Source organism: Chamaea fasciata, unplaced genomic scaffold (assembly GCF_029207755.1).
Source record: "Chamaea fasciata isolate MVZ Bird 193981 ecotype frontalis unplaced genomic scaffold, bChaFas1.0.hap1 SCAF_4, whole genome shotgun sequence".
Classification (NCBI taxonomy): Eukaryota; Metazoa; Chordata; class Aves; order Passeriformes; family Sylviidae; genus Chamaea; species Chamaea fasciata.
This window is the reverse complement of record NW_027094089.1, coordinates 39,696,177-39,918,784: the sequence shown is the minus strand read 5'-3', so window position 1 is coordinate 39,918,784 and position 222,608 is coordinate 39,696,177. Positions and strand designations below refer to the sequence as shown.

Sequence of the window (222,608 nt, the reverse complement as noted above, 5' to 3'; positions counted from 1 at the left end):
AAGAAAAAAGAGAGACTCAGCAAGAGAGCTGTAAGCACTTATACTTTACCTCACATTTGGGACAGACAAAGTGCATGTATATGATTGGTTAGCCGTGGCTCTGCTGATGTGCATTAATTCGTTGAGCTGCAGTAAACTTAGCAGCTGTCTGAGCCCTGAGGGTTTGTCTACACACATAAGTTGTTGTGTTTAACCATACCATTAAAGTGCAACATAGCCCTCAAGGACAGATGCAATCAGTTTGGTATAAAAGTATGTAAACCCACAGAACTTGGCCCTGTAAGGGAATAGTAGTAAGCTAAAAGTACATAAAGTATCTTTATACCTTAGTATAACATTACCTGTAGGAGAAAACACTAGTGTATCAGTATTTCATGCAATTAAGTCCGTGAAAATACTGTGCAGAAACCAGGCTTGAAGATTACTTCAATAATACAGTACCATTAAAATTATAACTGAACACGTTTCAAATCATTCCACTTCTGTGGTGTGTGTCATTCAGCAGGGAAAAAAATCACCTAGACTGCACACAGGAAAAGTGTGTGGAGTGGGAGGGAAACACACAAATAGGAAAATGCCACCAAGAATCTTGTGTAAGAGATATTAAACCTTTCTGTTCAAGTAAGAAATTATGCATTAAAAATTCAGGAACTGGAGAATAGAAAGGAATCTCAATCAAAAATTCAGATTAATTTAACAGTTGATTGCTAAGATTTCTGCATTATGTGTTCATTTATAAATTCATGACAACTGGGTGACTTTAGGAAGGTGGAAAGTATGACAGTAACATGATAGGTGGCAAACAAGTTTTTCTGTAGTTCTTGCAGGAGCTTGATTTGAGACTTGGAACCTATATATAATGTATTCACTCTTTTAAAGAGGAGCAAGAGAAAACATGAGCCTTGCACATGCATTGGTAGATAGACCTAAAATCTAACATGAAATATATATTGTATGCTGAATATACACATGGAATGTGGTCTATGAGGAAATTCTTTGTGGTGGAGGGCCTGTATTTCTCCTGGAATGGATAATAAATTACAGACCATTTCTTCTGGCATGATTTAGATTATTTATTGCAAATATCTGCCATAACATAATCTGCTGTGTGATACAAACTGGTAAAATGTGTAGGGCATACTCTTTTGTCCTCTGAGGGAAATGTGAAATCTGAATTTCAGTGTAGAAAAAGGTTTCTGTCAAGGTTGGATCATCACAGTCAAAAGCAGAATCACAGTCTCTGTTACAGAAAAAATTACTATCTTTCAGTGGCAATGCATGACTTTGTGCTGATGTACTTCCTTTTCACTTCCATGAGGTATTTATGTGTTAGAGTCTATTGGGGTTACCTGGTGAGATTTTGGTAGCAGGTGGACCACAGGGTGTGTGAGAGACTGGAATGTTAAGGGTCAGTGACTCAGACAGTGATTTGCTGAGGCCAGGTTTGCAACCCTGAGCCAAAAGGGAGGAGGAGAGATTTTGGGGATGCAGTGGAACCCCTGATCTTCATGAGGACAGCCCAGGTGTGGAGGGGTGAGCACCCACCACCTGAGGATGACCATGACAAACCCATCTTTGCTTAGCAACAAGAAGGTTGTGAGCCAGATGGGGGAAAATACATGGGCCCTGTGGAGAGAGAAAAGTGCTTTTCATCACTCCAGTATCCTCCCTTACACAAACAGGCCCAGGTGTTAAACTATCTCCTGGGAGATTTATCAGGACATTAACATCCACACACAGGCCTGAGGGTTTTCATGCCTTCTGATGGGGCATAACTGGCTCAGCCTCATTGACATGAGGCAGCTGCCATGCCTTAGGAGCTGTCATAAACCATCAAAGACCCCCCACCCCGCCAAGTACCTTCAGACTCATTTCTGAGGCCTTCCGCCCTAGGAGACTATGATCGAAAGTGTCACAACAGATACACAATGTTGCAACAATGTTAAGCTCCCCTAAGGGAGATACCTGGGCATTCCCACCTGAAGGTAGCAATTAACACACTGAATTCTGTGTTTCAGGCACTTTCCCACCCCAGACAGATTAGGACTGAGACCATCACTTCACCCAATGGATATCAAGGAAAATTGAAACAATCAAGTCTTGTCATTGGATTCATGGATGGTGACTGTGTATCTTTCAACTCTAACCCTTTCTTTGTGTTTCTTTTCCTTATTTATTTTCTTAAGAGTTATTTTTATACTTCCCTTTTGCTAGATTTCTATAGATAACAACCAGAATGGTTACATACCTCCTTTCCATTGCAGACAAAATTATTCTAAAATCAGTATCAATGCATTAGAGATAGAGATAGAGATAGATAGATATAGATATAGATATAGATATAGATATAGATATAGATATAGATATATAGATATATACATGAAAACATCATCCATTCAGTGTCATTTCATCTTATCCACCCCAGGGGATCTATTAACAAGAACCTCAGGTAACCTCACCTTCAGGGATGGGTTGTAACAAGTTAGCTTCTGTGAGAAGACACCAGAAGGTGTCCCCATTTTGGGCAGAAGGAGTTCCAAATGACTCCAGGGTGGGCCACCTGCAGACCAAAGCTAAGCCTGTCCACAATGTTGGTCTCACCTCTGTAATAACATATTTAAGGAGTGGCAAAAAAAAAAGCTGCACAACAACATCTGAGAGAGAAGAGGGAGAAAATGTGAGAACGAAGTCCTGAGACATCAAGATCAGTGCAGAAGGAGCAGGAGGAGGTGCTGCTCATGCCAGAGCAGAGTATGGCACGGCTCTGCCCCTGCAACCCATGGAGGTCCATGATGAAGGAGAGATTCACCTGCAGTCACTGAAGAAACCCATGTCACAGCAGGTGGACACACCCTGAAGGAGGCCACAGCTCACAAAAGATTGGGTTTTTTGGCAGATGTGACTCTGCAGGGGACCCACGCTGGACCAGGCATTCCTGAATGGCTGCACCCCAAGGTAAGAACCCATACTGGAGAAACTCTTGAAGAACCACACTCTCTGGGAAAGGCCCACTCTGGAGCACTTTGTGAAGCACTGTGTCCCATGGCAGGGACCACGGGGAGGGGGGGAGAGTGTGAGGAGGCAGTGGCAGAGATGAAGCACTATGAGCTGACCACAACCCCTGTTCCTCACCCTCCCACACCCCTAGAAGGGAGAAGGTAGAAAAAGCAGGAGAGAAGCTGGGCCTAGGAGGAAGGGTAGGAAAAGAGTTTTGAGTTTTATTCTTATTTATCACTGTATTAGTCTTGTCATAATTAATTGGTGATGTATTTCATTAATTTCTCCAAGTGGAGTCTGTTTTGCTAATGACAGTAATTAGTAAGTGCCCTTAGCTCAACTCATGAGCCTTTCACCATATTTTCTCCTCCTGTCCTGTTGATGGAGAGTGATAGAGCAGACTAGAACATTAGTGGACAGCTGACAAGGCAGTCAACGTCAATTCACCACACAGTGAGTAGTGTTAAAGGACATATTCTCATATGATTGTACCTTCTCTTGTATTAACAACTATCTCAAATAGTAAAATGCCACTTAAGCATGACACAAGCAATAGACCTACATAGGTCTATCTATAGAAGGTTCTTCTATAAAGAAGAATCTTCCTCTGCCAGAGTCACCAGCCTCTTAGAACCAACTTTTTTAAGGCACAAGCATCAAAGTGTTGATTTCATTTTGTAATAAGATATTTAGTTTTGTCATTGTATTTCCAAATCACAAAATTCTCTCTAAGTCTTCTGTATCAATAAATTTAGCATTATTAGAAGAATACAGATTCATACCCCCCCTCCCCAAAAGAAAAAAAGAAAAAAAAAAAGCCAAAGTAAGGCACAGCAGTACCAGGACAAGCTGTGGGAGATTGTTCCTGGAACAGTGATGCACCAGTGCTTTGTGCTGATTGTGCAGATACACACATGCACTGAATCAATGCAGTGGACATTTTCCAGACATATTGCGTCCAGAAATAGTTATTTGCTGGGCATTTCAAATGGATGAAAGCAGCTACAGCCAAAACCAATATCTGATTGTTACACCAGTGTGGAACAGGCTGTTCCTCTTCAGGCCTTTTATTATTTAAAGAGAGAAATACTGGGAAAACTGTTCAGTTACTGGGCATTATCTCTTATAGTGGTACTTCTCATATCCCTGAAATTAAGAGGGACATATTGACAATGGCATATCTGTAGTGTTTGAAGCTTCTCTAATTCCAGATTACTTCAAGTGTATTGAAGGCTGTCTACTTACCAAGTATAGCCCCTCAACCCCAGCCTAGCACAAAGAGGTTGCCTGGTGTTTCCTTTTGTCTGTAGCCTGTGACACTTTCTGATACTCAGAATATGAAGAGAAAATGGCTTTCCAGTCACCCCTTATACTTGCCTCTCACAACCTTTAATATGCCTTCAGTACATTCCTCTTTAAGAAGAGCTGCACAGAAGGAAGTGTAGGTGATAACTATACTGGGCATCATTCTAGCATGATCCAAGTGGCACTGGAGAGAATGCGGTCTGAAGTTTGCAAAGTGTGCAAAGTGAGCCCAGCTTCCCTGCAAACTATCCTAGCACCTAGTGTGAATTATTTCTTAGATGACCACAGCCTACATTACCCTCACTCAACACACTGAACCAAATATAATTCACATCAGGAGAACTGATCACATACAAACTCATATACTGGCTCAGCCATGCAGTAAAAGGCAATAACACCATAAGTTTCAGATTTCATGAGGTAAAACATGATTTTACCTCACCTTTTAAATAACCACACATAAAATCACCTATCAGTGATGCATGATAGACATGGTTACTCAGTCTTGTATCTAACCCATGTGAAAGTCTAATATATTCTTTAGCATGTGCAGATATATATGAACTTTATTTTTTTCTTCTTTTACTGTTTTTACATCTATATATGCCAATTGAGTTCAATTTTTTTAAACAGTAGCAAAACAAGAGCCAACTCCATAGATCTGAATAACCTGTACCCTTTAAAAATGTAATTTCACCAAAAACTCATGGTGTAAATGAACTGTTTGGTTGATTATAGACACTATTGTTATAAATGATTAAGAGCAAATCAAAAATCAAAGAATATATTTAGCAATTTCCAAAATCAATTTGAGAAAACCACAATAAAATTGGACAACATCGATCGTATGTTGGGTGGACAGAGGAACAGCAACAAGGGTGCTGTCCAACCTTGCCCACAAATGCTGGGTCTCGGTGTGCGGTTTTTATACAGTTTTTCTGCCCAGAGGCTATGTCCATTGAAAGTCCGAATATTCATGTATTCCTTTATTTCCAAGTGAGGTTTGAAAAGGTTTCTTGGTGGTATGGAAAGATGTCCCAAGAATCCTCCTAGATCCTCCCTTTGGGGCGCTGATTCAATCATCTTCCAGGATCCTCCACCAAGATTGATATCAGATCTTGAACAGCCGTGAAGTGGGGTCCACCCTTGATGAATGGGCCATCTCCAGTCCAGCTTTATCGTTTCTGTTGCAAATTTTGTGGTTTTCACAGCTGCACAATGGACCTTAGAATTTTGGAGATGCCTTCGAATTGCTTCTGAGAGTCCAAATTTTAGTGACAATTTATAAATTTACCACGTACAATATTTTATACGCAAATATTTTTTTTTATACAATGCACCTATTGCACCATTGCTGCACTATGGCACACAAGATGATGACAGGCTAGCAGCTGTATTTTTTTTTTTAGTTAATTTTCATTAAAATTTCCGTGTAATGTAGTTTTGATAATAATAAAAAAATCATGCATTTGTGATGCATATCCAACATATCCAACATGATGTGATGCATATCCAACAATGATAACACGCTGACCACACAGCAGAGCAGAACACTTCAGCTATAAAATTGCATTTCATATGAGAGCCTTCAGAAAACACAAACTTACACAACATGTGGAGTAACATATGGGCCAGTAATAAGGCCATTAGATGTAATAAATGGTATGAAACATTTAGGCATCTGGGCTGGGATTCACAGTTTTGAATTAGGTGCTTTCTGCCCCATACATATTGCCAAGGGAGTCATAATCCCTTGGGAGGACAATCTGGACATCTTGTAAATTGAGCACACTGAAGCTCCCCATGCTTCAGCTCTGAGCCTGGCTTTAGTGAGCAGGTGAAACTGTACTTGTGCTTTGTTGGGGCGCAATGAGGGATGAAAATGTCCTGCCCCTCCCTGTAACTTCTTGTTTCCTAGTCATTGCAAGAGCATGGAAACTTTCTCACTGTACTACAACAGTGTCATTCCAGTGCTGAATGCCTCAGCTATCAAAGAGGAGACAGTGGTGTTATGCAGAGACAGGGACCCTTTGCTTTCACCAAGCACAGAGCTCTGCTGTTGCAGCTTGCAGCCTCCTTTCTCTTGACTAAAGTCTGGAAGACAATGAGGACAATCATCATTCTTCTTTCTTGCTTTGAATACTTTCTTGCTTTGGATAATTTCCCACTCGGGAAATTACATGCGAGCTTTCTCAGGCTGTGAGAAGGAGTAAACCCAAGTCTCCCACAAGTTGACTGAATGCTTTTGTTATCCAGTGAGTGGTGGCTGCTCCTTTCTCTCTTGAGACAAACACGTTGACCACATCAGCATTTAGATGAGAATCTGATCCTGACAACAAGGAGTCATGTATATTTGGAGGGTAGCACATAGATGGAGTCATGCATCCTATCAGCAGAGATTCAGAGCTCGGCACTGAGAGCTGCAAAAGGATCTCTGAATCAAAGCTCTTTTAGGACTTTTAAGTCAAAGAAGGTTATACCCAGGGCTAAAATTGAAAGACAGTAACTATGGACCTCAGTCTTGCACTTCCATGGTGTAGTTCCATTCTAGTTCTACTTTTGCCACGAAATCCCTTTATTTGGCATAGTTCATGCTTTCACCTTGACACAGATAATTGGATCTTCCAGTTAGGATGGACTAACAGATAGAATCACTGGGGTTTTTTTCAGATATTTGACCTTTTAAAAATAAGATTATAAGAAAGTAAAGTAGAGAATATGACATGTTTTCATTAGATTTTATGTTTTATATGCATATTCAAACATTTCAGGAACTCTAGCACAAAAGTAACCTCTGATGTCTTGGTGATAATGTAGCCATTGTCCTTCCAAAACGGGTGGGGGATGTCCATTAACAGATACTCACTGAAGAAAGTGCCTGTGTCAACATAGACACATAGCAAAATATCCTTTGCTCCTTAACAAAAAACAAAAAACAAAACCAAAAAAAAAAAAAAAAAAAAAAGGAGCAAAAAAGTGTTCTTCATTGACAGAATTCTTAAACTGTCTCCTCAGTTTTATGCAAGTTATTATTATTTCCAGTATCTCAGTATCAAAATTTTTGCAAGCTTGAAACAAAATGTTATATACAGTGGAAAATAGAAAATATAAGCTACACGAATAATTACTAGTAGATTAAAAATAATTTACCCATGAATACATGTTTTAAAAAAATAAAAGAACATGCAATTACTAGAGCTCTATTTATAAATACTTTCTGGCCAAAAAACACTTGGAAACAAATTGGCAGAAAACCAAAAACTCCCTGCAAGCGCAAGTATGAGACAACAAAATTAACATAACCTTGAGCTCATTTTAGCTGTGAATAGTTAATAAAAAACCAACCAAACCAAAAAACAAACAAACAAACAAAAATTGAACCAAAAAGTCCATCTTTCAACATGTTTATTCTTTCTTCATGGCACACTTTTCCCCTCACTTAAGGACAAGCATTTGAAAAGTCTTTATCAGCTAAATTATTCAGGGCTACATAATGATTTCAGAGAGAAACACTTATATTACACACAAGATTCATAATTTCAAACTAGAACTGCAATATTTAATCAACTTTTGTTACTTTAAGCAATTCTTGTCTAAAGAACCCCAAAGATTATCAGTGGTTTTTGTCTGTTTGAATCTCAGTTTTATGTGTGTTCCTATACACTTTCAAAACCTTTCTGCAACCAGAGAAGCAGAAAGTTAAGCCTTTCTGTCAACTTTGTGTCTTCCTTCTCTGGAGGTTCTTTAAAAGGTTTATTTATATATTTTACATCATATGATTATAAAAATTGTCTGAGTCGGTCAGAGTTTCTCACCCATTTTAGCTAAGATGGGCTAAAAGTTATCTCCTAGAGAGGTGCCTTCAGAGCAAAGCAAGGATACAGTTAGTCTTCCCCTAAATCTTTCCTAGGTTCTCAGAATTTGCAGCTTGTAGGGTTCCTGAGTCAGAAGAGATTTTTCACAATTTAGAAGGCTTTAGGTATTCACCTTCCATTAGCTAGTTGTCATCTAAAAATGAAATTAAATGGTAGGTGGGAAGTGTTAGGTTTCACAGGAACCTGTGGTGAAGAGTTTCCACTGTGTAATTACCTATAGTGTATGCAAGGTCCACCTCCTCTGATTGTCCTGACTTGCCCTTTCCTGGATATTTTCTAAACCTATGGCAAACTTTCTGAGAGCAAAAGAAGATAGATCCACAAAAGATTTACATGATAGTAAAATTCTTTTCACTGTATCCTTTCCTAATATTTTCCAAAAGTTAGTGTGCTTTTTTAATCCCTAAATAGATTTTGTCACAAATCTTTCTATTGTAAGCTGAAGTCCAAGTCCTGACTCATTACTGCCAGCTCAGACCATTTATTTTATATTTTCCCTATGAACTCATGGGGGAAAGGAGAGCAAGGCCATGTCCTGTGTGCATCAGTCTGTATTTACCTTGTTAAATTTTATCTGTAATTTTAATCCCCAAATATATAGTCCCACAAAGTTCTTCTACAGTTCTGCACAGGTAACTTCATCATCACTGTCCCACGCCCCTTGGTTTTGCCATCAAAATCTGTTACCTCTCTACATATGCTTTCCAAATCAAAGAAGTTTCCCAAATCTGTGGAAGTCAGCTGTCAAGCACATCTGCACAGTCATGCAGAAAAGGGAGAAAAGCTACAGAGATAGTAGAGCAACAGAGGAGAACAATGAAACAGTGACAGATTTAAATTATTTGTTCATGCATTAATTGGAGCCTAAATTCATGGAAACTGACAAGAGAAAGATGAGATAAAATCACTCTTTTGGAAAAAGTCATCCCTAAGACATGGTTTTGTTCATGAAGTAAAATTCCTGCAAGGCACATCAGCTGATAGTATTTAATGGAATTAGGTTTTAACACAGTTTAAGCAAGTCACACTTAAATCAATTTAGAACCCCTCTAGCAGACTTAAGAGAAGAAATACATCACAAAATAGCTACTTTGTTACTACTTTCATAGCAGAACTTCTACAGCAGATTACAGGCATTGCTATCATGCACACTTGTCTAGAGTTCATAAGAAATGAGACACCTCAGCACACTGCAATGTTACCAGAAATGGCACACAGGCCCACAGCAGTCTATCTGTATGCTTCATTGTAACAGGAGGCAGAAATGTTCTCCCACTTATTAATTACTTTTTATTTATTTACATGCTAATATGCTAACACACAGGCATTGTTCAGAAACTCTACTGTACTTACCACAGTCATACCCTCTTCCTAGCAAACCAGAGCTAGCCTGTGAGCTGTGTCTTGAGTCAATAAATTCTGACGCTGCTGGACATATGGACATGAGGGGGATATGTACCAGATACAGCTGCTGCCTCTTGCTAATCCCTGGGTCCTTGAGCTTCCCAAAGGCAGCACACAGAAGGATGGCATACAAGGTACATGAGCTATGGAATTCCCAAGCTGCATAAAAGTACTATCACATAAATAGTGCTGCAAAAGTGCTTTCTGGAGCAGTGCCTAGCACACAACCTGCAGATAACAGAGCATGAGAATTGCTGGGGAGGGACGTAAGCAGCGGCAGTTGTGGTCCAGAGCAATTAGTGTACACCACATCCATTCTGTGCATCACCCCAAAGCTGTAGCACTCCAAGCAGGAAGGGACAGTAAAAGCCTCCAGGGCTATTTAAATTTTTGAGGAGCTATTCTGGGATACTCCTGGTTTCTGCATATTAATGCAAGCTTTTCCTGGCAGCCTGTGGGCCATATAATATATTCTGCACTGCCTTTGCAAGCATGCCAAGAACCAGCTGGTTCTGTTTTCATATTTCAGGTGGCACCTGATGTGTGGCCTGCCAAAGGCTCCTGAAAGGTTAAGATGGGGTTTGACAAGGGAAGTAACCTCATTTTAACCATTATCCCTTTTTTTCTCTCCATCCATCCCCTGCTGTATTTTTAGCATTGAAATAACAACATAATTGAAATGCAAATAGATAAGACAGAAATTAGTAAAAACACCTATCTTCTTTTAGTTCTTTGAATTTCCAAATAAATGCAAGAATATTTTGTGACTTAGAAAACAGCCAGTAGCTTTGGACCAACTTATGTCATGGTAATGTATGCCCACTGAAAATTAAGAAACCATTTCCTAAGGCCACCTTACTTTGCTGCCAGCTATGTGCTCTGAGGTCAACAGCACAGTTGTGCACTCTGCTACCAAAAGCAGATTATCATTTGAACTATAGCAGTAGACAAAACATCTTCATTAAAAGCTGTTCATTAATAAGAGTCTATTCCCAAATTGGCAGAACATTTGTTAACGCATTATGATCTTTGTGAAATAAAGTTCCAGGTTGTCAGTGAAGTAAGATTTGAGGGAGCTTCTTTAAACACAGTGGTCTTGGGAGCAGTGAGGAATCACAGGTGACTATATTGAGTGCCTGAGAGGAATGTTGCCCTCTCTGTCCCTTCCTATAATATGCCCATTGTTGATAAAGGCAGTCTTCCTTTTGTTGGTGTTCATTGTGGAGAGAAATCCACTAGTTATTTACTGGTGAAAATGAGATGGCAATAACAAGCAATGGAAGACAGTGTTGTTTTTCATTTTGCATTGATGACCCTCTACAGAGGCATGCATTTCTCACATTATTCTTCTCAAAGCCTTTATTGTTCTGGCTTCCTGTTACAAATCAAGCTGGTGATGGAAGGCCCATGAAATCCCATTAGCATACTGAGAGCAGTGTATTACAGTACCAGGCAATAGAATAAATGAAGAACAATAAGTACAATAGGGAATGCACTACCCCAAAATGGAACAGCAGCTCTATACTGAGTGCTAGTTCTATGAAGGTGCCTTCTCCACTGCTTGAAAACAAACAGGATTTTTAGGGTTCAGTTGCACTAAGTAAAATCTGACTAGTTTAAACCAAGTAAAACAGAGATGCAAAATATGTTATGCTACATGTCCAGGCGCAACTGGCTATCTCTCCCTGTTCATGGACTCTAATTTTAATGTCTTTGGACTTCCAGATATAAAAAGTTTATTATTTTTTTGACATAGAGATATAACTGGGCCCTGAAAACCAGTGAACTTACTTTAGAGTTTTATTCTTTGCTTGGCTGGCATCAATGGCAAGCATGTGATGGCAGCCTTCAAGAAGACAGGTTGTCTTTAAAAGAACCAGTACTTGTGAAGCCTGAACTAGAAGGAAAGCTGCTGGTTTGTAGCCAGTCAAGCAACAATCTGCTGTGGATGAACAAGACAGCTGGCACATCAACATATACTAATACCTCAGTACTGCTGGCAGCTCTCAGGAGCAGGCCTCTCCTTAGATGGTCTTAAAGGCCTTGAAGTAAAGGTGGGTAGAATAGGCAAACGCAAAACACCTTTGGGGAAAAAGGGACAAAGTGACTAGAATAAGGAACAATTCTGCAGAGGAATTGACATTTACCTTTGCCTCAGACAAAGACTCTAAAAGCCTCTTCAAAGATGTGGATTCCAGCTGCCTGTCAAATGCTGGTGTGTTCAAAGGTGGGAAAGCAGCAGCTATGTTTTTCCAGAATTAAAAGGATGGTCAATCTGAAAGACTTTTAAGAAAAGCTGTCAAACACTATAAAAAAGCCAACCAGACTATGTATGGCATACTGTTTCTGATGACTAATCACTTTCTAGTTTTAAATACAGATTTTAATTCCAAAAGTGAAAAGAGAGAGTTCAGGTTTTTTCATGAGAGTTTCTGTGCTTGTAACTTGCAATGGTATAATGAAATGGACTATAATTTTCTCTCAAGAGTGATTTAATTTTTAAGTGAGTCTGTGGCTTGGTGAGAAGATCCACAGGGTCTCTTAGACCAACAGGTCTACTGTTAGTTCTGGGAACTCTTTGCAAATGAGAAAAGGAGTAAAATATTAAATGAGAACCTCACAATGAAGATTTCTACTTGGACAAACATTTGCAGCTTTGGTTGTATGGCTGAATACAGCCGAAATGCATTGTCATGGGTCTTAATGCTAGTTCACATAACTTGGTGTATTTTTCTTTCATTTCCTTTGTAAAATTCAAACATTAAATGGGAAAAAACCAACCTGAAAACCAAAAGAAAAGAAGTGATAATATGCGATATCTTTGTTTCATCTTTCCAAATAGGTTAGTCCTGCTCTGACATGAGATAAAACAAGGTCTTCCTGAATTAGGCCAAAGATGGGAATGGGCAAGGAACATGAACATTTTCAGAAGCTTAGGAGAAATGTTCTGTTCAGGAGTTCAGACTGAAGTCAGACAAAGGTTTGAAGTTGAGAGAGAAATCTGACACACAGAAAAGCATCTGGACTGTTCTAGTTTCATTTAAGCTTTCATGCAGCTCTGTCTTGCCCCACAAGATGATGGTTTTATAATAAACATGTCAAACAGCAGATACTGGCTTCATTATGTGAGCAGGAAGGAACTTAAGATTTCCCACCTTAGGGTTTCAGAGAAGATGCCCATTTGAGTTTTGTGTAGAAACACAGAACCAAGAAAGGACCATTTTCATTATCAAGTGTAGATAAGTGTGCAAGAGATTTTTAATTCACATAGATCCATTAGATTTCTACTTCATCTAGCACTGCATAATACACGCCAAAGAAAAAACTCTTTCCTCTTAAAATGGAGACCATTCAGTAAAGAGATGAAAAATGGGGTTGACCCACAGGATGGGATCATGTGAAATCACCATTACCACTATATGCTGCTCTGGAATCCTTAAACTCCACTTGCTCAGCAACACGTGTTTAGGAAGATTCAAAAGTAGTTATCTTAGCAAACGCAGCATCTGTCCCTAACTCCAAAATAAATGCTGAAGTATTTTTAACCATAGGAAACTCTGTCATGTTTCATTATGATAACCCCTTAATTGAGAGATGGGGGGGGTGTTAACAATGCTGTTCAAAGAAAAGCCTGTAATAATTCATCCAGTGTGGAGGTATTCATATATCCACACACAGTGTGAGAGGAATGTGCTAAAAATGTCATACCCCTAGGCCAATGGATTGCACTATCTTTGGAAATACCAGCAACTGTGTAATTGTTTTTCTCGCTATATTGCTGTGTGCATGCATTAGATGCCATGAAGACCTATGAAACAGAAATTATTTCATGTTCACCTACCTGCTTCAAACTAACACCCTTGTAAGAGTCTCTCTAACAACCTTGAAGTTGCTTCATTTCAGGAAGTGCAGATGCAGTGCAAGGTACTGGGTGAAATGATTTATCCCTCAACTGCTTGGAAGTTCCCTTTTCACACAGGAGGCTCATGCTTTCTAAATTGTTAATGGTTGTTCTGAGATGAGTCCTGGAAACATTACAGTTGTGCATAAAGAAATATATGCATTTTTTCACACTAATCTCATATTATTCAGTAGCAATGAATGGCATAGAAGCTGGTCCTGAAAGTTCAGTTTCAGATTAAACTAGCCTATGAGACTGAGTGTCCATTAAAGTTTAAGATTTCAAAATATATGCGTAACATAAAAAATAAAATTATTCATATGATACACAACATTCAATGTGAGAAAGTCAACAAATATTTTAATAAAGCATATTAATTTGTAAATCTCCATAAGAAAACCTTATTACAGCAGTAATCCATTCTGTAATACCTTCCTCTAGTGCTAAAAGCAAACTGGATGAAAATAATCTCAGAGGCGTGTGTAAGTGTACCTTCCTTTGAGCAGAAGTGTATTAAGTTTTATGACTGAGCTTCATTTACAGCTAGTCTGTAGAAGATCAGAAGATCTGAAACAGTTGAGCCATTACTGCCCGGAAAACAGATGTGATTTTCCAAAGCTTTGCTTTCCAGATGTAGTCTAACTTCTCTATCAGATCTAATAACAGTACAAAATAATCTATTCCTCTTTGTAAAAATAGATTTAAAAAATAGTCTGCAAGTCATGCTGTTGACTGCATGCACTGAGGAAATTCTGTCAACTTGCCTAAGTACTGCCTAGTGTCCGGGTCAGATTGGTGTTCTGTTGCGCAAAAGTCTATTGCAAAAAATGCTTCCTGTCTCACAGACTATGCACTGGGATCCAGGATAGCCTTTAGAGATCTAATATAGTCTTTAGCTGTGAAAATATCAATTGCAGTCTTCAGAAAAGTCACTGAGCTCTTGCTAAAATCTGGAAAGGACTTAAGTTTACAGCATTACAGTGACTTACAGCTAACATTTGGTCATTTCTAAAATCACTGGGAAGCCCTGGCAGTACGACACAGCACTGTCAGTGTCATGTGCAAGCCCCACTGATTTCAACTGCCCAGATCTTAACCAGTGGCTTAATACAATCCAGATTGTGAGACCACATCTTCCAGATGGAGTGCTGCAAAAGGCATGGCCATTGCATTGCCCCTAAATGTGCTAGATGATGGAGAGGATGCACCACTGCTCCTACTGCTTATGGAAAACTTATTTCAGTTTTCATCTCAACTTGAGAAGATCCTAAACTGTATATCTGATCCCAGACCCTTCCCTCCTCTTCTGTTACCTGCCCTGGTGAGATTAGGGACTTCTTTATTCTTGGATTTTTCTGTTGTGGATCCACTTGCTCTTGAACATATCAAAGCAAACTGGGGACAGATAGTGAGTGTGAATGTGTCCAATGTGTCCATCTGTCATACTAAAACTAGTCCCTGTGTATTGACATCAGACATTTTATCAAATGACTGTTTAATGTAAAATACACCTTGTGGGAAGACTAAGAAAGACTGCTGTAAATTCCAATTGCAGATTTATAAGGTATGAATAACTTAAAGGAATTTGATTACAGTGACCTATATTCAGACTGTTCATTCAGTTACATCAGTCCCAAACTGCACTACAGGATGTCTGATGCCATATGTTGCTTTCCAGCATGCCAGTCGATGAGGCAGTTGGTAAGGTATTGCACTTCTAAATTCCTTCTCATGGGAAAAAAAAAAAAAAAAAGAAAAAAAAAAAAGAAAGAAAAAAGAAAAAAATAAGAAGGAAGGAAGGAAGGAAGGAAGGAAGGAAGGAAGGAAGGAAGGAAGGAAGGAAGGAAGGAAGGAAGGAAGGAAGGAAGGAAGGAAGGAAGGAAGGAAGGAAGGAAGGAAGGAAGGAAGGAAGGAAGGAAGGAAGGAAGGAAGGAAGGAAGGAAGGAAGGAAGGAAGGAAGGAAGGAAGGAAGGAAGGAAGGAAGGAAGGAAGGAAGGAAGGAAGGAAGGAAGGAAGGAAGGAAGGAAGGAAGGAAGGAAGGAAGGAAGGAAGGAAGGAAGGAAGGAAGGAAGGAAGGAAGGAAGGGATTTTCATCACCAATTTGTGAAAGTGTCAGTTAGGTATCAGTAACAACCTCACAGAATACAAGTCTGTGCTAGCAGACTTACTACTGTTCATGTAGCACAGGTAAATATTGTGTTCTTGGACTGTCTACCCTCCCTCATAACTTTCACATTTTAATGCAATTTAATGTACGTTCAGTAAAGAACTAGTCCTTTTTTGACAACTGTGAAAGGGTGGGATGTGCTTGGTTTTGCTGAAATTATATCACTCTTTCTGTTTCTACAAAGTGTGTTAGTCACAGCATTCCCTTCTTTGGTTACCTTTTTTTCTTCCCCCTTTCTGTAACTGTTCTGCTTTGTTTGGGTTTTCTAATTTTATCCAAAGTAAACTAGAAAATGTTGCAAAAGATAAATAAAAATCTTAAGTGGAATTACATTTCAGTGAAATTTACAGGCTTGTTTCACATCCAAAGATGAGAAGGCAAGTTTGAATACTCTTTGAAATGTAGCAGCAAACCCTGCTAAAACTCTGTGCCAAGCCACCAGCACTTTCAATAAAATCAGTATTGTACCAACCTGCCAGAGAACTTCACTCTGACTTTACACCAGCTAATTGTTCCTGTGTTCTGCTGGCTCACAAGGGTTTCCACACCTCACCAGGGTTTTCAAACCACATGGTTTTCTCACCTGCAGAAAATGTTCACTAAATCTCTCTCTATGATCTGTAGAGATCCCCAATAAGAAATATATGTTTCTAGAGCTCTTGCAGTCATTTATTGCACCAAGTCCCTCATTCCTGGAAAGTATAATGTTGGAATTGCTCCTTTAATCCCAGGAACATATCAAAGTAATGTAAGCCCAGGCTGTGCAGAGGTTTTGGAGGAATAGCTGCAGTCCAAGAAACTCTAGAAAAAAAAAAAATGCTGCAATTCCTACTCATTGCCTTGTCCTGTCTTGTTATTACATGCCTCTCTTGCAGAGACAGCCAACAAATTAGGTGGGGGAAGGCAGGAAGAGGTTTTTGAGATGCACTTTCACTAAGGTTAAAAAAACTCGGGTTGCTTCCCTGCAGATTTCTCAAGGGAACAATGCAGATCTGCCCCCCGCCCCACCGCCAATTGTAAATGAATTATATTTTCTAAGACAAAGCAACGTTTTGATGATGATTCCTAGTAATTAGAAGAAATATACAGCATGTAAATAAAGTTAATATTATAATCAAGTGCTTTGTTAAGTAATGAAGCTTTTTGGTTTTTCTCTCTGGGCTTAAGTAAAAGGGAAAACAAAAAAATTAAGGAATGTTTTTTCTTTTTGAATTTTATTCAATTTTATTTTGACTGAACAGGGAGGAAAAAAATGGGAGCCTTAGAAAAGCCAGTCTTATCGTTGAACTAGTATACTGAAATATTTTGCTTTTGCATGATGACACTAAAAGCAGTTGTTTAAAAAAGGAAGTCTTATATGTCTATCAGTTGCCAGCATTTTTAGCTAAGACAGCATTTACACTAAAATCTGTTATTTTTATTGTTATTAGCAGCCTTTCTGGGGTCCCAAGCTTTCCACAAATTTCTGTTGCTGCTTGTAGGAATCTATAGGAAATCAAAACTCAATACATTTTGAGAAAACAAAAAGTATTAATATTTTTGCATATTTAGATCATACAGAAAGGTAAACAAGTCACATAATTTTATTTCTAGAACTATTCTTAATAATCCTGCATATTTAAGCTGAGGAAGGCATTATAAATTAGTCCTAGACACAATATCATTAAGTTTCATTTTTAAAAAATTCATATTTTCTCAGAAAGTGTAATCAAGCAATCTGTCTTACTTTCAACTCAGCAGATTAAAATAATCTCTTAGGGTCCTACCAAGAAAGAATTGTACAAACACTTCATCATGCATATTTACACAAAGCTTTACTAGTAGCACCTCAGCATCTACAAAGCAGCATTGCTTCACAACTCAGTTTGAGAATTTTCTTTTCCCTTCATCTAACAGTGGTATCCTCAAAAATAATTAATATTTTGGTCAGAGCTCCCACAGTTGTTTAAGAATACCACAAACACTTTATTACTAATTGAATAAATAGATAGCATGTGTCTTTGCTTCAGCAGCCTTTATTTATTTTATGGACATTTTTCATCAACTTACAAACATTTTCTGTTTGAAATGCTTCATAATTGAATGTTCTCCATCTGGAATGTTAATACTCAGCATGAAGAAAAGGAAATCAAAGTGAAAAAAAAAAAAAAAAAAAAACACCAAAAAAAAACACCAAAAAAAAAAAAAAAACCCACAAAAAACAACCAAAACATTTCTTTGACTCCCATGTCAGAAGTACAAATTAGCTACAGGAATTTTCCATCTGCTTTCACTAAAGAATATGTGAACAGCTGCATTCTACAGGAAGACAACCTGATGTAGCCAACAGAAACTGTCAAGCACCTGGTCATTTCCTGTCACAAGCTCCACTACTGCTGCAGATGTCAAATTACACTGGGTTTGCCAAGTAGCTTTGTACAAACTCTACTACAAAATATTGCCACTGTTTTTTTTACTCTTAGCGAAATCTCATTGCCTATTGACTTAAGTGATTTTTATTTAAATTTTACTTTATGTGAGTTGGATTGGATAGCAAAACACTGTATGTCTGGAAATTTATGGGCTTCACAGTTCCTAAAAAATAAGGACACCAAACTAATGCTGCAAATTAAAGAGAGATTAATGGTTTTGTTTGGCTTGGTCTAATGTTGCTGTTAATTGGTAATATATATTGTGTTGGGCAGTTGCACCTAATCTATTTATTTTCCTGAAGGAATATCTATCACTTTGCCCCATGTTTCACAGAATATCAGGCAAAATTTTTCATTCCTCAAATTTAAAAGGAAGCACTATTTTAGACCCTCCTCCTTCCCACCACACCACCCTCCTGCAAAAAAGAAAATAGCTTATTACGGAGATGAAAAACTTAAAAATGTCTGACTAGCTGATTTACAGAAATGGAAGTACTGATGTTTTCCTATCTTTTGAATAAAGCACAAAGCTCCTTTCAAAATACCTGGACCTTTTGCAACTGCCTCCTGCCAAAATTCTTGAGGGAATACCTTTCTCCTTCCTTGTTGTTGAAGCAATCTTCCTAATCACATGGCATTGTTCAGCTCTCTGTCTGAAGCAGTGGAAGGTTTATATGGAGATAAGACCATCTGTGGTGTTAGGCAGAGAGTGAGAATACTTTCTGGAACTGTCAGGGGAACTAGATTTCTAATCTTTTTAAACTCGAGGATTTTGAACCCTGTAATTTTGACCTTTCTTATCAGGAGACTACCTAACCATTAAAACCACCTGCCTTAATAAATTTGCTGATACCTTGCCTGGGATCTGCAGAGCAGTGAATACAAGACCATCTTAAAGATCATCCTTTAGAATGGCTTCTAAGATCTGTATTCCTTCTAGTTCCAAATAGTCCAATAAATTGTCTTTCTCCCCAGTTTCTCCAGTAATAGTCTAAAACAACTGTTACGACCTGTGCTCTTTTATTGTACAGGTGTGCATCCAGTGAGAATGCAGCCAGGGTTTGCTAACAGAGCCATGGCCAGAAACAGAGGAGATCCTTGAACAAGCTGTGCTCTGTGAAGGCCTCTGTTTCAAAGACTGTGTCTGTGTTGTCCTCCCAACTCATCAGCAAACACAAACTCACAAAAACAGCATGGACACATCTGTGTGTGAGTCTGGGCAGGCTCTGTGGGATGGCCGTATCTGAGTTACTCAGGCACAGCTGTATCAGCGCAACCCAAAGCTTGTGTCAGCCCAGCTCACACTGGGACATGCAGTGCAGCAGTGGCAGCCTCTTCATGCCACTTGACTGGGAAAGACAGCTTTCATGCCACAAATGCACTACCGCCCCTCATTTCTACACAAAAATTTGTGAATCTCCTCCACTCTCAAAAGAGGGAATTGAAATAAATGACCAAGTGCCTTAGCTTATTGCAGGTGTTCATCCCATGAAAGCCACAGTATAAGTTTCAAGCATTTTATAATGCTCTGAGTGAGTTCACACCTGCCCCCCAAGCACCTGTCCTTCATCTTTTTTCCTTCCACAGTTGACAGCTATGCCATTTTTTGGTCTTAGCTCAAGGAGCTAAAAAGCCCAAATTATTTGGATTCTGATTGATGATGTTTTAAGTAAAACTGAATAAAGAATGGGAAATGTATATGAATGGTATTCTGCAAACTAAAGTTGTGATAGTGATTATTAAGATTCAGCGCTAACAAGACACCTCACAGAAAAAAGCAAGTTCTTTTATAGTATGTTTTTCTTGTCCTCAAAATAATCAAATATCTTTATCTAGGAAAAAGCACTGACTTTTTATTAAAAATATGTAACTTTTAAAGAAAATATCTGAAGGTAAAACTTCAGATATTTCTCAAGACATATTTTGAACCTTGAAGACAAGCATATTGATGACTAATTTTTGGATCTTGAATTATTAGGTTTTCTTGTTATGATGAAATTTTTTAATCAGAATGTAGAAACATATCATTTATGCATACATTCTTTCTTCATAATCCATTCTGTTGCAGATTATCTCCATTCTGTTTGTCTCTTTCAGGCAATTGCCCTTGTCAATAACTATAACATGAAAAATTTACCCTTTAGATCTGAGAACAGAAGATCATAATAGAAGATGCTGTCATTAATTTTCAGAGCTAATATCTATAAACCAAAGATTAAGCTTCAGCAGATACTCTTATGCATTATTTGAGCTATTTGTGCAAGGTTTATCCTCAGCTCCTATTCAACAACTTCTACACTTGCCTTATGTGTATATGGGCTCCTGTTTAAAAAGATTTATAATAGGTGTACCAATGTCTATCAAATCAGTTCTTGATATTTGGCTTTTTAAAATCTGCATCTATTAAATAATTTCCCAGCCCTAGCTTACCCTCCATAAACACCTCCCAAGCACCTAGTCATTATTAATATCCCATACAGTGTAACTCTCTAAGACCCTTTTATAATGACAAAATCTCTGATAAGGGCTCCTAGTATATCAAGCTTAATCACTATAACCCCTGCCGTAACAGCATCCCTCTACAATACACAAATAAAGAGCCTTTTGAAAATTGTTTCAGGTTGTGCAAAGTATCCATTAGACAGATACATGAAGTACATAGTATATCCACACTGGATAGCAAGAAAGTATGGCACATCATGGCAAAAGCAGCTCTGCTCTTTTGGTGAGGGTCTGTCCAACTGGATCATTTGGTTTAACTTACCAACTCACTGGATGAACAAAATGCTGCAGGAAATTGTGTCAGACAGAAATGATGAACAATAATTCAGTTACAGACAGTTACTGAAACACAGGCAGGTGTGTTACCCTGCACTGCTTTGTTCAGAAAACAGAAGGATAGTGAACCTGTTGAGGGAAATTTATTTTTAATTATTTTGCTGCATAGTTCCACCCATTTTGCAGTCTTTAAGCTCTACACATTTTGTCACGTAGCAAACTTTCATACTCTGAAGCATCAGTCTGTGTATGTCTCTAAATACAAAATAAAGCTCTTTAAATTCCGTAATTGCCACTATATAAAACCTATACACAAATATATGGCATCAGCCACCAACTTCTTGGGTGTTCCCCCTTAAGCGTAGGGCTCTGCTGGGAGAAGTGTTGGACTAATAAGGAACTACTTTATGCATTTCTTATTAAGTAGAATGCCTTTCATTTAATCCCTGGTTGCTGCCAGGTTAAGGACAGCAGCAGCAATAACACACCATCAGAGAAAGGTGAATAAGAGGTGTTGCAATGTAAAATTGTGTATTCGCTCCTGTTGAAACGTACCAGGAGAAAGAGAGAGCAAAGGAGAGAGAATGAGTGGGAGAGTAGAGACCAATAAAGAAGACAATGGTCATTCAAAGGGCAGGAGAAGCAGTGGCTGAAGGGGGAAAAAGCAACTTATTAGCGGCAGACAGCTCTGAGAAGCTCCGCTGGGGGAACAGAAAGTTCAGCTTCAAGGCATTGCTGTGACAAGTATTGGCTGTGGTGTCAGTTTTGATGTGGTTCTGTCTGTCTGTTGCTGTAGCTGCTTGTGCTGCTCACATCACTCCCACAAGCCTGAAGGAGAAGGCAAACTTTGCAGTAGCATTGGATAGTGTAAAAAAAGCCCAGTCAACAGACCCAACGGACTGGGAGGGGGAAGGAAATTTTTGCTTGTGAGGATACATCAAGCCTGTCCCACTAGCAATTTGTCTTTAAATCACCAGAACAACAGCTTAAGCTCCTCCAAGCAGTAACGTGCGGTGCTGTGCAGTGCTGTGCAGGGATTTAAAGTATCTTGAGTACACAGGCTTGTGCCAGAAATTGCCAGCATCAGTGAAAATGTGTGATGTTGGATTGGAGGATTTGTGCTAGTTCTGTGAGTAAAGCTTCATACAGGAAACTTCACAGCTTTATCATAAAGATTTCTTAAGGAAGAAAGTGAAAAGATAGTGCTCAGTAACTAATTTCAGACACTGCAAACCAAGAGAAAGTAAAAAGATACTCAGTGAATGTCAAATATGTTCATATCAGTAAACCAGTTTTGGGGGTTTTTTCCCAGTTTCAGTGATATCATTATTATATAAGTAAAACCAACCACTATAAATTAATTACTCATTCTATTAATCAAAGCAGTGGGACCCAAGGTACAACTTTCTAGCTATGTGTAAATGACAGAAACTAAAAGAAGTTCAGTTAATTAAAGAGAGATGAAAACATGAATTGATAGGTTTTCCATGGTTGCAATTTTTTCTTATCGCCTTCTATGCTCTTTCTTGATGCACTCATGTGTAAAATAATGCTACTACTTGAATCAGTCTTCCAAACTCTTTTCAAATTCTACTGTGCATTCCAACCTTTAATGACAAGCACTTAAAATGTCACTGGACATACTGTGAACCTCTTAAGAGATTCTTCTGGTCAGCAAACTCACTCGAAAACTTGACAACATAGCCTTTTTTTTTTAAGTTGTAGAGGAGCTAATTTAAAATCATTAGAGAAGTCAAATGTAGGCAATTAAAGCAGCAGATCAACAGAAGAAAGGTGAACAGAATTAAATGGTCAGTGATTTAACTAATAGCATCTCTGATCATGGATACTTGATGTGAACTTCTCCCTCCTTACTCCTAGTACTTCTGTAAGATAACTAGTGATACAATACCATTTTAATACATATATTAGGACTAAAAATAATATGAACAGTATTTAATATGACTTCATATACCTGTAGTGAAATAAATGCATAAAAGCTATATCTTTAGAGAGATTTCCATGTAGCATAATTTCTGATGTCATCACCAAACAGGAAGTAGACAATAACAGAACTGTCTCCAGATACAATTTTTTCCCTTTAAATCAGTTATAAGTCCATTTATTTAAGCCATAGCCCTGGTTTCATGGTCCTGAAACGAATTACAAACTTGCTGTAATAGATGTACTGTATAAAATTCATGTATTAAAATTGTGTGTGGAAAATTATACATTGGAATTAAAAAAACCTGGATTCTTGGAGACGGTCTGAGGGCATCTCCAAGAATTCCAAAGTATTTTTTTAGCGTGGAGGTGCCACCACGACATTTGCAACATAACAGAAGAGATAACGTGAAAATGGCCCATTAATCAGACGCAGGCCACATCTTCGCAGCCACTCAAGGATTTGATATCGATCCCGATGGAAACCAGCAGATGATTTCATCAAGTCCCCCAACAGAAAATTCAGTGATTCCTTTTTGGACTTCTTTACAATTCTTCAGGAAACCCTTTCAAAAACATCCCTCGGGGGATAAAAGACATTTCAGCAGTCGTGCTTTTTGCACAAAGTCGAGCTTTTTGCATGAGGTCGTGCTTTGGGCGAAACCCCGTTCTTTGCAGCAGTCGTGCTTTTGCCTCAGGGCAGAAAAACTGAATAAAGTTCCTTCCCTGAGACTCTGAATTCGTGGACAGTACCCCAGAGAAGCACCCTTGCTGCTTCCAGATTGTCCACCCAGCATTCAATCGATGTTGTCCTGATTCATCGTGGCGTTTCGAAATTGATTTTTGAAATTGCTAAATAAATCTTTGGATTTTGAATTGGCTCATGATTATTTATAACACTTGCTAAATAATTTTTGATTTAAAAAAAAAACCCTAAACCTAAGAAATATCAATGGTACCTATGCCCTTTTTCATTTCATGGGTTGGTGACATGGGTGCCCACATGAGATCACCTCTCCATCCCCCTGATGAGCATCTCTCATGGCATCTCTTGCAGCACACTGCTTCTGTCAACATTCCAATATGATCCAACTCCCTGTCCATACATTGTCAGCCTTACTGCTGCCTCGGTGCGGTGGCTTCAGTTGTGTCACCTGTAGCAGAATAGTTTCACAAATAAGGCTGGGAGCAGCTCTGCCCCACGTGTCTGAGGCAGCAGCATTTCCCTGGGCACTCCAAGCTCTGAGTCTGCTCAAAGCCAGGAGAGGATGACCCCACACCTCGTCCCAGCCATCGAGCAGACCAGTTCCCAGACTGATGGATGAATGAAGCTGCTGCTGTAACGGCAGCAGCGCTAAAACTCCTCCCAACAAAAGTAGACTCCACTCAATTTGAAGCAGAGAATGTGCAGTTTTCCTCTCTTCACCCCTGATTCTCCAGACCTCCTTACCCAGGCTGTAACACACAGTGTTACTCTTTGGATGCACAGTCTCAAACGACTGCGGTTAATCACTTGGCAAGTACTCCGCCCATCACCCAGCGTCAACCCCAGGCCTCCAAAGTCAGTTTTCTGCAGCTCACTGGGATTATCACCCTCTTCGATCTTCCAGGGGAGATGCTTCTGTGATTCTCACTCTAATACGTTTCAATATAGACATGTCAGGCTGGCAAAGCCCTAACACTTGATTTGTCTAAGGCAGATAAGCACTGTTTGTACAGGCATATGGGGATCTTTCACACCTATTCTTTCTGAGAATACAAAGAGACAAAACACTCGCACAAAGCAGGAGAAATTTAGAACTGCAGTGACTTTGTGAGCGACTAAAAAATAGCATGTCATGGGAACTTCTTTTTTTTTTTTTTTTCTCCAAGTCTGTTAAAAGAGGAGTAATCGCAAATATGCTCTGCTGTTTTACACAAGACTATATCTCAGCCCTGAGATATAGTCGTGAACTGTTAAATCACAGAGAGACTTTCATAAGATGCAAACCTACAACTCTCGAATATATTTTAGGTTTTTTGTTTTGCTTTTGGGTGTGGTTTTTTTCTGCTTCTGTCTACAGACTCCCATATAAAAACTAAACCTTAATTTTTTTCTTCTTTGAAGAAAACAGCTATCTCTTAATTTAAAATAATTTAAGAGGAATATACATTTTCATAGTGGTTTTGTATTTGACTTTTTCAACATCTCAGCCCTGAGATAGGCACATGAAAAGATCTCCACGATACTATCTCAACCTACTCGCATTTAACAACCTCAGTGAAATCCTGCCCCATTGAACTTAATGACATTTTAAGGTAAATTGCTATGGCATTGGACTCCTTACCTATTTCCAGGGACAGCCAAGAGTAATCTATCAACCTATGTTACACTTTGAATCTAATGGATGAAAACTGTTTAAGAGCAAACTCAGTGTCTCTGATCTTCTGCTTGCTGTGGCAACTCTATTTAATTTAAATTCTGCAGTATGTATTCTATAGATGCCATACAATGCGAACTGAAGGTTACCACAATATAGCAGGAAAAAAATGAGGACTCCAAAGACATTGGCAGTGTATTTTAATTCAGCTGAAAAAAGTGACTTCTGCTTTTATCCTCCTTTGTATTTGGCAAAGGTTAGAGTTTATCTGTTTCACAGGCTGCCAGAATGCTGAGTAGATCCTGCCATTGTCTCAGTGAACACTGAATTGCATATTAATTGAAGATTTAAGGCTCTACATCAAACAATGGAAGTGTAACCAAACACTGCAGACCTGGGACAGGAATGCCTCTAGAACTAGATAGGAATGTTTGATTTAACAAGGCTCTTTAAATGTTTCCTTCAGAAACCTTGCTAAATCCTTTGAAACTTTGACAGTGTCTTACTACTAGCTGCAGATAAAAATTATTTTCTGGAGATCAGTCCAGCATGCTTACTTTGTAGTCATATCCAAGTCATCAGAGTTAGGAACAGCCCCAGCATGCCAGCTCCTAGGGCTGCTTGAAACAACGTATGTCATACAGATTAAACTCCTCATCCCTCTGAGGCATACTGACCAGTCACACAGGTTTGTTCTCACTGCTCCCTAATGAAAGGGCAAACCAGATGAGGGCCGTGAGAAGAGCTGCCTCTCATCCTTCTAGGAGGTGTGTGAGTGTTGAGAGGGCAGAAACCAGCTGCCAAAGGGAAGGCTTGAACCAGCTGAATGACATTTGTGCACTGCTTGAATAAACAGGTGAATTGAGTCACACTGTAATGCATCAAGAATTTCTATCAGACACAGAAAACAAATCTCCTGGATATCACACAGTATTTGTACATACATAAAATAGAAGTCGGCAGACAGAACTAAGCATTTCTTCAATAAGAAACACTAATAATATAATGTATATCACCAGAAGTGGAAAAAAGGAATAATGCCAAGGAATTTAAAGGATTCAAATCCATATACAAATTGGCCTCATAACGGTTACAAAATATTTGAGTTTCAGAAATTGATCAAAGCTTATCTGTTTATCTGAAAAATTTATTCTTTTATAGAAACTTGCATTGGGTCTGGGCCCAGCTTTGCTATTCAGTTCTTCTTTTATAGTGCTCCTGATCCAAATGACAGAATTCCAGAAATTTTATTTTTTTATATGTAACCCCTCTCAAGTGCGATTTGTTTGTTCAAGAAAACATTGTGATTTAAATCCCCATTTAAACAATACAGATGTAACTGGCAATAGTCCATATCACTGTGGCCACTTAAGTCCCTTGCTTTAGAAGAGTCACAAACAGAGGCTACAATGTGGATACGGTATCTTAATTACATTCTAGATATCAGCATCCCTTTCAGGATCCAACTCCACCTAACTGTCCTCTGTGCCCTTTACACAACGTGTTTTGCTGAACAAATCCCTACACATCATTTTTCCTCAATGTGTTTGCAATGCAAAAGGTAAATAGTGCATAGATGTAGAAGATTTGCAAGTATAAGTGATTAATGATGACACATATAGTTTTAATGAACACTCTAATAACAGGGAATGGATAATAATCTTCAGCAAGCAATGGTGTAATTTTAGATATGGTCCAGAAGTCCAGGAGTCAGACATTTGAGCAGGAAGTAGCTTAAAGCACTATGTATCTGCCGTAATTTTACACTCTGAATGCTGTAAACCGTAGCCAGGAAAATTTACATCCCAGGGTTGGACATCATCCAGAGAAGATCATCAGGTTACAACAACTTCTTAAAGACTTACCATAGCAACTTCCATCTCTACTTCATCTATACAGCTAACTCTTTCCTTCTGCCCCCAACATTGGAGATGCACTCATAGATATTTCCATTAAATACATAGGGCACCTGACCCTTAAGACTGCAAAGGATCGGTGAACCTAAAGATCTGAGGGCTCTGTCTGTATTTTGCAAACAGACTGTAAGTGACAGAGGTTTACTGAATTTTAATTTCTTTTCTTGTGGGCCTATAACTGATGTGTTACTGTGATTGTCCTGCAGCTACTGAGGACAAAAAAAAAGAAGTCATGGGTTTGACTAGTCATTTGTGCAGTGGTTTGAAAGCAAAACAAATGAGAGGCTCCAAGTCAGAGATACAATTTAATAGGAAGAAAGGAAAAAAGGTAAAATAAAAATAGATGCAATAATACAAAAGACCATTGACAGAGTCAGAATACAACCTGAGTAGGGTGATGGAAGCAGTCCAGATGAGATGGTCTTCCTGAAGCAGTGATCCCATAGAAAAGGTCTGGTAGCTCTGGTCCTCTGAGAATCCAGTGGGTAAGGGCTCCCTATACTGTCCCAAACCCCAGATTATATCCAGGTGAGAATGCTTGGTTCCTCCCCCGGCGTGGAGCTCTCACAATGGGATGATGAGTCATGCAGGGGGTCCTTGATGGCCCATTAAACAGAGACAACTCCAGGAGGGAGTTATCTATGAGTCATGGGCAAGGCTTTTGATGGGCCATTAACAGAAGATAATGGCCCAGAGGGAGGGGGTCTGGGAAAACACTGCCCCACCTGGATTCAACAGTTCATGAAGATGGTGATAGAACACTTTGTGCACATCCTATACTACAACCCAGCACAATTTGTTACCAAGTGTCTCCTCTATATAGTTGAACACATTAAAACCTGTGATATAAGGTACACCAATAAACATGGGGAAAAAATCAGGAATTTTTCTTAAAAATCTGTGAGATAAGGGAGGTAAACTCAATGAGCTGAGACTCACTCTGTATAAAACCTATACACCTTTCTCCTACCACTATAGCAAAATTATTTTCACTGCTGTCTATATTTCATCAGATTCTTTCAAATGCTGGTTTACTTCATAGTTACTATTTACAGACACTAGCATTAGACAGGCTATATGTTCTAAATAAATCACACTTAGTGCTGCTGTTAAAATGTTCAGTTCCATAAACAATGAAGTGTGTGCAAGAACACCATCTCCCTACAAAAAAAAGTTATAATGTAAAACTTGAGTTCCTGAGATCGAAGATACTATTTGTGATTTAGACACATGTTCGGAGGTGACTAAAAAGCCCCACCCTGCTTAAAGATCTAACAATAAAAGCATGCTTCCCAAGTAATTCTTCCAAGACAAATTACAACTTCAAAGGCAAGAGTAGCTCTATTCACAAAATAGGTCACCTACGAGAGCTGTCAAAAAGACAAAGAAGAAAACACAGCAACCAAGAAGAATGGCAAAATGGGAAATACTTTTTTTCAGAGGGTGGTATGTACACTGCACAATCAATTGGAACATATATTAAAATCTGTTACAGTCTCACTTATATATTGCCACACAAAATGCAAATAAGGAGAAGACCGTATTCAGTCTCCACTATATTATTTTATTCCCTCATTCACCCCTACACTAACTCAGTCATGGTACTCCAGTCACATAATTTAAATGCCATTAGTTGGTACGGGAACCCTCTCATCCACTCATCTAAAAAAAGTGAATTGTTTAGCCAGTTTGGGCATAATTGTTACATAGAAGTCCCACTTGCACCAATCAGCATCCAATATATTACCTCCTGTTCAGAAATTGTTGTCGTTGTCCTGTTAATTTGCGTGCAAAACATATTAAAAGTACCTCCCATTCTTGTGTACAGCTACAAAGTGCAGATGGGGCTTTTCAAAGAAGTGGCCACCCTTACTTAATTATCTGTGCAGTTACACAAGCTAAGCTAATAAGGCCAATTGAGTTTTCTAAGTCACACTGTAAACTCATCTATTGAAAGGATCAGTCTACTGATCTAAATATCTGGTAAATTTTGCCTGTCTTCTAACAACTGATGGACATAATAAATACAGCTGTCACAGATTTATTAAAGTCCTCATTTATTGTCAGTTGCCATACTTTTTCCAATACTTCCCTATCAAACTTCATTAAGTGAACACAGGGCATTTCCTATAGAGCCTGGTCATATTGCTGTATTTGAGGTTTGTAACAGAAACTCTTGTTTGGGAGCACAGTGCATACAGTTTTCCCATCCTACATTTAAAAGGCTGAGAATTTGGATCTATTGGCTAAAAGCTAGATGTTATTACCCAGGACTCACCCAGATTTTTTTTTTTCCTTCTTTTTAGCTACATATGCAGTACTGGAATACCCAGCGTGCTTGTTTCATTGTATTTCCTCCCAAAGAGGAGATCTAAAGAGACATTTCTTTGCCTGCTGAATGCCCTGTATTTTCTCTCTTCACTAATCATGCATACTGTGCTATGTAGAGTTTGAACTGCTAAGCATAGTGTGACTCACTTCCTTATGTTTAAAAAAAAGCAGGGCTGTTGTACTTCACATCAAAATCAATGAGTTTGTAACTGCTGGGACTTTTAATGATTGATGAGAGCTTTGGCATAGTTTCTGTTTGGAAAAGAGAGCTTTGAACTGGTGGATGGAATACCAAGAGGAGAGACTTACATAATGGGCCCATCTCCCCTAATCTCCTCACCAAAGAATACACAAGGAAGAAAAACAAGGAGTCCCTTGTAACTCTTGCAGTGACAAGCGTCTCATTTAATGTATTCAGTTACTTATTAGTAGGCCAATATAAATCTAGCACAACAGTGTGCAAAGTCAGCAGGGGGTCTGAATCCTGATGTTATTTTTCCCACCACTGAATAAATGATCCCAACCACCAGCTTCAGAAGCTCATCCTCATTAGTATGTATGAAATGAGCAGAATAAGCACTAAGAGATTTATATTGTTCTGTATTCAATTTTATTAATAAGAGACGGTGCTGATTTCTGAAGGAAAGAAAGAGGCATTGTCCATAGATTACTGTTCACCTTTCATTGTTCTTAGTGATAAAAATCTATCACAGCATGGCAGCCTTAAAAAGTACACTCATTTTCTAATCCTACTGACATTCATTAACCAAACCTCTTAGCAACATGCATATTATAATCTGCCACCATCACTAAGGTCACTGCAGAGTTCTCACTACAAGCCCTCTATTTACAAGGTTTTATAACTCTGATGGAAAATTTAAGAATAACCAAGGAGTACTTTTTGCTGTAGTCTTGTCCACTTTTAAATTCTGGACAGGCCCAACCAAAAAAAGAACCACATAAATGCCAAACAAAACCAAACCAACAAAACAAACAAAAAAAACCAAACAAAACCCACAACTACATGTTGGTGTCAGACTGTGGCCTGTAAAGTCTGTAAAGTCATTGTGAAAACAGTGCTGAAGAAGAATGAATGATAAACTAATTTAACTAGCATTAAGTAGATAGAGGAAAAAGGCGGGGTTTGTATGTCTTATCTTACAACACAAAGACAACACCACAATCCAGATTTGAGCTTGAAAATTGCTGTCTCACTACACTGAAATCAGCTACAGTTTGGCCACTGATTCGAGTGAGACCAAGACTTGAACCAGACTTTACAGTTTAATGCCTAGGGGTCTTTTTAAATTCTATTTTACATTTATGGTTTCCCTAGCTTTCTATTTTCACAGAGTTAGAAGGCATGGTTATTAACTGGTTAATGTTACCAATTTGTCTTTTGAGTGATGTTCAGGTCTCATGAACGTCAACGACAAATCTCCCAAAGATTTCTCTAAGTCCACTTCTTTTCCCCAAGCACTTTAAACCACATCAAACACAGCACATTTATAAATATTCTTTGATTTTTATTTAACTGAACACCCAACTTACAGATTTCAATTGAACACAGGCCCAAGCAGAAATTTAATACCCTAACATCAAGTTTTATTTGTGTCTTTGACATAGTGTATAAGTAGATATTAAAATGCACATATGTTTTCTGCTGATTTTCTGTGAACAGTAATGTATATTCCACATAGGGCTGAAAGTACAATCCAAGAAACATCTACAGGAAGTTCTTGCCAAAAGCGAGGAACAATGTCTTCAGGACAGACCAAATAAAAAGACTTAGTCACCAAGAATATTGGTATAAATTATACCCTGGACAATAACATGTTAATATGTTTTCAGCTAGTGGGAGTTTCATTACTGATGGCACATAAATGAGGATGCCTGTGGTTTTTTGCATGCAAGCTGATATTTTCCTCCACATTTCTTTTTCCTTATGCATAGTCTTGCACTTCTTCAATATGAAGTGTTCTTCTTCATCTACTAAACTTTCAACACGTGCACTGGTAAGTACACTCTAAAAGACTGGTAAAAATTTTGGTATGGTGGTTTACAGAAAGGACAACGACAGTTTGAGTCAGAAATCAAATATGTGTCTTCAAACAGTGGAAACCCTCTTTTCATGGTGAGTTAAATAGACTTCTCCCAGCAGTGAGTTTCTGTATGGTCTCTTGTCCTTTTTGTTGAAACAGTGACTAATCTTCCAAATGGCTTTCACTCACTTCGTCTCAATTTTGTTGCACTAATATCAGGGCAGCAGAGTGACTGAAACTCAGTTAGGTAGGACTGGAATGTCTAGGCTATGATTTACCTGAGAGAGTCACAGTTGGGAGCAGCAGCTAGATAATGATTGCCAGGAATGAGCAAACACAGGAAGTCTCTGCTCTCCTTCCCTTGTTCCCTCTTAATAGTTCAGGCTTCATTAGCAAATGCTTTTCAGCTCTAACAATCACCAGGAAACTCCAGACAACCACAAGGGTAGAAGGAGGCTGGAAGGGAGGGGTTGCACCTCTCATCATCCTCATCAGATGGGCCAGACTATCAAATCTGCACACAGTAAGAAACATCTAACTCCACACCTACCTGCATGAGCTTCACTGCAACTTCTTACTGAGTCAAACCCTTTCAAATACAAGCACCACTGGCAGAGTACAGATAATTATCTGGAAAAATACAGACCACCAAATATGTGCCTCCCGAATTCTTTATTATTACTTTCCTCCATGTAATGTAATACAGGAAAAAGCCAAAAGAGAGCCCTTTCTACACCAGCTAATGAAACTAGAGCTAGACACCATCTGATCTATTTTCCTCCTAGGAAAATGAATTACAGACAAGCAGACAAAGGAAAATATACATTTCTGTTCTTTTTCCTGAATAATATTTTTGCTAGACAGCATTCTCAAAAATCACTCAGGAGATCCCACCAACTCCCCACTGTAACCAATGAAAACCACACTGTGCTACAAACTTATGGCTCATCCCATGTTTTCCATTTGAGACAAATAAATTTCTGCTCTTCTCTGTGAGAGACCAGGGACATTAAGTCAGACTTGGTGAGGGAAGGTGCACAGGGAGGATGTGAGAGACATGTTTCCTTTCACCTGCTGATTTCACCTTGCTCACAGCTGTGAGGCAAGAGGAGCCAAACTGCATCCAGCCCACCCATCAGAGATGATGACTGTCAAGCTGCTGCCTTTCTAGACTGAGACTGATCCCTTGTCCTGGAGCACTGTTATTTCCTGGTTATCCTGTGTCACTTTTTCCGCACAGAATTGGGTCCAAATAACTCATCAGGCTGTGTTAGGAGGTGACTGACACTGATGAAAACTGCTTTGCCAAAAGCAGGACACAGCTTCTTCCCAAAGACTGTGTCGGGTCTTTCAACACATTTTCAGTCACTCTTCTGTATCTTAGCAAGCCATAATGTGCTTGACATCAATTCCTCCTTTAGTATGTAAAAATATTCATATTGTTTAAAAGCAAGTGTAAAGCTAAAGCTACTCAGTCTCTCTTTTTTTTTTTTTTCTTTTTTTAATTCAGCAATCTTTGAGGATTGAAGGATAAAACCTGACTAAAAAGATAGTTTTCAATCAGCTGATCAATGGTCAAGGTCTAACTAATCCCATTCTTCTTTCATTGTTTTATTTTATCTTGGTAATTTTTTTGCTGCATATAGAGATTGTTTGCTTTCCATCCTCTTTGGTCCTCTTTCTACGTATCTGCTTCCCCCATCACTCCTCTCTGGTTTCCCTCCTTCCCTACTGCACACTCACAAATCTTCTCAGCTGGAGCTATCATCCAGACTCTTCCATTTTATCCTGGCTCCTCTTTCCCCCTCTTTTTAGTTTGTCAGTTGCAAACACTTTCTTCTACCCACTGTCATCAATTTGAGGATTAAAAAAAAAAAAAAAAAAAAAAAGAAAAGGAAAAGGAAAAAGTCAGCTGGATAAGAGTTAATGTTATAAATTGTGTGTATTTGTTGGGTAGCAGGATGGAATAAAGCCTCTTTTTTTCCAATACTGAAACCAGTAATGGTTTCTATTTAGTAATACTGAATTGTCTGGCAATTCCATTTACTGAGTGTTCCTAAAGGCTCAGTTCCACTGAAGGGACATTGAAAGTAATGATTTTGATTTATTAAACTAACTACTTCTTTTTATTCAAAATTGGGTTTGCTCCCTGATTGGTGCTGAAATTGTACTTAAATTATTATTATAATATTTACTTATTTCAGCGCTGTCTTTTCAATTAGGATGATTTTACACTTAGTTACTCCACGCAGATATGAAACATTCATTGCTTTTTTTGGGAGCCTCTGTAAGTTTTACTTTGAACCCATTTATCCACCGCAAGAACACAGGCAAAGCCAAAAATAAATCTTTCTTCACTGTTTGCCTTAAGTTCTTGATCAAGCCTTATTCTAAGGAGTCCTGACAAGAATTGAAGATTTACCTAAAGAAAACTATGAATTTAACATAACTTTTCAAACAAAATACATTTGACAGGTTTTCAGAGAGTCTTTCAAAGAGAGAGACTTCTTCACTTAGTGTCCAGACAACTCAGTAGTTAGCATCAGACCTTAGTCATACAGAAACAGCAGCTGAGAGAAACATTTTATTCTGTTCAATTCCTCACTATCCTCAAAAAGAGTGCAATACCTAAGAAACATGTTGGAATAGCTGGGGGTGTGGATCTTCTGAAAAAGTGAACTAAAAACTTAAAACTTAAATCACCATGAAGTAACTGAGGAGCATGCTGTCTTCTCCCACAGCAAAACTGAGGAGAAAGAAACCTTGAAAACTCTCTTCAGATGCTCTCTTTATAGTTTCTGATTAATTTTCCTCTCAGAGACTCTAACTACAAGAGACTAATGTGAGATCATCAACATCCAAAGTGTGAAGAAATTAAGTTTCCCTTTATGGAAAATCCAATAGAGTTCAATAGCAAATAATATTCTAGTGACTTGAACTTAAGTGCCTATGGAATACCACCGATCAGTTATATTCCTGTTGTGGAGCTCTCCAAGCTAGTTAAAAATTACCATAAAATCCCTTCCTTGTGAATTTTTTTAAAAAAGATCATTGGCAAGTGAAATTGTTACAGATGCACTACCATTAAAAAGATTATGTTGAACAGGAGGATTTGGCCCATGTGTGTTTAGAGTAATTTGATAATGAATCACCGCAAATTTCTGTTGGTTTTAACAACTGTTAAATTTTACATTACTTTCCCATATTGATCTTACATGTTCAGTTGTTTTCTCTTTTTTCTAAGGGAGCCACTCCCTTCACCATATGGTCCAGCCACGATCCACAGTTTTCTCTGCTTATTTCACCATCATGTAACACTCTCCCATTCTGGGAACTAGATGACACAGTGACATGCAAATGTTGCTCACAGCACAACATGAATTTCTGCTGATTTTTCTGGCACAGTACAGCAGGAGCTGACCAGGGCAGCCTCCTGCATAAAACATCTGCTCTGCAGCCTTGTTTGCCTTCCAAAATCCTCCATAGTTGTAAAGACCAACCTGAACAGAATTGGCACAGAGACACTCTGGGTTCCCAGCAGAGGCAAAACCTTCACTGATATTTCCAGTGAATATTACAAACGACTTTGCTGAACTTTGAATACTCTGGGTGCTCCTGGCTGAGCACATCCCATGTCAACCTATAGTCATCTGAGTATACACTTGGAAAATGTCTGAATAAAGTGATTAAGAAAAGCAAATCCATCCAGCATCCTAAAATTGTGGCATTTCTAGTAAGGTTCTTATTTACAGAAAGAATTTTGCAAGGATTCACCAACCATCAAAAATCACGACCATAGAGGAAACAAATTATTCTTAATCTCATCTCATTTTACATGTTCAGAAAGAGCTGTAAAATGTCTAGCATTCATATCTCTAAACTACAAACCTGACTCTGCATGAGTTTATTGGGCAAAAGTCCTATTGTCATTTTACACTAAGAGGCTGAGAATAGGGTCTGTGCAGATTTTTTATAACTCTTGTTTTGTTCAGCTGCATTAAGTAAAGCTACAAGCTGCTAAAAAATCCCACTTTCAACCACATTTTCAGAGTACAGCTGAGTTTGATGAATTTCCATGAAGTGGGAAAAAGAAAGATCTTATTTTTCTCTGTGTATGAGTAATTACTTTGCCAAGCATTCAATAATCTTGTCTTGACACAAATCATATTTGCAGTTTGATGAGATTTCAGTATTGCTATAAGATTAAAGAAGTCAACACTTACTTTATATTAAGATGTGCCTGCACTCAACATTTTGTTTTTATTTGTGGTGACATATATCTCCATGGGTAAAAGCATCTCCTCTGATGCTCAAGTAGGAAACAGGAAAAAGGAGTATAAGCCCTCATAAGATTATAGCCTTTAAGTGCCTGGTAGACATCAAAATTATCTTATACCTTCCCTGGGGCAAAACCCCCTAGTATTTCCCAGACAGCTGTCAAAGTCCCCAGCTCTGCCATTTGTGTTGTCTCTTGACAATACAAAACTCTGCTGCATTTAGAGCTTTTGAAATAGTGGCAAGAACAAGCTGAACTGAATCTAACTAACTGGAATCAGGGAATGCTGCATATACTGCATATGTGTTGAATGTTCTGGTGTAGCAAGGTAATGAATGGGGATGAGTTCAACCAAGTGCCATTGCACCCCTGCAGTATTCCAGCTTCTGAAAGCTGCACCTAACAGGATGCTGCTCCTACAACTACATAGCTCTGGGAAGATAGTACAGTAGAAAATATGTATTATACAATGTAGGGCTCAGCAAACAAATTACCATCAAATTAGCGAACTTTGCACATCCCAACAGAAAGAGGCAGCTGCTGCCAGGGAAGGAGATTCAAATGCTCTTCCCCCATACAGGCCACGCGTCTCACAAACATATCTCACATGTGATTAGGAAGGAGGAGTAGAGATAACATTTTCACATGAACTAAAGTCAAATTTTTGGAAAAGACCTACTTTGCAGAGGGGTGGAAGGAGTTGAAGAAGTTCTCCATAGCCTGTGTGAATTGTTCAGATCAGGATTTTAAAACGCACAGCTCCATGGAGACCTTACCAAGAATTTCTGACTGGAAAACCCACCGCACTCTACTGCTGTAGCTGCCAGAAAGCAGACACGGAAAAAAAAAGATGTCTTTTCCCATCAATAAGGGTAATAATTCCCTTCCCAACCCCATGTGAGTAGCCCAGAATTATTAACTAGTCTAGGCAAAACAAGTAAGGTTGTGTCTGTTTTCAGAAAATCTGACAGCATGAAGAATTGAGACAAACATTAAAGTTCCACAAAAAATAGAATAAAAAGCTTGGTGGGAGAGAAAACATGAGAATAGTTCATTGGATAGAGTACAGAGTGAAAAAGGGAACAGAGAGTCAGGTGAAAACTAGGGTGGGTTTTAAAGCCATGAAGACACTTCAGAGTTTGTAGAGCAAAACATGAGATAATGAAGGACAGAAGAGCTGGGTGTCACTTTGGCGAAGGGCTAAATGAAAAAGGGCTACTGTGCGTGATTTAACTGAAGTTAGGCAGCAGAGGCTTGGAAACTAAAGACAGGGGAAAAATTGATGAATGAAAAACAATTTTGTAAAAAAAACCAGAATATTAAACTTTTAGTAACTGATGCCTTAGCTAGTACCAGTATCTGGGAAATAGGATTTTTTAGTGTTGCTTCTTCCAGAACTTTCATTGTATAAAAATCTGGTATGTATTTTTTAAAAGCCTAAATATAGGAGGGAAAATATTCTCTGTCAGAGAGCTTTTTTTGATTAACGAAGAAATGCAATGGTAAGATAAGCCATTCAGTATTGTGGAAATATTTGTGAAGTTTCTGAAGCACACAGTAAAGACCAAACCTCTATCTGCTTCCAGCTCAAACCCACAACAAAATTTGTGGCAGTTTTGAACACTTCAAAATGTATGCAGTGATTGAACATAATATAATGATCATATGTCAGACTTAGCTATTGTGAAATGGGTATTCCCCACAAATCCTGACTATGTTCAGTCTCTGTTCTCATTTTCTGACAGAGGAAAAGGTACCATGATATGCTCAAGGACCTCTTTGTGAAAACGGGGTTAGGGATCTTGGCAAATCAAGGTACATTCATCTGGTTTACTCCCCTGACACACATTTGGTACCCAGAAATTATTTGTAGCAGTTGAGTAATTGCTTTCAGATCTAGGAGAAGTTTGTTTCACTAAAATTTATCTGTCCCCAGCAATTACTCTGTTTGGTGCAGAAGTCACTTCTGGTTTAGATTTACAGGGAAAGAAAGGAGAGGAGGAAAAAGGAAGGAAAGGAGAAAAAGAAAAAAGAAAAAAGAAAAAAGAAAAAAGAAAAAAGAAAAAAGAAAAAAGAAAAAAGAAAAAAGAAAAAAGAAAAAGAGAAAAAGAAAAAGAAAAAGAAAAAGAAAAAGAAAAAGAAAAAGAAAAAGAAAAAGAAAAAGAAAAAGAAAAAGAAAAAGAAAAAGAAAAAGAAAAAAGAAAAAAGAAAAAGAAAAAGGGGAGGGGAGGGGAGGGGAGGGGAGGGGAGGGGAGGGGAAGAGGGGAGGAAGGAAGAGAGGAAGGAAGAGAGGAAGGAAGAGAGGAAGGAAGAGAGGAAGGAAGAGAGGGAGAAAGGGAGAAAGGGAGAAAGGGAGAGAGAAAGAAAATATTAGATCTTGGTTCCTTTGGTCATAAAATTACTATAAGTATATATTCAGTTTTAACTGTCAGAAAGGAATGAAGAAACTTTTTCTTGGTACAGAAGAATGTCTCCCCTTGTAATCTAAAAACTAGAAATTGAATGGATGTGTGGTTTAGAACCCAAATCAAATACAGAACCAAAATCAATGTCTCAGAGTCCTTTCATTATCTGAAAAAAAAAAAAAAAAAAAAGGCAGAAAAAACCAGTAGTCATAAACAAGTAATTACTTTAATTTTAATGCCACACTTCGTGACCTGACAGCAATTCTCCTGGTTGCACTCTGTCCTTTCATTTATCAGGTTACGGAAGGGGAAAAAAAAAAACGGGAAAAAAAAAAAAAAAAAAAGTATAAATCATGTTAAAGCAATTGCACATGTAAATGAATCCCCTGGAAACGACACACCTTGGCGCTGGAACAACTAGAGGCTCTCCTTGCAGCCTTAACGCCGGTGAGATCTAAAGGGTAGAAATCACTGTTAAAACTCATGAATCGCATGCCGCCGTCGAAGAAACGAGCACGCGGATTTTCACCTCACCGACTTCGAGCTATTTTGCAGGGTTTACAGCGTAGCCCGCTCCCGCAGCCTGTACGTCCCAGCCCTGATGCTCCGAGAGGTCAGAGGGGCCCGGGAGGAGTGGGGGCCAGAGCGAGCGGGAAGCACGAGGGGGCGGAAGGCCGGACTCAGGGGCCAGTCCCGGGCTCGGGCCCCGGCGGGGTCTGCCGGCGCAGCGGAGCCTCCCCGCCGCCCCCACCGCCGCGCTCCCGGGACGGCGTTCCCGCGGCGGGAGGGGCAGAACCCCCGGCGCGGCGGATGAGGAGCGGTGCCCGGCGCGGTCCACGCACCGCTCCGCGGCCGGGCCGGGGGATTTACCGCCGGCGGCAGAGGCGGGGGGCCTCGGGGCGGGGACGGGGATTAATGTATTAGTGCCGCTTGCTCCTGCTCCCGGCTGGATCGAATCCGAGACAGGGATTAGCGCAGCTAGCGACCACCGAGGCGGGACCGAGACGGTGCGAAAGGGGAAAAGGCGACAAGCGGACGGCCAGCCGCCAGCTGCGGTCCCCGTCCCCGCTCCCCGCCAGAGGATGCGCCCAAGGGGTTACAGGCCGCCCCGGCCCCGTGCGCGGGGCTACGCTGCCGCCCCGGGTCCCGCAGCAGCCCCGGATCCCGCGGAGGGGCGGCCAATCCTTCGGGGGGCTGCGGCCGGCTGTCTGTCCCGCACCGTGCTCTCGCCACTGACGCGGGCGCCTCCCCGCCCCTCGCCGTTTCTCCGCGCACTGGCGGTGCGGAACGACCGTGACGGCTGGAGGTGGCGACAGCTCCGAGGGCCGGGGACTGTAAGTCTCCCCTCCGCGGACACCCGCTCGGCGCCACCCCCGCCCGCCGGGGTCCCTCACACCTCGCCTGGGCCCGGGCCCGCCCCCGCGGGGCGGGGCGGTGGCGGCGCGCGTGCCCCGCCCGCAGCGGCGGGAGGGGCGGGGCGGGGTGCGGAGCGGGGCAGGCCCACCCGTCCGCCCGCCCGCCGCGCTCCAGTCCGGGCTTTGTCTCCGCCTCCGCCGGCGGAGCCGCGTCCCGGGAACGGCGGGCGGGCGGCGGGAGACGGAGCGGCAGCGGCGGGAGACAGGGAGAGAGAGAGAGAGAGAGAGAGAGAAGCAGCGGCTCCCGCGTACTCGCCGCGCACAGTCCAATGCCCGGCAGCTCGAGGCGAGCAGCGACTACATTTTCCTGCCGTGGCACAGCGAGTGCATCCAGCCTCGGAGTTTTCCTGAAGCAGCCGTCACACCGGGAGCACTTTTGGTAGAGAGGGATCAGGAGACCGCGACATGACTTACCTCCCGAGGCTCGACTGAAGGGGACTTACTGGAGTGGAACCGTAGTGGAATTTGGGTCTGGAGAGGAGTTGCTAACGCTTTTTTTTCCTTTCTTTTTCTTTTTTTCTTTTTTCTTTTTTCTTTTTTTTTTTTTAATTCTTTTTGCTGATCGTTCCCCTTTTCGCCCATCGTTGGAAATGAAAAAATTGCCTTTGCATTTCAGAAAGTAGAAATATTAAATATACCATCGCCCGGGAAGCACACATGTAGTAATGACAAAGGATTGCAAAGGAGAGAGTGGGTGCAGTTTCCCAGAGAGATCCCCTAAAATGGATTACTAAATGGAACACTAAATCAGCTAGTTGTCCTCTAGCTGCCCAGATACATGCATCGAAAAGGTACAGTACCCCCCTGCCCGTACCCCTACCTTATGTTTTGGGAATGCTCGGAAGGGAAGGCTCCCGGATCGCCCGGCAGACTCGGAAGGAGCGAGGGTGGTGTGTGGTTTGAGGCGGGCTGCTGCCTTCTGTCTCGACATCGTTTGCGGCGCCTAGGGAGGAGGAGAGCCGCCCGCAAGTGCACACGCTGGGCTTGCTCTTGTCACTTTCCCGGTATCTCGTGGCTTCGTCTTTCTTGTCCCTTTTTTATTTGCGCCCCTCTTTTTCTTCCTTACCCCCACTTCCACCAATTGACTAACACGTTATCCTCCCTCCCCTAGCCCTTGGCAGGGCTTGCATGCGCCGTGCTGGGGCTCCTCGCCCGCATCCCCGAACCCTTACTGGCACTGGCAGGGGGTCGTGCCCGCCCGGCACCGTGGGGAGCTGGGAGGCCGCGGGATGCCGCCGTCGTGGCCGCAGCCGAGGCCGCCGGGTAGGTACCCCGGGGCCTCCGGGCATCGTGTAGGGCTGGGTGGTGGGGTCTTTGTTACAAGAACTATGTGGGAGCTCCGTGTAAAGGTGTAACACCGCCGTCTCTGCTGTTCACGCGGTGTAGTTGGGTTGCAGCCGATGTATTTTTTTTTTTTTTTCCGAGGCTGGCGCTGCTTTTTGGGGGAAGTGGCCGGGAATCGAGGCAACTTCGTCCGCGGAGCAGCCCTAAGACAGCCGCGGGCTTTGTTAGTGATCGTGGGCTGGGGCCGCGGGCTCACCTCCCCGCCCGCTCCCCACACACAGTGGCCGCCTTCCCCTCCACCCTAGCCCAGGCGAAGGTGGGCTGCCAGCTGCCCTCCCTCAGCTCCGCGAAGCGTGGCTCTGGGGGTAGGGATGCTCCCCGACCCTTTCTGCCGGGTGCCTCAAGCCTCTTCCCCCTCGGTCCGGTGGCTCTGCCAAGCCGCTTCTCCTCGGCTGGGGAGCGCAGGCAGACGGGCTGGGGAAGGCCAGACCCCTCCGTGGCTGCCCGGCGGGCGGGAAGCTGTGTGGGGCAGCGCAGCTCTTCTCCCTCCGCCCAGCACTCGCCCTGTCGTTCCTTCAGCCTCTCTCCGCCCTCGGGGTCCGGGCCAAATGGGAGAAACGGCGGAAAAGAAAAAGGTTTTTTTAATGGCGAGTAACGGGGCTGGCCCTCCAGGAGGGGCTGGGGGGTGGCGACGCGGCGCCCCGCAAATGCCCCACGCCGCCGCGGACTGCCGGGGCCAGCGGCGGGGCGCGGGGACAGGGGGTCCTTCGTGCCGCGGATGCTGAGGTGGGGAGGGATGCCAAGGAGGGGACAGCATGATGCTGAGGTGAGGAAAGGATGCCGAGCAGAGAACAGGATCGTGCTGAGCGAAAGAGATGCTGAGCAGGGAAGGGATTTCACCCTGCACGCACACACCCTGTCCCCTTATCTGCAGGGGCAGGGGAGGCTGCCTGAGGGCAGGGTGAGTTTAGAAGGCTGCGCCTCCGTCTGCCGTGCGCTGGCGACGCGGCGCCGAGGCACGGGGCGCGGCGGCGGGGGCTCGGGCAGCCCCTGGGGCAGCCGAGGGTGAGCACCGCCCCTCGCTCCGCCGCCAGGGAGGGCGGTGAAAAGTTTGGGTCTCCATCACGCCTGAAGAAAGTACCTGCTTCTTGTGAGGGCTCGGCCGTCCCACCTCCCCTTCCTTCGTACCTGACTGCCAGGCTGTCCAAGGGAGGCGTTCCCGGGAGTAGAGCGGACGGTGTGCGGATAGAGGGCTGGCGGGGGAAGCAAGGCTGAGGCTGCAGCCCTGTCACTTGCAGTGATGATGCCTTTCTGCCCGTCGCCACCGCCTCTGTCCTGCCTGGGTCATCCCAGCGTGAGTCGCAAGGCAGTAACTGCTGGGTTTCCCTTAGGCAAATTGCTCTTTTTCTAGCCTTGTCCGCTTGTTCAGGGGATAATTTGTCCTCCCGTTCCTCTCCCGTGCTAATTGCTGCTTTTGAAGTTTGTAAACATGCACGTTTGCGCTGACGTCTGTGCAGCACGGATGTTCACCTGCTGCAGAAGATTATTTCAGTGATAGAACAGCAAAAAATAAAGGCTGTAGTTTGCTTTGTGTATAGTACAAAACATACTAAATCCTGGCGCTGCAAGCAAGGTGAATGCTTCATTTTCTGAAGGCGCACACACAGCGTGCAGGTGTTGTAAATAACGAACTGCTAAGTGTCCACAACCATTTTCTGTCACAGGGCTGCACGAAGTGGCTTATTATTTGATATAGATTCTGCTACCTTGTTTTTTATCATCCAGTAATGATATAATTACTAACTTGACCTCAAATATAGGTAGCTAAAGGTGTGTTTTTCCCCGCTATCTTTGCAACAATTAATATAGTGACTTCTTTTGGTGTGCATTAATTTAAGTGTCATCCAGTAAACCATTCTCATCCAAGTAATCTTTACTTGGTGATTAAATCCTTTGACATCAGTATGACGAAGTCCAATGCAGTCAGGCTCTTTTGATTCAAAATTCAACTCAAAATTCATTAAGATTTTGTAGCTTTCTCTCATGGCAAGATTTATGCAGCTTTATGAACCCCATGTTCAGGGTTTCCTTTGCCTTTTTTTTTTCAGATCAGAAACAGAAAATGGTCTTGCTGTTATTAGCTGCCTTTTTTTTTTTTTTTTTTTTTTTTTTTTTTTTTTTTTAATGAGACCGTTCTAGTGTATTGTGAGGAAATTCCAGTGTACTCCAGCAAATCTTTTTCGTCATGGAATTGCCTTGAACATGGTTGAAAGCAAGTACGTGATTCAGTAGGGTGAGGAAGGTTTGTCACTATTAAAGGTATTTCACTGTCTAGGGTATCTTTTTATCTAATAGGAGCCTAGTTTTAATATGGTAGCTTCTCATAAGTTACAAGACAGAGAGAACTAACTCTCTTTAAAGCCAAATAATTTCATATGCATAAAAGAGTTTATTTCTGTTCTCCACCACTGTTCACTGGAGAAAATCTCTGGCATTCGTGGAAGCTGAGTTCAGGAGCAGCATGCCCAGATGAGATTTCTGCCTAAATGCTAAACAAAATTTAAAATAGTAAGTGATACTGTAATGTATATTTGCAACATTTACTTTTCGTGCACTAGGCACCAAACGCTTGAAGTGCAGGTGAATGCTTTCAGGGACTACAAACTAGGTGGTCACAGATGTTCTGTGTGCTCTCAATTAGTCTTGAAAATTGTATATTCTTCCTTAATGGCAAACCAACCTTATCAACTGAACTCATGCTACTTGAATCAAAAAATAATTGGGCACTGACATCGGTGAGGAGGATGACTAGTTAACATTTCTAGCTGCTTGAAGAGGAAAGTGAGTATTAGCCATAGTCCCTTCTTTATGTTTGCAAATAGAAGATTGCAGATACCAGTGTTAAAGACTGAAGAAGGAGATGGATCAGGCTAAGAATGAGGAGTTGCCTTCATTAAATTTTTGAAAGGAATTAAAAAAAAAAAAAAAAGAGAAAAAGGGAAGGACCGAGATCAAATTAATCACCTGTAAGAAATCGAGACTAGAATTGTTTGCATTAGAAAGGAAGTAGGTGATTGTGAACTTGCTTGTGCATGTCTTGTGAAGGGAAGGGGAAATTTGTCATCTTGTTTTGAAGAGCCAAATACAAATACACATGAAAGGAGCTCACATGGTTTACAGTAGGGGAGACATAAACTGTTTTAGGATTAAATTGACCTGAGCTAATACATGTCTCACATCCAGCTTGTTTGCAAGAACACATTGTTATACTACTGAAATAAATGTTTTGTGTATAGTACCTGATTCCCATATGCTATAGCAGAGTGCTGAAAACAAACAAGCCAGTAAAGTCTGGAAAACAACACTGAAATTAGATGCATGATATGCTACAGAAGTTGAACAGAAGTTTTCACTATCCGAATGTGATACAGATGCTGCACTGTTTGACCTCCTAATATTCATTTATTGATGAAGTAAATCTTTAGCCCTCACCTTTTGCAGTCTCATTCACCCAAGTAAGCTTTGCTGACCCAGGAAAGCCTTGCCTACCGGAGTAATTTTCAGAGAGTAAACACAGCTGCTAAATATTACTTAAATGTGGAGGGTTTCTTTCTGTTTAAGCCCCAAACTGAAAATACTGTTCTCTGCTGGGAATTAATACTTGCTAAGGACCTGAAGCTGTCCTGTGAGTACATTTTGTCTGGACTGATCCTTGATGTTAAGTCAGTCCTAGATCCGTATGTGTATCATGGAGCAAGTCACATCCAAGAAGTTGTGACAAGCTTTGTTTGACAGGACAACAGAAGAATAAGAGTGTTAAGCAATGCTTTTTACTGGTGACCGTTTGAGCATTTTTTGCTCATAAATTCCATGTATCAGGATTATTCTTAGGTGGGCAAAGACATTTTGGCAGTAAGATAAACTCAGTAGCACAGAGTCTGACTGCCAATGAACAGCATACAGGAACCGTGAACACTGTTCTAATGCAGAAGTAAGCAGCTGGGGGAAAGCCTGGACCTGAGCTTTACATCCCTAAAAGAATATTTTTGGTCTGGGTCTGTTGCACCAGTGCCCTGACTGAGGAATGACTTAGATGCACATAGGGTTTGTGAAGGTAAAAGTGGACTACTCCAGTTCAAGCACAAACCTGACAGAGCAGAGTTTGTATGTCTCTATTTTCCTTATGTGCTGTGTTACCCATGGCCATAAAAATAAGTGAGTGATTTATGTTTCTGGAGTGTTAAGAGAGGTCTGGTTATCCATGGTGAGTGTTGCTTTGGTTTTGGGTCTTGATTGCAACATGTCAATATGGCAGCACATGCCCAAGGCACAGCTTTAGGTTTTAAAGGGAAGAGTGCCACCTACTGTGTTATAATTTTAGGTATTGCAGCTTCTGTGTGTCTTGTGGAGTTACCAAGTTTCTCGTTTGCCTATTTTGTTTTAGCTTCCAGAAGATGTGAAAGGATTCAAAATCAAATGTGGTATGGGAACGGAGGGAGAGACAAAACAGAAGAGATGTACAAAATCAGGGTATTCTGGAAGGCTTGGGGAGGGTTCTTTGAAAGACAGGCATACACAGAAACAACTGCAGTTTTTGTCAAATCTTATAAGGGCTGATAGCGCTGGAAATAGGGAAGGGGATAAGAGATCTATGCTTCCCCCCATAAAATAATCATGTTCTCCACTTTCGTGCACCAGATGAACATAAATGAGGCTACCAGGTTTATGTCCTCTGAAATCCAAAGTTTAACTCTGGCTATAGTTGAATAAAAAAAAATAGAATTCACTTGGGAAAAAACCACCAAAAGCAAACAAACCCTGCCCCACCCCCCCCCCCCCAAAAAAAAAAAAAACACAAGCAAACAAAAAAAAAACCCAAAAAAAAAAACCAAACCAACCAACCAACCAAAACCCACCCACAGTTTTCGGAAAAGGAAGAAGATGAGAAAAACCCTGGATGAATTTTCCTTTAATTTGCTGCAAAATCTCGTGAAGTCTTTCATGGTAGAGGACTGTAGTTATTTATCTGCCCAAAGGAGGGGTGCAATATGCTTGATGTGAATACAGAGTCATTTTTGTATGAAAGAAATTTTTCACCAAGCTCCAGAGTGTTTCTTTAATGGCTGAGAGATGTAAAGTAAAGTAGATAAACCAGCTATTAACAGAACTGCCAGTTGCTGTATCACTAGAGTGAAGACATATGGTAATTCACTACATTCAGTGATGACCTTTCCTTTAAAAATATTGTTAATAATAGACACTTCTATGTAAAGTATTTATATAACATACTTGAAATTCATGTATCCTGGACTACTCCATGCCATTTTTGTTAATGACAGGTTTTTGGTTTGTTTTGGTTTTTTTTTTTAACTACTGACAAAACTGCTACTGAGGAACTTTCCACAGCCATACACTTTTGCAATAGGCCTGCAGTTATGAAGTTAAAGAGTTTCCAGGGGCAGGTGCGCAGTATTGCTGCACCTCTGTGACAGAGCAGCATGGGCCCTGTCCTCAGGATGGGAAGCCCTTGACATCATCTCCCTCATCCTTCCCAGATAGAGCCATGCCTTGACTGCAGCATTACACCTTTTCCATGAAGCAGGAAAAAAACCCTACAACATTCCTATGTTTTTATGGTCTCAGTTGCCTTTAGTGAAAACTTAATGCTTATAGAAGTGCAAAGAAATGTTTTTGTTATCCCCTTTAACCTCAGTCTGGGAACACCTAGTTAGATGAAAGCTACTCTACTAGCACTTTTACTGGCAATAATAGCAGAAGTTTCATTATGTGCTTAAAAAGAAAAGGTATACCTGTCATTGGTTTTTGCAATGACCCTGATAGACTCAAGGACCTTCTACTAATGAAAATGTGTAGAGTATGTAATAGGTATGGTCGGGTGTTCCAGTTTTGCAGATGGAAAAAATACTCTCCCATAGGAATTCCCAACACAATGGGAAAAACTGCATCCAAGTTATATTCCTGACTGCAGCAAACATTATTCCTACTTCCCTATCTGTGGCTGCTCAGTTTCACTCTGGTGTTCTATATATTGAGTATTCTTCATATGGCTTTTATACTTGAACAGAAAATTTCCAACGTTGCTTCCTTCACCATTGTTCATGAACATTTATCCATTACTTGTTCATGAGGCAGCCATTCATTGAAATGTTAATGAGATTTTGAACAGTTTATAGTTCCGTAAGGGTTTTTTGTTTGTTTGGGGTTTTTGTTTGTTTGTTTGTTTGTTTTTGTGGTTTTTGTTGTTGTTTTTTGTGGATTTTTTTCTTTTTTTTATCTGCTGAAAAAAATGTTGTTTTGTTGATGCCTTTAAAAATCTACTTTTTATTGGTAGATTGAGATGGATTCTATGCTAATTCCTCCTGCATTCCTGAATTATGGCCTAGCAGGGCACTGTCGCTGGGATCTTCATCTATTAATCATGGAAGCTGCTTTCTTATTCGGTTGCCATAGTTTCAGTTCCTCAGATAGTGTTGGGGTGCCTTGGGAAAGGCTTACGATACATTCGGACTTGCAAGCCTTGCAGTTATTTTGGCAGTAGAAGAGCTCTGAAGGATCAGAGAACAGCATCCAATGTTCTTCAGAGTTGGATTAAAAGTGGAAACTTCTGGATATGTCTCTCTGGACCTTGTTATGTGAATGTTCAGCTGACATTTATTCCCAAGATTTGTTTTTTGTTTTGTCTTGCTGGTAAAATCATACACTTCAGAGACTAATGGCTACCTTTATCCATTGCAAGAACAAAAAAAGCTTTTAATTAGTTTTTCTGATAAATGGTTGGGTAAATTAGGGCATTTATGGTTTCCTAAGCAATCCAGGTAGTTTGTTTTACATTCCGTTTCAACCTAGATACGTGTAGTATGATACCACATTTGAGACTGAGTTAATGTTTATTGCTACCTTAAATTTAATAAGACAATAAGAACCTTTTTGTTAACTGCAGAACAGCTTGAATTACCAAGTAGAAAAGAGGAAATTTACTTTTTTCAGACAGAAATAAAGTTCTTTCAGTGCTGTATTGGGACTGGCAGTATTTTTTCAATGATGTTTCAATATTTGTTCATAAACTCAGCATTAAAACATACTTTCAGAAATATAGAACTGTGAGATGTTAGACATAGCTTTTTTGAGAAAATTAATCAGAAAATGGTAAAGTAGTAAATATGTCTAACAGGAAAGTAGCTGAAAGACTGACTTGTGAATGCTCACTAGCAATTGGTTTGTCTGTTATGCATAATATAAAATGATGCGAAAATATATTTCAGTAAGCAAACAATGATTTCCTTTTTCTTTTCCCATTCAGAAAAAAAATTTCTTCACTTCTGTGTGATCAATAGTAAGGCACATGTTTGACCAGATATTTAAATCCCAATTCTTCTACATTTTACAGTGTCTCCGGAATGATGTGATATCCCTCCAGTTCTAATGAAGCAATTTTAGTCTAGCACAGAGAAACTTGCTAAGTATCTTCTGTTTACAACAATGCAAAAAAAGCCAGTCTTGACTATTCAAATCAGTCAAAGTATAATGTTAAAAGTATGTACAGTTGAGATTAAAGAATTCAGTATAATTAGAATTAACCAGGAAAATAGGCACTTTTTTGCATTCATATGGTTACTTTGCACTCAAAGACTAGTTTTAAAGCTTCAGCTTGGAACTTTACTACCCAACCTTGTCAATTTTTCAAGTGAGAACAGTAAACAGATTGAGAACATATGCCTGGTATATGTAATCCTCAGGAGCCCTACAAATTGAACAAATGAAGTCCGAAAATTTGATCTGAATTTTAAAGTTTCATTTGTTGGTAGATGCACACAAAATATGTATTTGTAATTTTATACTTTCACATAAAATGGAATTTTTTGTTTATAATCTTCTGGATCTGTGTTATGTACACATATTTTGCATAAAATGAATCCCAGTCTTTTTCCTGGTAAACACAGAATGTGCATGTCTCTATTATACTGACAGAATAATATGCCTCTGTCATTTTGTATTTCCATTTAAAAGGAAGGTAGTGATTGAGTAAGAAAATTGTAACAGCGAGGAAATAACTTGGGTCAAAAGCCGTAGATGTACAAATTCCATTGTGTTTTTGGTTTTTTTTTCTTCAGAATTTATTATATTCCATTTAGTTTCAGGTTAGATATAGGATCCCTTTGCATAGAAATTAGTTTAAGCAGTTCTGTAAGGAACATTTTTACCTTCTTTTATGCTGGTGGGGTGTTTTGGTTGTTTATTTTTCCTTACTATTTATTTTTTGCCTCCAAGAAACAGAGAAGTGAGTTATAAGTCAATACTCAGTATAAGGAGCAAGTCTGATTCCTGTTGGTGGGTAAAAATGTATTTCTACTCAGCACCCATCAACAATCCCCTACACCTTTTAGAGTTCAGTACAGAATTATTTAGGTTGGAAATGTCCTCGAAGATCATGAAGTCCAACCCTTAATCTAACACTGCTGAGTCCACCACTAAACTATGTACCTAAAGCCTACATCTATACATCTTCTATATACCTCTATATGTCTTTTAAATACCTGAGTTTGTGACTCAGCCACTTCCCTGGGAATATTTTTCTTTCAATTTATTTATGATTGATAATAAAGGTTCTTCTGCATTCCCAAACAGCAGAATTTTAGCATCAAATATACTAATCTTATCAAGAAAAGAAAATAATAATTTCTGTGGCAGTAATTTTTGTGTTTGCATCCTTAAGCAATATCACAGCATTTGCTTTGCAAATCTTGCATATGCTCAAGCGTCTTACTACCTGAACGTTCCCAGAAAATTTAGGCTAGTCTTGGGCTGTGTGCTTATGAAAAAACAGAGGAGACTGTGCCCTATTCAGCCTCAAAGCTCCCCCCCTCCCCCTCCCCCCCGTGCCTGCATCTGGTCAGCGGGTGTAGGCGGAGCACACTCATCCCACTGGTCCTTTGGAGCACATGGATGGGGAGGAATGATTGGAGGGCAGCTTGAGCCCTGGCCCTCACATCTGGGTTTGTGTGAGAATCCTGTCCCAGAACATCTCAGCAAGGAACAGGATGGGATGACTCGGCTTTTCCGACAGATACTCCACACACAGGGCACAGCCTGATGTCTCTTGCCTGATGGCTGAGGCCGAGTACCACAGGATTATCTTTCTTGAGTGGTACTTCACGCCATGAGCATGGCTAAATACAGACTCCTATTTGAGTGAAAAATGCCTTTTTTTTTTTAGAGAGAGAGGATTAGAGCCTGTCCAACTGCAATCTTGAGCTTCGGGTCAAAGTCTTTTTATTACTGGCTTTTTATCAGAGCTCTCTAATGAAAGAAGGGTATTGTACATCAAAATCAACTTTTGAATTAAATTTTCTGTATGAACAGAAGTTGGTACTAAGTGCATAAACTTCTAATGGCATTCAACACATTGCACTTCTGAATAATTTGTACTCATTAATGGCAAATGTACATCTTTTGCAATTACAGCTTACTGATCCAAACCATATTAAATCAGAAATTATCAGTTTATTTGATTTTAAAAATTTGCTGTACTCTGTTATATGAGAATGATTATGTAACATGTCTTAACAGTACTGTGCAGTAGAACTTTGTTTTCTGGAAATATGTTGTCCAGAACTTTTATGGGATTTGGGTTTGGTTTTGTTAGGTTTTTTGTTTGTTTTGGGGAAGAAATTTAAGTGGAGAGTTATGTCAGGTTTTACGAAGAAGTAAGAAGACAAACTTTAAAGTAGTGATGATTTAGAATGCGTTTTTTTTTTGTCACTCAGTAAAATTATTCTTGATTTGGAACAGGAATTTTTTTTTTGTTTAAAAAGAAATTAATAACTAAATCCTTAAATATCTGCTCTGGGAAAAGGAAAGATTTTTCATGAGCTACTACACTTTTTCATAATTATCTGCAAGGTGTTTCCTTTTAATTCTGTTGTGGGGAAGTTCATCATGTTCAGAAACTGATTATTTCTATCATGAGATGTGTATATTTCAGGGTGGTGTCCACTTTATCCTGTTCTACACATAAGACCTAGACATGCTGCCAGAACACTTCCTTTCCCAAGATATTTAAAAAAAAAAAAAAAAAAAAAAAAAGAGAGAGAGGGATCCTGCTCTCATTCAACAACACATGTAGTCCAAAAGGCAGATTTAGCCAACATAGAGCTAATGGCCTGACGGTGTGAGATGAAGGCTGGTGACTGGATGATTGTAAGTGAAATGCAGTTTTGATTTGTCAAAACATTATTAAGAGTACTACAAACGACTGTTAAAGTGCCTATCAGAGGAAAAGCTTTGAAAATATAAGGCAACTTGTGGAATAATGTAAGTTCTCTGACAGGTGAATTTTAATTCCTTTTCAATGCACCTTTTACATTTCTAACTATTTGTGGTTTTTTGTGTTCATCTTTGTCATAATTTCTCTCGTGTAGCTGAAATCCTGGAGATAATATCCTTTGCAAAAAAAAAAAACAAAAAAAAAAAACAAAAAAAAAAAAACCCAAAAAACCCAAAAACAAACAAAAAAAATCCACCAAAAAAACAAAACCAAAGAACGAAGATATAGCACCCAACTCCACTGTTGGAGTTATGTGAGAGAGGCAATTTAGCCAGGGCCTACCTGAGAACATGTTGGTATGGCTAAATGCTGGTGATTTTCTGCAAAGGGGTGTAAAATGTAGACTATATAATGCCTGCTGATGTCTGAAGTGGTCTGTAAGATCACTTCCATTGAATTACTTCCAATAGTGAATGAATTCATTTGACTTTTTTTTTTTTCCATAAATGGTCAGCAATCTCTTTGATTGAAGCAGATAAAAGAATTCATTGTTGTCACAGTCAAGGAACTTCGGGAACTTTTTAAAACCTGGAGCATCTACACAGATGCTTAACTACTGTATTTTTAGGACTACTCCTCACCTCCTCCTTTGTGCCAGGCTCCAAATATCCAACTGTCTACTCAAACGAGTGTCCTTAGTGTCATGGACATGTCATCAGAATCAGTTACATTTCTTATATGTATAATGAAGAGGAGCTGTGTGGAGACAGGAAAATACAGATTACAGGATCTAATTTTTGATCTATTAGAATCAAACAGAAAAATGAGGGCACAGTTTTGCTTCAGATTGCATCTCCATGTTTATTTTACTAGGCATGGAGTTTGTCTAGAAGAGCTAACCTCTGACTTGTTCGTATTGGTGACATAAACCTTGCTGACTTCACTTCATTAGGAGTCATTAATTGCTGGTTTGGGGGAGTTTTTAGGAACTTAAGTCACAAGCTCAAAATATCAATAATAATAAATAAAAATATCAGAACAATCAAGAAGGCACGGGACTGTAATGGATCTGTAAATTGAGTTGGTATTTTAGCTTCAAAGATTCAAGTACTGGAATTTTTTCAACAGTAAGCCAGCAGAGAACGTGTTAGCAGGGGAACTGGTGTGCTACTTTGCTACTGCACTGCCTACTTCTAGACAGTCATCGTATGACAGCCTGCTCTAACAACTACCCGCGTTTAAATAGCAGGGTTGTGTAAGAACGAACACAACACATTTACCGAAATACATCTATGGTGGGGAGAGCCTTAAATATTCCAGCGGGTGGAATACACTGAGAGAGAATCTGTCTCATTTTTATTAGCCTGCATGTCAAATCTCTGAAGGAGACAAAGTAACTTTTCTTCCTGTTCCAGAGTGGCCTTATAAATTGTTACAGGTTTCAAGAGAACGAGAACATTCTCTTTTTGATACAGTTTTTAATGCAGGGGTACAGCTATGACTAATAATGTTATTGCGGGAGGAGCAGAAGAAGAGCTTGGTCACATACATTGTTACGCTGAATGTGAGAAGTGCCTGTGCAAGTCTCGAAGTTCGGCGAGCGCCTGCTCGGCGCTGGCTGTTGGCGCTGTCCTCTGCATGTCGCCTGCCCTCTTGAGTCGGAAGAGCTCCGTGCAGGCGGCCGGGCGACCGCGGGAGGGAGTGGCGGGAAGCGCGGAGCAGCGCCGGGGAATGATGGGGACGACCCGTGTTCTTCAAAGGCGCTCGTCTTGCCTCTGCGTGTGTGCGTGTGTAGTCTTGCTGTTTCGTTTGCAGCGTAAAAAGCAGAACAGTTTCCAACTTTCTTATACAGAGACAGGAACATCAGAAAGTGGGTGAGCCAAACTGATGTGCAGAAAAGATCTAGGAGTGAATTTGAAGCCATGGGTAGAGGCTGTAATGCATATGATTAAAGTGAAACATGCTGCCTACACAGAGAATTGCTAACAAGATTCTTTCACAGCTCTCATGTCTCAGCCCTGCTTTTACAGAAAATAAATTCATGTTTAGTTTCAGTGGGTGTGCCTTTTTGCTCAGCCCTACAGGATAGATAAGACAGTCAAACTACTCAAATGCAACCGAATGAACACAAATAATACAGTTTGCACTGAACAGAAACAACGGCTGTGCTTATTAGCAAAACGGTGTCCCAGATTAACATTTGTTGGTCTGTCTCAAGCTTCTTTTCTCTTAGTGCTTTATTGTTCCATACTCATAGGGAAGGGAGGGTAAAAGCACAGGGAGAGGAGAGGAGAGGAGAGGAGAGGAGAGGAGAGGAGAGGAGAGGAGAGGAGAGGAGAGGAGAGGAGAGGAGAGGAGAGGAGAGGAGAGGAGAGGAGAGGAGAGGAGAGGAGAGGAGAGGAGAGGAGAGGAGAGGAGAGGAGAGGAGAGGAGAGGAGAGGAGAGGAGAGGAGAGGAGAGGAGAGGAGAGGAGAGGAGAGGAGAGGAGAGGAGAGGTCATTGCAGGAAGTCAAATGTAATTAATTTTTCAAGGGTCATGCTGCCAACACTGCCGTTTACCTCACCAACTAATTATGCCATAAGCCTTTTAGTGCTCTGAATCTATTATTTCAAAGACTCTAAGTGCTCATGTTTGTCTTAGGGTGATATTTGTCCTTTGCAGGAGTGCTTTAAAGTGTAATTCCTTTGATACACACATACACAAATGAGTACCTGAAGTAAAAGGAAAGAAAAGAACAGGAAAGACCAAAGTGTGATGGTATCCATGTTCCCATTATATACTTGCAAAGCTGCCCGTATGAGACAAACCCAAACATACCCAGATGGAAATGATAAATAAGACTAATGAGAACTGGGAAAAGGGGAGGGGAGGGGATGAAGATATTCCACGTCCTTTAAGAGTTTTTTTCCCTTCTTTTCAAAGGGAAGTGTAGATATTGATGCAAGCCATTTAATAGTTTCTGTCAGTAATTCTACCACATCCCCTTGCTCATATGAAGTATATTTTCTGTAGCTTAAAAGAGTATTTAAATACTATCTCATGTTTAAAGAGCTTCCAGAATTATCTGAAGTTTTTTGCAAGATGCAGAAAAATAGACTGCAGCAGCTGTATGTTGTTACAGTGTTTAGAAAAAAAATAAAGAAATAGTAATTCAAGTAATTATTTTTAAAGCTGTTTAAAAATCAGCTAAAAATGGGCTTGATCCATCAATCAAAGGTAACTTTAACTTTCAGTTTTCCAGTTAATTTTTTTAATTATTATTTTATTGAGAAATATTGTGCATTTATATAAGAAATTTTGCCTTATGTCAGTCCCTTGTGAACTCAGGGGTTATTTCAAATCATTTCATTTGTGTCTTCCTTGAGACATTACATCTTTCAGTCTTCATTTTCGTAGCAACAGTCATTATGGATCCAGGGAGGATAAAAACGTGTATTTTGGATGGTTTTTTAGTTAGACATCCAAGATTTACTTATGCTTTAAGGACTCAAGTCCAGGTGTTCAAGCCTTAACAAAAAGGACTTGCAGAGGTTAGCATGTTCTGGGATTTTGTTTGTTTATTTGGTTGTTTGGTTGGTTTTTTACCTCATGGCAAAATATACATGGAGAAGGTTTTTTGTTTGGAGTAATTCTACTCCCAGTCCTGCTGATCTCTTTAGGTCTGTGCAGACTGAGAAATCAGCAGAAGGACACAGCTGGGTGATCAAGATGCCTGTGGTCACACGTTTGTTTGAGGCCTCTTGTGCCTTTAAACTTGTGTGTGTTGTGTCCCTCCCCAGATCCATTTTGCCTGGGTACCCTGGATTTGTGTCTGGGGAAGACCTTTCTGAAAATGTAGCATGTTTGTATTTGCAGCCTGCAATTGCTCTATGGACGGATGCTTGCTTCTGACCTGAGTTCACACCTTTGCTCATCATTTAACCCATACCTCAACCCCTAGATCTGCAAGTCCAAAGGTGTTTTTAGGCGGAGCCTTGAGTTTGAGTAGAAAACTGCTGTCAAGCAGCTGGCATTGTGTGTAGAAGGAAGGCAGTGTGTTCACCAAAAAAGCTCTTAGTTCTTCAGTCTCATCTGATCAGGTCTCACTTCATTTTAAAAAATAGCAAGTTTTTTATGTTTTAATGTGTCATGACTAAAATGTCTAGAGTCATTTTGCAGACACAACTCAAATGCATACACATATAAATAAGATTTGCCAAATGAATTATAAAATATTCCAGCTTTCCCTTCCTGAGTACATCATGAAGATGTTGCATGGGAAATACATTGGTGATGCATGGAAATTTATCACCAACTAAAGATGTTTCCTGATTTCTTCACTCACACTCATTACCTGATGGTAAACCAAACTTTGCAAACCAGGCATTTGTTTTTTTAGATCTCTGCTTTGTGCAGGCTTATAACTTCAGGTCTGAAGAAGTCAAGTCTGGGAACCAGTTCTTCTCAGTGCAAACAATAGACTCAAGCCATCTGTCCCAAGACCATTTAAAATATTCACTGCATAGCCTGGAAAGTAGGGAGTTTGGAGAGTGTGCTGGATTTTGAGGACAACAAATGCAACGGATGAAGAATGTGTTGTAGCACAAGTCATCCTTCCAAGAGTGCTGCCTCAGCAGCCCTGGCTCTGTAGGCAACATGCTGACAGCTCCAGCTTAGTTCTTGCTGATTCAGACAAGGAAAAGTGCTTTCTGCAACAATGTGGTGAAACCAGGTAGAACGAAACACAAGTGCCACTGAGTAACAAGGTGGCTCATAGTAACTAGTAAGACTAATTCTCTTTTAAGAAATAAGTGGGATAGTCTGTAAAATTTTATGATACACTCATGATGGAAACTGTGATCTCCCAACAGTATACAGAGTATTCCCATCAATATTGACATTGAAACTAAGTGAAACAGAGTCAGTGTCTTTGGCCATATTGTAGACTTAGAAAACTCTAGGACATCTTAAAGTCACTGCCATCATTCTCTGCTTAAAACTCCATTGCAATTTTATCTTATAGTGTGAGATATAAGAAGATGAAACTTATTTCTGGAACATACAGGTCTAAATGGAAAAGTAAGGACAAGATCTCTCCCTTAACTGCAGGAAAAAATCTCGCTTTTTATCAGTTCAAATGAAGCCCTTTCCTTGAACTGAATACATCATACCTAATGCATATTCTCAGCCTTAACTCAGCAGGCAAAAGATGACAAGCTGTGTTGTCCTGCTTAAGGATATGTCGGAGGAGAATAAGTAATAGAGAATTTATCTACTTCAATATTTGTGATGTCTTTGAAGTGCTAATAATATTTGTAAAAGTTGATATGCCGTGTTAACACCTGCTCTGTGAGCTTGCAAGCAATTAATAATTTGCAGATTTTCCCCCCCATCCATAGTAAAACCACTAAGATGGTCCCAGCTGAGGTATCACTTTAACTTGACCACTTGGTTTTGGGGTTTTTTTTTTGACTGAATCTTCGGTCAAAGTATTTTAATAATAAGAAAGTTGTTTCTGACAGATGCATCCAGTGAATTAAGTTGACGTTAAATTTTTGGAGTCATATCAGTGCTTTTGTTTTGTATAATCTCTCAAAAACACTATCTTTGAAAAAATAACGTAAAGACTAAGTCAACATGAAACCCAAAAATGTTGAAATTATAAGTGGATGTAGCTGTGGTACTATACTGCTCTTGCTAGCTAGCTAGCTCCCAGTTTCCCCATGAATGATGGGGCAAATACAGATATGTTTGAATAACTTTTAAAGAATAAATGGTTATAGGAGGCAAGGAAAGTAGTTGGAAGGTCAAGGCTGAGAAGTGGAAGATTGCTCAAAAGACATGGATTAAGGGAATAGGTGTAGGTATGTGGTCACACTGGTACAGAGGGATAACTGAAGTGTCAAAACAGAGGAGAGGAGAGCAGGGTGAAAATGTTCTGTGCCTTACAAAACAGCAGTATGCCTGCTGGGATGATTCCTTTCTGATGAGCTGTCACCATCTAAGTGTATAGGAAGCTCAGAGCGGAAAGAACAGATGGTACACGGAAGATGAAGTGACATAATTTGTCTCTCTGCCTGATTTTTTACCCTTCACATAGAATTTGGTAGGTGAGGGAGGAAAAAAAGTCTGGATGTGATTATTCTCCATCCCCACATGTTTCTCCTTGCCCACAGAAATCTCATGAGACTCCAGTTTCTCTCACAAGCTATTGGTAAAGAAGATTTCCATCATTGCCAAGGATTTTTTAGAGATTGGCTTGGAGAAGTGTTTTCTTTCTGTGGGGTAAAAAGGTTGACACATAGGAATGCCGAAGTAAGAGACATTAAAAAACAAGGACAGTAAGCAATTACTTGTACTGAGACTTGGGCAAAGAGATGGAAGGAGGCTTTAAAATTTGTGTGTTTCAAGGGAAGTTGCTAATGCGCTGTGTGATCTTTTTGCCAGGCCTGTGATGAGTTGACATGTTTCAGCCATGAGGAAAGGGCATTGGCATCACCCTTTACAGCTGGCTGGTCAGCGACCTGGAACAAGTTCATGGCTTTTGGCCAGTTTCCACTGAACTAGTAAAGCCTCCTTTAAAAAAATCCCTGCACCTGGCACTCTTCAGGAAAATGGTTGGTAGACATATCAGAGAAGAAAAAGGCTGGTGAACACAGGTGTTAAAAGCCCTGAAAGTTAGATTTTGGTATATTACACCTTTTTTAAAAAATTAGCAACATGTGTTTTTTAAAAGAGGATTTGTGGGTGGGGAAGGGAAAGGGAGAAGCTGGTGAATCTGAAAGCAGGTGGCCTCCAGGTCTCTGCTGGATCCAAAATTCTTCCCAAGATGAGGAGGACTTGTCTTTGTACAGACAAGCAGTACAGGGCTGATCTTCACAGTGTGCAAAGAGCGAAGATCATAATTTTAAGAAGTGACTGTGACACTCTGGCTGTAACTGCAGATGTGCCAGGAGCCATTTGAAGTTCCAAACCGCTTTTCCAGCTCCAGACCTGGATGCCTACTGAGGGGAAACCTGCTGAGCAGGCTGCTCCAGAGTGAGCCAGAAGTGTGTAATGCTGGCAGGGTAGGACCAGGAGGCAGGGCAGGATGTGTAGTGACTGCCTGTGTCGTGATGAACGTGAGCAATCTGGTGTTTGTCACAGGTCTTAAAACTAAAACTGAGCATAAATAAAGAACCCCACTGCAAGAGAGCAGGATTTTTATAGTGGTTTCCAGGAATGAAATCAAACCTAAACTGCAAGGGAAATATTCTCTGCCATATTCAAAGTTTGTGTACAGAACATTTCAAATAAATGCTCTGTAAAAATGATTTAATTCTACTGTGATTATGAACTTGCACAAACATGCTGTTTCACATTACTCTCTTAAATAAATTTGATTAGTAACAGCTGTGACTACATAAGTCCCCCAAATTTTATTTTCTCAATAGGAAAGGGTTGAAGAAATCCTCAAATTATTGTTTTTTGTTAAGATTTTGTTGGTATTTTAAGCTAAGATATCTTCAACAACAACCCAGTAATAATAACATGAGCACACTCCTCCTTGGAGAGGCTGCAATGAACTGCCTTTGGTTCAGACAAATAGTCTTTTCAGTTCTTGGAGCACTCTGTGCTGAGCAAGTACTAAACTCTAACCAAGTAATAAATGGTGCTGCTCAGTGAGAAGCTGTTTAACCCATAAGCAGGCTGCTGAGGCTTCATTGTGAGCAATTCCTTTTCACCGTGCAGACTAGGTGCAGACAGTTGTCCCCTCCTACGTCCCCTCCTACGCACGTGGATATTGCATATGTTTTCTGATGGTAGTGTTTGTTTACCACTTGTGACTGTGTTGGTTTGTGCGCAGTGTGGTGCTCCAGGACAAGCAAGCATCAGCACACTGTAGACAATGGCTGTCTTTCCCACCCATTCCTCCCACACACAGAAAATGTTCCCAGCTAGTGGGGCAGGGATGTGCTTTGCCTCCTGTGCTCTGTGCTGGTGAATCCAGTGCTTGGGTGCCCCCCAAAGATTCTAAATCTCACTTCTCATCTCAGTGTGCAGCAGGGTTACACGTGCATTAGAGGACAGACATGCCTGTCCCCAGCTCTGCCATGCACTGCTCTTGCAGTCAGCACTCGCTGGCTTTCTGCCTGTGTGACTGCAACCTACTTCTCTGCAGTCTTGATGTCAGCAAGGGCTACAGGCAAGCTCTCCTATACAGCTCTTCTGCTAATGAGCTTGTCTGCTAATTAAATAGAAAGGCATATTTGGCAGTGTCTGATATTTATTCTCGGTATGGCCTTTTTGACTTGCTTAGGATTTCAGGGTGGTCTTGAGGAAAAAGATATGGTAAGCAATTGCTGAGTTTGTATTATGTTTTGTCAACGTTGAAATAAAGTTTGTGAAATAGTGTTTTGTTCCTTCCAAGCCAGATAATGCAATATAATTTTAAAAGAATTAAAAAGGGGGTAAAAAAGAAAAAAGTAAAGCTTAACCCAGACCACATTTACAATTCAGAAGAATTAAAAAAAAGAAGTCCTGTGGGAAGGACCTTTTTTTAATGTTTTTGTATAATGCCACATGTGCTCAGCGACATCCATGATGAATGACAGTCAGAAGTTAAATAGCATTATTTGCACACTTTTGACCACCTTACATGTACTTCATAATTATTCTTCTAGATTACTTTTGACCACTTCAGTCTTTTTCAACAGCTTTAAGCAGATGGTATTTTCTTACAAGGGGGAAAAAACACTGAACAAACAAACAGCCCAGTCTGGGATAGGAAGGTTAATTTTTTACCCAGCAAATGAAGAGTGTCCCACCTGGATGTACATTTGCATCTAGTAAAATGCCTTTTTTTTTTTTTTTTTTTTTTTTTTTTTTTTTTTTTTTTTTTTTTTTTTTCTGAGGCAGGAAATAGGTTTTAAGCTGAGATCCTCTGAACTGGTAGGGTGAGAGGCAGACAGCCGGACTCCCGGGTGATATGTGTCTGCTCATTCACTGCTCCCTATCAAGCATCAGTGCTCTACAGTATGCAGACAGAGATTTCCATACCTCCAAGGAGAAATGTGCTGTTTGCCTCCTAGCCACGTGACTTACAGATGTACCTGAAGGGTAGCATTAATGTGCTTAAAAGAACCCCTAGACTAGGTCATTTTGAGGTTTAGAATTTTTAATTAGTTACAGATTTTTCCTTTCTTCCCCTCTTTGTCCACCTCTGTTAACAGAGGCAAGGTAGCTAAAGCACTAAATTTGTATATTCACAAAATATGTAGAAAATGGTACAAAGCCATAAGACAGTTTAGATTTGTGAAATGCTACAAGTATTCAGTAATGCTTCTGTTCTTGGCTCTTTTCGGGAGGTTTGCGCATGATTGTTGCTAAAGATGAGATAGCAGCATAGGTAAACTGGTCATAAGGGCCAGTATCCCCATTCCACTGTTCTGATGGTAGATAGAGATTTGGACATGTGTATTTGTCTGCTGTTCAGCTAAAGATTTACTGGTGGAGTTCTATACACAGAATGAATAAAAAAAATATGATGTTACTACTGTGGCTCTTTACTGGAAACAGGCAACAAAATAATAAAGGGAAATTTGAGGTTGCCATCAGCCACCTTGGTAATACAGTAATTTCCATGGATATTCTATACAGCGTAATGACTCTGGCTTCCCACAGTAAACTTCATGATGCTAATTTCAAGACTAAGAATTGAAGGCCTGCTGATCTAGCAGTATCCAATAACAGCTGAGAGAGGAGATCCATTTTGTAACCTTTTGTCAGTCCTGGTAAGTGTTGCTGTATGTGGCAACCGTCAGGCTCCATGATGTGATTGTAGAGATCGGAAGGAAGCAAGTGCTACTTTGCGTCTTCTACCTTTGTGTCTTCCCTGTGAGAAAGTTTCAAATTTGGAAATTGGTATTAGGAATAAATTGTATTGAGATTATGAAAATTTGAAGACATTAAAATTTGTGAAAGGTGTTGAAGGGTGTGTGTTTGTTACATAGGATGAGCTTTCTGTTTCTTGGTTGTTCATTAATATTTAGTGTGTAAGAAGACTGATCTAGATTTTGTAAAGTAAAATGGAAATGTGGCTAAATAATTGTCTTTGTACAACTATGCAGAAGAGGAATGTGAGTTAATTATCTGAGACCTATTTTCTACCTGCGCATGGGAAAACTGAACACACAGAGGAGGCACTGTGCCCACAGTTATTTGCATACTGATCTATTCAGTGATCATGGCTTGGTGCTGACCACTAAAAATATTGTCCAGTGTTTTCAAAACACAGAAAGATATTTTTTCTACATAGGGATGTGAAGAGGTTCACTATTAATTGCTTGCTCCGTATTCTTAATAGAAATACTAGGGAGCTGTAGGTTTCATTATTTTGCTTAATAGTAAAGGTTAATGCTGAAGGGAACGCCTTCCTAGGATAAATTTGATAATTTTTCCTCTCTTACAAATTAAGAGTTTTATTTTCTCCAGGGGTTTGCTCTGATGGTTTAGCTCCATTTGCATTTGTGGAGGCTTAAGGGAGGTGTCATGACTTTCAGAACTGCTGAATATTCAAGGAGTCTTGATGGCACTGTAAGGTGCAGGATGCTTTCGAAGGCCAGGGTGGTCCACAGACCTGTACTTTTTGCTTACAAGAATAGGCAGAAACGGTCTTTTCTTTAAATGGATCCTGCAACTTCTGTTGATGCAAAATCCCCACCAACCACTGGCATCAGGTAGAATCCCATCTTGTGCTCTCATCCCAGCCTGCTCTGCCCCTTGCTGGGCACTGGGCTGCACTGGGCTCACCCCAGGCCAGAACAAACCCACTTCTGTCTGCAAGAAGTGATGCTTGGAAAGCTCATTTCTGTCAGTGGTTTGAATTCCTTAACCTGGGTCTGTGATGAGTAGTGATAAAATAAGTCACAAAGTCTTTCATAACATTCATTGGAGTGTTGTTTTTCTGGAGTCTCTGGAAATGTGAAGAGACATGGTGTTACCAAGGTTTCCTGATGAGATATTCAAAAGATGAAATAGGGAAACTTGCAACATGTTCCTGAGGGATCAAAGAGTTCTGCTATTCCTGAAAAATTCATTTAATATCTTGGTTTCAGAAGCCAGAGCATCGAATAAAATACTCAATATTATATAACCTTGTGATAAAAAATTATCATGTTTAGCATCATTGGCACACAGGAAAACTTTTCTTTAAAGATATAAATATACATTGCATTAGCTGGCAAGTAATCTTCTAGTGATTCTTAGGTTATCTTCAAAAAAGTGTATGTCTTTGTCAACTGCCTCTTAGAACAAAATACGGCTGGGTGAATAAAGAAATAAAGACTTTATAAACTTTGATGTTACTGTTCATTCATTGTCAGGTATGTCAGTGTAAAAAAGGCGATATTCCCTCTGAGCAGACAGTGTGTGAAACTAATAGTGTGTCCTCAGACTCCAGGCCTGGATTTTTGCAAGTCAATCATTGAATTTAAGTCATGTTTTAAACAGCTTTATATATTGGAGACTGGAAAACAAGTTCAGTGTAGAGTCCATCCTGTAGCTTGTTATTAAAGCAGATGGTTGAAAAATGCAAGCAGACATCTGCATCTGCTTTGCATATTTAAATGAAAAATAAAAGCAGAAAAAACATCTTATGATTTGGTGGTCTTGTAGTGAGCGTGTACTTCTGAGAAGAAACTCTTAGAACAACTTCAAAAATTTAGGAGTGCTAGGGCAGCACTAAAGGGAAATTGAGAATATCATGTTCTCATGAAATTGCTTTTTGCTGGTCATATAGAATATGAGACCAGCAGCATTGGAGTTAGATCCTTGAAATTTTTACGAGAAATTTGTCATCAGCAGTCAGACTATCACTGAGAAAATAAATATCATCTGCAGGTTATCCTTTAAAAAAATTAAAAGAATTTTCAGAACTTGTATCTTATAATCAATCCTACTGTGTTTGAAAGTAGGAACCAAAGCTACTGAATAAGGGCTGACTGAGGAAAAAAATAGAAAAAGTGAACAGACTGAGGGTCGTTCCACAGTCACCAACACATCTAGCAACAACACACTAAAACAAACTTCTAAAGAGCTGGGAATTGGTATGGAAAGCTTGTCTGGTGAATGAATTTGCAGCAGCCCAGTGCCCACAGCAGCAAGGTGCTCCTGTAGTGCAAGCTGACAAGGAGCAGTATTTTTGTCCCACTACATATAGGCATTGGAGTACAGAAATAGGAGCATCATCACAGCTCAGTGTGCAGAGGTTTAACAGTAGTTGCTTGGTGATTTTGTGCAGAACCTTTATGGCTCTGTCAGCACAAAGCTCTGCTAGAGTCAAAAAACTGCTTTTCAGAGTCTTGTAATACACTCACTCCCTTGTTTGATGTAGGCACAACCGTTTTACCTTAAACATGAACCTTACACAAAGCCAGGCTTGTTGGTCCAATGGAATATTTCAGGAAATTAACTCATTGACTTGACTATTTCTGTAAAGAAGTTGAAAAGGAGTATAAAAAATGTAAACATAGATATTTCCTGGTAATGTTCAGAAATGGATGAGATAGATTTATGGATGTTAGAGATATTAAGACTTTGCTCACGTATTCAATAACAGGATACAGTCTCACGCTAAAGTAGATACATTAATATGATGCTAAATGATATTTCTGTTCCTTACAAGAAGACCAAATATTTGATTATTACTTGTCATTGAAAATACCTTACCTCTTCAGTTCGTGTAGAAACCATTTTCACATCCAACCATTGTAGTATATGAACACTTTTGAAATAAAGTCAGTGGGAATTAATTTCCTGCTAGAATTCACTGTGGTTAGAAGGTATTATTCAACCCAGGCTCACACAGCTAATTTTTAGTGCTCTGAAACTCATTCCTTAGAGAAGTAACAATACTGTAATTTTCAAGGTTTGAAAAGAGCAGGGGAAGCTATAGACCTTGACTGCAGACTCTATAGAAGAAAGTTCCCATTGTCCATAACAGCTTGTAAGATTCCCGAGAGTGCAGAAACCCGCAGGAACCCGGCACGTGGCATGACGACCCTTTAGAGAAGCCCTTGGTTATGAAAGCCTGGCTGGGGATGTGCTGGGGAGAGATGTGTGAAAACCGTGTCACAGCCTGGGGCCGGCTGTACTATTCCTGGAAATCGGTAGGACAGAAAGAGGCATTGCTCACCGCCTCTCTCCCTTCTTTGTTTCCCATACAGTGGTGTTTTGGGAAGCAATAGTTAAGGACTCAACCTGGCAGCTCTGTGCCAACATCAGACAGTTCTATTTCTGAAAATAATCTCGTTGCAGCTCAGCTGCAGAGGTCTGTGTCCAGTTTACCCTCAGAATCCAGACAGAACTGAAGGTGTCTGAACCAAAAAACCTCTATGAACTGGACAAAAAAGTGCTGTTGATTTGTAGTTCAAAAGCAGAAATAGTTCTTCATAGTGAAACAGGAAGGGATAAGGAAATATTTCTTAGTTTTGTTTTCTTTTTCAATTCTCTTTAATTTTAGAACACTTTTTTTTTTTTTTTAACTCATTGCATGTAAGCCATACTAAACTCTCAGACTGAATTCAGAAACTAACTAGGGTAGACTTAAGCATTTTTACATGCCTTATGGAGTACAACACCTGCACTCCACAGGACTGAATTCGCTGCTAATAGGTCTGGAGCCATCTGTCAGAGTGAATAGAGACTCCAGACATGACTGGCTGGAAATGGTGGAAAGACTTACCCCACATCAGGCAGTTGTTTGTACTGGCTCTATCCTTATCAGAGAATTCCACAAGCTACTTGAGAGAAGGAACTTTTGTTTTATTTATTCAGTGAGGTCTTGTAGCTTACAGTAAAAAAATACCAAAAATTTTGTCTGGAAGGAGCAAGGGAAACAAGTAACTTGTGTGTCCAGGTGTCACAGAGGTAGCTGAAAAGGAATTAGTGGTACTTGCAAACTTCTGCTGTCAGGATTGAGGTGGGAAGCAGGTTTATGTGTGAAGGAACAGTTCATTGTGTGTCAGAGTTCTGTGCTCTTACCTCCTCAGCTAAATTTTAAAAATAACAGGAACAGGGGAGGTGAAATATCCTGTGCTCTTACTTGAAATGCCTTTGCTGCGTTCATTATTTCCTGTAGTAATGCACAGGATATCCAGCTGATTAGTCACAGCAGGCTATGTGATCTTCACAACCACAGGACTCTTCTAGGATGTAATCTCTTCCTGAATCTGCAGAATAAACCTTTACAATTTACCAGCGATGCTTATGCCAGGTTTGGAGAAACTGAGTACAGGTTGTCAGGGGATGAGGGTCTCATTGGTTAGGATGGAGTCTCACCATCATTTTTCCAAACAGGCTTTTTCAGGTCTCTTATCTTTTCAAGGCTCTTGTTTTCCCTGTGTTTTGTTTTCTTATATCTCCACTTCTCTATGTCATGTGGCTTTGTCCATCATTAAAATCAAAAGAAGAGACTGCAAGCTATATACATACCAGAGTTAATATAAAAATGCTTAAACTACTACAGGCTTTCCAAACCAGGAAACAGTACATACTTCTCTTAGATACACACAGCTGATGTGTGCACTGGTACTTCTGAATTCCAGCTTTCAGAGCAGGGAGAAGGCAACCTTGATCCAGATGTGTGCAAGAAGAGATGGATCTGCATCAGAGGCAGTTCTGTCTGTTGCAAGTTCAGAGGTCTGAGAGCACAGACAGAGAGTAATGAAGTGCACCCCTGCTGTTTCACCCCCAGATAGATCTACACGCTCAGAACAGTCTGCCAAAAACCTGGAACAAAATCACAGTTAGTGAGAGTTTTTCCACTGACCTCACAAGAACAAGTATTGGTGTCTTGCTGTGAGGCTCACACTCATACTGACGCCAACAGGAAAGCACCCATTTTTCATTAAGATGAAGAACAGCAAAGCACCCATTCTTTTAAGATGAGGATATGCTGGTGGATATTTCTGCCTATTTTGTACATAAAGTTCATAACCTAAACAAAAGCTGAAAAAGATGCAAGCTTTGCAGCTAATAATGTAGTCAGACTTACAGATTACTGGTTCCTCTGAAACTAATTTCTAAGCACACATCATAGCTAACATTTTCTGTTGCTGCAAGAATAAGCATCATTAAAAACCTTATAACTACCAAAACAGCTCTGCTAGTGATGATTATTTTTGTATTAGCAGGTTAATTATCAAATTATTTTCAATAACACAGAAAAATGAATATAAGTCTTTTGCTTCAATGTAACAGTAAATTTTTGGTTTAGTGGTAGTTGCTGGCACTGGGAAAAATTAAGAACAAGCTGCACCGGGAACTCCAGCTAAAATCCTGAATCCCATCCGCATCTTATTCACATTTGCATAAATAATGGCTCATTTCTATGCTGGACTTATTGTTTTCAAAGAAAATATATTTATTAATATAATGTAAGGATCAGCAAATAAATTCTCTTCTTAGGTATCTGCTACACTCAGGGGCTCAGGTTTTCCTCAAAAGACCCATCCTCCAGGCTCTCAAGGAGCCTGAAGATCAGACCTCCTAAGATTTTATCACATACTAGAAGAGAAGGGCAAATAATCAAGAGGCAAAGAGTCAGAAATCAAGCAAAAAAGAGAAGAAGACACGACTGCAAACAAGATGTAGAGAGGAAGGCAGTTGCAATTACAGAGAGGAAAGGAGAAGGCTTGAAATATGAAACCTTTAGAGGAAGAAAGGATTTGGTTGAACTGCAGTAAATATTAGGACCTTGTACTGAGATACTGAGAAAAGGCAATTGAAGCAAGATGCACATTCATATGTAAAACATATGTAAAACATATTAATCTCCCAAAGCATGCACAGTTAAGCTGTGGTAAGTCTCCTTCAGAATAAGATCATTCATGTGGGGGTCAAGGCACTTCAATTAAAACCTAGTTGTACATAACAAGTCTTACCTATGTCCTTGATTTTTCTTCTCTTGATTTTAATGATGGACAAAGGTGAAAGCAGAGATGGAGGTAACCCTTCAATCAAAAACAAATTCTCAAAAGGGAAAGAGAAATTGAGATTGAGAAAAACTGGAAGATTCTGATGACCTTTGATGTCCCAGGTTCAGCTTGCAAGTGGATCCCAGAAACAGTCCAGCTGGAACCCCTAATGACAGGGATTGTTTCAGTACATTAACAAGGAGTGTATCCAAGATACAGTTGCTCAGGTCTGGCCAGAAAATAATAACCAGCACACCCTCTCACACTCTAAAGTTGCACCAGTCGCAGCTGGCACTCTTTCAAATCTGTCATCACCTTCATTGCCTTCAAAAGGACTTTTTGCTAAAAGGTGAGGCATATGCTTTTCCCCTTTTTTCATCTGCACAATTTTTATTATCTTCAAATAAATAAAAGTGCCAGATAGGGTCAAACACGTTTCTAGTCACAGTGCTAGGATCTATGGCCACTCACATTTATCAGCTTGTTTTAACATGTGAATTATTCATCACAAGTTGAGTCAACAAATGTGAGTGTAGAAAGTCTTGAGAAGGGAGCCTTTTAACTGGACGACTGAGCTTTTTAAGAAGCAAAGAAGGAAGTACAAATCCTGTCAGAATAGAAAACAAAAAGAAAGTGAAATTAAGGTATTCTGAAAGTTCTTTGATGTGGAAAATGCCATGATCTTCATGACTTGAAAAAAAGAATTCTTCATACCTGTTCTCCTTAGCTATTTTTAAATCAGGTTTTTTAATTCATTCAGCAAAGAGGAAAATAGCAAATAAATTGGAGTGTGAGGGCAATAGACAATAGGCATTAAATATATTATTATTTCAGGGGTAAAGGCCACAGCTGGCTTAATAAAGCACCATATTGCTAAGCACTGCAATGGCTAAAAATATATGGTTTCTAATGGGAACCATGGAGTTTACCTGAATTCATTGAATTCTAGCAAAAAGCATGTAACTTATTTCATTCTCACAGCAGAGGAAGTCAGGAATTATACCACTGAAGCCAATACCATTGTTCAGTACGAATCAACCTCATGACAGTTGGGAAAGAATCTTTTACTTCAGTGTGAAGAACCTAATGTGGAATTTTGCTTCAGAGGAGAATTTAAACAGAGAGAGTTCCTACGTCATTTTCACTACTGCTAGCCATGGTATCCTTTGCTGGAATTAGTGGGCTGCTCTCTTTTTTGGTAAACTGAAGCTCGAAGTCATTTGTTTTGGTCTGTTAAAAGAAGCACCATGTCATTGAACAAATGTCAGTGAGGGCTGAGGTTGTCCTCTGAGTCTCTGGGACACCAAAAGCATTTTCTGCATTCTGCCAGGGTAGGGTTTGTTGCTCATTTTTGAATGCCCTCTTTGAGATTGCAGGGATTTTATGAAACCTGGAAGAGTGAAACAACTCATTGAAATGAGAGAGCACTAATTTTGTAATGGCGGTTGCAGAAAGCAAAAAAACCCAAAAAAACAAAAAAAGTGAACAGGGGCATGATACAGCTACACAGAAGAATTTCCATGTGGATAATTCAATCTTCTCTTTATGGCTTACAGAAATTAGAGCTTTTCCTGTCCTAGATTTCCAGCCACATGTAAGATAGTAGTAAGTATGCTAGAATTACTACAGTGTTTGAACTTGTAATGACAATAACTTGTTAAGTGCTGGAAGACAAATGTTATGTGGGTGGATTATAATATTCAGTATATAATAATTAACCCTTTCCTATGTCCATGGCAATCTCCTTTCTGGCAGTTACTTTCACTATATTTTTAGTAAATATAGTTGTATAATATATGTGTTGTATGATTTGTGTGATCATACTGTATGTGATCATACAAATGACTTATTCAGACCATCATGGCTTTAAAATGAAATCTCTCTGCAGTTGCTCTTTTTCTTCTCAAAATAGACACCCCATGTTTGTAAGACTGATAGACAGGACTGCATTGTCTGGTTTCACTTCCAACGAGTTCATGCTTTTTAAACTCAGCTAATTTCAGTTAATTGGTAGTTTGTTTCACCAAGTCCAACATGTAATTCAAGCTTTTCTTTACTGCTGGGTTTTTTCTCACTACAGCCTCCACCTGCACCTGCCCCCACCCCCAGATCTCTGCAAGTGTACACAGGGATGTTCAGCCTTCAGTCCATGGCATATGGCACAGAAGAAGCTGTTGACCTTCAAGCACTTTGTCATCTTTTAGAAAGCTGTGTAAAGAGTTTTAGCAGCAGAGATGAGGGAGCTGAATTTTTATGTTACTGTCAATATGGCATATTTCAATTCCTGCAGTTTACACTCAAAACTTTGACACTGACTCAACTTTGCTAGTAGAAATATATTTGCTAAGAGGTTTTTGGCCTCAATTTAGAGGCAGGACACTGAACTGTAGCCCAAGGGCTAAGAGAGATTAAAATTGAGCAGGCAAAATATAGAATTGTGCCAACTAGGAAAAGGGAGGATACCCAAGGCACAATTAAATTATCATACTCTTGCCTGGCATCCTTTATTTGATTATCTTGAAGTACATTTCAGGAATTAATGGCAGCTGGTAACTTCCTTGTGAAGCAGGTACTACATTGTAACACTGTTTTGCAAATATATGAGCAGAGGTCTTGTGCAATCCTGGAATTCTCAGCAAAGTCATGAATATTCTTAAGTGGGATTAGGAAAGGGGAGCCAAAGATGAGCTAGTTTACTGGTGGACTGGTGGCTACCAGTGAATCTCCCATATATTGCTCAGCATTAGCTTGGCACATATATCTGGCACCTCTCTCTTTGGTAAAAGTTGGCTTTGAATGTTAAGAGAAGAATGTTAAAGAGCTCCCTTCCCACTACCCCCCCCCAAAAAAAAAAAAAAAACAAACAAAGAAACAAACACAAAACAAAAACACCCAAAACAAACCCCAAACAAAACAAAACCATAAACAATAACAACAAAAACACAAACTGAAACTTTTGACGCTTGGTATTTCTTTTTGGTGCTAGCTTTCCACTTCGAAGAGCCACTCTAGTTCTGTTCTGCTTTTTCCTTATGATACTTTATTTTGTTGTGTTTCTTGTTCCTCAAGGGCAATTCTAATTAGTCAGCAGTGGCTTACCTGTCTGCTAACACAGGATATGACTCAGCAATTTTGGGAGAATTTCACCCATCACTTATTTGGTTATGATTCATTCTTTGGGCAGAAAAAATTGGGAACTGGTAAAAATCACACTTTTCCCTACCTTTAAAAAATAGACCACCAGTTGGTGACAGCTTTGCATCTCCTGTGTTTTTCCTGTTGAGGAACACTGGTAAGAGAAGAACACTCCACTTAGCACCCCATATGAAACTCAGGTTTGAGTTACACTGTGACTAAATGCATGACCCTTGCATGCCAAAATACGTACCTTTTAATTGACATGAAAGCAGCTTCTGCCTTGGTGTTTAGCACATAAAACAGCTTCTAGTGCAGGCTTGGCTTCCAGAACAGAGCACATTCTTTTCTACCATGCATATTAATGCATTGTCCTTCTTCTATCTCCTAATAGCCCGTGAGATTTGAACTTGGAGTCAGCAAAGTAGGGGCTTTGTGAAGCACAAAAGAACACCAGGCTTTTATCACACCATGCCTGTAAAAAGAGCTGTTCAACCATTCAGTTTCTGCTGCTATTGTGCTGGTGTTATTCTGCTGCTGAGAACATCTTGCTGTCGACACTGAAGTAGTACCTGCAGGAAACACTGACACATTGAACATTTCAGGAGAAGCTGGGCTTGGAGATCTGCCAGCTCCCTGTGTGGAGAGCTGAGGTATTTTCTCTGTCTGTACCTTCCCCATTACAATACATCTAAATACGTAACTAATTTTTGCCTGCTGACCAGCATCTGGTCTGCAATTTTTGCATTATGACTCTTTTCCCAACATGATGAAGGTCCATGTTTCTTGTCTTACTAAACCACCTCTTCAAAGCTGGCAGGGAGGCTGTGATGGGCAATGTGCTGTCTGGATCACTGGCGGGGTGTGTGTCTCTCACACAATGGCTCTTTCTTTGTTGAGCTGATGGCCAGTATCTGCTCAGCCTCATCTATTAAAGTCAGCCAAGCTGGGATCGAAGTGCTAGTCGAGGTGATGCTTTGTTTGCTTATGAGTTACAGGAAATTCAACTGTTTCCAATTAAGCACCGTGATAGATATTGTAGGATTAATTCGTGTTTTCTTTTTATAATACTTCATAAACTTATATAGAGTTAGTTTGTGTGTTACTGTATAGTATTTTAAGCTTAAGGAATGCAGGGTTCTGAGAAGACATCCCTCTGCTGAAAAGCAGAGAATCACCCATTATCGAAAAAAAGGAAGGCATTACTTATGGGTGATGGAGTCGACCATTGCCATTATCGACTATAGCTGAGTGCTCAGTACTCCATATCTATCATCTTAATCTTATCAAGGATATACATCTCAATACCTGGTTCCAGCAAACTCAGACATAAGCTTATGTCTCTTCGGAAAAACTATTCACCGAACTCACATCCAGAAAAGAAACTATACGAATATGAATCGAGGACTATATTGCACAAAGAACCGATGAAGTAATCGATTGCACAAGCCTAAAAATTGTATAAAAATGGGGCCCTGCACACTCCAAATTTGTAAACCAGAGAGGGATTCTGTGCCATAGGGGCAGGGCCTTCGGTTCACCCAGCACCGATTCCCGGGATCGGAACTGAGCTTTGGTTGTGATTTTATCGGGGTTTTTCTATTTCTCAAATTTTTGTTTTGTTTTGTTTTTTATTAATAAATTTGTTATTAATATTTTTAATTCACGAATTCGGCTTATCATTTATAACAAGCACAAACAACTCTGTCAGGACAGGGTCGAGGAAGTGTTTGAAATTCACAAGGGAGGGGGTCAGAGATAAACTCAGCCTCATTCATCTTCCATCTCTAAATTTGTCTCTGTGTAACTAACGGTACAATTCTCACAGTAGTTCAGAGATGAAATTCTTCTTAGTAATTAATGCAAAAGGCTGTGGGTTTAGCCTGACATCCTAAAGAAACAAGGCTGGTGTGATCACATTGTCTGTGTATGGGTGGTTGTCAGCTCCCAGTAACTTGTGAATTTTTGGGTTGGCTTATCTCAGCCTGCAAGATAGTGATTTTCCAAGGCCTCTCCCGAAATCAGGCAAGCCGGCGAAAGAGTAGTTTCCAAGAGGCAAAGGGTGTGTGGCTATCTGGCCTTTTAAAGACATCAGCATCAGAACACAAATTCTTAACTGCCAGACTTAAGTGTTTCCAGTGCTTGTTTAGCAGTAACTTTTCCATATAAATAAACAGAACGTTCCCACTCTAGGGTTGTGTGAGGCTGAATTTGGTATGTTGAGTTTCACACTGCCCAACACATCCTATAACATAAACTCACAGACTAGCTAGTGCAGAATATTAATTTCGTAAGGCCTGACTTTCTGGCTACACTCCCATTGACTATTAAATTAAATGGCAGTTTTGTCTGCCTATGTTTTTCAGGATCCAGACCCACAGTTTGGGTATTTTTAACAGTTTGAAGGTGTAAGGGTGCACAGTTCCTGATCTTTGCCATGTGGGATACTAACTTTTGTGCCTTGTGTTGGAGATACAACCCCATTAGAATATGACATGATTTTTTAAAAAAAATGCATGGAAATTAATGTATGACTGCATGCAAGCAAGCAATGAGTTTGACAACAGCATAGCTGGTATGTTAAGTGACATACCACTATCAAAGAACTTAAATGTTCTTGCTTAACTGTCTGTGCTTTGTTTGGGATTTTTGGGGGGTTGAGAGGCTTATTTTGTTTATGAGAATAAAAATTTTAAATTTTCTGTATTTACAACTGGATCTTTTAAATCTTGCTACAGACTCTATTGACAGCTAAACTGAACTCCCATTTTAAAACTTAACCTTTTTTTTTCACTCTGTAGCAGTGTAGAGAATATTTTAAACCCTTGAAAGTAAAATTTCAGGCTGTAAAATGGAGCACTGTAAGTCCCCTTCTCAGTTGGAGTTGATTTAATGACTGGGATTGCCAAATTCAAATCCGATACAAATTGCAACAGCTGAGTTACACTTTTTAAATCAACTCTGAAGATGAGGGTTTTAAAATGGTTTCATGGGAAACATGCTTCTTTGCAGCTGTATGAAAATAGAGCTCTATTCCAGTTAGATTCATCTACCCTATTCTCATGAGGCAGGTTAGGTACATACTGTGTTGGGCTTTCTAGATTTATCCAGTCTCTCTCTTATTTCTTGTGGGTTCCCTTCACTTTGATTGTCCTTCTCCCCCACTTCTGTCCTTCTCATCTTGCTCTTCTTCTATTGGACCTTGAGGCTTACTGTACCTTGAGAATTCTTTTCTTCCTCCTTGTGGGCCATTTGTCAGTACACTCCTAGGAAGCTGCTGACTGAGGTACATGATAGTGCTCTGCAGGAGGATGTTTTCCTGTGTTTTTATAACAAGTGCCAGTGCTACATGCAACAGACAGGATTACTATATAAATCAAGGTACACATGCACAGGGAGCAGGGCCCAGACACCAAATCCTTCATCTCTGAAACATAAGGACAGTTCTCATGCATAGGCAAAATTCCCCTGGCTCAGTGAGTCTCCAGGTTTTTCAGTGTAGGTCTCACAAGAGTGTTACTGTTGTTTGGTGGACCATGTCTTCTCACCCATGGTCTAAATACTACTTTCCCTTTACTTTGCAATTAAATTGCATCTCTGAGACAAATGCTCATTGCTTACTCTGAATATCAGATAAACTGGACTCAAGAATGCATTTAAGAAAGTTTTTAATGTATTTTAATGTATTTAGATGGCTTGTGATCAGCAAGATGCTGACAGAAGTGTTGGGCAGTTAGTTGTCTTTTTTCCTGTAGTGAGATACAGAACATAAACCATATACCTGTGTTTTGATGTAACCATCATATTCATACCTGCAACATTCCTGTGAGCCAACTGCAGGGAAGGCAATATCATTGCCTCCTCTGCCACATGGCATCAGTCGATACAGAGGAGAATTCCCTCTGTCCTTTTCTCTCTCTGAATACTTCTATGAGTTTAAAAGTTGTGTTAATAGAGAAATAAAAATATCACACACCTGAGAGACAAAACTTCCAAGCATGGACTACAGATGAAAAGGAGTGTGATACACAACAATGGCCTTAATGTGTTTTCTTACTTCTTTTATTCCTTCTATCCAGCTGTTGTCCTTTTCTTATTACCATTCGCTTAGGAATCCTCTGAATTTTCTCCCTTTTTTCTGCCTTTACCAATAATTGCATTCTTTCATTTTCAGAGATCCCTTTACACATACATGCATGAGGTCCTTTTGCCTCACAGTTTTTTTACAGGTATAGTAATTTTGAAAGACCCTTCTCATCTTCATTTTTTTTGCTTTCTCCTGCTTGTCATTTATCTCCCTCCACGCACAGACGCCATAACAGCTCTTCCTCCTTAGCCTGCTTCACCTGCCTGAACTTCCAGCTCACAATTTTCTCAGTCTTTGTTATCTTCTTCTCAGTGCCTGTGTTCAGATATGCTTCCTTTTTTTTCCCCCACTTTGCTGTTGCCCTTCCCCATTCCTTTCCCAGGCTCTTCCATCCACCACAGGTAAATAAAACTGTACTTTCATCCACTTATATTCTTCAGTGTGGGGAATCTCTGTACAAATCTGAGAGTAGGATTTCATCTCAAATCAAAAATACGTTTTGGATGTTGTTGTGGTGGTGATTCATGCCTCATTCTCACTCACACTGGGCCTGCTCCTAGTGTTTGGCTAGGAGTCCTTACAAATCCCTGGCACTGGAGGATGTAGGGTATTGTTTCTTCCACCATTGGATGTTACTGGATCAGGATTGCCTAGAAGGCATTATAATATGAGAAAATACTAAGACAGCAGCTACACAGCAGTGGGGTGTGAGGAGATGCAGCCAGCATTTGCACAAAGGCGTTTTGGGACACTGCATCATCTTTTTGCATTTACATAATGTATTTGAGTACATTCCAAGCCCTCTGTGTCATTCTTCACAGTCTTCAGTTTCCTCAGGGCCTAAAACACAGCTCCTGTAGGAACACAGCGTGAATGTTATCTCTCAGTGTACCTATCAGTTGATACTACACTGGCTCTTACAAATGCCGTAATACCTGCTTCTGCAACTGCTCCCTTTAGTGAAGTCGATGGGATTTCCACAGGCAGAATGAATGCCAAACTCCACTACTTTAGACTGTAAAAGCTTCCCAGGAGTAAGGAGCACACATCTCTGTGTCTGTACAGTGCCAAGCACACAGCTGGTGCTCAATGAATAATATATGTATGGGCTTGGTAGGAGTGACTGTTCATCTAGTGCAGCAGAGGTGAAGCATCTTTTTGTAGCGAGAGGCAATGCATTATCCCTCTTACTGGTCTATTTTATAATTTAGGCTTTAAATGGTGAAAGTATATTAGCCAGCTAGTTCAGGGGGAGCTCATTTACGCCACCTTCACACAACATGTTCCATGTTTCAAATGACAGGAAGGATAGCTAGTTCTCTACAGCTGAATGCGTAGTGATTAAACTGTCTGGGCACCAGCAGTAGGCAGCCATTGATCAGATCATTATTAAGATGACTATAATTACAGAGTCAAAGCAGCCCCTTGCAGCACACTGGTAATCTGCTTGAAAACTGGAGGTACAAAGGCATATCTCTTTTTTTTTGTTGAGGCCCAAGCTGTGTAAAGTAGCTGCAGATTTTTATGTTACATAAACTTGTCTTAAGCTGTTAACTGCTTCTGCCTGCACTTTGGAGGCTGGTCTGGACTGGGGGGATCTGAGGTAGAAATAAATGCTGGGTAAAGAGTTACTGGAAAAAAAAGAAGTGTAGCTATGACACCTCCACAAGACCTCTCATGGTATTGCTTTAGTCATTAGCTGAGTGGATACTTGAGCTTAATCAGTATCAAACGGACATACACAAAGTCATCTATTTCATTAAGCTAATTTGTATTACTCGGCTTACCGAGAATCAAATTTTCATGTATTATCCATCTTGCTGTCAGCAAAATAAGGAGTAAGTGATAAGCAATGCAAGACTGAGGTGTGGTGGTGTTTATGCCACCTTTTAGAGTACCTGCTAGTCTCTCAGGAGCCTTCATTGCTTTTAGATACAAAAATAGACTAGTAGGTTTTATAAAGTTTATTTTAGTAACTCTTGCCTAGAAATGAAACTTTCAGAGTTTTACCAAGTGTGAGATCCTTGAAGCAGTGCATATTTAGGCTTTTAACTGCTGCTGTTTTGAAGAAGTAAGGTAAGTGTTGGTTTGGGAGGAGGTGATGGGAGGATTAGAGTAGTTAGCTAAAAAAAGACCTTTACCCTCCTCTTGTCCCCAAGAGACTTCAGTGAAGTGTTTTGTGTGAAGCTTCACACAACATTGCAATCCCAAGGGACTTGCTGCTGCCATTTTTGTTGTACCAGATCTGGCTGTGACTTTAGCAGAGAGCTGCAATGTACTGAGATGGCTGTTCTTGTTCTGTTTTGTCCGTGGTACTCATGATACTCTCCTCCTTCAGTACTAATGGGCTTTCTTTCTTTCTTTCTTTCTTTCTTTCTTTCTTTCTTTCTTTCTTTCTTTCTTTCTTTCTTTCTTTCTTTCTTTCTTTCTTTCTTTCTTTCTTTCTTTCTTTCTTTCTTTCTTTCTTTCTTTCTTTCTTCTTTCTTTTCTTTCTTTTTCTTTTCCTTCCTTCCTTCCTTCCTTCCTTCCTTCCTTCCTTCCTTCCTTCCTTCCTTCCTTCCTTCCTTCCTTCCTTCCTTCCTTCCTTCCTTCCTTCCTTCCTTCCTTCCTTCCTTCCTTCCTTCCTTCCTTCCTTCCTTCCTTCCTTCCTTCCTTCCTTCCTTCCTTCCTTCCCCTCTTTCTCTCTTTCTCTCTCCCTCTCTCTCTTTCTCTCTCTCTCTCTTTCTCAGAAGTAATGTTTGCTATCTTCTGTCTCATTACACTGGAATTTTAACTTAATTACTGTCAAATGAAACGGTATTATTTTAGTTGTATAATCTGGTAACTGCACATTAAACCTTCAGTTTGTCCAAGAGGTAGTGACTGAGGTTTGCTTTTAAGTATGAATTTGTTGTGATGGTTAGATGATCCTGTTTAAGCTCAGGTGTTTGAGTCTAGAAATCAGACATAATTTAACTTGATTGATTGGACAGAATGATGGAAATCTTTCATAAGACAACTTAAATATGTGGGTTATCATTCTTCTTGGTATTGAAGCTAGACTGAGGAGTTAATTCTGTAGTCTGTTCCCAGATCCAGCACAAGGTTTCCCAAACATCAGTGTTTTTAAAATTTGCTGATTAGGAAAAAGATTCAGTAACAACTCTTTTGTTATTTGTGTGACTTTTGTAAGTATAACTAGAAAAAAATGTCTCTCTGACAGACCAGTTGGTAAGGATGGAAAAACTAAAAAAAAATGGATGACTTTGAGCTGAATATTTTCAGTGAGATGAATCACCATGTTTGCGGTCCTTGAAGTGACAAACCGTGCTCCAAAGCCGTGTCCTCGCCGAAACTGAAAGCAACAGCTCCTCTCTCCTGGGGAATGCATCCCATCTGTGTGCATGGTTCAGTTTTTAATGACTTGGTACTTGACTTGAGGTCAGCAGTTGAATGCATTCATTTGAGCCCAAAATGTTGATGTGAGAAGTTTGGGGTGTTGGAATTCAGTTATGGACACTGTTAAGCTGTAGAAATGCTGTCAGTATTTTTGCAGTTTAGTAACTAAAATGTTTGCTTAGAGAAAAACTGGGGCCAAAGAAGAATTACATATCTGAATCAGGAGAACTGCAGCTGGAAATAGCTTTTCTGATACCTGTAAAATTTTTTAAAAATCTTCTTTATCCACACATGTGTGTTGTCTATGTCAACAACTTCGCAAGATAAGGCCTTTTTAAATAAAAATTGCTCAGCACCTAGCATTCTCAAAATAAAACACAAGTTGAGGAAAGAATAACCAAAAGGAGTCCCAGTACGGTAATGCCTGCTGATGGTGTTCCTTTTTTTCTTTCTGTTGGTAGCACTGTTTTAATCCCAGGCAGTATTTTGCCATATGGGTTGTAGCTGAAACTTTATTTTTTCAACAAAGGCAGACAGAAAGTAATTTACAGTCCTATGGTTTTTAGGAGGGTCCATCCAGCAATTGAAATGATAACATTGGCATGGCTGTTTAGTTCACAATTTTGTTCAGCTGATGCAGGATACTGCTTGGCTGTAGATGATGTGTGATTGGCTTGTGAGAAAGTAGCAATCAATAATCAAATCACTATTGTAGGAAATCATCAATTAATCTATCTATTGTATAGATAGACCAATTTGCAGGGTCAAAGAGAAAAAAATTCTAAGAAGGAAGGGCGTAAGTCTGCTTGCTGCTGAATAAGCCCAAAGGAGAGGTTTTTTATCCTTGCACTGCAAACTGTGCTACCTCAGATGCCATGTTTGATTTTGCTTATTAGAGCTGCTTTATTTCAGGCTTGTCATAAAAGAGAGTATACCTTTTGTCTGTGTTTGCAGTATAAATACCTTGAAAGCCGCATATTGGAAATGATAGGGGTTTTTTTAGTTTGTGCATGTGGGTTTACATTGTCCAGTTAATCCTACTTGAGAACTGGGCAGGAGGACCTACAAGGGATGCGTGGCTTAGAATTTTTGTCCTAATGTGTTTGACCTTGTGTACTTCTGTGCCTACAGCGCAAGAGAAGAGATTGAAGTGTAAGTTGTGCTGAAAAGATTTCTGTCCTCATTTTAATTTCCAGTCAGGCAAAATTCTTCTGGATGACTGTGTCCCACCCCTGGGGAACACACAACAGGGCAACACACTTTGTTCCAGGCTGAGGGGAAGAGTTATCTTTGGCAGGTCAAAGGAAAGGAGAGTACCTAGCTCTGCTGTCTGAGAAAGAGCATGGGAGTCGATCTGTCTCCATGACAGAAAAAGAAGGAATATGCCTGGTGGACTCCAGGAGGAAGAAGTTTGCTCTCCACCTTCTTCATTGTCCAGCATCTGCATGAAAGCAACCACATCTCTCTATCCTGTTTTTTCTGTATAATACCTGCCTTCAGATCTTGCCAACATTCAGCTAAGAGAAACTAAGTCACAAGTCAGCTTAATTAAAATATGCATTAAAAGATACATTCCAAGTTTAGTCATCCTTTGAACATCAAGTGCTAGATTTTTATTTATGGGAAGCACAGGCAATCTACTTTAAGCTGTCCAAAAAAGGAGGGAAGATACCATCTGTCCCCATGAGCCTGCAACAGAAATACTGTTCTCAGCTTTTGGGAAACGTAAGGGTGTGTGTGAAGAAGGGGAGTAATCTGTTCCGGTACTAGGAAAGCCAAATATGTTCTTGCGTGAGGAAAAGCAAGTCCTTTTACGAGAAAGAAAGACCCTATGTGTCAGTGCTGGGAAGGGACTGTGGAGAGCTCCTTGGGATTCAGAAAGGGAGCATACAAGCATTCTTCACAGGGTTTATCATAGAGGCATCAGAGTTTTTAGTCTCACAAACCAGTCCCATTCTTTGTAAAAGCACTTTATGGTGGAGGATTGCCAGTTTGCGACTTTCTCTTGCTAGTTGTAGGTTTGTGTTGCCCCTCGTGTCTACATGCTCCTTCATGCAGATTGTTTCTTCTTGCCTTGGGCAGTAAGTAATCCTTTTAGGATCCCAGGGAAAAAAAAGGCATGGTAATTTTCTGACAGAAAAAAATTGCTTTCCAGCTCTACATGGGGGAGTGATGTTATGGTAGGCATTGGTGTATAATGAGGTAAATTGTCAACGAATTCACAGCTTTTTTCCTCTGTGCTTTAAACATGTGAGAACAGACTCAATATTCATGTGTTGCGGATCTTCAAAATAAATTTTTCTCTGGCATGTTCTCAGAGTGCTGTTTGTTCTGTGGCTGGACTTTTTCTGATTCCATATGCAGGAAGTGTAGCTTGTTGGTAAGTGAACTAAGTAAAAGTCTTTCTCCTTACTGAAAGTTTGTAAAAGCATTTAGAAATTCTGGTCTGTCTCCACAAGGTACCTCTATGGCTGATGTCTAGGAAAAGCTGGTGCTAACAACCCCGAGGTGTCAGGTAACAGGGTCCTTCAGAGCTTCCAGAAAAGATTTTGTAGGTTAAGTGCTTTCTTTCAAAGATACATTTTTCCATCAGAAGAGGACAAGTACCTGAAAATGTATTTTCAGATCTCTTTCTTGCAGCAAGTCATTGAGAGAAGATTTCCCAAAAATCTGTTATTACTGAGCCATCCTAGTACACTTTTTTGGCATTATTGTTGATGTTGTTCAGAATACCAGAAGTTATGAATATATATAGTCATAGACACTGCAAAATTGACTTTTTCATAAGCATGTGTTGAATATAGGAGCGCTCATGCAAAGAATCTCTTATACTTCAAGCTGGTCTGGTGATGTTCATCACAGAAAAATAATTCTGTTTTTGATTGCTCACAGGAAAATTTTAACTAAAAGAAATAAAGTAAAACATGATCAAGACTATCTGCTTTGCTTTCACTAGGAGAGTAACAATGCAAACCAGAAGAGGAATTTCTTCTTTTAAATGATTAGATATAACCTCAAATTCTACAGGGAATTTAGATGAGGTTATTTCTGTTTCCTAACATTAGATAGGAGGCTTTGCCCAAAACCCATATAAAGTTAGCAGAATTTAACTGAATCTTCATCCAAGTATGCATACTTTTATGTGAAAGTGAAAGTGTTAAATATATACAATGCTCTTTAACTGGAAGGCTTATAAATAGGTAAAGCAGCCTCATGCATGAGCTGATACAGATGGTTCAAGCTGCAAAACAGCCACAGGTCTTTCTGAAGTCCAGTGGGAATCAGTCCTCTGCAATCTAGCAGATGTCAGTGTCAGCATTTTCACTGGTGCAAATAAAAACAAGCCAATGCCCTTTAGTTGTAACTGCTGTGTGACTGTGGTGTGAGTGGAGAGTCTCTGTTCTGTGACTGTGCAGGGAAGCACAGCCTGTGAGGTATGAACCGCATGGTGGGTGTGGGGGGGAAGACAGATTGGAGTCCAGCTGAGAACATTGTGCCTCGATGCCCACTTGAATCTCCTTAGTCTTTTCCAGTGAGTTCAGCACAGTCCATGCATACAGCCTTAAGTCTCACTGAAAAGTTATTTGATCCTCTGGGCTAATGTCTTTTGTGCATCTTTTTCCTTCTGAATGCTGGCAGGAATTTGGGTCTTGGCTGTCGATCAGCTCCTGGCAGCTGATCGGTTCAATGTCCACATCATGGAGGCCAACCTACTCTCATGATGAGGAAACTCTCTCTGCGTCATTTGATATAAATCACATAAGCGGCAGAACCGCAGAGTAAAAAATAACAGCAGCAGTTCATCAGCTATGCAGTCATCTTCCTTGTTCCTGCACAGGAATTTCAGTCCTGTTGGGCAAGCTAGGAAGGATTCCTTTTGGGTTAAAAAACATCTGGCAGACTTGTTAAAAGCCCTTAACTTTGTGTTACTACTCATGAAGCAATTTTGCTGAATTCACTTAGATGCAGTCAGCTAATGAATCATTGCTTTTCCTGTGTCACCCACCATTACAGACTGAAGTTGCAGGGTGTGGGGGAGGAGGAGGTTTGGGAATAGCTCCTTGGTTGTCTGAAAAAGCCTTGGTATTTTGGTTAGAGTCAAACTTTCATCAGTGAACTGAGAGCGAGGGTCTTCCCATCCTGATGCTGATGGATGTTATTTCACTTCTGGGATGATGCTTGAAATCTGTCTGTTACACACAGAGTAGGTTTTTTCAGCTCCAAAAAAAATTATTAAAATTACTATCTGGAGTATTAGAAGTGTTTCAGTTTCAGTCATTATCTGAGTGCTGGTGCCATGAAAATAACTTCTCTTCCTGTGTCTCTCGTTACTTGTTGTTGGAACCTGAATGCATGCAATCATTCCTAAAATAGCCATAGGAAGCACAAGCAATATAGGAACACCTTTGTCTTGCTTCAGGGCTTTGGGAAGCTGAGCCCACCCTGGTGTGGGACCTGGAAACAGGCTGTGGTCTCATCTGGGTGGCAGTCTGGATTGTCCTTTGCAAAACCCTGCACGTGGTATTGAAAAGGCAGAGGTTATTTCCCACAGAAAAGGAGAATGACATTGTCTCACTCTAGCAATGAGCCGGAGAATGGATTAGAAGCTTCTCCTATCTGCAAGGAAGCTCATCCATCATGCCCCATTCAGGCAGTCATACTCAGTGGGCTTGTTCTCTCTTGCTACACTGAACCTTTTTCTCCATAACTTGTCCAAAGAAGCAAAGGAAATAATAACAGAGCTACTGCTTTTGTAACTTTTATACAGGCATTTGTCAATGCTGCTTTGACTTCCTTTTCTATGCTGCTCTAATTCTCTCATGCTGTGCTAAGAAGCAGGTGTGAACAAATGTGTAAGGATGCTTGTATTCTTCAGTATGTGGGTGAATATGTGTCAGTAGTGTATTTCTGTGGTGCAGGGACTCATCTTACTCTATGATCTCTTTTTTTTACTTTTTCTGACCCACACCACCTCAATTTTAAGTTTGCTGATGCAATCACATCAGATATTTGATGTTTCCTCTCATTAACAGACCATCAGCAATTAAAATTATCTTGAACTATTCTATTAGCTACAAGAATTGTGATTTTTATATTCAGAGGTTTATTGATTATATCTGCATATAGCATTTTCCCTTTAAGTACACTGAATTACAATAATTAACTGTATGTCCAGGTTAACATACAGTACCCTTAGTCTGAGCACTATCCTGGAAATAGTATATTTCTTAGGTATCTGTTGACTTCTTGCTATGTTTTCTGTCTTCTTTGTAACTGAATTGGTGGAATGAGGAGGAGAGTGGAAAATATGTCATGTTGGCAATATTGAGGTGATCTCTTTACCCAAAGGGCATTCTTGAGGATAAGGTACTTTCTAGTATTAACTTGCCCATAAATCTGCTTGGATTTTATATGATTTAAAATTTGGGAATTTATTGGGCATGAATCTAGACAGAACAAAGCTCAGAGTCTGCCACTTGCAATTAACAATTACTAGCAAGCTGCAGGTGCTAGATTGTTGTAAGCATCATGCTCATCTCAGAGCAAAAGCAAACTACATAGATTTTCTGTTTCAGAGTCAGATTTATTCTATTCCTTTAAAGCTTCCAAAAATACCAGCAAAAAAAAAAAAATTGGCAATAAAAAGTAATCATGGAAGATAAAGATCTATGAAATTGCTCTAAAGTTTTAACAGGAAAACCTTTCCTGTGATCTGAGCCTTTTAAATTTGGGTGAATATCTGTCACTGTATAGGCACACAGGAGCAGATGTTTGCCTGAGGGAGAGACATTTCAGAGGTCGTGCTGAGATGCAAAGTTCTCAGTTAATTTTTGTTTTCTTAGTACTTGGAGTCTTCTGGTTTTTCCTTCTACCTGTGTCTCTCCACAGCTATTTTAATATTTTCCCTTACGTATTACATTTGTTTTGTGGACGTTTCTCATTTTGGACATTTTGAGGTTTTGTAGTATCTCTTGCTTTTCTATAATACTTTTCTCTAAGGTATAGAGAAACTTGACATAACTAATTCATAAACAAATTAGGGGCTAAAATTATAAATATATATAGAGAACTCTTTTCTTATCTGGATTTTTTTTTTTTTTAATCTGTCAGGGACCAGATGCCAGGTTTCAGAAGAATTAACCTTTCCCTTTTTTGTGCCTAACATAACTTTGATTGCTTGACCACACTGTGTCCTTGTGCTGAGCATCCCTACCCAGAATATGATGCTGAGATTTGGCCTGAGTTTTCCTGCCATGACTAAATTTTTTGCAGTGTGGAACAACTGGTGCACTCTGCAGTGGTGACTGTCACTTTCAGGTAGTATGTTGTCCATTGCTGGAGTAATTATTATGTAAATTGGATGTTGAGTATTTGAAGTGCTACAGTAGATCTCATTCATGTTTTAGGGCAGGTATGTAGTTTAATGTGGTGTCAAACCACTTTGTGACAAAACTGATTGGTTGCCATTTGAAAAAATAACCTGACAAAATTTGCTATTTCTCTCCAGGTAAATCAAGGCAGGTTCATGAATCGATTTTTGCATAAAAGAATTTAGGAGCAGAACTGGCCAAATTCCACAACAGCTAAGTAGTGTGCTCTGGTTAACAGCTGACTTAAATGTGATGATTTGCATTTCCCCACTGTTTCATCACGTTAAAATATGGACACTTCAATTTCAAGTGAATGGGACAAGTGTCCTGAAGAATACAGCTGGGGATCAAATTTAAGTGCTTGAGTGTTTCTTGCATTAACAAAAAGTAAGGGGGAGTTATTTGTGATTACACCAAGTTTTAAACATGGGGATATTAAAATCACAGAATCACAAAATTGTTTGGGTTGGAAGGGGCCTAAAAGATTATCTACTTTCAACATCCTTGCAAGGACACCTTTTGCTAGACTAGGTTGCTCAAAGGACCATCCAACCTGACGCTGAGCACATCCAGCAATGGAACCTCCACAATTTCTCTGGGCAACTTATTCCAATGCCTCAGCACCCTCCCAGTCTGAAGGCATTTTCCCTTGCCCTTTCTCTACAAGCCCTTGCAACATTCACGTGGCAGCTGTGACAACGCTTGCAGGGCCATGTCTCACTTTTAATCTGTGACATTTGTAAATGTTGTTTGTGAAAACATTCCAGATTTGGTGTTTTATCTCTGCTGTCCAAAAGAAGAAGAAAAAAAAAGGAAGGACACATTTCTCTCCCATTATATCTTTGGGTCACCTGCAGCTATATAATTTTTATTCCATCTATCAGATGAGGGAATAGAAGGTCATTGACTGGCACTGATATTTCCCAGGCAAGGTGAGTGTTGGAGAGAGTAATGCTGTTGCTGGTAGTGTATCTGTTTTCTATTAAGCATGCCGAGATGAAACAGCGAAGTATATATTAGAGAAGGTGTTCTCTCCTTTCAAAAGGCTGTGATTGCTACATTTAGCTCTCAAGTCAATTCAGAATCTTGACTTTTGCTGAAGTCCCACAAATACTCAATACAGCTATTTTTATCTCTTAAATGAGTGAGACTTTTAAAAATAAGGAAGACATCTTTGTAATGACTGACCAAGCGGTTCCAGAGTTAGGTCCATTGCTCTATATGATTGGGAGTGTTGAGTGAAAGAAGTTATTTAGGCATTGCCTTTGTTCCATCCTGCAGGTTTATAACCCCAAAATAAAATTGCAAATGTTTCTGGCAGTTGTCCTCCAGGCACAGATGGCTTTCCTCCCAGTTTTGGCAAGCTTGATTTCAGTATAAAACTGAGCAATTATTAGAAAGTGAAACATTGCATGGTATAATATCACTACCACCACCATCAACATCATGACAAATGGAGCATTTGTTATTTCAGAGCCATGTGAGAGAGCTAGTGCTACTGCTTTTACCCCTTCCTTTAATACCTGTACCTGTGCTGCTGCTGGTGATGCACAGACAGATGCATCTTGTGAGAGTAGATGCCTTAGCAAGGAACTGTAGGCATTTTCTCATTTGCTTTGGCTCTATATTTCAATGCAAATATCACTGAACAGGTGGCTGATGAGGCCTCTGTGGACTGTTTACAGTAAAGGTGACTACCAGAATCGATAGGCCTGAGACACTTTTAATTCCATCTGGGAGATGTTCATCTTCCTTCTGACCGTTTCCCCTCTGAACAGCAGCATCCTATTAACACTGCAGTCATCAGAGATGTCTCACTCAGGTCAGAAGAGGGTTTCTTCTATTTAGGCCTCCATTTGTTCTTTGCATTTTCTTTTTGTGCTGCACTGGAGGGAGCAGCAATGTGGATCTTGACAGGACAGGTTGCCAGCATTAAGCATGCTGAGTTTTGCCTACTGACTTGACACCTGCTACTCCTGTTTGACAGGCGGAGGCTCATCACTGCTGCCTGGGCGTTTTCCAGATCTTTTCAGTTTATCGCTTACTGAGGCAGGAAGTAGTGATGTCACATATCATAGGTGACATTATTGTGCAAGTCTTGGCCTTGTAAAGGTGCAAATGAGGGAAGAGGAAAGTTGGTATAGACTCTGGTTTGCATAAATCTGAACAAAATAAGCAATTAACCCAGAGACTTGCGGGAAAATACTTTGGGCAGAAATTTTATTTTAGATGCATTTTTGCATCTTTGTGAGAAAATCTGCATGGCCCATGTATCTGTATTTCATTATACTAGTAATGAAGTTCGTATTATTCTTTTCAATGAAGGTAGGTACTGTAACTTACTATATGAGGCAAAATCACTCTTATTGGTGTCTTTCCCTTGGGCCTGATCGTCATGCCTGGCATGCAGCCCACAGCAGCTTGGCAATGAGTAAGCAGTACTGAATCCAATTAAAATGCTAGTAAAGCATGTATAGCAGAGGGCACCCATGCAGTTCTCTTATAGTCAGGGAGAACTTTTTCATATGCACAAATGAGAGTGGTACTTCATACACATAATTTAGGGTCCACAGTCTTGCCAGACAGGTGTGGACTTCCCCTGGCGACTGCCTCTCTCCCCTCACCAGTGTACAGGCACAACTCCTGCTTACCATGCGATCTGAAGTAGTATAGGTGATTACCCCAATGTGTTCATGCACCAGTCTCTCTGGCATAAGGGCCAGCTACCTGGAGTGCAATAGTGCTTTTTTGGCCACATGTAATGTATGGCCAGCTGTAGAGACAACAGGAGCAGAACAGGAGAGTAAAGATGAATGATGGCTGCACCATCAGTCACGAGAATATGTTGGAAGTTGGTATGGGCACAGAGCTGGCATTGAGTCTCAGTAGCCACCTGCACCACCATTCAGGTGACTGAGCAGCAATTGGTAGAGAAAGGACAGCATGGGTGAAAAAGCTGTCCATCCCAGATGCTGCCTGGCCATTGCCAATTCAGTTGCAGTCTGGCACTTCATGCTGCATCTTGCTGATAGCCACTTGTGTCTCATCTCCCCTGAGCTTCCCAAGCACCTGCTGAGCTTCTGTTCACTCACATCTGTCTGATCCCCTTGGCACCACTCAGAGCAGGCATTTTGCACAAGCCCTTCTGCTGCCTGGTGCAGCCATGCAGGGTAGCTGAGCAGCAGCTAGCACACCACACAGGCAGGCATAGACAAAAGATGCTTTCCTTAATGGCTCTGCTGGTGCCAGTCTAACTTTCCTCGTTCTCTGGGAGCTGCAGCCTTCAGGTTGTATTCCCCTCTTTTGGTTTTGTTGTTGCATTGTTCCCAATTCCTTCCTCTGACTTGCACGTAAGTCTTATCTTTCACTTTCTATGAATTGTGAATTTTACAGGGTAAATAACAGTGATAATGTTTTCCACTCAATGATTTCCAAAGCAAAATCAGTCAAATTTAAATTTTGCCAAAGGAGTTCAAGGAGGTTGAAGGCAATTATTGAATAGTTGAACAGCAGGGAACAGCAGGCAGTTCACCAGCTGGTTTTGGTGCTCTTCTTCAGCACAGCAGGGCAGAGGTTGCTTTGTGTCTCTTTTGATGAGACACTGGAGTAAGACTTTGGCTTCTAAATCACCTGTATGCCTTTAAAGCTCTTACCACAGAAGAATCCTCAATCTTTTAACCTCTGTTACGAAACTCAAATCAATTTCTTCCCTGCTTTTTAATGGTACTTTTGCTTTTGCTGATTATGATTCTAAGGGCTATTTGCTGAATATTTCCAGGACCAGTTCATGTAGGCTGCTGTTTTCCCTGTTGTGCATTTATCCTTATCCAATAGTTCAAATTCATCTGGCTTTACTTTTTAATTTCCTCAGTGTTTGGTTAAATGCTGTTCCTCCTTGCTGGACTGTCTTTTTGAAGACTAAATTATTTCTACATATTTGTAGAAATGAAAGAATTTGTTGAAGACAGTCACAAGCTTTTAGGGCCAGTAGGTTTTCTGGCCTTGCTATATGCATAACACAGACCATGGAATTTTTTCCGGTGATTCTCACATTAAGCTTAATAATTTGTGGATCGAAGTGCAGCTGTTCTCTATGAACACAACCCATCATGGTAGAAAGCAGTTTTGTAGTAAATGAATATAACAAGATCTATTCATTACAGAGCAGTCTTTCTGTGCCATGGGAAAATTCTGACATGTTTGCATACTTTGATTTTTCTTGGAGTTATGCTGTACGCTGGGATTAACTGAATGTACAGTGAGGTTGAAGCAACAAGATGGGAAGTTTTCTAACATGGAAGAGCATCACTTTCATTAGAGATGTGCCTTTGCAGTCATTGCTGTTGCTGTTGAATTTGTTCTCAGGATCAAATCTGCCCTCACACTTTTATGGAGTTTTCGAGGAAGTTCACTTTTCCGTTTAGATTTTTCATTGGATTTGTGTAACCCTTCTGGAACAAACAAGTTGTAGATAAAATAACCTGCCTATTAGGGCATTGTGGCAGGGTCCATGTAATCCTTTCCTTAGCCAAGCAGATATTCTGTATGCATTTCCATCCAGACTGTTGTAAATGCTAAAAATATCAGACAGCAAAAAGCAAAGCTCATCATGGTGGTTTCTTGTTGGCTTGAATAGCCATGGATAGCCATTGTGGAAGGAACTTGGCACAGCAGAATTAGACTTTTCTCCTTGTTTTGAAATGATCATTACTTTCTCGGCTTCAGAAACTCCTTCATGCCAACAGCATGAATTTTACAAAAGTAAATGATCCTGTATCAAGCATGTATATGTGGGAGGTTATGTGTAGGTGTAGGTGTAGGTGTAGGTGTAGGTATAGGTGTAGGTATAGGTATAGGTACAGGTATAGGTATATGTAGACTTCAACTCAGTAAAAATAATAGTAATAGCAACTATAATGTACTAGTATCCAAACAACCTGCTTAGAAGTGATCCATCTTTGGGCTGAAGTGTACAAACAGAGAAACATATTCCACCTCAGAAGGCAAAACTTTGATTTCTATATACATTAGGAGATCATGTGGTTTGTTTATGATTAATTATAATATGACAAAAAGGTGGGAATATATCAGTGGCCAGAACAAGATGTCTTGCATAGATATTTGAAACATCAGCTTCAGAAAGAAGAATCAGAGCACCAATGTATGTTCCAAAAAAATCATGTATTCCTTGCTTTAGGAATGCAAAAAGGTTATTTGTGGGGTTTTTAGAAGCTTGGAAGAAATCTAATCTACTCTGCCAATTTGATGGCTACAAATTACTGGATTAGACACAAATTATAAAACATGCTCTTAAATATTTGCAGGGCTCTATTTTAATAGCATGCTTGATAATGAAAGACCATCAAGACTCACTCTTCTTGTCACAGTAGCTTCCTCCAACAAGAGTAACAATGTGAATCAGGAGAACTGGAGTTCTCAGAACCAGTTCTCTCCCAACCAGTATGTTTTAGTGCAGGCCAGATTAAATTGCAGTTCAGACCTCTGCATGAATGATGGAGAGCTCTTCATTGATGTTTGCAAAACTTTCATTTTGAGACAGTGCCTGTGTTCACTTGGCATCACTGTCTAAATACTTGTCTTCATCAGACACTGTGTTCACAAGCACTTTTGATTAAAAGTAGTTTCAGCACAGTTGCAAGTGAGAACACTTGCATCAGTCCCAGGGGCTTAAGCACAGTGAAAATTGTGCTAAAAATAAGTGTGACCTTCTTGAGTCAGCACTTTTCTGAAATTCCACTGAAACAGTATGGCTCTTTCTGCCATTGTAAGAACTGCAAAAGTGACAATATGTTTGAATAATTACCTCTGAAAAAAAACTGCTTTTGAATGCAATTTAGTCCTCCTCAGTGTTAATTTATTGGCACAGATGCTGATACACGTGTAGTCCACTTGAATTATTGATATGTCAAAGCAGATATTTTGCATACACATTTTGTGAATTTGAATGACTATGTTGGCATCAGAGCAACAGAGAATTTTGCTTTTTTCCTCTCTTTTCCCTCTTCCCCAAAAGAATCCCCTTAAGGAGAAAGACTTTCATATGCTTAAAAACCTACCAATCTATGTCAGTTCATTTGTCAGTTCAGTTTTTTCCCCAGGTAAAAGAAAGCAGATCTGGCCCATGAAGTCACATGTAAGCATGTACATGAAATCACAAAGTAAGCTTGCTGGGCATTGTTCATTTTTCTGGAAGCTGTCAGAGCAGTTCACACTGAATCTGAATGAAGGAGACTGATGTAGAAGTAGAGACTGATGGTGCAGAATCACCCATGGGACAAGTTTTTCAGGCTCTAAAGGGGAGTGGCAGAGCTGTGCCTGCAGTACTGTGGTGCTTTCCTCGCAGAATACACGTTGTTAGATAGTGGATTTTGTGATGATAGGGAGCTACAGAAAGCAGCTATTCTTATGCTCTGGAGTCTCACTGTGAGTCAAGTGGTTTGGATTGTTAACCTGCAGACTGATACTGTGGATTAATACAGTTAAGTGGAAGGATTGGATTGCTTCCTAAGTTCTTCCCTTTAAACTGTTGTTCCTCAAGTAAATTTCAGAAAAGATTTGTACATTGGATTGTAGCAATTTAAAGGAGAAAATAATTTCAATCATTTTGTGTACTAAGGCATTTTGTTTTGTCATTTTGCAGTGTAAATACAAAGGCAAAATTTTTAAACCAGCAAAGTGACATTTTGAAAAATTGCATAAAGAAATTAACCCCTTCAATGTGTATATATTGCTTTTAATTAGAAACTTTAGAGGGAAACTGTTTTTCCAAGCATGCTATTTACTTCTGCTGCTTATTTCTTCTTTGGGCATTCCAAAGGTCCCCAAATGACAACAAATAGAAAGAAACGGATTCTACCCCAGAGAGCTAACCATCAAGAGAAAATGTTACAGGTGACTAAAAAGACAAATGGAGGAAATGCATAAAGTAAGTGTCTGCAGGCAAATATAGCTGTGTCAGTAATCACACAGAAGTATTGGCTTAACCAGTGCTATGGAAATACTTCTACTGGGTCTTGTCTGTACTATATTTTAGTATGTGTTCTCCTATAAGTTATAATAGACAGACAGTGTCTGCACTGTATTGCGTTTATTCTTGCTGTTTTTATCCTTCGCCATCTATCTGAAACTTTGTTCAGTTAAGGTGTCAGTCACTGCCTTCCTTTTTTTTTTTTTTTTTTCCCCTAATCTTGGTCTAGCTTGGCCTCTCAGTTATTTTGTTAATAGAAATAGAGAATCAGCCAAAATTCTAATTTGTGTGTTGAAATAATAGTAGACTAATACTAAGAGTGTAATAAATCAGTTGTCCTTAGGGACTCTATCACCCTGTAACAGATCCCCTGCTCCACACCACTTATAGCAACTGAAATTTTATTTGAAAGCAAATATCTGATGAGGCAAATTAATTATTGTGACATTTTTCTATTGGTTAAAAAATGAGGAATCCAACATTTAAAACTTGCTAATGCTTTTTTTGGCATCAAGAAATGAGACACAGGTATCTAATATTAAGTAATGCTGCAGAAGGGCAAGTTAGCTCTTCGTTTGCCAAATTAAGGTTCAAAGACTATGTAGGTTATGAAGTTTGGTGTTCTGCCCATAAATCTTGAATGACAGAGAGACCACTGTAAAATATCTTTGTTCAAAAGGAGTCTTTGGCAGGCGGCATCAAAGGTTTGAAACTCTGGAAGGGATGAAAAGGAAACCCCCCTTTTGCACTGATTTCCCCTACAGATCAATGTCTCTCTGAAATTTGCCTGAGAATTATGCAGTATTTACTGTATTATGTGCTGTTTTTTTTCACTGTATCCAAAGGCCTCAGTGATTCCTTTTATCTCAAAGATTTAGGGATATTTTTGTACATGAAATCTGAATGAATGGATGAATGGATGAATGAATGAATGAATGAATGCATCAGTGGAACATGAGGAAAAAATATACTGGATTCAGACAGTTCTTTTCTTCCTTATTTTATCACAAGTTGGAGTATTGGTTTTACGACACCTAAACTTATGGGTATATATTTTTATTGTAAAGCCCAATGACATGTTCTGAATGACCCGTCAAGCTCTCTCAGTGTTTCTTCATTTGATTCACAACTCTGCAGGGTATGAATCAGTACTGCAGAATAACTCCTAATCTCTTTTTAACCAGAATAATATAGTGTGGGTTTGGGGTTTTATTTTATTCATGGTGTGTCTCATCATGTCATCCTCTAAATATGTAAACCAAAGAAGGGGAAAATAAAATATTTCTTGGAAAACTCTTGCCAGCTGTCGATCAGTGCAGGAGATGAAGCATCTCTATTGCATATAAGCATCAGAGGCAGAAAAATTTTGTAACACACAGGTCCTTAAGTCTATCCTCAAGCAAGATGTGGCCCTGCAGGGGCACGGGCTGAAGAATAACTGGCTTTGCATGGCAGTTCCTTCTTAGAAACACAGCACACCTCCTCATGTACAGTGAGAGGCTTGAGAAGAAAAGCTCTCTCTGCTTTCCACAGACTCTTCCAAGCTCTGACCCAACAGAAGGTTCTTAAACTCTTGTTTTTCTTCCACAGGGTGAAGTGGAGAAGTGAAGCCTCACAGCTGAACTACTATGAGGTCAGAAGCCTTGCTGCTATATTTCACACTGCTACACTTTGCTGGGGCTGGTTTCCCAGAAGATTCTGAGCCTATCAGTATTTCGCATGGCAACTGTAAGTATAAGAGGCCAGAGGACTTCATTTAGTACTAATCAGGGGACTTCAAATCAACACTACTTAAATATAGTTGCAGTGGATAACGTTGTTTTTTTCTTGATTTCTCCCATATCAGCTAATTTACATTCTCAGGTACTAATATAGGAACATGACTTTTTCACATGATCGTATTATTTGTTAATCTAATACAAATAATTGAACTTACTTCTTTAAGCTCAGATGGATTCTGCTTAAGCATTAGGCATTTTTTTCTCCTAAGATGGAATTGTAGCTAAAAACCAAATTAAGACAAAGAATTTTTTATGACAGAAGGTCTCTCCTTTCCTACCAGTAGAGACTGGCAAACTCTCCAAAATCTAGTGTAAAGCAAACAGCTGCATATTGAGATCTGCTGGCTAAACAGGTGAGGAGTTTTCTGTGCATTTTACTGTGGACATCAGGCTTGACTTAACTGATTCTTTCACATTTGCCTCAACTCAGTTGTGATAACGGCAAAGAAAATTCTTCAAAGTCCCAAAGTTTCAGACTTTTATAAGGAAGTCTTTAGCATCTGGACCTCTAAAAGTGTGTCAGTGAATAGCATCTCAGCCAAGAGCAGGCTTGTGTTCAATTATTTTTTTGTTCAGGAATTTGATTTTAAAATTGTACATGTTTGCTGTACTTTGGAATGGCCTTTGCACCCATAAACTTGTCTGTCCTGTGTAACACCAGTCAGAAAGACAAGACTCTAGGGCACACCTGATTTGCTGCAAGTGCTAGTAGACTTCTGGGATACAACAACAGGGAATACCTGCTCTGAAGCAAATGCAGGTGAAGCATGGCTAGTGTGGCTACTGGATCTTCAGCATCAACATTTTCACCCTCCAGAAGGGCAATGCTAATCATTCTTGCAAAAATTTGCCAGGCTTGATCCTTTTGGAGAAACAGAACATGGGATAATTTTTCCTCTGCAGCATGGCATACTGAAGTGGACATGAATGCCCCTAGTTTGTTCTAGATCCATGAGTTACAGAGCAAACACTACTAAACAGAAAACAGCCTGACAATAAAAGTTGGCATTTTGCATGTAGGACATGGTCAGAAGGATCAAGCTTCTGAATGTAAATCCTGTCTGGTGCCTTAATTTATTTTTTCAAGAGTTCTCAGCACTTGGTTTGGAGAGAAGTTCCTTTTTCTATCCAATTTTATCACCAGACTTTCTGGCACATGACACTTTGAAGTGCTTTGCTGAAGCCATGCTGTGAACTAATATTTGACCTACCTTAACAGGTACAATGCTTTTAGAAGACAATGGCTGAAAGTACTAAAGCAGTAGATGAGTTTCTGAAGAAATAGATTCCCTCACTGAGCTGCAGTTTTCTGGGAAAGCATATTATTGGGGGAAAGGCATAGCTGGATGCTAGTCAGCTCTGTATAGCATTCACTTGCAACAGGTCTGCAGTGATAATGCTAATCAGAGGATTATCCTTCTCCTGTCTTCTGTTGTATTATTTACTTTATTAGCTCCTTGTTTGTGTACCTAGATGTCATGATCCTATGACATGCATGAATGTGAAGTAGCCCTTGATCAGAAGTGTTCACTGATGTAATAGGTTGTACTGAGGAGCAGCAATCTGAGGAGCTGTGGAACACCCTGTGTGTGCTGAGTTCTCATCCCCAAAAAATAATGGGAATAGACAATAAATGCTCTTGCTGACTGGTAGAACTGGGGGGAAAGACGGCTTGTTGATATCACAAGCTCAGTAGAGGGATTCCAATCAGTATTGCTGTCCAGTTGCCAGAATGACTGGAGTATCAGACTGGTTGCCAAAATACTGTACAGTTGTGTTGGTTTAGATAGACAGGTATCTGCCAGGGAGGGTTGGAGTCTCCCTTAAAATGTAAGCCCCTCCCCCCCTTTTCCAAATTATCATAAATTTGCAATTAAAAGGCTGTCAGGCAAAGATTTTGGGAATAGGTATAGCAGTTCTTTACTAGGGATATAAAAATACAGATGTTGTAGTACAGAAGAATAAGCAAACAAATAATCAAACAAGAAATCCTAGAAAACCCTGACTGAGTCAGAAACACAACCTGACACCCTGTTGGTCAGGGTGTTGGAAGCAGTCCAAAGTAAGCCCTCCTGGAGTGGCAGATGTGGAGTAGAGATGGTCCTGTTGAAGAAAAAGGGTCCAGTAATGGTGAGATGGGTCCGGTCTTCCTCCAGGGATTCGGTGGAAAAACTGGAGACCTAGTGGGACTGTGGCTTCTTTTTATCTAGGTTAAGATGGTTTGGCTCCTCCTCCCTATGTGGAGCAGTTTACAAAAGTGCACTGTAATCTGTCATGTCATTGATGAGCTCTTAATGGTCCATTAGCAGAAGACATTCCCATGGAAGTAGTGAAACAATGAAGAGAGATAAGTAGCACTCCACCATCTGATAAGTGACACTGACCCATTTGGGCAAAGATAAGCAATTCTGCTCCACCCAGATGAATAGAATAATATGCTCTTTACAAAACCCATGACAACAGTGATTTTCATTTCATAAAGTTCAAGTGGTGATTTCCCACTGATGCCTTAAGTTTTAGCTTTCATGTTTTCCAGATTCTGTGCTGCCTAGGGGCATTGGTTTTGAGCCTCATATTAAGTGTTAGTAAGCTCTCTTCACAGAGTAGATAGACAAAACAAATCCTTTTCCAGATGGAGACCACGGACAATGAGTACAACTTTCAGGCCCAAAACCATAAAAGGTAGACTGAAAAGAGAAAACAAGAAGAAGGATGGGAGTTCATAATCTGAAGCTGTAATTGGACAATTAAACCCAATATGCAAATGGACCAAAACTTATGAAAGTGTGAGACCTCATGACCAGTCATCCATTTTGTGACCATTTTGGGTCCACCTTGGGTGTAGCTCTGGTCAGGCTCTTGTCCTGCCCAATGTGTACCTTAAAGGCCTTTTAATAAATACCTACTTTATTCTTTTAGCTCTGTCTAGTCTCTGTTCCAGGTCAGCCTTCTCACGGCATCACAATTTTCTCAGAAATCCCTGCAGCTGTTCCATGACAGCAGCTGAACCCTGTAGAAAACCCAGGGAACTGGCAGCTTGAACCAATGAGGGCCAAGCCTTTTGCTTTAGCCACTACCAGTGCAGTCATTGTGGTGATTGATAGGCCACTGTGGAACAGCTTTGTCCTGATAGACATGCTTTGGGAGCCAGGAGCAAGCATTTAAGCTCTGCAGGCAGTGAAAGAAAAAGTGCTATGCACCTGTGTGCCAAGAGCTCCAGAACAGCTTTTTGCTTTAAAAAATCTCAGTTTCTGTCTTCTACAAATGCGGTGACTTTCTCCTTTGCAGCTTCAGAGACTGTAACCTTGAAGAACTCTCCAGTTCTCTGTGCTCATGGCTTCTAGCCCCAGACTGTGCTTCCAGGACAGAACAGAAACCACTGGTTTTGGCTATGGCTGGGCCCCATGGTGCTTCATGTCAGCCCCATTTCAGTTTGTTATTCTCTTTTGACCCTGTTGATTTTTTTTTTTTCCTTCCTGCAGATACAAGACAGTATCCAGTGTTTGTGGGTCACAAACCAGGACGGAACACCACACAGAGGCACCGGCTGGATATCCAGCTTGTCATGGTCATGAACAGGACCCTCTACGTTGCTGCTAGGTCAGTAGCCTCCTGCTTCACCACTGCTCTCTTATTGCTTTAAAAGGAGGAAGGAGAAGACAAGGAATATTCTGAGTTCTTCTCTGATGGACACGTTATTTTTAGGATTGTCTTGCACTCAGAAAGAACTTTGCAGCCTGTCAGTAAGACATACTAAAAACCTTGCTAGATGATCATCTAAAGTTTTGTTACACCTGTGCTTTAGGACTACATGCCTGTGCCTTCCTCTGAGACCTGCAAGAGGGAAGTTGCCAGAAAAATAATTTAATTCCATGGAGTAGCAATTCCATCCTCATTGTTTTATTACACTATAATGAGCACAAATAATGAGCACAAATTTTAGCGAATAATTCTTCTGTGCACAGATGTATTTTTTGATAAGAGTTATTAGAATGTAATTTTGCTGATTAGGCGTTTTTTTGGTATCTTAGGACACAAAAAAAGAACCAAAGGTGCTACCTCATGGTTAATTGAATTTAGTGTCTTGACTTTTTTGGAGAGCTATATTGTGCAGACATGAGGATGTCTTTTTATAAAAATTGCACATAGAACCACCCCTTCAGTTTGCTTAGCTCAGCTTGCACTAACTGCCCCAGTGGGGCTACACCCATTATACAGCTGCCAACCTGGCAGAGATCTGATATTAACACTTCATCTCCCTACCTGTTGTTAGCAAATAAGATTAATGATCTTAGAGTGGGAATTATGTGAGAGATGCAGAATGAGTGCAAGATGGGTCCAGATTAGCAAGGGTGGGTAGTCCAGTTTTGGAGCTCTTGGACCCATATCCTATTTGGGACCTCCCTGCAAGCTGCCTCTCAAGTAATAGCTTGTTTCCTTCCTGTTTTCTGGTCCTCCACTGGATAAAATACGCACCTTTCTGCATGTGCTACGTAAAACCAGGCTGTTGCTGCAGATGGGAGAAGTGGTGGGTGGGATAGCCAAGAGTGAAGGGGAACAGCTGCTCTACAGGCAGCCTCTCACCACCAGCCCAGTCTGCAAAGCCCTTGGCAGCCTCTGGGAGCTGCCTGGCTTTCTTCTCAAACAGCCACTCCCTATCTCCTGGGTGGTCTGATGTGTCCTGTGGGGTAAAGCTGTCTGTGGATCTCCATGCAGATCCACGTAATTGGTAATTGCATTGCACCATCACAGTCACTGCGTGACATTTCCAGAGTCATGTCCCTGGCTGCTGGAAGAACACACCTGTTCCCTGATGCAGCCATTGCAGCTGCTCTGGCTAATTGCAGCTTCCTTGGACTTCTTGCATACCCCACACTGCAGGGGTCTGGGTGGCAGAGCTCAGGGCTCTCACAGCAAGTTCTGGCATCAAGTCCAGGCAGAGAGCAAGTATCCTAAGGTATCCTTCCACAAGAGCTGTGGTGGCAGTGGTCATAGGGCGCAAGGAGAGGTCAGCCCTGTGGCAAGTGGCAAAGCCTTGTGCTTTGGCTGAGTTCCAAGACTGGTATTTTTGCTGTGTTTAGTGGGATAATGAATGGGGCAAGGCAGAGGGTTGAATAGGTTTGAAAGGTGGCCAGATTTCCTCCTTTTCATGTCTGAGCTCCCTTTGCTTTCCTAATTTGTTTTCCTTGAAATTAGGAAATTATTTGCAGTGAGATGGTGGTAAATCCTCTTTGCAGATTTTGCTTTGCTGTTTTCATAATTTGTTCCCAGGCTGAGACTGACACAGTTAGACTGTCTCAGTGCCCAAGCTATTGACATTACAGCAGGAAAACCTGGAGAAGAGTTTTGGGATATGAAACCACTGTGTGCACAAATTATATGAAGAATGCTAATATTTGGGGCAAAATATGTACTACCATGTGAATGTGCATTCTTCCTTATTTGTATAACACAACTTGCTACAATAAGAGTGCTTATATAGTCCTAGGATCTTTTGACCTACAAAAAAGAATAAAGACCTGGTCTGTTTTGTACTTACGCAGGCATGAAAAAAATCTTCTCACACTTTTTTTCCTTCAGTAACTCAAAACTTCTTTGACATATTCTTTCCCTCCTCCATGTTACTGAATAAAGTCCCTCCTGGGCTGACAAGACTATGTATGTGATACAAGTTGTAATTCAAAGGTAATTTTTATCTGTAACAAACTTCAGAAAATGAGTCATCCTTCAGTATCTAGTGTGAATGAAAGTTTGTAATTCAAATTCTGCATTTTCTTCAAAGGCAGTAGTAAATCTAGAGATTGGAAGCAAATTTGTACACAAGCAAACGTGTTTGCCAAAGAGTTTTGTAACAAGATTCATTGAAAACTGTAGCTAAATAAAACTTTGGGCTATTATATGAGATATTGTTTTAATGCTTTTTTAATACATTGAAATACAGCAAGCCTAAGTTTATGTTTCACCTTATCTGAAAAACAATCCAAACAAATGGTTAAATAGAGTTCTTATTTTTATTAGGGCTGTTGTTTTTAGGTTGGGGGTGTTTTGGTTGCTTGTTTTGGAAAAAACAGTGTTGAGTTTTGCAAACAGTTTCAGCGCACCAGAAAGGCTAACTCAGATTTGAGAACTGCTTACATTTTATTATTGAGCAACTGGCATAGAACAAAATTTCTGTCAGTCTGCTATTTATTTTGTCATATGGGATACATGACTCCTGTATTAGCTATTACCAAATAAAGTTTTGTGTCACTTCACAAAGGCATTATTTCATGTTATCAGGCAGAAATACACAGCCAATATAAATCAGAATAACTCAGCCAAAGGCCATAAAGCTTTACTGTCTGACTATCTGGCTTGCAGTCCTCAAAGAACTGGTTCTGTCATCTTTTTTCTCATGGGAAGGGTACTCCCTCGCCATCTCTCTCTCACTCGCCCATACCAAGGCCCACACACCCTTTTCTAAGTTTTCTGTGTCTCCTCCTCCCATTGTTTCATGCAGTGGCAGCTTTTGTTCACATTATCTGCTACCCCTCCTGTTTTGTGAACAAAACAGGCATGGAGCAGGCATGGGATGGCTCCCTCCTCATTTTCATTTATGTTTTTCCAAACCGTGCTCCGAGTGCCAAGGGTCGTGCACAGCCAGTGGCATTATTTAAATTCCCTTCCTCGACAAGATTATGCCATTGCAACAAAACTCTGTTCTGCTGACTGGAGGTGGGAAAAACGGAAGCTCTAGGATTAAGTAAATTTGTGTTAGAATAACTTAATTAGCAGTAAACTGTACACATACCACAGCTAGTAGATAGTAGGAGTTGGGCAGCAGTGGGAAAAGGAGGATGAGGACAATCCCACGTTTTCTGTGATTAGGGAGCCCTCCCCCAAATCTGACAGCTCTTTCACTCTCTACTGACACTGTCGGCAACTGTGTTTCTTCTGTGGCATGAGAAAATTATATGTAATTTTCCTGATGCTAACCTTCTTTCCAGTAATCCCGTAACTTAGCATCTGAATTTTATTTGAACTGTTCCTTGAACCAGAAAGTAAGTCCTCTAAAGACTGCTTTATTGAGAGTGGAACTGAACAACTCAACTCTTTCTGAGTACCACTGCTGTATTTTCTAACTGTCTTGTTGAAAATGAAAAAATTGTAACCTCTGGAAAGTGAGGCTGATGAGTAAAATCAAGAGCTGTGCTGGAAGAAGGGTTTTGAGGTCCACCTGCACCTCATTTGGAATTCAAGAGATTTCCCCCCCGCACTTTTGTATAGCAGGAGTGACAGCAATAGAGAGTAATGCACATAAAAAGGGAAGCATGATGTAATCTGAGGCTGATATCGTGCTAATAGGTAATTTTGTTCCAGAACCAACCCTGACCACTGCTCTGTCACTGAAGTCAGACAAATAATAAGTTGAAGTAATAAACCAATCTTGGAAGTAAATAGCAGCTCTGGTTTTAGAGTCTGGAGGAGAAGAAAACACATCAACTCCTTGATTTGGCATCCTACAAAGCAAACAGCCTCAAGCGCCATAGGAGACAAAGTTTTAAAAGCCAGTTCCCTACCAAAATGCTGCCTCTTCTCTCCACGTGGGAGAAATGTTGTTTATTTCTCTTGTAGCAGTATTCTGTGTTTGCCTTATTTAAAGAGACTAGCACTATTTCCCCAAAACCCAATGAAAATGAAGCTAACCTTAACAGCAGGAATTTCTAAAATGGAAAGAGCCTGTATTTTGCTTTCAGCAGACTCCTCCAATGCTGTAGGTGATACCAGCTGCGCAGCTTTCTGCATGTTGAAAAAAATCCAATTTTATTTCAAGGAAAAATGAGATCTCAGTCCCAATTTGATGTGCTGGCCACTACAGCATTGTGGGTTGGTGGGTTTTTCAACTTTTGGGTTCTATACAGAGCTGTCCCTGTTCTCAGTTTACATGGAAGAGAATGTCTAAAAATATCTCTTTACCTGAGTAGCTGTGTCTGTTTCCTCTTTCTAAGAAGAGATTGGTGGCGAACTGTAGAGAGGGACAGGATCTCAGGAAAACAGGAAAGTAAAAGCAAGGAAAAAAGTGTGAAATTTTTTCAGAGAAATATTTTACAGTTTAGTTTGGCCAGCAGTGTGTGTAGAGAAGAATGATTTCTTAGAATAGTTTTGTGTCTGTCAGCCTTTTGTCTACCATATTGTCAGTCAAATTATAACAGCTAAGGTTAGACATATATGGAAAAGGGAAAAGGAAAGAGGGAGGAGAGGGGTGGGGTGGGGTGGAGGGGAGAGGAGAGGAGAGGAGAGGAGAGGAGAGGAGAGGAGAGGAGAGGAGAGGAGAGGAGAGGAGAGGAGAGGAGAGGAGAGGAGAGGAGAGGAGAGGAGAGGAGAGGAGAGGAGAGGAGAGGAGAGGAGAGGAGAGGAGAGGAGAGGAGAGGAGAGGAGAGGAGAGGAGAGGAGAGGAGAGGAGAGGAGAGGAGAGGAGAGGAGAGGAGAGGAGAGGAGAGGAGAGGAGAGGAGAGGAGAGGAGAGGCTAAATGTGGCACAGTGACTTCTAGCCCACGAATCTGGCAAAGGATGCCTACAAGCTATTGCAGCTGATTTCAAGATACAGAAAAATATCTGCATGCTAGATTGTGGCATCTGCTGTAGAACTGATAGAGCAGAAATCACTTGAGATTCATCTACTTTCCCAAATCTCATTTATTCAAATAAGTGCTTTTGGGAAAGAATCTTACTTGGAACTTTTGTAGCACTTTTTTTTTTTTTTTTTTTTTTTTTTTTTTTTTTTTTCCTCCCTCTCAGTGGGTAGACAAACAGTTTATATGTGAAAATGCTTTTGTGGGAGGAGCAGGAGATGCTGCCATTAATGTTTCCTGGTAAGACCTCTGGTGTTTGTTGTTTTGGTTTTTTTTTTAATGGATTATGGAATACCTTGTGATAGAAAGCTCTATTCTAGAAAATGAATGGTCTGACTACTCCATTTGACTTTGTATTCATTTGCTTTTCTTTACAGAGACCATATTTATACTGTTGATATGGACACATCACATACAGAAGAAATTTATTTTAGCAAAGTAAGTAGCTTTTATCATCACCCAGAAACCAAGGACACTAGAACAAGCTTCAAATAAATAGGATGATGACATTGTTTTAAAGAACTTGCCAGCATGGCTGTAAAACAGTAATAAGCAAGTAAGATGGCATTGCTAATCATATTTGGGGAGAGCTGGAATAGCAATTGTGTCTTCTGTGGATTTCTGATAGGTGATTTAGCTGGGCTGATAAGCAATCTGTACTGAAATACAGTGAGGTCCCTGATGGAACATCTGTCAAACATCTATTCATTTATATGCAGCAGTTTTCTATAACGGCTATACTATCCCAATTAAGTCTATTGAAACTTTCATCCTAAGAAGCAAGTTGCATATTTTCACATGCACAATTTTTTTTTCACTCATGCCGGAACTGACTAAATAAGATCTTACTATAACATCACTTTGTAGATGTATTCACATTATCTCCATGGAAAGTTGCATTCAAAAGATGAAAAGCTTTATCTGCATTACTACATTGCGTATTAACATGAATATACTGAAAATAATCTCCCTTCAGCTCCTTTGCCTTGCATTCATACTGTGTAACATGTTAAACACAGCTTTGGTCCAACAGAACAGCATACAAATTTGGGCACTGGATGAATTCCACTGGAGGAGGGGACAGTGCTTTATTATAACAATGAATGGTGCTAAATATGAACATTTTTACTCATTAAAGAGTGAGGGCACAAGCTTATAACGGAAATGAATATTCATGGTTAGTCTTTCAGTGTGGACCCCTCCATGAATGCACAGTGCCTCAGTTTACTAATCAGGAGCACTGTCAGAACTGTCATGTCAATGGTGTTTAAGGTGATGCCATCTTAGGCTATGTGATTTTAAACAAAGTTTTATTGTAATTAATAAGACTTCCACATCTGACCATTTTTGAAGCTCAAAAAAAAAAATCTTCTGGAAGAAAAGTGTTAGCAGATAAAGTCAGCCATGTCTTCTCTTGGAGCTTGTTAGCTGAATTGAAGTGGTAAGAATTACCTGATTTTTATTTCTTTCCAGATCTAAAATGTTGTCTTTCAGAATGCATCTTTCATTTAGAATCCAGTGTGGGTTCATAGTCCATAAATGGCAATTCTGATTTGTAAAGCAATATCAATTAAAAGAACATCAAAGTACTTGTAAGAAAAGTGTAGATTTTTCAAAGTTGGTCTATTTTTGAATTCTGTTAGTTTAAACTTTAAAGACAGAGGTACGGGTTTCCAGTCTGTGGAACTGGAGGCAAAACCGAACTTAAATGAACGCTCCACGTCACTAAACCTTCATTGTTGTGGTGAATTAATCATGGAGAAGGAGTGCAGAAAACTTTCAATAAATGTATGTTCAAAAGTTAGTCTCCCCTAAGGGACTTCTACTTCTGAAATCAAAAGTAAAAAAGCTCTGAGTTCTAATTGATTTCTTTCTTTATTCTTGCAGAAATTGACATGGAAATCTAGACAAGCTGACGTAGACACATGCAGAATGAAGGGAAAACATAAGGTAGGCAATTTTCATTTCTTCTGCAACTGCCACTTTAGTTTTCTTTAATTTAGTTGCATCAGTGTTATCTCAGGCTGCTGTCTGTGATGTGGAATGGACTGTGCCATTCACTTCTTACCAGTAATTGCTTTTTCTATCAACTTACTGAAGGCTTTAATTAGCAAAAATAGTTCGCTTTGAATGTGATAAAATATTACAACAGAAACCACTGCAACATCCTGAAATACTTAAGGCACTGAGCAGGTCACAATGCTGAGTATACTAATTTTGCTTACCACTGCTTCAAAAGCTGAGTGCTGCTGTCCATCCCCCTGTGGGAATTTACTGAGAAGTTCAGGTAAAGCATCAGAAAACAGGAATGTGGGGTTGTAGAAGGACTGTTTCTCACACCTGTTTCACCCTCCTGTAACTGATGACTGGCACAAGTAGCAATCATAATTAGATGCAGGCTTTTTGATTCTTTACATCTCTTTCCCCTTCTAGTTACAGAAGCTTCATGCCAGTACAATGTAGTGATGATGTCACTGCCTGACAGCAGCACAGGTGACAAGATCAGATTTTTTTGCTCTTCAGGAAAGCAGTTTTCAAACAAAATTCACCTTTGTCAACAACAGCAAACTAGGAGCTATAATATGAATGCTGTATCTTCAGTTCTTTGTAATTTTTAAACCACTAGAATATAAATTAATTACAGTTTGCTCATTGTCAGTTAAACATAGTCAAAATAAGGCCAGAGTATCACAGTGGGTACCAGCCAATTTAATTTTAAACCTGACAATGAAATATCACTGCTTAAAATTAAAAACAGATACTCAAAATGCAGTAGTTGAAATAATTTTAATTATTTTTCTTCAGGATGAATGTCATAACTTTATTAAGGTTCTCCTAAAAAGAAATGAGGATACACTGTTTATCTGTGGAACAAATGCATTCAACCCTTCTTGCAGAAACTACAAGGTATGTAATATGTTTGTGGAATTTCACTTATGCCTTGTCTTTTGGTTGGATTTATTGTGACTATGTTGGCAGCAGCATGAGGTTGTCATTCAGCTGTGCACCTTTCAACTCTGAAACATTTGTCCTGACTTGTTTTGCTGCTACTGAGTTCAGTGTTGATTTGATTTCTGAGAAAACCTCAGACTGAATACCTAGTTGTTTGCAACTCCTGCACATCAAGTGTATTGCCACTTTGCATTGCCCTCCATAGATATAGAGTTCTTCAGATCCCTGCTTGGGGATGTAGCCACACCTCAGAAAGTTCCTCAGCTTGCCACTGACACTCACATCAAGTCACAGACTAATATTGGAGGTTACTTCTGAGTAGCATGTTTTAAAATTCCTGTTGTACTGTTCTCAGTCACATACCAGTTTTCAAGAAGTTTGAGGGCATAGCAAGCAAAACCCAAGTTTCCTGTGAGCCCCCCAGATAGGGACACTGTGGAGATCCTACAACATTATGTGGTGTGGAAGCAATGGAACAGCAAATCTCCACAAGGAAGAGTACAGCAGCACAGTGATGTATTTCTCACTTGCTGGAGTTCTGCAAAACCAAAACGTTATCTAGAGCAGCGTAGAAACTCTGCTGGTACATGCATACTTAACAATAGTGGCCTGAAGCCAATTTATTCCTTTGGCATACTGTATCCCAGTAGTTTTCATTCCAATAGGACCCATTTATTGAAATATTTCCCATTTTCTTAGGCTTTCACGGTTATATTCTGATATAACTCCCAACAGTGGATGTCTCTGGAGCAGCTTTGAAATTAATTTATTTAGGCATTTCACATCCGGACTCTGCTTTTCTAGGCACTGTTATGTCCCACAGGTCATTTCTCATCTTTTCTTCTGGAGAAATAAAATTCAGTTTTGCTAACACTGCTCCTGACAAAATCACAACTGTCATTCAGGTTTTGGGTTCACAGTTAGTGTAAAAAAGCAGAATAAAAACATTAACATCCAGGAAAACTACTTCCCTAGTGGTATTCACTGTGACTGCTGCTTTTCCTTGGTTTTTGTGCAATGATGCTTTACCTCATTTAGCCACTATAATGGCTGCAGTTTAGAAAACACCGGGGGGAAGTGCAGGGTGGTATTTCCTTCCAGTCTGTGGAGGAAGAACCAAATTTGAGTCAGAATACAAGGCTATGTCATGGTAACTGTGAGGTACAGTTGGCTGCTCTGTTAGCAACTGTTTCTTTTATTCTTTCTTTCCTTGCCTCCTCCTAGTATGAAATGAAGCTTCTTGATCTCAGGGCTGTATTTAGTCTTCTAGTACAGTTTGTAATTTTTTATCTCTGAATGCCATTAATGAGGCTAACAAATCTCAGCCAGTGTCCTTGTGGGGAAGTTATCTTTTAGATACAATTACAGATTTCTTTGGCATCCTGATGTGAGGCACATAAATGGCCTCCTCACCCTTACTCCGAGAGTTTTCATCCCCCCTGATGCAGGGCCGGGTAGTGATCCCACTGTCAGTCTTCAGAAGGCCTCTGTAACACCTGCCCTGGCTTTTCCTCCATGTATTCCTTCATTATACAGAAAGAGAACTGAACATGTGCCAAACAGAAAGCAGGGCTGTCCCTCAAGCATGCCATGGTTGTGAGGATGAGCCCAGGGTGTGGAATTTGGTGCAGGAATAGTTTCTCAGCACTCTAACTATTTTCTTCTCACTATTACATGAAATGCTTTTCAGCCTTTGAGTAAACACAACTAACTCCCCTCAGAGTGAATTTTGACAGGGAGGACACATGACAGAAAACAAATGATCAGAAATCATCCACTGAAGGACTTGAAAGCTGTAACATACAAATTAAAAGTTGGTTTAAGTTGATGGTGCTGTATGGCTTATTTCTCATGCTCTGTGAATCTTTACTGTATGTGATCTATACAGTATGAGCTGGACAAGTTACCTGAATATGCTACAAAGGTTCTTATTCCCAAAATACAGTAATATAAGCATCTTAAAGAGGTAAGAGTTGTACGAGTCTCCCTTAGTTCACCAAGCATTCTTGAACTTCATGTAAAGTCAATCTGTATATTTGTGTCATTATCAGTGCCCAGGATGAATATATTTCCCATGAGTTGCATATAAGCCTTAGAATTTACAATTCCTGCACAGATTAATTCTTGCCTGATGGTAAGAGGATTCTCTGTGACACAGACTCAACTGGTACAGTAAAACCTGAAGAGCATCTTTCTGAATATGCAAATCAAGGAAGAGAGCACCACTGTTGAGACTAGAGCAGAAGGAACTCTGGACTTGGAGGAGAAAAATGCACACAGAGATAATTGTCCTAGTGTTGTTTCTTCTGAATGCTGTGGTTTGCAGTCTTTTCTGTGCATAAGAGCACTTTTGTTGGGTCACTGTTGAGGATAAATTTTGGAGCCTTGCCAGAACCATAGACCACATAGCCTGCTTCAGTTCAAAATGAAACTTGTGTGCAGATAAAATATAGACTGAAGACTCTTGTAAAATGTGTCAGACTTTTGTAGAATGTGTAACTAAATGATTAGCTCCAAAAGAATGCCTGGCTTACCGGACATACATTTTTCAGACTTATTTTATTTTATACCATGATTTTTGTGAAGTTTCTACTCCATAGTCAGGAGAAGAGTTTGAGAAAGGGCTTTGTCCTCTGTCCAGAAAAGAAGAAACACTGTCGCACTGTCGTAAGCCTCATCCTGGATAAGAAGTTTTGTTTCTTTGTTTCTCTATCTGAGGGGCTCCCTTTGATTTTTCAGATGGACACCTTGGACTATCTGGAAGAGGAATTCAGTGGAATGGCCAGGTGCCCCTATGATGCAAAGCATGCCAACGTTGCGTTGTTTGCAGGTAAAATGACGGAGATAAACTTTTTACTTTCTGTCCTGCAGCCCAGCCTTGGGGATAACACTGTGCCTCATGCTTGAGCCCTGAATGCCTAAATCTAAAAGGTGTCAAAAGGAGTGAACAATGACTGAAAAAAGAGGGCATAAGGAAATCCCTAGCAAAAAAAAAAAAAAAAAAAAAAATCCTTCCCTTCTGTGGAATTAAGTTCACTGTCATCAACACTGCATGAACCCTCAGTTTCCTGGATCAATATTTCAGTATTTCTGGTATTCTTGATAATATGGCCAGTCTGAGGAACCATTTCTGGCTGCATCCAGCTTCTGTGAACATCAAACATTCACTTGACCTCTGTGAAGTCAAGGCTTGTGTAAGCTTTAATAAGGATTAAGCAGGATATGGTCTTTAATAACTCTAAGCCTAAGCTAACATTCATAATAAAAGGAAGTTAGGGAAAATGCTGTGGCATGCCCTTTTCTAGATCTAGAAGGAAAGGGCATTTTTTTTTTTTTAAGCTGAAAACATCTTAATATGGTCTTACCAGCTGCTGTAGACAAAAGAAGTGTATTGGTTAGTGGTAATTTATGCTGCATGCAGCAGAATAGTGTTAACTTTGATTTCTACTACAGTAGATAGAAAAAGTGAGATCTTATAAATGGGGTTAATTTTGGCTGCTGATGTGCATATTTTTGTATATCTCTTTAGGAATTCCTGATTAAATTATTTCTTTATTGAATTTCTCTTAGTGTGAACCCTGCTGATCTTTTCTTAGATCTGGCTGTTAGATGGGTGTTGAAAATAGTAAAGACATCTTCCATAATAATGTGAGTCTTGTTCAGCAGGTGGGATGCTATAAAACAGATCCTGGGTGCTCACATGGAAATAACTAAGCTATTCCTCTGAAGATTTAAGAATGTGCAAGCATTTCAGCCATTCTCAAACGAGTCTATAGCCAAAGGGCTCTATTTAGCCTCCATGTTTGAGGTATCATCACCTGCCTCACAAAGGAGAAATTTTATAACCTTTTTTTTTTTTTTTTTTTTTTTTTACTCTTTATAGTGCAAATAAATGGGACCTTTTGTTTCAAGAATAGTGATGATGATAGTGGTAGTATGTGATTTCTTAATTACAGTCACAGGCAGGACTGTACAGTAGAAATTCTCTAACTGCAGCGAGTAATTCATAAAGCATGGAAAGAGAGAAACTCCTTCAGAAAACTATTTTTCCCATGTATCTCAGACTCCCTATCCTTAGTGCAGTCTGAATGACCTTTCAGAAGGGTCTTTCTCAGTGTATTGGCCAAGAGTTTATGACCAGCCTATTGTAAACATTCACTTTGAATGCAGATGGAGTTCAGAAAGATGACTCCAGATTTGTCACTGAAGAAATCCTTGCATTATTTGAAAATAAAGAGAATATTTATAGAAATGATCATACTTCTTCATGGTGATTCAGAATAAATTTGATACAATTGAAATAAATATTTGTAGAATATGTCCCATAAATCTGCTAGCTTCAGAAAAATCACTGTTATATATGTCTTGTGTATTGATATATTGAGACCCATGCTAACTGTTCAGAGTCGAATGACAAGCAGTTTCAGAAGAGTTTAGGGCACTAATCCAGGTCATCTGAGTTTGTTGGATGCACTTACATGAACAAGGATCTTCTTGCCTGTAGCCATTACAGTTGATATGTGCAAATTGTAGCTGGTCACAGGAACATGGCAGGAATGAAAGTGCGTGGTTGTATTAACATGAGTTCAGACGTCCATATCTGAACAACTGAGCTTTTTATTCTATTTTAGATTTGGTGGGGGGAGGGCATGACATGTTGTAATTACTTTTTCTGTTTTGCTAAGAAAAAAATGATCATTCTTAAGTAGCCAAATAAGGACAAGAATTGTTTGAGTCAGAAAAAAAGAAGGACTTCCTTGTCTTGGGGTGGAACTTCATGAGTTTTAATTTATGACCATTGCCCCTCACACTGTCACAGGGCACCACTAAAAAGTCTAGCAACATCCTCTTGGCAACCACCTTTGAGATAATTGTATGCATTAATGAGAGTCCCTCTCAGTCTTAGATTAAATGTTATCTGAAAGTATAAGGAGGAGAGCTTGACCAACAGAAGCCTCTCTGCATTCTCCTGGGAATGTCCTCAGTCCTGGTGCCTTCAACGCACCAACATTATCTCCTTCAAAGGAGATGAAGACAATTCTGATTTTTATGCAGACACAATAGAGACACAATTTCGTAGGCTCATGCTGCACCAATGCTTGTGCTTCTAGCAGACATCATGTTCTGAGATCTATCTCACACACGAAAACAGTCCTGTGTAGTTACCATGACTTGCAAACAGAATAGACATCAAATAAAATTTTAAAATGCTGCTGAAGCTTGTGCTTTTATGTCCATACAGTTTTGTATGTTTTGGTTGTCCTTGGTGTGCTATTTTGTAGGCCCTTTCTTATCACTTGTCCTCCATTCTTTAGGAGAGAGGAATGCATAATTCATATGGGAAATGTCTAAAATGCATGCTAGAAAAGAAATATTGGTGGGCAATCTTCCTCTATTTCTTTTCATTCCTGTTTTGGCAGGGCTCCCAGCATGCTATTTAATTTTTTGTTAGTGATGTTTGGCAGAGCAGAAGTGCTCTCAAGGAGACAAATTTTCATGTCAATTAGCTGACAGTCTTCAAGCCCTGTCTGGTTTGTGCTCCCAGTTAAAACTAGCAGTTCTGTTATATTTGATTTGCTGACATACTTAGGCAGAATTTCTGAGCATTGAACTAGTGACTTGTGACTGGATAGGGTAGTTCAGTATGACATTCCTAAATTGAAAAAGAAGGATTATTCCATAAGGTTATTTTCTTCCACAGCATCCCTCTGAAATTACCATTTTGCAAAGTGGTGACTTGCTTGTTCAGTACTGTTCCATTTACCTAGCTGGATTTTTTCCTTCCTTCAGTGTTCCTAGGGAGACCGCAATGGTTTTGTTTCCCCTTCTCATCTGACTGATAAGAGAAGAAGCAGCTGTATTATTTCTAATGCTCCTCCCCCCTTGTTTCTTCTTTCCTTCCTCCCCAGAGGGAAAGCTGTATTCTGCCACAGTGACCGACTTCCTTGCAATAGATGCAGTCATATACCGGAGCCTTGGAGACAGCCCAACTCTGCGGACAGTTAAACATGACTCCAAGTGGCTGAAAGGTAGATAAGCAAGGCAAAAAAAGCAGCATCTCTGATGAGAGAATTTGGTTTCTGACAGACCTCTTTGTCATTTCATTTCACCAATGCTTTCTGGCAGAAAGAAGGACGTAGATTTTATCTCTTGCTTACTCTGATCTGTTTATCTCTTTCTCTCTTCTCCTGACCCCAAGTTACTGGATTTGACAGAAGCTGTGAGCTGGGTAGATCAGAATATGTGTTCCAGTGAGCTTTCCAAGCTGAAATCCACCAGTTTACATCTGTTGGATGGAAAATTTGGAGCTTGCCCAGGGCTCTGTGTGCTTGGGCTGTGTTTGAAAATATTCCTGCCACAGCACTGTTAGGTAACAATCAAGGCTTTATGAAGTATAGAAGGTTTGTCCTGTAATGTTAAGATTCATTAGTGAAACTAAAATTATGGAAATATTGCACAAAACCTTTCTGTTACAGTTCTTAAGGATTGTACTGCTGCCGTTGAATTAGGCAATTTTTGTGCTCTAAATGCCCTCATTGTTAAGGATGGTGCTGTTTAGCTTCATGAGGGTGTTAAGAATTGTTAGCATTTGGAGTGATTTTGACAGAAAGCAAAGCCATAGTTTCAAGTCTTTTTCTGCATGCAGGAATGTTTTGCCAGGTGACAACTTTAGCTGTCCCATTTTGCTTGCTGCTACAGACACATGTGGGCAGAAAGAGTTACGTGGTTTGTTTTTCCCTCAACTCACAGCCTGCATGCCATAAAGAGCACTGCTTGGACCCCTCAGGCATACAGTTATAAATGCCTGTTTACCTTTCCTCTTACTCTGTGCAGGGCAGATGTATTAGTTGCAGAGGCTTAACTACTCTGCAGTGATGCTGCACAGACTTGTTCCCAGCTCTCCCGTCCCCAGACAGTGATTCTTCTGCAGCAGTGATTCGTTTGTTCTGAAAACTGATCAAGTTTGTCAAACACAGACATTTCATCTCTGAATGTTAAGTGTGAATGTATTTGGCTTCTCTTTGCATTCTCATTGTACACTCTTTGCATTCATATCCTGTACATGGTGCCTAAAACAGGTGTCTTGGGTTGCTGTTTTTTTCTAGAACCGTACTTTGTTCAGGCAGTTGACTATGGCAATTACATATACTTCTTCTTCCGGGAAATAGCAGTGGAGTACAACAGCATGGGAAAGGTAAGGGCAAAAACATTGCCTTGAATGACTTTGTCAGATTCAGGAGGAGGAAAACTTATGCTATTCCTGGACCAATGCTATTATGAGTGACCTTGAAATGAGAACCATAAATCATGATGACAAGGTCAGCATTTTGAGAAGATTCCTATTGCTCAAGCCAAAAGGTTGGCTGGAGTGAAACATTGCACTGTCTTGAAAGGAAAACATGTGGTTTCTTACAGTGATGGTGTATGCTAGAGCCTCTTTTCTGAAATTATAAAAAGCACAAGACTAATGTAGTTAGTTCAACATAGTAGATAATTATTAAAAATGGATTCCAAAGAAGGAAGAAATTTTTCTGTAAGAAATATGAATTAGAGTGCTGAGTAAACAGGGGTAGGAATTTTGTGCTCTGCCATTCTGCAAAGAATAATTAAACACTTTCTGTGTTTTTTGCTAATTTCACAGTAACTTTCTGAGTAAGCAGTCAGAAAAGCTGACCAAGGTCGAAAAGGTGGAGAGCAGGAATTAAAGCGAGGCAAGATTTGCATTGTTTTTAAGTGCTGAAAACACACGAATCAGAGCAGCAGTGTGGGTTGCAGGGATTGTGATTATGAAATGTGCTTTTGTTTGGGGAAATAGAAAGCTAAGCAGTCTGTATGGAAATGAGTTTTATATGGGTTGAGAACAGATCTCCTGAAGGATTTATGGCTGTATACTAAATGCCACATTCTTATCTTTCATGACACACTGTTCCAAAGCTTAATTTTTCTCTGTTTCTTGTTTGTCATAGATTATAGAAAAGTGGTGTTAAATTAAGCACCTTGCTGTGTTATTCCAAATGTTTTTAAAGCATATTCCAACAAAGTCTCTAAGTCAAGCAAACATTTAATTTTTCCGTTATTTTTGCTCTATTCCTTCCAGGTAGTTTTCCCAAGGGTGGCCCAGGTTTGCAAAAATGACATGGGAGGATCTCAGAGAGTGCTGGAAAAACAGTGGACTTCCTTTCTCAAGGCTCGGTTGAACTGCTCAGTTCCTGGTGACTCACACTTCTACTTTAACATTCTGCAGGCAGTTACAGATGTTATCCATTTCAATGGCCGGGATGTTGTTTTAGCAACATTCTCCACTCCATATAATAGGTAATAGCCACAATATCCTCTTACCTTCTATTTTCTCCATGTTTTGCTTTCCTCTGGAGTTCCTTTTTACTTTATGCAAGCACAAGAAGTGATTGCTCATACTATGTAATTATTATGTACCCTGTGCTTACCGATAGTTTGTGCTTAATTTTTAGGGACTCTGGTATTGCTTACTTCATACCTGATGACTTAGGGTGGCTTTCAGTCATTTATTGTCTGGACACATTCCTCAGACATACTTTTCTTTACATGGAAATAGTTCACACCAGCCACTGAGAAGTGTTGCGGCATGTAACTTGCAGAATACTATTCCAAAGAGAAAATACAGCATTTTTTTTCCTTGCAAAGAAAAGACTGTGTCTGTCCTGTTTATAACTAAACCTCCAAGAACCATGTTATCTCCTTCTCTTTGTTTTATGAGTCCCTGGTGATTCTTGCATTGATCCTTGACCCCGCATTGACCCTGCTGCCCCCTGACTCTCCTGGGAAAACCAAGGTCTGGCTGGCTGGGTAGGAAGGTCCCCAGAAAATCTATTTCATTCTTTGCATGTTTATCCAAAAGCATCCGTTCATCTGTAGAGATTTTATTACTGTTACACATAATAGCATGTTTCTCTTAGTTATTAGAAGAGTAACTGTATCTAATTATTGAGAACTCCCAGAGAAGTTAAAAAAAAAAAGTAGCTTTCTAATTAAAAAATAAATCGCAGCTTCACAGAGTAACGTTTGAACTGAAAGAGGAATTTTATTGATGAAATTCATTTAGTTTTGCCATACCATTGCCACCCCTTGTCAAAGCCTGACCTCAGTGAGGTCATTCACAGAACTGACTTCAAATGAGAGTAAGCCTGGGCCTGTAATGTATAATCAGTGCTTTTGACATCAAAACAATAGGAACTGCAATGGAATAATTATGCCACCAATAGGGAATACAAGCTTAAATTAAGACGATCCCTTTTCATGCAATCTGGCTTAATAAAAACAGGTGAACAAATAGAGATTCAACATCACAAAATAGATTGTATCTTGCAATTATCTCAAAAGTGAGATTATCTTCCCACTCTGCTAGTATTTCCTGTGCTGTGTAATGAATAATTCTTTTCCTTAAGTCTTGCATTTTAAAATCTCAGTACTTGGTGTAAAAAGCAAAATGCTATTTTACAGGCCTTAGGTTTTGCCAGACATGAAAGATGACTGGAAGACATACATTCTTGGAGACAGCTTATTAGCAGACCTGGCAGCCAGGAGGGCCACCATGTCCTGCAGGGCATCAGGGACTGCATCACCAGCCAGGGAAGGGAGGGGGTTGTCCTGCTCTGCTTTGGGGTGGCCTCAGCTCAAGTACTGGGGGCAATTTTGGGTGCCACAATATTAGAAGGATATAAAGGTATTAGAGACTATCCAAAGGAGAGCTACAGTGATGGTGAAGGACTTGAGGGGACGCTGTATGAGGAGTGAATGAGGCCCACTTGGCTTGTTCAGCCTGAAGAAGAGGAGACTGAGGGAAGACCTCACAGCAGTTCAGAGCTTCCTCGTGACGTGAAAAGGAGGGGCAAGCACCAATCTCTGCTCTCTAGTGACCTGTAAGAGGACTCAAGGAAGCTGAGTCATAGAGGTTTACGTTGGATATTAGAAAAAATACGTTCTTCACCCAGAGGGTGGTTGGGCACTGGAACAGGCTCCCCAGGGAAGTGGTCACAGATTACCAACACTGACTAACATCAAGGACCATCTGGACAATGCTCTCAGAAATGTGGTGTGACAGTTGGGGTGTCCTGTGCAGGAGGAGTTGGACTTCAATGATCCTTGTGAGTCACTTCCAGTTCAGGATATTCTGTGATTCTGTAGTTCTATGAAACCTACTGCTGGCATAAACACATCACTCACTCCTCCTCCACTAAAAAAAAAAAAATTGTGACAAATACCTTTGGTCTCTAAAACAAAGTTTCCTTCTAGACTGAAGTGGAAGAGTTTCCTCTGTCAAATCAGAGGTCACTCAGGTAGAAGTTAGCATTGAGTTGTAGTCCAGTAGTTCAGAGATGGCTTGGAACCTCTTGGCTGTGACCCAGAGTGCTCCATTCTTACCACTGCATCATGCTACAGACCTGCAATCTGCCACCTCCAGAGTAAAAGATGCTGCAGTCCTTTCAGCACAGCAATGCCTCCATCCACATGTAGTTGTGTGTTGAGCATGGGTCTCAGCACTTGTAGTTGTGTGTAACACACCTCAAGATTTTATGGTTGGTTTTTTGTTTGTTTGTTTGTTTGTTTGTTTGTTTTTCTTTAGAACTTAATTCAGCAATGTGCAAAATATTCTATCTGGAGTGGGTCTTGAGCTGTCTTTTAGGATGAGGTCCTCTGTGTGGCCAAATATACCCTTGACCATCTCTTACATTAACATACATGGCGGCCTCCATTTAAAACTCCTGCTGTGTAGTATCACATTAATATAGAGCTTTGAAGTTTCCTTCCATATAAAAAGACAAATACGTGGAGATCAAAGTAAGACTACTGTTGTTTTTCTTCAGTAAAAAGCATTTTGAAAATTTTTACTATTCAAAATGGGGGTTTTTTCCATCCATTTATGTATCGTCAGGAGTTTAGCTTCATCCTCTGTAAGAGTATTAAAGTTCCTACATATTTTTTTTAATGTATAATAACCTACTAGCTAAGAGCAGGATTGAAAGCCTCAGCCAGCTGGGTTCATGCTATTTACCTAATAAAATCAATGGTGGAAGTCAGACACAAATACAGTAGTTCATGTACAAAAAAAAAGAAAGGAGGATAAATGAATATTTCATGCTTCCAAGTGACTGATCATGGTAAACCCGTAAGCCTTTCAGAAAGTATGTAAGTATGAATATAACTACGCTTGGACAATGCTGTGGTGCAGTTGCATGCAAGTATTCAAAAAGTTGAAATTTGCAATGCTATGATCTTAAAATAATATCAAATTTGCTTCTATTAGCTCTTTACATTTCATTGAGTAGAGCAAACTCCAGAACATAGTTAACTCCTTTTTGTTGGGAACACTTTGTGGATATGATGCTGTGGGAGCATGAATGAATTACATGTAAAAGCCAGGTAAATGGCATATTGCAGCACGCTTCCAGTTTGATTAGGACCAACTTCTGAACTGTCTGCAATGTGTTTTTTGAGGCATGGCAGGGACTACAAGAGTTGATACTGAGAGATGTTATGACTTAGAAGACCTTAAATTTCCAAATAATGGGTTCTGAATGAGACTGGCCATTACTCCTCGTGTATTGCCAGTGATAGCCAGAGTTTCACTGATTCTTTCCCTTCAAGATTATTGCAAATACTTCTTTCTGTAGAGTCTTTGAAATAAATTCTCTTGGCAGCTGATTGGTATTCAGGCTTTTCCAAGGGGCTGGCTTTTCCTGTCAGTACCAGATTCAGAGTTCAAGATTGAGTAGCCTGGGACAGGAAGACTTCTAGAAAGCATATTTTTTGCTCAAGGTTTTATGCATAATGGCAGGATGAGTAACAGTTTCTGGGAAATGTCACTTTGCAGCATCCCTGGCTCTGCAGTCTGTGCTTATGACATGCTTGACATTGCCAATGTATTTACTGGGAGATTCAAAGAACAAAAGTCTCCAGACTCCACATGGACACCAGTTCCTGATGAACGAGTGCCCAAGCCCAGGTATGTTTCATGTATTGTTCTGTTCCTTCATGCAGGCTACAGAGGCTTTTTGATAATTTGAACAGCCTTGTAAGGTGCAGATACAATTATACAAGTTGCAACAGTAAAGTAGAAGTTGAGTTGAATTTGGATCTAAACTATGCAATCGAGATTTTTCCACTTAAGTAAGATTATGTAATATATATCAGGCCAGCATCAGATCCACTTGGTCAGAATAATCACTTAGGAGTAGTGTGAGTTACACAATTTTTGCAAATTGGTTCAGTAATGGATATATCTCATTACAAAGCCTGCACCACTTCTGCAGTTTGCTCTTCTATGATTAACATGCAGTTTAAGTGCCACAGTGGATGATTCGTGGAAAGTAAAAAAGAACATTCTACCAAACTGGAGATTGAGTTTACCTCATTCCTCCCATGATTTGTTTTCCCCATTTCCGCATGTTTGCACGCATCTCCTCTACTACATTCTTCATACTTCTTACAAGTACCAATTCATACAAGTTGCTGTTGACAGACACTTGTTAACTCATTTACACCAATGGCATTTTGCTCTGAGATATTGACGTGCATATAGATAAATCAAATTCATTTATCTAACTTAAGCTTTACCACTTTATTACATGTTTTAAATTGCTTGTGATATCTTAAATAGTTTCAAAAGAAAAAAATATCTGAAGTAATCTGGGCAGTGTAGAACACCACAATACAGGAAGAATACAAAGCTGTTGGGAGCATCTAAAGGAGAGCTACAAATACGGTGAAGAGCTTAGAGGGAAAACCATGTGAGGAGCAACTGAGACCACTTGGCCTGCCTGGAGAAGAGGAGATTGAGGGGAGACTTCATCACAATCTACAACTTCCTCGTGAGGGGAAGAGGAGGGGCAGACACTGATCTCTTCTCTGTGGTGACCAGTGACAGGGCCTAAGGGAATAGCCTGAAGTTGTGTCAGAGGAGGTTTAGGTTGGACATTAGGAAAAGGTTCTTCACCCAGGAATGTGGCAGGGCACTGGAGCAGGCTCCCCAGGGAAGTGGTCACAGCAAGTGTTACAGAGCTCCAGAAGCTTTTGGACAACACTCTCATGGCACATGGTGTGATTCTTGGAGTGTCCTGTGTGGAGCCAGCTGGACTTCAGTGATCCTTGTTAGTTGGTTCCAGCTCAGGAAACTCTATGAGTCTGTGAAGCTCCATGGTGGACACTGAGCTTCTGCCAAATCCAAATTTGGCCCATCATGTTTTGGATTTGCCAAGTGTAGTATTACTTTGCTGTCTTTATTCTGAAATTGTCAGTCAAGAGAAGAGCCTGGAGGTGACTGGAAAATTGGTAAATTCTGTATCTGTTTTCAGTCTGAGCCTTAGTAATGCAGTTTCTAGCAGTGTTGCAAGATTTTCTTCTCTATTATGCAGTGTTTCAAACAACTTATTGTCACAATGGTCTGCCTTGGGAGGCAGACCATTGAGGTGCAAGGCTTCATGATGGCTCCAAGGTTATTTGTTTGGACATTACTGAGATATATTGGCAGGGAAGGGGAAAAGAAGGAGGAGACATCTCTTTCAGTGGGAAAGAAGAAGAGAAAGTTGAATTGTAACTTTGGGATGAGCAATATCAGGCTAACAGTTATGATGAAGATGGGACAATATTGCTCTTTCTAAACCTGAAGGAGATAATGTGAAGTGAATTGTGAACAGTGTTTCACATAACATTTGGCAATCAATCTGCTTAATAGAAATAATTGTTACTTCTAGCTCATGTTGAAGTACATGACAGGCACCTTTGATATATGGTCATTTATATCTGGCTGTCTCAGTATGATGCAGAAACATTACTGCCCCTATTGATCCTAACATTTCTCAGAAATCTACCAAAGCCCTTCAGGGTGTCACTTCCTTGTTTGGCCAGACAGCAGGGTTTGCTCAGATTTATGCTTGACTAAACCAGTTTTGAGATTAAAACCGGATTAATCCAATCATGTTATTAGGATTTAGGAGTAAATAGGCCTCCAGATCAGATACACACCAGAGTGCCAGAAGGTGCAGGCTGCTCCATTGAGTTCTCTGGGAATGTTGCCTCATGGGTCAATGCCCCTGCAAGGACCCAGGAAACCAGAGAGATTTCTCCTTCTCTCCACCTGTTGCTAGCTCTACATGCAATTACAACACAACTAAAGTATTTTGGATATGAAGAGGCAAGAGGCATTGTCTGCGTGTAATGTTCCTTGCTCAGCTCTTGTGGGACCAGACTTGTTGACACAGCTAGTTCCTTCGAGCCCTATGCTACCTTCCCACACCAGATTTATTTACCTAATGTTTAAGTATTTATCTAAATCTGAGCAACACAGATGATAGGACCAGTCCTGTATTTTGTTCAAGTTGGCATTAGTCTTGATGTCAATGCCTTTACCCAGATCAGATGTAGCAGAGTGGATGAAAATTGGATGATGCAATGTGTTTATGGGTGAATGGTCCATCTTTTGTCTTCCCATCTTACACTGGCTCAAAGGTTTGAAGAATCATAATGCTATAGAAAATGGGATCAAATGAGCCTTTCATTGAAGAAAATGACTTACACAATATTAACAAGCAAAACATTTTGCTGTTTCTTTGAGAGATGGTCTGTCCAGGCAAGAAGATTGCACTACCTCTTAGGAGCAGGTAGATTTTTGAAATAGTGTGAGCAGATTTACATTTAAGTTGCCGAAGAATGACAGATAATTTTTCAGTGAAAATTCTCAATGAGCTACCATTCTTGAATAATCTCATCCAAATTGAACAACGGGTAAAACCAGTGTTTACATGGATGCTATTCAGTTTGTCTTCTCCAATAGTCTGTTTTCTATCAGATGTAACTAAAAGTGGTATTCTTTCATACCTGTTAAAAAAATTAACTTCCTTCTGTATTATAAGGACTGCCTTTTTCCAGGAGAGAGCTGTCAACTAGGCAAATTACAGATCAGAAAACACACCTGTGCCATTAGGAAGCATCAAGTCAAATGCACACATACTGTGATTACATTTTATATGAATGGATTAATTACAAACTCTGTGTTTAGCACTCCTGATGAAGAAATGACTTTGTGCTCGTAAGTGACACATTATGTCCTTTTGAATGGAGAGCAGAGAGAGATTTTAGGCTTCCCTTGAGGGGCTGAACAAGTACACCACACTTCTCGATCCTCCTCTAAGTTAAACTCCTGTAAAGCACATCAGATTTCAGTGGGAGCTTCATCACAAAAGGAAGCTTGCCCTCAATGTTCAACAAGTTTTCTGGCTTTACTCTCTTCTTTTATATAGGCCTGGTTGCTGTGCTGGCTCTACATCATTAGAAAAATATGTAACATCTAATGAATTCCCAGATGATACTCTGAACTTCATCAAAACACATCCCCTGATGGACGAGGCTGTACCTTCCATTGTCAACAGACCCTGGTTCCTGAGAACAATGGTCAGGTATGTACACTGTGTGAACTCCTGCCTACATCGTAGCTGTCGAGTTGTGCTAAGAGCCTTGCTTCAAATATCCCCAATTCCGCCAGTGTCCTCAGTGTCCTGGGCATGAATCCAGCTAGGAATGGTGGCAGAGCTGAGCAGATGCTGTGGAACTCCCAGAGCAGCTTTCAAGACAGGAAAGACCTCCGTCTTTTCCAACCATCTTGTGCTTAAACCAGATGTTGTAGGAAATGCTGTGCAGGGAAGGTTCACTCACCTTTTGTCTTGTGGGTCAATGTTTGAGATGGCTCTGTAAAAACATCAGACAAGGATCAGCAGACAACTCAGGAATATGTGCACAGGATACAAAAATGTCTGCCAGGATATGTTCACAGGATATGTAGATGTCTGTCAGGTTATGTACTGGTAAACTTTAATGTTTGCAGAAGTGTATAGGCAGAAATAATTGCATAATCTGCATCCTTTCTATAGCAACAAGAAAAAAAATAATAACAGTTTTGAATAAAGACTCATAAATCAGCAAGTGTTAAATACACCATCCTCTTCCTATCAAAATACATTCCCACTCTCTGCTGTGGTCATTATACTACTTATCTACCCTCCAGCAGTGAACAGAATAATGTGACTAACTTTTGCCACACTTTCCTCTCCTCCTCTGAACAAAGGCAGAGTATTGTGTTGGACACAGCTGTGAAAGGGTCTGACCTAGTTACAGTAAAGCATTTTCTGTCAGGTTTTTCTGTTAGGTTCTGTACTTCCAACCAAAGACGAGAGCAGCAAGCACCACAGAGTGCTTCCCTTTGATAGGCAGTACCATCTAACTGGTACCAAACCACCAGTATACTTGTTTTCAATAAATTGTGTCATTCCAAGATTTGATATCACCTCAGCGCTGAACTTGCTTGGTGGCAGTGGTGTGATTATTTTTAGTGAGGTAAAATGGTGTCTCACTATTGCACTGATAGAGGTTTTCATGTCTAAAAACATTGAATCTAGTTCAGATGCTTTTAATGTGACAAAGCTTGAAATTTTAAAAATAGTTCACTCTCCTGATTCTCTATCCCTGTCTGAAGAAATCAGCAGGCTTTTGAAAAGATAATTCCTAAATGCCCTCAGACTCCTAGCACCCCTTCAGCTTTCTGAACTTCTAGACACTTCTGAACTTCTGGACACTTCTACTGGCTATTGGATACGTGGACATGCAAACACATGAAAATTCCCCAGCATCTGGGGATCCAAATTGGTACCATCTGTGTTGATTTATAGTCAGGTAGGAAAAGTGCTTAAATGTGTTTTATGGTTCCTAGATGTCTACCATACAGTTATCTGACATGAAGAAAATGATTAAATAAACGGCAATTCTGTGGTTATCTCTGTGATTTATCTGTGAAAATGCTCTGTTGTTTTAGGTATCGCCTGACCAAAATTGCTGTTGACTCTGCTGCTGGGCCGTATCAGAACTACACCGTGGTTTTCTTGGGGTCAGAGAAGGGAATCATCCTGAAGTTCTTGGCACGTATAGGAAACACTGGTTTCCTAAATGACAGCCTTTTCCTGGAGGAGATCAATGTTTACAATCCTGAAAAGTGTGTATCTGATTCTTTGTACTCATGTGTAGGTGACTTTGACCTTCTGATCTCCCAGAGAATAATTTGTCCCATAGAAACAGAAGTGGTGAGAGAAGCCAAGTTTTTTGAGTAATTTTAAATTGTTTAGGGAGGGGATGTCGGCTTATCAGTCTCTACATTGCAATAAGATTTTTTTATTCAATATGTGTAGAAAATAGCCTATCCTATGCAGCAGCTGATGGATAATTAAAAGTGAAGTGCTGGAAAGGAAGATTAATTTTCTAATCCTATAAAAACCCCTGATTCCTCTCCAAATAACTCAACCAGCAGCAAGCTGCTCTCCAAGGGAAATTTTCCACATTTCAGTCTTCCTCAAATATGCCTAAGCAGGCTTTGATGTCAGCCATAATCATGCAGAAATTTCAGCTTTGAGTGCTGGAGAAGAATAAACATTAAAATGAAAGGCCATCAGAAACTTGTCTGGTGTGCTGTCGCTCTCCAGTTCATAACTAACCCATGCATTTTTAATACTTGCTTGTATGTCTATCAGTATTTTTAGTGGCTATTGTGTGTTCTTTTTCCTTGACTTGTTCAATTCTACCTTTCTTATGGATTTTTGGTGAAAGTTTTTGTGAATTTGTTTTTTGTCCAGCTAGGGGGATAATTAAGGTTTCCCCTGTCTTCCCAGCAGGGCACACTTGTAACCACAACTCACTTTTATCCAAATCAGGTGCAGCTATGATGGCATGGAGGACAAACGGATAATGGGAATGCAGTTTGACAAGCCCAGCAGTGCCCTGTACGTCGCCTTTTCCACCTGTGTCATCAAGGTTCCCCTGGGACGCTGCGAGCGTCACGGCAAATGCAAAAAGTACGTGTTTTGTGGTGGCTCTCAGAGGCCTGTGAAGTGGGGGAGTTGGAGCACTCATGAATGCCACCCTGTGCTCTTCTCTCCCAAGGGCCTGCATAGCATCCAGAGACCCCTACTGCGGATGGGTGAAGGAGAGCGGGCGGTGCACACAGCTGGTCCTTGGCTCCAAGTGAGTAAGGGCTCTGGCTGGATGGGCCATGAAGCTCTGGCAGTGGTGCCAGGCAGTCTTGGGCAAAGCTATTTGAAACATGAGGCTTTTAGAGAGGGAAAAATGTAGGAAGTGTTTGTTTCTACCTTATTTGCATTCACCTCCGAAATGTCTCACAAATTTTTTTGATGTGAACAGTCAGCTGATTGGCAACTGCTGAAAGAGGAGGAAGAAGAAAATGAAAGAGCTGTATTAAAGTCCACGTATTATTGAAAGGAGTGAATTGGATGGATATGTCTGGACCAGCCTACACTGGAGCCATCACAGCTAATTAAAGAGGCAATAGAATCCAAATTAAATTACTGAAGTAATTTGTCCACTGAAAACTAAACCAGTCCTTCTGATTTACTGTGCATTACTAAGAGGAGTAACAGAGCACAGTAAGGGCTTAAAACAGATTTAGAGAAGTGCTGGATCTCCCCTTGCTTAACAGTAGAATTTAATTATTTTATGATAATGAAAGTCTGTGAAGGTTACAGGGAGCAAACCCACTTCAGAGCTCGCATTTCTTGGCCACTTCTGACACACCACGTGACTGCCCACTCTGAGCTATACAGCTGTACTCCCTGATGGTAGTAGTGGAAGTGTAGCACAGACATCACAGAACTTTGACAGCCCTACGTTTGATGCCACTTAACCCTGCTTCTCTACAGGTCCTCAGTATATAATGGACAAGTTACAATCCCTGTGTTTCTGTCTTGTTCTTACTTTGCTGATTTTCCCCATCTGCTGGGAATGCTGTAGCTCTGTCTGTATATGCTTGACTACAAAAGTGTGGGCTGTTTTTATTTGGAATTTGGTAGGATAATGTTAAAATTCACCTGTGTCCATATTGGGTTTTTCATCACTCCAAAAGTGCTTGAGACTTCTTCAACTTCCATGGCAAGTTGTAGGGCACTTCTGTACCTCACTTTCAAAAGCGGCTCCCACTTTCATCAATAGATCCATCGAGACAGAGGCTATGCAGCTTGCAGTGATGAAATCCAAAAGTGAGCAAGGCAGCTCATGTTCTATCCAGTACTTAGGAAGGGGGTCCAAATCAACTGTGAAGGTACCAGGTGAAGTTCTAAGCTAGCCAACAGGAGGCAGAGATGTTAGATACCCTCCTGGTGACAGTGGAGCAGGTGTTTTAAGAACACAGAGTTAGAATGAGTTGTCTGCAAGGGTAATTATGCCTCAAGGGCGGGATCCTAATATAGACAAGGGCTTGAGGCATAATCTTCTTGTATTTGGAAGTTTTCCAAAGTTCTCGTCGTTCACCTTTGACCACACAAGAAACTGGAAGAACAGCTTCAATAGTTATCCAAAATCATGGAGAGAGGCTGGGAGTATAAGTTGAGCACGTCAGCTAGAAAAGTATGTGACTGTTTGTCAATAGAGCCCCCTGAGTTAAAGGGAATACCTTTCTGTGGGATGGACCTTATGCCTTGCAGCCTCATCAGGTTCTGTACCTAAGTGATTGCTGAAAAGCAAGTTTCTTCCTCAAGTACAGTATCTGCCCAATGAGTTGGCTTCCTTCTCACACCAAAGTGCCAGTGCACTCAATCTACTCTGTGCACAGGTTAAGGCTGGGTTACAGTTGCTTGTGATAACATCATATATGTAACAGTTTAAAAAATGCAGGTATTTTCTTCCCTTGGTAATGAGGCATGCAGTGGACTTTTTAAAAGTAATAATACAAAGACAAAGTATCATTAGAAGCCAAGAAATCATTAAGCTATGATGAATAGCTCAAATGTGTATGTTGTGATTTTTCAGCCTTTGTGTGGAATTTCCAAAGAAATAGCCAGTTTCACAGCAGGGATTTATTTCAATTGAGCATGTGATAATTTCTTTCTGGTTATGCCTATGATAGTTGTTATTCATACTGTTTTGTTTCTTTCTATTATTTAGACTGGCATTTGAACAGGACATAGAACGTGGCAATACAGATGGCCTGGGTGACTGCCAAAGTAAGCAAAACTTTTGCCTCTGTTTACCATGTGTCACAGTATCCCTCTGAATGCCTCAAATCACCATTACCTGTCAGGCACTCTTTTGTAGCAACATAGGCCACAACAGGGACAGCATTGTAGCTAATAATGCAGGTTCAAAAGAAAAACTGTTGTTTAAATGTGTTTGAGGAAAATAGCCCAATTTATGTGATTTATATGAACACTGGACTTCAGAGTGGTTGCATAATGAGGAAAGCTCAGTTCTAGATGATATTGATTACAGCAATGGCATAATGAATTGGGGTCATTTTCTTTATTAGCCCTGGTGGTTGGGTTGTTTATGTAAATGTACAGAAGTGGCTTAGTTTCTTGGTGTAGTCTGTGACTTTGACTACATTCCCATGCAGCATAGTGAGACAGTGAAAAATGTCTTCAGTTTTGGATCTGGATTGAGAAATGTCAACTGCTTAGTTTGTGAATCTTAGGGAATTTTACATGCCGTCTGAACAACCTCATGTTATTAAGGGTCAGGTATTATTGGCACTGCCTAAGAAATTTTAATGGTAAACCTTAAGTACTGCCAGCATTAGCTGGAAGCTTAAACAGGGTCTTTAAACATTTACAGTTTTGTACTGAAATGCTTAAAAGTGCATAGTGTGCATTGCATGCAAAGAAACCTTGTATGCTGATTTCTGAGCCTTCAGGAATACCTATATCTGTGTTCAGGACAGCTCTTGTTCCAAACATTCTCACCGAGGTTGGTTTGATTCTGAGCTCCAAATATTATTTAAAAACCTCGTGAAGTCAAGACTCATGTTCCTTTCAGTGTAATTTGCACTGATGCAATAAAACTGAAGAAGCTGAGGAATCATTGTACAGTGAGAGAGTCATTACTTCTGCAATACGGAGAGAAATAACAGAGGGCTAGGCTGTGCCATGGGACATAGTGTGGGCCAGCTGCTCTGGAGAAAGCCAGAGCCTTCTTATGCCTTGTGCATCCTTATTCAAGAGCCATTAATTACTCTGATCACTGTGCTTGAAGGACTACAAGGATTTCAGCCTCTGTCCTAAGATAGGGTAGTATAGACTGTTGCAAAGGTTTTAGAAGGAGGTGTACACATAGGCCTCCCCTCTGTTCCCCTGTAAAATGGGTTAGCACCAAAATCAGGCCAGTTCACAGCTGGTGTATCTTTGCCCTTTTCAGCCAGTTTTGCTCTCCTTGGGTAAATAGGTTATGCAGGAGTGGACTGTACCTGATATCAGTTACAAATAAAAGAGGGGCAGAAAATTATTCAGGAACAGCACACTGTGCTCATGGAGAGAGATCTACTTCTGCACAGAGAGCAACAAATCCCATACCCTACTTAAATCCCTCTTTAGCCCTGAATAATGCATTGAACCTTGACACTGCACAGAGATAGATTTCATTTCCTGCTAACACAACTGATTTTATTGCTTCATGTGATCTTGGGTCACCTGAGTTTTGTCCTCATTGACTTACACTGCTGGCTGCATCCCCTGCAATGCCTTGCCTTAGACTAGGATTTGCAAAGAAACCAGGGAGGACACTGGCCCTCTCGCTTCAATACCTTCTTTACACAGCGGGTCATGAGCACTTTCAAAGACAAACATTGATTTTGGGTGTGTCCAAATAGTAGTTTTGCCTGGGTCCTTAGTGTGCAGACCACATGCTTATAAATATCAGCTGAAACATTAACAGTTTTTAGCAGCAAACTACTTAAAAGAAAAACAAGATAGAAATAATGACTTTTCCCCTGTTATTTGTCTTTCAGATTCCTTCGTAGCCCTGAATGGTAAGGAAGTTCTTAGTTTCAATATTTACTGACAGCAAATCTATTTTGGAGGAATTGCTTTTTACTAAGTTTTTTAAATATTTTCGTACTTTTGTTATATTTAATGTTTCTTCCCAATTTATTTTGTTCATAGACATTTCAACTGCTTCACCTGATCATGAAATGTCTTACTACACAGTGTATGGTCAGTTCATGAGTGTTTTTTTAAATTCTCCCCAAATCCTTGTGTTAGTTAGTAGTTCCTGTACTCAAATAGTTGTTACCCTATTTTACTTGTTTTGTCTTGGTTTTGAGGGCCCGATTCACTAATCACAACTAGGAGTAAGTCACACCTCTTGATTTTCAATCCCTCTTTTCTTGTCTTCTCTCAAAAGTGCCTCCATTGAATTAAAGTCAGATATGGACTATTTTATTGGCATGCCAGCAGACATGATTAAGAGCATGCTTCATCTGAACACTCAAAGAAATACTTGGGTACAGTGATGCCTCTTATCTGTCCACCAGGACAAACAAGATAGTAGCTCACATCCCACTCATGAGCTGTCCAGGCTGGTGCCATTACTGCTACAGCAGCCATTCAGAGACTCCTTTTCCTTTCCCTTAGATGGTTCAGGAAAGCAGAACTATCCCTGGGTTAAAGAAAGATCTCTCATAAGGAAAATTAGCCTTTTACCCATGTGGTTTGAGACTGGATTATGCCTCAGTGCCTGAAGGTTCTTGTCACTTCCAGGGTGAGCCATTTATGTTGTCCATTCAAATTACATAGCTAATTAAATGACCTGAACTGAAGAAGATAATTTCTGCAAGCCTAGAGTAGCAGGTTCCCATCAGGCAGATGTTAATCTGTGCTCATGGTGCTTTCTACCACTTTGTTCTGCATATTTGAAAGTGGATTATGCTGGTTCTTGGAATGAAGAATGTCTTCATGAGGAGTAACCGCAGAATAAACAATCACTTTAAATTCAAACCCAGACATATATTGCAATAGCTTTTCTTATAGACATCCTGAACAAAGACAAGTACTCACAAGCTAAGAGGATGTGTGTTATTGCTGCCAGTGAAGTCAACGGCAAAATTCCATGTGGGGTGTGAGCTTCTTTATGAAGTTGTTTTCAGGCTGTACAAGACTAGCAATTCATTAGAGCTAGATCAAATTCTCCATTCATTTGGCTGAACACAGCAAAAGGTAGGTTAATGTGAAGTTGTGATGAACTTCTAACTGATCCTTTCATCTCATGCCTGCAGACTGTGTACCAATGAATGACCGCTCAGGACAGCAGAGTAAAAATAACTGGAGGCACAGTAATGCTGCTCAATATTTGTAAAAATAAAATCAAATTTCCCCTACTGTTTATTACCAGGAAATGAAAAATGTGCAGGTAAAACTTATTTGAAAGTATGGTAATGAAAACCAGTGAGGGGAATGTACAAAACTGAAGGCAAGTTGAGACTTTCTAACACATGGAAGACTCGCAGTTTCATCTGCATGTGCAGTTTATACTTTCTTTCATTGTGAAATTGCTGTACTTCTAATGCACAGAGCAATAATTAAAGAAGAGTAATAATCAAATCTATACTGCTGAATGTAAAGATATAGAGAGTGGCTTTGGGCATAGTGCTGATGTGACAGAAATGTTCTAGATTTCCTGCTTCTAAGTGAATTGCATAGTCTGCAAAGTTATAGCTGTGGAACTGTGGTTCTGGATCCTACCAGCTAGAATATGAGTAGGTACTTTAGTAAAAAATTATATTTTAATCTGACCAAGAAAGCAGAAAAGTGTTTCAAGTGAACAGCAGAATGAAAAAAAGCTGAAGTCCAGGGGAGTACAGTTAACAAAAGAGAGTACATTTTACTGTTCAGGCATGTCAAGCCCAAAGACAGACTCCATAAATGAACCCAGCTTTTAAAGTAAGACCTTACAGACAGGTGCAACAGAGAAAGGCTGACCCAGGATTAACATGGGTTCCTGTTTATGTCTTGTCTTTTACAGCTTATTTCATTGACCCCTCTCAGGTATATCCTGATAACATGGTCTCTATGCATGTCAGCTCCTCTTTTTACTGGTTTAGTTAAAATATCTATTCTGGTATTTTCACAGTTGGACTTTTTTTTTCCCCTACCACTAGTCACCTCTGTTAATCTTCTACTCAGGGGTGCCAAAATTCTAGTGTGAGGTAGTAAACCAGTCTCAGTAAACATGTTCATGTTTGCCAGCTGTAGTGACTGATCTGAGTAATTTTGTATCTTGAAAAAAACCAAAAAATTATGAATTATCCATTTTGATGTTACTGAGTACAGTTTAATGCAAAGGTAAATAGTATGTCATAATAGATTAAGCCTCAGAACACTGGTACCACAATACAAACTGAGTGAATGATTAGTGGGTTAAATATACCCAAAGTCATCTGAAGCTCCAAAAGAAGTCATAAGGCCTGATTATCTTTATTTATGCCACTATAAATCATCCTCCTTCAACAGATTTACTGCCAGTCTGTCACAGTGTGAAGGAAAGGAGAATCAAGCCCTTAATCTTTGTATTCTTAGCACCGGCCTCCTTCTGAATTTGGCACATGGACTCTCTTCCTAAGGCAGTCTCACATGATCAGTTGAAAACAAGTAAAATGCAAAGTTCAAGTAAAAAGCAGGTGACTCAAGTGACACCCAAGGAGAGGATAGCAGACTGAAGGTCTGGATGCAAAAAGTCAAAGTGAAATTTTGCAGGAGCCACATATTTAAACAAGGAGATTAAGCTAAATCACTCTACGAAAGTTTAGGCAGCTTCAATTACCTTTGGAAACATAAATTCTTAGTGAATTGGGCTCTTATATTACCCCCTAGCCATAGGCCTTTCTCCCTCTATAGTATTGATTTAACTTTCCCTCTAATTGTCTAATTAGGTTGCTATAGCTGTTAATAGGATAGTGTGCAGATATCTTAACCTCTGAGATTCTAATGGCTTGTGCATATTAGACCAACTATCAAATACTGATCGTATTGAATCTCTGTCTTTGTTTTAAACCTGAAAAAAAAACCTCTTTACATTTTACAAGTGCACTTCAGAACAAGCTATAGTTACAGAAGTGCAGCCTTTTTGAATCATTATCTGTGCTCGTAGGCACTAAGTGCGTTTACTCTGTCTCTGTTGCTTGATTACAGCACTCCAAATGAAAAGTTTTTTGCAAATAATGGAAGTACCTAAACCAGATTTTTTAAAAGTGTCTATTTGATTTTTACATGTTTTCTTTAAACAAAGACATTTGTAAAACAGTACGCGTACAGTTATTCAGATAGTTTGTTTTAAAACAAAGGCAGAATTGGTTTTTCGTGTGGTTTTGTACTAATCATTATTAACCCAGAGGTACCGGCAACATCTCAGATGTGATAAAGCCTTGTTAAATTTCAACAAAGCTTATTTGCAAGTCAGAGTGGTAAAAAATGCTGTAATGGGAAAAAACGCCCACTACATGTTGCAAACTACTAAGTGCATTGTAAAGGTTTGATAATGGCTATGTGTGAGAGGGCCAGGACTGGGTTGCCTGCCACTTCAGTCTTTTCTTTGTTTATGAGAGGAACTTAAGTAGCTCATACATTTGTGGTGCCACTCTGCTCAGAGGTGAAATTCACCCAGTGGGACTGGCTGTTCAAGCACTTACAGGACACTGATACTGCCTGCAGGAGCAGCATCACCACCTAGTAGAAAGTGTTTGCAAAATACAGCTCTGACACAACTGGGACAGGCTATTATGGTTTAATCTGCTCCTGCCCTGCTTCTTCAAAATCAAATGGAGGAAAGTTTGTCTTGATTAGCGGTGTAAGCTTGCTTTTCACTGTGTACTAGACTAATACCTTAGTAACAGAGACAATACACCGATTCCTTGCATTTGTGTGGAACCCCTTTCTACCTAGTCACCATCTGGTACACGCTAATACCTTCACAAAGCCTTAGCTTTCCATTACCAGGAAGTTCTCTGTGTATTGGCAATATATGGTTCAAGATTTTTATTTTTTTTCCCCAGAAAATGTGTCCCTTAGGCATATATTTCCTCTAGATTTCTAATTATAAAATGTTTTTTTAACCATACTTATAGCTTTTCCTTAGAATTCCTCCTTTAAGCACACTTAAAAGTGCAAGTGTCTGGGAAGAGATATAGGCATATAAATGCATATCAAACACAAGCATAAAATATGATTGCTACTTGGCAAGATTTTCTTCTCTTTTACCTCCGTATCAAACAATGACTAATTGTTTTCTTATGTTGAATGCAGCATTATGTGTCAGCTAATCAAATACTATACTCATAATTGTTGTTGCTGAACGGGGTATAAACTTGAAGACTGGACCCCATGAATGCTTGCACTGTAGTTTAATCCTTAGGGAAAAGAAAACATGAAAATGCCATAATTTCTATTTTCTAGCCTGTTCTTTGCCCTGTCATTCATCTTGTTCCTTGGAGATCAGCACAGGAGTTGACAAGCATAAAATAGTGTTGGACTGAATGCTTTCAGGATCCAGCATATCCTTGCTTCAAGAGGGCATGTGTTTTCAGTTGCTGGACCTCTACCTGTCCCTTTGGACACAACCAGTCCTGCTGCAGGGCTGCTGTGGAGAAGGCAGCACATTTGGATTGGAGTTCAAATGGAATCTTCTATCTGTGTGTTACCCATGCTCCCAGCCATGTTTGGGCTCATGGAAACCTTTTAAAAGAGGATAACATTTGGCTTCTCTTTTCTATTTGGGCGACATTCGAAACTCTGTCTTAACAAAATACAGTGTTTAATTTGCTGTTTTAAAGAAAGATGGCTGGGAGAAAACACACTTTCCACCACAAGAGGGTAAAAAACAATCGACTGCTCTTGTTAGTATAAAACCTGCAGACTGACATCCAGAGTTAAATTGTGTTAACAATTACCTCTAGTTGAAGGTTGGCTTCACAGTGAGAACCTGTAAATTTCACCAATTTTCCTTTCTAAGCATACAAGTTAAAGGAGTTTGTTGTGGCCATGTCCTATGCAAAACATAGTCCAAAGTGTTCCCATATATAATTCAGTAAATCAAAAGGGCTCCTCAAAAACTTACAGAGGAGCACAGACATTTTTTTACTGTAAAGTCATTAATATTCATATTAATATTAATATTCAACAGGACTTCTTTAAATGATAACAGCATCTTAATGGAAGTTGCAGCATTTTACTGACTTCATCAGGGGTTCAACACCATGAAGCTGGTGAAAGGGCTGGATAAAATGAAGCATGCGGGTGCATCTAAAAGCTTGGGGACACTGGTGGCCAACATTTAGATTTTTGATTGAGTAGAATTGAGGATCTAGGTTCATCATCTCTCTCTAGACATCTAGAGAGAGCTGGGGCTGCAGGGCTTTAGAAGAAATTTAAAACAGCTTGTTTGAGATGCAGCTTTCAAAAGCTTCATGCTAATCCAAGAGCTGTTTAAAACAAACTACAGAAGCACAGGCTCTACCTTCCCAGCTGTGTGCCTTCTCTGTGAGGCTTAAATTTCAGCTCCTTGTGTTGATCTGTCTCTGCCCCAGTGAGTCTCAAATTATTTTTCTGAGCAGTGAAGCAAGATCAAAGAAAGGAGCAGGGAGAGGGTCCCTATTACGGCAGCCTGCAGCCTGTAGAGGGTCCCTACTACTGCAGCCTGGTGGTTGGACTCCACTTCAAGTGAGATTTACCTAAGGAGGGAAAATTAATTTGCCAGGCTGTTCAAAAGGGGACAGAAGAAAGGAGGGCTATTGTCAGTCTGTCTAGCATTATCTGATGGAAAACGTTATATTCCATTCTGTCTGTGAATAATCCAATTCTGTTAGTTTGTGTTTGAGCATGTGTCAAAAATCCTTTTAGTAATGGGCTCTTTATGAAAAGTAGGTAAGGGGATATAGTTAATCCACATCAAATTAAAGGAGGCCCAGAACTCCTTGAGTCCTGATGAAAATAACTCACTTTTTCACATGTGCCAAAAGTCAACTTTCAGAATGGTTTTGAGGTCAAAATGTCGTGGTGTGGATGGCATTTGGTGCCCCCTCCCCAAAGCACCCAAGCATCTGGAAAGTCCATTTCCAGACTGGAAGCTGTCTTTCAGAGACAGTAAAGCATCTTGAGCATTTTAGATGCTGATGTACTTTCCAGATTCAGCTGCAAAGAGTGTATGAGTCTACAAGCATGCCGCTGTCCCATCCAACCACCTTCCAAATTGTGCTGAATTTCCAGTGGGGCAAGTTCTGCAAATGTGCTGTTTGTTGGGGTGTATAAGATATGCGAGAAGTAGATCAGTCTTGTTCAGGGCAACAGTAACAATGTCTAGAGCATTTGTAATGGAAAAAGGCATGTGAGACCTCAGTGTCAGCTGCTGCTGGAGTCGCGGGCTCTTGGGCAGATCCATGCAGTGAGGCAGTGTCTGCACAGTCATTCTGAGCAGAAATGGTGTTCAGTCTTGTGCTTATTTCAGAGCCATTTTGGACCATCAGCTCAGACAGGACCAATAGAGATGGTGCAGGCCTGTGCACGCAGCTAGCTTGGGACATTTCCCATCTGGAGAGGAATTCTGCAGTGTGAGCACACTGGTGTTAGGCAGTTCTTCATCCCCCTGGGGGCATGAGGTAGAGTGCCTCATGATGTCACTATTTTGTAGTTCTTCTGGCATTCCCATTAAGTTTCAGCCATTTTGGACATTGTTCTGTTTTAAATTGTTTGGTTTTTTTTTTGTTGTTTTTTTTTTTTTTTTTTTTTTTTTTTTTTTTTTTTGCTTTTTGGCTAAGCCAGTATCAGACAGCATGGGCTGACACTTCAGGTTCAGTCAGGCATGTGTCCTGAACCCAGTCAAAGGATGCTTGACTCAGATGCAGTGTGCTTACCCTCTTTCATATGCATTTAACTCTGTTGAGAAGCACAGAACTGCCAGCTCAGTGGCAGCACCTTTTAGCACCCTGATCTGGAAGGTTCAAATCCTCTCTTCTTTTGGAGTCATGTTTTGAAGGACTTTTGAAACATTGCTCGTCTTGAAGACAAGACGTTCACCCGTCACAGAAGCAAAGCAGTGCGTATATCCCTGAGCATGGGGAGGTGGCGTGGTAAGTAACTAATGAGACTTGTCTTTCCTACCTGTATTTATAATGTGAACAGGACACTCCAGTTCCCTAGTCCCAAGCACCACCACTTCTGACTCTCGCGCTCGACAGGGTTATGATGCTAGGGGACGCATGCTGAATTGGAAGGATCCGCTTGGTTCATCTGAAAATACAAATCCATATGTGGCAGTTTCATCCCATAATCATCAAGACAAGAAGGGTAAGGCCTTGGAAATGACATCCTGTGGTGAGGAGGGAGGGGGAGGAGGACTAAAGTGTAACTGCTTCCAGCTGGCTCAGAGTAAGATGTAGTGAAACTCCTGTGCTATAATTAAAAGCTTATCATAAAGTCTGAAACTAAATAGCGAGTCTTAGACTCAGTCCTAGATAATTCACTGCCTGAGAAAACCACACAAAACAAACAGAAGTGTATGCCTTTATAGACAGTTTTGTGCACGTGTATGGGAAGGAGGGAAATGGGTGATTTAACTCTCTAAATTTGATCTGCCCTGTTCTCTGGCAAAACAAGATCCATGGCTTTGTATTGTTCTTAGGGATGCATTTTTATATTGCCTTTCTCTGAATTCTCAAGGCAGCACAACAGTTCTCAGCAAATTCCACATTATTTCCATCTCTCAACAACCACAGAATCATAGAATCATGAAGTGCTTTGATTCGGAAGAGACCTTAAAAGATTAACTTGTTCCAACCTCCCCTGCCATGACCAGGAATACTTTTCACTTGACCAGGTTGTTCCAAGCCCCATTCAACCTGGCCTTGAACAGTTTCAGGAATGGGCCATCAACAACTTCTCTGGGCAACCTTGTTGCAGTGCTTCACTACCCACCTTCAGAGTAAAGAATTTCTTCCTCATATCTAATTTAAACCTTTCACCTTTCAGTTTGAAGCCGTTTGCCTCATCCTATCACTAGATGCGCTTGTAAAATATCCCTGTCCAGCTCTTATATATCCCCCTCTAGGTACTGGAAGGCTCCTATAACGTCTTCCCAGAACCTTCTCTTCCTCATCCTGAACAACCCCAGCTCTCTCAACCTGTCTTCATAAAAGCAGTTCTCCAGCCCTCTGATCATCTTTGTGGCCCTGTCTTTACTGTGCTGGGGACACCAGAGCTGGACACAGCATTCCAGGTGGGGTCTCACATGAGCAGAGCAGAGGGGCAAAATCCTCTTCCTTGCCCTGCTGGCCACGCTGCTTTGGATGCAGCCCAGCATACATTTGGCTTTCTGAGCTATGAGTTGTCCTGATTCAAGTACTTTGCACTTGGCCTTGTTAAACCTCCAGGTTCCCATCGGCCTACTTCTCAATCTTGTTCAAGTCCCTCTGGATGACATCCTGTGCTTCACATGCATCAGTCACACAACACAGCTTGATGTCATCTGCAAACTTGCTGAAGGTTCCCTCAATTCCACTATGTCATTGATGAAGACATTGGTCCCAAAACTGATTCCTGAAGGACATCCCTTGTCACTGATCTCCATTCAGGCCTCAAGCCATTGACCACTCTCCTCTGAATAAGGCTGTCCAGTGAATTCCTTATCCCTTAAATTGTCCACCCATCAAGTCCATCTCTCTCCAACTTAGAGAGAAAGATGTTGTGGGGGACCATGTCAAAGGCCTTACAAAAGTCCAGATAAATGACATATGTACCTCTTTCCTTGTCCATTGATGGAGTCTTTCCATCAGGTTGTTCAGGCAGCACTTTCCCTTGCTATAGCCATGCTGGCTATCTCAAACACCTCCCTATCCTCCCTGTGCCTCAGCAGAGCTTCTAGGAAGATCTGTTCCATGATCTTCCTAGGCACAGACATAATGAAACTGACAAGTTGATAGTTCCCAGGGTCTTTCTTTCTACCCTTTTTAAAGATGGGTAAAATATCTTCATTTTTTCAGTCACCTGACTGTCACACTTTTCAAATATCATGGATAGTGTCTTGGTAATGAAATCAGCTAATTCCTGGGACTCTGGGATATATTTCATAACATTCCATAGACTAAGGTATGTTTAGGTTCTTCAAGTGATCCTAAACCTGATTTTCTCTTACAGTGGGAGGGGTTTTGCTCCCCCAGGCCCTATCTTGTGGACCAAACACTCGAGAGGTGTGGGAAGAGAGGTTGCAAGAGAAGACTGAGGCAAAATTGTTGCTGTGTGCCTTGGCCTTCTCCTCATGCCAGCCTTATTTACCAGATGAAGCACATCTTCTTCAACCTTCTTTTTCCAGCTGACATACCTGTAGAAGTGCTTCTTGTTATTCTTGGCATCCCTTGTCTAGTTCAGCTCCAACACACCTTGACCTTCCCAACCCCATCTATACACAACCAGGCTGTGTTCCTATACTCTTTCCATGATACCTGTACCTTCTTCCACTACCCGGGCATTTCATTTTTGCCCTTTAGTTCAGCTAGGAGGTCTCAATGCAGCCATCAGGTCTCTTGTCTTTCTTGTCCAATTTCTTTTACCTGGGTTTTGCTAGCTCTTCCCTCTTGGGAGATATCCTTAAAGATCTGCCAGCTCTGTTCTGCTCCCTTGTCCTTGAGGGCGGTTTCCCAGGGGGTCCTACTGACCTCCTTGAAGAGCTGAAAGTTTGCTCTTCTAAAATGCATGGTCCTGGCTTTACTCTTTGCCTGACCCATATACCTGAGGATTGTGGACTCCACCAGTGCATGATCACTGCAGCCCAGGCTGCTGCCACTCATGACATCACCATCTGCTTGAGCTGGTGACCATCAGGTCCAGTATCCCAATACAGGTAAGGAAAGCCTGTTCTAGTTTAACCACTGAAGTAAAACTGGGAATAGTCCTAGTCACTGGGTCTCAGTCCCACTGTCTTCAGTGAGACCTGAGCGGAAAATACCTTTTAGAGTGTGGCCATTAGTGTACATTAAATGATGCATAAATGACCGCTCATGGAGAGGTTTTATGTCTTTTTTTCACGCACCAAAAGGTTGGGATTTATGTGTCATTTCACAGTGCTCAAGCAGTGAAATATATTAGGGGTCTAATACAAATCCTGTCCTTTGGCCTCCACTCTCCCTTTGCCACACATATAGAGAATTAGGCAGAGAATTGCCAAAATTTGCTGCTTGAACATAGAGAAAAACATTTTCTCCTGTGTAGAGATGGTGGTGCCCCTCATTGCATCTTGACCTTCATCATTCTTTCAGCTCCTTTTAATCTGTATCACAGAGACTTTAAAATGGCTCCTTTTGAACAGGGGAGTTAGGTTCAAATATCTCCACTGCCTAGAGAGATCTGAATCCTTGTTATTCATCTCCAGGGTGTTCTTAGATCTCTTCTTTCAATCTCTGTTCTGTTGAAGATGTTCTTCTCTGTGTAGACTAATTAAGTACTCAGTGTGTCAGAAGGAAGATGAGTATGAGCAAAACTCACTTGCTAAGTGGTTAGGGCACTCACCAGGGGCAGGAACATACAAGTTCAGTTCTTTCTGCTATGAAAATTTGATAAAAAAACACTTAAAATATTAATTGAAATGTGGATTCCAGTCTCTATTGTGCATGCATTTCATATAAAAAACTCATTAACAAAAGCATCAGCTGTTCCTAGAGAAGCTACTGGCATGCCAGACCTGATGCATTGCATTGTTTGCCCAAACTAGTAGGTTACTAGTTTCCCCTATTCTTTCCCCTCCATCTGACCCACTGAATCTTGAATTCTCTGCATTAGTTGTGGAGGCTTTCAGCAAGGAGTGATGAGCACATTAACATCACACAACAGTCTTCAGCAGAGCTACATGAACAGCTGCTGGTGGTCTGGACCCAGACTGTGACCTCAGTTCTTGTTATTCATAACAGCCCCAGATACATGATGCCTCCCATAGTCCAGGGATATCCAGGGTTTCTCACTGAACTCCTCAGCACTGACCTCAAAGAGCCTTGACAGTTCCTTACCATAAAGGCAATAGGCATCACCTGGCTGGCCCAGCAGAGACAAAACCTGAAGCACTTTTCCAGATGAGGATGTCAGTCAAATTAGGCAGAAGATACAGCAAAAATCCTTGAGATACCATGGAAAATATTAATCTAGTCACCTTGGCTTTTAGGCTTGTTGGCAGGAAATTGAATATGAAGATTTAAATTCCCACAGGCAGAGGATGTAAACTTGTCCCCCACCTCCCAGCTAATTAGCTCTTCCCACAGAAAAAGGAAAAAACTAGCCCTCTTTGAACAATTTATTTGTACAGCTTATCCTGTAGACATTCTGGGAAAACAGCTGCAAAATATAAATGAAAAAAGTGAATTTCTAGAACCTGATCAGTCTTACCTGTGTGTTAAGCACAGAACCTCTTTGCATTGTGCAGACCTGGGGGCTGCTGTGCCTTAGCAGAGGAAGAATTTCAGGTGGCTGCAATACTCAAACTCAAAACCATAATTTCAGGTGCAAGGGAGTGACCATACTGAAGATGAAACTTCACACTCCTAATTCCAGTTTAAGCTCAGTTTGAGATATCATTTTTTTAATTTCTCATCCCTTGCTCTTCAATTGTAGAAAGGCAATTGAGCAAAAGGGGTATTACTTGCATAGCAGAGGGAAGGCAGATAGACCTGCATGCCTTCCTTAAGATGGCATGTGATTTACCTAGCACTCCTCTTTCTTCTCAGCAATGTCAATGATAATGCTGACAGCCAAAAAATGAGGATCTTTTTTTTCTTTGTCCAACCTGTTGGTAACACCTGTTATACAAAATACTTCAGGCAAGAGGACATTTCTTAGAAAATCCAGTGTTCCCACTTCTGAAAATAAGTGGTATTTTTCTCTTGTCCACCGAGGGAGGGAGGGAGGGAGGGAGGAAGGCAGGAAGGAAGGCAGGAAGGAAGGCAGGAAGGCAGGAAGGCAGGAAGGAAGGAAGGAAGGAAGGAAGGAAGGAAGGAAGGAATCCTTGAACACAACTCCTCTGCTGTTTCCAGACAAGGGAGTGGTGTCAGAAACCACCAAAATTGGAAGATCTGCCCCTTTATGTGCACAGAGGAATGCAGAGATGTGCATGCATTCTAATAGCGCTGTTTGTTATGCGTGGGTCCCCGCTTCACAATCTTCTGAAAAGCAATGCTTAATAGATGGAAAGCTAGCTTTTAAAATCATCTTGTATGCCACTAGCAGCTTTCAGAAGAGCATGCAGTGAAAATATTAATAAATGTATAGCTGTTGGATTCTAATAATTTTCACTTCAATTCACTGACTGATGAAGTGGCTTACATTCAATACTTTCCTCCCCAGGGAGTGATGGTTACCAAAGAGCCTTATAAGCACTTGACAGGGTCATTTAAATATTATACATTCTTTGGTGCCTAATTATGAATATTGACAAAGCTGGAAGCAGTCTACACCCATCCAAACAATGGTGGCAGAGATGACCGCATGGTTGTTTACCATTACCATCCACTTGTGTATTGTCACTCTTTGCCTTGCCCAGTCAGAGCCGTTTGGCTCCAAAATTCTATTGAGTTGTTGTTTCAAAAGGGCAAAGGAAAGAGTTCTGACCCAAAATTAAATCAAGAAATGTTACACTTAGAGTCTTTTTATCAAGATTTTTTTTCCACTTTTGCTGTGATTTCTTTTGCTTTCACACATTCACAAAGAAAATTTTATTTTTTTAATATTTCCTCCTTGTTTTGCAAGGTGCTTTGTGTTTTCCTTCATTGATTGTGTCTATTCCTTTGATCAGTGTTTTCTTTCTTTTTCTGTGCTCACAAATAGCTCCTTAGTGATTGTATTAATTGTATAGAATCCATTTGCTGTTTTCTTTACTGTAACACAGTTGCTTTGATGATGTCACATCCATCCATATGCTTCACTCTTAATTCAGTGCAGGCATCTTGGGGAGATCTGTGGGGGTGTGAAGACGGGGTTCTTAAAAAGAGTTGACTCATGGGAATGTGACATTTGTGTGCCACAGCTTTAGTAGCTAAATATACTCTAGGACTGTTGTTTCTCAGCTATATCACATTTCTTGCCAAGATGAAAATGTGTAGTGCAACCCATAGAGTGGGAATTGTGCACTGCCATCCCATTGGCATTTTCATTTTCGCAATTAAGGAATCTGCCCTTTGTATTGCAGGGAAAAAAAGAAAAAACACAAAAACCAAAAACCAAAACCAAACCAAAACAAAACAAAAACCCCCTAAAACACAAAAGCAAAAACAACCCAAAAAAACCCCAAACAAACAAACCCCGAAAAACAACCCTCTGATTGGGCAAATTACAACCCTCTTTCTTATTCTCCTCCCATCTCCCCAGAAAACTAAATCAAACCAAACCGAAAAAAACCCAAAAGAACAGCTCATGTTCTAGAGTATGTTTATGTTTTGTTTTCTTTCTTGCTGTGTTTTACTGTTAATTTAATTGTGTGTTTCTCACCTTTGTTGAAACAGTTTCCCTAACCTTACTGCCTAACCTTCCCCCCTGCTGCCATTGTACTTGGTGTTCCTCCCTCCACAGTGGGAGTCATGCAGCTCCTCCTGTGGAGCACTCCAAGGCTTTACCCTCCACATCCCAGTAGTGCCGTAGTGCTGCATCCCTCTGTAGTCATCCTACTAATGAAGGGGGGAGTAGAGATGTACAGCTCCTTGACCGGCCTCCACGAAGATAGCAAAGTGATTTTCTTCAAGAGTAGCTGGGCCTGTCCCTCACTACCCTGCTGCCCTTCCCTGCTGCCTCCTGTCCTTCCTGCCTCTGTTCAGAAATGCCTCATGCTCTTCTAGTACTGGTTTCGTTAGTGCAAACGTAGCCAGCAGCTCAGTTTTCTCACTTATTCCCTAATTGCCTGAAATCTGTGACTTTTAATCACTGTTTTGATAAATTAGTTGAAAATTCAGGTTATGATTTTGTGGTTTTGCTACAGCTTCTTCACAGCATTTATGTGGAAGTGGCTGAGCTGGGCAGTGAACAACAAAAGTGTAGTGGTTAGCAGTCTTTAATGTTTGTATTCTTACTTGGCTCAGCACTCCTTAGGTGAAAATTGTGAGGTGGTATCTCCTTTCCTTAGCAAGGCTTTTGTTGATATCCATGTAACAAAGGTAAAAAGCTGATGAGAAGTGGGATGTGATGAACAGAGTTTACAGAGTTAAGAGTTACTGGTTTATTTAGATATCAAGAGTGCTCCTTTAGAGATAGTTTCTGGTAGCACCTATTATTTTATGGATTATAAAATCTATATTATTATTTTTAATAGCTGCAGCTCCTCCCCAGGTACGTCATTAGCAATAGTCAACTCCTCTATTTGGAGAGAGCTGTGTTCCTGGGGAGCCCAAGAGCTGTTCCTTTCAAAGCCTGCCTCCAGAAGATATTTCATATTGCACACAAGTGGCAGTGTTACTAAATTTTACTGTGATTATCACTGCTTGAACCATTTGCCAAGCGCTGACAATGCTTGTCTCTGGAGAGTCTGCAAATGTTCAAGCAGATTCTGCTGCAGTGAGACAAAATTATAAGAAACTTCAGGTACAGTAGTGATAAAGGTGTAAAATATAAGTAAAGATGTAAAGATGTAATTGTAAAGTGCTGATATAACAAGATACTTTACAAGTATGAATGGGGAAAAAAAGATCTGTGTCAAAACAAAGCTTCAGACTTTATTTTTTGTGTAAATTGAACAATTACTATTCATCACAGGAGAGCTGAGTTTTGCAACAAGAAGTACATCTGCAGAGTATGTTTTTACATTAAAAAATTGCTATATGCTAATATGTGCAAGGATTTAAAAGATTCAAAGCAGTTTCTGTATCAGAGAAAACGGGACTGTTGTGTTGTTGGCATTATGTAATAGATCAGATGAGGAAATGAGGCATTAAACTGGGACAAAAATTGTCAAAACTTAGGTTTTGAGTCAGTGTTTGCAGGTCTGAGTGGAAGGGCTTGGACTTTCAATGTCTCAAGGTGAAGCAGATATTCAGTATTTCATCAGTATCATCGTCCTGACACTGTCAGAAGAAACTGATTGATCCTAAAATAAGTGTAAGGCTAGTGGGAGGAGTTGCACCATAGGTAGTTCTGCCTGGGTGGGATTGGGAACAGATGTATTCACCCAAAGCATGTGCATCTGGGGGGAAACTATGCAAACACAGCTATTCTTTCCCATATCTCAAACCACTGTATGCACAAACATAAAACAATTACAAATACTTTGCAGATCACTAAGTTTCAAGTGCTGAGGAAACAATGAAGATTGAATCAGACCAGAACCTTCCTTTACTGTACTTCTAAGTCTTCTGCTCAGAGTCTAGTCAAAGAATGTGGTGAGAAAGGGAGTAGAGAATTTGCTCTATCTATGATTCTGAGCATGTGGCTGAGATTTGTGGTGAGAGGTGTGGTTACTCTGAGCTGTAGAGGTTCACAAAGTTATTTTACCTAGACAAGATGATACAAGGTTTAGTCCATTTAAACTGGTACAGAGCCACATCTAGATAAAACGTACTGACTTTTCTCAGTAGGATGAAAACAGAGGTTGGTTGGATGAGTCTGTGCTAAACAAAGTATAGATTTTTTTTTCTGAAATGTTTTTAAGTAAATTAGCATCAGCTCACTGTAAACATCCCTATTTCCAGAGGGAGGCCTTTTTTATATACCAGTTGCTTGGGTGAAGTTAAATAAATATATACATATATACATATATATATACATATATATGTAGAGAGAGAGAGATATAGATATAGATATAGAGATATATATAGATATATATATTAGAAAAACCAACCAACTCTATATTTGCCTAAAATACCTCTAATGAGCAACTTGACCAGGAACTGGATGTCTCATAAACTAATGCCAGCATACCTACTGTGGAGCACTGCTTCAGCACTGTTTCAGATAAACACCTGAAAGCCATTGTTAGCAATTGAATGGGACCAAATTTCCCAGTATAGTTTTAAGTGGCCAGATACCTGAGTAACTAGACCAGGCTAATAACTCACAAACATGCCAGAAGATTGATGATCTCACCACACTGGAATCGCTGGTATCCTGTGACAAGCACCAGGAGGGCTGTGCAGTCAGGATTAAGGGAACACACCAGACTTGTCCAGAGAAATGACACTGATCCTTCTACTCTTCTGTCTTGCATGTATGAGCTGTCTGCTCCCACAGCTAGAGACAGCTAAGCATCTCAGATTACATCCTCAAGTTCAAACAGTGACAGTAGTAAAGTAGATGCTAATTAATAAAATGGAGGTTTTATATAAAATTCATGAAAGAAGAATGCTGGAAGGATGTTTGTGACAGCAGACTTTTTTCAGACCTGTTTTTATAATGTTTTAGTAAGTTTTTCTGAGAACAAGAGTGAAGAGACAGAGCAGAGACAAGGCATTCAGAAAAGCCAATTTTAGTCAAACACAGGGTTATAATATAGTATGGGGCAGTGATTAGTGTGCTTTCTCTGTGACTAAGTCTGCATTTCAAACCTTATGTAAAGAAAGCTCCAGGTCATTTAGTCACAGATTTTCTATAGTAGCCATCTGAAAGTGTAAGGAAAGGAACAGATTTAACTGCAAAAAACAGGCAAGGATGAGGAAATCAAGATAATGGTGGGGTATATTCCAGCACACAACAACTGCCTGTGCCACACTTAAAAAATGCCTATACTTTAGCACTGACTCTCAACATTTTCAAAACTCAAAACATTTCTGCATTTCGCTAACAGCACAGATTTCAGATTTAACAAGCAGAACTGGAAACATTGAGTGGCAAGATTAGAAGCAAGTAACGGAAAACACAATTACAACATCGGTACCAGAAGAGGTTGTATTGATGTACAATCCCTCAATATGAAAACAGAGCTTCTCTGCTCCCACATTAGTAGATCCTACAAATAAAAGAATGATGAAGTTTAAAATAGATATTGTCAAATGTGTCTTCTGGAAACAGCAGGTATCCTTGACCCGTAATTTTCCACCTGCATAGATTTCAAGTCAGGCTATCCATTACCAGGCTGCAATGAACTGTAGAGGCTTGTCTTACTAGAAGAGGGAAAAACTGTCATTGCCCCAGGACGCTGATGTGCTTTTTCAATAAAAGAGGCCATGTCTAATTTGTCAAGGCAGCTGCTCAGGGTTAAGGGCACTAGAGCTACTGTGTGATGGACCAGATCTCCAGCTGCACTCATCCTCTGTCACCCGGTCAGGATCACTCAGTGGAGGAGCACAGACTGCCTCGTGCTCTGGTTTGACTTTTGTAGTACTGACATATTTATCAAGAGCTGGGAATTTGCTGTAGGGTGCGCTTGCTCCACAGAGCCACTACTCTATCTAGAAATAGCAAGGCATAATTGGTGGACAGGATGTTGAGTAGTACTCAGTTGCACTTTTGTGATGTTTATTTTGATTATAAGGAGATGTTGTGCCATGTAAAGATGCTGAATTGGGAGGACAGTCTAGCCCTTTAAACAATAGATTTCTGAAACTGCTTTGAAATTCAAAGGGATTTAATAGTAGAAGATCTAGTAGCTGAAAGACATTTAAAGCACCTTTTAGTTTTGTTAATGCCAGTGTACAATTAAAATGTCAAAATGCTGTTTAAGTTATTTAACATTTATTATTTGAATAATTAATTTTTCTCATATAGGATGTGCCTAGTTTCAATGACTGTATTAATTAATAGTTCAGATGTGATGTAGTAATTTTACAGTGATCTAAACAATGACAGTCCTGGTTCAGAGCACTTTTAGTATGGTCTGTAAACCATCAACTGTCTAATTACCTGCCCCGTAAAAAACACCACCTACATTTTTCTCATATGCATTTATTTTTAGTTAATGGTTATCAGCACCTCTTTAATTATATAGGAAGGATCCCAAATAACTTTTCCATTTTTGTTTGTTTTCTTTGACTGTAAAAAAGGCACACTTAATTCTTTGTGTCAGCATGGGCTGGTGCTTACTGATCAACAGCATGTAGTTAATTAAAAAATGAAAAACCTGGAGAGGGCATAATTTAGGTTTTGCAATCTCAGTTTTATTGAACATTAAATACAGATAACAAATGTCATTGTATTTGGAAAGCAGCAGTTCCTCTGAATTTCCTTCATTTAGTTGGGTGTTTAGGCAGGTGTTTTTTCAAATCCTGTAATAGTCATTTAGTGAGGCACTGTAGTCTCTGCTATCCAGTTACCATTGCTACTACTTTTGCTAGACTTTATTCATGTATTCTAAGTTTGTGCCAGTGGCTGAGAGAGAGGATAGGGAACGGATATGTTGTTATTCTTGTGTTAAAAAAATGTCTCTTAAGGGCATTTTTTGAGAACTTTTGAAGCAGATAGTGCAAATTTACCATTGTATCAAAAATATGCATCCTAACATCCCTGTGAGGGAAAAGAAAAACAGTTTTGCTGACAAAGCTGTATTTTTTTAAAAATCTCAGTCCCTCATGCCCGGAAGAGACTTAACACGGTTAGGCAACTAAATACACAAACAACTCTGTGTACGTTGAACACTGGTGTTCTTAAACCACCTGCTGATAGTCTGATAGCTCTCCCTGCCCCAGCAGAGCAGAATAAGTCAAGGTCCCTGCTCAAGTAGATTTTAACACCTCCATTGACATTAGAAGGGCTTAGGGCAGTTTATAGAGTAGTTGCTCAGGAAGCATTAAGAAGAATTTCTGGCACAGCTAAACAATACAGTAAACATTTGGAAATGGCTAACAACGTATTCATCACCAACTTTGTGTTGGCCAGGATATTAAACTGTTGTTCTTCTATCAGCAACCAAAGATTGCTTATCTTCTGTGAAATAAAATCTCAGCTGAATGGGTAACAATAGCATTGGCACAACTGGGCATAAACTAGACAGTTCTTTCATATACCCATCAAGGATTTTTTCATTGGAAAATAACACCAGCTGCATGTCGTCAATAATATGCCATCTTGTTCATGTTCCATCCCATCTTATTCATAATTGTGTTAGAAAATAAAAGACCAGCTGTTATATTAAAAAAAGGACATTAGGGGAAAAGCAGGCACATTTTTGGAGTTCTACAAAGCTACTGGTATACACCATCATGTCCCTGTAGAAAGAAGCAGAGGGGTTTTTGAAGAGCCTGAAAGATCTGCAGTTGCTGAACACAAACATTACTGCACAGACAGGGAATTTAAGCATGTGCAGAAACACGACAAAAGCCCTCATTAAAATAATTCAAAAAGTCTTTTAAGAAGCACGTACATTCTACATGTTTTCTTACTCTTTGAATCAGTAAATTTTTATTCTTAAATAAATACTGAGTTCCTGTTTGCAAGCAAGCAGGGTGAGTGCAACAGAAACCACAGTGTTGGGCAGACACTGGGTACCACTGGTTTTTAAGGATGCTCACAGAAGTGGCCGTATCAAGTGGTGCAGAAAAGATGCAATTCTCCATGTGTGTTCATTGCTGAATGAGTCCCAGTCAGATCCTCTCAAAGGAGGTCACAGTGCAGTAGTTTCCTTTGTCCCTTCTTCTGCCTGCTGTCCACACTGAACCTCCTGCATTCAGCACAGCCTGTGCAGAGGTTTGTGTAATCATGGCTCATAACAAGGAACATAAAGAGCACTGCTCTTTTTTTGCAGATAGCATTCAGCTTTATTTCTACAAAACAGGAGTCTCCACTCAGTGTCTTAAAGAAGCCTTACAGTTTTGCAGCACTTTATATGTTTTTTTGTCTAAATATGACCAGCAACGGGCAATGTTCTGAGGCAGTCATCCAGTAAGACCAATTGCTTTTGTGTACACAGGGTTTTTTTCATATATCAGTGTTCACACTCATTGAACTAAATCACTAATATCAAATCAGCAGCTACTTCCATATACCCAGCATCAAGACCTGGAAAGACAATACAGTTTATCTCTACTTGCTCATGGCAAGACAACTTGCTAACATCAGCAGTGCTTCCCTGAAAGATTAGATCTTACCTACATTGTGTTATATGTCACTGAGTGGAAAGAGATTGTGATAAAAATTGATAAGGTTTCAATGGTAGGAAAATAAATTAGCCTTTAACCTTTTATATGGAAGTTTGTGTATCTGCAGATCAGTAAACGTCTTGAGAGGTAGTCTAAAAATGTGAAAAAGCTAGTCATGTTCCTTACTGCAGGAGCTACCTTCATGTTGACTAACTAGCTATGTAAGCTCCCTGGTTTTCCTGCAGCACTGGAAAATCCTGCGTTAAAGCAAGGGCATGAGCAGGAACTGGACAAGTGACTACAGTAAATCCAGAAAAGTGAAATTTTACCCAGTAGCAGAACTGATTGCAAGGCTGGGGAAGCTGTTATTTGCAGCAACACTGCTGCTTGTGAGATGTTTGGTAAAGCAGACAGGCATGTCTTCCTGACCTGCTGCTGGACAATCGAGAGGGTGTCTTCATGAGATTTGAAGGTATGTTGAAGAGAACACCTGGTTGCCCACACTACTCTGGTTATTTTACTGCTGGACTGAGGACAGCTTTGCTGCAGCTAGGGCAGGTACCTACTTGCCAGCATATGTCCTCTGAGATGAAGCTACAGGTTCCCCTCATCCAGGGAAGCAGACTGGCCATAGTAATTACTGAGAATTTTAAAAATTTGCACAGGAAATATTAATGAAGTTATGGCAACAAGGTATAAATGTACACACAGCCTCTGCAAGGTAGGGAAGTGCTAAAAAGAATTAGGTTTGAAAAAAAAGGAGAGAATTATAAGACAGAAAAATGCATGTAAGAAGGTACCACTGGCAATAGAAAATTAAGTGAGACCATAGCAGCATCTGGGCACAAAGTCCATAAGGGAAATGCTGTCTTTTACCTTCAGGATATGGCTGGAGTAACTATGTTTGCTTTACTGGATGTACTATGGATGTGAATTAATGTAACAGAGGAAAGAAAGGTTCTGATATTTATACTTGAAGAGTCGTGAGATATTGAAGAAGAACTAGCAGTAAAATTGGTCTTGCTGAGTGTAAAAGCCTGTGTTTCAAACTCATCACAATCCCTCAGTCACTTAATGTGTTCAAAGGTGGGTGAGGCAATGGTACTGCAATACAAAGGGAAATGGTAAATCTAATATCAGACATGATAATATTTTTTTGCATTAGTATTTTTGCATTTACTATTTTCATCAGCAGCCCTGAAAATCTTTCTGGAAGAAGCAGTCTTCTCAGTAACCCTGGCAGGGGCATGGTTTAGTTCTTAAGTCCAGGCCTTTTGACTATACCTGCAGTGTTCATGAGTGTAGGAGAAATGAAGAGCTAATCCACAGTGTTTGCTTTCTGCCCCGCATTATACAGTGATGGCATTTTAATGACAAAAGAGGTTTCATCCTTTCTCTGTATAAAGGCAGAGCTAACAAGGGATCCAACCATGTTCCTAGCATGCACCAGCAGCCCAGTTGTGAGCAGAAGGACTGTCCCTAAGAAATACAGTCTATGTGCATGAATAAACATTGTTGGCTCAGGCACATAGTTGTTTGACAATTTGGTTATAATTTCCAGGAGCCTTGGGAAATAGGAAATATTGGGTACAGTCTTACTATTTGTCTTTGAATGTTTAATAGATGATTCCTTTGTTAGTTCAGCTGTGATGTGTTCAGTTGCACTATTAGCTCAAAATTAGCATTTACATTTTTGTACCTTTAAAAAAGACCAGAGTTGATGAGGAAACAGTTTTTGCTTTTAGATTACATGTGGTGTTTAAAATTTAACCCAAATCCTACCATGAGGCTGCTTTGAGATTCAGCCTGCCAAGCAGAGCAGCTTATGTTGACATTCTGCAAACTTCACTTTTTCCTGTTGTGCAGAAAGGCTCTAGTTCAAAACAGGATGTACAAAAGGAGAGGAAAAGCCAAAGAATTTCTCAGTGACAGCTTCTTTTTCCTTGACACTATTCATAAAACTTCTTCCAGAAAGGCACTGGGCTGCTCAGAATACATAATGCCCGCAATCAGGAAAAAGAAAAAAAAAAAACCACATGAAAAAAACCCCAAGCAAACAAACAAAAGAAACCAGAAACACCCAACACTTGTTCTGTGCCATCAGAGGAGCTCCATGCAGTGAAATGGGAACTGTGAAGATGAGAGATTCACTTTGCAGGCTACAACAACTTCTCTGGAGCCCTGAAATCATGCATATTTGGCCAAACATATGTAAATCTATTAAACCCAGCTGTGAAAGATCCCCTGAAGTAAGCTAAAAAAGAGCAGCTGTATATGTTTAAGTTTATCTCAGGCATACTAGAAAGGTCCCAGAATGTGCATTGAGCTTTTTTAATGTCATTAGAGGAAATGCTGCAGACTTTAAAGGAAACTTGTGTTTTAAGACGCAAAGCAGCATAAAGTTTGTCTGCTGAAACAAGTTAAAAGAATGAATTTTCCTTGGCATTTGGATTTTGTACATCTTTTTTTTTTTTTTTTTAACTACTGTGAATGCCTGTATTTTATGGGCTTTCATTAAAGTGACCTAATATGTCTGCTTATTCCCCATCATGCAGAGGCATCTAAAATTATCATTGCTCACTGGGAAAGGGTGAGAGGTGAAGGAAAGTACTGAAATCAGGAAAGTTCAAATTGATCAGCCACTGCATACCACCTGCCAGTGGGAGAAAGGTTGCCAAATGCTTTCTAGTACAAGAGCTGGCCCTGAGCTTAGCCTCTGGGACAAACAAAATTGGGCTGGCTTGAGGACTGTAAGGACTTTCATTATATTATATATGCAGGAGGTTGTGTCAAGCAAACTTTCTCCCATACCTGCAAACTTGATAAACTGGTTCATTTACACAGAGACTGCTTAGAAGTAACACAATTTAAAAAGCTGTAAGAGCTTGCTATTCCAGTGTTTTTAAGGTCTTGTCTCCCCTTCACTCCACTGGGGGTGGAAATTGTCTGAGCATGAATTTTCTGGTTAAAGTTTTATGATTTCCATCTATAATAATCCCTTATTTCAAAATTCACAAGTGTGAATTCACAAGGCTGCAGTGTGAGTTTTGTATGGCCACTGTAGCATGCAGAAAAGTTGGATTGCAGGCTCATAATCAAACTAAAACCAGATAATTGAAATCCATTCTTAAAATGTTGCTTCAAGAGTCACAGGTTATATCATATGGACATGTTGATTTCCCCTCCTTTTGTAAGTTACCATCTTTTTTCTTATTACCATCAGAGAGTCATGTTGGCAGTCATTCATGGAAAGTGGAGAGAAATGATATAATGACAAACCAGCTGAAAGGAGAAATTAAACCACTGTTAAAGATCAGTTGATAAACCTGTCCGGGGGGGATTGTTTCTGAAATAGATCTGGTAAGGGGCCAGAAAACCCTAACAGAGGCCACTAGAGCTGATCAGATTGCTTAGGTAGTTTTCAAAGCTTTGTTGCAGGTTACTTCAGTCACATTATTTATTGATTTTGCTTTTATTGTTCTGAAGCATGATTTCTTCTCATACCTCCAATGATCCCCAGGCTTCTTGTAACTAAAGATTTCTTCTTTAACAAATTCGTTCTCTTTCCAACTTCATACACCCACTTTTTCTTTGCTGGATACCTCACATTACTAGTTCAGGCAACTGGCTTTGAGAGCCCTAGGGTTGAGTATGAGAGAAGATGCATTGCTTTTCTCAACACAGCCATGCAAAACGTAAGAGTTGCAGACCTTTACAAGTCAACTATACAGCTTTACTGAGAGGGAAGGTGGGGGAAGGCATTTTCCAACAGCTTTAACTATGTATGTTTGGGCTGGGTTTCTTTCTAGCTAGTGACACCAGGAGTCCAGAAAAATGGATACTGGGTAGTATTACACTGAGTCAGCACAATGAGTCCTGGCAGCGAGAACACAGATGAAGAAAAAGCTCTCTTACTGTTTTCAACAAAGCTATTCCATTAAAGTGGCAAACACCAAGTCATTGGGATAATAATGTGGTTGGTTTATATCAAATCTTTAAATTCTTCCTTCAGGAAAACATGAGATAAGAACTCAGAAGTACATGGCAGACTTTGGTCATTCCTCTGTTTTTCTGTCACTGAAATCTCAGAGTTTGGTCTAAATTTGGCTGGGGATTTTTTAATTTGGCTGGTTTCTGCGAGGTTTTTTAAAATCATTATTGCTAGTTAAAAAATATGAAGAAAGCCTGTTAATACCCTCAGGGATTTTCCCATGTGAAATAGTCTTTTAGCAACATGAGACTACATGTAAACACATTTCTAACACCTGAAAACACATGTTGAAAACCTATTCAGTGGTATTTTTAAAAGATACTCTGAAGCCCATAGAAATCTCCATTCATAATGAGTTTTTTATCAGTGTTTCTTGCAAGACTAAGGTGAGGGAGATATACATCCTACAGAGAAGCTTGCACTGAAGAATGAAATAAACTGCTGAGTTTTCCCCTTAAATAACAACAGTAAAGAAATCATTGTGCCTTTCTGGAACAATGACTTGTTCAGTGGAAAGTCTCAAGTGATTTTGTAGCTGTTGGAGATGGACATGGGCTTATTCCCAATTAGCTAGAGAGGTGACATTTAACACATTTAACATTTAACTTAATTGCTCTTAATGTGTGGTCTGGCAATAAATATTCCCTTACTTCCCTTCCAAAACATCATGTTTCATTTCCCACTTCGGTGTTTTAAGTTTCACGTGTGTCGCCAGTTTGAATTATCACTTTACCAACTGCTGCAGGCAACTTTGGAAAGACAGACAATGACAGTTTTCTGTGGATCTGATCACAGATCAGTCGTGGTGCACGTGGCATGTGGTCTACTCATTGCCCACCTCTGCCAGCCATAAACCATTTCTTTGTCTCCACGCTGCAGCAAACTGCAGTGTTCAGACTGAAAGGTGTTATTTTTCAGGACAGGTAGCTGTTATTTACACATGGAAACTTGTAGTGGCAGACCAGGTATCACTATCTGTCCTATGAGTTACCCTTACCAACTTCAGCCTGGCTGTGGAAGACAGCAGCATCCAAACTCTTGTATCACTAAAACAGCCTCTCATCAAGCTATTCAATCTGGGAAGTAATTTGCTGTTTGTTTTCATTCATCGATCAGTTGTGAGGGTTATAAGCTGGAATTTCAGTTTGTACTCACTGCAAAGCATTCACCAGAACTTAGACTGAAAGGAATGTGACTGTGAGGCTTTTCTTGATGACCTGCCATTTGTGTCACACAGGGATCACAGGTGAGACAAGGAAATTTAGGCTTCATCATGGTTTTTTTTTATGCTGTACGTTCTAAAAGGATAGAGAGCTTTTGCTGGGCCCCCAGAGTTGAGGTCTCCTTTCTGTAGATGCCTGTTAATTGCTGTTCTCCTGAGACAGTCACCTTACTTCAGATCTTCTTCCAGGGAGACCTTTGATCAGCACTTTTCAGCTGCAGCTTTTAAGCAGGTTTTAGCTCACTTTCATTTACTTCTGAGAAGATAAGTCAAAGGCTTTAGAGAAGTCAAAGGCTATCATACTTACTCCTTCCCCACAAAAAGTAAGCCATTTATCCTGCCAAGCAAGGAAGTTTGTCTGGTTTAATGTAATTTACCATGGGTAAATTTTCTTTGCCTTTTCTTTTTTCCTTTTTAATTACTTTATTCTTTGGGTGCTCATAAAATCGATTGTTTTATTACTTATTCTAATGTCATCTCCATTTGAAAGATTGCACTGGCAGGTCTGTGTTAGGTCCTCCCTTTGGCTATTCTCAAAGGCATGTAATATATTTGTCCTTTTCCAGAGCTCTTTATGCTTGTACTTCCTCCAGTGTTGTCCAAGGCACATACAATGTCTACAAATCGCTTTGGCGATCTCCTTAAGCTGTTGGGGACAAATTCCTTAACAGAGTTTAAAAATGTCTATTATCTAAGTAGGTTTACCTCTTTTCTCTATCATGGTCAACACTTATTCCCTAACTTACATTTCTTACTACAGATCAGAGTGGGGAATTTTGTTGAAAATAGTAGCAGGAAAAAGGAGCAAATAGTTCAGTCTCCATGTCTTTCCTTATCTATCTTCCTTTAATTAAGTTTTTTGTTTTGATATTCATTATTCTTATTCAGTAATGTTCATGCCATGTATTCTTTAGAATGACGAACTTAATCCCTGTGTGATTATTTCATTTTAATTACATTTCTGCCCTTGGAATTTCTTTCCTGCTGGAATTAGAAGGAGCAGAGCATCTCCAGAATAGCTTCATCAGAATTTTCATACAGTAATCTTTTCAGCAATCTGCACATCTTGCTTTTTAATTTAGTTTTTTTAAGCATATGTACTGTCCAAAACCTTGAATACTTTTGTTAATTGGTGAAAAGAAGGAGCCTCACTTTCCTGCTTATGATAATCTAGCATACAGGAGATCTTTATATTTGCATAACCTCTGGTCTTTTCTGTATTATTTATACCCAGAGACATTCCACAAGTCTGCTTTTCCCATCTTCCATAACAATAATGTATGTATTATTGACATAAAATGTAATATCTCCTTGCCTATTTCCCACGTACCTTTAGCTAGATGAATGCTCTGCTCATGGGACTTATACATGTCCCAGCTCATTTCAGAGTTGTTTACTTTGAAGGTCTGAAAATATTTTTCTAAATGTCGTCTTAACCAACCAGCCAGCCCAAACTGTGTACTTTACCTAGAAGCTCTGCTGGAAGAAGGAATTAATTATGCATAGCAGAATAACACAATACCATGTCAGGTCTTCTCTCCTATTAGATGAGTAAGAAGAGGTGATTTTGCATGTTCCAGACTGTTTCAGTGCAGAGTATACTGACTGAGAAAATGAATGGCAATGTTAGGAGATGCAGACAAAAGGACATGGGATGAAATTACAGACAGCTAATAGAGGCAGAAGGATCAGGTTGTCTATGGGAATCAAAATAGCCATGGAAAAAGGGAGAATATCAGGTGACTAGACTGGCTCTTCTAGTAGCCAGAAATAATATTGCATCACACGTAGGAAGTGAGTAGTACCCTGACCAATGAATGTCAGCATGTTTGGGGCATTAGTGACACAACATGTAAGATCTGATCCTTGAGGATGCAAATATTTGATGTCATCTATTTCTTTGTAACATTTTCAGGTTTACTTTTATTTTTACTACCACACATCTCTGGAGTACAATGTTAATATAGATAATTCTGTCAAAACTACCCCTCTCAAAAGAGCAGTTTGTTGTTATCCAAAGTGATAGGTCTCATAATTCTCTAATACACTGGAGAAAATAGTCAGGGGTATGGATTCAGACCACATAAAATGAAATAAGCAATGTCTTTTCATTTTTGCAAATGATATAGTACAAACAGGAAAGTGCTAGACATAACACTTCAAAACTATTTAATATAGAATAAAATTGTTATTATTAAAAAAGATATAAATAATATGGGGATACCTATATCAGACATATTTTATGTCTGATATAGGTATCCCCATTTTTTCCTATACAACCAGCCCAGTCAGTTTTCCAGCACACAATGTCTTAAAAGTACGTCAGATAATAAACAGCTGTAAGATTTTTTAATAGCAGGTATTTCCTCAAAGTTGGGAGTCCAAATACTTTACTTGTCTTTCAAAAATGTAGACCCTACATTCTTCTGATTATTTTCTTCATTCATTTTAATTCCTTGAACAATGAGTACAACTGAAGGATGCTGGACTTGCCATGTGGACTGTGCTGTCCTTTAAGTATTGCAGGATAAGTAAAAGGACACAGAATGCAATCTGTAAAGTGACATAGCCTCAAACTTGACATGGTTAGGATCCACACTTCCTTAGTCAACCCACACTGTACAGGCAGTGACTGCTGATGTTAAGGTTTGACATGCTGATGGACAACAACTGCAATTATTAGCCTATATTGTGTTAAATTACAGACCAACCCCCACCCCCATCCCCCCTTCCTGTGGTCATAACAGTAGGATACTGAGCATTTCTCCTACTTTTTTATTACTTAGTTTTATCTATTCCATGGACATTGATGCAGGGTCAAATTTTGCCCAAGTTAGTAGGATTGTTTGCATGACTAATAACACATGGAAGTGACCCCTGATAAAAAATAAACTATATAATTAAACCGATTTTTTTTCCAGAGAAGATCGGCCTGCCTAGAGCAAAGCTATTAATGTTAAATATCCTTTAGTGTAGAAAACATAACAAACATCAGGAAGGTTTGAGTTCAAGAGGAAATAGCTGGAATCAGGATGTTTTAAGACAGTCATAAATTTCTGCATATAAAACACCTGCAGTGTGCACAACATTTCAGCTACCTCTTTCATGAACACAAAGGATCACGCAGTCTGTAGTAATTTTGTAAGGTTGGTGCTAATGTCTTGATATCCACTGGTAACCTAAAGCTGAAGATTTTATATTGCTATTTTATGCAGTGATGCAGATTTGTGCTTAAGGCTATCACTTGCAGAATAGGACTCAGCCTAAAGCGGAAGACTGAGAGTGCAGAGCTTGAAGTTTCCCTCAGCCAGTAAGAAACTTCAGGCATGGATATGAGTTTTAAGGTATTCCCCTTGCATCCTATCACCAGATACCTGAGAGATGGAGCAACACTTTCCCCTCCGCTCCCAGCCATGAGGAAGCTTTAGACAGCAATAAGGTCTCCTCTAAGCTGAACTAATGAAGTATTTTAAGCCACTTCTCATCACTGATGCCCTGTAGTCTTTTCACCATTTTTGTTGTACTCCTCTAGACACATTCCAAAATTTTTTATATGGTGGGCCCATTTTTTCCACCATGGCATATGGTTGAGTCATACTGAGCTTACCATCAACAAAAAATGCCATTTCCTTTCCGACAGGGCTGCACTCCATCCTCTTGCTCCCAGTTTATACATAAAAGAATATTAGAATGATAGCATCACAGAACAATTTACATTGGAGAAGACCTCTAGATCATCTAGTTTAACCTTTAACCCAGCACCACCATGATCTCTTCTAAACCATGTCTCTAGGGGGCACATTAACATGCTTTTTGAACACTTTCAGAGATGATAAATTTACCACTTCCATTGACAGCTTGTTTCAATGACTGACCATCCTTTCAATGAAGAATATTAAGTTAGTAAAATATGACTTTCCTGTCACAAATCCATGCTAGCTTTGACTGTAGGTGCTCACAACCTTAGGTAGGCACTGAGCAGGGATTTTGAGTTTCTTCCACGCAAAACATATTGGATAAGTGCTCAAAGAGACATGCCCGAGAAGTTTGTGTACAGAAATCCATTAAATTAGACTTTTTAAGGTGAAGCTTTTCTTAACTTCATTACCATTTCTCCCTTCCATTTAAGACTCTGTATCTGATTCTCTGGTTAATCCCTGCAAACAGCTTTACAAGTGTAAATAAATTTGGCCACAAAATGCTGAAGAGTCTAGCATGTAAATATCAGCAGATGACCAACACCTTTGCAGTGAAATATAATTCCTGCTGACTGTGCTGTAACCACTAGACTGCTTTGACCTACAGCAATTTTGTATGTGAATTTAAACTTGAGAACTAGGTTTTACTGCTGCTTATTAAGTGCTGATGACAAAGAATAGAAGAATCTGCTTCTGAAGAAGCTTCTGGGCTTTAAAATAGGGCTCTCTCAAAAACACTTAATTTAAAGATCATTTCTAATTATATATTTTCTGAGTTTTACTTTCCTGTCCTTATATTTTACTATTAGGACATTTATACGAATCCCAGATTTTGTTTTCTTAAGTGATCATCTGCTCTTGATATTTATTCTCCTTGTGAAATCATAATCCTTTGTATTGTCACAGCACAATAATTTCTGTGGCACCCAGCTGTGGTGTTACATGCAGGTGCTTATGATTTCAAGAGCTGTTTTGCTTTTAAATATAAAGTTCATCTCTTGTATGCAAATATCCCTTGTCCACCTAAATGCTGCAATTAACTTGGGACAGAAAAATGGGAACAATACTAGATCTAGCCAGAATACTTTTCAAAGGCTTCTGTGAAATAGTGGCAACTTTTTAATATTCTTTTGACATAATTTGCTGATGACCATTTTGGTTCTAATTCTGGATTGTAACTACCTTCTGTGCCAAAAACATGGAAAGACCTTATTTTAGAAGTTGATTAACGATGTGAAAGTTTTGTATCTTCATAAAGTCTCAGGAGAGCCTTGGAGTTGTATAATTCTGTCTTGCTGTCTCTCCTGTAAAACGACAACTATTACATTTCCTTTGAGTATGTGGAAGTTTTCATCCCCTGGTACTTGGGCCTTCTCTGGAAGAAGAGGTGGGAGAGATGTTCCTTCAGTAACAATCAAACTGTGGCTGCTCTTTGTAAACAGTATGAACAAAACCAAAAATGGAAAAAATCCACCAAATTACAGTCTTTTTGTTTGTGTTTCATTAGTGCTGCTGGCTTGGTGCCCATACCAGAAATAAAAAACTTTCTTTGGAAATTCATTGTATTCATTAGTGCTGCATTAGGGACTTCAGATGGAGGAGATGCACTCTGCCAAAAATGCCTCCCCAGACAGCAGCTGGTTGGATGGCCAAGTAGGATTTGACAGTCACCTCAGACTACAGGATGAGGCACTAGGTCAGGTCTTTTAGAACAGAAAGCATAGGCTTCAGCACAGAGGTCAACCTATTCATGTGTTCAGCAAAGAGAGAGCTTTTAAAATTAAAATAACAAGAACAGTCAGCTAGCAGGCTAAATAAATTTCGACACTGTGCTCTGTCTTCCATAGTTAGTCAAGCATCCTTCTGAAGCTCAGGCATGTGACACTGACTTGTAAAACACATGACAAAGATAACAATGAAGAGCAGAGTAAGAAGCCTTATACAATGTCGGACACACTTCTCTGGTAGTCACCACAATTCTCTCTCCTCTCCTCCTTTTAAAGGCTTTTGAATGTGAATGACTTACTATAGTAAAAATAAGATGATAATGGCCAAGGAGAGATCAGAAAGAGGAAGGTGAGGAATGAGCAGTATGTCAGAGGAGGAGAGCTAATAGATCTGCTGAAGTCAGTGTGAATTGCCCAGGACCAGGATTTCAAAACAATTGTACTTGTCTTGCAAGTAAATTCCTTTTCCCTCCTGAACTTAGCAGTCTTCAGCTCCAGATCTGAAAGCTGTAGTGAAAGTTGAAAGCTGCACATGGATAGCTGGCAGGTAGAGTATGTCTCCAAATTTGAGCAAGCCGATAAACAAAATCACCCTGCAAAACACAAAGCAAAGTCCTAGGGGCATGCCTTTGAATAAAGTAGTTAATGACAAGTAGCCTCTCCCACCTCCCTGCTCCTTCTTTGTCCTGAGTTTGTTTAACCTCTGTATGCTGTCTATTGCAGGAGTGATTCGCGAGAGTTACCTGAAAGATCACAATCAGCTGGTGCCAGTCACCCTGTTGGCCATTGCTGTTATTCTTGCTTTTGTCATGGGGGCCGTCTTTTCAGGAATCGTAGTGTACTGCATCTGTGACCACCGCCGCAGAGACATGGCTACTGTGCAGAGGAAGGAGAAGGAGCTCACCCACTCCCGCCGTGGCTCCATGAGCAGTGTTTCCAAACTCAGTGGTCTCTTTGGGGATGCTCAGTCCAAGGAACCAAAGCCTGAAGCTATCCTCACACCTCTGATGCACAATGGCAAGCTGGCTACCCCAGGCAGCACTGCCAAGATGCTAATCAAAGCTGACCAGCACCATCTGGACCTGGCTGCCCTGCCAACCCCTGAGTCCACCCCAACCCTGCAACAGAAGAGAAAGCCCAGCCGAGGCAGTAGGGAATGGGAGAGAAACCAGAACCTCATCAATGCCTGCACAAAAGATATCCCCTCGATGGCCTCACCAGTGATCCCAACTGACCTGCCGCTCAGAGCTTCTCCCAGCCACATCCCAAGTGTTGTGGTCCTGCCCATAGCCCAGCAAGGCTACCAGCACGAGTATGTTGACCAGTCAAAAATGAGTGATGGGGCTCAGATGTCTGTGGAGGACCAGAACGCCACCCTTGAGTACAAAACTATCAAGGACCACCTCAGTAGCAAAAGCCCCAGCCATGGAGTTAACCTGGTGGAAAATCTTGACAGCATGCCACCAAAAGTCCCCCAGCGGGAGGCATCCCTGGGGCCCCCGGGAGCCTCACTGTCCCAGAGCGGGCTGGGCAAGCGGATGGAGATGCACTCCTCTGCTTACAACGTGGACTACAAGAGAAGCTACCCCACAAACTCACTCACGAGAAGTCATCAGGCATCAACCCTCAAAAGAAACAACACTAACTCCTCCAACTCGTCCCACCTGTCCCACAATCAGAGCTTCAGCCGGGGTGACAACCCGCCACCGGCCCCGCAGCGAGTGGACTCCATACAGGTCCATGCTGCTCAGGCACAGGCTGTGACTGTATCCCGACAGCCAAGCCTCACTGCCTACAACTCATTGACGAGGTCAGGCTTGAAACGCACGCCCTCGCTAAAGCCAGACGTACCTCCCAAACCTTCTTTTGCTCCGCTTTCCACGTCCATGAAGCCCAACGATACATGTACATAATCAGAGGGGGAGGGGGAGCAGGAGGAGGATGGCAATTAAGCAGAACTTGCCCTTGAAAGCCAGTGTTCTGCCACTGTTATGACTCGCTCCTCTGAGAAGATGGTTGTTGCAAGCTGAAGATGTGCTGGATTTCTGCTCTCTGGGAAAAGTGGAATATTTTTTTAAACCTGAGCCATACGACCATGGTTGAAGGTTTGCAATTGCAGGATTCACCCCCACAACCTGCCAGTTCTTAACGCAAAAGACTAACCCTCCATCAACAACATTGAGCCAAAAGCACACAGGTGAAAATGACTGTGACATTTCACCCCCTTGCCCCTAACTGCACAGCGCATTCCTGAACTGGGAAAGAGTGCTCTAAAAAGCAAAACAAACCTAAAAAACACACAAATGTAAAAAAAAAAAAAAAAAAATTAAAAAAAAAATTAAATGGAAGGAAAAAGAAGAAAAAAATCAATTGATAAAGCTAACTCTGACTTAACAATGGCAGAAGTTTACCACTAGCAGGTGCTGTGAAATGATGCCCTTCAGTGTTACAGCCATTTGGTCATAGCAGTTAAATGCCGGCTTGGGCAAACTATGTCATAGATTTCTGCTACCCTTCTCTTTTAATGAATAACATGTGACTCTTAACCCAAATAACTCCTTTTATTTATTGTTCAACTTTTGTTTTTCCTAAGGAACTGTCCTGCATTTTCATCCCATGAGCAGCTTTTCAGACAAGTACCTTGAAAGTTATACCTATTTAACGTGAAACCCATTAACTGGAGTAATTAGAACTCTTTTATTTTTCCAAGAAATTCACTGAGTTAGATAAGTTGGAGCTGGATTTCTGAACTTTGTGCCTGGACTGCCTGGTTAGCTGAAAAAAAAAAAGGGGATATCTATTTAAGTCTCTCAGCTAATTAGCTGGCTGGGCCTCTGACCTAAGACGGCAACAAATACCGCAAGTTCATAACTCCTAAAGCAGCTGCAAGAGAAACTTAAAAGCTGCACATCTGTGTACCATTGCTATCAACATGGCTTTGTCAGTAGCTAATACTTTCTGTGAAGGCACCAGCTTGTGATGTGCCATCTCATTTCACCTTGCATGTGAGACAGCAAACAAAATCCTCAAACAGTGTGAACTAGCTAATATGCCGGCTGTTACCATGCATAAATTATGGTCTTATCACACGGGTTTTTCGTGGGAATATATCTGTGAATAGCCTGTTTTCTTCCACATGTAAATTTGTGCCTTACACCCTCAGTTGTGTATATTTGTGAGCTGTAGTATGTAAAACCTTTTTCTTTTTCCCCTTTGAGTAATGCAAATATTTATTGATCCTTCCTCCTCCAAGTCCCTTCAGAAATTGGAGTAAAGATATTGAAATAAGAATGTGGTGGTTATTTTCATAACCCCACATCCCTAAAAAAATTAGGGTAGCACCATACCCTCCAAATTTGACTATCTAGCTGTGCCAAGTCCTCTCTCAAAACCACCCACAGGTGGTGAATGCTTCCAAGGCACCATGCTGGGGGTTCTGCCTTCCCCCACCTCCCGCTCCCCCTTTACAGCATGTCAGCAAGGAGATCGTGGAGATCATTTTCACTGGCAGCAGGAAAATGACTAACACCCTTGTTAATGGAGCTGGTACATCCCCTGGCTGGGGACAGCACTGGTGAGAGGACCAAGCCCTGCAGAAAGCCCAGCCACACATCCTGCAGCATGCAGGGTGCATGGAGCTAGGACAGGCAGGCAGGCTCCTGCTGTAGCTACCTGCTGTTCCAGAAGGATGCTGCATATACTTCTTTGGGGAAAAATGTGGGGTTTTTTTTTCCTTTGTTTCTTTTGTGTGACTGTGCATGCAGCTAGTGTGGGAGTGTGCGCGTGCACAGGTGTGTGCGTGTGTGTGTGCGCGCAGGTGTGTAAGTTCCTTTCCAGTCTTTCAGTTTATGCAAAAACGTAGCTGTGTTTTTAATCTGTTACAATAACTGTGTCAACATACTGTAGAAAAATGATGGGGATCGCTTCTAAGCTTTATATATATATATTTATATATATATATTTATATATATATATTTATATATATATATTTATATATATATATATCTACTGAACAGTATGTTTGAGTAAGGTGGTTGTTTCTGTTTCAATTTGTTTTTTAAAATTTTATACTTCCATTTGTTTTTCAGGGGTTTGGTTTTCTTTCTGAATGATTGAAAAGACAGATTTTAAATCCACTTTTTAAATCCACTAGCTTGTACATGGTATATAAGGTCTGGATGGTCTACACCAAAGTGTGTAACAAGGGTGCTTGCATGTTCTTTCATTTCATCATGGCTTCTTTTATAAAACAATTCTGTTCACCTGTAGTGAACTATGCAGACTGGAGTAGATAGATCTGTATCCAAAGCAACGTTGTTGTTTTAATAAAAACAAACTGAAAACCCTTTGAAAACAGTAGGTAGCAAGGTAATTTTTTTAAAAAAGAACCAACTCAACACCTTTTTACCATGCTCCAACCAAGCTCCTGAAGCAGAGTTCCCTTGATAATATCCTGCAAAACGTTCTCCCAAAACACAGAAATGGATAATCATAGCAACAACTTGTGCAGCGATCTGTCTTCACAACATACACCGCAGTTACTGGGTTTGACCTTGAAATGTTTATTTTGTATTTGGTGGGTCTTATGTTTTCATCTTTTCCCAGCCTCTGTTCTCTTCCACCCTCTGTTTCGAGGGGTTCATGAACCTATGTGTGCCTTTGCTTTCCACCCTTGCTATACATTGGTAGATGCAACAAATTCAGACTCTCATTTGTAAGGTTGTAAAGTATTGTGATGTCACCAGTTTCCCTTCATTTCCATATCCCCCTAATATATGATTCACAACTTAATGTCGGTTGTAAAAGAAAAAAAAAGGCAGGAAAGGAAAAGAAAAAGGAGGAGAGATGGGAAATAAAAGTTCTTGATTACATATGGTAATAAAACCAGACTGTTCTACCTTGTTTTTTGTTACCTGGTTCTCTTGTTTCTTGGCAATTTATCCTTTTCCTTTAAAAAATACAAATGCAATGCTGATCTATTACAATGAGGAAGAAATTTGGTATTTTTTGCCTCTTATAGAAGATGGACTTTAGTGTAAGATGCTGGTAAATAATTGAAAATTAAATCACTTTTGCTCTCCCTCTATTCATATTTTGCATTTTGCTTTTATAATCTTGTTCATCATCAAGTATTTATGACAGACTTAATAGTTTAAAAGAGCAAGTCTGGGATTTAAGAACATGTGGTCCACCAAAATAGATCATCATACAGATGTGCCTTCATCTCCAGATTTTGCATATTAATAACAGAATACCCTGTATTTTCTTTCAGCAGGCATAAATCTGTTGTGTTGCACAGGTCTGATTTAGAGGATGTTGTCTGAGACTTACTCTGCAAGAAAATAGTAGTGAAGAGATAATAGCAAACGAGTGTAAAAGTGATGACTTCCTAATCTTGAGAGTCATTAAAACATACCTGAGTTCTTCACTTTGATTTTGTGAAAATGGGATCACTTATGCATAGCCATTAACTCCGGTACAAATAAACATTAGTTATGTCCCTTACTTAGAGGCTTAGTGGACTTCTTTTGTGAAAGGAGTAGGCATTGTGAAATGTGACCCCATAAATTCAAGTGATCTAATCCAGTAATTTACCGTTGTTCAGATCATATTTGGGCTTTCTGCTCTGCCAGTACACTCTATTCAGGACATATTGCCTTCATGACATGTGCCATAGATGTGACACGCAAATGCAGAGCATTGCAGACATCATTTTTCAGTGCCTTTCCCACATACTTGCCTGTTTTTTTCTCAGTGCAGGCTCCCTTCAAGCTGGGCACACTGGCATGCAGATGTGTGGTGTGCACACAGGAAGGATGTCTGCCAGGACTGGGGCATGCCCCAAGTGATGCTGAGGGACTCTCCAGCCTGGGGACTGAGGGCACTGCATGGTTACACAGTGCTCCACTCTCTGCTGCATTTGACCTTCATGCTCCCAGAGCTGCAGCAGATGGGAAAGCAAAAGCTCTCCAGGTGCTTAGGGACCCAGAGTTGTTTTCAGTCCTGCAGCCAATCCTTTGTGAAATTCCTTTGTCTATAGTTGTTTGAAATGCTTTGTTTTAAGCAGTATCTAGAGAAACTATTCAAAGATTAATATACCTCCATTTTAAAATTAATATAAATGTTTCTCCATAAGCAATGACAAACTTGGAGAAAAGGGCCCAGTTATGCCCAGTAGTGGTGCTGGGTGTCTCATTTTGCACAGCTCCTCCATCTCTTGCCAGTGAAAGTCCATTTAAAACATAGGCATGAAGGAGAGAGGGCAAGAAAGTGCCCTGATGCACAAGCCATTTGGGGTCTGTAACTGCTCTGCTCCTGCATCCAAAACCTGCCACCAAGGGGAAGGTTTGTACTTAGCCCCTTAAAGCACTATTCCATTGCAACACTTCCTCAAAGGTGCACTTCAAGATGGCATCTACAGATCCTGTGACAGAGACCTGCCTTACATTCTGCTGGGCAGGAAGGGTCAGGAGAGGAACTGAAGGAAGCACATTGGCCCGGTGGGGTCCTGGCCAGCCATGCAGAGGGCAGGCACCCTCAGAAGCACTCTGCCATGGAATGGTTCCTCCACTGGAGAACACACAGCTCTCCATCCAGAAGAAGCAGTGACATTGTGGTAGCTTTTGACAGGGAGGAGGCCACTGAGCTACTCACTGTCTATTTGAATCATGAGATCTGTCCCTACAGGGGCTGCTGGTGCCACACTGCAGAAGCTCCCTGGGGCTGAAAAGGACAAACAAGAAAGCCAAGAGAAAGCAAGGGCGCTTTGAGCACTTCACTCAAGTTAGTGTCATCTTATTCATCGTATTAATGGTACTCACACTGACCTCATTTAACGTGTCATTGAAGATGCATGGAAGTTCCCTTCCAAACAGCATTAATTTGCATACATATTTTTACACAAAATGGAACCCAGCTGAACAACTCGAAACAATAGGTCTCTGTAAATAAATCCTGCTCCACTGCCCAGTTCTTCCCCTCTCCCTCCAACAGACATACATTTCAAACTACATGAGAGTATAGTTTCAAAGATAACTGCAAGTCCTGCCCCACTGTAGCTTCTACATCAGGGAATATTTTGCACCTGAAAACTCCCCATGTGAAAAAAGATGAGGCAATCAGGTCAAGCATGTGCAGTTCAGTGCACTTTGCTGCCAGCAGGAAGGCCATGCACACAGCTGGTTCAAGGGAAGGGTTGCCAGAATAAAGTGCCGTAACAGTAATGCATCAGCACTAACAGTAACACATGGTCCAGATGATGGCCAGACTAATTTCAGGGATGCAATTCCAATAATTCCTCTGCCACAGAATTAGCAGGCTGTTCTCACACTGGATTAGGCATAGATTTTTGCTCCTTAAAGCTTGTTTATAAAGTTTGTTTAAAGCAAAGTGGAGGACCTCAAGTGGTGGTCTTATCCACCCCACTGCACTGAGGCAGGATCAAGCAAACCTAACCCATTCTTGATAACTGATTGTCTTACCCTTTCCTTGTAAACATATTTTAATCTGAGCAGTGAAAGTCACACAAAGGATCAACATCAAACATTTCAGAGTGTCTAAAGAAAATAATAAGCTAAGAAAGTGACTTGGACTTGCTTAGTTACGGCCAGTTTCCTACTTATCCAATTAAAGTTAATTTCCCAGAAGTATGGCACCTGCTCCAATGAGTAAGTGTTGGAGACACATTGTGTGTGTAATATTCCTATGCTTCCTGCTGATGCATGTGTCTGTTAATGAGTCTCTAAGTAGCCTTTTTATTACTTTTTTCCCTTTCTTTTAAAAAGTGGATATGCTTCTCAGAATAAGTAGTAAGTCCGTCTTCACATGCCTTGTGCAGAACAATGACGTGTTAGACATCTTTGTATAAATAGAAACAGGTAAATAGTCATATATCCCCTGACTGTAATTTAAACAGTGTAAGTCAGTAGAGAAAGGCTATAATTGGAGTCAGAGTAAGTGAGGTGAAAATTGCTAGGTGGCAGTACCATCTGCATCTTGTTTTAATTAGCCAAGTTTATTGTCCGAATATAAGACTTTCTGCTATTCAAGTCCCTGGCTTATTTCAGCCATCAGTCCAAAGTGATTGCCACATGTCTGGGTAAGCAAAATTACTGATCAGCAAAGGAGAATTATCCTCGCCACTGATCTGACTAACAGTAACCGGGTCTAGGAGTAGGGACAAAAATATGACTAACCAAGATCATTGTCACATCTGCTTAGTGTTTCATGACAAACTCTATTAAGGCTAACAGAACCACTGTTAATTCAATTAGATCAGTGTTTTCCTTTGCTGGCCATGATGCATTTGGAAGACCAGCAACTGTATGCAGAGCATGGCAGGCAGCCCACTGCAAGGAATAATAGCATCATAAATAATATATTAAGACGAAGACAAATCTAGCATGCTGCAGTCAGAGCACATCAGCCTTATAGATGAATCCTGCAATATCACAGGGAGGTGGGGGAGGAAAACAGTAGCTATGACAAGAAATTATAGCTACTGTAAATGACAGGCACTACAGGAGAGAACAAAACTCATTAGGTCAGCTGTTTAAGCAAAGTGCTGGGGAAGCACAGAGCAGCCTGCTGGCAGCCACGGAGGCCCTGTGAGCCCTCACATTTATCCCCCTAAAAATAAAATAGCAGATGTCAAGTGCTGGATTTAAAGGAAGATGATAAATAACAGAAGATAACTGGCAAAGACCTCTGTGGAAACCCACCCCTTTCTCTGGCCTACAAGCCCTGTGAGTATTCAGGGCTTTCACCCTTCATGCAGAGCGGGATTGGGATGGTTGCACCCTCCAGGCCGCCCCTCCTACACAGCAAACACCCCAGCATCAGCTGAGACGCTGCCCTGTTTTGGGGAAGCACCTTGCAGGGCCTGCAGGAGTGACAAGCACAGGTAAATCAGGGCAGATGAGCCCTTTGTTCCAGCCTGCTCCCTGTGATATTGCTGGATCCGAGCCAGCAGGTGTCTCACTCGGTCACCGCCACACAGCAGCCCTCAGCGGCGAGCAGGAAGTGGGGCTGCGTAAATCCTGTCCGGGCCTCTTCGGTGTTCGCAGGAAAAGCAACCAGAATGCACTTGGGCTTCAGCGAACATGCCAGTAAAAACGTGCTGATAACAGCTTCCTAAAGCAATTTCTGCCTTTTGGGGGAGTTTTCTTCTTGTTTGTTTGTTTGTTTTGGTGGTGTTTTTTTTTTTTTTTTGTTAATGTATCTACACAGCCTTGCTGCTACAGAAAGGCACTCCATGTCAGAAAAAATAAGAAAAAGAAAAAGACAACTAGAATATTTTGCTCCTCTGACTTCTGGAAATTATTACATAATCTTATCAATTCTCAACAAATACAATCTAAAATATTCAGACTGCTGATAGAAATATTACTTCTGATGGTGCAGCAAACTTCATATCGAGCTTTTTTAAAATGCTGCATAAATTGTCTGTGAAGCAACATTTTACGAGATATGGTGGTTCAAACAATTTTACAAAGAGCGGGAGACAAAGAGTCCCTTTTACACTAAAATGGTTTCCTAGGAAACACTGCAAATTGTAACATGATATCTCTTTGTGTAAGTTCAAGGACTTGTGTGCACTAGTGTGTGTTTCTTCTGACCCTCTTTTTCCTTTTCTTGGTGTGGTGTATGGTATTGCTGGCCAATTTTACTTTTTGATGGTAGCACAAGAACAGAATAGGCCTGTACCACAGCAACCCACAATCTGAAGGACATTTTCCTCTTTGATAATCAAATCTCTTCTCTAAACAGAAAAGAAAAATGTTGATAGAAACCAAGTCTTTTCATCTGTAGCACTCTGGTTTCACAAAAAGGAAAAAACAAATGACTGAAAATGCTCAGAGCCAAATTTCAGATTTCAGATAGTGATCATGGCTGACCCAGTGTATTTTCTCATCTGTGTGGAGCCTACACTACACAACATAAACTTATGGGATTAAAGCAGATACCAACAGCCCACAAAGCTATCCAAAGCTATTCAGAGATCTGGACATGTGTCTGATCTTCCTTAATTAAAGGCTAATAATCCACCCATCTGAGACAAGCACTTTGCTCCTCCCTATGTGCAAGCAGTGTGTCCCCAGAAATGTAGAATTCCTGACTGGGACAAGTCAGCTGTTTATTCAAACAAGAGGTAACTGTCTGAATTTACCTGGCTGCATGCTATTTCATTAGTTGTCCTACTCTCATGGATGCTAATAGTGATGTAGCATTAGGTGCACTTCCTGTACATGTTAAAGACTGCAGAAATGTTGATGTATAAAACACTTTGCCCCAGCCATAGCTGTTCTCAAACCTCAATATGCTGAGGTCCTTAGCTAGACAACACATGACCCTATGGAGTGCTGCTACTGTGTCTGTTATCCTCCCAGCTGCAGCCTGGGCACTCAGACCCATGCAATTCTGCCAAGAACTACGCCCAGTTACAAAAGCATACTGGCCCAAGTGGAGAAGCACTACAGCACTGCATACAAGGCAGCAGAGCCAGACAGACAGGGCCAAAGATCCAGCATGGCTCAAAGCAAAAACACCCCATTTCTTGCAGGATATTTTACAAGCAGTTGCTTTGCAACAGACCATCACTAAATAAAATCTTTGTACAGGTCTGGGGATATGATTTAGGTCTTAGGACTCCTTTTGCCTAGTTTGGAGAAAGGACAAGCAGGTGTTTCAGAAATAGTTGCACTGAATTTAAGCAAAGTATCATTCATAGGTGACAGGTGCAGCACTGGTTGTCCCTGTCAACCTCAGCCAGCAAACCTCCCTGAGTTAAGCACATTTCCTCTTTGGAAAACACACATCCAGTGTATTGATCCTTACTGCTGTCTCCCCACTCCAGTTGCTCAGTTTTACTACCTTCTTGCAGAGGATGGTCCTTTGTTTCTCAAGCAGAGTCTGGGACAGTGGCAAGATGGAGTGTGCAAGGTAATGTTTTTGTCTCTTGTCCTGGGAAGGTCCCTGGAGAATTTCTGTTCTGCAGGTAACTGACAAATGAGGAGAAACTCACAGAACAGAGCCCTGAGAGTTTAGCTCATGTTTATAAGCACAGGATAATCCAAGCAGCAGATGACGTAAGAGCTAACATCTACTGTTGATGCAGAAATGTGAACTTTGGTGAACTACTGTATTTGTCAGGTAGTGGAGAGAGCAGCATTTGTATCCAGATGTGCGCTCTGGAAGAGCTAGAGTGCATTACTGCTGGCAACACAGATGCTGACCCAGGGAAACATTTTACTTGAAACACAATTTCATCCAGTGAGCTCCCTGTTCTAAAACTGGGACAGAATGACAGATTTTCTGGACAGGGCCACAGGGCCCCTCCTGAAGAAACCCCATTGCCAACCACATTAAGAATGGTGCTGAGCTTCTTCCAAACTAACCCAGGCCAGACAGCCATTGATACTCCATAAGACCAACTGCCCTCCAAGCCAGTAAAACTAAAGGAATTACCTGACAGAGCTGAACAGGCATAAGGCTGTGCCATGCCTGTGAAGGTAAATTCACGACCTGTTTCCCCTCTCCTTGTTCATGTCCCAGTAAATGGTGGATGTACTGGTTACTCCATGTGGCACCCAAAAGCTGTACTTGTGGGTGTGTTGGAAACACCAAGGACAAAGGAACAGGGCTTGGCTGATGCAGCCTGTAACACTGTTTTGTTCATCCTCTGCTGTACCGACTCTGTTGTACTAATAGGATTAAAATGCAGTTAACTGAGATTTCATGTTTGAGATCAGCAGGTAATGAAGCCCACATTGATGCACTACAGTTATATAAACACTTTCTGAATAGAAATGCATCCCACTTACTTACTGTCCTAAACACTTTACTCAGAGTGGCCATTTACTAAAGATTTAAATAATTCATATTTACATTCAAATAGCTCTCCTTCACTGTAACTTGTGTGTTTACATATCTCCTAACTGTAGTACACCTGCATCAGTGTTTAAAACCCTATCCAGACAAACACACTTACTAAGTCACCCCAAATATTAGTCAGTGAAGGGAAATCTGATTTTCAGGAAGGGGCTTTCTGAAATGGAGAAGTCTTGAGCTGAACAGTCTGCAATTTTGGTTCTATCTCCCAGTGTAACCAGCTCAACACAGTGATTGTTTAGATGGTCCAGTCTCACCCATAGTTACAGCAGATGCAAGATCTCAATACAAAGAATATTAAATGCATTAGGCTGACTGACAGAAAACTAAATAGTCTACAGACTCCAGAGTAATTGCTTTTAAATGCATATGCCATTTTGTCTAACAAATGTAACTCAATAGTAGATTTTTTGCTCATCTTATTTTTTAATGAAAGTACAAAAAACAAGACTACCTGAAGATTGAACTGTTAGCTCTAATGCTGGAAAGAACTTTACTTAGAATTAGTATAAAAGCAATAAAAAACTAATTTTCCACCTTTGGATTCTAAGACTATGTCATATAAGAGAAAGGACAAACTCTCCCCTGACCTAGAAAAAGATGAATATGGCCTTTCCCCACTACTTTATTGAGGGAAATGAAAAGCTGCCCTATTAGCTCAGATCGTTGAGGCAGTTCTTTAGATGGATTTGGCATGTCTGTGGGACTTTCACCACATGAGAACGGCAACACCTGAGAGTCACTGCCATTCCTGTGGCTTGGCACTGCAAAACACAGGTGCTGTGAGAACTGCAGGAAGGGGTATGGCTTACATACCATATGGGGTATCAGCCTCTGGCAAGGATGCTCCCAGTGGCCTGTGGTGGTTGCACAAAAGCGGTCTTTGCTCCCTTCCAGCACAGAAGTCTGCCTTCATCCACAGATCATCCACAGATCATCTGATTTGGAGAACACTGGGAACCTTCATGTGTTTCAACAAGGGTTTGATTCAGGCTGTTCCTTTTTTAAATCCTTCTTTTCTCTCTCCTTTCCCTCTTATCTTTCTACCAGCCCTACTGGGACTACTTTGATGCAGGAGAATAGGCTGGATGACACATTTTATGAGCAGGCAAAGTGAGGACTGGAGCCATTTTGTCCCAGGCTACCTGCAAACCAGCAGCAGGGACAAGGGCAGTCACAAGGTCCCAGGTCACTGTCACTGTCATAGGTTCTCCTCTGAACTGCCCAGTGTGACTGGCAGGTTTGAGGAAAGGCACAACTCCAAAAGCCTGGAGAGTCTGGTGGCAGAATCAGAGAATCAAAGGAAAGGGGGTTGAGCAGAAAAGAATTTTCTTTTGTGAAGAAATTACAAACAAGGCAGGCACATGGATATTCCTATTTCAAGCAAAAAAAAAAACAGGAACAAAACTGAACCTTCCCATAGCACGTAAGAAGAATAAGAAGAGGAGCTGCTGGTGTGAGAGGAGGAAGGAAAGCAGACTGTTGCCCCAGGGGCTGAGGGCCACAGGTCATCTGTTCCCAGGGAGGGGTTCACAGAGCCCCCCAGTGCCTTCTCTGGTGTTTCCACCTGCAGCTACAGGCTGGGCATGAGCTGACCCACCACTTAATACGAGCCACACTTTCCCCACAGCTCGTGCCCTGCCCTTGGCACTGCCTGGATGCTCACAGGTCATCATTCTGCCAAGGCACAGGCAGGCAAATGGGATGCCTGCAGCATCAAGAAGCTTCTGCTTTCAGAAAACCTCCTGTGGCAAACTGACCATGAAACTACAGCTTTACTAACAGATAGATAGGTAGATGGATATATATATATATATATATATATAGAGAGAGAGAGAGAGAGAGAGAGATAAAAATATATGCAAAAATACAGATAAAATATTCATTTGGTTTACATATATGATATATATATTAAAGTTATATTAAATATATTTTTGTCTATTAAAAATACTCCTCTTGAGATTATATGCCAAGCTAACTGCTAATATTCAGTTCTTGGTAGAGTAACCTGTAGCTTGTACACAGCAGTGGGGGCCTGCAAAGCTACCCCAGTACACTACATACTGGCTGTGGTGGATGTGAGGAGGGAACTCCCTTCCCAAGAAGAGGCACCGCTGCTGGGGTGAGGCACAGCAAGGTGCCCAGTAGTCTCAGAGACCTCACCTGTCCCTCAGAATTAAGTATGAAGGGCACAGTCATGGGAGGAAGAAATGTCAGGGGTTGGAGGACTTGCAGCAGCAGGCTCTTCAATGAGTAAGACAGGCATAGATGGTGTTAGAAAATCTGCTACCTTCCCACAAAAAAAATAATCTTATGAGACGAAATTAAGTTAATTTAAGAGAGATGGTATGGTTTCACTCATGCAGCTAATTAAAGGTTACCTCACTGAAAGGAAAAATAAGAGTGCAATATTTAGAGCAATAAAAATTATGACTGATTTGTTTCCAAATCATGCCAAAGACAAAAAATCCACAGAGCCAGAAAAGATTTTTCCCCTACTCCTCTGGGGAATGAGGACTGCAGGCAACCAGCTGCCTCCTGCCCAGTAGACTGATGCTGGCCAGAAGCAATTAAACACTCAGTTGTAATTGGGCCGCAGTAAAGGTACATCTTTAATCAGTCATCAACTCTACTGTGGCTGTCAAAGCAGCTTGATGTTCTTCATTTAGCCTTCCTCTTCATTTATTTGTGGAGGGTTTGTATGTGTTTGTTTTTAAGTGGAAGTTAGTGCCAGGGCTACTACCTACAACGTTTTCAGCTGCTGTCCCTTTCCCAGGTCTGTTCTGTGCTCCTGGCTAGAGTGGAAGGAAGGTTGACCAGAATGGGACCCTGAAGTCTACAGCATGACTGGCATGATGCACATATCAGTGCCTTTCTTTTCCTGCTCTTTTTTCCTGTCATGTGTGCCCCTCAGCACAGAGGAGGATGGTGCTTGCCATCCCTGACCAGCTCTGCCAAAGAGGCCTGAAAGGTCTTCAATCCCAGTAACTTGGTGTTGAACCACATCCTTTTCCTCCTTCCTCTTGTCTCAGGATGTTTTCAGCCCCTTCTGTGACCATGGCTGTGCCAGAGAGGAAGCACTGGAGAGCTGAAATACCCACCCCAACACAGGTTAGCCAAACTCTTCTGAGCAGCAGCCAGACTGGCCGTGATAAACTCAGGTCCCTAGACCATGTAATGAAGCCATCATTTTTTAACATATATTTGTGCATGTTACAGAAACTAGATGTATTCACAGACTCACAGGACAGCTGAGGATGGAAGGCACCTGCAGATGCCATCCCATCCAACTCCCCTGCTCAAGCAGTGTCAGCTGCTGCCCAGTTGGCTGCCCAGGACCACATCCACTTGTGTTTTAAGTATTTCCAAGGGTGGTGACTCAACAGACTGTTTCACCAACCTATTCCAGCATTAGATTGCCTCCATAGTAAAAAATAGTTTTCTTATGTTTTAGCTGAATTTCCTGTATTTCAGTGTGCACTTGTCCTGTCACTGCATACCATTGAAAAGAGCTTGACTGCCTACCATCAGGTATTTTTATGTGGTTTTTTCAATACCCTATGTGTTTAAAGGAAAAATGAAAGCAGACTTCTGTAACTGAAGCAGGAGTTGAGCCAAATAACACATAAAGAAAGAGAGCAAACTGCCAGGAAAGCAAAAGTGGAATGCAAAGCTACATGTAAAATACACAGTAAGCTTGTCTGCCTGCATAGAAGAGCATCAAGATTTGTTGTCAGTTGCTACCAAACTTATTCAGATCATGTATTTGCATATGTCCTAAAGTGTGTGTTTCAGTCAGTGTGAAAAGGGCCTTCACTGGCCTAACACCCCCTTATTGCCCCACTACATTCCAAAATCTTGCACTGCTGTGAAGCACACCTGAAACTTCAAAGTGAGAAGGTGTTAGAGGCTCTCAGATGGGGCAGACAGGAGCTGCCTCAGCGTGGCTGCACAGCCCCCTGCTCATGGCACTTCCACAGCAGCATCAGTTCAAAACACTCACCTGGCTAAGGCCACTGTGTTCCTGCTGGACAAAGCCTGGTGATTTATAAACAGCAGCAAAGAGCCTCTTGCAGTGGAAAATATTGGACAGCCCTAAGCACAAGTGCACATTTACCCACATCCTACCATGCCATTAATGCAGGTAATGTTACTGCAATTAAAACCCATGCATTTTCCAAGAAACCACAGTTAAACCAGCTGTTTAGAATAGCTTATCAGAATAAAACCTATGTGGTGAATAACAATGTTTTTAATGGTAAGTACTTCATGTAACATTCTATTTTGGATGGCTTTGTACATTAAGGAATTTTCCTTCTGAAGAGTTCCATTTAATTTCTTAGTTTTCATTTAATTCAATGTGAAGTAGTGGTATGCACAAGCCAGAATCAGGTGCTTGTATTATCCTCTGGGTAAAGGATTACATTAAAATAATCACAAAATCTCACTGAATGCCATTTGGAATTTTTGGACCTTTTTTGAACCCACCTTCATAGCTATATCCAACACATTACCACTTGATGAACTTCTGGTGTATTTGCCATCAGCTAAAGGACATTTCTATAGGATATAGCAACAGCAAGTGTTACCAGTCCTTCAAGGTAGTGGACACTGCTGGACAGTACCATGCTCTGAGTGTCAGATTTCTCCTCTCAGTGGTTCTTTATACTTTATTAAAACCTAAACTGTCATAAATTAAAGGACTTTTGGAAATTTTATCTGAAAAACCTCGTATAGTTTCTAATCTAATCTAATCTAATCTAATCTAATCTAATCTAATCTAATCTAATCTAATCTAATCTAATCTAATCTGTTTCAATATACTTTGGATGATGGAGAGAGATGATATCATCTATAAAACAAAATGAAACTCCAGAGGTTATAGTGGCTCCTGAAGTTATGGTGGCTCTGATTTTCGTGGTCATCCATTACTTGTTTTGCATTTGGGGGAAAAAGGCTTTACAGACAATTTTTTATTTATTGGTAACATGTAAAAGAAAAATATTTTCTCATGAGCCTAATCACAGAGGCTTTGGGTTGGTGCTTTATACAGAGGTAAAACCCCTTCAACTGGCAGGGTACTGAGCAGGAGGGCAAATATCCACCATGTATGAGAGGCCTTTAAAGCACTGTGGATAATAAATGCTAGTCAAGCAGGTATTTTTTTTAAAGTATAAAATAATTGTTCTGCCTAAAGCTTTCTATTTCCTCAAAAAGTTTACAAGGAAGAGATGGAAGTTAAGATTTCTATTTTTATGTCCCACTTTCTCATAGACTGTTGTTGGGTTTTTTTTGGTTATGGATAAAACAATACATTCGTTTAGGAATGCAGTTTCTGCCTCTTTATGAACATGCAAAATTGCTTGATTATAATAAGACATTATTCTGTTTGTATCATCTGTTGACATCTCTGAAGTCTTTTAAGAACCGTGGATGAAAGGTGCTATCAAGTACCAAGTACATCATAAATTATTAAATATTTCTCCAAAATGTGCTTGCTCAGTCTGAATTTCATCAGCTGATGCCAGATTTAAAAATGAGCTATACAAAAGGCCTTTATGAAACCTTGCCCTCCTTAGCATCCTGCCTGTGCTGTGCAGGATTAGGCAGAATCAAAATGAATTAGAATATATGCTGTTTTCTGCAAGGAATTGCACACTTCCTGGGAAAGAGAAAGAAAAGGGAAGGGGAGGGGAGGGGAGGGGAGGGGAGGGGAGGGGAGGGGAGGGGAGGGGAGGGGAGGGGAGGGGAAGAGGGGAGGGGAGGGGAGGGATTATTTGCAATTACTCCATTTGAGTCTGTGTCTCTCCCTGCAAGGCAGGGTTCCTGAAGGCAGCAAGGTTAAGAGCCCTGCTGCTCTGAACAGCCATGCCTGGGTAATGCAAATTATGCTGCTGCTGCTGGGCATTTAAGATCTATATGAACAAGCTGTCAGTCCAAGATCTAAAACTTATTCAGTTATTCAAACTAATTCAATTTCATCACCCAGCTCTGACACCCCTGGCACTTGCTGCAGACCATTTTAATGGGAAGTGATATGTAAGTGCAAACACCTGGGAAGCAGATGGCAGGGGGATTTTTCTGATACAACAGTCATCACCATGGTTGTTAACAGCAGTGGCATTTATGTGATCCTAACTATGCTGTAAGTATAAGACAGACAAGGAGGCCTCAAACTGCTCTTCCTGCACTGCTCTCACACTGTCTGCAGGCTTCCCATGCAGACCATTGTGACTTTTAGCAGACCCGATACAACCACTTACCGTATTTCCATTCACCTATCTTTCTGGGAGTCTTAAGAACATGGAAAGAAGTCTGGCCTTGAGACCAAGTTGTGGTTCATGCTAAGGTTCACACCTCTAAGGTCCTTCCAACCCAGACCATTCTACCATTCAATGATTTTCAAACACCAGTAAATTCTAGACACAGACGTTTTGGTTCCAAAACAATATTGCATTAATTGTGCTTGAAGACAAATTACAAACTGGATCTCTGGTAGATCCTAAAGCATGCTTAATAATGAGGCTAATTCCAGCAGGGTTCTCACAGGACTGAGTTTTGGGCCAATCTTATTAAATATGTTTTCTATCAATGTTCCAAAAGATGACGTGAAATTTTCAACAAGATGCCTGAAGATGCTGTACTGGTCATACAGCACTGAACACAGAGCAAGACAGGATTGTGGCTGCCAAATGAAACGAGCTGAATGCCACATCCCAGTGATATTTTTGGGTTTGCAGGAACCTACCGCCATAACTGTGTAATTCAGGTGGGGTGCAGGGAAAGGTTGGCTCCCACACACCAAATGGGCTCAGTCTGCACCTCAGCTTGAGAGAAGATAGTGAGAGCCGTGTCTCTGTAGAGAAAACACAGAGGTGGGGGCCATGGTCAGTGCATGCAGAAGAGGAAGTGGGGTGGTTTTTGACCTTGTTGAAGGGCTCAATCCAGCTATCAGGGATGTCACAGCAGTGTCCCAACACCTCTGCACCCAGCAAAGCCTGGGCTGCATGCTATTTGGCTGCTAGGATGTGGCCATAGGGGTGTGAGGTGGCTCAGCCTCCCTAGCACCTTCCTTCATCTGAAGGATGAGCAGGGAGGTCACCAGACAACTTAACAGGCTCTAATTTACCAGGGGCCATGCTGAGATCATCTAATGATCAAGAAGTAAAATGTAAATGGCTCTGCTGAGATGCTGTAGCTTATATCAAAGCTCCACCCACCAAGGTCAGCAATCCAAGGAGGTGGAAGGCAAAGCAGAGATAAGTGATTTAGTTCAGTGCTATTAGTGATTTAGTTTAGTGCTATTCTGTTAGTAGGTTTGTTAGCAACAAAGTCAAAAGCAGCACCCGCTTTCCCTGTCCCTAACCTTACCCTCAAGCTGGTTCTTGGCAGCCGTGGCACTGAACAGAAAACCAACTTTTAATGGAGTTTATGCAATCAAGCTGTTTTTTTTAATATAGTGGTAATTTTCAGCAACTTGTAAAGCAATTCTTCATTTGCAAGTCACAATTACCTTTGTCATTAAAAGGGTTGTTGTTGACATTTTATTTTTTTATTATGATTTATTTATGGAAAACTTTACATTTGAAGCTTCTTCAACCACACAGGCTAATTGTGCCAGCTCATGTAAAACAAGGCAGAGACTCAGCCTTCTTCTTTGGATGGAAGGGCTCCTCTAAAACCAGAAAGCTGCAGCTCCAGTCCTCAGCTGCAGCAGCAGTGCCTACCAGAAGGGCTGGGAGTGTATCAGGTCATTTCAGACCCAAAGGAAGCAGCTTATTTATGTTCCTCCTCCCCAAAACATGCAGCTGAAAAAAAAACCCCAAAAACTAAAAGGAAAAAATATCATTCTTTAAAAGACATTTTTGACAGCACTGATTAACAGGTCAACTTTGGACTTGTTTCATCACAAGAAAAAAAGGTATTAATGGCACACTAATGCAAACACAAGTTTGCTCTGCTTTCATCACACAGAAAAATTGTTTCCTTCACAGTAAACCCTGCCAAGAAGAACCCAGAGTGGGACAGATGTGCCCTTCTGACAGACCAAACATTTTGTGGGGTGGACAAGCAACGATATATGTCAGAACAGTAGGCAAAAGCGCTCTTAACTTTATCTTGTAACACGCATGAGTACAGAATGTTATCATGGTCAAAAGAATAAATACTTCAGATCTCTCAGCAGAAATTTTCCTTGTGAAAAATTGCTTTCTTTTGGCATTTGTTTTGCATCTCAAACCAGTTATTAGAGCAGAAAAAACATTCCTACTTGTTTTCAAATCAACATTATTTTCACTTACCATTAACATCTTGTAGATGTGCAAAAAAAAAAAAAAAGCTATAAACTTGGCTGTGGGCCTTGTTCCTTCTACTTTTCAGAGGTAAAACCCGTAAGTATCTAAAATATACTTTGATTCCTTTTCCAGACTTGCTGAAAACAGTACAATTGATGTCAATTCTGATATAATTTTCTCACATTAAAGGACTTTGTTTGCTTAGGTCTTTTTGAATGATTGTGTTCATGCTGTGCTGGTAGTGGCTGGGGTAGAGTTAGTTTTCTTCACAAGCAGCTGGTAAGTGCCATGTTTTGGATTTGTGCTGAACACAGGGTTGACAATACAGAAATATTTTTATTATTGCTGAGCTGGGCTTACACAGAGCCAAGGCCTTTTCTGCTTTTGTATTTCCACACTGGTGAGGGAGCTGGGGGTGTCAGCTGAAGGTTGGGAGGAGACACAGCCAGGATAGGTGACCCCAGCTGACCAAAGGGATATTCTAGACCATCTGACATCATGGTCAGTACATACCGGGGGGGTGGGGGGGTGGAAGGACAAAGGGGGGAGAACATTTGAAGTGATGGTGTTTGTCTTCCCATGTCAGTGTTACTGTGATGGAGCACTGCTCTCCTGGAGATGGTTGAACACTTCCCTTTGGGAAGGAGTCATTAATTCCTTGTTTTGCTTTGTTTTCGTGAGCAGCTTTTGCTTTCCCTGTAAAACTGTTTTTATCTCAACCCACAAGTTTTCTAAGCTTTTAGCCTTCTGATTCTCTTTGTTATGCTGCTGGTGGGGGAGTGAATGAGCAGCTGTGTGGGGCTTGGCTGCTGGCTAGGGTTAAACCTCAACACACGCAATAGGAAGAATAGGCAACACCAAATAATTTTCCAATTATTACTTAATATGTAAATTGCAGTAGGGCATGAAGACCTTATAACACAAACCTCAGCCCTTGAGAAATGCAAAGCATACATACCATGGATGATTCCTAGCACATGAACCCTAGAGAATGCCACAGTGAAATGGAAGCTACTCAGACAGAGGAGGATGGGGCCCTAGCAGTCTCCTAGCTGGTTCCTCTTTGTCTTTCCGTGCCTTTGCACGCTGGGAGCAAATACATATAACCCGATTATTCTAGGGACAGGTATGAGGGACATAAAGCACTATGGCTTTTTACCCCCAGCCAGCCCACAGGGATGGCCTTGAATTTAGACAGAGTGCTATACACGGGTGCAAGGCAAGTTAAGCACAGTAGAACCAATCTGCAAACAATAACCTCTCTCTATCAGTATGTCTATAGTTCAGGAGAAAAATTCAAGGTATTATGGGTTTTAGGCTACTTTGGGGAAGGAACACAAAAAAACAAATTGTGAACACATCTGGTTTTGCCTGCTCTCCCAGTAAAGGAGGAATATGGGAGGGATAGCTGGAAACAGCCAAGCTCCACTTAAAATGGCAGCAGGTCACACTCACATGATAGTTTACAGAGAGGGCAAAGTCTGGTGTTAGCTGTAAATGGGGAGAGCAGAGTGTGGGAAGCAACTCAATTGACAGGCGAGGACCCAAAAGGTCACGTAATAGGGTTCAAAGTCTGTTAAACCATGCACAGCTGAGCTGGGATCTTTCCCTAATAAAGCATGAGGTAGGTGAGGCACAGTTCTCTGCATCAGATCACTCTGCGTGGGCTAAATCACTGGAAAAGCAAAGCCCTGCTCACAGCAGCCATGTTGTTATTGGTGCATCCCTGCACTGCCCCCCACCACCCACGTCACATCCCCCTATCTCCATCCCACAGGCTGGGGGGGAGGGAGAGAGCAGGCACAGACAGCTGTGGCCAGACCGATGAGAAAATCTGGGGATTTATGTGGTTCTTGTAAGCGGATCTCTCATTCCCAGAGGGTCTGAATGCATTTTGCTGTGTGCCTTTTGCCACCTGTCTGAACAGGCCTGGAGCCCATGCTTCCTTGCAGGAGGAAAACACTTTGTATGGCTCCTTACCGACAGCACCGTGGGAAAGGCAGAAGTTGGGGGGCCTGCAAAGCAGCTGGGCTCATGAGAAGGCTCATCATCATCATCTGTGTTTTGGGGTGAACTAGTGTGAGGAGAAAAAACCCTTAGTGTAAGGAGGAAAACCAAAGCAGAAGATGGCCAGGAAGAGGATGTCTAAACACACAGTGGTAGCAGTGCTCAAAGCCCCATGGCACCAGCAGTGGCTCCTACAAAGTGCCAGGATACCACCCTCACCTGTCCTTGGGAACCCAAGAACAGAGCACAGGTCAAGAGAAAACTAATCTGCCTAAACCAGACTGTCTCACCCACCCTTCTGGCTGGGAAGTTACAAAGCATTTTTCATCCATTTGGAGTGATTATTTAAAGCATAAAAATACCTGAGGGACTCTAGGCTTGGGAGAACAGAAAGCATTTGTCTAAGTTTATTTCAGGAAAAATAATACATTTTCTGCGCAGTTAAATGTGAATGCAAAAGGTTTTAACCCATAAAAGCATAAAAACTATGCAATAAGAGCAGTTCAAAATTTTCTCATTTAATTAGAAGCACAAAGATATGACAGCAAAAACCTAGGGGATGGAGAGCTTTAAAAAGGCGTATTTAAAACAATGTTTAACCTAGTCCAGAAATACTTCAGCCCACATTCAGCTAAAAGTTCAAGAAAGAAAAAGTACTAATTCCTTTGAAAACTTCCATGAAGCAGCCCTACTTGTATTCACAAATATCTTGAATTAGCTCTTTGTTAAAGAGAGTCTTTCCTGTTAGACCAATGCTATGTATCAGAGAGGAATTGTCCACCCTTTTGTTTTATAAAACAGGCTATTTGCCAAATGATGTTCCATTTAGCAGGCTTAACTTTATTTCATCATATGATTTTATTTGTCTTTTAAGATTGGTTCAAATAAGCCTTAGGTAACCTAGATATTTTTAAAAATAGAACAGTCATTATTTGAACTGTAGAAATTGCTTTCTTTGGTCTTTTGCAGTTCCACATATGGTTCAGGACTCACGTGCATGATTTATGTGCATGCATAGCTACTCCTAACACTGGCTTGAGTGTTCCCCTGTCTTTGCAACTTGATCTGCTGCAGTCACCTGATAAGCTGTTAGGGACTAGAGCAAAGAGACCAGGGTGAGCAATTTTTTTGCAGACCACTGCCAGCAGTGAGACTGCACCTTGGAGGAAGGAGAGACTCAGCAGGGGAAGGTTTTCTGCCCTACATTGCATCTTTTTAATATCCTGCTCCGCACTGAAGTCTCTTCTGCTCCTTCCCTTGGATGGATGATGTTGTGGGTTGACTGCTTGCAACCTGGCTGCAAGCCCAGGACTCCAGTCAGTTTTGATCCTCTGTAGTCTAAAGGAGAAACCCAAGTAACCAGTAAAATCCCTCTGGAGCGCAAGTTCCTTAATGAAGATTAAGTACATTTGTAGTGGTTTGAAAGCAAAACAAATGAGAGGCTCCAAGTCAGAGATACAATTTAATAGGAAGAAAGGAAAGAAAGTAAAATAAAATAGATGCAATAATAAAAAAGACTACTGACACAGTCAGAATACAACCTGAGCAGTGATGGAAGCAGTCCAGATGAGGTGGTCTTCCTGAAGCAGTGATCCCATAGAAAGGTCTGGTAGCTTTGGTCCTCTGGGAATCCAGCGGGTAAGGGCTACCTGTACTGTCCCAAACCCCAGATTATATCCAAGTGAGAATGCTTGGTCCCTCCCCCTGGGCAGAGCATCTCACAATGGGATGATGAGTCATGCAGGGGGTCCTTGATGGCCCATTAAACAGAGATAACTCCCAGAGGGAGTTATCTATGAGTCATGGGCAAGTCATTTGATGGGCCATTAACAGAAGATAATGGCCCAGAGGGAGGGGGTCTGGGAAAACATTGCCCCACCTGGATTCAACAGTTCATGAAGATGGTGATAGAACACTTTGTGTACATCCTATACTACAACCCAGGACAACATTTACATGCCTGATTGAGGCCCCATCTCTTTTCAAATCTAACTGAAAACATGTATTCTCACTCAGATATTATTTACTGTCATGATTTATAATTGCATTGTTGGGCAGTACAGAAATCTGTAATTGTAGTTTGCACAGAAGATCATTCATAAAATAAATTAGAAATATATAAGTTACCCTAGAGGACTATATTAAGGATGAGCACATAAAATACAGTCCCAAATGTACTATACTGCCAGCTCTCCTGGGTATTCTTAATCCTTGATCAGAAGCAACATCTTGAGCTCCGCAGAATATGGGCTTGGTGAGCACAGGGGTGTGCACAGGGGTGCAAAATCTGGGGCCAGGCTTGAGAGGTAACTGACTTTTCTACAGGTAGAAGGACCATTTTTTGGTTTTCCACCAGAAGGACACTGTTGGCACCATACTCCCCATTCATCCTTACACAGGATTGACCACAGATAAGCTTGGACAGTGCACTACACAGTTGAAGAGCAGCTGAATTAGACCTTCAGCAAGTACAGGAGGTGAAATATTAATAGGAAAAAAGTCAGGTTTTAATTAAAGAGAAAGGTGGAGTGGCTAAATATCCAGATACTCTGCTTCTCTTAGGGTTATACTTCATGAATATTCTAGTCTCATAGTAATTCAGTCTGAAACATGTATAAACATTTATTATATGCCAGAAACCATATCTTCACAATTCAGCCTACAGAAGTTCAGATATATCTAACTCTCTGATAACCAACAACAGCCTCCAATAGCCTAACGTAAGATAATTAATGGTTTCTCTCCTTGTGATACCCAGTCACTTAATGATCCTTTTAACAGACTGACTCATAACAACAGCTTTTGGGTCAGGGAGATGCTACCCCATTACAGGGCCAGTAAGAAACTGAAAGGCAGGGGGATGGTGGCGGGGCAGTTGGAGGCAGGACACAGCCAAAGCCTGCCACCGTCTTTTCCAACTGATGACAGAATCTGCTGAGCTCGCAGAGGCTGGCAGGGCCCAGCAGGATGTGCTGCCCCGAGTGTGCATTAGCTAATTCAGACAGCACAATTTGGCACACCTCTGCTGCCTTCAGCAGTGCTCTGTCAGCCTTCACCCACTCAGCCTCTTGGACCTGACTCTAAAAAGTATATATTACACCCACCTTTGATAGTTCTGGGAACAAAATACTGTAAAGTGCATTGCTGGAACCAAATCTGCCTCAGCAAGAGACTGGAGTGGAAAACCTAAGATTTCTTTCTGTCTCTCTGATAACTACTCTCACTCACAAACACATTAACATACCAGCAAATGCTTTTTGCATACCTATGCATTTCTCTGAAGGACAGAAACGTTTTGCAATTCATTTCTATTGCTACTATTCATGATGCTGCTCAATTACATTAAGTGCCCTAATTACTTTTCTTTCAAAGGGTTAGTAACACTGTACTTTTTACCTGACCTATATACCAAGCCTGGAGGCAACACTTTTCTGCATTCATCTCTTGCTTGAAGCAGTTTTCAATAGCCTTTTGTTTCCCACAAAGCATAAGGCCGGCTGACTTTTAGAGGGAAGCATGACTTTCAGTTGACAGTGAGCCCAGAGCCTGGGAGGCCTGGTGCTTTCCTGACTAATCTTGCTGTATTCTGTACATTTCTGCTGGTGAAGACAGGAAACCCTGGCCTGTGTTCCCAGCAATGGCATGCATAGACTGGGGAATGTGACCTCCTCAAGGTATTCACAGAGGACAATAGGCTGTGAGGGGTGCTGTATGCCAGGGCCACCTCTGGTAGATGCCTGCCTGATAACACCAACTGGGGCACTGGAGACCCCACCAGCCCTGTGAACTGGGTGTTCACTGGAATGGGATGGAATGGGATGGAATGGAATGGAATGGAATGGAACGGAACGGAACGGAACGGAACGGAATGGAATGGAATGGAATGGAATGGAATGGAATGGAATGGAATGGAATGGAATGGAATGGAATGGAATGGAATGGAATGTGGTTCTTCCATTCCCTCTATGGTTTACAGAACCACAGAAAAGGTAAGGTTGGAAGGGACCACTCTGGGTCATCTGGTCCAACCGCCCTGCTCAAGAAGGGTCATCCCAGAACACATGACACAGGATTGTGACTAGACAGTTCTTGAGTATATCCAATGAGGAAAATTCCACAGCCACTCTGGACAATGTGTTCCAGTATGTGGTCACTTGCACAGTAAATTCTTGCTCATATTCAGATGGAACTTCCTCTGCATCAACTTCTGCCCCTTACCTCTCGTCCTGCTGCTGGGCACCATCAAGCAGAGCCTGGTCCATCCTCATGGCACCCTCCCTGCAGATACTTAAGAGACACTGATGAGGTCCCCTCGCAGTTTTCACATCTTGAGGCTGAACAGGCTCAACTCTCTCGGCCTTTCTTGGTAAGAGATATACTCTGGAGCTTTGACCAATATCGCAAGTGTCTGCTGGACCTGCTCCAGGATCTCCACATCTCTTTGGTGCCAATCAAGCATTTCTTGCCTGTCCAAGAACACCAAGTCTGAACAGCCCCTTTGCCACAACTTGTTTTGGATTCAAGGTCATCCTATCTCCAGCTGGAATTTTCTTCTCTGGCTAAAGAAGTTTGTCCAAATTTTTTCATGTTTTCTAGTCTACTGTACTACTCCCACTGTCCTCTTGGCTTTAACCAAGTAAGATACCCTCTTTTTGAGATGCAGTGTCCAAAATTGGAGCCAGTAGTTTCAGGAACTCTTTTTCTGTGTGAGGCAGAAAATGTGTATCATGTCTCCTTGCCATCTTACGGACCCGTTCATGTACTGTAGGCAGGTGGGCTGTCACTTAATACTGTTTGTGTCTGTGTATTGCTGTCTATTTCCATTTAAATCTATATTTTCACCCACCTCAGATTCACCCTGATTGAGTTATATCCTATCTTTTTTTAGTCCATATCTCTACTGTCAACATTATGTGGAATGTTAATCCAGATTTTCAACCTCCTTGCAGCAGCACTGATAAGCATGATCCCTACTCCAATATTCAGGTAATCAGCGAATTACTGAATAATCCCAGTGCTCAGAGCTGCTGAAGAGGTGGCTTGACAGATGTGAAGCTGCTGCCTCACAGATCCACCCAGCAGCAAGGCTGTGCTTCTATTCCCAGCGCACGTAGAATGCTCATCCAAATGGGAAGCGTGCATATGGTCTGGTTGTTGTTCTCCTCTCTGTCCAGTAAGTGGCCTTAGGCAGTCTCTGCTGTAACTGGTCCGGGATCCCCAGCCTCTCTGGCTCCCTTACAAGCACCAGCCCTACTCCAGCTCCTATTCAGAGTTTCTTGTGCACAAACAGATACACACACACAACTCCCCAAGGAAAACGGCACACAGTGTGTCCTTCCCACAGTGTGTACCAGGATCCTAGTTGGGCAGGTGACCTCTTGACCAGGGGCTGACTCCCATGGCTGTTACTGAAAGCACACACAAGCACATGCATGCACAAGAGTCAATCAACTGTGAAAAGTACATTTGCCATTCCTGTTCATGTAAAACTGTCCTCTTTTATCCCTTACCCCCTATTTTCCCAGATCATCCTTGATCCTCTTCCTCTGTCTCTGATTCTTCCCCAATCATAAAGCCTGCCCATCCTCCCACCCACACTATGGAGATCCTGGAATAGGTGTTACACAGTCTCTAGGTGTCATTTCCCAGCATTCCATCAGTTCTGAGCAGTGACTCCTAAAGGCTGTTCCGAGGGCTGCAGGGATCCTCTCCCACCTACTCCACGGGGTCTCACCTTATACCCTAGGTCCATCACTTATTTTTTTACTATCATTTCATACATTCCACAGCAGACCACGATTTCAGCTTGCCAACAGCAACTGCTAGGTACACTAGCAGATAACATGCACTGAGAGATTCTTCTGGAGGGAAAATTACAGAGATACATTCCTCAGATCTAACAATGAGCACTGCTCTGCCAAAGCCAGTGCAGTTTTGACCTTTACCTCATGATAAACAAAATCTACTCCACAGCTCGTATTGCAACTGGTGCCTCATATGGGCCCACATACATCCCTAGGGACAGCCAAATAAGAGGGCAGACATTCCTACAGCAAGGGTCTCCTGTGCAGGAGCTGGTGCAAAGTACAGGCATAACATCCAGACACAAATGGAGATTCCTGCCAGGCTGGGTTTTTCTGAGGCTCTCAACCCAGTAAACTCACTGGTTCTGCCTTGGGGAGAGCTCCTGTGGTCAAGCAACACCATGACAGGGAATGGATGCTCATACACACATAGAGAGCTGCCAAAGCCTTCCTAGGTACCACACAGGGAGAGACATTCCTCCCCCTGAAAGCTGATAATGCAAAGGGGAGCAAGCAAAAGCCACAGAGAGGGGAGATAGACGCTGCTGCATCACTGTATGGATTTGGCAGCACTTTGCTGGAAGAGAGCTCACTGTCCAATTACTTTCACACCATCCTTAGAACAACCTGCATGAATGGAGAAACATTTAATCACAACCTTCAGAATGGATGGGATAATTTATTCTTTTGAAGACATAGGTAAAGACACAAAGGAAAACCATGCTTAAGATTCAACTAGTAAAAATATGTAATGTCTCTGTGTTTCTCCCTTCCTTCTGGCCTTTCCCCAGAGCTGGCTGGAGGGCATCCAAGCTTGATAAAACACAGAAACCCCTATAGTCAGTCTCTTCCAAGGGAGTTTAACCTTCCCTTTGATACAACTGTGCCTCTTTTTCTCCTCCCTGTGATGTGTTCCTGAGGTAGTTATGCCATCCTCTAATCAAAACAAATATTTTTCAGCTCCTCAGAGGAACAAACAAGATTTTGCAAGGCCAAGCACTGTCTTGTGGACTTGGTCAGTTAATCAGGTACTCATTTAGTTAAAGAGAGCAGGCACATCCTTACCCCCAAAGCATTCATCTCTCCAAATGCAGTGCCCTTCCCCACTTGCAACTAAAATTTGAAACTAGTCCATATGTCCACTGATGTACTCAAACTTCAGTATTTGTGTGGGATAGATGCATATCTTGTAGTTGTTGGCTTGTAGTTGTTGGCTTGTAGCCAGCCACAGTGGCTGTCAGCCACTTGACAGTGTAAGCTTACCTTCCCTCAGCAGCTTTCTCTGCCACACAGCACAAACATGCACGAGACGCAAAGAGCTGACAAGCCCCTTTCTTGCAGCCTTACTGGGTAAAACTTGGAGGACAGAACCGAAATTGCTGCAGGGGAGGAACTAGAGGCAGCAAAAAGATCATCCCTCACACACATGGTGTGAGCGCTGGCTGCAGTTCTCACATCTCTGTAAATACTGCTCTAAACAGAAAGTCAGTTTACTTCCACAAGATTAGTCTGTTTTGATGTTATTACTCAGCATGTGGCAGGTGAACTGAGAGTACAGATCCTCCTGTGATGTGTTTGTAACAATCTCTAGAACAATAGCACATGTTATTGGGAGGGTAGAAGTGGGAGTGCGGAAAAAAATGGCATGAAGTGTGACACCTAAAAATCACAAAAAATATTAAGTTATGTTAGAAATTACAGTACTCATTTTAACATAAATTTACTGAAACTGCCATTATTTCATTATGTGGTTTTGTGCTCCAAAGAGCATTTGATTGGCAAAAGAACTACTTAGAGATGTAGTTACACCCTGTAAACAGAGTGAAGCTAATTAATATTTATCCAAAAGGAAACACATTTAAATGAAAAGACACCTTCTTCACTGAAGGAGGTGCATCCATCCATGCATACCAAAGTGAACATCACCAGCAAGCACAATCCTTTAAACTGCATACATTTTACTTGCTGAAAATAAATCCATGCTAACAGACAAAATGGCATACACCCAATGTATCACATACTAGCTTAGTATAAAAATAAGTATCAACAGAATTCTAATTCATACATGATACTACAGAAAATGCTAATTTGAGAAATGTCTGATACCAGATTACAACGTACTTAAAGGGTTTTTGCTTCAACATGCACTAGAGACATGGAAAATTCAGAGCAAACTGACAACATGTTTAATTTATTTTTCAGAAATTTCTAGAGCTCTGTCACCTTATTACAATTAATTCCAAATTCAGAAAGAGATTAATATGGTGTGTGAGGAAAGGATTGGATGTCATGTCTGACTACCATGTGATATGAGATAGACTATCTCATACCTCCATTTGAGGTATTCAACTTTCATTCCTCTGTTGTGACAAGGGAGCACAGAAAAAGTATCATGGGGTGGAGGGTTGTGTTGTTTAATACCACCAGAAAAATGAAAAAGAAATTAGAAATATTTTTGCCTTCTCATCATCAACAGTGACAGCTTAAGGAAAAGAGGAGGAACTCCTCCAAAAGCTCTCTACACTATTACTCCATCATGTTGGCAGGCTCACATATGCACAGTTTCAGAGCTCACTCATGCTGCATGAAACACTCTTACGTCCTTGAATGATTTTAAAAAATGGACAGACAAATTTGATTTTCTCTGGAATTATTCAGTGCTGACGTTATCCCTTACAGAAATCTCTGAAATGTTGGCAATGCATACTGAGAGTTCAAGTGACGCAGAAATATTTAAACACAGGAATTGGCCCAAAGAAGTTGCGCATACTTTCTTTATACAAATTGCCTGCATCCTTTGTGGGTGGACAACACCCTGGATATGTATAGTAAAGCAGACAACAGATTTAGCTGGCCTGACTAGCACTGAGATGGCAAATCACTGCAGGTCTTGACAGTATAACAGAGGTCATTAAGACATGAAAGAAACAGAAATAAAACTATTTTCCAGCCTGTCCACTAATAAGCAACAACTTTCCTCAGAGCAGGCAGGTAGTTCAGCCTTTCCTGCTTTCATTTTACATTGGGGAAACCGACCACAAGCACAGCAGCAGGAATTTCTGGTCGCTGGAGCACTGGGAAGATAAGCTGGACAACAAGGAAGTGGAGGGCATTGCTTCTGTCTCTCTTGAGCCTCCTGTACTCTAATGTTACAGACTCTGCTTCATGTACTGTGCTGCTGCTGTGGGAAGAATTGCTATTGATCATCTCCAGCTCACATGCAGAAATCCATAGTATTATTTTGTTGGGTGTCTCCAGGAAGGGAAGTGGCACCGGAGCAGATGGTAAGGGGGTAGCAGCTTTCTGAAAATCAAAGGTGACAGTTTTGCATGACTAAAAAGCTTAGTAAAATTTATAGCCTGCACCTCTCCCACAAATGCACACTATTCCTATTGCTGGATTGGAGTCTTGTGGGCAAAGTGAACCCAGAGATCTGTGGGTGACAGCCTCTGGTTCTTTCCTGAACAAGGGAAACAAAGCAAGCCTGTGGCCTCCATCAGCTCTCTGAACTGAAATGATTTGAGGAAATTCCTCCCCCGAGGGCAATTGTGCACAATTAGCTCATAATCTCTCAGATTTCTTCCAGTGGAACTGGCTCTCAATAGGGCCCACCACTCATCAGTGCTGGGCAGTGCAGGCAGAGGGAGTCCTGCCAATAATGCATGAACAGGGATCTCTCCGTACATGTTCATCCCCGCCCCTGCCTGTTCCTGCACACACCTTGCTAAGAACTGTGTACATTTGAAATCAACTGTGCTGCAGGTTGAGCATCATAAGGGATTGAAATATTTCCTTTCCATTCAAGGGCAGTAACAAATTCATATGGTCTGTGGGTCACCAACTGTGCCTGAAGGAGCTGCTCACTGCTGAACACCTCAACAAGGATGTTCCAAAACTCCTCCTGACCACCCACACCCCTCCAACCAGACTTGGCCATGCTGTGGAATGATTCCTGGCCCTGCTTCATCCCCACCTCCTACATGGATATCACCCCTTCCCACCAGCTAAGATGGGTTGTTGTAACATTCCTCCAGCCGACCAGCCCTGCCCCCGTCCTGCATCACCTGCAACACTGCCTTGTGCCCCTCCAGCTGGGAAACACTGGAGTGGTCACTCCACCCCTGCCTCAGTTGTTGCACTCACAGAGAGCTAATGACCCTATGTTTTTTCCCAGAAAACAGACTTTGGAAACATAATCCTGTAAAGGTGTCCCTCAGCAGCAGAAATGTGCCTACTTTTGCTTTGCTGGCTGCCCACTTATATATCCTCCCACTTCATAAAATACTTAACTGTGACTGCAGCCACTGGTGTCTGTCAAGATCATGTGATTACACCAACTACCTAATAAATGTATTTCTTTACATAACAGCTAAGCAGATGCTTCACACCCGAGCAAGCATTCAGCAGAGAAGAGGATCTAAAGATCAACACAAATTAAAACCAGAGTACCATGGAAAAACATCTCACAATTTGTGCAACTCAGTCAGTTTCAATAGAAATTATCTGTGGCCCATAAGACAGAGAGAATTCCTGAAATTATGAGCAGAGACAAGAGATAGGAAACACAAAAAGAGAAAGAGCAACAAACACCAGTGCTGACTAAATTGAGCAGGAGAGCTGAGACAGAGCACAGATGTGTTTTCAAGGGCGCTGAGTGTGCTCCAGCAGCAGTCCTTGCCTTTACCCACAATGAGCTGCTATCTGCAGGGAAAAACATAACACAATAACGCAGGCACAAGCGTACAGCTTGTGCTGTACGCTTACTATTCAGTGCCAAAGCTGGTTATCAGCAACGACGCCCCATATCCTACAAAGTACTTGTAAATTTACTGTCGGCTTTTTGTGATGTGCAGATAGGTTCATTGTGTGGTTATCTCTGTGGTAAAGACTACCAGGGATTTGGGGGCTTTATGGGGGTATTGGCTAAGGCCATGAAAATAAAATAAAAATAAAGGGCCTGGGACTGAAAATATTAACCCTTCATGAACCAGGGGAACCACTTTATCTTCCAGAGTAGAGTCTAGTGCAGAAGAAAAACATGATCCACTAAGAAGAATTAATTTACATAATGCAGCCTAAGGCCTGAGCTTGGGGCACGGTGGGGACCTGGCTGCTGCCCAGCCAGGATGGTGAGATGTGCTTGCACATGCCATTGGCAGTGGCTGTGCAATGAACCGGATCGGCACCAAAGCGACCCAAACCTGCTGCAGATATGGCTTCCCCATTGTCCAAGCATGACAGTTCCTTAATCAGAAAGTGCCAGAGGTAATAAATGAGAGACAGAGGCATTAAATGCTACAAAACTCATTCTGAAGACCCCATGGTCCATATGAGACCAGCTACTTTCTCGTTTCTCCCCTCATTCAGGAGCACTGAGGGAGCCAGCAGTGGGGTGAAGTTTCAAACCCCCTATACCATGCCAGGATTGGGCAGTCCCTAAGCCAACCTGCCTTCTCCAGGGTGCCCAGCCACCCTGGTGGCTGCTCCTACCTCCACCTCATACCACAGGGATATGCTAAAACAAGACCATGGGGAGTCTGTGGAAGAGATGACATGCAGACAGGGACACCCCAGCATTATCTTGAAAATGGACTTTGCTTAGCTTCAGAAGGAGTGTTTGCATATATTTTATCAGAAAACAGAAGGAAACATTGAAATCCATTCTTACATCAGCAAACCCCAGCCTATCAACAGCCTCTGAAAATTAAAATGTCCACAGTTTTTCCCCTCATAGAGTAGTAATTTTAATTAGATAGATCACATCCTAATAAAAATATATGTTAAAATACAATGGAGACTATCACATGATGCGGACATCTGCAAATGGGATGATCCCACAGGCCACCTCAGGACGATATGCACCAAAGTTGAGGGCAAGTTGTAAAAACAGGCTCTTTGTAGAAACATTCCTTTATCTCCACATTCTTTCCTAGGAAAAGAAGTACAGTTCAAAAGAGGAAAGCTTGAAGAAATCTACCTCAGTTATCATGGAAGTTGTCTTTAATGTCCAGATTTGCATTTCATTTCAGCATTTTTGTAGTACCAGCAGAAGTTCTTTGATAATGCAATTTTTGTGTTAGAGGAATGACAGCTTTCTCTCAAAACACCTCCCTGAGAAGCATCTGGACACTGGGGAAAAAAAAAAATTACAAAAAAGACAGGGGAAAAAAAGTGATTTTCCTATTGATCTGAAGTTAATGATCTGCCACAGGGGGTTACAACTTTCCAGGTGCCTACAGTCACATACGGCAGCTCTACCTTTGCAAGTCTGGATACTTCATCAGTTGGGAAAATATTATCTGCCAGCCACAGAAAATGAATGTAAAATTTCTACAGAGCAAACCATATATAAAACCTAGCTGCTAAACAAAATAAAAATGCCTGGCCGAAAAATCTGAAAATTCAGGCATATTAGAAGAATGACATCTCAGAATTACAAAGCACTGTACAGGGAATGTGGGGTGAGGGCTGTGCTTTATAGCATGTAGGAATAGGATTGTGTGGGCAATGGGGCAAAGGCATCCACAGCTTGGTAATGGCCTGTGGGGGAAACCTACAGCAACTCTGACCATGCCAAGCCCTCCAGTCTTCAAACAGGGAATAAACACTTTCAGTTCTCACCAGGAAAATCTGATGCAGATATCTCTCTGGGGACTGTCTCGTTGAAAGTAAAAAACTATCAGTCCTGCCAGTCTAGTGGAGGGTTTACAACTTATTTACAAACTTTTTCTGCTCTAAGGAAGAAAAACAGCACATAAAGGCCAACTTACTAAAACAATCCTTATCAGTGGTGCAGAAAGTGATAAATACAGGCAAGTGGAATCTAACCACGCATGACTCGGGCAGGCAAGACATTCTCCTATTCTTTTTTCAAACTTGCCAAGAAGGGACATTTTCCAGCAGATCCCAGCTCCCTGCAAGGCAACCTGCAGGAAAATGGAGCAGCCACATCTTCCCCAGCAGTGCCAGAATCACATCACTGCAGGTCGCCTGGGATCATGCTCCAGCCTGTTCGCAGTTTGATCCCACTTAAGCAAAAATCAGAATATTTTGTTGCTAAACAGAAAACTGAAGGCTGTTATGCAAATCATTCTTACCCTAATGCACAGGAAAATGCCTGAATTAGAGCAATAGTATTAGATGCTAAATTGTTAATATGATAGCTCAACTTAGAATATAGTGAAAATAAAAGAAAAAAGCTGACAGTGGAGTTTTTGGTCTACCAGTCAAACATTTCAAGGCGTGACACCTTCTCTTTCTGTGGAAAATTCCCCTAGAGGAGGATAATGGACTAATTAAGGCAATTAAGGGTGAAGGTATCAGGAGCTTCTCTACAAATCACAGGGAAAAAAGTCACCAACAAACCAAGCCCTCTGCTTCCCTGAGCCCATGTTGCCTGCAGCGTGAGGGGGGGCACAGTCAGGCCTTCTCTCCCTGCTGGGTCCTGTCTTCCCCCAGCTGGGTGGATGGAGCTGTCACCTCCTGTCTTGCAAGGAGATGGCCAGCCCCAGGCTCTGTGCCATGCCAGAAGGGAGCCAGTTCAGGGCTTCCCCCTGCACCATCATACAGTAGGTATCTGTGGCACTTTGGTCTGCCAGTCCAGTGAGGAGCCCTCTCTCACTCTTCTAGCCCTACAGAGGAAACAGCAACATTTTTCTGTAGTGTTACAATCTCAGGGCCATAAAAACTATGCTTCTCCCCAACTCATCCTGTAGTCTTTTCTTTCCCTTTCTGTTCTCCCTGGCTGCAGAGCAAGCCCAGCCTGTCTGTTTCACCTTCAAGCAAAGAAAGATCAGTGGAAGTGCCCAATTGTTAAACTGCAGTACAAGTAGCACTAAGCTCCGATACAGCAATTTTTTGTTTGAGACAATTTAGCTTTTGATCTCTGGATGCAGTTAATTGCTAGCTATGCAGACATTTGTGGAGGAAAAAACAATCACAAGCAATTTCAGAAGTGAGATGCTTGATGCTTAATCTTGCACTTGTCCTAAGAACTTAAATGGGGTTTTCTTAGTCTGGATCATGCTGCACAGAGCTGTGGATCAGCCAAAGGCAGAACATTTAAAATGTCAAGTAGATGCAAATCCACTGCTCCCCCACAGGAAAAGAAAGTCACCATGATAAAAATAATAAGGTGTTCCATCCAATATATTTGCATTAACAGCATTCTTCATGTCTTGAAAATAAAGGAAAAAATCACATACAGAATAACTGGGAAAAACAGCTACATTCGTTGTTCATTTTGGTCTTTATTTTTTCTTCTTGTGGGCAATTCTAGGACAGCAGAGAGCCAAATCCTACTTCTCCAGGGAAAAAAAAAGAAGTATGATTTTCAAACAGGAAGGGAGCAAGATAAGACAGGACAACTTTGAGTATACCTAATCAAGGTTGAAATACCAGCACATAAAACAAATCCTGGCAAAAAACCCCTCTGACTAGCAGCTCTGTAGGTGTGTCTCAATCATAACTGCCCAGCTACAAATATAAGCGGTGACAGACATCCTGCTACCACCACCAACTTCTATTCTCCTGGGTATAATAACTCAACTCAAACCCTTGAAAACCTGGTAACTTGGGATTGCCTTGGGAAATGTCATACCAAAGTCCCATTTAGCCCAAAAAACAGGGCTATCCTAGGCTTGCAGTGAGGGTTTCAGATGGGCTATGTCAAACAGGGTAAGTGCCTCTGCCTTGCTCCTGTGCTGCTGCCAGTCTGGGACCTGGCTGTGCCAGAAGGTGTAAGACATGTTGCCCGGTTCAACTTGTTCCCCACAGTCTTCTTCCATCAGATTACTCACCACCCATGCCCCACTGGTACTCTGGCATCCCCAATACGCAGAAGCAAAAGTGCAATTCTGCAACACAGGAAAAGGCATTTGTCTGCCTCCACTTCATTTCCAACAGCCAGCTTTCCCACTGAGCAGTGCTTGGATGCTTTTAGCAAACTTTCCACAGTGACTCAAGCTGTCTTTCACTTTTTTCTGAGCTAAGAGATCATTAATTTACATAAGTAGTCACTTTTCCCCTGACATACCTAACACAGAATTTTGTTTTAGTGCAGTGTACTATTTCAGCAGTTTTTCAGAGTTGAGATCAGTTTTGGTTATCCTGAATAATATTTCATCAGTTGTAAACATTGTCAGTATTTGCTTGTACCACCTTCTCCAAGTCTCTTAGGAAGATGCTGAACACCAGACCCAGGTGTTGTGTCTGTAGGACCTTCTCCTGATGTATGAGGTGCCTGTTTCTTTCAACCCTCCCTTTTCTGGGGTCTAGCCCGTAAGTAACCTCTCCTGTTCCATAGTGTCATTTGTTATGAGCCATTCTTGCTTCCCTAAGGTTCTGTTGAAAGCTACATAACCTGAACAAGCACAGTATGTATGCTCATGATATCTTTCCGAAAGTTCTTGTGTCTTTCAAGCCTGACCTTCCCCTCCACACCCATGTTTTTTCTCAAACCTCCAACCAAATCTGACGACTGCAAATAAAATCTTTGACTGACCATTATTTCTCAGGATCCCTCTTGAAGCCCTGTTCAAAATCTGGCATCATGTTCCCACTTGTACCCCTCTAAACACAGAGCTGATAGTAGTGCCAGATTACACATAGTTAGCAATTCAGAAAATTCTTATTTGTAGTGTGTTTTTTCAGTACTCCTGTGTAAACACCATCTGGTGCTGAGAATTTGTTAATGTTTAGTTTATCAATTTGTCCTAACATGCAGTTTCCCAACACCTCCATTTGAGGTGGTTCCTCAGACTCCCTCCCCATTCACCCATTCACGGCATCTCCATCACAGTGAATGCCAATGCATGCAAAGAATTTGTTCAGCTTTTTGACAATGCCATTGCTGTCTGCCACTGGATCTTTTCACACAGGGCTCATTTATTGGCCCCAGAAGCTCCTCATCATCTCTATGAACCGTGGACAGGTGCTGCACAGACAAACTGATCACATTAATATTTATACATCAGATAAACTTTAAATGCATCTATACTTCAAATACATGCTGCTAAGTTTACTATGAAAATTTCCAATGGAAAACACCAAATGTGATCTTGGTACACATCCAAATATAAATGTGAATTCTTTTGAGTATTTCTCAAACAGAAGCAATTTTTATCTTAGGGATCTACCAAAACTAACTGCTACACAAGCACACAGTGTAGCCCCCAGTCATGTCAAACATTTGTTATCAACAGAGATGAATGAAGCCTGGAACAACACCTTTCTTTGTGTTAAACGTTACACTGAGTCCCTGAAAGTACTTGACTGGAGAGAGAAACCAAATACAGGATGACCCTTGCCTGGCCAGCACAGTGCTTTTGAAGCCCCTGTTCATGTGGAGAGTTGTTGAGAAGATTTATGTGAAGTTGCTCATGAAAATTCATTAGTGTTTCAGTAGTGGAAGGTAAAATATTTATTAAAAACAGTGGATTGAAGACAAAAGCCCTGCGAACAGTTTACCATACATAAAATAAGCAATAAAGGTGATTGTTTAACATTTACTTACAATCTTAACTGAAGCCCTCAGAAAAAGTGAAGCTGGTGATAAGGGGTAGCAGCTTCTACAGTGCTGAAAGACAAGAGAGCACCTTCAGTGCAAGTGAAAGGGAGATGAGAACGATTTATAAGGGCAATGATTAATCTTTCACTTTATGTGGGAACAGACTCAGGCATTTGATTAAATATTTAAGGCAGAAGAACAACATCTAATAACACAAAACCTTGTTTTGCAACAGCTTCCAAGCTCTCACTTTTTCCTCTGTCAAAGTGGTTTGAATTTTGGATTACTGAGGCTTTGATTTTGGGTTTGGGGTTTTTTTTTGGTTGGCTTTTTTATTTTTTTCTTAATTAAAGATGACATAAATTCATTTAAGCGTAGAGGTGTAGAAAGGACAGAGAGTTTTATTTAGTTTCTAGCATTGCTTTTTCATCTTCTGCAGTTCACCTGATCCTGATGAGGAGGCAAGGAAAGCAATCAAAACAATGAGGAACATGCTCTTGGTCCCACAGCAAATTTGCCTCTGGTAACAGGAAAATTAATTGGGATGCTGTTCAGAACTGAAAGATATCACTGTGTATTCATCAGCACTGGGCATGGTGACACATGAAGAACATTACTCACATAGACACAGTAAGGATAATATAGCAGCAACACGTCTGGGAACAAAAAGCAACACTTTTAAGCTCATCTGTCAGGCTTTTCATGTACTTGAGGTGAGGAGATGGGGGGAGGAAACCAGGGGAACCTGAAATAGCATAGTGTCATGTGGGAAGGTAATATCATCACAGAGCTCTGGGCAGCAGAGACAGATATTTAAAATTCTTTTTCATTAAAGAACACTTTTGGAGGCTTGGCTATTGCCCTTCTTCTTGCTGTTTTCTGGGTATCATTTTAATGAATATGTATATTCCTGGATATTTTATTTATATATGTTCCTTCCTTCATCATAATTCTACCTTGTTACTAAGTGACAAGGCTGTGCTGTTGCTATGTTTTTTTCCTCAATAATCCTGCTCATTTGACGCTGCCATTCTTCTCCCTGTACAAACAGGCCTCAGCCAACAATGGAGAGAAACAGCTAGCTTTGTTTCAAGGTCCCACATTTCACTGCTGTTGGTAATGGCACAAGTTATGCTGAGCTCACAGATGAGTGGCCCTCTGAGACTGTCTTGCTCTTGCTACACCACAAGCTGCAGCCTCCTGGACTTCCACTCTGCCAAAGGCAACCAAACCAAAGAGCTGAGTAATCTGCTACACTGCTAGGAGACTTCACTCGCAAGCAAATCCATCTGCAGGCGCTCAGTTGTTTGACTCATGAGACCCTGTTTGAATTCAGACATCCCACCAGAGCCCACCTGAGGTCTCACACAGAGAATTTAAATGAACAAAGAGATTATTCATTCACAAGCAACTATTCAACAATAGTTACAGACATCTATTGTGATGGAAAAACAAGTGCATATTCATAGGGGCATTTGCCCCAGGTGCAGTTGCAGCAGGATCTGTAATGCCAGCTGGGCAGCGCTCCATGCTGATCCCACCTCATTGCCCAGCCCAGCCCATGCTCCGGGAAAGATAATGTCGGTGGTATGGAACTCCTGAGGGGCACATCCAGGGATGTTGGGCTCACAAAGCACAGTCATGGCCAAGGTGGAGGGCATCAGTTGAGCAGCAGCCCCAGGCTCCAGCACCCCGGGGCGCCGGGAGCACTTCAGCAGGCTCAGTGTCTTCAGTGTCTCCTCGGGCCGTGTCCCTTGCAGGGTGGTGAAAAGACCAGGAGAGCTCCCGTGCCCGGGGGAGGAGGATCGGGGCTGCACAGAGGTGCTCCTGATGCACACACTGTGGGTTCAGCATCGTGGCAGCAGGGCGGAGGAGAGCTGGCCCTGCCAGAGACCCAGCCAGCCCTCTGAGGCCACGGGGCTCTCTACAAGGGAAGGCAAACTTCCGAGAATGTGCATTTTAAGGCCAGAGAGACCATCATTAAATGTAGTTGATCTTCCAAATACCCTGGGAATACTGCTTCACCCACCAACTCCTGCTCAGAATCTATTTGGGTGTTTTCAAATTATGTTGACCTTGATACTATATTGCAATCTGGCTACAACAGCAAAATATAGCTCTGCATTTATAAAAGCTTATACTGTAGTATCAATCAGTTTGTTTTTTACTAAATACATTCACACTTCTTTCTCACACATCTCAAATTTTAGTTAACAACAACTAATGGTTTAATTTAAAATATAAAAAACATCCTGTGTTATGCAACCACAACTAGGGAAATTTAAAAAACCAAACAGAAAATAGGTCCATTTCTTTGCTCGCCTGCTGTGATCTGAAAAGCAGATGATCTGGATTTTTTACAATTGCTTTAAGACCATAGCTTTGTAAACCAAGCTCCTGATCTGAGCCAATTTTTCCAGTTGATTTGCAGACCCCTTAAAATGGGTGTTTCTAATCCTGTTGTAAACACAGATATGACAGATACCATCCTGGCAGATACCTCTTGAGGAACAACATCCTTCGAAGCTGTGAGAGTCGTGCTGGGGCAAGGCTCGTCTCTCTCATCCCACTGCATAATCCCAGGTTTTCACACAGTAAACTTTTGTATCCGAGCCCAACAGTCTGTTCACTAAAAGACCAGACCTCATTTTCCCAAGCTCTCTTGCATTCCTGTTAGTTTCTAGCCCTGATAAAGGTTGGTTTGCAGCTAGTTACCTTTCCCTCCCCTGCCCTACTCCCCAGTTCCTTCACCAAGAACCACTGCATCAGAGCTTTCAGGCTCTAATTGCTCTATTTTAGCATGGTTAGCAATTAATTTAAGTAGAAAAAAATAGGGAGCCAAAATTCACTGATGCAGACACAGAGATTTCCAACGTGGAAACAACAAACTCGCCTTGTTCCCCCTGAAGTCTGATTCTTGGCATGTTTAATTTTAAACAAATATATCTCCTGCTGAGTGGACAGTCGGCTTGAAATCGGAACTGGTGTCAAGATGTTCAATGGCAATGAGTGGTGCATTTTCCTCAGCTTCCTTCAAAAACTGAATTTGTAGAGGATGATTTCCCTGAAATGGGAGAAACCCCTGGATCAATGCCTTGGGAAACCCCTTTCTGAGTTTGCTAATCTGTACCAGAAAGTTCTTAGTTCTCTCTGATGTTATAGGCCACCTTTTGGTGCAAAAATTTTAATACTTTTCCCCACTGGACCCTTCCCTCAGACCCTGCTTTAATCCCACTGTAACTCCTCCCCTCACCAAGTTATGTGATGCCTGTGTCTGACCCTACCCCTTGCTTTTTTAGCCCCTGCTTGCTGCAGTTTGTCCTTATAACAGTGCATGCCTTCTTGTTAGTTGCTTTTGGATTATTAAAATTCCTTTTCGGAGCAACCACAGTGAGCTTGTCTCTCTCTCTCTCTCTCTCTCTCTCTCTAAGTCACCACTGGGGTTGAGTCCTGTAGAAACCCAGAAGGGTCCAGTAGAGTCCAGAAACCCCAGAGGGTTTCATGAATTGTTTTTGCTCTGAGAACTCTAAACTCAATTTGGCTGCCCATCCAATGAGATATCACTCATGCAAAGGTTTGTTTCTGCATGAAAACCACATTGAATATAGGTATTTACGAATGAAGCAACAGTGGAGCATGATCAATATAGTACTATAAATTGTGCAGCCTTTCACTTTTTTATCAAGCTGAAGAATACTTCAAGCTTTGTAACTTCCTCTCAAACACACACTTTATTCTATTTCTTGAGGAAGTCATCCCATACTGAGTTCAGCTAGCATTGTTTTTAAGAGGAGGAAAAAATGTCTGATTAGCTATTTTTCAGCTTCAGTCTTCATAATATGTATATGACCTGTTAATCTCATATTTGCCAGGCTTCCTCACCAGGATCATTATCAAGCTATAATAGCATCTGGCAATCCCAGGCACACTTACAGGTTGGGTGGAGAAGTAATTGAGAGCAGCCCTGCAGACAAGGACTTGGGGTTGCTGGTGGATGAGGGCCTGGGGTGCAACCCAGAAAGCCCAGAAAACCAAATGTGTCCTGGGCTGCACCAAAACCAGCACAGGCAGCAGGATGAGGGAGGGGATTCTGCCCCTCTGCTCTGCTCTGGTGAGACCCCACTGCAGTGCTGTGTCCAGCTCTGGGGTCCCAGCACAGGAAGGACATGGATCTGCTGGAGTAACTCAAGGGCCACAAACTTACTATGAAGACTGGAGCACATCCCCTACAAAGCCAGGCTGAGAGAGCTGGGACTGTTCAGCCTGGAGAAAGGAAGGTTGTGTAGACACCTCATAGCAACTTTGCAGGATCTGAAGGGGCCTGCAGGGAAGCTGGAGAGGGACTCTTCCTCAGAAACTGTTGGGACAGGACAAGGAGTGAGGTGCTCCATGGCCGAGGGGTTGGAATAAAGTGATCTTTAAGGTCCCTTCCAACCATCCCCTGCTTCTGTGATTCTATGAAGAATTATAAGAACAAATATAAAGACTAGTCAATTCAGATGTAATATTCAGCACTATAGAGATGCCTTAAATAAACTACCAGCAAAATTATAATTAAGTTTTGACAGACGCCTTTGCATAGAATAGTTAATTAAAAATCACTTACTAAACCTTAACATTTTTAATAATGATGAAATGACAATTAAGAATGACCTAATATGAATATTTGATTAGGTCTAATAAAATGTAAAGTCAAGACTAATTCCAATAACTAATTCCAAGAACTGACTTATTTTTTGATCACTTTGCTTGGTTGTCAGGGGGAAAAAATCCCACAACCAATTCATTTACAATTCATTGCTGGAAATAAATTGGAGGTAACTGCCTCTTTTCAGGAAAGCCACTGTGCCAGATTAGCACACAAAACATATTTTTAAGGATTTTTTTTTCTTGAGAAATAGTAAAATAACGTGGATGAATACAACTATTATCCAAGAGGCAGCACTTAGACCTACACATACAGGGAAACAGAACACCTTTTTTTTTTCCTAGTTGTCACTGCCAGCAGCCCTACCCAATTCCAGCTTTGAAGTCTAATTTGGAAATTTTTCCCAGGGCACCAGCCTACGATTTCTTTTTTCCTGGAGCATCCCATGGCTCTATGGAAACAATGATACATTTGTGCTTCCCAGCGATCACCACTGTTGCAGAATGGATGTGAGCAGGGGAAATGACACCTCAGTTGTGGGTAGGAAAAGGGAGGGAGCCCACATTGCCAAAGTCCAGGCTAGGGGCCTGGTCCCTGAGGACTGAGCTGAGTGTTTGTGGGTCAGAGGACAGAGCATGAACCAAAGTGCTGGTGTCACATCTCCACCTCTGCCTGTAGATCACATGCATTTTGGAGGCAGAGTAGCCACTGAGAAACAGAGGTTGCAGTTAAATGTACTGCTGTCTTTTGTTTCAATTTCTGATTCAGGCTAATTACAACTGCCTTTAACCAAGACTGGCCCCTTCCACTCATCCTGGCTGCACCAAATTCATAAAGACTATTTTGGAGTTTCCCCTCTTTGAAAACTGAGGAGTTCCATCATTCAAGCAAATTCATATTTGAGACTAAACATGCAAGGAAATGGAGGGTCTTCTTACTGATAGGGACATGCAGAGATGGGTCACGATGGGGAAAATGTTGCACCATTCTGGTGACATCTCACTTACAGCTTTCAGTGAATGCATGTACTAGAGACAATGTCTGGCCAGCCAAGTCTGGGGACTGAGTTCCAGTTTGGGAGGATTAGCAAGCAGTAAAGGTTCATTACCTAAAAATCACCAGAGACCAGCCGTCAGGTCCTTTGTAGTTACCTCCCTGTGTCTGGACAGCTGTCACTGCTAGGGGATAAAATGCATGTCTTTCTTCCAAATTGTCATGTGTGTCCATGAGTGAGAAATTATGGTGAAATTCCACATTGAAAACTGACTGCAAATGCGGCACCTTCTCACATAACCAACCTTCTCACAACTCTGCAAATTGTCACTTTTTTTGATTTCAGGTGACTCAAATAGATTTTTACTACCTTCTGCTTTCTAGTTGCATAAAATTGACACCATTGAAAGCAAGAAAAAGAGAAAAAGGTTTTCCTCTATTTCATCATCTTTCAAATTTGTTTTACCCAGGACAGCGCAGAATGAAGCAGAAGACACAGCTTCAAGTATGGATCCCAACCAGTTATGAAAAACAATAAATAGAGACCGCTACACCACACATTTTCTTTGGTTATTTTTCAGAGCAGAGCCACTCTAATGCTTGATAAAATTACTTCCTGAAAACTGCATTTTTGCAGCAGTACAGCTACTTTTAGCAACCAAAACAGACTCTGGAACCACTGACGTAAAAAAAAGCTGTGAGGTACATCAATATCAGCTCACCTGACATCCTGAACTTTGGCTCTGCACCTGTGCTACCAAAGGGTCTTTTAGTTTATCAGATCTGTCAGAGAACATCCCAAACAATGAACTTCTAGTGGAATGGTTCCTCCAACACCATTCAGCAGTCTTGGCACAGAGCAAACATAGAAGGGGAGAGCTACTCAATGAATACAAAACAGCACAGGTTTTCCTTAAGTGCTTTCAGTAAGAGATGAAGGAATGAAGTCCAGTGAAGGAAGGTCTGATATCTTTGTCATCGCATAGCTGTGTCATGTCACTGACTTGGCCTGTGTAGATGCTCCAGATTCTGTGTATATGTCCTTGCCGCAGAAATGGTACTGGTTCTGTTTGTTTCCTTTTAGTGCAGGGTATTGTATGGCATTGACAGGTCTTCAAGTATAGCAAGTGAAAGAGCAAGCAGACAACAGATGATGATTTTGCACTGTGCAAGAAAACATGGTGAACAAAGACCAGTGAGCATATAAATCCCCATCTGGTCAATTATGAATATCTTTATCTATCATTTTTACCTACCCAAAGGGGGGAAATGTCCAGACCATATCTCTGGCAGTTTTGCTGCAGCACCAGCTGCAAGACATGCAATAGCTCTAATTGCTGAAAACTGTGTTGTGAGTGATGAAATCGGTGCTTTATCTTCACTCTCAGTAACAGCCAGGGATACTGATTTGAAGCCAGAGCCCTTCCTCATGGAGACATATGCCACTGCAGCAACTGGCTTAATCAGCCCCCTGATATATGTGGTCATGGATCAAGCCCCCTCCAACTCCTTATACACCCAACACTCAAAATGCAGATGCCCATTATTTGAAGGCCTAAAAACATTTTATGCCAGATTCCTCACCTGGGGGAAGTTATTTCCAAATCCCTAAGCTAGAAACCAGATTAGTTGCTGCTGGCACCAATGCTGAACTAGACAGTATTTCAAGCCATGGCCATTGCTCTCAGCCTTGTGCCAAACTCTGCAGCAGCTGTGCCTGAGAGGAGTAATGCCTCATCCATGCCCTCCCTAGCACACTTGGAAGAGGTAGTGAGGGAGAAAGAGAAATAAATAATTTCCTCTCACTTCTTGTCTTCCCTCAAAATGGGGTGAGGTCCCCTTAACGCACCGGGAGGAGCTGCTCCTCTGCTCAGGGGCTTCAACAGAAGCTTCAAGAAGTTCGTGAAGAGGGAGAGAGATCTTGCCACCCATTTTGGGCTAGGAAGAAATATATAGCTTCCAAAGCCAATAGATGTTCACTGTGACATTAAGTGGAACAGACTGCACTTCCACAGTATAGTCTTGCCACCAGCAGGGTAATGTGTCTCCTGCACATATCCCAGGCCAAAGTACCCTGGACATGACCTTCCAAGAGCACTTCCCAAACACAACGAGTAACTAGCTAAGTTTCTGCAGAAGCAAACCCCTGGTTTGGATATTGCAGGATGGACTGCAAAGCCATGGCCAGCCAAGCTGACACCTACTTTTCAGGATTTGAATAAGAACTGTCTCCATACTATTTCTTCTGCTCAACACCTTGTGGGCTGAATTTTTATTGGGAAGATTGACTCTTTTACCAAGAGCCAAATACTTTATGATGTTTGTGAACTAATTTGGGGGTTTTTTTGGGATAATGAAGGCCATGTGCCAAGGATGTTTTTTAGTCTGCTTTCCTTTCATCCATGTACAGAGATGGACGGGATAGGTAAAGTGCAGATCTTAAAGGGGTAATAGGTAGTGCTGAAGCAACAGTGGAGAAATAACAAGTGGTGATATCACAAATGAATACTTTAGGGTCACTCAAGGAATCATCATCAAAGATATCAGCAAAAATAGGGTTAACATGTCTTTATAAAATCGTGCATTAACAAAGTTCTGTGGCAAGGTTCACTTTATTACCTACCACATAGATGAAACATACAAAAGCAAATCAAGTTAGAATCCATGTAGAGTGACAGAGACCAGTAATATAATAGGGTATGGGAGGCTCTCCCTTTGAGTCATGAGGCTCAGGGTGAATCCCCTTGCTTTCTAAACTTGTGATGAAGCCTAGCCTACAGCCAATCTTAGTCTCAGACTTGGACAATTGTTTGTATAAAGGAATCAATTTGTTTATAAAGGAATCAATCACATGATTTCACTAGTATTAATTTAGCACGCTGTCAGCCATTTACCGAGGATCTGTTGCAAAGAAGGAATCTCTCTGCCTTGGGTAAGGAAGGATGTCTTGATCGCAGGTAAAGAATCTCAAACTTAGAGAGGCATCACAGCTCCAGTGGAGATCACACTCAGGCAGCCATACTGCCTAGCAGGGAGAGCTCAATTAAGCTGTCATATTTATGGGATAAAGCAGCTGGCTCACAGCTCAAGTGCACACAGCGAGAAAGGTAAGTATGAGACTCCTTGCACCCACACACAAGTCTTGGCAAAACCACCTGGACTCCTTGCATTAACAGCATGCTTGGTGTTCCAACTCCATGTGCATCAATGCTCTCTGGGTCACTCTGCCCCTTTCTTGCTTCCCTGGGGAAATTTTGTCTTGCCTATGGCCCAGGTCTTTACCTTCTTTAGAGTTTGTACCAGACTACTGCGAGTTTGGTTGAGGAGGTTGAGTGCATCCATCACAGGTGAATGCTCTGAGCCTGTCAATTTGTCGGATCTGTCTAGTTTGTCAATTTGTGCAAATCAGCATCAGTGAAACCAAGTGAGCTCCAGCCACTGGGGAGCTGACCCTTTACTGCAGACATTTCCACATTCTCAGCTGACATGAAGATGAAACAGCAGGCTGGTTTTCTACCCATCTGAGTGACTGCATGCAAGTGTTTCCAAATATTTTTAATGTTCCTTTCTTGCTTGTCAGGGTTACATATCCTTTGATGGGGTTTCTATACAAGTTTCTAACATCCTTTCATATACCTTAAAATTGCCTGTAATGTTTGAGAGAGCTCCAATTTTGCATAGTTTAAACCAGTCATAACAGCAGAGCTGTTATATCCTGTGCATCTTGCCTCAAGGCACAATGTAAATGAAAGTGGAGCTAAGAATAGGGCTTTGTGTCTCAGTTGAGGAGAGAAGCATGTGCCTGCCTACATAAGGAGAAGTAGGTTATGTTTCTAATAGCAAGCAACTTTTTTCTTTTTTTTTTTTGTGAAGAAAAAAATAAAATGTCAAAAGTATCAACAAATTTGAACTGATCTATTCTCCTTGCCTCATTCCTAAGCAGATAAACTGTATATACAAGAAAAACAGACAGACAGAAAATTCCCAAAGGAGAATCTGGTCTTGTTTAAGATATAATGAATTCAGTCTTCAGAGACCATAAAGTCTGAGAGTTTTTAAGCTCTGTAATGTCAGTTGAATAATTATCTCACAAAATGCATTTGTGTAGGTGAAGTCCCTCTGGTTTAGTTGTTTTCCTGCTATGAAATGGAAAGCCACTAGCCACTTGGGAAAAAAAGCACAGGGAAACAAGAGAACATCAAGTTTGTGTAAACACTGCTTTCCACTTGTATTCTTCACCTAAGTCTTGGTCATGAAACACCTTAGAAATAAGGCTTCTGTGACACAGACTTCTCTCTCAGCTGCATATGCAGACAACCAGAGTGAAACATTAAAATAAGGAAAATTAAACATGTTGCCAAACAGTTGAGTGTTAAACATGTCATTGACTGAAAATCTTACACTGGGTTGAAATATAGACATTTCAGAAAAACCCCCTAATCAAACACTTCTTTTCATTAAGTTCATTAAAAATAGAGTATTGAATTGCAAAGTGACTGTGTCATTAACTTGATTAGGTTTTTTTCAGATGTAGAATATTTTACATTTAGGAGATAAAATCTGGCACTGTGGCCCTGTGGATATGGAACTGGATTAAGAATTAATCCATTAATTGGCCGGGCAATTGGGCAAAGTACATAATCCCTCTGCATGATTCATATTTCTTCATCTTTAATACAGAGTTTTTATGTACTTCAACTTTCCTGAAGTGTTTTGATTTACACAGATAAAAGGCTTATATTAATTACTATAGATGAATACTGAAATGCCATAAAAGCATTGCTTAATGAAATACTGATTTAAAAAATATCAAGTAAGACTAAGTCCTCGCCTTAGATGTTGAAGAAATGCCTGTGAAATGCAGGTTTCGGATCAGTCTCCTCAGAGATGATTCATGGCTCTGAACAGAGGATGAGACAGGATACTGAGAAGCACTGAGTTGTTCAGTGGAAAAGCCAAGCCCTGGGTAACCTAAATGACCATCGGGGATTGCCATTAACAGTCCAACCACAGACACCTAAGATGCCACCACTGCTCACAGCAAGACCGCAGGTGACTCCAGTGTCTTTGGGCTGCTTTTTTTGTCAAGTGGAAATGAAACCTAGGGGAGTTGGGAGTGTAATTTCATCTCTTGCAAATAGCCTCCAATTGTATGCTCTGTCACTTTTAGTGGAGAGTGGCCTGGACCTAAAGGTTAGTAACTAATGAGGCTGTGTGGAATCAGAGAGACCAGAGACAGTGTAGGAGGAGGAGGCAGTGGTTTCTGATATCTAAAGTAGGGAATCAACATGGAGCTGTTTAAGCCTGTATGTGCAGAGACATTTACAGTAACCCACAGAAACCTACAGTTTAATGCACTGTGGGTATTTTAGGTGACAGTGGTATGCTGAAGCATTTCAGTAATGCAATCAGAAAGTCTAACTATAAGGAAAATGTGACAACAGCCTTGTAATCAATGTTTTATCATCAGAAGTTCTAGAAAAGGTTGAAAAGCAATTTGAAGCATCTGAGAGAGGGAAAATCACGTAAGCAGTATGCAATGGGTTAAACTAAATAATTTCACCTTTTTATCCTGACAGTGATGAACTGTGACACCTTTATTTTTATGTTCCTATTATAGTCCTTCTCTGAATTCTGTCCTTTTTTCTGTTACTACATTTTCATCTTATGATTCCACATTTTTGCTCTTATTTTTTATGATTGTTTCAGGTTCTGGATGGCACTGAGATAAAACTGACCAAAACTGTGTTTACTGAAGCTACAGTGAATGCTACCTAAAATTTTATCAATCTAACTCACTTTACTTCCCTGTCAGAAAATCACTGGGAAGAGTGGCAAGGGACAAGCATAGCTAACTCAGATCTGAAGCCCTGAGGCTGCATCTGCCAGCACATCACAGGTCATAAAGCAACTCTGGCAGTGCTGCTCATTCACCAGAAAAAGAGAAGAGACACGTGCAAAGCTGTGCTCCCACCTCTGCCTGCTTCCCAGCGCAGATCTGTGGTTTCTGAGATGAAATCTGGCTGCTGGGGAGGCCAATGGCACAGCATGGCCTTTAGCATTTGCACCACAATGGGGCTGCAGATGAGCCCCTGGAAACCACTCAGGGCTTTGGGCTCCAGAAAGCCAGCTGAGGCTCTGAGAAACCCCTTACTAGACTTCAGTGCAGCCAGGTATTTTATCACAGGTATAATTTTAACTGCAACCATAATCCCACTGAAGTCTGTAGGGCTATTCACATCTCTCCATTTAGGCACTTTCTCTAAGTACTTTACTGAATCTGCCCCTGGAAGCTTATATACTTTTTTTAACCATGTGTAGACCTCTTACCCCACACAATAGTTTGACAAGTTCAATTAACAACCTGAGCACCACTTAAGTGACCCAGAAGCACAGTTTAAAGCACAGATGGAAGTCTAGACAGATCAAGTGAAGAAAGATAAAAATTCCAATAGAGTGAAACTCTAACCTTGTATCTCAGGCAGCTTCTTAGAGACATTTGCAGGGGTGAGGTGACATTCAGCAGGAGCCTGAGGTACTGAGGTTGGGCACATAATACCAGAGAGAGCAGACTGAGACATGAACAAAAAAGGAAGAAAACAATAAATGTGAAGTGAACATCTGGTCATCCTGCAGAGCCCACCCACAATGTGTTTCAGGGAAGCCTGTGCAAAGCAGGAGCTTGTAGCCTCCTGCACAGGGCACATGAGCTCTCGGCCCTCTGCAGCTCTGCGCATGGTACATTAAGAGGAGCAATTCAGCACAACAGAAATTATAGAAGCCAACCATACCCTCACTGCATTTACGGGTTTATGGTGTGGGGAGTGAGGAAATCTCTCATTCATCTAATCTGCACCAAGGCATTTCTGGGGTTTTTTTTCGGGTGAGTGAGAGAGCTGTAGGCACAGAGGCTCAAGGCACACTAATCCATGTATTCTCTCACGATCATTTGTGCCATATACAAGAGCCACTGATAAAAAGAAATCAAACCCAACAGAGAGCAGTTTAGGGTTCAGTTTTGCCTTTTCTGCTGGTATCCAGAGTGCAGTCCACCATCTCTGTGACTGCCCTGTGCCAGCTATTACCTTGGGTTAGCCTGGTCTGTGATCCTACAACTGCAGACAACACAGAAACATAAATAAAAAAATATCTCCACAGAAATAATTAAAAGGGATGATCTAGAAATAGATTGAGTTCTCATCCAGGGCTTCAGTTTTGGTAGTCTTGGTGGCTCTGATGTGCCTTCTTCAGACTCCATGCTAAATTCATATATCCATCTCATTTTAAAGAGTGGGAGAATTAATCCTGATTTTAGGTCTGTCACTTCAGGGAATGAAGAAGGAAACAGCCCACCAAAATAGATCTGAACTCAAGTCATGAGGTGAAAGTCTAACTCTTTAGGAGTATCCTTTTAGTATCTAGTAAAAGTACAGAATATTCTAGATTGTATCCATCTGATTTTATAGTTCTCTGAATAATGGAGACAAATGTGAAAGCTGGATTTATTAAACTCTTCATATAAAAACAAAAGTTGGGAATCAGAAAAAAAAAAAAAAGAAAAAGGAAAGTGTGAAGTTTCACTTAAATTCCCTTTTTCTTCCCCACTGTAATTTTTCTCCCATTATCACTTCAGTGATTCAAATTCTACTCCATCAACTGTTCTGAGAAAAAAAAAATGGAATCTGTCTAATTTCTGGAAATTCTGAAACAACCTGGGTAATCTCATTCCAACAAAGAATCTGAATACGAGTCAGCTTTCTGATCTTTGTATTTTACCAGGAAATGCAGCTGAGATTGATCAAAAGAATGTTTACAGAACAGAAAGCAAACATCCCAAAAGAGTAATATAGACCAAAAAACGTACATATACTCCTTCATTGCTCTGCCTAATGTACTCATGACCTCAAGCGACAGAGTAGTTCTCACCCAAGCTGCCAGACTGTGTAACGAGTCTGAAGGATGTTCACAGCAAAGTTACTGAATAAAGTTCCCTGAAAATTCTTGATTAAAAGTTAAAAGTGAGTATCAAATCTGTAATCTAATGTGGCAGATTTGAAACCATGTTTTTAATCTTGTCAGCTGCCCATGAGTTACACAGCACGAAAAGCATCCCTTCCCTTTGATGGCCAAGGCAACTGCATATCATCTTTTCTCTGTGATGTTTGAGGGACATGACAGATGAGCCTCCTCCATGTTCCTGTTCAATGCTGAGAGGTGCAATTTTACTGACAATGCACATCAGCCCCTCTCCAGGAAAAAAAGAGTTTTCAAAAAAATAGATTGAGAGGGAAAAAAAAAGTCCTTTGGAAGAACCCCTGCACTTGTTCACCTGTATTCCTAACTTAGCTTCTTTCCGGGTATTAGGTTTACACAGAGGTAACAGATAAGAGTGAGAAGATACAGAGCTGTTATTCCTTCCATTAAAGATAAGTGTAAGTAGTTATGCAAGCACCCCACAGGTTGCTGGTTACATCTACAGTGATTATAGACATCACAGCAAGGAGTCTTTACTTCCAGACACCACATCTACTGAACATTGCAGACTTACCTTATACTAGTCTATAAAATACGCAACTGCTGTTCAGATTCCCTCTGTGGAAGAGCACGTTCCATCAGCCCAGACACCTGGAAATAAAGCCTGGTGGGGACTGCAATCATTTCTGCTGGAGATTTCTCCTTTGCCTTACAGGCTTCAAATAGGTGGTTTCTAAGTTGCTGTGTAGTGTGAGGAAAATCTGGCATGCAGATATAGAAACACAGCCAGTGGAATGAAATATCTGAGTTTTCTTCTTTAAGTACATTTTAGAGATATACTTAAAAGTCTTCTGACAGCTGATACACACCTTAGTTATTCTTTGCCATGTGTATGGTCCAGACAGAAATGATGACAGTGCTAGTTTGGGAAATAATGGGTATAGGAGTTTCCTTAAGAGTGAGCTCTGTGGCAGTTCTTAGCATGACATGATCCTGATGAATAGGACCCAGCTGAAGTTTAGCAGTCAGAGAGCATTTGCTTCTGCCACCTCCTTCCTAGAAGCTTGACAAATAAGTAAGCAGTCTCAGTGCAAACCAGAATCATCTCAATATACAGGAGAGTAGTACCCACAGGCCTGTTTCAGAATCTGGACTGCCTTACACTGTCATTGTACAAGCAATCTTATCCCAAAAGTTGAAGAAAGTATAAAAAGTCAGCTACAAGTCATATATAATCAAGTGCAAATAAAAACTGCTCCACACAGAATCCTGAATCCTGTATGAGTGACCAGTTATATAAGAAAAGAAAATGGAAATTGTTTTAAAATTACTTACAAAGTACTAGAAGATTAGGCCAGTAGAGGAGAGGGAGAAGAATACAAATGATTCTTTCAAAGTTTTAAATGAATCATTTTTCACCACTGGTCACCAAAATCTTGTGATCTTAAACCATTATTTTAGCTAAAACAATATTCTTGTTTCAACATCTTCCAGACTGCCAAGACTAAGTGAACCCTAAATCAACACAGCAGGGGAAACAATTTCAGAAAAGGGTTCTTATTACATTGCAATAATGAGAAACATCCTCGTGTTTCACTGAGGGCCTATTCAGAGCTACCTTCACCTGCTTCAGCTTCTGTCTACACAAATCTGCTGAGAAGCAAAATATATTATCCTGTAGTGGGTTGATCCTCTATGGCTACTTCAGCACCCCACCTAGCCCAGGTATCTCTGCATATCACTCCTTTGCTCTGCTGGTGTTCCCATTTTTTTATTTTCATTTGCTGTGGAACAGACATTGGATATCCCTTCCTCAAGAAAACCTATGTGGCAGCACCCCAGGTTCCTTAATGAGGACAAAATTGGATTCAAAAGACATAACTATTAAAAATAGACTTTACATAACAAATCTGGATCTCAACTGAATTTAAGGGCCATAATCTTATTGTAACAATGTAAATTCTTACACAATTATTTTTACTATCACAATTAGCTTCATTTATAGTATTCATGGAGGGACATGATTTTAAAACAGAAGTCTTGGGAAGTGAGTGCTATTCCTTTCTCAGGTATCCACTCTCCAAAAGCCAGCCTCTTGGTTGATTTCCCTTGAATAGATTATCTGTATTAAAAGATGTACCAAAACACACAAACACTTTGTTTCCCTTTCAATTTGGGCTCCATTTTAGCTGATGAGGCAGACACTAAAGCTGTATTTTGAATACCTGGCTTTTATGGATCAAAGAATAAAAACTCCCTGGCATGTGGATTCTACTACTGTCAGAGAACAGATCCTCTTCTTTTTTACTTATATTACTAGACACCACTGTCCTATACTGACTTTTTAAGGTTTTTACAATGGGTTAAGATAACTTCACAGAAGAAAGTTTGTGGAATTCAAAGCAGCAAATATTTTTTCATCTACCTACTGCCTCTGCTGACCATTTAACTTTCTAGACCCAACAGGGGATGTGAGCAAGTACTCCCTCTATTTAAGCTGCTGTAATGCCTTTAGAGTGGATCTTAACAGAGGGAGTAGACAGGATTCTGTAATAGTTTAGCTCCCTGTTCAATCTATCACCTTTCTGTCACCCTCTTAGATATATAGATATATAGTGTTTCAGGGACCTCTGCCAGTTCCCTGAAACACTATAGTCCTTTTCACTTCATATATGTGACACTTGATAAATAATTTGATAGTGCTTTGTGCTGAAATGAACTCCACTCAAAATTTCTCTGTCCTCCCACCTCTGACCCCACTCCCAACTACAAATCAGCAATAGACCCCAAGGACTAAGGTTATGAATTCATATCAATTCGAAAAGATATAAAAAACAATTTAAGTGAGCACAAGAAACTATCTGCCCTTCAAAAAAGACAGAAGCGCCAAAGTACTTTCAAACACTCCTCAAGCATAAAAACTATCCCTCTTGGACATCCTATCAGAGGGATGCTTCTTGGCCATCTTCAAACTTCATCAACAAGGCCATATTCGGTATTCTGTCTGAGTAACCATGTGTCTATAAATTCAAGATTCAGCTTCATCCTTTGAATTTATTTCAGGTCTTTGCAGGGAGAGGCAAAAATCTTTGGGACTGAAATTCCATGTCACTTTGCTTTAGTTCAAGCAGCCTTTGGCCTCTCCTTTATGAGAAACTCCCTATCACTTTATATCTATGTAAAAGTTTTCACAGCCTGAAGATATCTCTCGGGAAAAAGGTGAATTAAGAGCTATCTTCATCCTTAGTGGGCAGCGCATATAATGCAATTCTTCTTTTATGGATTGTAAGTGTAACAGAACAGTACTAGAGGAATAAGCAGAGTCTAACATCTAAAACTTGGGATCCTGCACAAGTAGAGCAAACTTCCTAACAATCAGATCAAAGTTAATAATAAAGGCTGTATAAATAGTAATACCAAAAGCTGGTAAAAAAGCCCCAAACAAACAAACAGGGAAAAAAAAAAGCCACACACATAAACAAGAACCCACACCACAGAACAAAACAAAAACACAACAAAGAGAAATGAGAATAGGAAAAACCCCAGTTATGCTGTCTGGATGCTAAAAACAACATATAAGAGAAATAGCTGGGTGAATAAAGGAGGACATACTCACCCACCTCACACTTTCCCAACAAACCAAGAAATCAGTGCCCAAGAGCTGAGATTAACATGGACCTGAGAAAAAAAACTGATTAGCATGTTGATCCTTATTTACAACACAGAACTGGGAAACCAGAAAACCTTGGAAGACTACACAGGAATTTAATCCTCAGAGATGTGTAACACTATGTGTTCCTGAAAAATAATTCGGATAGAAAATAAGAACCATCTCTGAAAGTGAGTAATGTGAGAACAAGACAAGGTGAAGACACAATAAACTCAGGGCTGGTGTAAAGAATGTACTAAATTACATGCATTGACAGAGAGAAATTTAGTATCAGAAGCTCTCCATGGGGAAGAACAAGTAGGTGTCAGAGAGCAATCTGAGAAATGGTGGCTTGGAAAAGGAATTTACCTACAAGATAAACAAAGGCTTTTAGTAGGAGTTTAGGCAGGAGTCACAGTACTGCAGCACACATGACAGAATGATGCCAGAAGGAGCTGAGCCCCACCTGCTTGTTCAGCTCTCTCCTTTCCAGGGCCACCAAATCCTAAATTCAGCTCATGAAGTGCCACCAATGGCTCATCTGCCACACAGAATGGAGCAGCATTGACCTTTTGAAACCCAAGCAGCCATTACACATTTCTATATGGTGAATATGGATATAGGTAGCTATGGGTGAAAAAAAAATGGGGAAAAAAATGAACTGTGAAAAGTGGAGGGGGCAAAGATGCAAAGAACAATAAAGTCAGAGCTGATGGGGTGGGAACAAGCTGTTGAAGTGCCCTTGAAACTTATTATTAAATGAGTCATCCATTTCCAAATGCCAAAATGACTGTGTCCAAAAAACTGTTCATTAAGTGTCAGGTAAACAGTGAGAACACCGAGCTTTTCCAACATTTCCCCTAGGAACAAACTGACCACAGAAGCGCTAAATACTTCTGCAAATGGTTAATTCAATACAGATGTATCCCTCTGCAGCAGGGTGATGAACCAAGACACATCTGTTTATGTGGATGTACAAAGCCCTGAGTTCACCTGTCTCTGATATTAAGGAAATGGAAGGAAACAAGGAGTGAGCAGACTTTGCCTGGGTGGCTTTCATATCCCAAAGTACACATTTACTTCAAGCTTTGAGTGGTAAGGTAGAACCTTACTATCGACTACTTTGTGACCTTAGAATTCAACTGCACTCAATGCACTGTAGTGGTTTGAAAGCAAAACAAATGAGAGGCTCCAAGTCAGAGATACAATTTAATAGGAAGAAAGGAAAGAAAGTAAAATAAAATAGATGCAATAATACAAAAGACCACTGACACAGTCAGAATACAACCTGAGTAGGGTGATGGAAGCAGTCCAGATGAGGTGGTCTTCCTGAAGCAGTGATCCTGTAGAAAGGTCTGGTAGCTTTGGTCCTCTGGGAATCCAGTGGGTAAGAGCCCCCTGTACTGTCCCAAACCCCAGATTATATCCAGGTGAGAATGCTTGGTTCCTCCCCCTGGGCGGAGCATCTCACAATGGGATGATGAGTCATGCAGGGGGTCCCTGATGGCCCATTAAACAGAGACAACTCCAGGAGGGAGTTATCTATGAGTCATGGGCAAGTCATTTGATGGGCCATTAACAGAAGATAATGGCCCAGAGGGAGGGGGTCTGGGAAAACACTGCCCCACCTGGATTCAACAGTTCATGAAGATGGTGAGAGAATACTTTGTGTACATCCTATACTACAACCCAGGACAACATCAAAAATGAGTTTCATATAACTAGTCTTCTGCCTTTTTGAGCATGGAAATGGGATGTGAGTTAAGTTGAGAGTTGACATCCCAATGACAGGTAAAAGAAGACAAAATTTGAAATTACTTCTGCAAAATACTTCCCTCCAGGCTAGTCACAAAATTAGGCTCAGTTACACTGGAGAGAACCTCTGGGCTCAGCTCCCATCCAGAAGAGAGGATGCTCCGACTAAGGATTTGCTGAAACTGAGAAAGGCCATAGAAAAGCTGGGCTAACTTAGCACACAAAAAACTGGAATCAAAGTTCTCATTGAGGTGCTTTAGGACTGAAGTGCTGGGGTTAGTGGCAAAGCATCCCTAGGACATGTTTCCCATTAGGAATTGGAGACAAACTGAATGAAAGACAGTCTTGAGCTCTTGGATTAGCACCGTAAGTGACATGCATCAAGGGGAACTACTGAAGTATTAAATGTAGCTTTGTGCCCTCTGCAGCCATACCAGTAGGTTTGTAATTATGCACAGGGAGTCAGATCAGGATTCAATAATGCTTACAAGCACAGTGACAAAGTCACAATCCAGGTGTGTGGATGTGGGCTTTAGATAGTTTTATTTGGCAGCATTTCCAAGGACCTCTGTATTTTTGAGCTCATCCTTTCTGCAGCCTGTGTTTCTGAGTGCCACTCTTTCCTTCACTTAAAGCAACATTTTCAGATTTCAAATGTGAGTACACACAGACCAGGAACATGGTAGTCTGATGAGATGATATTAGATCCTTTGCAGCATAGCCCATTAGAATATTTTAATTCACTTCCACGTTTTTGGTACTAGTTATTTGTATCATAAAACTGAAGATGTTCTGTGTTCTTATCATTTGCTGATAAGAAAACCATCCGTCTTACAAGCTGAGCAGCTAGTATTTATATATACACCTTGATTTTGATTGTGAACCATATTTTAGCAGGAAATTAAAATCTCCTGTGGAAGAGTATCAAACCCATGCTTACAAAACCCATCAGTGGAAAACACAGCTGATGTCTCTTCAGAAGATTTAACTTAACCTTGTCATATTAATCACCTCTGAAGTAAAGGAATGACTCATAATTGTTTTCCATTACCTTGTGCTCGCTTTTTCAGCATTGTAAGAAAGCCTGGGCCAGAACCATGGATCATAAATCTCATCAGACTTGTAGACAAGAATCTGAGTGTTTTTTGCCATACTATGTTTCAGGCCAGCCTTCTTCTTCTGCTTGTAAAAATCTGTTTCAAATTTTGGTATTTCTGAAGCATCAATGTTTTCAGTCTTCTGTACTTTGGAACATAATGCTCCCATCATTCCTTATAGATAGTAAAATGAATTTATAAGGCTGTTCTACATTGTTTCGGACATTCTCAGACCTATTTGCTTTTCAATGAAGTGACTGAAAACCACTGTGTACTCAAATAAACAGACTGTGCTTACAGATAACAGAAGGATCTTCTTGCTAAAGCAGCAAAACATCTGTAGAGTAAAAGTTTACATGATCACTTAAAGAAGCAAGGGAGACATTCATTTCATAGCAGGACCATTTATCTAATAAATGGATTAGATATGTGCCTCACATGTCCAAAGATCCAGAGATGCTCTTCTCCTCTCCTCTCCTCTCCTCTCCTCTCCTCTCCTCTCCTCTCCTCTCCTCTCCTCTCCTCTCCTCTCCTCTCCTCTCCTCTCCTCTCCTCTCCTCTCCTCTCCTCTCCTCTCCTCTCCTCTCCTCTCCTCTCCTCTCCTCTCCTCTCCTCTCCTCTCCTCTCCTCTCCTCTCCTCTCCTCTCCTCTCCTCTCCTCTCCTCTCCTCTCCTCTCCTCTCCTCTCCTCTCCTCTCCTCTCCTCTCCTCTCCTCTCCTCTCCTCTCCCCTCTTCCCCTCCCCTCCCCTCTTCCCCTCCCCTCTGGGTTTGATTTAGGCAGGGCTATGAAATGCAGAATAAAGTATCAAGTTCATGCTTTGTGACCTTGATTAATATGAGATTTCCTTTCTTCCAACATGCTGAAATCATTATAATCATTATACCAGAGGGATATGACCTCTTGCTCAGATACTTTTACACATTCATATCCAGGCCCATCTGGAAGAAACTCCAGGGTAGATTTTATTCATCTAACACAGTAGTTAAAGCATGAACTTTGCTCCAGGTACTAGAACAAGCTCCACCTTTGGCTTCTCTTTCATATTGAGTATTTCAACTAAATATTGATTTAAAACTTCTCTGTTCTCAGACAGAAGATGGATCTTAAAACTTACCAACTTCAGCGCTGAGAGAGACACTCACCCACCCAAAACCTGGTCTATCAATCCTAGCAAATACAGCCTGCTCAGACAGAAAGACACTAAAATTACTTGAGATGCTTTGCATTCCCATTTGGGTGCTGTTTACAGAAGCAGCTAAGAGCAGCACTGCCCAGTAGTGCTTGAGGTCATTCAGGACCTTTTATCTTCTGTCTTGACATATGGAAGAGTGCCCAGACTGTCCTGACTACAGATCAAAAGCAAAAAATGAGTAGGCTGCCAAACAGATTTTAATGGGTAAATTCAGGAGTGACATTTGACAGGATATGGGGAAATGCAGCTCTGTTGTAGGAGGTCATTAAAAGCACTTCAAGTCACTTACTGGGTACTACAATGAGGATTACACAGTCTGTGCTGCCCCAAGTGAGACCTGAGCAAACTTCTCACTTCAAGCATCCTCAGTGACATACTATGTTCTCTTGCTTAAAGGAGATTCTGCTTTGCTTATTTATGTCTTTTTTGGCTCTTTATATGTATTTTAACTAGGGTGTTTTTTTAAATTATGTTCTAGTATCAGATTACCTAAGAAACTGGGATCACTGCCATTCATCCTGTCAGACAGTGAGTGAACACAGCTCCAAAGGTATCAGTTCACACTTATAGGCTTCATTTTCTCTACATTCACCTGATGTACTTCACTTTTGTTGCCCTAAATCCGATTCCAAGGATATTTCAGCTTGCTGCAATCCCTAAGGATGATGTAGGGAAACAATGATGATTTTATTCATGTAGGCAGTTTAGCTGCAAAGAATAAATTGTACCATTGATTAGCTGAACCTAGAGTTTTCTCCAGAAATGGCCGAATAGTGAATAATACCTCTGAAAGGGAATATCCTGAAAGGCTGGTCTTGTTTTACTACTCTTCTTGTACAGATCTTTTCTAGACCCTTCTCAAAGTGAGTTTCTAACTTGGCGTGATGAGAAAGCCTCAACAAAAGCTTGTAGGTTCCACTCTACCTGGAACTGAACTCTCACCAGCCTGAGAGAGGAGAAGAGATCTTCTTGGGAGCAGAGATGAAGCAAGAGAAAGATCCTTTTCTGTTCTTGAAGCCTGTGGTGCCTCTCTCCAGGCTGTTTATGAGCTAGAAATGGCAAGAATTTGCCAGGAATTAGAAGAGCAGGAGATGGTAGAGATCCACCATCACAAGGCTTGGCTCCTGACAGAGGTATCAGGGATTCATCTGATGTGCAAAGCACTACTTTGACCCCATTCCTTACGTGGAGGAGACCTGGGCAGAAGTGCAGCTTGCATGAAGAAAATATTCACATCCCCTCCAGAGTGAAGAGCTAAGATTACAACATTTAGTCTGACTTGTTTTTTCCGATGCAGTCAGCATCTCTGACCTTTCCCTGATGCACTGTAATCCAGGAAAGAGGTAGTGACTGCTCAGCCAACTGGCAGTCTGAGATGCAAAGAAAGGCTCACAACCTGATCTGCCCCACAGGGCTCAACGAGGAACAGGAGACATGGTCCTTTCCTCACTCCCGAGGCTTCACTGACCTCACTGAGATTCATTCTCTGCTGCCTGCAAGAATATTGGCTGTGACAAATGCTTTGAAATTAGAAACAAACACAAGAATGCAAACATTATTTAAAATGCTTACTATATACATTAACTGCATAATTTCTTAAATAAAACTGATTTTTTCATTTTTTTTTTTTTTAACAAAGAAGCATTTCTTAACCCTGGAAGCAGAAAAACAGACAAGTGCACGACAGAAAAAGTGCAGCATTCTCATGCTGCCCATGAAATGCAATTTTTTAAAGAGCTGCCCTAACTACTGAAACTGTGGATGGGAACTAAATGAAATAAAGGCAGCTCACCCATATGCAGAGCTCTTCATATCAACCCTTGTGGGATGACCCTTCCAATATAGTGCAAATGTGAGGAATCTTGTTAGTACTGTCCAGGGAGTGCTGCTTCCTCCTCCCTTCCCTTGTCCTGAATGACCAGAGGATGAATGCCAAAGAGCTGATCTGCTGCTCCAGTGCATCCAATCCTAGAAATAGTACTCTACAGTTGCCTGTGCTGGCCTATGTGGATCTGCACAGCCCCCTCAGAGACAGGTACTACATTAATGCACATTATCTTGAATGTATGTTTTATATTACCATAAAGGGGTAATTAATGTTTAACACCGATGACAAGAAGTTAAAAGTGCTCTAAAAATGCAATCATCTCATTAGAACAGGTGGTCAAGACAGTTATGCTTCCAGTGTGTGTAGGACTCTAAACTGCCTTCCTATGATTTCAATAATCACAGAAAACATTGGATAACCATGACATATATTTTGACCTCAAAAGAAAAAACATTAATCCCTCTAAGTGAGAGGGACAAGTCTTTCCTGGATGCATAGCTGAACACAGATGAACACTACCTGATCTGTAACAGATCAGTAGTTTGTATCCCTTTAGAAACAAAATAATGACAGGATGAAGGGATAGTCTAAACACTTCATTTCAGTTAAAATCACAGCATATAATTTGGTCTAATCAACAATTAAGGAGACGAAGTGAAGATCCAACACAACTGATTAATTTCTATGGAAATTAGAAATCAACTTTTGCAATTGCAGATGTTATTAGTTTATCTTACTAAGACACCATCAATAGAGTATCAATCAGCAGCACTGTGGTTCAGACACGTACTCAAAATCATTGTTACTCAGGTCAGTTTATCTGCACCATAGAAAAGGAACTTCCACACAGTACCTCAAAACATTACTCATTTTCATTGGTCAAATAATCTATAAGAGTTTATAACATAAACTGCTATGATACTTCATCACTGGTCAGCAGGCATTATTAAGCTTTGTCATTATTTTACCATAATGTGAGACAATTCATAATCTTTGAAGATATGATATGCCAATACAGCCAAGCAATGAAATGTTATTGATGTGGGAAATAACACTGTGATAATATGAACAAGTGTGAAAGGAAGCGTGTATTATTTTATAACAATAATCGCTTTTTTTCCTTTGACCAAGGTAAGAATTAGCATGTCAGTAAATTCTTTATGCCTTGAAAGAACAAGACTTCAGAGCCCTTAAAATAAGACTGTAGAAATGAAGCTACAGGTCATTACTCAAAATTTATGTGTCAATAAACCCAGGAATTAAAGGAGAATTTGAAAGCCTCTTCTGGAGAGCCAAAACAGGTTCAGCAATTAGTCAAAATCTGAGACATGAAAGCTATATTTGTCTGACCATATATATTGTTTCAACAAAAATAAAATGGAAAAACTTACAGACATTTCATATTTGTTTAAAAAATAGGAATTACATTTCCAAGTCTGAACTGGGCAGAGATAATCTAATGTATTTGTACTCAAGCATTAATGTGCGGTTAGTGCTGGTTTTGCTTCATGATGTTCAGGTGGTTGGTCTTCACCAGTAATTTGGTGTTTTTAAGGCAGTTCTCACACTGGCTCTTCCCTTAGATGCAGAACTCCAAATCTTCATGTCAAAATATTACTGATGCTTGTTACACCTGAATCAAAAGATCTTCTTTTCCAAGGTCCATTTGAGGCAGATTTTGACATTATAGTTTTGAAAGCAGTCACAGAAAATACTGTCTTTAATGTCTGAACAAAGATTAATCAAACGTTTTTAAAATGCACTGAAAGATCTGAATGAAGATTAAGTAATTCTTACTCATTCTAATTTCCAGTTTTAGGGTTCAATAAATCTCTGCAAATATCTTCCTTCAACACTATGTGAAGCCTTGGTAATTTCAAATATGGATCATGTCCAAGAGATATTACAGGCCACTATGCTAGGATCCTGAACTGGAAAGAGCATGGGACGAACCCCTTTTGTTTTCTGCAATAAAACCTTCGAAATACCCCAAAGACTCATTGTTCTGTTTTCTACCACTACACATAACCAAAGCTTGAACACCTTCAGAATGCACACCTGTCAAGACTCCCACACCAGTCTGGCATGTTTAGTTCTTGTAGTCTGCACACTGCCTTTCTTCCAGAAAGCGTTTTTCTTTCTGCCACCCCTGAGGCACTGGGTCTAGCCCCTGCTCCAGGTAGATCTACCCAGGCATCACCCAGCCTGTGCCAGTGCTTGTTTTTCCTCTTGTGCACTGACACTTCTGAGATACCAGGACTTGATACAAACCAAGTAGAGGCAGCTTTTCTCAGGGGAAGACTAAGCTTCCCCTCTCCAGGTCCACTTGTGCCCAGAGAGAAGCAACCACGGTAACAGCCTTTTCTGCAAGACCTAAAAAACCCCCCCCGGCCCCCCCCCCCCCCCCCAAATTCTTCAGCTCTTTCTCAGCCAATTTTCTCTCCTTAGCCAGGAGCACGTAAATTTAAGTGACAATGTTCTTCTCTAAGATGGTACAGGTTATGCCCTCACTCCATAAAAATGTACAACCCCAAAGCTTCCCATTACATACAGAAAAACCTTTTAAACTAAATGTTTATTTCTCAGCAGTCCTTGACTAAAGGTAACCACTGTACTTCTTATAATAAAGCTTTTGACAGTAAGAATTCAGTACAGTTGGTAAAAAAAAAAAGGCAGCCACTGTAAAAATAATAAATCTTTTATCTACAGACAAGGATAAACATTAAATAAATTTTACAGAATTATTGCAATCTTAGGGTTTTTCCTCCCTTTCAACATGATTTTATAATTTTAAAAATATTTCCTAATTAAGTTAGATTTAAAATCTGTTTTTCATTATCCCACACTTTGATCTTGGTCAACTTTGCACCAAGGGTGACACTTCTGGGTTAGTTGGAAATACTAGATGCAGTTATACAACTGGCTAGTTTCCACAGTTAATTCTGGTTTACTTTGATTCCCCAATTTTCCTCCCCCTTGTCTATAAGGTTTTCCCCCCTTCTGCTTAATATTTTCTTTGTATATGTACTTTTGTCATCTTTTCCAGTGTTCCTGCTCTCTTTCTGGTATTTTCCAACATCCAAATTCCATCCTTGAGAATATCCATTTCTCTACCCTCTCCTTCCTTTTTGTTGTGCCTCATTTCTTCCTAGTCTGACTTCTTTTCTTCAGATGTGCCTGCTGATGTGTCCAATGGCCCTTGCTCTCCAAACTAGCCCAGCCTTCACCTCCTCCTCCAGGATTCATCAATCACTGCCTACTCAGAGAGATAACTTAAACCCCTCCCATAACCACCTTAGTCTTGTATCCACACAGGAAAGTCTGAACTCACTTCAGACCTGACTTCCAGAACATAAGCTCTGGAACTCAGAGAAAAGGCTCAAAAGGAGTGTTCTTGCACAAAGCATACTGTACCACAGGACTGGTAGAGGAAGACATGTCATGCAGAAAGGTTAGCCTCAGCTGCACTAACCATGAAGCACTGCTACTGTCAGCAGGCAGAGAGAAGGGTGGGGATGTGTCCACCTGCAGATATGCACCAGTCTATGCAGTGTGAGATGAGCGAGTGGCAAGCTCTTGTGGAACAGCCAGACTGAGGATGTGACGTCTGTGGGTGGGAGCACTGTATTTCCAGAAGATACGGCACGTTCGACAGGGGCTTATGACAAGATGTGATTTTGGCAGCCAGCCTCACAAATTATAGTGGATAGCTGAGGATATTCTGCAGTGCACTGGTGACTCATTTCTTCTTCCAGGATAACAGTATTACTGTACCAGAGCAGTAGAGTATCATTTGGCATTTCCTTTAAGAGCTAAGAACTATGGTAAGTGTGTGTTTTCTCTTCAGTGCCCTTTACTCACACATAGGCTGTTAATGGCTGCTCATCATCTCAATCTATTAATTTTCAGCTTGCGCAAACCTCACAATATTCTAGACTTGACAGCACAATTCCTAATAAAAAAGGAACAAAAAGGCACAAAATGACTATCCAAAAGCAACAGAGTGGGAAATCTGGCACAGGAGGACGTAAACTATTCAGGAGAACCAGCTACTCAAAACATACATTTTGGTTATACTTCTATCTACAGTCATGAGCAAACAAGCTACAGAAGGGAAACTGTCTGGTTGGTTATTAACCATCCCTGATGTCGCCATCAGGAAGAAAAAAATCTTAAATCTGTGAACAGGC

At 40.7% G+C, this 222,608-nt stretch overlaps 1 protein-coding gene across 4 annotated transcripts; it reads left to right on the top strand.

Annotated features, from left to right (window-relative positions):
• Positions 1-39,714: 39,714 nt before the first annotated feature.
• On the top strand, positions 39,715-162,272 carry SEMA6A (semaphorin 6A). 4 transcript variants are annotated; one of them, XM_066181353.1, is made up of 20 exons: positions 39,715-40,318; positions 92,582-92,719; positions 96,255-96,372; positions 101,762-101,822; positions 103,272-103,334; positions 104,190-104,291; positions 107,076-107,166; positions 110,246-110,365; positions 111,443-111,531; positions 112,435-112,652; positions 116,188-116,319; positions 119,612-119,767; positions 121,177-121,353; positions 122,066-122,206; positions 122,295-122,375; positions 124,308-124,366; positions 126,142-126,162; positions 126,296-126,346; positions 133,301-133,465; positions 157,504-162,272. In XM_066181353.1, the coding sequence occupies exons 2-20, from the start codon at positions 92,620-92,622 to the stop codon at positions 158,691-158,693; spliced, it is 3,135 nt and encodes a 1,044-aa protein (XP_066037450.1). In that variant the 5' UTR covers positions 39,715-40,318; positions 92,582-92,619; the 3' UTR covers positions 158,694-162,272. The 4 variants fall into 4 exon arrangements, with proteins under 4 accessions (XP_066037450.1, XP_066037451.1, XP_066037452.1 ...); XM_066181354.1 differs by lacking the exon at positions 126,296-126,346; XM_066181355.1 differs by lacking the exon at positions 133,301-133,465.
• Positions 162,273-222,608: the final 60,336 nt, after the last annotated feature.

Excerpts from the sequence above, each read along its gene's own strand:
- SEMA6A (XM_066181353.1), top strand. The coding sequence starts at position 92,620 with ATGAGGTCAGAAGCCTTGCTGCTATATTTCACACTGCTACACTTTGCT. Across the intron at positions 104,292-107,075 it reads CTTCTTGCAGAAACTACAAG|ATGGACACCTTGGACTATCT; the intron begins GTATGTAATATG and ends TTGATTTTTCAG. Across the intron at positions 126,347-133,300 it reads GTCTTACTACACAGTGTATG|GACACTCCAGTTCCCTAGTC; the intron begins GTCAGTTCATGA and ends TAATGTGAACAG.